Below are 288,358 nucleotides of genomic sequence, written 5' to 3' on the forward strand. Positions count from 1 at the left end.
TTCCTTCAGAAAATCTTAACCTGTCTTGTTTTGGTCTTCAATACAAATTAGAGGGACTGGCGAATACGACTATTTTATCTAAAGGTGTAGGTAAGTAGAGAGATTCATAGAAAGGGTTACATTCAATGACAATTCATATGAAAAATAAAAATGTACCTACTTAAAAAAAATATCCTTTGATATTTTTGATAGTATAAAAAAACTGAAAATCACCTCATGGGGCTGTAAACGACATCCAAGTCCCAACTTCTGAACTCAAATATTCTTAAAATCTGTTAGAGGGGGGGTGGGGGGGGGGGGGGGGTCGGAATGGGTGATTTAAGATTTTAACCTTTTCCTTAAAAAAATCAAATAAAGTCATGTGTACGCCTATGATAGTAAATATTAGAATTTTAAATTGATTTTTATAGTTATAGTCCCAATCCATGATTTGTATACTTTACTATTGTAGAGAAATGCAGAGAAACAAAAGGGTTGTAATATTTATAATATACTCTACAACTATACTCATCAGTCCATTAACAGAGATAGAGAATTACATAGAAGAAAGGGGAGGTGGGTAATAATAATCTCTATTAGAGAAGTCCCCTTCTCCCCCTCTCCTAAATATAGGCTATCTATACTTCAACCTTCCCTTTTGTGTAGACACCGGCTTACAACGCCCCTTTCTGCCCCTAATAATTTATCCTTCCTGTAGGGGGAACTAAAAGAGTATGGGGTAGAGCTAGGTGTAAGATAAAGAGAGTGGGGGAAGGGATAGAGTAACTTTTAGGGTATGGGGGAAGGATAAGGGAGGGGGGACAGAGTAGAACTTGAAGTAATTCTTAAAATTTTCTGCTTGCAGTTTTTCTCTGGCGCCACAGAGCAACGCGAAGGGATACACTCGCGCATTTTTCAAACATTTTCAGTGTTTTAAACATTAATTCATTTTTAATATAAACAACTCATATACAAATATTGTGAATATGAAAATCATGTGATTTTGTTACAATTAATTGAGAAAAATATACTTTTGGTGATTATTATGACAGTTAAAAGTTGTTTTGGTTTATTTTTCTGTTATATTTGAAGTTTTTTATATATAGGTAAACTTTTTTTGTATAGAGTATTAAAAATACTTTATGTCCGTTCATCTTAGCAACTTACTAAATTAATCTACGATCTAAGTTTTTTTGAGTAGATTCCCCCAACCATTGGGCTTTTAGAAGACTTTATATAAGGAATCACCCAACTAAATTTTAAATGGAGAGGAAAAAGACAAAATTACGCAAAAAGTTTTATTTATTTATATTTGAATATGAAATGATTTGTTTATATAGCGCTGCATCTGTTAATTTTGTTATTCGATACTTAGTCACAATATTTAGAGAATATTTCATAGCTTTTACAAAAAGGTTGCTAAATTAAAGGCTAGGTACAAAAATTATAAGAACTTAAATCTTTTATAAACGCCAATTAACTAGAATCAATCATCAATGACTTAGAATTACTAATATCTTATATTGGAGATTAACAATTAAAGTGTCTTAAAAATCAGCCATGTGACGTCATAAACATGAGGGATGAGAGGAGAAGTGGGAAAGAAAATCCCTAAAAAGAGATAGATAATTTTTATGACGTCACATTTCTGCTTTTTTAAAACACCTTGTAAAGCTTCACTTAAATTAAACTAGTTATTTTCGCCCCTAGCTTCTAGGGGAAGGGGTGGGGGAGGTCAGGAAAATGTCAGGACCTGAAATTTCAAGAGATCTTTAGCTTCAGACAAAAAAATAACTACTTTGTATCATAGGATGTCACCAAAATGGTAATCCACCCTTTGATTTGTCAACCTTTTTAAATATCCATGAAAATAGTTGAGATTTTCAAGGATGAAATTTTATATGAAAAAGTCTTTAAATCACCTGCAGGGGAATTTTGAATTAGGCTTAAAATAATTTTTGGTGACTTTAATTGTTAAGTAGTTTTTCTTAATATAACTTAAAAAGCTCCTATGATCAACTAATGGAGGGAGGGGAATTGGGTTGTTCATTCCACTAGTCCTCAAAGTTTTATGATAACGTTTCCTTATTCGTTTGAACTATTTTTGAATTTTGATTGGTTGGTTCATTAAGTTGAGTGTCCAAACGTTTTACAAATAATAGGTAGTAATCTAAGTAAAGGGCATTTTTTGTATCATCATTTTTTATGTACATTAATTTATAGACTATTATCTTATCCCTTTAGATCCCTGGATAACTAATAATATTTTTATTTTCAGTCGATATCTGTCAAGTCAGAATATGGAGTTTTTGAAGTTTTGGTTCTGTTTCCTCAATTTTATTACATTTACAGGTATTTATTTATTTAAATATTAATAGATAGATTGCTTCACTGGTGTTATTTTATTTATTTAATTTCAAAATCAAATGTTACTCATTTTAAAAAGTGTAAAAATCAAACTTGTTTTAAGTGCAAAAACTTAATTTTTTGCATATATGCAAAATTAAAGCATAATTTATTACATATTTTAAGTTTTATTAAAATTTGCAGTATGATTATACTGTAAGCAAACATAAATTAAGCATTTTTAAAAGTTTCATTAATTAAAAAAGTATAAAACTTGAAATGACTGCACACTGTCCCATTTCTAGATTATAATTGCATTTTTTTCTGGGGTTCATTTACAGGAAAAAATAAATGGTTAATTCAGTTTATTATCAGACTAATGTTAATTGCTATTTTTTCAGCTTAACTAAACATTGAACATCTAATATTTTGTTTCAAAGATCAAAATTGAATTTGATTATCCATTATTTATATTCTGTTCTATTGTTTTTGATGATTGTTTTTAACAATAATATATAACATAAAAGAATAATCTTATCTGCCAATCAAACTCATTTTTTATTTCTGATAGCACAATTGAAAAGAACCTAACCATAGTACAGTTTAATATTAAAGAACCCAACCATCGTCAGTTTAATAATGGAGAACCTAACCATAATTATTTTATTTTTCCCTTAACCCTTGAGGTCTTGATTTGTTCTCACCAAAGGCTGCATGCAATCTCTAATTCCGTAAAAGGGCTGTCCCATGCAAGATTATTATCAGTAAAAGAACTGTACCAACAAATAAATTGTTTCAAATTTTTTATTTTATTTTGATTGTATGGCTTGTTTGGTTTAGCTAGTAAGTTTGAAAAAAATTTTAATTAATAAAAAGTAGTAGGTACATACATTTAAATCTTAAGATAATGGGGTTATTTAAAAAATATAATTTATGTAAGAAGAAACCTTGATTTACATACCCCAAAATATTGAAGAAAAGGAATTTGAAAAATGACCAAAATATCTTGAAATGTTCAAGTACCAAAATATTTTCTGCCCTTTTTTGCCCCCAGGTAAAATAAATGTTCCAAAATTTTAAAATGCTCCAAAACTAAAAGAAAGAGGGGGAGAGAGAGTTGGAGAGAGAGAAAGAATGATAATTTTTTGTTTTGAGAAATGTAAAATTTTGTGTGTCTCTAATGATATGATTCAAATAGACTTTACTTCTACCCAGGGCAAAAAGAGACAAATGAGGTAAATAAGATTTTTAAGACATATTCTTTTTCCTTCCCTTTTGGGAATTTTTTAAGTCATGAAAATTTGTAAGATAAAGAAATAGAAAATAAACTTTCTATTCAAAAATCAAAATTTTAAAGGAGTTTTAACTTTTTAAGTTACAACTAGTCTATTAGTTGGTCTATTAAATAACAAAGGTTTTGTTTTGGAAAATTCTGTGTTTTTTATCTTATGATTATACACAAGGTTTTATTCTTGTGATAAATTATACTTATTTATCATAAATCCAACTTTGTTCTAAGCTATTCATAATTTTTTGGTATTTAAAGAGAGAATAGTTATTTATTGCATCGTATTATAGACAGCTTTCAGTGGATTAAAATAAAACATTAGACCCCTGGGGCTGATTAAATGGTTTCAATTTATGATTTTTATTTTAATATTCACAGTTTGCTTTACATGATTTTTCAGTATGACTGAGAACTTGTTTTATTTCATCGGATATATAAATCGGTTTTGAAGCCATACTAGAAAATTCTTTTAAAATTCAATATGACTATAATTGATACTTTTAAAAATTTTGCCTGATGTTTTAAATAAGTTTCCCCTAAAAATCAATGTTTGATAATAATTAAAGGATTAAAATAAAATGTTTATGGATTATTAAATTCTGCCTTATGTCAACTAACACGCCTTTTCCAGATGTCAAGTTTACTTTAAATATTATTAAAAAATCTAGGTATAAGGGAAAGGCACATTACTAAATATTTTTACTTTCCTAATGTTAAAGCACTTATTAAAATTAAAGTCAGTTTTATTGACAATGTCATATTGATAATAGAAAACTTTATTTGGAATATTTTTAAGTTAAAAAAATTTAACATTTTTTGTGTGTAATAAATATCCCTTTCTTTCTAAAAATAGATTAAGTAACTCCGCCCTCATTTAAATGTTTGATTTTCAATTTCAACCCTTGCGCGTCAGCTGCCTGTCAGAGCAGCAGTCATTACTTGGGAAAAATGTCGGCAATGTCTGTTTTTTTAACAGTGTCACAATAAATCCGCCAATAAATTTCGTGAATTTTATTTCAAAATTTACAACTAATTGAGTTGTGCGTTTTTAAATATTAAATTTTAGTTCTATGAAGTTTGATTACAAATTAACATTGCTTTTCATGTATTTTTATCAACTTTATAATAATTACAGTTTCATGGGAGCATATCTTTTTTTAAAAATGCAAACATATACGGGAATTAAAACAAAGAAAAGACAAAGGAGGGTGGCATATTACTTAGTTAGGACTCAAAGAATGGGGGTTAAAGGGTTTTATTCATGGGGGGGTGGGGGGGGGGGGGATATTGAGTTGTGGGGGGCCCCCATCTATCAGGTCCTGTCTGTGACAATAGGAAAGTGCCTGGGCAGTAATTGTTGACCCAATACGAAAATACAGGTAAAATAAACTAGACATGCACATAATCCAGCAAAGTTTAAGACTTAGCCAAAATTTCAATTATTATAAATTTTAAAGTTTAATCGTGCGATGCTTGAAAACATGATCCTAGAACCTTTAATAAATTTCCAAAATTTGATCGTTAAGATAAATTATAGAATATACAAATATTTTGTTATGAGTTAATGGTAGTAATGTAAAAACACTCTGAAAATAACTCTAACTGATTGTATTTGTTTTAGCAATCCCCACCTCCCCTCTACCCCTAACCTAACCAATTCTAAGTAGTAACCCTTATTTTAACCCCTCTCCCCCTATTCCCAACCATTTATTTCTGATGGTAGTATCACCAACCCCCTGTAAAGTACCCCTCTCCTGAAATTCTTAGTAAAACACACATAAAACAAACCCCCCCATTGTGCTTCTTGGTCAAATGTAGATTCTATGGACATGATAGACCTATGTTGAGACCTATAGTGTAGGTTACATAATATACACAATATTATATGTTAGCAAAGATGATTTTCAAGACAATAATATGAAAAAAAAATCATTTTTCTATATTTATAATTTTTTTATTTACTTCCAATAAGGTTTTTTATGTAAAAAACGGCCAATTTATTTGGAAAAATCAATAGATATGTTTATTAATTAAATGTACTAAGAAATAATTTTTCTCTAAATTGTAAGAACTCTCAAGAATTTTTTTTCCTAAGTAAAGAGGGAGGGGATGGGTTTAGGATTAAGGCAGTATATTACAGATAAGAGGGACAAATATGAGACAGGAGACAGATAGATAAAATTAATAGATAGATAGACACAGGAGCCATACAGACCAGACTAACCTTATCATAAGGAGGAGGGATATGTCAATTTAATATGGAGATGTAAAATTGAAAAGCTTTTTATAATTTCATATACAAGAACTGAGTGGAAGATTAATTTATTGTCCATTGCCCTATCTTAATTTTAAAAGTTACCTAAGCAGTAAATTTATTAATAAATGCTAAACATTTCTCTGTTTTGTGAAATATCTATCAAAATATTGCGACATTACTAAATAACCTAAAAAGACATTAAACATTAACATAAGGAACTCAAAATATTTCAGCAATATTTTAAACAAATACTTTTTGGTACTTAAACTCTTTTGGTTATTTAAACATTAGGTCTATAAAAAGCTGAAATAGTAATATTTGTTCTAGAAAATATTATCAAAATTTATATCAAGTAAAAGTTTTTATAAACCATTATTATTTACTTTTCAAATAAGACATATTATTATCAAACCTTTCCTTAATTCTTCCTGATGACAGGGTGAAAATTTATAGAAATGGGGCATATGACATAATTCTTAAGAAATCCTATTATACAATTGAGAAATACAAATAATAAATTTTTCCTAAACATTCTATTATGATTTTAAGAAAGTTTTTAATGATATAATAAGGTCATTTGCTTATTAGAATAGAATTTTATCTGATTTATTAGGCTATTCATATTCTTGCTATTGGTCTACCTATTTATCAGACAAGATACATATCTATCCATCTACCTATCTATCTATTAGACTACACATCTAACAATCTATCTATATATTAGACTGCCATTCTAACCATCTATCTCTCTAATAAACTATCATTCTAACTATCTACCTATTATACCACCACCGGAAGGAAATGTACGGGATTATTAAAAATTATTAATAATAGAGCGGAAGATTAAAGTTTTTCATTGAAGCAAAGTTGCTCTATAATTTTGTACTTTTTATGTCAAATTTCCTCCAAGGAAAAGGACAGGTGCATTAAAAAACAATCATGAAAAACGTTTATTGTACTTAAAGCAATATATATTTGATAAGTTTAGTCCACTATTTTCAAATTAATTGCACGTCTTAAAAGAATATTTTCTGACATTACAAAATAAGTAAAATATTAAGATAAACATCAATTTAAACGAGCAATTTTACTTTGATTTATCAACTTAAAATATCAAAATGTTCTCATTTTATAGATAAATATATGTAGAAACACAAACACATGTGTTTTTAACAAATTTTCTTAGTTTTTAGGTGCAACACTTTTCTATAATTGTAATATTTCCTAACTCACTTTTTTACACTTTTTAAGCAAGATGGTTTAATGGGATTAATTTCAGTTTAAATATTTATTGTCCCTATTCTCTTTTTACTTTTTATAAAATGTATCTTCTAATATGAACGTTTTTATCCTTGTTAAAATTATTTTAAACATTTCAAGTAATTCAAAAACACTTCAAGACTTTAATATAAATTTTATGAATTGTAACAAGGAGCAATAACTTTATAAGGATCGTAGCTAGTATTTAATATTGAAGCTTTTTGTAGTGCCTATAAAAAAATGACGTCATATTGGCCTACCATTGGTCAATTAAAATGTATACTAGCCTGTCAATGGTCTGTGTATTGGCCTATCATTGGTCATTTATATTGTATGACGTCGTTTCTTTAATATTCTGGGAAAATATATTATAAGGCTGCTTCGCTGTTTAAGTATTTCAGATATAAGACTCCTTTTTGTAATTAAATAAATAGCCTGTTAGTTTGTATTAATGAATAGATATTTAATTATACTCAGTATTGTTTCTTGTGCATGTGTACTTTTAATTTATGCTATTGTTTTGGAAGTTGTAAAGTTTTTTTTTCAAACATATTTTAGTATCTTTTATAGGGCTGTAATTTTTCATTTTACCTAAATATGTAAAATAAAACTAAATGTTTCCTAAGTGCTTTTGAATTATTTTTTAAAATTGTTTTACAAAAATGATCTATCTACCTAAGCTTTTTTGGTTTTAAAAATATTTTTTGTATGAATTGATTTTGTAATAAACAATTTTATTTGCATTATATGCAAATGGGAAAATAATCATAGTAAAAATTTAGGATCAATAGGGAAGAGGGGGGGATTAGCGTAAATGGGAGGGGCACATGTGTAGATTTCTGTAAGGGGGGGGGGGGTGACGTGGGAGGGAGTTTTGATGTATGCATTCTTTAGAGTAAACAAACTGATCTCAAAATTATCGGATTTAAAAGATCATATTACCCCCCCCCCCCCCTCCTGTAACACAAGGGGCCACCCAACCCCCAAGGAAATAATTCTCATGAATATTGAATATGATATTAGTTCAGCTATAGTTTTTTTTTATCAATTTATCAAAGAATTTAGCTAAAACATATATAAAAGGAATAATTAAAATAAATATTTTAATAATTTCCTTGGAGGTAAATAGTCTTGTTTTTCTATTTAGGTCAAAAGCAATCTACAGATAAGTTTTCAAGCATTTTATTATTTGTTAATTAGGTTCATATTTCATCTGTAAATTAGGTTGTTTATTTAAGGAGGTCGATATTATCTTTAAATAGGATTTTTAATAAAATAAAATAGCTCATACAATAAAAAGTTAAAAGAGTCTACATTTTGAATTCTAAAATTTATTCAAATTCAAGTATTTCTAAGTATAGCTTAATGACAGCCGAGAATTTGCTTAAGTAAGCAATTTTAAAACTATTTGAAGCTCCTATATGACTTAATTTTATAAGTCGTATGTTTAGCCCAAAGTGGCTGCACCCCTAGAAGCCTCCCACAAAATAGTTAAAAACTTTCCCTGGGCCTATTAGCTCCTTCACTATTTTATTACAGCATATCTAATCTCCTTTTTCTTTAGTTATAACATAGTTATCCAAAAATGTAAATGATTAATCTTGTTTTCAACTATTTAGGTGGATAATTTATATCCAGTCTAAATGAAGCTATTTAAGTAAAATCCCAGCAGTGGACTTAAATTGAAAAATTGGACTCCTAAAGAAAATTCAAAATTTGTACCTACATTACTTAATATTATATTATATACCTTTTTTTGCAAAGTTTAATCCAATTTGGTTTTTATTGTTTTAATATAAGCAATAAATTAAATATCAAATATAATTAAAGAAATTCTAAAGTTAAAACATAAATTGCTGTACAATTGTTTGAAATAAGGCTCTGCTACCAAAATTTAGCATAGAAATTGGTTGAAAGTATTTTCTAGTCAAGACTTTGGGTGGTTTATTATTTCATTGGTTCTCAAAGACAAATAAAGCATTGTTTAAAATTTAAACATTTTTTTTGAAAATCTAAATTACTTACATACATTTAAATTAATTCTTACTATAGTCTAAATCTATCTTATCTATGAAGGATAACTAATGATTGGCTTTCATGAAGTAGGTATTCTAAACATCGCTAGCTTAATATTTTAGTTATAGTTTGTTTAAAGAAAAGTATTAAACTAAAATAATTGATATGGAATTAATAATTATTTCCTAATTTTAGGTAAGATTTTGCTGATTTTGTTGTAAAATTTGATCAGGACTTTTCTAAATGAAGTTAATTATCTATCGATGGTTTTATAAATTATTTGATGGCTATCTATCACAATAGAATTTCTGGTTTAGCTGGACTCTTGTGCTGTATTAATAAGAAAATTAGATGTCTTTAGGATCAGCTCTGTGTTTTTGAATGTTTGCCGTGGGGGGGGGGGGGGGGTTTGTAATGCTTTCAGTTTGAGTAAACAATAATTATTTGGTAATTTCAACGGGTTCGACTCAGAATAAGTTATCACACAATACAACAATATAAGAAAATAGTATTTTTTGCTGCTATTGTGGAGTTATTTCTTATTTTCTAATTGTATGTTTTGATAATATTTGTGTATAAAAATGTATGTCAATTCATTTGGCTATATTTTTAGTAGCGAAGCTACTCTATAATTCACTATGTCCGTCCGTCAGTCAGTCCGTCCGTCAGTCAGTCCGTCCGTCAGTCAGTCCGTCCGTCCGTAACGCTATGGGGGAAATGGGATTTACTCAGCTCCTATAAAAGATAGAATGCTGAAATTTTTTGAGAACATTCCCATCATCAGGGAGCATAATTGACCATAACACATCACTGGCGGTAGGACGGCTTTTTAGCAGGTTTTAGGCTATTTTTAAATTTTCCACATTTTCCCCCATATCTTTGGTGTTTATGGTCAGATTTTCAAAAATTTTTCAGTTAAAGATATCAAAATTTAATTTTCCGTCGTTTGGAGAAAACAACAATAACGGTCAGACTGCCTTTTTGCAGGTTTTTAGCTATTTTTACATTTTTTACATTTTCCACCATATCTTTGGTGTTTATGAACCGATTTTCAAAATTTTTCAGTTATAGATATCAAAATCAAATTTCCCGTCGTTTGAAGAAAACAACTGTGAAGGTCAGGCTGCCTTTTTGCAGGTTTTTGGCTATTTTATATTTTTTTTACATTTTCCCTCATATCTTTGGTGTTTTTATTCCAATTTTCAAATTTTTTTCAGTTAAAGATGTCAAAATTAAATTTCCCGTCGTTTGAAGAAAACAACAATAATGGTCAGACTGCCTTTTTGCAGGGTTTTGGCTATTTTTAAATTTTTTACATTTTTCCCCATATCTTTGGTGTTTATGATCCGATTTTCAAACTTTTTTCTGTTATAGATATCAAAATTAAATTTCCTGTTTGAAGAAAACAACCATGACGGTCATTCCCATCCACGAAATTTTGTGCTTCGCTACTTATGGATGTTGTCATCCTTGTTTTTATCTTGATTGTAGGGACCCTCATAAGGCCATAAGAGAATGGATTTTGAAAATATATATTAGGGAGGAGGGGGGTTAAGTTTCATAGGAAACCATTTTGGTTTAAAGTCAATACATTATTGTTCAACCTAGAGAAATGTACTAGTATTAGAAAATTTTTTTTTAAAAATATTTTGAAAAGAATTATGAATCAAAGATTAGGTAAAGAAAGAACATGAAAATATATCTTAAATATTTATCATTTACTTTTCAACATTTCAAATTATACTTTTCCCCTTGTTTTAATAAAAAACTTCCCTAATCCATGGTTAAAGCTAGGAGGCAAATATGAAAAGAAAATAAAGACTATTTACTTGTTATTTATTATTTTCTAAAGCCATATTGAAATACACCGACATTTGTATATAATTCAATAATAATGTAGCTTTAAGACATTTATGATTTCTCATACAAATATTTTATGATCTTTTGACTTATGACTTCCAAATTGATATATTAAAATAAAATAACAGGAAATTCTAAAACTGATCTTTGAATTGTGTTTGTTTAATATCTTTATGTCATTGCTTTAAAAATTAGATAAACCATAAAAATGAAACATAAAAATACCCCCAAAATAAGCTATAATTGTAAATATAAATTTATACTTAAAAAAAACATGATGTAATTTTTGCAGAATTTGAATTTTGATAAGGTACGGAGATGAAAAAAGCGCTTAAATTCATTTTTACTCCTTCATCTTCTATTAAATAACCAAAGGCAAAACAGAATAATATCAACTGTTTATGGCTATTTTTATTATAGTGTAATATTGTCTGTATTGTATAAACATTCTTAAGTCGAACTAGAGAGTATATATACAGGGATCTAAAGGGATAAGACATTGGCAGATAGAATGGTGTACATCCCCAATGATTATACACAAAATTACCCCTTCTGTAGATTACAATTACTGGTTGAAACATTTTTACGCTAAACTTAAAGAACCATCCAATCAAAATTCATTAAAAGTCACCAAAGTTGTTAAGCCAACGAATAAGAAAACCTTATGATAAAACTTTGTGTACTAGTGTTATAAACAGCCCATTGTCCCTTCCCTTCCTGGTGTATATAGCATGGAAAGGTAGAATAGAGAAAGTAATAATTTTGGGGTCTGAACCCTATCATTATTATACAACTCAAAACCAATTCTATATATTCTAAACCAGAATAGGGCAAAATAAAATTATTTTATACAAATATTTTTTATTGCCAATGGTGGCCTTTTACTGTTATTGTAAGGGAAAAGACAATGGATGTTAAATAATAGATACATCCCCAATAATGATAAACAAATACCCCTCTGAAATTTTGGCCAAAAGGTTTGTAAATTTTAGTTCAAGATTCAATAAAAGTACCCAAAGTTTTTTAGTCAACGAATCAAATATCGTGGCTATAAAAATTTGGGTACCCATGTAATTTAGTGTAAGAATTCTATGTTGTTATTGTATCAACATAAGACTATATTACTAAAATTGATGATACTAGGAGTTCTTATTGACAAGTATTGTTTATTTTGAAGCCATTGAAGAAATATTCCATGGTTTTAGAACAATAATACAATAGTATATACGGTATGGGAGGGTTTCTCTGAAAAAAAAATGCTGACATTAATTTCATAAGGCAGAAATTGACAGATAATTGATTAAATGATTAATAGAATGAAATAAAAATTGACAAAAGTTCCAAATATTTTCAATTTCTTTTGAGTTAAAATTTTTGTTTTTAAACTATCCTTATTCTAAGTATATAACATACAATAGAGTGCCTAAGTGAAAATTGCAATTTTTCTATTGTTTAAGCTCAGAGCAATAAAAAGTAGAGTTTCTTAGAGTAAATATCAACCCTTTTTGCGTTGGTGTTGTTGCTTTCCCTAATTTCTTTTATTTCGCAATTAAACATTTTTATCGTAGTTTTATAAACATTTTCTTATTCTTATTTTTTTGTAATCATTTAGGCAGAAATTTCAGATATAAAACCTTTTGTAAACAGTCTAATTATATTATGAATCTATTTCCAAAATTATCTTTCTTTTAATCTAGAGCAAGCTTTTACAGCCGTATGTCTTTACAATTCAGGCAAAATTATACATTAGCTAAACATAAAAATTCATTGGCTACTTAGTTATAGGATTGGAAGGCAAAATTGTCTTGGGTAGCCACCTTAAAATCATGAAAATAGCTGTCATTTACTTAATTGTATATCTACTCAATTTTACGGATTTTTTTCTGATTGCAGAAACACCCTTCAATTTTTACTTTTGGAGCTGTCATTCTGGCAGTCTCTCCTAGTTAAAATCTTTTAGGGGCTATGACATACAGACAGACAGACGGACAAATAAATATAAACAATAAATATGGAAGGGACAAAAAAGGAAATAGCGATCGTTTTAGTACATTAATTTCAACAAAAATAAACAGGACGCTAAAAAATGATTATATAGATTTTACAAAACCTTAATGATTTTTATTTGAGATAAAACTAGATGGTTTTTACTGCTATTTTAGAGCTGATTTTAGTTAGATATGAGCACAAAATTTGGGAAAAGCTTCCTCTCTTTAAAAAAGGCTACTTGTTTGATTAGATAATATTTGAAATTTATAACAAAAACAAAAAAAAAGTTGGGAAATAAGTTGTCTTTAAAAATAACTTTAAATTAGTACATAAGGAAATAAATTTTATTTCCTTAGTTAAATTCAAACCCTTTAAAAACAAAGCATTTTTAAGTAGACAAAAGTTTAATGTCCCCTTATGTACACAGAGGTCTTATCTGTCCAAAAAATCACTAAAATATCTTACAACCCTTATGTGGTGTCCATGTGTTGCAACAAACATCCATCATAGCTTAAATTTTTGTAAAAAAACAATGTTTTTATTTTGAGAAAGTGCCTAATCATTATCAAGTAACTATAATAAAGATTAAGATATCAACGCAAAAGCATTTAAGCCGCACTTTGCCTTTTAAAATTTAGCAGTATTGCATTCGAACCCTTAACCATCTAAACTATCCTATAAACCCATTTAAAAGTATTTTAGTTAACTTGACGGTTAGATAAAAAGTAGCAAGGAATTATTACTTAAAAGTAGAATGATACATTGTTAGAATAAAGCCAATAGAATAAAAAGGAGGCAAAACAAAATGCAAGTTTTTCAAGTAAAAAAATACATAAAAGCATTTTACTTACTTTTATGCTTTTTTATCCCTAAAACTTTTTCTTTTTGTTTTCTGTAAACTTGTCCCTGTTTGTTGTAGAAAGGTTACCATTCTTTGGACTGATAGGTTATCTTTCACAAGCCATCAAGCTTTTTTGTTCAAAGTAGCTGAATTAGCCTAACGCGTAATATTATTTATATTTTGCTTTGTGTTAAGAAATTTGCCATTTAAGCTAACATTTGATTTACATTGAATTAGATTTGCTATTAGAAATTTTTACATCTTTAAGAGATTTGCTATTAGTGTTTTTTTTATGTTGGCAACCTTGATAAACAACATTGCAGCTCAAGATCTCAAAATGTTCTTTTCACCAAAGAAAACTACATTAAAATACCTTTCAGATTTGTAGGGATTACCCAGTTAGGTTGCGCATTAATCCCAGATTTTTAATGGGTTTCTCTTGTTTTTAAGTAGCGCAGCTACTGTATAGTTTCAATATCATTGTTTGCCTTTACTAATCAATTAAATTACTTGTACAATTATAGACTTACTTTAAAAAATAATTGGATCCAATGTCTTTTATTTTGTATTTTTGCCTGTGTGAATAACTGAGCTACTTACTGAAATTATTATGCTTGTTTTTTTTTGTTTTTTTTGTTGCTAAAATGGGATTAGGAACTTTAACCTTAATAGCTTTGTAAAATTTAGATATTTGTTTTACAGATATTTTATTACAGCACTCTAAAAAATGTTCTTTTAATTGAAGTTTTTTTATAAATAAGTAATTTAAAAGGGTTGATTGATAGCACAAAATATTATTTAAAGATTATTAAACTTAATTTGAAATAATTATGATACCACATTAGATTTCAGTTATTTAAAAAATTTCAGTTAACTTCCCTTTTCGCTTTATAATGTTTTTGATTTTAATCTCTGACATATACACTTAACTTTAATGTAAAAAGTCAGTTTTTGTTTGTTAAAAAAAGGAAGTGAATTATTTTAACCTCTGCTTCATTTCAAAACCTGAAAAAAACATCCAGTCATAAAAGGAATACTTTTAAACATATTTTTTTTAAAAGCGCTAAAGCGATTTTTAAATAGAAATAAAGTAAAGAGGGAACTCGTACTACATTTGATAAAGCCGTCAGGGCCTATAATAAAGCAAATAATGTATTTTTGTTAAGAAATGACACAGAAATTTTCGAAACATTCCACATTTTATTCAATGTTTTGATTTCCAAGTATGGCACTTTAAACACTTAAACCGCTTGTGTAAACCTTATAGATATCACTAATATCAAAAGGAACATAGGATATTTCTATGTCTTAATTTGTACTGATGTCACATCCCTTGCAAAGTTTAGAATAGATTTGCTTTTTAACTGCTTATATAATCCCTACACTGAAAGTAAGTACAAACTTGATTGACAGAATTCATTTTAAATTGTCATAACTACCACATTTTAGAATAACTCAACTTAGAAAAGTATTTAGAAATTATTTTGTTTTGTCTACAAATTTCATGAATAAAGTAATAAGTAGTCCTAATAGCATGCCTCAAAAGTTATAAATAAAAAAAGATAATGTTTTTATCTTCTTCTATGCCAGCTTTTATATTTTTGGGGTCATGATTTGGCAATTGCTAAATTTTTATAGTTTGTCGGGGTAAAACTGGTCTTGGGATTTAACTAAAGGAAGGATTTGAGAGTTGGAAAAATGATTTCATTATTTATTTTTGCCAGAATCCCGTTCCCTTGTCCCTGTGTACAAATGGCTATGCCTCTAGCTTCTAGCGGAGAGATCTTAATGGTCTTATAGGTCTATAAAAATTAATTTATTATTGATATTTTAGGTAAGTTGTAAAGTTACAATTTTGCTACATTTTTCAAAAAAAATTATGGCATAAAGTATTTTTTTCCTATTTCGAAATAAAAAAAACAACGGATTTTTTTTTATTTAAATGAATCCAATGTTTTTCTGGGTATTTGTCAGGAAATATTAAAACTTTTTATTCTGTTTTTTTTTAATTTTTTGTTTAAATAAGTTAGGGAGATGTATTCTAAAAATGTAAGATAATCACATTAAAATTTAAATCATTTTACTATTTCAGAGGATGGTAACTCGAACTATCAAAAATATTCAAAAAAATATTATTCTTAAAACTAAGATTTAAAGTTACCATTGAGGCCTATCAAAGCGCAGTCGCTAAAATAATATAAATTTTAAAACCTATCCACTATTTTTTGTTTGTTGTTCTGTTCTAATAAACCTACTCAAATGAATAAATTCATATTTTTACAGAAAGAAAAAATTTAGTTTAATAAAATCTATATCTATTCATTGTTTAAATTTCATTTTAAAAGATATTTTAAATCTTTGTTGAAAAGACAAAAATGTGTCCAAAAAATTTGTCACCAATTTAATTTGATGAGTTTAAAATTGAAGCACAAATAAGTCAAAACTTCCCAAAAATGGGAGGAATTTTGACATTAAGTATTTGATTAAGAGTCCAATGTTTTCTTTAAGCGGATGTTGTACGAATAATTTACTAAAAAATACAGTTTTTAAATTAAAAAAATATAAATTTGCTGTGATTTAATCATTATATTTCTTTAAAAAGCACCTCTTATCTTGACAACTTTTTCTGACACTAATTCACAAGAGACATTCTATTTTATCATCTTAAAGCGTAGCTAAGATACTTTTTGTCTGTATGTATGTCTAAATCAGATAAAAATTAACAAGTTTTTTGTGCCTACTAAAAAATGACGTCATTCAACACAAATGACATACGGTAGGCCAGTATACATTTTACATTTGGTCAATTAAAATGTATACTGGCCTATCATTGGTCATTTGTATTATATGACGTCATTTTTTATTAGGCACTATGAGCTGCTTTGATAAAAAGGCTATTGATCATAATTTACATTTGATCGATGTTGCCTCGTTTATCAAATATTTTTTGTTTCGCTTTTTCATAGTTATTTCATCCTTGTTTACTTGAAGTAGTTGACGCTACAATTACGATCAAGTGGACAGATTAGAACATTTTTATCAAGGATGGTGGGGTGGATCAATGAGAGATAAATATTATTTGTTTTTGTATACACAGCATTTCATAGTTTTACCTTTACCTATCTTTGCATTTCTGATTTTAATAGAAAAGAATATTTTTTATTTAAAAAAACAAGAATGACCGAATCCATAATAATTGAAAATCAATAATACGATTATGACCTATGATATCAATAATAAAGGTACCACAGTCCAACAGATATTACAAAATATTGAATTACTTCGCTTCGAATTAAGGGAGTTTCTAGAAAGTTTTTATGTAAAGTTCAAAAATGGCAAAAAATGTAAAAAAAGAAATAACAACCATGTTTTACAAGAAGGTGTATCAACTTTTTTTTTTTATAGCTAGCCGGTTCTTTTAGTAAGTAGTAGATGTAAAATTTTTCATAGAATTCAGATATGCAATCGGTTTTTTTGTAGACCTCTTATTTTTTAAGTAATTTAAGTTTTAAAAAAAAATAATTAAGTCGGTTTTAAGGTACTAAAACGCAACAAAATAAAAGAAGAAAATGGCCAGTAAGAACAAAAATAGTAAGATCTTTAATTTGACACCTTACTTTTAAAATTCTGTTGAGTAATTATTGAAAAAATCTATTTTTTTAACCTTGGTTTAATAAAAACTTTAGACCTAAATATTTTCTCAAACAGACATAAAAAACATGGGTTCATATATACCTTTAGAATCAGAAAAATATTACGAATCTATTGTAAGCAAAATTGAAAAAAAGTAAAAAAATAAAAAATTAAACAAATGGCCAATTATATTTTTTGTTCAGGCAACACTATCGTCTTCCCTTTTTTACCCCCTCTTTACCCCCTTCCCATTTTTATACTCAATTCAAGAATTAAGACGTTGCCTGTACAATATAATATGATATTTTCATATAATTCCTTTTATTGTAGTTTATATACTATATTGTAAACTTTTTTTTCAATTTTGCTTACAATGGATTCGTAATATTTTTCTGATTCTAAAGGTATATATGAACCTATATTTTTTTACCTGTGAAATAATAAAAGTAAGTTCAAAGTTTTTATTCTCGTGGGTTTAAAAAAATCGATTTTTTCAATAATTACCTGACAGAATTGAAAAAGTAAGGTGTCAAATTAAAGATCTTACTATTTTTGTTCATAATGACCATTTTCTTTCTTTTTTTGTTGCATTTTAGTACCTTAAAATCGACTTAATTTTTTTTTTTTAAACTTAAATTACTTAAAAAATAAGAGGTCTACAAAAAAAACCGATTGCATATCTGAATTCTATGAAAAATTTTACATCTACTACTTACTAAAGTAGTAAATTTCAAAGCTTTGGTTTATTAATGAAACCAGATTTCATAAGTTTAAATGGACAAAAATCATCTGAATAAAAAAGGACGAATGATAAAGTAGCCTCGCTTCAGAAAAATCCAGTAGCCCTTTGGCCCTTATTATGTATACTTCAAGGACATAATACAAGTAGGTAAAATAAATCATCAAACTAGTAAAATGATTTTAAATTATCCCTTTTCAATATTTTACAAGAAATCAAAATACACAATGACTTGAAGAAAAAAAACATTTATTGGTCCTATTAAAAGCATATTATAATTCTGTAGGTATTGTCATAAAATTTTCAGCCTTTTGTAAAACTTGCTTGGGCATGCACCTTCTAATTTCGATGAAATGCATCTCTTGCACATACAAACACACAAATATGTATAAACAAATAACCGCATTCATTTTAAAATTTTTGAAAGGAGTCAATAAAGAAAATGTCTATAACACAATGCAAGTTCAAATAAAGAAATATGAATTAGATAAGCAAAAGAAATGTTCTTTTAGACAGTTATATAGCCTATTAAGCGCAAGTTTTCTATAAGTAAAGCTGTCCCCTTGCCTAGGGACTTGTCGTGTAGTGTATAAAATTATGCAAATTTTTGCGCAATCTTAGGAATAATACATTTTAGCAGAGTGCTTTTCTCAATTTCCAATAAAAATTAAAATAGACCCAATACAACTCAAAATGGTGAACTTTATAAAATTTTGCCTTTGAATATTATAAAATTAATATAGGGCAACAAAGAATAGAATTCGATACGTCAACAAATTTTATTATTTTTCAAAAGTGGTTAATTTGAATGAAAGTGGATATTGGTTATGCTATGTATACAATAACAAACACTACATGTTTAAGTATTTTATATTCAAAATTTTTTAATTTCATACATTTTTAAGGAATTAGTAGAAAATGTAAATAAAATGTAAGTATATAGTCAGGATTTTTGATGAAATTCCATAAGAAAGCAATTCAATTACATTTTTTTTATGCGTAGCTCTCCTGTATTGATTAATTTCCTTTCATTAATCCCTACGTTGCAATTAAATTTTCCATTTTTCTAGCTATGCAATTAAGAACGAATATGTTCTTGTTCCAATTTTCTTAGGCAAATAAACTAAATTATTATCTGCGAATCTTGAATTCTGCAGTAGAGATGTGTTTTTCCAGATTTGCACAAAACCACAAAATTTATCTTTTACGTAGCGAAACTACAAAATAACTCGCGTTGTCTGTTCGTTGGTCCGTATATATATTTTAGTTATAAAAATAGAAAAAAGATAATATACAGATTATGAAACAGAAAATACTACTTCATTTAATGACATTATGACAATTTTAAGTCCGCTTATATTAAACTAGCGGCTACACCCCTAAAGGGGGTATTATTATTTTTGGGCGATTTCTTGGGAGGGTGGTGGTTCCCTATAAACCTTCTCAGGACCTATGAGAAGCTACCCTGTAAAGGAGAAGCTTATCGGCCCAGCAGTTAGCGAGATCATCGGTTCACACACACACACACACACAAACATTCTGTTACTTTATTATAAGGATTGATCGACTCCCTTCCCCCTTTTGTATGTTCATATTGCGCCCTTGTATGATAAAGGTATGTGTGAAAGAAAGAGATTATATTTTGGCCTATAAGATGCATTTACAATTTGAGATTGTTTTTTGGCCTGAATATTGCATTTTTCGATTTCTTATTCACTACTTTTTTTGTCTATTCATTTACTTGTATATCTTTTATTACTTTTGTCAGTATCTATCTATTTTAGCTTCTATTTGTCACAAACATAGGAAGGCCTAAACAAACAAACAGAAAGAAAAACAGATAAACAAACCCAACTTACTTTCTAGTATTTTTGTTTTACAGTTTAGGATAAAAAACATTTCAGCAATAAAAAAATGTTTGTAATAGCAATATTGTTCTAAATTAGTTGCTTTTTAAGTTACAAAAAAATTACAGTAGTGATTACCAGCAAACTAGGAAAAATAATAAGAATATCCTTGACAAAATGTGTGATTTTGTGTGTGTTTTGTATAAACACTCTGGATTAAGAGTTGCTAATTGAGTTAGGATGGACCAGGAATTTTGCATGTCAACTTTTTCTCCAGTCTGTCCACATAATACAACTAAATAGAAAATTAGCAAAATATCTTGCAAACCACTTGAAATATTCGGTTCTACTTTTCAAAGCTTTAAAAAAAATTTTGGAGGGGTTAGGTCAACCCAGTGAAAAGCATATGTTACATATTAATCCCTTCCCTCTCAATTTTATTCCAAAAAGTATGGAGCGCGGAAGGGGGGTTGTTTGCGATAACCCACTGCATGCGGGGTTCCTCAAGTTTAAGAATAAAAAATATTTTATTGTCAAATATTTTGTTCCTTTTTTATTTTAATGCAAAAACTCCAGTTGTTTAATTTTGTGAATTGCAAACACTGAATGTTGCATAACTTTAACTTTTTACATCCAATTCTGAAAAAAAAATTGGGTAAAAAAACATGAAAAAATTGTTTCAATAGCTTAATTCAAATATGAATGCACTTAACGAATGATAAAAGTCCATTAAAGCGGCAAAATTAAACTATGGAGCAGCCTATAATCACAAAAACACCTTTAAATGAAAAAATAACAATTTAACCTGATACTTCTAGAAATAAATTAAATAATATTATGAGAAGTCTAGACATTTCAAGCAATAAAATAGATTTAACTTTTTAAACAATATTTCTTTAGTTGTTATTCTTAAATGCGGTAAAACGTAATTTTATTTTATTCTTTTATAAACAATTATTTTTCTTTTTCAGTTTGTGGCCAGGCAATTCGCAGCTCTGGCTCTGCAGGCCGCACCTCTCGAGACGCCCAACTTCTTCCCGCCGCTGACGAATACAGCAACGAGACATTGCCGGTAATATTGGAAGACCCGCACGCCGGTTACGCCACCAAAGAATGGCCAGCGGTGTTGCACTGCAAGGCGGCGCACGCCACGACCGTTACTTTCACCTGCAACGATGAGGCGATGAAAACGTTAAACGAGACAGAAAGCACAGATCCTGCCACTGGAATTAAGTTTAAAGAAGTTTGGATACAGGTAAAATAAAATGTCACTTATAGAGGTGCTACAAATAATTAAATATAAATTGTTTAAAATTCAAATAACTAGTGGCCAATCCTTAAGAACTTCGCCCCTAGAAGCCATTTCACCAACTAGGATGACTTGATTTAGCCATGTTGCCTTGAATAAAAGCGCTAAAGTAAAATATATTATTCAATTACATATAAAATGTAACCTATAAAGCATCAAATTGACAGTCAGGCCTAACAGAAAAGAAACATACAGACAGACCAAATTAACCAGCTAGATCTCCTTCTATTAACCTTTACCACCTACAGGTACGACGGAAAGACATCATGGACCTGCTGGGGGAATATAGCTGCCAGTGTGAGGCGGAGTCGGAACATGGCAAGACTGTGTCTGTCCCTGCCCCGGTTGATATTGCATGTAAGTAATTTATTTAGCATTTTTCATACGTATTTAGTCGAGCATCAAAAACCGCATCCTTATTTTGAGATGATAGAAAATTATGTGGTGGGGAATTTATTGTTTGTTACTTTAGGACGAGTCACTGGATTGCCCTGCAGGGTTAGGAATCCACCAGCCTAAACCTCCACCTTACTTTTAATTTATTTTTTAAAAATCAGCGCTCAACTAGCAATTTGAGGTAAAGCACCAAAAGATGATTTTAGTTTCCTGCTTAAGCATGAAGACTTTTTGAGTACAAAATATATATCATAAATAGGGCAAATTGTAGACTTTTTCTTATTTCAATAGACTTTTAGTGTGTTGTGTTTGTTATGAATTTGCCATATTAGTGCTAAAAATTTATTTTTGACGGTTATATTGAAAGAGAGAACGGGAGAAAAAACTTATGTTTAATGTCATTTGATAAAATAAGTTTATTTTGAAATTTAACATTTCATTTTATTTTTAATAGAACATTAACTATAACAGTACAAAAGTAATGATATTTCTATTAAGACAAAACAATTTTTCTGATTATTTTTATATACTAATTGATAAACGACAAGAATTAATAAAACATAGAACATGACTGTTAAAGATTCATAACTTCGTTGAGATGACTTTATTTAATTTAATCGACAAATTTAGCTTTTCAATCCAATCCATCAATATTTCCATGGAGGGAGGGGACAATAGGCTGATGATTATTACATTAGTCCCAAAAATGTATAATAAAACTTTCTTATTTCTTGGCTTAACAACTTTGGGGACTTTATTGGATTTTGATATGTTGGTTTCCAAAAGTTTCAACCACAAATTGTAATCTACAGAAGGGATAATTTTGTGTAACATCATTAGGGATGTACATCAATTATCGGTCATTGTCTTATCCCTGTAGATCCTTGAATATTTCTCTTCGGAGTTTCACAAATGATTATTTAAGATGGATATCAACCCCCAAACCTTGAAAATGATAATTTTATTTATAATTTAACTGTATAATTAAATGAAATGTTTATATTTGATGTCATAAATGATATAAAACATAAGACAGATGAAGTAATAATTGATTACTTAAACGCATTATTTTCAAAAACATTTGCTTTTATTATTCGTTATATTTATGGATTATTTTGATAATTTTCAATTAGTTCTTTTAAACTAAGAAAAATTAAGAATACTTTATTTCTTTAATAATATAATTATGAATGAGAATAAGCTAATGTCTTATATTGTTAGTATTTTAAAAACATACAAAGCTGGAAAAACATTTGGCCGTTTAGATTTAAATTTTCTTCAATTGACACCTAGGTAAAAAATTTTGGAGGAATTTTATTATCAGATTTTTAAAAATTTGTTGGTTTCTAAATTTTTCTATTCTTTAATATAGTCATGTTGCTTACAAATGTTGTCATTCTTGTTTATCTGTATACAGACTTTCTTAATAAAATTATGAGAATAAGCCCCCAGGCAATAGTTACTCGAAAATTGTTTAAAATCAATTTTCACCGGAAAAGACAGAATTGAAGGAAGAAACCTCTGTTTTGGATCTCATACAATACACATAATTTTAGTTGTAGAATAGCAAAACACGTTAAGAACAATGGATATTTTGAGAGGTTCTCGCACAGCCTGATAAAATGTTTCTAATATAACAATACCCCCATTCCCCCCTCCCTTCTTGACTCAATCCCATATCACCCCTGACCATGAGGGAACGTACTGACCATTATATGAGAACTATATTAGCAACCTAAATTAATGACAATTATCCACGTATTCTATATCAATTTTGAGAACTTAGTGCAAGAAATTCTTGCTTTTGAAATCTGTTATTATCTCTTTACTCAATTATTGTATTTTATTTTTTGCTATTGTATATTTACAATAATATTGTCAGTATTGTAGAAACATTGAGAAACCCTGTTTCACAGAAGTAATAGCCATTGGCAGATCTTTATTAGGACACAGTTTTAGGGTTCTTGGATTGTTTAGTATCACAGTTTCAATTAAGTCCATACAAATATAAAGAGACACTGTTTTAAATATTATCAAGATTCAATGAGTCATATGAATTAAACAAACAGTTTTTTTTAGATAAAACTTTCTTAGACTATGAACTACTATTATCTAGAAATGTACTTTAAACCTAATTATTCTCCCCTAAATAATTGTCTTGAAAAGTATTTCCCCATTTTACATCTAATTATTTCAGATTTTAAGACAATTAAAATATCTTTTCTTGCACAGGAAATTGAAAAATGTGTCCTTAGAATTAATTAAAAATTAAACAAATTTATCCTTCTATTTATTTTTACTAAAACATGAACAAATGTCTCTGATTTTGTAGGGAAGTATTACTTTTGTTACAAAATATCAAATTTAGTTCCTCAAATAAATGTATTCTTAAAACTACAAACAAAAGTTAAAGATATTAATTTACTGTATTGTATTAACATACATTAGTTGACACATACGTGAATTTCCTGACCCCCTCGGGGCTTCTCCAATAGGGTTTGTGGTTAAATAATAATAATAAACATATGCAATATGCAGGATAAGGGGCAGCTATTCTTAAAAGGCAATCATGAATGAAAATAATCTTAATATGTTGAGAAAAAAATCTATTTATTCTATTCCTTATAAACAGGGACAAGAGACAGTGGTTCTGACAAACGATTTTAAATGAAAATTTACCACAACAATTTAAATTTTAACAATCTAAATAAAATTTATTTGCTGATTCTCAGCCCTTGCTCAAAATTAAACATTACTTAGATAGCTTATTGTGACAAAATTTTCCACTTTTCCAATAGCCAGCATTTTTCTGAAAGCCTTGATGTATTATCTTTCAGAATACTACTCCATCTCAATAAATAATTGTGCCTACTGCTTGACAAATGTCATATGAAATCATACCATTAATGATATACTTACCATTCCATGTGGTTTTTACAATTCTATTATTCAAACTTTATGCAATGTTAGCAAAACTTTGGAATAATACAAGAATAGGAAGCAAAAGACATAAATTATTTTTAATTTAAAATGCTAAATAATTGGTATCTTAAGTTTTCCTTTCTGTCAAATAAATTAGATTTTGAAAATTTTAACACCCTTTAAATTTGTTGAAAATTTTAATGCATGACAATTAAAAATAATTTATGGAAGTGTTTCATTTAAGATTATTTTTAAACGAGTAGATATAATTTTCAGTCAAGATTTGTGAGTTATAAAAGAGCTTCGGTTTGAAAATACAATTTCCCCTCTCTAAGTATGTCATGATAGAAATTATTAAACACTTTAATTTATAAATTTGCATTGAAAAATTCTGAACTTATTTTTTTCTCTAGCTAACTGGGGCGAAAAACAAGAAAACAAACTATTCAAATGCTTTTTGAGACTTTTAAACATTGTTTTTCATAAATAGGAGGATTTGTTTGTGTGTCATTTTATAAAATTAAATCTTAAAGTTTCTCGTAATATGAACAGAATATACAAAAAAAAATTGTCATATTTATTTGATTTTACAGTATCCTTCCTTAAGTGGACACCACGTAAGATAGAAATGATAAATTCGCTTAAAATGAACTAGAATAATTGTTTTGAATCAAAACATGTCATTTTAATAAAAAAAATTAAAATTTTTTGAAAAAAGATTTTCAAATCAGAATAAAATATTCTGTTAATGATTCTTTTTCTATGAATGACTTCATTTATAAATTTTTGTTTAATGATTTGAAAAATATTCTTAACTAAGCTTGAAAAAAAAATCATTTAGGAAAAAGAATGGACTTTTAAAGCTTCCTTGAAATGATAGGATGTTTGTTTGTCCTGTTCATATTTACCTCTAGTATAACCAGGGATCTAAAAGGATTAGACAATGGCCAATAAATTTATGTAAATCCTCAATGACGATTCACAAAATTGCCCTTTTGTAGATACAATCAGTGGTTAAAACGTTTGGACATTTAGCATAATGAACTAACAAATCAAAATTTAATATAAGTTCCCAAAGTTGTTAGGCCAACGAAAAAGAAAGCGGTATTTTAAAACTTTTGGGACTTGTGTAATAAACAGTCCAATGTCCCCTTCCTCCTTGAGTATAAATCTCCTGGTGTAATTAAAATCCTAAAAATGTTGTAAAATCTATTTTTTATGTTCTAAAGGTATCAATTAATTACCAACAGAATCAAATTTCAATTATTTTGCAATCTTTAGGATAATAAATTTTATATAAAATTGCCATTTACATCAGTTTTACATGCTTTTAAATTAGCTTTATTTTTAACAATAATTGTCTTTTTTGTCATGATCTGGTTTTGTTCATTATTCTATCTTATCTTACAAAGAACTTTTTGAATGTTATTGATATATCTCTAAAATTAATTTCCTTTGAGTATAACAGCACTTTTTGTTTTCCTGTCTTAACCCATTAGTTTTACTTTTCTTTAATTCGAATTGAATTACACACTCACGCACACACTCACACAAACACACACACACACACACACACACACACAAAAGTTTAATGAGAGGAAGGTTAGGAAATGGGTTTTCTCAAAATTGACTCTTTACAAAAGTGAAGTCAATTATTTTTATTACCCCCAAAGTAGTTTTGGGAACTTTAAATCAATTTCGATAAAGATTAAAAATGATTAAAAAGAGCTTTATCTTTATTAATAGATTTTTAGCCAATATTTAAACCTTACAAATAAAAAGAAAAGATAAAATCTGCCAAATTAAAAAAAAGAAATCCGGTAATTTTGTTGGCAAAAATGCTGAAAAACCAACAATAAACGTTGAGAACAATAGATCATAAAAATTCTAATTATAGGTCTTGTAAAGTTTTTATTTATGGAGTTTGTCTAAAAAATGAAAAGTACAAAAATTTAAATAGATAATTTTTTTCATAAAGTAAGAATTGAAATACAAACATAAAAAATAATTTCTTTGATAATTTTAACTGATTTGCCTGAAATTCTCTCCCCTCTCCCCTTTATTTCTTTCCCATAATTTCTATCTTTCCTCTTTTTCATATTTTTATTCTCCAGTTAATTTCCCTTCCTCTTTTTCTGGAAGAGATGTAGTTGTTGATTTCCCCTAAAGTTAAAAATGTTTCAAACAAAAAGCTAATTTCAAAGGCACTACTACAGCATATTATTTATTTATCAATCTTTTGTAGTTATTTTTGATATACAGGAACTTTTAATGATATTGAAAATGATGGCAAATTAAATTTGCTTTTATTTTAAGTCCAATTTATATCCCAATTTTAGTTTTTTGCTGAAATATTTGGCGGTTTCGCGAATTTGCGGTTTCAAGGGATAATCAGTTAAAACAACTGGCGCCAAAGATCTGTCTGCGGTCCGCCCTTCCGTCCCCTCCCCATCTCTCCGCCCTCTTTATCTTCCCGCCTCTCTTCTGTATCCCCTCGACTCCCCCACCTCTCTTTATTAAGACTTGACCCTTAACTCTTTTACACGTTCCCCCTAATTTTTGTGAGCTCTGTATTATAAAAATGAACAAAAACAGATATACACACACACACACATTCAATTGATATATATTTCAATTCTAGGAGCGAATCTGCTCTATAATTTGTGGTTAAAAATATATTCTACAACATACTTTAGCTCTTGAATACATATGAATATTTTTCATTTTATTTTGTGTGAAGTATAACTACCCTCGTGTTTAATTGTCCTTGTTATCGTTTTTTAAAATTTGAGGGTTTTTTCAGAAATAATTAGCCCACAAACCATTTCATCATTTCAATATTTTTACTCACCTTTGTCACGAGACCTTTCATACAGGGATCTAAAGGGATAAGAAAATAAAGGCCGATAAATTGATGTACATTTACAATGATGATACACAAAATTATCCCTTCTGTAGATTACAATTATTGGTTGAAACGTTTGGACACTCAATTTAATGAATCAACCAATCCAAATTCATTTAAAGTCCCCAAAGTTGTTAAGCCAACGAATAAGAAAACTTTATTACAAACTTTGGGGACTAGTGTAATAAACAGCTCATTGTCCCTTCCTTCCTGCCTTTCATATACAGATAAAAAGAACAAGGATGAAAATATCCAAAAGTCTTACACTGCTTTCACTGTACATCCCTTTCTTTCTCCTAATAATTAAAAACTACCTAAAACAGAGATTTACACGTAAATTTGATCAATTTTTATATAGAAGATGTAATATTCTTTGTTTTATTTAAAAATGTTCAATTAGAATTCATTTTTGATGATCTAGACAGCCTAAATTGTAGTAAAGCTATGCTACTAAAAATTCTTAAAATCCATCATTAACGTATAACATGAAACAATTTTTTTTGTTGGAAATTATTTGAAAATAAGCTTCCTTTTATTATTGTTAAATAGGTCATTTGAGAATATTTTCGTGAGTATTATATATAAGATTTTATAGAAAAAAGTTAAACATTAAACTTTAAAAAGAGACTCAAATAGCCCATACATTATTCTTAGATTTTCAACTAATTTCGACATTCAAACATATATTTATTCTAATTTAGATGAAAATCCCCCAAAATTTTTGTTAATCTTGATTTATCAGTAGATTCGCTAATTGTGACATAGTGAATTTTTAACAAATATTTAGGGTAAGTTTAGGGTGATTTTAGATAAATTTGACTTTCTTTTGTAATATAAAGTCTTAAAGAAAATATTTTAAATAATGAAAATAAGCCCAGTCTTTGCGTACTAAAATGGGATAAAGTTTATTTTTAAAGGGTCTAAAACTATTATAGGGTGAAAAAGGGGTGTGTCCAAATATAATTGCCCCTCCCTCCTTTAAAATGGAATGATAAAATTTAATCTATAAATCTACATGTTTGCATATGTACATACTTAATATTTGCTTGAAGAGGATAAGTTATTCTATAAAATAATTGATTCAGAAATTTGATTATGTAATTTAAGGTTTCGAATCCGATCTAAATCTGCTAGTTTTTAATCACACCAAAAAAGCATGTATCGTATAGTATTTTTTAGAAATTGTACACGAAGGCTTTTGTAGGCCTACAAAACTAACCCGCTGTACGTTAATTGTTAATCTATAAATATTTGAGTTTTAAGAAAGGTTTTCCTTTTCTGAGAGTAAAATGTATTGTAAATAATATATACAAGTAACATTGATGTATCTATTTAGCTTATCATATTCTACAAGTACAATACTAATGCATCAATTCCAGAAAATTAAAGGCATTATTCGTTAAACAACCATAAAATTTCGCAATTCTCATTTTTATCAGCTCTGTAATCTTCCCAAGACCTAAATCTGACAACAAATAGCCTTAAAGCTAACATATGTGAACACAATCGGGTAATTAGTTTTTGAAATCTTAAGCTTCAAATAAAAAATCTTAATACTTTATATAATAGGATTTAATGATTTTTCTTGATTTCTTGATAACTGAATCTAGACATCTTTGGGATACAAAAGAAAATAAGGAAAACAAGACATTAACACAAACATATTACATAACTTAAATCGAAATTATCTATTTAATTAAACAATTGATTATTTCTAGAATATATCCCTTTACAGTATCTCCATTAGAGTGCATTAAATTTATTTTTCTGTATTGACTTAAAAGTGTTAATTATGGCTTGTATATACATATATGGAGTTGTCTTACAAAATTGTGCATAAAAAGTTATTAGCATAAGTATTATTACATATATAGTTTTAAATAAACCTAAATAAATCACCCCTAAAGTCAAAGAACAAAATAATTTCATTTCAAAATTTAAATTTTTAAAAATATTCTTGTTTATATTGTTGAAATACTTAGGTAGAGTAGACTTTGTTTGATAAAATCTTAATAACATAATGTACCCATGAGAATTTAGAAATGGAGGTCGATTCTTCAAGTTAAATAATACTTGAAATCACAATAAAATATATACCTACTCTAGCCTGTTGTAATTCTGTAGCACAATGTGTAAGAATGACTTTAAAAACAAATTTTATCTTTTAAGCGTTTGTTTTTGTTAAAAGGTATTAAGTTGTATATAAAATTTAAAAGGTATTAGGAGATTGTATCGTATGTATATTATAAAAGCAGGATATAAAAGATTTAATAACAAATTAAGTCTTATTTTACTTTTTCTTTTAGCTTAGCATCTGCTTCTAAATTCAATCTAAAACTACTTGATGTCCTGATATTTAAATGTTAAAATGCCTTAGCTTTTAAGATATTTTTAAAAGTTAAGAATTTTTGATGATTTTTGATTAGTCATTAAGTTGCGAATAATAACAAGGAAAGTATTATCTAAAGCAACATTTTATTTTTTTTAAATCCTTTTACCCAGGGATAAGGGATAGGAAACCTGGCCATAAATTAGGTCTCGGCCTGGTTTTGAAAGGGATCATGCAACTTTTACCATTTGCCTAATTTAATGACCTCACTGGCGGACGGCTCATATTGGCTACCGCTCTAAACCAATAGTTTTCTGTGATTTGGGCTTGTTTTGTATCAACCAATCACCAATTGGCGGCGCCAATTGGTGATTGGTTGATACAAAACAAGCCCAAATCACAGATGGCGGAAATTTTAGAAGCAGACAATTCTAGAAAAAATAATGATTTCGTCTGCTACGAAAAAATAAATATAAATGGTGTTAGATCACATTAGTTTAATTATTAAATCTGCTTAGAGTTAAAGATTAAAAAAGAGCCATATAGAAAAAACAAAAATAACGGGATTATTTTTTTGGAAAGAAGGTAGCTACGAATTTTCATTTGGTAGTTTATAAATTAGATGTTGTATTTTGAATTTTAAAAATTTAGTACGGAATTGATACAACACCTTAACCTTAATTTTTGTACAATACAACACAGTACAGATATATCATTACATTATAGTATCCAAAGAACTTGATAGAATGTTACCTAAGTGCATATTTATTTATTTATTTTGAATTTTAATTAGCAATGAAATTTTCAAATAAAATTTTTACTCATTAATAAAAATGCAAATAATACAAACTAAAATCTGTCTGAGGGAAACCCAACGATAGCTTTCTGACAGTTCAAATTACCAAAGTAAAAGATAAAAAATTTTGGGAGAGAAAAAACTTCATTTTAACAAAAGCCATTAATATATAGGTTTATAAAAAGTTATGTTTTTTACTTTAAACTAGCTACCTGAATTTGATTCTATACTTTATCTACACACACACACACAGCTTTTTCAGTAGCGTTTAGGACGAACCACTGCGTCATCCCAAAACTGGTTTATTAGGCCTAGGCTTGAAATAGGCCTGAAATAATATTTTTCTACGTTTCCCATCCCTTATCCCTGCTTTTACCAAGGTAATAGGATATTTGTCTGTCTGTCTGTACCGAAGGATCTCACTGAACTGATATTGTTCTCCTTTACAGAGAGGCTTCTCTTAGGTCAAGGGACGTTGGTAACCACCACCCTCCCAAGGGAAATCGACTTATTAAATAATTATAACAATTATATTATGTCAAGTGAATAAAATTAATTATAAAGTAGCAGAACTACCTGTGAACGGCAAAAACAAAGAAAATTATGCGAGTAAGATAGCAAGGGAATAGAAAATGAGAGATAGAAAATGATTTTCTTAGAAATGGGAATATATAAATGCTTTCTGAACTTAATTAGCCATATCACGCCTTTGGACAGGGGTCACGATTCTAAAAACTAATTATCAAATAGAAAATTTAATTATAAAAGTAAAAAGTATACATGCAAATATAAATTACAATACTTTTACCCATCTATTTTTTTGGTAGGTATACCAGCTTTTTTATGCGATTTCAGCTATCAAATTTAACCTTAAATTTAAAAGAATTATATTTAGTCTTTTCTGCAATTTTTAAAAAGAATGCTTAACCGAGCCCCTAAATAATTTGGCAAAAGAAACGCAGTGTAAAATTTAAGAACAGCTATTATACATATTTTGTTTATTCCCTTCTCACTATTTCATTTATGTTAACAATGGCCATTTTACATTTTTAATATCTATTTAAAAGAAAAAAGTACATTAACAAACATTCATTACATTTTAAGTAAATTCTGTATCAAGAACAAAAATAGTGTAATTATTATTTTTTTTGCACATAACTGGACCAAAGTGAAGCGCCGTAAAAACTTGTCATTTTATTTTCCCCTTACTCACCTTACATTTTCAGTCTATAAAAAGACAACAGTAAATTTAGAATGAAAATAACCTCATATATTAATGACGATATCTGTGTTAAGTTTTATAGGTACTTGTGGTTTCACCCTTAACATCTAGGGGGTTTGTATTCGAAGATTAAAAAATAGCCTAAAACTTCTCTGAGATCTAAGTAAAGCTTTCCTAAATATTAGAACATAATCGGTTCAGTAGTCATCAAAAGCTTTAGACAAAAACATATCTACATGTATTATAGTAGGATAGTTTGTTTCAATTTAACAACGAAGATTTATTTTGCAAAACTAACTTTTCTCTATTTTTAGATTTGCGAAAAGACTTTGAGACCCCTCCTTACTCCAGCCACATAGAGGTTGGGAGCCAAGCTGAACTACGATGCCATCCTCCGAAGGGCAACCCTTCTGCCCGGGTTATTGGCTGGCTGAAAAATGGAAAGCCAATTGATACAAAAGATGATAAAAACTTCATTATTAGCTCGTCAGGTATAAACATACATTTGGATTTTTTTCATGTAGAAATATACCATTATATCTTATTGATCGATATATCTATCTATCTATCTAATCTAATCTATCTATCTATCTATCTATCTATCTAAATATCTATCTATCTATCTATCTATCTATCTATCTATCTATCTATCTATCTATCTATTTATCTATCTATCTATCTATCTATCTATCTATCTATCTATTTATCTATCTATCTATCTATATCTAGGACACTTGCTAGTGCTACAAGCAGAGCTGAACAACACTGGGAACTATAGTTGTATAGCTGCTAATATTATTATCTATCTATCTAGGACACTTGCTAGTGCTACAAGCAGAGCTGAACAACACTGGGAACTATAGTTGTATAGCTGCTAATATTATCATCTATCTATCTAGGACACTTGCTAGTGCTACAAGCAGAGCTGAACAACACTGGGAACTATAGTTGTATAGCTGCTAATATTGTGAGACAGAGGATCAGTGACCCCGCCCTTCTCACTGTTTACAGTAAGTATTTTTTTATTAGGGATAAAGGGATATGACAATGACAAATGAAATCAATAAATGTGCAGATTACTAAATTTACTTTTGTCCTCTGAAAGATATGTTGCGTATTTTATGCATTTCATCTATCAAGAAATTTTACTTTACATTAATTCTTAATAAAATATTTCAAATGCGCTGAGTTTTTAATAATTTTTTTTTTAGTACCTGGTAACTGGGGAGAATGGTCTAGCTGGTCAGACTGTGACGTCACCTGTGGCCGTGGCGTGCAGGCCCGCCATCGCACCTGCGACTCCCCAGCCCCCGTAAACGGCGGGCCCGGCTGTGAAGGTCCCGCTGTCCAGAAGCGCGCCTGCAACGTGCAATGCCCGGCCGTGGACGGGGCCTGGTCTGAATGGGGCAGCTGGTCTCCGTGTACTACAGACTGTATACACGTCCGCAGACGTACCTGTGACAGCCCGGGACCACAGAACGGCGGCCGCTACTGCCAAGGAAAGGATATCACCAGCAAGAACTGCACCGGCGGACAATGCCGACCTGAATTGAATTTAACCCAAAATTTGCCTGTTCTTATATACACAACCCAAGAAGGACCAATAAGTACAAGCCAACAGCCAACCAATGATGATATAACCCCACCAACAGCTTCAGATTTTACCCTCTTTGTTGGCCTGGCTGTAGCCTTCCTTATATTCGTATTTGTCCTTGTTGTGATAATAAGACTGATGTACAGAAGACGTTTGTCCCGGGCGGGTTATTCCTCGGCGGTTTGTGGCGGGGGCTCCAGAAAAAGTGCCAGCTATCACACGGATATCTCACATGATGGCCGTCTGAGAATCAACAGCCCACCAACTGTCTGCTATGAATATACATATTCTGATAATAATTCTAACAACAGCTCAAAAAGTGGTTTCATCTCGCCCAACTCTTTGAATACGCATCAAGTTATACAATCTGACATGCGACCACTGTCGGAACATTTCTACGAGCAGCCCATGAGAATTATGCATACAAGGCATTCTCCCACAGACTCATTTGACCGTAAAAGTGACAATATTGATTCATGTTTCAACGGTAGTAACGGCGGACTGCCCCCAAATTTGGCGATACCACGCTGCGCAGATTTATCCCAAATTGCCTGGACGCGGGTAACGGATAAAGGAGCGCGGATTAACATTCCGCGATCAACTGTGGCCCTAACTGTTCCACCGGGCGCAATTGAACCCGGTCGTTCTGAGGAAATCTGGATTTCCGTGGTTGCCGATGAATATCTGCGGCCGCAGCTGGATCAAACTCAAGTGATGATTACTCCAACAGTCATAGTAGGACCGTTTCACCTAACCGCCCATCTAAAAAAGCCGGTTGTCCTCTCCATCCCACATGTTGGCGGGCCTGGCCTGCTCAAAGTTCAAGTTCTCCAATGTGACCGGGTGGAGGGCGGCTGCGGATCCGGCGTTTGGAAGTGTGTGGCCGTTTCCGGGCCGGATGACCCCAATTCCTGCACCAGTGTGAATGTTGACTCAAAAATGTGCCACTTGGTAACCGAGAAACTGGCCGCATTTTCGCTGGTGGCAAAGTCTGCGCGCAGCAATAGCAGCCAAAGTAGCAACAGCAGCGGCAATAGCGGAGCCGTCTCACCATTTAGGATACCAATGGATGTTAAACAATCATTGTGTCATTTGTTGGACCCGCCAAATTCCGACGACTGGCGAACTTTGGCCGTCCGGTTGGGTGTCAATAGGGATATTAACTTCTTTGGTGCCCAAGCCAGTCCAACTGAGGCTATCCTAAACTTTTGGGAGGCCAGGAATCGAGAGAGCACCGCAGTAGCTGGGCTGGTGAACACACTGCGTGCCATGGGCAGGCACGACGCGGCCAGGGTACTGGATAGGGATGCAAGTTGGCCATAAAATATTTTCAACTGCTGCTCTGTCTGCCGCGAGTAACAGACAATTTTATTTGTGATACTAAATGAATTAAAAGTCAAATCTCATAAAGTAAAATTAAAACAATTAAATACGTTTAATTGTTAAATTAAAAAGTGATTTCGTAATGAAAGACTACCTACAGAAAAAATGAAGGAAAACTTAACAAAAAATTTTAAAGACAATTTTATTTGAAATATATTTGTAAATTGATCTCATAAAATTCCAAATATCTGCATCGCCTTAATGACATTAAAAAACTGCCTATATTAATGATAAAAATTATATATAAAAATTTAATGAGGGGGAAATAAACTTCTTTTTAATCTTTTACAATAAAATATAATTTCTATTGTTTTTCATAATAGTCCTTTCTTTCAAAATAATGAATAACATAAAAGTGAAAATTTTGATAGTTATCACAGGAAAATGATAACCATCTATTTTTGTGTTTATACATTACAGACAATATAACATTTTTGCAAAAATTACTGAAATAAAAAATATTCACATTTCGTTTTATTTAGATGTTAAAAGTGTATTTTTTTTATTTTTGTTAAATTATACTTTTTATGTATTTTTTGCTAATAATTAATTTTTGTTAAAATGTAGAAATATGTCTTAATCTATATCTTTATTTTTCAATCTCTTTCAACTTTCTTGTGTAGCTGTCTATAGTGCCCAAGCAAAATGGGGATAGATGTTGCTGCTTTTGGCCTACCTATTCTATTGACCCTATACCCCATCTCTTTTCTAGGGGATTTCTTTCCCCCTTGCCTTTCTCTTTCCCTGTACTATGACGCAAATAGAATTGGAAGGCCAAAAGGTGTGACATCTATCCATTTTCCTAGGGCACTAAACACAGCTATCTTTCTTGTTATCTATAATAATCTGTTATTCTGTCCCCCTCTTGGCTGTGATCTTTGTGATAATAAATTAATGAATAAACTATAACATTATCATAAATTATTATATCAAAATATTAGAATTAATCTAAATTATCAAATGCCTACTTAGATTCTATTTCGAAAAATTTTGTTTAGTAAAATAGTTTTTTTTTATGCATAAATAAATGTAGAAAATATATAATATTTCCTACAGCAGGCTTCCTAGATAAATAATAATAAATTGTTATCTTTAAATGATTAGTTGAAATTATGCTAATAAATTATGTTGTTAAAATTTCACAATTTGTGTATTTGTTTTAAGTACCGAGCGTAGTTACTCTATAGTATTTATTTTGCTATGTCCGTAAGTCCGTATATAATCAAGTATTTGATGTAGAACAAATCAGGAATCTAAAAGGATAAAACAATGGCCGATAAATTGATGCACAATAAAAAGATTAACCCTTCTGTAGATTACAATTAGTGGTTGAAACGTTTAGACACTCAGGTTAATAAACCGACCAATCAAAATTCAACAAAGGTTCCCAAAGTTGTTAAGCCAACGAATAGTAAAACGTTATTTTAAAACTTTGGGGACCGTTTTAATAATAAGCAACCCAATGTCCCCTCCCTCCCTAAGAACAAATGCTTTAATAAGGTTTTTTTTTAATGCAACCATCTCGTAATCAATGATTAAATGGCACTTAGAATTCGAATTTAGATCTGAAATTTTTCACGAGTAATCCTTGTTAGGTCTATTTTCCCTAAATCGAACAAAAAGTTGGCTGGCGGCTCAGCCGTTTAGCCGTTTTTTGCCTATTTTCAGGGCAAATTCATCATTAATTACGTAGGAATCAACTTTTTAAAACATATTTTTGGTTTAATTCATGTTAAATAATAGCAATAACCATTTTTTAAATTTCTAGTACCAACAGCTACCGGCTAGAACTGTTTGATAAGGTTTTTGAGCGACAAAGAGTATTATGTGGAGATAGGTTTCGTCACTAATATGCTCGTAGGATTGGCAAAAATTGGCAAAATGGCTGAGGCGCCAGCCGTTAACCGTAACTTTTCTAACTTTTGTTCGATTTAGGGAAAATAGACCTACCAAGGATTATTCATGCAAAATTTCAGATCGAAATTCGAATTCTAAGTGTCATTTAATCACTGATTACGAGATGGTTGCATTGACCCCTCCCCCCCCCCCCTTTAATAAAACCTGGGTAAACCAGGAATGGAAAACATCGTAAAAAGCTAAAAAAGTAACTTATATTTTAACACAGGTGTTTTGGATGTTGTCATCCTTGTTCCTTTAATTTGTAGTTTTCTTACACTGTTTATTTAAATAAGCTTAGCGTGTGACACCCTGACATAATTTCTCTCTTTAAAATAATAAAACAAGGATGAAATATCCATAAAAGCGAAGCTCAATAAACAAGACAGAGTAACAAGAGAGAGAGGGGACAATGGGCTGTTTATTACACCAGTCCCCAAAGTTTTATCATAACCTTTTCTTATTCGTTAGCATAGGCACTTTGTTCTTAATGTTGAGTGTCTAAACGTTTCAACCACTAATTGTAATCTACTTAAGAGGTAATTTTGTGTATTATAATTGGGGATATACATCAAATTGTCGGCCATTGTCTTATCCCTTTAGATCCCTGTTTATTAACAGTCCAATGTAACCTCTCTTCCAATGCCATATACAATACATACACAAATATAAGTTTGAGATTGTAAGTTTATAATTAGTGAAATCTCAAGAGAGAGGTGAAAAGAAGAATTTGCAAAACTATTACCTAACATATTTGAACAAGGAAGAATAGAATAGCAACAAGACAGCCAATCAGATACAGCAAAAAGGCATTTGAAGTGACTAATGTTGATTTTAAAATGTTTTTTATTTAAATTAACAGAAGTTTTTTTTGCTTTTCGAATGAAATATCCAGAACTTTTAAATTTTTCATATAATCCTTTCTTAAGATTAACCTATCATAGAAAAAGTAAGGTTTTTAAGATTGTACGATCCGACTAACTAAAGACCTGGGTTCTCAATTTTAGGGAAGCCTAACTTAACATAGGTCATAAAATATATTTAGTCTATTTTTCCCCTCCCCCCCTCCTCCTTCGAATTCAGAGCTTCTAAAGGTATAGGAGAAGCCGCTAGTATTTCATTATTGTGTTATAGTTGAACTATATCAGAAAAATTGAATACTGAATAACATGTACATTTTTCATAATGCCTCTGTAACTAATTTATTTCCGCTGGATTGAAACCAGTTCTTAAACGTAATATACAATAATAGTATGCCATTGAACCTGATAGTTAATTAGGTATTAAAATTAGCCTCGACCTTTGTTTATATGTAGAAAATATTATTAATTATTACATTAATTATTAATTATTTCCCCCCCGAAGCAACCGCTTACTAAGACAGTTAGTCTTATAATACCGACAGTAAATTTTAAATATTTAGCTAAGGATATTTATTCTTGAAAGACTTTTTTTTTACACTTTTTAGACTTTTAGGGTTTACATATATTTCTTAGTTGCTATTAAAGATAGAAGGCTAAAAAAAATTTTTAAGATTCATCTCGACAATAACTTAATTTTAAAAAATATAGGAATAATCATGGATCTAAAGGGATAAGACAATGGCTTAAAAATTTATGTACATTTCCAAAAATGACACACAAAATTATCCCTTTTGTAGATTACAAATAGTGGATGGGACATTTGAACACTGAACTTAATAAACCAATCAATCAAAATTCCAATAGAAGTTCCCCAAAGTTGTATGGCCAACGAATAAGAAAACGTCATTAGAAAACTTTTAGAACTAGAGAAATAAATAGCCCATATTGTCCCCCTCCCTCCCCGAGGAATAATAGGGCCAGAAACAAATGGTAAATATGGTAAAGTGAACTTAAAATGTAAATTAATTGGTCATTTCTTTCCTCTTAGAATTATTTTGTGTACATTGCTTGAGCACTTATAAACTTTAGTGGTCAAGGTATTGACAATAGAAAGCACTTTATTTTATAAAAAAAACACACATTATGAATCCATAACAAAATAGAATATTAGATTTTTCAAATAAATATAATAAATATCATTTTACAAACAGCAGAAAAAAGTTTTTTAATGTGACCTTAAAATTTCCTTGTTGATTACATCATCGTACACTGGCATGCCCTTCCAAAATTGCTGAATTATAACCTATAATCAATGCCGACAATATGGCCTTAAGTAATTGCTGAATAACAATAGGTTTTGTCAACAAAATGATTAAATACCAACAATATTCACATAAAAAAACAATATATTGGAACACCACCGTCGACTAAAACAAATAGACTTGTATAGAAGATTTGTTACAAAATAACGATAGTTTGTTCGGGACCTTTTCCTTATTAACCTTATGTACAAGTTTACCACTTTCATATTTATCATTGGTTAGTATACCTAATTTATTCTGCAAATATAGTGGCCAAAAAGTTAACATATATATTATTCTTCAACGTCATATAAACAAATATAAATAAAACGAGTTGTAAACGATTTATCTCTGGACAAAGAATCAGATCTAAATTTAATATTGGGTTATTTCTCATATTTTTTTCATTTTCTATTTATGAAAAAAATTATTAAAAAACATTTATTTTATATAAAAACAAAAAATTGTGGAACTTTAAAGTCCTTAGTAGTCCAACTTCAACCCCCACAGGGTTCTAGTCCCTGTGTGGAGCGGGGTTCTTATAATCTTTATAATTTAACCTGACATTAAAAAAAATACGTATTTTTGTGGTTCTCTTAACAGTTGCCTTTAATCTTTATCAGGGTTTAAGGGATAAGAAAATGGATAAATCCCAAATAAGGCTAAACAAATTAAACATTCTATAAATAAAATCATTAGTTGAAATGTACACTACTAGTTTGGAACCAACCAATCAAAATTCAATAAAAGTACCCAAAGTTTTTGAGCCAACAAATAAGACAACGCAGTTATAAAACGTAGTTGTTGGGTAACAGTGTGATTTTCAGTCCAAATTCCCTTTCCTTTCTAATCTCTATAGTTACAATCTGATTTAAATTGGTTTATCTATGATACAAAGTAGATCGATGTCTCCCTGTCTGAAGCTTAAGATCTCGGTAATCGCTGAACCTATTGAGCCCTCTCTTTATGAAATATACCTCCTGATCCTGTGGTGGCTTTAGGCTATTTTGTTGGGAGGAGAGACACCCCCACCCCCCAAAAAAGAAAAAAATCCCTTCCCCCAAATTATTTTTCTTTCTGTAAACTAAACCAAATAAGTGTGGTGGGGGACTTCCCAATACCTCTTTGGGCGAATCTCCTAGAGGTTAGTGGCGAAGCCGCTAGTAGATTATAAAGATGTTTATACTTTTCCTGATACTCATCCATTTCCTTGTAAAAACATTTTTTTATGTAATTTAAACTCTTAAAATTGTTATTTGATATACAAATTATGTTAAAAAGCTTTTTATTTTTTTTTGTAGAAAAAAATCTGATATTTTGTTTGATTTACAGGCATGTTAAACAAAGCACCTACTACTGTTATGTCAGGCACTTTATCTTTTATATACGAAGCAATTAAACATCATGATCGTACATTTTTTCCTGATATTCATGAAATTTAAATCTGTTTTTATACATACAAAAATTTAAAAAATACACAAAACAAATTTTGTCAAATATGTTAAAGCAATACTATAGCAAAAACTAGTTTTATGACAAAACAACTAAAAATATTTTTTATTAAAACGTTATCTTATAAAGTAAATCAAGAAAATTATTGTTCCAAGACAGCGGTATAAAGTCTAACAACCTTGCACAAAAAAAACAGACAAAAAAATTATCAAAAGGTTTAGAGAAAAAAACACTAGTAGAAATTGATACTTAGACCTAAATATTTCTTTATTATCGACAGCGCCCCTAAGAATTAAAATGAAATAGCCTAAAACCATTCCGGTATCTATTTTAAGCTTTCCTGTAATATATAATTTCCCCTCCCCCCATTGTTATTTTTTACATTACTTCTTTAACCTATTTTATGAGAACATAATAAAAAACTTAATTAGAACCCTTTTTACGTAAAAATATGAATATTTTTAGAAGCTAAAAATTGCGTGTTTGTCTATTTCCTATTTTTTTGCTTATTTTTATATTCATACAAAACAGATAAATTATAAAAAAATTTCAATTTTGGTTTAACCTGATCATAGTTTAAAATATCTTGTTAAAAGTTTTTCTATAATTAGGGTCGGTCCGTCCTTCCGTACACCTAAAATGGATAGCTTTTTTTCGTTAATTTAGGCATGTTAGAATTATCCTATCGATTTCAACTTTGCATGGTAATTACTGTAGTAGTTAGGTGCGATTTAGAAAGCGTAGCAACTCTTTAATTAAATTTACCGTTTCAGAGCTTTGTTTTTATCTTGTTAAAAGTTTTTCTTTAATTGGGGTCGGTCCGTCCTTCCGTAAGTCTAGAGCGGATAGCTTTTTTCGTTAATTTAGACATGTTGTAATTGTCCTATCGATTTCGACTTTGCATGATAATTTCTGTAGTAGTTAGAAGGTCCAACCATGCGAACAACAGATCATAAGATCTCGAAGCTTAAAAAGACTTACAAAAATGTACATTTTTGTTGGAAGCATCAATGAGATAAAATATTTATATATTAGGAAAAAGCAAACAAACGAACAAAAAGTAGTTGTTACAGGTCAGAAAAATCTTCACGAAAAATCCTGCAATCTATCCTTTATATCAGCCGAGAAAATTCATTGACCAGTACTAATACAATGTCTTTTCGAGTTAAGCGTAACAATGTATAAATAGCTAACTTTTATGTTTTTAAAAGATAATTGCAAAAATGTATTTTTGTAGGAACACTTTTGCTTACTTTTGCAAACCGCAACTGAAACCAAAATGTCTTTGCTACCATTAATAAAAACATCAAAAAAATGTATGTACAGAAATTCATTCAAATTTTAGTAAATTTTCTAGACATTTTAAATTAATCTTTCTTGTTTATTGACTTATTTACTATTTAGAGCATAAAAAGATTAATGATATTTTAGCAATGTTTTGTTTTTCAATGCTTCATTACAATTGTTTTTGCATGTTTGTTATGTTAAGCAAGATAATCTTGCTTTAAAGTAACAAGTGTTTGCTAAAAATTGTAGTGTGCTTTACCTCAAAGTTTCTAGCGAGCAGCCCCCCGCAACTTCCTTTATTTTAAAATAAATCTAATGTAAGTTTTTTTTTGTCTATATGGCCAGCCCCTGTGGTGGGGGGACTTGTACCCAATATGACCTAACCTAACCTAGACTAAAGTAACAATGAACACCTATTAAAATTATTTCAAACTAAAGTGGTGAGGGGGGGGGGGGTGGAATTACTTTACTTTATGTACTTTATGGCCAGCCCCTGTGGTAGGGGGGTGGGGGGGGGGGGCTGTACCAAATATGACCTAACATAACCTAGACTAAATTAACAATGAACACCTATTAAAATTATTTCAAAGTAAAGTAAAGTGGTGAGGGGGGGGGGGGGGGTGAAATTACTTTACTCGACTAAGCATATCTAGAAAATTACAAAAAAGTATTTGGTATACGTATATTTTCACTCGGATCGGAGAAATCGTTTTTAATCCTTCCTTTTACAAATCTAAAATTTTGAGGCCATTTGAATATAAGTAACCGTTTATGAAATCCAAAGAAACAAATATTTATTGGAAATAGAAATAAAATTTTAGACATTTAACAATAATAAAAGCAAACGTTAGAGGTATTCAGGTTAAAATAGTTTATAATTTATATTGATTTATTTCAATAAATCATTAATAATGTATAAACAACGCACAAACTCATGCCAGGGGTTTCTAGCCGCAATTTGGTAAAATTTTTGCGTTAGGTTAAATATTTTAAATAAAAGATATTGTCTTTAAAAAACTAACAAAAAGCCTTCCTGAAAAGGCTAGTCTTGCCGTTCTAAATCGTGTATGCAACATATGGAAAGGCAAACACATAAAATCTAATTTTGTTGTTTCGGCAGTTTTCATAATAGTAGAAAGTTTTTTTTTGTGTCAGTTAAGAACTTAAGATTTCGCCAACCAATATACCGATTGATTTATACATTTAATGATTTTTTATAGATCATATAAAGGTTTTTGGCTATTGAATTTCGGAATTAAATTCTTAGATGAAAATTGGCTATTTTTAAGCTGTCTCTCTACAATACAAATATAGCGACCCTAGATGCTAGGGGCAAAGCCACTCGTTAGAGAAAAGAAAAAATATAATCATTGAACGAGAACAAATTTACGACGTCTGTCTACGGGTAATTTGTTTATCAAAATTAATTAAATATAATTTCCATCTCTGGCATACATTTTTTTATTCCTTAGCCGCTAAAATAAATCTGACTCCAAAACTGCGGCTGTTAAGCTCTGTATTTTTTTTCAGAAATGTAGAAAAAGGTTTAAAAATGCCAAAACGACCCATCAGTCACAACAAACTTGCAGTAAGTATTTTTTTTGGTAGCGAAGCTACTCTATAAATTGCCAATTTTTGGATATGCAAATCAAGGACATACAAGGGGGTGGGAGGTCAAAGGTTGATTATACACCCGTCCATTTTTTTCGTGAAATTATACAAGACCCTACAGTTGAATTACCTCCCATATCAAGATTTTTAACTCCTCCACCCCACGCCCCAAATAAAATAAATAAAAGTCAAAAAAAATTTGCCCCCCTACCCCTCCAAAAAGAGCGCTATGATAATGTGAAATAAAATCTGTCTACTGTTTCTGACCAATGGTAAATTGACCACAAACCAATGGTAAATTAAATTTTATTGCCTCTGAAATATTTGTATTGCTTAATAAAAAATACAATTTTAAAAATTAAGATTTTATAATTGACACTCAACTATAAAATACGTAAAAATTCCTATCTATTATAAATGTAAAAAAGCCATAAATTTAAAGTTTGTTTCATGTTTTTTTTCAAAATAAATATACATACATATAAAACAATTTAAGATTGAGTCTTAGAGCTTTATATAAAATTAGGATGTTTGTGTGTTTCATTGGCTGTGCATCTTTCTAAAATATCTTTAAATGTCCTAGCTCTCCTTTAAAATTGCTGCTTCTTGAAAGTTTCGGGTTGGTTCTCATCTATTTTTGGGGAGGAAACTCCACCAACTCTATAAAAAATCTACTTTTACTTTATTTAACTACTAGCGGCTACGCCCCTAGGGGCACTTGAGGAGGAAGGGGATTAAATCCCAAAACCTATTTTTTTAAATTAAGATATTTTTTTTAGGTAAAAAAAAAGATTTGGAGGGGAGGGTGGGGGGTCGACCCTCCCCCCCCCCCCCCACAAACCCATTGTAAATTTTTTTCTATTAGTTATAAACCTTCCCGGGGCCTAAGAGAAGCTACCCTGTTAAGGAGAACTCGATCAGTTCAGCGGTTAGCGTAATCCTTCGGTACAGACAAACAGAAACACAGACAGACAAACACACATCCTGTCACTTTATTATAAGGATATAAAACTTTACTTTTCTTTTTCCTTATAAAATATTGTTAATTTGCCCTGACTGTGCTAATTCTGGACGTAATTGTGCTTGATAATGTATTATAGATGTTGTTGTCAACCTATGCCATGTTTAATTGCTAAATTTTATATGTCCAAGAAAAAAAGAGATGACTGTAGCTATTTAAATGTTACAGCCCCAGTAGTTAAATGGATTATGCATCTGTCTGAAAAATAATGTTAATTCAAAGTTGAAAGCGTAGTTTACACAACTCGCCCTTATTCCGTTGATTTTCATTTTTAAGTAAAAAGTTATTTGTAATGATTTTGAATTTTATTTTGACTTGTAAAGCTGGTAAAAGGATGACATTTGACTATTCTAATATGACGTAATTCAGGATACTTTTTTATCAACTTTTTAAAAGGCGTTATAAAGAGCTTCTCATTTTACAAAATATTTAACTGCAGTTGGGCTATTTTCACAAATGTTCAGCCTCAGCAGTCGGTTGCTTTATTTGTAATTCTGTAGCAGCAAATTCGCAGTCGTAATTCACAGCTGCCGAGGCCTTTTCAACATCTTCTATCTTTTAATGTAGATTAATCAAATTTAATATTTTATCAAAAAATAGAAAAATTCTTGATGGTTATTCCTTTTCACTCTTGAATTTGACATTTTCGTGTTTTGCAAGTCAGATAGAAAAAAAGTAGAGTAATTTCTATCTTTTATATGCTTGTTATTACACAATATTCAACAAGTAGGATGTGTTAGTTTTGTTTACTTTTCAAGGTTAAATTGTTACTTTTTTTTAGGAGGATTGACCAACTCCCCGAAAAATAAAAAATCCATGTGCTGCTTCCCTGTAAAAAAATATTTGACTTTGTTTTATAGAATACCCCCATTAATAAAATAAAATTACTGGCAAGCCATTTTAAATTAAAACAGAAGACATTTTGTAAAGGATGGCTTTTCTAGCTTTTAATCCATACAGGGCTTTGAAAAAGGAAACCAAGAAGTACATCATTTTTAAAGATCCTATACTGCATACAGACTGCCTGACAGACCAAACAGCTGCATGAGTTATAAATGTTATTCAATTTCTTTGTAGAATTATCAGGCCAAATTGTTTTATATTCCCCTTTTTAGCCCCTTGTCTGTCTGACTGACAAGACAAGATATAGTATTTATACAATACAGGCAATATTAACAATTAGCAAACAAGGAAAAAGTATCCTTAAGTAATACAAAGTGTTTATCCTAATCATGACTTAAATGTGATATCGGTTTGCATTTCCTTCTGAAATAGCCAATTACCTTCTCATTAAAAATACAAATATTTCCTAGAAAATTTTATGGTATTAAACAACAAATAAGAAAACCAGCGCATCCACTCGATGTCAAGGTGATGGGTTCGAATCCTGGCCTAACAACCGTGCCATAACTAAAAACGTTGATAATGGTTTCTACTGATGCTATGTCAGGTGCGCGACATAAATAGTTAATGTAGGGGGAATGCCTTGGCCCAAAACAGGCGCAACTCCTTACCATTCAAAGTTAGGACTTAGTACGTGCAATCAAATTGTTGGTTGTCTGAAGAACGTATGACCATATAACCACGCAGAGCATTAAACAAGATATAATTAAATAAGATCACGTGGTGTATCCCGTCCTTAAGGCTAAAAAAATATTTTTCCAGTTTTAAGTGAACGTTAAAAAATTTAGGCGGCTAAACAGAGACTTTCAAAACACTTTCAAACTCATTTTTGATTGAAATATTTTCTTTAATAAAATAAAACAATTTGAACAAGGGGAAAATACACACAGGGATTTTGTTGGAGTTTCAAATTTACAAAGTTACAGATAAAACAACTGAGATGGATTCTTTAAAAAGATAGGATCGCTAAATCAGTCATTGTAGCTTGATCACCTAAATTGTTTTTCTAAAAACTCTTTCAAAATCATATAAAAAATCTACAAAAATTAAATAAAATCTTATGTTAATAACCCTTCTATGAATTTAGAACACTTTTCTTTAAAATAAAATTTTGTTATCTGGCTATCATAGCATCATAGCCGATTCAGCGATTCTTGGTTTTTTAAGACCTCACCTCTGGATTTTGGGTTTATGGTCAAATTTGTATGTCTTCTAAAATAATTTAATTAGATCAGCAAACAAATCAATTTGACTGCAATTATAATATCATTCAATCAACCACTGAGTAATAAAAAAAATGTGATTTCTATTAATAAATAATTGTATAGGAAATAGCCACTATCAAATAAAATTTGTTTTTATTTCTGCTTTATTAAACTTTTTTCCCATTGTGAAGGGGTATAGAGTTGCTAAAATAATAAACTCTTTTTCTGGGTCTTCCTGAAGTTTTTTGACATTTGTACAACATTGTTTTATAATAAATCTGTAAATATAGATGCATAACCCAGACATGTTGGGAACCTGTTTCGTCTCCTAGCAAATTGCTTTCTTCTCTTTTGTAATAACTTGGCTGTATTAATATTCCCGACGCTATTGGCTGATTTTCAAAGACCCAATTGAAATTCGGCAGAGGGTCTACGGGGTGGGGACATACAGTTATCTAACCCCTTCCCCCTCTATTGTTTTACTGTAATGTTTTAACACATGACAATGCATTGTAAATAATCTTTGCTTTAATTATATGTCTTATAATCCCCTAAAAAATGAGGAACTAAGACATGAAGCATTTATTAAAACTTCATTGCCCTCTCCCTCCCTATTAAGGTTGACTTTTCCTCGAAGGTAAATTCAACAAAGTGTACATATTTCGAAATAAGTTTTTCCTGATAATTTTGTATAAACATGTTGTTTTTACAGGTAAAGAAGTCCCCCTAAAATATTAGGCTAAAATTTTAGAGTAAAGCTACTAAATTTTTACTCTGACTGTCGGTTTGTCATAATAGAAGATTTATTTATAATTCCAATTACAAAGCTTACTTTACTTTTGGTTAAGCTAAGTATGTGAAAGATTTTAAAGATGTATGTAATAAAAGTAGCAGAGCTGCTCCAATAATCATAATTAAGCTCTCATGTAAGTTTCTCTATATATATCCATTTAAATAAAACTATTTCATGATTAGGGTTATTGGAGCACTATGAGTTTTAAACACTCTACGGTTGGAGAACTCGAGCTCTACCATAGACGTTTATTTCCTATCTGACATGGATCCTGATGCAATAAAGCAAGCTGTTTTTGTAAATGTTTAAAATTAGAAGTTTTAGTGTAACAAAAGTTGTCATAAATAAATTAAATAAAAACTTTTTTTCAGGTTGAGCTGTCTCGCTGTCTGGAAGACAATGAACTCGAGGAGTTTAAAGATCTAATCGGAGCTGCTCTTGAAGTTGAATATGATCTCAACCATCAATATAATGAAGACGTAAGGGTTTTGCTGAAAAGCTCCCTTTGACATGCTCTATAAGCTCATGTTTCTTATTATACATCTAATTCTTTTTTGGCCTAACAGTTAAACGTACACGGTAACAAATGTAGCTTGAACAAAAGTTCTTTCTAATTCTACTTCAGACTTTCTCAAATGTTTACTTACTTTCATTTTTAACTAAATTATAATTATGTTAATCATATATCATAGTACCTCACCGTGCAAAAATCAAGTTATGATTAATAATTTGGGTAAATTGTCAGAAAGAAAAAAAAAACATACAACTTTCCAATTCAAAGCGGCGTACAGATGTTATTGACATGATTATAGAGTTGCAACGCCTAACATTCACAATGTGAAATCAATAGGATTAAAACAGCATGCACATCTTTTACTGATCATTACTCGCTATCTTTTACGAACAGAATTACCATAAATATGCTTTGCTTTCAAGAGGTCCTAGGAAATCAGATAAAAAAGTTAAAAGGATTGGAGAAGAATTGATATGTATAAGTCTGCAAAAAAGAATTTTTAGAATTCTTTAATCATTTCCCAAACTTTTAATGGAGCATTTTAGATTTTTGGTTGGCAAACTACTTTATACGTCTAGCTTTTGGTCTGTATTTTCTTTCACAATTTTCTTTTTAGTCAACTACTTTTGAAAAATGCAATTTTGAACATAACTTGAATGATATTTATTAGATAAAATGCCACCTAGGAACTTGATCTTTAATATTTTATTGTCATGAATCTTTTTTCATGATTTCCTGAAACTATTAGCTTTATATGATAATTATCAAACCTCATTGCAAATGTTTAATAAACAGCATGAACTTTAGATCGACACTAAATAAAAAAAAATATTTTTTTAAAAAACTCAAAAAAAAGATTCTACAATTATTTTTCTATGGATGTCTAAAAATCTAATCCTGAAGATTTCCTTTCAAAGAATTTGGCACTCTTCAAAGTTCCAATTTAGTTTTCTGGAAAATATTTAATTTCCTGCAATTTTACATAAGTTTTTTTCTCTTTTAATGTCTTCTCTTGGACAACTGTCTATTGAAACAGCCAGGGCTCAGCAGCGGCGCCTCAGCTACAAAATAAAACCCACTTGCGTAAAGAAAAAAGGGTTATAGTCCCTATCGTGGCAACGCCTCATAAGGGGCGTTTCGTCTTATTTTATAGAAGTTTTTCCCTATTTCTAGCCCCTGCAGGGGGCTCTAATCCTGTGGGGCCAATTGCATAACCCTGCAGGGCAAACACCTAAACCTAACTTAAACTAACCTAAAACTCAAAAGTTAATGTGAATATACGACGAGTCGCCCCTAAAGAGGCATTGCCACGAAAGGGACATTTTGTATTTCAGTCTGGTCATAAGACACTGCTCCAGCTTGCTATAGACGAGGATGATCATGACACAACTGAGTATATTGAAACTTTACTCAAGGTAGGTCATGGCGGCAAAGTTATTCTTGCATCGTATTATAAACAGCTTTACAAGGATATAAAATGTACCATTATAATATTAAAACCAATTTTTTTAGGCCTGAGATGCGGAAGGCCTGGGTTAAAAAAACTGGTTTTAATCTTATTATACATTTTTATATTTGTAGAAAATTGGACATAATACGATGCTAGTAATAATTTCGCAAACCGATTAATCTCTGGTGGATTAGAACCAGTTCTCAGCCATACCGGAAAATCCCCTCTTTCATGTGCTGCAGATTAATCTAAAAGATTACTACCAGCTTTGCTGTATATTTGCTCTTAAAAACTCTAAAACAGTTAAATAAAAACTTATCATTCCTGGGTAGGTTTTTATATTCTCAATGAACAGCCCAGGTATAAAATACCCTTCATGATATTTCACGTTCTTATGCATTCTATTTAGTAAGGTCTATTGTAAGCCCTTTTATTGGGGAAGACCCACTTCACATTATTTGTCTTTTTTAATATCATAGATCAAAATGAAAGAAACCCCTATAAGAAATCTTGAGCTGGAGAAAATAATTTTTTCTTTATTTCACATGTGCTTCAAAAGAGTCAGAGGCCTTTAAGGCCATTTTTGAATAGTGCTAACATTTATGGCCATATATTTGGCAATATTTTATATTTCCGCGAATATTAGAATAAAAATCATAAAATTAATACCAGTTGTGTTAGCCCAGCACCTCAAGGCTCACAAAACTAATTTTAATTTTAAAATTTTCCACTTTAATATCTACGGAAAGCTGTCTATAACATGCGGTGATGAGTAACTACTCCTAATTTAGAATGGTGCTAGTGCAAAATATGTGAATTCTGTAACCAAAACTACACCATTGCATTCAGCTGCTGAGGACGGAAATCTTCATGATATCTCTCTACTTCTCAAGTATCCAGATAATAAGGTAGGAATCATTACTTTCAGTATCATTCCTTTAAATTTTTAGTTTCTATGAATATTTCATACGAAAGAGAGCAAAGGATTCTAAACACCTTCCAGCAGTGATTCTAAAAGTTTTTTTTATGAATACAAGACACTATAAGGAGCTTCATATTTTACGTGTAAATTGAATTATAATCCATAAATTGTCTATCTCTTTTGTCTATTGTATAATTGTGTGCGGCATTGTTTGACAACTTTGTACTTTATCGTCCTAGGAATCAGTATTCCAAATATCAGATACCATAAATCACTTAAGGTATCACATAAAATTTGGTGTTAAAAAAGTTAAAAATCAACAAGTTTAAAATAGACGTAATGACATACTTGTATTGATTGTAGAGTTGCTACGCTATCTATATCGTACCTAACAACCACAAGAATCACCATGCAAAGTTTTAAATCAATAGAACATTCCAAACATGCCTAAATTAACGAAAAAACTATTTGTTCCGGACGGACCGACCCTAATTATAAAAAAGATTCGTTTTTAAAAATGCTATTGGTTTTCAATCAATCAATCAATATTGTATAGGCTGATGTAAACGCGGCAAATGACAATGGATTAACAGCTGTTCATATTCTAATGGTGTTACTTCTGGATTCTGCACATCTACAAAATCTATCCAAAGAAAATAGACCAACAAAGGTATGTTTGTTTCTTATTAACAAAGAATAAGTGTATTTTTTTGGACATGATTCCAGTGACGTCATATTTTTCTTTCCCGAAAAAGGGAAGGGGGGAAGAAAAAAATAGATGGGAGAAAAGGGGGTTTTCCCCATCTCTTTTGAAGAGATTTTCTTCCCCCTTCCCTTTTTCGGGAAAGAAAAATATGACGTCACTGGAATCATGTCCCCATTTTTTGCACCAATACTCACAGCATCATTGCAAAAAACTAATATTCCAAAGTGATAAATATTACATTCAGTATTTTAAGGAATGGGTTATTCTTAGTAGTAAGATGTCTGTTTGTTAAAACAACGAATTATTGGGTTTTGGGACAGCTATTCAGTCGGGTGCAAAACATAATAGCTAATTTCCTAGCTAGATAAATTTCAGAACATCATTATTGTGATTTATTCTGACATGCATGTGGAGAAAAATGATAAGATAAACGTTTTTTTTAATGCAATTGTAAACTGGCGCGCGAAGTAAAATTGACACTTATATTGGCTATAATAGGAGGGGGGGGGGGGGTGTTTAGACCCCCTGTCGATGGAGGTTTAGGTTGGGTGACCCTTTGGAGGGTTTGTAAGACCCCCTTAACTTTACTGGGAGGGTTGATACTAGCTTCTCAATCTGATTGTATTTTCTAATTTAGATATCAGATGAAACTCTGGAGAAAAATATAGAAGAAGTCTTAGGAATGATATAATTTGATTCTGAAATTTAAGATAGCTTTTCTCCTTCCGTTCTACCAAACTTTGATCTAGAAAAAAAAATAAAAGAAGAATATCAACATTGGACTATTAACATTAGATGTATGAATACAATACATAAATATTAATCTAGCACCTTTCCTAAAATGGAACCTAGTCCTAAAAAAACAAATATGCATTGCCTAAAAACTGATAACAAGAGACATATTTTAAAGTTACTTAAAAAAAAACTGGATGTTTTTCTATAAGTTTCCTATATGCCTCATAAAAGAACTGAATTATATCTATCAATAATTTAGACTGCCTTTCTCTCATCATCAAACAGAAGGACTTGAAACTGGATTTTGACAAGGTAGACTTTCTTGTTATATAGACAGATGTAATAAATATAGAAAGAAATTAATTGAAAGAATAGGAGCAGCCAGTAGGAACAATCCAACCACCTTATTTGTTAGTACTAAATTCATTAAAAATAAGCCTTTGAGGTAAGGACCTAACGTATTAATGTTTTTTTTTATTTCAATTTTGGTAACATTGTTTTGATGACCAATGATGTTATGGCCAATGAAAATATTGGAGGCAAAATCGTTTTTCTTTAAGTGACTTTTACTTAGGGATATAAAGGGATAAGACTTGGGCCGATAAACTAATGTACATCCCCAATGATGATACACAAAATTACCAATTTTGTAAATTACAATTAATGGTTGAAAAGTTTGGAAACTCAAATGAACTAGCCACTAAAAATTCAATAAAAGTCACCAAAGTTATTAAGCCAGCAAATAAGTATTATAAAACATTGGAGACTTGTGTAATAAACAGCCCAATGTCCCCTCCCTTCCTGCATTTATAGATTATAGAAGTAATTTAAAACAAAGTTTGAACTAAAATTGAATTGTAATGCAACTTAATTAAATTAACTAAAAATGCTAATGGAATTAGTTTTGTTGTTACCAGGAACTACGGGGATATAATTTCCAGTATGGCTTCGAATCCGATTAATATCCGATGAATTGGAAACGGTTCTCAACCGCATTGAAAAATCATGTATTGTATCGTATTATCAACAATTTTCCACGAATATTAAATAAATATCATAAAATTAATACCAGTTTTGTAAGCCGGACCTTTTTTAGAAAGAGCGACTTGTCTGCGGTTTTGGCTTTATTTCTTTTTGGTCGAAATAGAAGCAGCTTATAGTGCTTAATAAAACAATGACGTCATACAATACAAATAAGCAATGATTACCAATATACATATTACTATTGGTTAAATATAAATGTATACTGGACTGCCTGTCATATTGGTCATTTGTATTGTATGGCGTCATTCTTATTAGGCACAATAAGCTGCTTTGTCGGGACAGATTGATTAGTCTCTTACTGCCCTATCTCAGAATCCCTGGATGGTGCAGAAAAATAAATAATGACCTACTTCAGGGATTTACTCAGAGACTAGGGATAGATATTAGAAAGAAAAATAAACAATGACCTACTTCAGGGATTTACTCAGAGACTAGGGATAGATATTAGAAAGAAAAATAAACAATGACCTACTTCAGGGATTTACTCAGAGAGTAGGGATAGATATTAGAAAGAAAAATAAATAATGACCTACTTCAGGGATTTACTCAGAGAGTAGGGATAGATATTAGAAAGAAAAATAAATAATGACCTACTTCAGGGATTTACTCAGAGACTAGGGATAGATATTAGAAAGAAAAATAAACAATGACCTACTTCAGGGATTTACTCAGAGAGTAGGGATAGATATTAGAAAGAAAAATAAATAATGACCTACTTCAGGGATTTACTCAGAGAGTAGGGATAGATATTAGAAAGAAAAATAAATAATGACCTACTTCAGGGATTTACTCAGAGAGTAGGGATAGATATTAGAAAGAAATATAAATAATGACCTACTTCAGGGATTTACTCAGAGAGTAGGGATAGATATTAGAAAGAAAAATAAATAATGACCTACTTCAGGGATTTACTCACAGAGTAGGGATAGATATTAGAAAGAAATATAAATAATGACCTACTTCAGGGATTTACTCAGAGAGTAGGGATAGATATTAGAAAGAAAAATAAATAATGACCTACTTCAGGGATTTACTCAGAGAGTAGGGATAGATATTAGAAAGAAAAATAAATAATGACCTACTTCAGGGATTTACTCAGAGAGTAGGGATAGATATTAGAAAGAAATATAAATAATGACCTACTTCAGGGATTTACTCAGAGAGTAGGGATAGATATTAGAAAGAAAAATAAATAATGACCTACTTCAGGGATTTACTCAGAGAGTAGGGATAGATATTAGAAAGAAAAATAAATAATGACCTACTTCAGGGATTTACTCAGAGAGTAGGGATATATATTAGAAAGAAAAATAAATAATGACCTACTTCAGGGATTTACTCAGAGAGTAGGGATATATATTAGAAAGAAAAATAAATAATGACCTACTTCAGAGATTTACTCAGAGAGTAGGGATAGATATTAGAAAGAAAAATAAATAATGACTTACTTCAGGGATTTACTCAGAGAGTAGGGATAGATATTAGAAAGAAAAATAAATAATGACCTACTTCAGGGATTTACTCAGAGAGTAGGGATATATATTAGAAAGAAAAATAAATAATGACCTACTTCAGAGATTTACTCAGAGAGTAGGGATAGATATTAGAAAGAAAAATAAATAATGACTTACTTCAGGGATTTACTCAGAGAGTAGGGATAGATATTAGAAAGAAAAATAAATAATGACCTACTTCAGGGATTTACTCAGAGAGTAGGGATATATATTAGAAAGAAAAATAAATAATGACCTACTTCAGAGATTTACTCAGAGAGTAGGGATAGATATTAGAAAGAAAAATAAATAATGACTTACTTCAGGGATTTACTCAGAGAGTAGGGATATATATTAGAAAGAAAAATAAATAATGACCTACTTCAGAGATTTACTCAGAGAGTAGGGATAGATATTAGAAAGAAAAATAAATAATGACCTACTTCAGAGATTTACTCAGAGAGTAGGGATAGATATTAGAAAGAAAAATAAATAATGACTTACTTCAGGGATTTACTCAGAGAGTAGGGATAGATATTAGAAAGAAAAATAAATAATGACTTACTTCAGGGATTTACTCAGAGAGTAGGGATAGATATTAGAAAGAAAAATAAATAATGACCTACTTCAGGGATTTACTCAGAGAGTAGGGATAGATATTAGAAAGAAATATAAATAATGACCTACTTCAGGGATTTACTCAGAGAGTAGGGATAGATATTAGAAAGAAAAATAAATAATGACTTACTTCAGGGATTTACTCAGAGAGTAGGGATAGATATTAGAAAGAAAAATAAATAATGACCTACTTCAGGGATTTACTCAGAGAGTAGGGATAGATATTAGAAAGAAATATAAATAATGACCTACTTCAGAGATTTACTCACAGAGTAGGGATAGATATTAGAAAGAAATATAAATAATGACCTACTTCAGGGATTTACTCAGAGAGTAGGGATAGATATTAGAAAGAAAAATAAATAATGACCTACTTCAGGGATTTACTCAGAGAGTAGGGATAGATATTAGAAAGAAAATTAATTAAAGGGTTATCAAAAATTTATGATAGGTATTAGGAGCTTTATTTTGATTGAGATGACTAGGGGAAAATTTCATGGGTTGGTTAATCAAAAATTAAATATAATGACCAATAAAATGTTCTTTGATGTTAATGTATAAACTAACAAATGATTGATATTCAATTAACTTTTTAGGAACTGGGTTGTAAAAGTGAGAGATTGCTGAACAAAAGTTCATACAAAAAGTTGACAACCATGACTCCGTTGCAGATATTATGCAGTTTTCAGGTAGAATTTAGTTGACAACTATAACTCTGTTGCAGATATTATGCAGTTTTCAGGTAGATTTTAGTTGACAACTATGACATTGTTGCAGATATTATGCAGTTTTCTGGCAGATTCTATGTTGATAACTATGACTTTGTTGCAGATATTATGCAGTTTTCAGGTAGATTTTAGTTGACAACCATGACTCTGTTGCAGATATTATGCAGTTTTCAGTTAGATTTTAGTTGACAACCATGACTCTGTTGCAGATATTATGCAGTTTTCAGGAAGATTTTAGTTGACAACCATGACTTTATTTAGAAAAATATATAAATACAGACAGAGATAGATATTCAGATAGATAGACATACATATAGACAGATTTATACACAGGTAGATAGACAGATAGATAGGCGTTTAGATTGACAGATAGATAGACAGATAGGTAGACAAATATATAGACGTCTAGATAGATAAACAGATAGATAGACAAATAAATAGACTTCTAGTTAGATAGACAGATAGATAGACAAATAGATAGACAGATAGATAGACAGATAGATAGACAGATAGATAGACAGACAGATAGACAAATAGATAGACAGATAGATAGACAAATAGATAGACAGATGAATAGATAAATAAATAGATAGACAGACAGACAGATAGATAGATAGATAGATAGATAGAAAGATAGATAGATAGACAGATATATAGACATATAGATAGACAGATAGATAGACAAATAGATAGGCAGGTAGATAGACAGATAGATAGACAGCTATATAGACATATAGATAGACAGATAGATAGACAAATAGATAGGCAGATAGATAGACAGATATATAGGCAGCAAAGAAGATAAAGTTCTTTGGTAGACAGATAGATAGATAGATAGATAGATTGATAGATAGATTGATAGATAGATTGATAGATAGATAGATAGATAGATAGATAGATAGATAGATAGATAGATAGATAGATAGATAGATAGATAGATAGATAGATAGATAGATAGATAGATAGATAGATAGATAGATAGATAGATAGATAGATTGATAGATAAATTGATAGATAGATTGATAGATAGATAGATAGATAGATAGATAGATAGATAGATAGATAGATAGATAGATAGATAGATAGATAGATAGATAGATAGATAGATAGATAGATAGATAGATAGATAGATAGATAGATATATGGATAGATAGATAGATAGATAGATAGATAGATAGATAGATAGATAGATAGATAGATAGATAGACAGATAGATAGACAGATAGATAGACAGATAGATAGACATGTAAATAGATAGATAGATAGACAGATAGATAGACAGATAGATAGACAGATAGATAGACAGATAGATAGACAGATAGGTAGACAAATAGAGAGACAGATAGATAGGCGTTTAGATTGACAAATAGATAGACAAATATATAAACGTTTAGATAGATAAATAAATAGACTTCTAGTTAGATAGACAGATAGATAGACAAATAGATAGACAGATAGATAGCATATAGATAGACATATAGATAGACAAATAGATAGACAGATGGATAGATAAATAAATAGATAGACAGACAGACAGATAGATAGTTAGGCAGATAAAAATATATATACACAGATTGATAAACAGAAAGATACATATAAAATAGATAAATTTAGATGAAAAAATATATATTAAAGGAAAATTAAAGGAAATATAATTTTAGGTCTTCACTGAAAGGGAAATTACTTTATTGATTATCTATAATACAAAGTAGCTTGATGTCTGTCCGTCTGTCCGTCTGTCCGTCTGACCGTCTGTCCGTCTGTCTGTCTGTCCCTTAAGATCTCGGTAACCACTGAACCGATCGGATTCTACTCTTCAGGGAATATACCTACTGGTCCTGTGGTGGTTTTAGGCTATTTTCTTGGGGGGTGGGACACCCCCAACCCCCCCAAAAATAAAAATAATCCAACCCCCAAAATTTTTTTTTACATTTTTTTTGTAAAATCTCAGTAACTGCTGATCAAATGGGCTCTACCCTTCTAGGAATATACCTACTGGTCCTCTGGTGGTTTTAAGCTATTTTCTTGGGGGGTGGGACACCCCAACCCCTAAAAAAATTAAAAAATCCCCACTTCAAAAAAATTTTTATAAAATTTTTTTTTAAACAAAAACCAGTAATTGGGGTGGGGGAACCCCACTGCAACATGGGGCGAAGCCCCCATGAATCCCCCCCCCCCGAAAAAAAAATCAAAATATTTTTTTTTTAATTTTAATTTTTGTGTATGCGAACAACCTAGGTCTAATTTTTACAAATTGAAATTTTTGTGTATTAGGCAAACAACCTGGGTTTAATTTGTACAAATTAAAATTTTTGTGCATAAAGCACACAACCTGGGTTTAATTTTACCACAGAGTAATTAAACAAAGAATAATTTTTTGAATATTTCTATTAAGGAGGGTTGACTTCCCAAAACTATATAGGGCAAAGCCCCTAGAGGCTAGGGGCGAAGCCGCTAGTTTTATTATAAAATAACTTTCTCTTTAATATTACTATGAGTAAAAATAATTATTTTGCATATGTTGTTACTAGGTTTGTGCTTGGTAGAATCGTTTGATCTATTCAAAACTTTTGTCATTTATAGAAGTGTCCGTTTAAATTCTTTGCTTATTATTAAAGGGTCTTTTGAGAGTTTATTTGTTTTCAAATTTATCTCCGAATCAAATTTATTAATGATGAATTTAAATATGTTCCAAGCAATATATTCTTAAACAAGGATGACATTGACAACATCTTTAAAAGCGAAGCTCAGAATTCAGCAAACAAACACTTGAAGAGTGTCAAAACCTAATAAGCAGAATATTGATTCAAAAGTATAAAGTATATAAACTTGTTGCATTCTTATTCCTTATTTGAATGTTTAACTAAACTTTGGGTAAAATAATAATTTATACTGCAAATGTCCCCTCCCCTCCCTCCCTCTATTAGTTGTCTATATTCACCTGCTGTACTTGCATTCTAAAACAGATTTATATGGCATATGTACATTTTAACAAGGATGTTTACTTCATTATCAGCGCAGCTGTATAAAAAATTGATAATAAAAGCCTAACAGGGGCGTCCAAGTTTTTATTTTAAGGGAAGGGGGGGGGGGGTAAAAATGTGGGGTTTCAAAGTATTAGGGAAATAAACAGTAAACACCCCTTTATCCCGAAGACGTCAATAAAGCCTAGATGAGTAAAGCCATAGGCAATGGTTTTAAAGTCTAAATTGTTAAGAATTACATATGTTGAAAAAAAAAGAAAACGAAAAGAACTTTTAGTTAATTATCTCTCTTATATAGCTAAAAAGTTTAAGTCAAATACAATCTAAAGGCAAATTATAGAGAAGCGACGCTTTCAAAAATGCAGAGTCCATATAATTATGAGAGCCATTAAGTGTTCTTCCCTTTTCCGGTACTTACAATTTCAAATTATAGATGCATAAATAGATGAATAGATAATAGAAAAATAGTTATAATAAACAATTGAATTTGCTTTAGGGCCCAACTTTTGTTCTATAATTCTTAATCTTAACTTCCCTCATCCTCTCCTTTGACTCAAAATTTCATTCAAAAATAAATTCAACTATTATTTATGTATAAAAATTGTTAATTATATTAAGCAAAGTTTATTATAAATGTATAATTAGTTATTTATCGCATCGTATTATAAACAGCTAAGGCCCGGGCTAACAGACTGGTTTTAATTTTATGATTTTTGCTATTAATTCGTGGAAAATTGTCTGTAATACGATGCGATAATTGATTTTCAATATGTCTGAGAACCGGTTCACAGAAAATTTAACCCTTTAAATGAATTATTGAAATATAAACTTTGGAAACTTCAGTGATTAGTGGATTCATTAAGTTAAGTGTTTGAACGTTCCAACCACTAATTTTAATCTTCATAGTACAGAAGGTATATTTTGTCCTATCATTTGGGATTACATTGTACATCAATTTATCGGCCATATTCTTATCCCTTTATATCCCTGTCATATTAAAGGTTTAATTATGCTTCTGTAATACAATGAAACAGATTTAAGAATTGAAACTAAACAGAACACACTCATAGGTTTCCTCTTATCAAAGATAGAGACAGTCAATATGACTATCTAATATATTTTGTTTAAACTAGAATGTGTATAATATGTATCTATTGCTTCGTTTTTTAGGCATTTTCTCCCCAAAAAAAGAACAAAAAAATTTAATAAAAATATGTTTTACTACCGGAAACGCCCATAGAGGCCTCTAGTTGCCCATGAAAGAAGGGAGTCAACCAACTCAACTTTAAATTTTAGTTTTATAAAAGTAAACCAAATTTTTTAGGGGGGGGGGGCATTTTTTCCTAGGGGCGATTTCTTTGTTACCCCCTCCCCCCTAGTATGGCTCCTAATAATTTCCGCTTGATTAAAACTGGTTCTGGTCGATACTGAAAAATCATTGATCGCATAGTTCTAATTAGAATTTTCTACAAAAAAAATTAATTAAAATCCCTGCTCCGTTTGGCTAGGCAATTTGACCCTTTGGGGGACACCAAAACTGAAAGTAATACTATAATTTTTCATTTTACTCTCTGCGGAACTGTCCATAATGCGATGCTATATATAACTATTCGTTATTTAGAGATATGTTAAAAATAAAAACAGAAATGTTGCATGATTAAAATTAAACTTCTATACCCCTAGCCTAGTGTCTGTTGGTAATACATAATTGGTCATTTCCTATATATCTGCATGTTCACATGTACATACATACTTATTATAAATAGATTCAAATTTATATAAGCTGCACTTTTAACAGCAAAGCTACTCTATGATCCATTCGTTTTCCAAATTTTCTCTCTTTCTACTTTGGTAACTATTAATTTCCGGTGGATTAAAACCGGTTCTCATCCATACGAAAAAATTGTCTAGCCTTTGGCATCTCGGGGCTTTTAAAAAAGCTGGTTTTAATCTTATAAATATACATTTTATATCCACGGAAAGCTGTTTATAATACGATGCGAGAAATAACTATTCTCTTTCACTTCGGGGGTAGTTTTTCCTATGCTTAGCCCTTGCGTATACTTGCAGTGACCTAACCCTGCGGTGCTACCCAGTACCCAATATAACCTACCCTAAAGTGATCAACAAACAATCGAAAAACTCCTCCTCCCTCACATTACTTTAGACAAATTTCAATATAAGTAGAAAAGTAAGGGAAGGGGGGGATCAAGAAAGTACTTTGTGTGATATCTTTCATAATTTTTAGTAGCGAAGCTACTCTATAATTTGAAACGTCCGCCTGTCCGTCTGTCCGTAAGTCCGTATGTCCGTATATCTTAGTTTGGGGGAAACGTGATTTTCTCGGCTCCTATAAAAGATAAAAGGCTGAAATTTTTTGACAACATTCCCATTATTAAGGAGCACAATTAACTATAAAACATCAATGGCGGTAGTACCGCTTTTTAGCAGGTTTTAGGCTATTTTTGTATTTTTCACATTTTTCTTTATATATTTGGTGTTTATGGTCCGATTTCCAAAAAATTTTCAATTATAGTATTAAAATTAAATTTCCTGTCGTTTCAAGAAAACAACTATGACGGTCAGACTGCCTTTAAGCAGGTTTTAGGCTATTTTTTGTATTTTTCACATTTTTCTCCATACCTTTGGTGTTTATGGCCCAATTTCCGAAGTTTTTCAGTTATAGATATCAAAATTAAATTTCCTGTCGTTTCAAGAAAACATCAATAGCGGTAAGACTGCCTTTTTGCAGGTTTTTGACTATTTTTATATTTTTCACATTTTTCCTCCTATCTTTGGTGTTTATGTTCCGTTTTTTTTTAAATTTTTGTAGTTAAAAATATAAAAATTAAATTTCCCATTGTTTTAAGCATCCAGTATGTAATTTACTTTGACCGCCAGTCTGTTAGTCATAGTACTGAAATATAAATATTAAGAAATTAAAAACAAATGTTGAAAAGGTTTCGTGATTTTTTCCTAATATACATGCTTTAAACAACTAATATCTAAATTCTTATTTATTTGTTTGTGCTTCGCTACTTATGGATGTTGTCATCCTTGTTATTTCTATTTTTAGTCCTGGAATGCAAAACAGATTAGCATAACTCTACACAGAAAATTAGCGGATGTAAGTTTTCATTCAATTTTTATAATTCATAAAAAGTGGATTTATTATTATTTGAGTCTTACACCAGATTATCACGAAACTTGTAGCTAGCTAAAATAACGATCTCCATCATCAATACTTTTCACCCCATCCCTTTCCTCATACTGGATAAACGAACTGACGAATAAGTGATGTTCATATTAGCAACCTAAATTGACAAAGATTTTTCTCCTGTTATAATATCCAAGTATATTATGTATCCCATTTGATAAAATTTGAATTTATCTGAGAATTATAGAATTTTTTTTCAGAAAATTTAGATTTACCTATCATTGTAAGTCATAATAAACGATAAGTAATTCAAACAATTTCTATTTTGTTTTCCTAAAATTTACAAATAGACAAAAAATTTTTTATGAAAGTAAAGATTCTTAATAATTCTATCAATATAATTTTTAGCACCACATTTGACCATTTGTCAGATTAGAAAAATTTTTAGAACAAGTTTTAGAAGCCTATCTTATACCAGACAAATAAAAAATCCATAATTTCCCATAGCGTTATGAACAGACGGACAAACAAAACAAGTTATGAAAAAGATGCTTATTGGTTAAGGAGGTCTTTCACGTTTTTAGAAGTCTATCTTTTACACACATCAGACGAGTAAATTACATTTCCTCGTATTGGAGCTTTCTTTCAAAGTGCCTAGCGAGCACAGACCCAGGGGCGTCCAAGCTTTTTATTTTGGGGGGGGTAAAAATTTTTGTAGGGGGGGGGGGTAAAATGGCGCGCTAAGCGCGCCGCAAATTTTTTTACCCCCCCCAAAATCGTTTGGGGGAGGGGTAATCGCCCCATTACCCCCCCCCTTGGACGCCTATGCGCAGACCCATTATCTTATTTTTTGGATAAATTGAAAATGAGTTGAGTGGGTACTTTTTTTTCTTCATGTTTTAGGGCTACCCTGTACCGAATGTGACCTAACCTAAGATAAACCCCCCCCCCCCCGATATTTATAGTTCATTCAAAAATGAGGCCAGAAAACTTTGTTAAATTTCAAGTCTACCTCTTATACCAGCTTAATATAAGCAATTTCAATCACTAAGTAAGTTATAGTGTCGTTGTATATAATATGAAAATATCAATAATAAACCACTATTTTGTATTAAGACAATAAAAACGTTGCTGCTAAAAGGAGCTGACCCTAATGCCACAGCTGCTAAAAATACAGTCGCAGGATCACAAGCAGGTATCTAGCTTTCTTTCTATCTATATCTATCTTTCTTTCTATCTATATATATCTTTCTTTCTATAGTATCTATATGTGACTATCTATCTTTCTTTCTAGCTAAACGTATCTATATATCCTTCTTTCTATCTATATGTGTCTATCTAAATTTTTTTTATCTATATGTGACTATCTATTGTTCATTCTATCTATATTTGTCTATCTATCTTTTTTGATGTCGATATGTGTCTATCTATCTTTCTTTCTATCTATATGTGTCTATCTATTTTTCTATCTATCTATATGTGTCTATATATCTATCTTTTTATCAAATGTGACTATCTATTTTTCTTTCTATCTATATGTGTCTATATATCTATCTTTTTATCTATATGTGACTATCTATTTTTCTTTCTATCTGTCATTTTTGTTTTTATCTATATGTGTCTATCTATCTTTCTTTCTATCTATATTTGTCTATCTATCTTTCTTTCTAGCTAAATGTGGCTATCTATCTATAACTTTCTATCTATATGTGTCTGTCTATCTTTCTTTCTATCTATCTGTTATGTGTATATCTATCTTTCTACCTGTCTGTGTTTTTTTTACAAAAAAGGCTTATCATCAAGTGATTGTTTTCTTCATTATGTTATAACAGAATTAGTTTACATAGAATGAGCAATTAAAAACTAAAAACCTATCTAGATCTTTAAAACTGTTATTTAAAATTTTTACTTGATTTAAATGTTTTAGGTTCGACTCCCCCCGTGTTATTGGCGGCTATACGAGGCTATTATTTGGCCATAGATGTGTTCAAGATGGTTACAAATACTAATTTTCTTGTGGAAAATAAGTTCCAACAAAATATTCTACATATTGTACTAAAAGCTGGATATTATAATAAGGTATTATATCTTTATATTTTTAAACTTTTGATAATCAAGATTATCTTATAATAGAGCGTCTCAACCCTAGGTTCTAATGGCTTTGGATTCAAAGGGGGAGGTAAAAAATGTGTTTAAAAACGGCCACACCATCACAATTTTTAGTTCTATAAATAAAATAGCATGAAACTATTTTTGGACATATGTAAAGCTTGCTTAAATTGAATAACATAATCAGTTTAGTAATTATTTAAATCTTAAGCATGACACAAAAAATAATTCCTTAAAATAAAAGTTTAAGTTTGACATTTTTCTTCGGAGCAAAGCTACTCTATAACTCAATTATATTACAAATTGTGTCCGTATCTACATATATATCTATTAAGATCTTAGTACATGGAGATGAGAGTGGATATGTAAATGAGAATACCATTTATACTTTGTTTGATAAGAATAATAGTTATCTATCTATCTATCTATATATCTATTCAGATCTTAGTACATGGAGATGAGAGTGGATATGTAAATGAGAATACCATATATACTTTGTTCAATAAGAATAATAGTTATCTATCTATATATCTATCTATTTTTCTATCTATCTATCTATTAAGATCTTAGTACATGGAGATGAGAGTGGATATGTAAATGAGAATACCATATATACTTTGTTTAATAAGAATAATGGCTTTATACATACCAGTATGAAACTTATGATAAATAGGTTAGTAGGTTTTAATTATTTGTTTTCCCTATATAAAAGTAACATGATGCCTGTTTGTGTGTGTGTGTGTGTAATCACTAGAATAAAATTATTTATTAACTTCATGTGAATTAAATGTTAATGTTTGTAAATAGTTTAATTTGTTATGACTAAGAATAAAAAAAATGGAATAGTTTATCTATCCATCTATCAATTTATCTACTTAACATGTTTATCTTACTATCTAGAATTGATTCCTACATAACATTATTCATTGCCAAAACATTTGTCAATCTATCTATCTATCAATCTCTTTAAATATCTATCTAGAATTAAATAATTAATATATTTCTGTCAATCTATCTATCTACCAATCCATATATCTGTTTATGTATTTATCTATCTATCTAGAATTGATTCCTATGGCAACACGCCCCTACATTATGCCAAGCATTATCCTAACCAAGAAATTGCTAAATTTTTACTCAGGTAAGTTTTATATTAGTACAGTCAAATGGATTTAATATTTTTAAAGAACGTGTCCTAACTTTTGTTATTTTTTTAACCCATTAGTGACGAGCTCCCAAAGTTCAAATTTTTTTTTTCAACGGTGTTTAACAAAATAGATTTTTTCAATAATTACAGAATTTAAAAAGTAAGGTGTCAAATTAAAGATCTTACTATTTTTGTTCATAATGGCAATTTTCTTTTTTTGTTGCGTTTTAGTACATTAAAACCAACTTAATTTTTTTTCAAAACTTAAATTACTTCAAAAATAAGAGGTCTACAAAAAAACCGATTGCAGATATAATTTCTATGGATCATTTTCAGTGGCGTGCGAACCGAAGGGGGCATTTGGGGCAATCGCCCCCCCCCCTAGCGACCAAAACGCCCCCCCCTGCCCCCCCCTAGCAACCGCCCCCCCTGCCCCCCCCTAAATGTTAAAAAATGCCCCATTTTGCCCCCCCCTGGTCAACAAAAATGCCCCTTTTTGCCCCCTACCCTACAAAAAGCAAAACTATCCCAGTTTCCAAAAAAAAAAAAAGATCAAGAAATACTCCAAAAAAAAATTTTGGCGCTTCGCGCCAAACAGACAGTTACTATTCATTTAACCTTACCAAATTTTTTAATTAGTGTAGAAATTAGGTTATAATCTTTTTTCACTGAACATAACAAACCAGGTTATAGGAAGTATTTTATTTTGTATTATATAAACTTTTTACCAAAGAAATTTTGTACATCCCCAATGATGATACACAAATTACCTTATATAGATTACAATTAGTGGATGAAATGTATGGAAACTCGACTTAATTAACCAACCTATCAAAATTCCATTAAAGTCCCCAAAGTTGTTGAGCCAACAAATAAGAAAATTTTATATGAAATATTGGGGACTAGTGTAATAAATAGCCCAAAAACACCTTCCTCCCTGCATATTTGAAGAAAAAAATTTGCGCTTCGCGCCCTTCCAAATGGTTTCTGCTATGAAATATTGGGGACTAGTGTAATAAATAGCCCAAAAACTCCTCCCTCCCTGCATATTTGAAGAAAAAAATTTGCGCTTCGCGCCCTTTCCAATGGTTTCTGCTATGAAATATTTGGGACTAGTGTAATAAATAGCCCAAAAACTCCTCCCTCCCTGCATATTTGAAGAAAAAAATTTGCGCTTCGCGCCCCTCCAAATGGTTTCTGCTATGAAATACTGGGGACTAGTGTAATAAATAGCCCAAAAACCCCTCCCTCCCTGCATATTTGAAGAAAAAAATTTGCGCTTCGCGCCCTTCCAAATGGTTTCTGCTTTGAAATATTGGGGACTAGTGTAATAAATAGCCCAAAAACCCCTCCCTCTCTGCATATTTGAAGAAAAAAATTTGCGCTTCGCGTCCTTCCAAATGGTTTCTGCTATGAAATATTGGGGACTAGTGTAATAAATAGCCCAAAAACACCTCCCTCCCTGCATATTTGAAGAAAAAAATTTGCGCTTCGCGCCCTTCCAAATGGTTTCTGCTATGAAATATTGGGGACTAGTGTAATTAATAGCCCAAAAACCCCTCCCTCCCTGCATATTTGAAGAAAAAAATTTGCGCTTCACGCCCTTCCAAATGGTTTCTGCTTTTTATCACAATGAAAGGACAAGTAATTTTTTTTTATTTTTTACACAGTTCATCATATCTTTGGTTTTTATGGTACAATAGATTTTTTTGTGGATTATAATATTAAAAAAAATCAAATTTCTTGCTGTTTCGAGCATCCAGTATGTAATTTACTTTGACTGTCATCACACAACATACAGGAAAAAGGATTTGTGACTTTTTCTACCTAAAATATACATTTATTTCAACAGATGCTCTTTAAATCTACTTGTCTGTATTCTTATTAATGATTTTTTGTGCTTTGCTACTTAAAGATGTTGTCATCCTTGTTGTCAAACAATAAAGAAATATTTGATATCATTTTCTCATATTAGGTTAATTTTTGGTAAATTATTTCCAAAATGAGTGTTTTTATCTCCCCCCCCCCCCCCAATTTTTTTTAATGGGGTTATTTATCCTTCCTGATGAGATTTTATAACATCCCCTTCCACCCATTAAAAATGTTTTGTGGTGGAGGGGGGGGGGGGGAAGGTTAATTTATCTTCTGTACTATTTTTTCGAAGATGCTTTCTAGCTCCCTTTCCTTTGGTCATTGCAGGGTGGGGAGAAGGGATGGGGGAGAAGAGATGGGGGAGGGAAGAGATGGGGGGGGGGAAGAGGTGGGGGATATAAATGGGAAATAGGGATGGGGGAAGGGATGGGGAAGAAGGGATAAGGACTAGGAGGCCCATAATCAAATAATCCCACCCCTTAAAACGCCCTTTAAAATTAGTATATATAATCAAAATGCCCCCCCCTAAAGCAAAGTGCCCCCCCTTAAAACGCCCTTATTTAAAATTAGTATATATAATCAAAATGCCCCCCCCTAAAGCAAAGTGCCCCCCCGGGGCACTTTGATTTAGGGGGGGGCAAAATTTTACAAAATCTTCAAAATGCCCCCCCCCAAACAAAGTGCTTTGCACGCCACTGATCATTTTACATTACTTACTAAAAACACCGACTAGCTATGTAAAACAATTCACAAAAGTTAGGACACCTTCTTTAGAAAAAGTAATGATGGCTCCATCCATTTATCGCACGACTTTTGTCTCGTGTCCCTAACTGTATATTTTTAGGGGTTGCACCTGTGGGACAGGGCATTTCATTAAACTACATTTTTATATAGTTTTTTTTATAGAATAGCAATCCCTTACATTTTAATCTACATTCCTAAGATTTCATAATCCTTCTTTGCTAAAAAATTAAATCATAATAAAGTAGTAAAGTTTAAAAAGTATTTATTTTTGTTAAATCAATTTAAAAACAAAATTTGGATGGTTTTATTGATATACAAGACTGAATAAATGCCATTAATAAAATTGACCATTAATAAAATTGGCTGACATATTATAGTAAATCTTATAGCCTAGGAGTTATGGTTTCTTATACATTTAACGTACATAAAAAAAATAGGGTTTTTAGAAAAATATCATCTTATAATGATTTAATTTCAGCATTAGATATTGATAATAAGATATGGTCGAACTTTATTATATTATTATTTCGAATTACAGATACAACGACGAAAGAATTTCAGATTGACAGTTTCTCTAAAACTATATTCTTGAAAATCACATTTCTCTTATAATTAACATTAATAAAAAATTTATTTTGAATAATGAATGTTAAAAAAATACTTTGTTTTAATTCCTTTGAAAATAAACTTCTTTCTTCTGGAATAAGGTCAAACAAAGAAAATGCATTGAAAAGAAAAATATTTTGTTTGTTTTCTAATATGTGTTTGTGATGATAGACACTCTAAAATATTTTTAATTTTAGTTAAAGATAGGAAAAAATTGGGGACAATTTCTCTTGGGAGGCTGTTTGTGGTACTCTCCCCCATAATAGTTATAAACCTTTACTTTACCTATTAGAAGCTACATCGTAGAGAAGAACCATGTTGATCCAGCGGTAGCTACAGACAAAAAACCTTACTACTTTATATAATATGATGATATGAAAACTTTATCCAGGAAAGTTTTAAAAAACTCCAAGGCAGAGTTAAAGTCTTACCCCAAAATTATCCATCTTTATATCTATGTTTACATTTGTTATTATCTACTAATCATTAATAGTGATAGTATGAGCTACTTATAACTCCCCCCTTATGACAAGGACCCTGTCCCGATTTTGTGTTGGGTATTTTAAATCAGCTAATAGTGTCGGAAATATAAACACAGCCGAATCCCTACAGAGAACAAAAAGCAATTTGCTAGCAGACGAAAAAGGTCTCTACCACTCGGGGCAGGTAGTTGTCTGGTAGTACATCATTCTACTAATCTATCCATCTAGAAATGGAGGAAAAGTGGATAGAAACCCGCAAGGCAGTGTCAATGTTCATCCCAGAACTTTGGAAGAATATTTCTTTGAGGAATGCATTAAGGTATAAATTTTGTTCTGTTTTTAAAACTTAGTTTGACACATATTTTAATGAAATAAATAATAAGAAAAAAATCTGCATATAGTTAATTCTGCAATTATATAGTTTTAAATTTTTTTACCACAAAACCACTTTACATAAAATTGTCCTAGTTTTTATTTGTAAAAACTGAGCTTAATATTTCTGCTTCTAATTTGAAGACCTCTGGAGAAGATGTTGATGATGAAGAGTTTACCATCACAATCTTGTTTGATCAATTTGTTAAATCTGAAGTGCCTCACAACATACCTATTGATCAAATACAACAAAAAGCACAGGTAAATATGATGAATGATATGACTTTTGATGAATCTATAGATAAATATATTGATGAATCTATTAATGATGAATCTTTTGTTTAATCTTTTGATGAATCTTTTAATGAATCTTTTGATGATTTTTTTGATGAATCTTTTGATGAATCTTTTGATGAATCTTTTGATGAATCTTTTGATGAATCTTTTGATGAATCTTTTGATGAATCTTTTGATGAATCTTTTGATGAATCCTTAAATGCCTCCTTAAATGACTTATATTGGCTAGGTATTTTAAACTTTTAATAATATAATTATTTAGGAGTTAGATAATGCTTTTGAAGAAGAGAAAAAATCTAAAAGTGGTGGAAAGACAAAAAAAGGAAGAGTTGATACAAAGAGATTGGAACTCTTTGCATACAATGATAAATACAGGTCGGACAATTATCAAAATCCTCTAACAATAAAGAGAAAAGCAGTTATTTGATAAACTTTGTTTCAGACCATTGTTGAAACATCCTGTTGTTGGCAGTTTCTTGGAGATGGAGCTCAATAATCTAAAAAGAGGATATATTATAGGTTAAGAAACCTTAAAAGTATTTTTTTTAATTATGAACCATTTTCTATTATTCCTTACATCAAAATATTTTATAGATTTTATTGTGTATCTACTGTATGTTGCTGTTCTTTATGTGTTCTTGGGAGAGAGATTTAATGGACTGAAAAATGTAAGATTGCAAAAACAACTTCTTTTAATATAAATTTTTCATACTTGAATCATGTTTATCTAATGTTCAGAGATTTGTGACACGTTATTCTGTATACGATGTTCCTGGATTGGACTACAGTATTACCATCAGCTCCATTGCTATTGCTGCTGTCACGTTTATTCTTATTGTAAGAGAGTTCTGGCAGCTTTTTAAACTCAAGAGAAGGTCAGAATTTCAAGTTTTTACTTTTATCTAAAATTCCCTTATTCTTATCCATTAAACTAGTTGCCTGTACCCCAGACTCAGGGGAAAGTAGCCTAAAACCACACTTAGACATTTACAAAGCTCTCATTTAAACCAGCAACTTGTGAGATTTTAAGCTTTATCAATAAGGAAAGGAGGTTGAAAGTCCCCTACTCAATCTTGACTTCAATTTTAATAAACTACCTTCCCACAAAATAGCTTCTAATATCCCTAGAGCTTATGTGTGAATTTTTCTTAATAGAATACAATATTATTTATTTATATATAAGATCTTATATGACACTAAAAATAGGGTTAATGTAAATTATAGGAGCATGGATCTTTGGAATATTGTAGCTGATCAATATTATTCTTAGGTACTTTTCTTATTATGAGAACATGCTGGAGTGGTCAGTCCTCATCCTTGTTGTTGTTTCTTTACTCCCTGATCAATGGGTCACTAGGATTGTTGTCACATTATATAACACTAGCAGCTACCCCCCTAGAGACTTCTAGGGGTACTAGAGGATTGGCGAGTTGAATTTCATAACCATTATTTATTGTTTAGATTTTTAAAAATTAAATTTTCTTTTCTATGGACGATTTCTCTTGAGGGTGGTGGTACTCTATCCCAAAATAGTTATAAATCTTCTCAGGACCTATGAGAAGCTCCCCTGTAAAGGAGAACCTGTTTCTTTTTATTTAAAGGGGGAGGGCGGGAGTAGAAAAGAGCCTAAAACCATCCCAAGACTTAACAGTAAAAAAAAACAGTAAAAAATCATACCAGGACCTAAATAAATCTTCTTTAAAAAGGATACGTCATTTGGTTCAGTGGTTACGGAGACCTTACAGACAACTATATCAATGTTTGATTAAGGCCACTCTTATCATATGTTACATAATAAACATAAGCCATCTAAACTTTATGTTTGAAGGTTAAAATAAATATTTTTGTAATTATTAACAAAGCCCTAGGAAAGGTAAGGTTAAAATAATGTGACAATTGTCAGTGAGAAGTATGTACAAAAACATTTAGCTGCCTTTGTGTTTCTTCTAGCTTTTATGCAGGTATTGTTTTTAAACATATGAAGTTTACAATCATTGTTATTTGAAAGAGTTAGGATGTATATGTGTCTGTGTTTTGCAAACCGCAGGTCAAATTGGGGTTCACCCTAACAGTAGTGCCTACTCCTGGTAACTGGAAGGTTTAGATCTATGTTAGTGGATGATAGCACTATCCCCCCCCCACACGATTCCACTCCAAAAATTTTTAAAAAAATTTAACAAAAAATATTATCTTTTCCCTCAAATTTTTAAAATCAAAATCTAAAGTGTTTATTGAACCTAACCCCTCTTTGGCCGGTTGTTCCTACAGGCCTTAAGGACGCTCTGTTAATAATTTTATCCTGTATTTGAAATATTTAAGTTGTACCTACTGCTGGTGCGTATCGTGCCCAACACACCCATCCCCTTGTACATCAACATGTTCACCACTGTGTTGCGCACCTACACATTCATCCTCCTCTCATACTTTGCATTCCTTCTCTCCTTTGCATTTGCCTTCAGTCTGGTCTACTCCAATGATGATGATAAACCACCTCCACCTGTTAGAATCAGAGTTGGTAAGTGATTATTCCAGTATGGCTTCGAAACCGATAAATATATGCTGGATTAGAGTTAGTTCGAGTACATATATCATCGTATTACAAATATTTTTTCATGAATATTAAAAAAGATTAATCTAACCTAACCTACAATAAATAAAATTGGTCAATTCTAGCATAATATCAATATAACGGTGCAATATATAGAAACATGACAATATGATTACGTTGATAAAATAACAACTAATATTTTAGAGTTTTTCTAGAAGATGCTGATAATTTGAATTATGATAATATTGAAGTTATTGTTTTAGTTACCGATGCAACAACTGGAACTACTACTGCTACCTCTCAAGCTGATAATGCTGATAATTCTGAGAGCGAAGATGATGGCGAACTTGATCAATTTGGAAATATCTGGCTCTCCTTAGTCAAGGTGGGATAAAGATTAGATTAAATCACTAGAGGGAGAAAGGGTTAAATAACTGTATCTTCCCATCGCACTCTCCTTGTGCCGAGTCTCAATTGGGTCATTTAAAATCAACCAATGGTGGGGTGTGTATTAACACAGCCAAATAGCAGAAAACAATTTTGTAGCAAACGAAAAAGGCCATTGAAAAAGTAAGGAAGGTAGTTTTCTGTATATAATACATCTATTCTATAGATCTGTTAGATAAAGTGCAAATTATTGCTCAGGAATAAGGTATAGCAAACCAGGGGAAAAAAATTAAAGTAATAAAAATAATAATAAAGTTTAATGAAATTTATGCTTGTTAGACTTTGACAAAGCATTTGACTCTTGTAATGCTTTTTGTTCATTCGTTAAGCTACAAAAGTATTTATTTTAAACTTTATCATATACAACATAAATAGTTTTCTTACTATAATACTTTTCAAAATACTAGTGGATGCCCCCAGCATCCAGAGACACTGTACTGAAAGACATACCAAGACTTGAACCCGAAAATAAAAAATTAAAACCATCACAGGACTTATGAGAAGCTTACATAAAATAGAATACACAATCTATTCAACAGAAATGAGTTCTTAAGCTTTAGACAAAAAAAAACCTTACTACTATATATAATAGGACATGTCTATCTGTAAGTTAATCTGTCTGTCTATTAAGACCATAGTGATGTTTGCTGGAGAGATGGACTACACGGACATACCTATCAAGCACTGGATGGGATATGTGTTATTCTTGTTGTTTGTGTATCTGATGGTGATTGTCCTCATGAATCTACTCAATGGTTTGGCTGTTAGCGATATTAATAAGATACAGAGAGAGGTAAGTTCATACGTAGATCATTTATAGGGCTCGGCAGCCGCGCGTCAGCCGCGTGTAAGACTCATTGAAATCATCATATTATAACTTTGAAATTTAGCTGGGTGTCTAAACCTGTTCCCACACATTCAATTTATCATTTTGGAAATTATTTTTTTTTCACACAAGCGGGTATAAAATTGAACTTATGTGCGGCTGAGGCGCGGCTGCCGAGCAATAATTAATAAATAAGAGTATCCATTTGAAAGAGAAAGAATCCTATTCCCTAAAGTAGTAAGTTAGTGTTTTGTGTAAATGTAAAGGTCAAATAGTAACTTGAAAATGGCTTGACAGTTTTTCCCCCAATTTTCATAGAAGCTTTGTATTATGATCTATATTGTGTGACCTTATGCGATTGTGTTAAAAAGTCCGGGAAGTTTGTTTGTTGTAAAGAATACAATTATTTATTATTGGGGTATAGTCCCTTTCGTGACATCGCACCTTAAGGGGCGATTCTTCGTATTTTTCACAGTAGGTTTTCTCCTATTTCTAGCGGGGGGCTCTACTCCTGCGGGGCCAATTACCTAACCCTGTAGGGCAATCACCTAACCCAATATAACCTAACCTAACCTAAAACAACCTATAGAAAGCCATTTTAAAAATTGTTTTAGGTAGATACATACTATCATATATCAATTGTGGAAACATTGGCTTACAGCAAGTTTGTCCCGTTGCTAGGTAATTTATATTTTCAGAAGCGCAGCTTATCTGTAATAATAGTCTGTTTGTCGTTAATCCAAAATTGAAAATATGTAAATGTTTGTTACTCTATTTGACTTACTGTAAATTTTACATCAAAAAACTATTAGGATGAATAAGGTTAAAAATAGAAATGATAAAGTAGCTCAATGTCAATAAACATTTAACAGAAAAAATCTTAGGACTTGTGATTTTTAATTATTAAGTAAGTTTAAATCTCTCTCCCAAAACAAAATGTTTTTCTTATTTTTACATATTTTAAAGGTGAAAAAATCGAGATTCGCCCAAACACGAAACCAGAGGCACAGAGACTTTTGGGCATTGAAATTCCTGGACAAAAACGATATCAGGTAGTTTCTAAAATCAATAACTAGGATATTGTCAGTTTGTCAGTAAAATAGCTTTGAACAATAATTTAGGAAAGTTATTTCTCGATGCTGCGCAAAACGGTACAAAAAAATTGACGTCATATGATAAAATAACCAATGAGAGGCGAGTATATATTTTACCATTGGTCAATTACAATGTATACTGGCCTCTCATTGGACAAATTTATAGTATGACGTCATTTTTTTTGTACCATTTTGCGCAGCATCTTATTTCTCGCATCATATTATAAACAGCTTTCCGCGGATATAATTGTACATTTTATATTCGTAGAAAACTGGATATAATACAATGCTAGACATAGTTTTTTTTCGTTTTGATGAGAACCGGTTCTAATCCACCGGATATTAATCGGTTTCTAATGAAAACTTTCGACTTTATATGATGACTACTATGACAATTATGCTCTCTGTATTATAAGATTTAAAATTGGGAGGGAGGGGGGCATTGGTACACAAATTCTGATAAATAATTTCTATTACAATGGGTTAAACACTTTGGACACTTTTATTAAATCGTGATTGATTGGTTTAAATTAAACAATTTTAACTAATAATTTCATTCTACAAAAGTGGTAATTTTGTTTACAATCTGGTGTAAGATCCAAGTAATAATAAATCTATTCTGGAAACTGATGTCTTTCTTTTATGTAATTTTCGAGAAAAAGGAACAAAAGAAATATCAGGGGAAAAAGATACAATAAAATCTGTATCTTTAAAAGGGGGAGGTGGGTTGTGCTAAAATTCCGTAAAATTGTGAGTTTTAAAGCCTAAAAAACAGTAGTATAGATCGAACGATATTATTGACTAAATTTAAATATATAAAAAATTTTGTCTTTGGTTCTATTCAATAAGGAATACACATATTTAGTGAATATTATCGTTCTACTACAGACAAAAAACCTTACTACTTTATATAATAGGATAGGATAAGAAAAAAATAGCTCTAAACCTTCTTAGGACCAGTGCAATAATAAGCTAACTGTATACACTTGAGTCCAGCAGTCAGTTATCGAAATATTATTGGATAATTTGACATCCAGCTACTTTGAAATAATGTGGTATAAAAATAGTTTTAAAAGCTATTGATCCATCTCAACCTATGTGGTATGAAAACCTAACTATCCAAACTAATGCAGGAATAGGGTATATCCAACAAGCGAAATAAATTAAAAATAATATTTGGGGGCAGATAAAGAGTTCGTCAATTCTATTAAGTGTTGCCCCCCCCCACCTAACGACAGCTGAAAATCACGTATAGGTTGCGTGATTTAAAAAAAATTTTTTGTTAGTATGAGCTGAAATTAATATATAATAATCTACGGGCGATTTCTCTTTGAAGGTTGGTTGTACCCTCTCCCAAAATATAATAGTTATAAACCTTCTCGGGACCTATGAGGAGCTACCCTGTTAAGGAGAACCCGATCGGTTCAGCAGTTAGCGAAATTCTTCGGTACAGACGAACAAACATTCTTTTACTTTATTATAAGGACTAGTTGCTTCGCCTCTAGCCTCTAGGGAAGGGTGTGAGATGTCAGAATAAAATCCTAAAAACACCTCAAGAAATTTATAAATCTTTTCAAAAAAGCACAGCCTATTTCCGAGATCTTTAGCTTGAGACAAAAAACCTTACCACTTTATATTATAGGATTTTAGTAAAAAAATTCAAATATATTGTATTATTATTATTTATTTATTTACTTATTTTATGATAAATTCACTGAGTGAAAAAGTCTTTAATACTTTTTAGTTATTTTTTATTCGGGTTCTAATACTGGTTTTAAATCAAATTGTTAAGGAACAGGTCTGCCAGAATCATCAGAACTGGATGTATCCATGGATCTTATGCTCCTTGGCCGCTCAGGTGAAGCTTGGAATCCTGCAGATGATGAACTTCTGGTGGCGGGTGAGGATGCAGGGGAAACTATCACCTCTTCTAATTGGATCCTATCGTCGGAACTGGATGTATCCATGGATCTGATGCTCCTTGGCCGCCCAGGTGACGCGCGGAATCCTGCAGATTGTGAACTTCTGGTGGCGGGGGAGGATGCAGGGGAAACTATCACCTCTTCCAATTGGATGATATCGTCTTTTAATCCCCCCTTTCTTGTAAATACCCAGACTGCAATGATGTACAGGGTTGCATAGAGAGAGGAGGCAAAGCAAACTGCTGAAATACCGTAAGTGTTTTCCGAGATATGTGTATTGCACAGTAGTTCACACTGTCCATATCCCTATACGTTATATTTCTATGAGTAAGAGCAGCGTAGATAAAGAAAGCAAAGAACATTATTACCTGGGACAGAAGCATCGCATAGTGAGAATTAATCATAAGCCAGACAACAGTGTTTTCTTTTCTTGATAGCGTTCCATCAGCCCAGGCATCCTCTACCATAATCTTACAAGCCAGGCCAATGATGACAATAAACAAATTTATACATCCAGCAACCAGAGCGAACTCCAAGAAACCAACATTGCACTCTCCCGGATCTTGGGTTACATACAGCATAAAGAACAAGGCGGCAGATACCAGCGGCAGGATGGGTCCTAACAGCTGCCCCGCGTTCAGATGCGGGCTGTCACATGGCGGGTTCTTGGTCAAATCCAAATTGTAAATATTTATTCCAAGTCATGTTTTCGGCTGATTCACTTCTTTGTAGTCTAAAAAATAAAATATAATTAATACACAAAATTAAATTTTGATAAAATAATAACAAATTTAAATGCTTACGTATACAATGTAAAAATTATATAATTAATACCAGTTTTGTTAGACCATAGGATCTAACAAAATGGGTTGAACTTTGATTGTTTTTTATTTTAATATCCGCAGAAAGCTATCTATAATACGATGCAATAAATAACTATTATAAATTAAGTAAAAAAATTAGAAAGCTATCTATAATATGATGCGATAAATAACTATTATAAACTAAGTAAAAAATTAGAAAGCTATCTATAATACGATGCGATAAATAACTATTATAAATTAAGTAAAAAAAATAGAAAGCTATCTATAATATACGATGCGATAAATAACTATTATAAATTAAGTAAAAAAAATTAGAAAGCTATCTTTAATACGATGCGAAAAATAACTATTCTAAATTAAGTAAAAAAATTAGAAAGCTATCTATAATACGATGCGATAGATAACTATTCTAAATTAAGTAAAATTGGCGATGTATATCAATTCATTGTTTTATCCCTTAAGATCCCTTGACTATTACTGGTTTCTAGTACTGCTGTATTCATTTTGAGCTGCGCTCTTTTATACTCCTTGTTATTTGTTACTGTAGGTTTTAGCTGATGGAAAAAAGAAATTTTTCCTCAATGAAGAAACAGTGAAGGCTGCTAAAGATTTAATTGTCGATAGACAAGCACAGTCAAGAGATAATGGACAAAAGGTAGAAGTATTTCAATAATGTTCATCTGTCTGTCTGTCCATCTATATTGTTGACAGACATGCTTAGTCTAGAGATAATGTACAGAAGTAATTTAATACTGTCTGTATATCTATCTACTCATCTGTCTGTCTGTCCATCTATCTATATTGTTAACAGATACTTAGTCTAGAGATAATGGACAAAATGTAAAAGTATGTCAATAATGTTCATCTACATATCTATCTATCCATCTGTCTGCCTGTCTATCTACCTATATTGTTTACAGACATTCTTACTCTTAGAAATAAAAGTATGTCAATACTGTTCATCTATCTATCTAACCATCTGTCTGTCTGTCTATCTATTGTTAGACAGACATACTCAGTCTAGAGATAATGGACAATTTAGCTGAATGTCTAAATCTGTTCCTAAGCAGACAATCCATCTTTTCGGAATTTCTTTTTTTGCACACAAGTGGGTTTAAACTTGAGTCTTATGCGAAGCTTAGGCGCGCTTTGTTATCTATCTATCTGTCTTTTTATACATATATCTATCTATATTTATCTATCTGTCTATTTATACATATATCTATAAAGGTTACAATGGAAGAATTGGGAGAAAATATTATAATGATGAAGAAAGAACAACAATTTATTAAATCAAGGTACATTTATATCATTCTGTAAATTATATGTCAACGATTGCCACTTTTATTAAATGAAAAAAATGTTTTTTTTCCTTTTTTCAGATTGGGAACTATAGAAGAGACAGTTTCCTTAATTTTGGATGTTATGCAAAATAGAAACCCTCCAGTACAAAGAGTGTAAAATCAATATCAGAAGCGTTTAGATGGGGGGGGGGGAGGATGTATTCACCCTCCTTGCAAAATTAGGGGGGATGAATACGCCCCCAATGTGTCCAACACCCTACACCTACAGAAAAAAATTGCGCACTTCGCATGTCAATATACCAATTCAAGCAAGTCTGTTTAACTTTTGAGTGAATAGGTGGACGCCTAGGGGGGGATTGTATCCAACCACATGATAATAAAAATACACCCCCCCCTCAATTTGGTTTAAAAGTGGTGTCAAAAATGTCCCTCCTTACAAAACCCACTACACGCCCCTAATTAAAATATAATAAATCTATAATACAAAGTAGAGCGATGTCTGTCTGTTTGTAGCGAAGGATCTCGCTAACCGCTAAACCGATCGGGTTCTCCTTTACAGGGTAGCTTCTCATAGTTCCCGGGAAGGTTTATAACTATTTTCTTGGGGGGTGGGACACCCCTAACCCCCCCCCCAAAATGAAAAATACCACCCCCCAAAAAAAAAAAATTTTTTTCCTTTTTTATTTTAAATCTAAAATACGAAAAATTGGTTTGATCGAACCTCTTGGGGCAAATCCCCTAGAGGCTAGGGGCGAAGCCGCTAGTATGATATAAGTCGCTTACACTTATTTTTAAGTTACACATTATGGTAACAATAATAATTTTTTTGTTTAATTGATAACAAATAACCTGTACCAGGATAATAAGAAACTTTTACAATAAATATTTTTTTATAAAAAGATCCAGGGCAAGTTTTATAAACTTTGGTATTTTGATATAACATTGAAAGCCCCAACATATTCTGTAATATTAATGGATATAAAATACGTTGGTATTGTGATAGGTGAATGTTTGTAATCTAGGTTGCTAATATAGTCCCTAGACATTGGTTAATGCGTTCCTCCATTGTGAGGGGATGGGGGTTAATTCAAAAGGGGTATTATTATATAAGCCAGCCGATGAAACACTTTATCAGGGTATGCGAGAATCTCTTACAATATCCATAAATACTATATCCGTTGTACTTGTGATTCTATGACTTGACTTTCTTAACAGTGCCTTAGCAATTTGTTTTGTTGTTTTAATAAAGTTTTTAATACATTTCTGTGTTCAATTTTATTCGCTGTTAAGATGTTGAATTATATAAAAGCAGATCTGAAACGAGTGGCCTATTATAATACACATCCGCTTGTTGTCGGATAAGTAATTGGTTCGAATCTCGACACGTCATGTCATATCAAAAGAAGTAAAAAATGCTTCCTAGGATGATTATATTATTTTTTTAATATGTACTCATGCTTAAAAAATCCACTTAAACATTCTGGCTGAATAGTAAAAAAATTTAGATTTGCTACCCTCTATATAAATTGTACCTAACTTAAAGTAAGTTTCCTACAAAGTTTAAAAAAAACAGTAGGGCGATTCTTACATGCTTTAATCACGTCAACTGCTAATTGACTGAAAATTCTTAATTTCTCTCTAGATCCATGTCACTTGCCTGACATAGCAGCAGTAGGTATATATTTTTAATTAGATAATTTACGCGTCGCTTTGATCCTTAAATCTTTAAATTAAATAAAACTTTTTTTTATATATTGCTATTATTTATTTTCAATCAGAATTGCAACAGTCATACAAATACAATTACACAATTTCTTAAAATTTTATTTTATAATATTTTTTTGTAGTTCTTTTATAGGGGTTAGTATAAATCATAAATTTTGACAAATCAAGCTTAAATAATACAATACTGAGGTTAAAAATAGCTAAAATTAACAATGAAGTATGCGTTTCACGGTTAAATTTTTGCATATTTTGAACAACACTACGTATTATTTGACTATTTTAATATCTCCAGATACTTCTAAGAAAAATCTTTAAAACTATAATTTTTGTAAAATATTCTTAAAGATTAAAATTAGAAATTTAAATACATTTACACTACTATCATCCAAAAATCTTTGCTTTAAAAAATTACAAATAATCTTAATCATATAATAATTGCAATTTTTTAAAGCGAAATTTTGTTAAAGCTAAAAATTTCAACAATTCGTAACTCTTACACTTTCGTTTACGAATTATGAAACTTCTATTTTAATATTTCATTTTGACTTAACAAAAACCGTCAATTGAAAAATTAAAACAATGTAGACTACCGTTGAAAATTAACTGCTTTTTAAATTAAATAATTTAAATCTGATAAAATATTCGACGTCTTTTTCAGAATTCTTATTCTTATATTAAATTTATATTATTAAATAAGCAGAACTTTAAAAAGGTCAGACAAATATTAAACCAGAATTAAAATGAAGAATAACCAAGTGCGAATATTCGTGGTAGTGTAGAAGCTAGCATAATGTAGGAAGAATGTCATTAGAAGATCACCACATATTCACTTCATTAATATGTAAAACTTAAATAGATTGTACAATTAAAACAATAAAAAATTCGACCTAAATTGGTGAAAATTTGAAGGAATCGTGCAATCTATCTATATCATACACAAAAATAAAATGGCGTTGTGATAAATCCTAAGTTGACTACGATAAATAAATGTGTTGTGACGGATTTCAGAATTATGAGAACAGTGTCCGGGTGAATTCCATGTAGTCCAAGGCGCCTGAAATAAAAGATAATTGTTAGCTTGTAAGTTTGTAGCGAAGCTGCGCATGAAATGCATAGTCTGTCCATCCATGTTGGCTTGTTGTAAGGGATCTAATATGGCCGATAAATTGATGTACATCCCCAAAGATGATGCACAAAATTACCCCTTCTTTAGATTACAATTAGTGGTTGAAACGTTTGGAAACTCAACTAAATAAACCAAACAATCAAAAATGAATAGAAGTCTCCAAGGTTGTAAAGCCAACGAATAAGAAAACGTTAAAAGACATTGAGAACTAGTGTATTAAACAGCCCAATGTCCACTCCCTCACTTGCTTGATGTAGTCCAAAATAACTTTTGTTATTTTGTCTAGGTATACTTATAATTTTACCAGCGAGGAAAAGACTTTGAGCTGTAAATTATAACAGTAAACAAAGAATTATAAACATGTTTTCTTGTTTGTTAGCTTAAAAACTCATTTGAATCATATCCAAACCTTTCAAACCCCCAATTTTAATCTACAGAAGAGGTAAAATTGTTTTACTAAAGATTTACATCAATTGATGACACATTGTCTTATCCCTTAAGATCCCCAAAATTTATTCAGTATTAAACAAAATACCTAGGTAGGTAGTTATTGTAGATAAATTATTGGTTGAACCTTGTATTATTTGAAAACTATAATTTTCAGATAATCAAAACTTTGAAGTAGTTAAGTAAGGTTTAGTTATGTAATGTTATAATATGTTACAAGGTGAGATTCTACTCTACAATTTATTTTCTCCTATACTTATTACTTTAAGCAAATAAAATCTCTTTTTTTGGGGGGGGGGAGGGGGGGCTTAGCATTTTTTACTAGAGGCTTCGCTCCCACATTTTTTCCAGGGACATATCACCACTCAAAATAGCCTAAATTCAGCCCTGCAACTTTAAGTTCCCTGTTATCAGTCAGACCGTTTGCACATTTGAAAAATACTTTGAAGTTAATCACAAATTTTATTCTTTAAAGTTTTTAATGTTTAGCTAAGGTGCTATGATTTTTTTCTTCCTTGTTTGATAATAAAATCCTTGAAAAGTAGAAATGAAAAGTGTGTACACACAAAATCTTTCTATCTCTTTATCTTGTTGGTAAACATAACATACATCCTTATATAAAAGTAACAGGATGTCTGTCTGACTATCTGTACCGAAAGATCGTGATAACTGCTGAACCGATATGGTTCTCCTCTAAAATGTAGCTTCTCATAGGTCGTAGGAAGGTTTATAACTGTTTTAGTGGAGGGCAACACAACATTTCGAGGAGAAATCGCCCCTAATGTGTCCCAAGAGGCCTTTAGCAGCGTAGCTGCTAGTATTTTATATACTAAAACTTATTTGTAAGGAAAAATATGAGAGTTTCAAAGAATACCTCTCGCAGTAGTGAATCCATGTATTATAATATCCTTGTTTAAAATAATTAAAAGGTCTATGTCAAACAACAACAAAGGACAAAAATAAATGAGAAAACCAATAATTTCAAAGTTAACTAAATATATGTTGCTTAAGTCAAGGTTTCATAAAATCTAAATTTTTAGGAAATTGAAAGCAAACTTTTTTAGTTTTAAATGCTTTTAGGTTAATGTTAATGATTGCCCCACAGGGTTAGGAAATTGGACCCGCAGGGTTAGAGCCCCCCCCCCCAGAAATAGGAAAAAAGTTACTGTGAAAATACGACGAAACCCGCTTATTTATTTTTGTCCATGGTCCAAAAAAACAAGATAAATAAGATAACACAGCTTACCTGTGATTGGTTGCCCGGTCTTGGGATCCTCGTAGGGCTTCATCCTGGCGATACAATAGTCCGCCATCTCCTTGGACAGGTTGCTGTACAGCTCCTCCTTGGTCACGTAATCTCGTTCCTAGGATAGACAGGTCATTAGGTGTCACTCCAAACATTTTTTTCATAAAAATCGCTACTAAACATTTAGAAAAAGTCAAAGTAAATTTTGAAAGGAAAAACGGCGTATTCCCATAAAATGCACTGTTGATCACTCAACCCGCCCTCCTTATTTTTTTTAATTATTATAAAAAAAATGGGGGGAGGATCAGGAGTTTATTAGCACTCAAGGGAAAGCACCCAAAAAGACATTGAAATATTTTATTATTATAACACCCAGATTAAATTCTAAATTAAAACCGCAAAAAAAACAATAAAATTATGCTTCTTAATTAAAATTTAACTATTTAGGTAAAACTTTCAATTTACAACTTCTAGTTAGGTATACCTATTATATATAAAATTTGAAACCCGAGTTTGGGTTTTGGAATTGGATTATGAGTTAACAACCCTGAGTATTACATTGCACAATACCATACCTGGTTGGTGATGGCTCTGAAGGCATTCTCAATCTCCTCGCTGCTCTGCACGTTCTCCGTCTCCTTGGAGATCATGAAGGCCATGTACTCCTGCAGGGTTACGAACCCATCCCTAAATTAGATAATATAAATAGTAAGTTATTTAGTCAGATAAATAATTGGATTTACATGTGTAAGGTAAAGACTAGTATAGTTAGATAGATTTTCATTTATAAGTAGAAAATTAGTACATTTTTTAAGTTAAGGACTAGAAGACTTTTTCTGTGTTGATGCTTAAATGCAGATATTAGGTTTTTACAAGTTATTGAGAGGACTTGATTATAAAGATGCTTCGCTTATAACATTGAAATTTGTTGTCATAGCAATCAGTATTCCAAAAATCAGATCAATCGGATAATTATATCGCATAAAAATTTGTTGTTAAAAAAGTTAAAAATCAACATGTTTAAAATGGACATGCGGACATTCTGGTAACGATTATAGAGTTGCTACGCTTACTAAACTAGTACAGGAATCACCACGCAAAGTTTAAAATCAATGGAACAATTCTGACATGCCTAAATTAATGAAAAAAACTATCCGTTCTGGACGGACCGACCTTAATTATAAAAAAGCTTCGCTTATGAAAATATAAAATATTAGGTATTAAAGTAGATTGTTGTGTATTGGAATGTTTACCTGTTAGGATCGACAATGTTGAGAATTTGTTCAAACTCTGGCTCTGGTTCCTCCACCATGGGAAGATCATAACCAAGGGCACGCAGACAAGACTTGAATGCGTTGTGATCAAGACGACCTTAATAAATAGTCTTGGTGAGATAGGCGGTTAAAATATTACTATAGTAAACTGGTGAGAATACATTGATTTTTCCCAAAAAGTATCTAAGAAAAGTTCAAGAAATAAGAAGTTGGTACCTATTTCTTTTTTTATTGATAGATGAGTAAATTTATCTGCAATTCCACTATCCCTACTGACAATTTGCGTTGTATTTTCTGGCAAAAATTATAATAATATGATACCACGAATTCTAATACCTTTCTAACCTATTACAACAATCTTTGAAAATACCTGTTTTTTCGCGGTCAAAATGTCTGAACATCATTGAGAACTCCTTGAGTGCGTCTTCAGACACACCAGATTGATTACGAGCCTAAATTAAATTAGGTAAATTATTAAAGCCTTACAACCTCACAATCTTATGGTTAGTAAACAAAACAATACTTATTTTAAAATCAATCAATCAATAATTGTACCTGTATCTGCTGTTCAAGATTGTGTCTAATACGCATGCCAAGTTGGTTCAGCTGATCCCATTGTTGTGCAAGCCCCACAGTGCTGTGTTCAGTGTATCTAAATCAATCAATCAATTACTTTTCTGGTTTCTTTGTCTGTTCGTCAACATGTCCGCTAACGTAATGAACGTTAAATCTGCTTATGGACCAAACGAATGTATATTTATTGTTATAGCTGCGCGTCTTTTGGACATGTTTATTGATTGTTCTAGTTATCTAGGAGAATTTTAATCATGAATTTTACCTATTATCTAAGATAAGTTTCTCCTCAAGCACTGCACCGATATCCTCAATGTTCTTGAGATCAGCTCCCTTGCCAGCAACTTCGTGGGCCTTGATGCCGATATAGGCAAGCTGTTCTTCAAGTGTACCTGGACAGATAGATAGATAGAGGGATGAATAAACATGTAAATTATCGATAACCTCCAGCGGACAGATAACTTTTATTTTGTTGTAATTATATTAGACTTTGATTAATCCAGTGGTTGATCATTTGGCAAACATCCTACAGACAAACAGACCTTTAAATGTACATCCTTTGCCTGGGTGTCTTAAATGGGCTTAGCAATGAGTTACTACTGTTCTTAATACAAGACATTCCCACTAATTTATATATAAATATCCTAAGCATTACAGAGTAGCAATATGTGACATTTTTAACGTTCACATTTAGTCAAGACTCGAACCCTTCCAGACAACAATTAATGCTGAAAATGCGGATTATTCTAATTGATAGATAGTTAGCAAGCTAATTAGATAGAAATTTATACCTGATCCCTCCATCATCTGTTGTCTGGTGTCAGTCAACCAAGCATAGCTGTTGTTAGCATGGGTAGCAAACTCGCGTCTCAACTTATCATTATCCTCCTGGCGCAACTCCTCTTGCGCCAATTCCGCGTCGCGTTGTTTAATAATGCTCTGCAGGTTGCGCCACGTGTCAGACAAGGCCTAAAAAATCAATCAATTAAAAATATTATTAAATATACATGATAGGTAATTCATAGTTATCAGTAATTTTTTTTATTTATTTGAAATTATTTCATATATTAAAAATCTGCATACCTCCATGGTAAACCAAGTGTAGGGGTTGGCCCCGACATTGAAGCTCTTGATCTGCTTGTCCAATTGGGCGAGTGCGTCAAAGTCAGCGTGCGCGGATGAAAGGCTAGCCTGGAACTGCGCGTGAGCCTCGCGCAATGAACGGATCTCCTCAATTGAGTTGCATCTAAATAGAAAATTGTTGAAATAAAAATCAATACCTAGCTGAATAGGTAATGGATAATTTTCATACTTTAATATCTATAATATTGAATTGAGCTGTTTATTACACTAATCTCCAAAGTTTTATAATAACTTTTTTTTATTTGTTATCTTAAAAACGTTGGGGAATTTTATTGAATTTTGATTGATTGTGTGTTTTAAGTTAAAAATTTGTCCATAGTTCTTTTCAATAGGTAAGAAATACACATATTTAGTGAATATTATCGTTTTTTAAGCCTTAAAACCCACACCTTTACGAATTTTACCCGCAACCTACTTTTCCCTTTTTTGCAACACTTAAATGCAGAAATATAAGAGGATATATGACAAAAAGGAGGAGAGACGGAAATAAGGTGCTGAAAAGTATTACATGTAAGCTATCGACCATTGTTTATCCCTTTAGATCTCTGCAAACAACTATTTCCCCACTCACTGGCTCACCTGACAGGGTCGGTCATGTCCTCCTCCGCGTTCTCAAACCATGAGTTGAAGGCTGAGGCTTTCTTGGCGAAGGTCAGATACAGCTCCTCAATCTGACGGAATTGTTCTTGCACCTGTAACAAATAGATAATAGAATCATTAATAGATAAATAAATGGATGTATGTGGACTTTTTGATGAGATACAAAAAATAATACCTAATTTGGTTGTAGTTTCATTATGTGATGAAGTTAGATCTTTAGTTGTCTTTAAAGATCTCGCTTACCACTTAACCGCTTGTATCTAATGTGAGATAGTTTTTTTTTCTGAAGTTAAAGGATATCGCTTGAATGGCTGGAAGGATTAATAAAGAAAGTATTGTATGATTTTTAACAAGAGGCATAAGTACAAAGGCTAAAGACGCATAATTAATATTATATTATGATAGTTATTGAAAAGATAAAAATAGCAAGAAAAAAATCATAAGAATTTAATTTACCTGAAGAAGTTTCTGTTCCCTAGCTGCTGAGTCAGCCAACAGCTGGTTCCATCTGGCGATAACAGCACTGTACTTCTTGTTAATGGACTGAGCCTGTGATTAAGATATTATTAACATGTAACCAAAAATTAGGTTTATAAATCCCCAATGATGTTACAACAAAATTATCCCTCCTGTAGATTAAAATTATTGATTGAAAAGTTCTGAATCAAACAATCAAAATACCATTAAAGTTTTTAAGCCAACGAATAAGATAATCAATCAATGGGTAAAATAAAATCGAATTATTTCAATGATACTTATCTCAAAACTTTTTATTTTTAAACCCAAATTAGATCAGAAACAAAGTTTTTGAAAATAAATGCATTTTTATGTTTATCTTAGGTTAGGTCATGTAAAGATTATATGATCACTGTCTAAGAGATAGTGACCTGTTGCATGTTTTGTTGAAACATTGTTTAAGGGGGGGGGGGAGGGGTGGTACTACTAAATTTATGTTACCTGAATATGATTAGAGCTGATGAGCTTGTTCTTTAAATCAGTAATATTTGAGATACCCTCGGTCTCAAACGCCTTCAGTCCAATATCGAATGTCTCCTGCTTGGTGAGGAGAGTCTGCACGCTGGACAGGTCGCGGCCATACTCGTCAGACTTGACGTGGGCCTCCTTGTCCGCAATCCAGGACTCCACAACGTCAGCCTTCCACATGAAGCAGAGATAGTCCGCGTTGTCCTTCAGGTTGGCCTTTCTTACAGAGGCAAGCTCACCTAATAAACATTTTGGTTAAACAATCAAACTTTACGTTCAAAATTTGCTAAGATTAAAAAACAAATTGGGAGGTTTTAAACCTTTGGTGTAAAAGCACAAAACTTAAACTAAAAATGCGGATCGTGGAAAGAAAACGAAGAAGCGGGTTTCACGGCATTTCACAGTAGCTTTTGATAGGTTATATAAGGTGAGGTTAGGTAAATGCTTATTATTGCCCCCCAGGCTGAGGGCTCCCCACAGGGGCTTGAAATAGGAGAAAAGTTACGGTGAAAATAGGACGAAATCCTCCACTTTGTTTTCTTTTCATGATCCAAAAATGCATTTATAGCTGACTTAGAAAGTGAGTACCTACATTTTAAAAAAAATTTCAACAAAATAACAATATAAAACTTGCGTTTCTGAACTAAAGACCAGGTATCTAAGCCTGATAGAATAATCCTTGCATGTAAGAAATATTAATCTGAGAACAAATATAATAAAAGGGAGGCAAAAATCTTTTACCTAGATTAAACATCTTGCTGCGAAGCTGTTCACATCTTTGTGAGATAGCCTCAGAGTGATGATTCTTCTCACTAATCAGCTGCTGACCAGATTCACAAATGTCCGTGCATCTAAATTAGTAAATTATGGTTAATTTTTAAGAGTTATCCCTAAAAATTATTATTAGGTAGAGCATCTTTTTTACTCGTGATGTCATAGAAGAATGAATATAAAACAGATAGACGTGGTTATTATACCAGGGAAAAATATCTCATCAATGAATTAAGCTTGCTAACATGGAACTCATTTATTGATCAGTTCGTTCATCCAGTAGGAGAAGAGGGGATGGAGACGATCGTTTTTTTGGCCAGCTACAAGTTTTACTTTATTAGAGTACATTAATGTGGTGTAAGATCAAAGTAATAAAAAATCCATTCTAGGGAGCGACATTTACAGTAAATAGTGGTGCCAGTTTAAGTAAATGGGGTATAAATATACATCAAAAAAATAATTAAATGCCCCATCCCTCTTGAATATATAAATGTCATACCTTTCTCCGTGGACAGAAATGTCTCCCTCGAAGGCATCATGCTTCTTGATGAGTCCCTGAACGGCAGCCATGTTGTCTCCGAGGTCTGGAACAGTAAGCAGCTGCTGCTTCTCAGAGATCCACGCTTCCTCCTCTGTAAATCAATAAGAAGTTGAAAAGGTGCATATTACCAGAAGACCATGTGAAAATTTTCCTCTAAAGATCAATATAAGAAAAAATTTTCTACCAGTTTTTTTTATGGCCGATCCGCCCATAACAAATAGAATTCCTGATACAGATGGATAAGGGGGGGGGGGAGGGTGTTTAATGCAACCATCTCGTAATCAATGATTAAACGGCACTTAAGAAATAGAGTAGCTTTACTACTAAAAAAACATTATTTACCTTCCATATTAGTCAAGAATTGTTGGTAAATGATACTCTCCTCCAACTTGTTTCTGCGAGTGCTTGACATTCCCTACAAAATAAATATATAATCTTAAGGTTCCATTTCCACATTTATAGTAAATTAATACATAAAAATAAATTTAAATTTAAATAAAATCAAAACTTAAATAAGTGTCAGGGAAGGATATATAATCTTCTTCAATTTTTAAAAAGAGTAAGTTTAATTTTTCTATATTGATAATCACTGTCATTTTCATGTGTACGAAACAATTAAATAAATACCTTAAGCTCCTCCCATACGTCGGACAGCTGTTTCAGACGAGCCTCAATCTCAGGACCTCCGTGCTGAGAGGACTGGATAAGATGCTCGCCGGTCTCGTGCACAGATTGGATGGCAGGTTCATGACTAGCCAGCTCGTTCTCAAAACGCTTGTGCTTCTTCTTCAGGTTCTGGACACCTGTTACAAAATAGTTTTAAATTAAGATGACTACCTAGAGTCATAACAAATGAACTAATGACATAAAATTCCAGAAATAAAAGTGTGAAAATTGAGTCTGTCTGTCTGTCATTTTGTACCAAAGAATCTCGCTAACCATTGAACCGATATGGATCTTCTTTACAATGTAGGTCCTGGGAAGGTTTATTAGGTTTTGGGGAATGTACCACCACCTAGAGGCCTTTGTGGGCGGAGCCGCTAGTTCATATAAAAATTACCTGTCAAATCGCGACCATAGTCATTGGAGGTGACGAGAAGTTTTTTCTCTTTAATCCAGGATTCTTCATCAGCGATGTCTCTGTATAATTATGAAAGTCGTTATTTTGTGTACGGAATGTGTGTAAAAAGTTTCAATTACTGGCTAGGTGTAAATCAAAGTTTAAAAGAAGCCTACTAGCTATCGATCAAAATCTCGTAATATCTCAAGACTATAAAATTAGTTTCTACAGCTGATGCCAAAAATCATAAGATTTAAGATAATTCCATAGCCTGTAAATACGAATAGATCAAAAGCAAATGTAATTTTGGGTCAGTTTTCCTCTGATGGAGGTTTTTAGTTCATTTAAACTTAGTTGTCATAATTTTTATATCCTTAGATGCATAAAGTGAGGAGAGGGGTATATATTGCGCTATTCACAAAATATGGATTTTTGCCTGAAGAATTGTTGGAGGGTGTTTCTCTCGTTCAGCAGGCTCTGTCTGTGAGCTGCCAAATCTTGGATATGCTTGTACCTGGCAATTAGATTCATTATTATAGCAACAAAACAATAAAAATTGACTTTATATTAACAGTTTTCCGCGGAAATCAAATAAAAACTTCAAGAATAATTTGTTTCATTCCACCCAGGTCAACAAAACAGTGATTAAATCCAATATTGTTATCTATAAAAGCGTGATTTTTTTATTTTCCCTGACACACTTTTATATACCTAAAGTAGTAAGGTTTTATTTTGTCTGAAGCTTAATATCTTAATAACTACTAATCGAATTGGGATCTTTATTTTAGGTGAATACTTTTCTACCCACTCGAATACAGATCCCCTAAATGCTAAGGATATAGCCGCTTGTTTAGAAAGTGAAGAATTACCTCTTGCTAATACCATCTCTCTTCTCCTTAATATCATCGCTATCAAACTGTCCTGACTCAATCAGGCTCTCAGCTTGGGCGTTCATGTCGTTGATACGATCCTCGTGAGCAATTATATCAGCCTAAAGTATATTGTTCATGTTAGTCACGTTTTTCTTTAGATGCGTAGCATCTTTATAAGTATTCGCTTCCCTCAATGAATGACTGACTCCCTCCCACCTTCAAACAAAAGGTGTATACCTCTATTAGAATAATATGCTACTAGAGTTTTCTAATAGTATTTTCTTTCAATTTTTTAGGTATTTAGGTATAAAGTTTATTTGCTTCGCAAATTTTTTTCAGAAAACAAATTTAGTGTATGTATTATTATACAAAACAATAAAAATCACAGTTTTCTTTCTTACCTCAACGAGTTGGTGTTTTTTCATCAAGTTTTGAACAGAAGATAAATCTTTGCCCAATTCATCAGTGGTCAATAGGGCTTCAACCTAAAAAAACATAGAAAATTACTCAAGTTATTAGAAATTACAAAATCTTCTCAAATTCTTAAAGATATTTAAAAATTTATAATTTGAAGAAAGATTAGGTAATGTATTTTAAACACTCAAAAATAACAGAATTTTATCTACGTTAAGATGTAAACAATAAACATTAGAGAAACATCAATATATGCTAGATTTTTTTTATTATTGTCATCATTTGTCTATATTTAAAATTAGCACATAAGTACCACTAAATGGGCTAAAATAACGATTCCCCCCTTCGACCCCCTTTATCTCATCCCCTCCCCTTCCACTGAATTAACAAACTGGCCAATTAATGAGTTCCATCTTAGCAAACTAAATTGACTACAGTCATAATATCCAAGTATATTCTACATCCATTTACATAAAGTAAAATATAACTGTGCAGTGTACAGTTTAACCCATTGATCTATCCCTAAGCCCCAAGAAAACATTACTACTGACCTCTCCCAGCCAGAAGTCCAAATCCTTGACTGCGGCAATGAATGTTCTCTGCCTGTTTGCCTCCTTCAGTTTCATGGATTTCTCGCTGGTCTTCTGTTCCAACAGCTGCCATTGCTCCGAGATTTTCAGAAGCCTAGAAAAAAAAAGATTTTCATACAGAATTCAAGAAATCCTTGTGAAAAAGTCACAGGCTGTTAAACCGCCTTTCTGTCTGTGTGTACCGAAGGATCTCACTACTGAACCTTTTTTTGCTGAACTTTTCGTAGATTGTGGGAAGGTTCATAACTATTTTGAGGGAAGGGTACCACTAGGGGTGTAGTCGCTGTTTCTTTAATATTATGGTACTCCTTTTGATTGGGTTGTACAAAATAAAAAAAATAGTCAAAACTTGTATCCATATTTACCTGTCCTGTACGGCCTCCTCGCTGCCAGAGCACTTCTTGCGGTCAATAAGGTTCTGTCCCATAGCCAAGACCATCTGGATTCTGTCAGCGTTGGCGGCCAGCTCGGCCTCGAAGGCTTGGTGCTTCTGGTGCTTGGAGCGGATGTTAGCAGGATCCTGCAAAACAAATTGCATTTAAAAGTGCGCAAAATAAGATGTAACAAAACAATTAAGTAGCATCAAATAATATATAGGCTATAAGTATAACTAAAGCAATTAAAAGCTTTTGATTTTTATTTCACCTTAGAATTGATCCAAGTTTCAACTTCTAAATAAAGAAATAGGTAGTAAGTAATGATTTCAACTGCTAACAAGAAAATGGACTTTTCAAGTTACATCTCTTACATAATATCTAAATAAAACCTCCAAGCAAATTTAAAAAAAAAATTGTACTAGTTCGTTTATACTTTCATTAATCTAGATTTTACTATCCGTGATGCATAATGGTCTGTACCTTGTAATTTTCTTCCTGAGCCAACTGTAATTTCTCCAGCATCCAGGTTTCTATTTCTTCTGCGTCTCTGGAGAACTGTTGCAAAGTTTGAGATTCACCCAACTCGGCGCGCTTTTGGATCAGCGCGTCTTTGAGTTTTGCCCAACGCTCCATAACCTAGAAAAGGAACAAATATTTAGAATATAAGAATTATAAAGAAGGTTAATTCAATACCTAATGTTTAAAAAAAATAATGAGAATTTTTTAAAGATGTTATTAAAAATGTAAAAATAAATAACTGTGAAAGGGAGAGATTATTATAGTAGCGATTCGCAATCAAGGTATCAAAGACAATTTAATCATATTAAGATTATTAGATTTGTTGTTGTTTTCAAGGGTCCTTATTACAATAACCCTTTTCGTAATTCAAGGTAAATTAAATTGTTATTTGTAGCCAGATGAATATATAATAACAAAAAAGTTTAAAACATCAAAACTGACCTCCTTCTTTTTATCCTCAATGTCGCTGCCAGCATAATGTTCAGCGTGGATCAGCTGATCAGCATAAGTTTGCAGGGACTCGATCTTCTCCTCCTGGTTGCCGATGGCCTTGTCGAAGTCCTCGTGCTTCTTGATCATCATCTCAATCTTCTCCTCCTTGCTATCTACGTCGTCGGAATGGAGGAAGCTCTCACGGTTCGACATCCAGTTTTCAGCCTAGGCATAGATGAAAATAAGCAAAAAAATTCTGATGGCAACTAGCCAAAATGCGCTAATTTTCATATAAACAGACAAACATTCTACCACTAGGTATGTCACATAGACATCCAATTACGGTACATAATTACTTTTAACGCTTTTCGTCCAACCAAAATTTAAAAATCTGTTTTTTGAAAAATGACCAAGATAAGCAAAATTTAATAAAGACAAACACACAAACATCCTACTATTTTAAAAAATTAAAATGCATCATTAACCAACCTGTTCACAATCTCTGTAAAAGAGCTGGAGTTCCAGACACTGATCCAGTTGCATCCTGCGGGCAATCCAGGCCTTCTCCAAGTCCTCTCTGGCGGCTGCCATTGATTCCAGCTTCTCCTCAACCTCGGTGCTGGCGTAATGGTCGTTTTGCAACAACTGCTTGCCAAACAACTCGAATGCCTACAAAAAAGTTATTATTGAACAATATTTTATAATATTTTTATTTTACTTTCGATTGTATTTTGATCATATATTTCTTAAAGTGAACTTTTCTAAGATTAGGGTCTGTAGGTAGGTATGTAAGAGACAGTTATTTTTATTTCAAGCATGCTGAATTTTTCGATTTAAGACCTCTGCTTTGACAATATAGCAAGGCCAATCCAGATTTTTTAAGGCATATTTTCAGGGATGTTTTTTGTCAAAAAATTTAAAAGCCGGTTCAATGTGTATTATAGCGTTCAATTCATTTATTTTTAAATGGTCTGCCTGTATGTCTGTAATGATGATTATTTACCTGGAAAGCATTGCTCCTGGCATCAATCTCTACTCTGTGCTCATTATGTCTCTCAATGAGTGCCTCGGCTCCAGTCACGTCAGTGGCTAATTCATCAGTACAGATCAAGGACCTCATACTGCTCACCTGAAAAATCAAAATGAATCAGCATTAAGTTAATAAGTAAGCAATAAATACGAAAAATGCGCAAAAAGTTTTACTTAAATAAAGCCAGACATTATTTCTAATGAAAAAAAAATCTGGAAAAAAAGAATGGATTTAAAAAAATTAAGAATAAAAGAGATCTTATCTTATTTTTTTTTTTAAAGCAACTCACCCATGACATAAGATCTCTGAAATCGCACAAGAACCTCTGGAGTTCATATGCGTCCAGCAGCTTGGCCTTCCTCTGCTTGGCCTTCACCTTCAGGTGGGTCCACTCCTCGTTTATCTCCTTCTGCTTCTCATACACAACCTGGCAAAAAAGATACTTTAATTTCATGACCTTTGTCCAAATTGTTTAAGCTACTATGCAATTTTAACTTAATAAAAGTTGATGAAATAGCATCCAATAAAAAAATCGCCTTCAACCTTACTGCCATTGAGATTAAGAGAACTGGTTTTTATTATTTGGGGACTCTCCCTCAAATCAAGTCTTTATCACTGAAACCCACCCCCTTCCATTATTTTTAATTATTAAATTATTTTCTCTGTTTCTATTTTACCTCACTGCTTTCAGTGTGCAGATGCATAAGCTTGCTAGCCTTCTCATCCAGCTGATTAATCTTATCTCCCAATGCTGCCAGGTCACGCTCCAGACCTTCGTGCTTGCGCTGCAGGGCTTGCACAGATCTTAGATCCTTGCCTAGAAACAAACATAATCATAAATATCATTTAATTTTTACCTTTTTTATAAGGCTTAACAAACATAGCATTGTGAATAATAGATGCCTTTTTTAGGGCTCAAAAATATGTCATAAAAAACAATGTTTCTGAAAAATTATTGATAACCAGTCAAATTATATAAATTAAAATAAGAGGAAGAATACCTACTATTAATTTTATAATAAATAAAATACTCTAAGATTTACCTAATTCTTCAGTGGCAAGAGCGCTATCCTTCTCAGAGATCCAATCTCTAGTCTCATCAACATCACGATGGAACATCTGCACTTCATGAGCTTTCTCAAAAGCCTCGGCCTGCTCGGTGGTCACCTCTTGCAGCTTGCGCCAGCGGTCATTCAGATCCTCCAACTGAGCTTGGATCTTCATGGCGGCCTCTGTTTGTCCCAAGGACACCAGTTGCATAGCAATCTCGTTCATTTCAGACAGACGGGCCTCGTTGGCCTTCAGATCTGCCTGGAAGTCATCAAACTTCTTCTGCATAACTTCAACCTGTTCAAGATCATCGGAAACATCTTGGACCTGAGCATGTTGCTCCTTGGTCTTAATCCAGTTGGACATTTCCTGGGCCTCACGCACAAGCTGGAAGGCTTTGCAGGTATCATCCAGACGTTTGCGCCTAATGTTACCCAATTCAAGAAGGTTGCCGTAGGTTTTCTCAATTTGCGCCTGGCGGGCTCCGACTGAGCTGCTTTCCACCAGCTGCTGCTGGGAAGCTGTAAGTCCAGGGTCCATTTTCTTGACATAGGCAGCTGGAACAAAACCTTGGCGGTCATTCACCTCAACCTTCCACCAATCTTTGTTATTGGAGTTGAGAAGAGTCAAAACGTCTCCCTTCTTCATTGAAACCTCTCTGGGAGATTTTTCAGTATAATCATACAGAGCCATGACACATTCCTTGCCAATCATGTCAATGACAGGAGTTTCCTGTTGCCTACAGGAAGCAGCTTGGGCCTTAAGATCATCAATTGTATTCTTGAAAGCTTCAAGATCAGACATGAGAGCTTCATGCTTTTTAAGCAGTGCCTCAGAAGCATCTTCATCCTTGCCATAATCAGAATTGCCGGCAAGAGGTTCTTTCTCGCGCATCCAAGATTCAGCCTCACTTGCGTCAGCAAAGTATTGATGGGCTTGCAGAGAGTCCTCCAAGTCACGCTTGCGCTGAGCAGCCTTCTCCTTAAGCGAGGTCCAGTTGTCGTGGAGCACACTTAGACGTGCCTTGATGTCCTCCTTGGCAAAGTGGTTCTGCTCCACCATGCTAGATGCGCTTCGTGAGACATTATCAATCCTAGAATAAGAAAAAATTAAATTCTAAAACAAGGAGCGGGGAAATTTGTAATAACTAAAACTTTGTAAATGAAGTGGTTGGGTAATCCACTCATATGATGCAGTAAGCTTTTTTGTTGTTGTTGTAGCGTGGGATCTCACTAACCGCTGAAACGATTTGGTTCTCATTTACAGTCAAGCTTCTTATAGGTCACAAGAAAGTTTTTAAATATTTTGGGGAAGCGTTTCTCCAACCTAGAAATATCCCACCCTCCCAAAAAAAATGAGTCTAGAGGCTTCTAAGGGCGAGGCTTAGCTGCTAGTGAATAAATAAAATCAATTTAAAATAAATTCATACCTTGATTCATGATTGTTAATCTCAGCCATTGAAGCCTGATGCTTCTTAATCAAGTTCTGAACACCAATAAGATCTCTGCCCCGGTTTGTGGAGTTGACAATGGGCTCCTTCTCACGGATCCAGGCCTCTTCGTCCTCAACGTCTCTGCAATCAATCAATCAATCAGTCAATCAATGATATCAAAGGATGTGCGAAATAGATCGCAAAAATCACTAGAAATACAAGCAAAACCTAATATTTTCAAATAAATTAATTTATTACACTATCCAATCCACATCCAACTCAATTAACAACCAGTGAAGCAAATAAAGAATTAAAATGTTCATAAATCAATCAATCAATTACCTGAAAAGCTGTTGAACTTCCAGAGAGTCCATCAATCTTGTCTTTCTGTTTGACATGGGCTTCATCAAGTTCTTATACCTTAAAATAATCAATAAATTAACAAAAAAAATAATCAATCATGCAAAGGATTAGGTATAATATTAATCAATTAATAAAGTATGCAATGATATATAATAACATAAGTCATTTTAAGGATCATCAAATCAACACTTCAATAAATAAACAAACATCAATAATCATCCCATATTAAAGGGAAAATTAAATCAATATATGAAAAATGAGCAATCTATAAAAAAAATCCTACCTTCCATCGAGAGACTCAAACTTAGTTTTTATACTCTCAGAATCAAAATGTCCAGCCTGAACAAAATTGTCAGCGGCAATGCGAACTCCGTCCACGCGGTCCTGGTGGGCGCCAACATCAGCCTCAAGAAGTGCGTGCTTCTTCTGGAGGTTCTGCACGCTGGTCAGGTCTTTGCCATAATCGTCGCTGATGAGTTGACCCTCAATTTCGCTCAGCCACATCTCAACATCCTCAATGCCTAAAAAAAGTTTAAATTATTGCAAAATTATAAAATTCTCTGCCTAAAAAACAAACGTCTTGGTTACAAACAATAACAGGTAGAGCTTACTTAAATTAATTTGGCAATGGAGTTTTAATTTTAAAGTTTTAATTTATCTTTTTGTTTTTTAAGTGCACGAAGAAATTTCCTACCTCTGTTGTACTGCTGTTGCTGGCTAGCTTCACCCAATCTTGTGGATTTCTTTTCTGTAGCAGCAATCAGATCTTCCCAGATTTTATTGATCTCAGTGATTTTCTCCTTGATCCTGTCAGATTGAACATGACCAGACTCGACTAGGTCATTGCCAGCATCAACTACCTCGTCGATGCGAGATTTGTTGGCGTTCAATTCCTAAATAATTAACCATAACAGTAAGTAAAATATTTCTAATATATAGGGTACTTGTATGTAATGACAACCCCTAAAGAAAGATGGATATTGTAATGTAATCATTAAAAAAAAACGAAGTACCTAGCGGGTTTCGTCGTATTTCCATAGTAACTTTCCACCTATTTCTAGCCCCAGAGTTGGGCTCTAACCCTGCGGGGCATTCATTCACATTTACCTAGCCTAGTATAACCTATCAAAAGTTACTGTGAAAAAACGACGAAACCTGCTACTTCGTTTTCAATCCATTATCTAAAAACTTATACCTGTTCGAAGTTCTGGTGTTTCTGAACCTTGCCATTGAGATTGGTAGGATCCAGGTAGCTGTCATCACTGGCGACCTTAAGCTTCTCATTGATCCAGCTCTTTGTTTCGTCACAGTCTCTCTCAAACTGCTGATACCTGAAATAAAAATCATTTAGATTATATACCAGGTGTATTAGATAGTAATCAAAATCCTAAAAATAAAACGATGGCTGAAAAAAATTAGGAAAATCTGCCAATCAATTAATCATTACCTATAGCTGTCCTCCAGCATAGTCTTGCGAATACCAGACTTCTCTAGCAGCTGTGCTCTTCTCTCCAGGAGCAAAGCTCTGCGCTCAGCAACATCCTCTGCAGCATAATGTTCCCCATCAATGAGCTTGGTGGCAAACTCGTCAAGTGCCTTGATCTTTTCCTCTTGGGCGGCTAAAGATTTCTCAAAGTCTTCGTGCTTCTTGATAAGAGCCTAGACAAGATTTTTAATCTTATTGCTAAATTAGTGTTTAATTGCAAATAAAAAAATTTGTTTTCAGGTTGTTACAGAATGTTTTTTTTTTAGGAATATATTAAATTAAAAAGAAAATAATAATAAAAGGACTTTTTACCTCAACAGAATCCAGTGAATCTCCGAGATCTTGGTTGACAAGGAATGATTCCTGTTTGACCATCCAAGTATCTGCCTGCTCGGTATCACGGTAGAATAACTGCAAGTCCATACATTGTTCATACCTAAATACAAATAAGATAATAATATAGATAGATAGATAATTCATGTAAAATTATCTTGTGATACATTAAAGGGCGGTTTCCCATTGACCTTCCCCCTCTCCTCTTTTGATTGTACATTTTTATATTCGTAGAAAACTGGATAGGTTTAATATGATGTTATACTTAATTTTTCAGTATGTCTGAGAACCGGTTCTAATCCAGCGGATATTTTCAAAGCCATACTGGAAAAGTATTTACCTAATTCTGCGCTCTTCCCATAGCTCAAGAAGTTGTGTCTTCTCCTCTGCAAGGATGCCAAGCTTCTCCTTCACCTCATCCGCTGCATAGTGCCCGCTTTCCAGCAGCATTTGACCTACATAATTCAAAGTATAAGAATGCATTAAAACAAGGATGACAACGTCCAGAAGTAGCAAAACACAAGAAAACATGGATGGAAAAACGGAAAAGTGAGTTGTAAAAAAGATGTTGAGTTTTTATAAAAACAAGTATTTTTATCTTTTAAAGCCTTAACGACAGAAAAACGTGGAAAAAATTATATATAACACAGATGCGCACAGATCATAAAAATCTTAACTAAAAATTTCAGCTGTCTACCTTAAATTGCAGCCAAGAAAATAACATATCCACTATAACGTAACTGACAAAAGGACAGACAAAGTGAATTATATAACAGAGTATATTTGCTAATAAAAGAAAACTAGGACAATTATGCTCATAAGCAGCTCAGCAACAATTACCTATCAGTCAACAAAATCTACGTAAAAAAAAACGTTTTTTTGTAAAAATTCAAGAATAAAATTTGACTCTTTACAATCAAACAATACTACATACCTGCTTCAGCAGTGGAGCGGAAGCTGTCTTCGCGCGCATCAATCTCAGATTTGTGCTCGGCATGGCGCTCCAACAGGGCCTCAGCACCTGAACAATCAATCAATCAATAATAATGCATCTCAGATTATGAAACAATCAATCAAAATTGTAAAAAAATATTAATCAATCTACAATAATCTAAAACTCTATGAATCTGATAGGTAATCAAAGAAACTTTATTTTCCTGTACTTTTTATAAACTTTTAAATAATCAATCAATCAATCAATACCTGAGACATTTTTAGCCAAATCATCAGCACAGATGACATTCTTAATGTCAGTTATCCAAGACGTCAGATCTCGGAAATCAGCCAAAAATCTAAACAATAGCAGAACATTTATCTTTTTGTTAAGGTATATAATCTTCAATCATTAGAAATATTAAAAAGTACATGATATTACATACCTATGGAGAAGATAACTCTTGTCCAATTTTTCTTTTCTAAGCCTGGCCTTCTCAATGAGGGCCTCCCAGGTTTGTACAATCTCTTTGTGCTTAGCCTAGGGCCACATTCATGTGTTATTTTCTTTGCTAGGATTGCCATAAAATCACTATAAATTCAAAACAAAAACGACGTAAAGTGATTTGGTGTAAAATTAATTTAAATACTAGGGCGATGATTGATTATGAATATATTTGTCCCATCAAAAATTTAAGGTCTCAACCCACTTTAAAGCAGCAGCTTGTATAATGTATTGTATTCCTAATTGTATATACCCTACAACATAAAGCAGCAATGCTTTTGTTTGTTTTTCATTTAATATATTAAACTCTCTAATTTAGGGAAGCTTCAGGTAAGTTCAAGGTGGGTTGTAGCCTATATATTTACAAAAAATTAAGTCTTAGGATGACTTTAGGCTATTTTTCTGTTCTTCCCCTCCTTTTAAATAAAGAGCACCTCGATGCAAAGTATAGCAGGTGGACTGGGTAATGTACAAAGTTTAACACAAGTATGCCTGAATTTGATCAGCCTGTTCGGGGTGGATTCCACACAGACGTTCAGCTTCTTCGCCAATGGTGCGCACTCGATCCTAAATAGATAAATATTCTATACATCCTATCATATTAAATTAAGAAAGTTTTTTTTTGTCTGTAGCGAAATATCTTGCTTAACTGCTTAGCCGATATGGTTCTCCTTTACAATATAACTTTTTATATGTCCTGGGAAGGTTTATAACTATTTTAGGGCCCCCCCCCCAAAAAAAAAATCGCCAATGGAAAAAAATTGCCCCCCCCCTCCCCCCCAATTTTTTTATATATATTTTACTTGAACTAAACAAAAAAAAATGAAAGAGAAGGAGTCCCCCGCAAGTACCCATAGAGCTTCTAAGGGCGTATCAGCTAGAAGACTAGGTAATAAAAAGGTAATATTCTAGTCAATTTGACACAGATTTAATGACCATTTGATCGAAGATCGTTTCTATCCCAATTCAAAGTGTAATTCAATCCCAGGAGAAACGTCCCCCCCCCCACTCTTAGAATTGAACGGTTTTGCTGATTATAAGGTTTGCTTAGATTGGATAAAAAATAAGTAATACTTATTATAGTATTAATATTATGTTGACCTAATTATATAATCTTTATCATAGAGAAGCCTTACATTTTTATCTTGTAATTTTGTGATTAACAAAATTAAAGCAATAGAATTGGAAATTATTGTATTATTGAAATTTAAAAACTTAAATGTATCAATATGAAAATTGAAGGATAATCTATTCCAGTGCAATGTCCTCTAAGTATATCATAATAATTTATCAACCATTCAAGAACATTTTAAATTTTGTAATAGAATAATAATTGTGAAACCTTATTAATTCATTTTATTGCTTGAATATAAAGATTAAAATGTGGTTTAGTTAGTATAAATTAACCATTTAAGTAAAATGAAATACTGCATTATGCCAAATTTAAGCATTTTTAAGATTCTGTTGAATTAATATTTTGTTTTCAAAGAATTGTCAAACTTAATAATGTTACATGAGCATCTGAAAACAAGAACAAAAAAACAAACCTCTAGCGCAGCTAAATCCCTCTCCACACCCTCGTGCTTTCTCTGCAGAGTTTGTACACTGGCCAAATCTTTTCCAAAGTCATCAATGGAGATAACCGCATCTTTTTCCGCAATCCATGCGATTGTTTCATCCGCGTCGCGGTTAAACCGTTGGATTTCATGGGCACCCAAAAGGCGTTCCTGGCGTGCAACGGCCAGGCTTTTGAGACGGGCCCAGGCCTCCAGCAATTCCATCTTCTTGGCCAGAATAACCTATAAGAAATAAATAGTTTATTAGGTACATTTACATAAATATCTAATATGTTATTTATTCCAACTGTAAGTCTTTTGATAGTCTTATTCTATTGTATGATTTACTTCATTTGCTGACTAATATATGTAATCTTCTTCATATTTTCCTCCTTTCATTCTGTATTTCTATCTTTTTATGTTCTCATTTTCTTATGGTTAACTAATTATATTTCTATCAACAATAAACCAACCAATCACAATACACCAATCAATCAATCAATTAATCAATTAATCAATTAATCAATTAATCAATTAATCAATTAATCAATTAATCAATTAATTAATCAATCAATCAACCAACCAATCAATCAACCAATCAATGAATTAATCAATCAATCAATCAATTAAACAATGAATTTACCTCAGACTCAGGATGTTGTTGGTCAGGAGCTGTGAGCTTATCTGCAGTCTCACAGACATCTGTGACTCTGAACTCTTGAGAGGACATGTCCTTCTGGAACTCATCAAACTTGCGCTGCAGAACCTGGACAAACATTAATATTAGTGTATAAGCAGTAGGTTTCAAAGACTTATTCATGTTCCCACTTGTTATGTAAAGTTACACCTTGAATTAAATTGGTTATCAGTGCTCGATAGGGAAATTTATGTGAAAGCACTGGGTATAGATTATTGCTTCTGCTATTGTCAATGAACATTACATTTCCTTTTGGAACAAACATTCTAAATCAATGCACCATAAATAATCTGATTTATAAGTTTCATCTTCCTGATAACCATGTAAGTAAGACAATAATATGCATAAAATTAACATAAAAGCAAGGCTTATATGTTAGTTTTATTATTTACATGTTAAAACAGATAATAAGGGATGTCAAACATTGTTCTTTTATTCATAATTAAGGTTGGTCTATCAAATCATAAGGGAATATTTACATTGAGGGATATTTAAATTAGAGAAAAACTATTTTGTCACTAACAGACAGCTGATTTTTCTAAATCTTTTGAATAACAAATAGAGTTTACTCTATAACTGACTCCGTCCGTCTTACTGTAATGACCTTTTGGGAAGGTCAAAAAAAGGGAATATATATTAGGAGGATTTTCTGACCTATACCATTTAATCTATTTTTCACCCTCTGTTCATTAAAGACAAATAATAAATTCTGGTAAAGTTTTCCATGACCACTGAACTTAACAGCAAGTATATGCTCTATGATTAATATTATCCGTACGTCTATACATTATATTTCCTACCTCAACGTGTTCAAGATCATGGCCGAATTCTTCAGCTGCTACGAAGGTCTCTTTGTCTGAGATCCAAAACATCACCTAAACAATAAAAAGTTAAATAGGTCGGCAATAAAACCCTTTACATTAAATTGAAAAAATACATTTTTTGTTAGATTAGAATTATTTGCTCTCAGATGTTTTTTTTTTTTTTTTTAATTATAGGTATGTACCTTTATTAATATCCTAAAATTAAATCATAAATAATTTTTTTTATTGACGATTCCCTTTATCCCTGAACCACTCCCTAAAACATGTAGCTTGGAGTAGTTGCTTGTTCAAATAAGATGTGGATTCACTTCCGCGCATGTATCACAGTATTAAAATCATTAGAACCGCTCATTCTAACAACAGATCAAACTACGTCTCATTGTTAAACAATCCCTCTTATTTATTGGAATTGTGTATTAGGTATTATTTATTATTAATATGAAAGGGGATATAAAATAAACGTGAATATTGGTCAGTTCGTTCATCCAGAAGGAGGGGAAGGGATCGAGTAAATGGGATGTATCGTTATTTTAGCCAGCTACGAGTATTACTTTATTAAAGAACATAATAATTAGGTGTAAGATCCAAGTAATAAATCCCTATGCAGATTTACTAAAATGCGGCAGTGAAGGCCTACACCCAAATAAAGCTCAATTATGTAAATAAACAAACACATGACTCGCATTTCGTCACATATCAGAGACACGGGGATAGATATTTAGCTGTGATCTAAAGGGATAAGACAATGGCAGATAAATTGGTATACATACCCAATAATGATACACAAAATTCATCATTCTATAGAGAGCAATTAGTGGTTTAAACGCTTGAACAATGACATCAAGCAATTATCGTCAATCGTCTTATCCCCTAAGATCCCTAATTTTAATCTAAAAATCCCTATTATTATATCATAATATGTGTGCTACTAAGAAAGCATACCTCATCAACTTGGCGCAGATACTGAACAAGGACAAGAGCTTGTTGAAGGCGCATACCCTTCTCAGCCAGCTTGCTCAGCAGCAACTCCCAGAGGCGGTGCAGCTCGTCCAGCCGCTCGCGGATTTCCACCTTGCGAAAGTGGTCGTGGTTGATCATTTCAATTCCTATAAAAAATAACTGATTATTACTTAGCTGTTAAGCTAAAAGTAGGTATAGATTTTAAACAGCAACAATAAGTTTTTCCCCTTTTACATGTTACGTAGATCCTATTTCACTCTATTCTTTATCCTAAGTCAAAAATGTGTTAAAAGACCTAACCTAACCAGGAATATGGAAAAGCCAACAAGCCAAATAAATTTAAAATAATATTTGGGGGGGGGGGGGGGAGGGAAGCAGATAAAAAGGTAGTAAATTCTACTAAGTGTTGCCCCCCCCTCCCAACGACAGCTGAAAATCACGTATAGGTTTCGTGATGTGTACAATGTTAGTAAATCACATGAAACGATACCTGTATTATCAAGGACGACAATAGCGTTACTGTGCGCAGCAACTTCGGCTTCAAAAGCCTGGTGCTTCTGGATCTTGGCTTGCAGATTTGTAGGATCTTTGTAGCTTTCATCGCTGGCAGCCTAAAAAAGTCATATTGGTCATAATGGTCATGGGTCATCTTAAACGGTCAGGCAATCAAGACAACAGAATCTTAGTAATATTTTTCAACGATTAATTTTTGATGCATTTTTAATTATTTGATGCACAATTACTCAATATTTGCATAACATTGAAATGAGTAATGCATAGAAAACAAGAATGAGAGCATTCAAATAACAATAAAAATAAATTCACTAAATTTTTATTATAATATAGTGATTTATTGACAATACCTGCAGCTTCTCATTGATCCATGATTCCAATTCATCGGCATCCCTCCTGAAGTACTGGTACCTCCTGCTGTCCTCAAGCTTCTCCCTGCGGAGTCGGGCAGCCGCTTTAAATTCATGGAACCTAAAAAGTTTTAAATTGTTGAAATATCTTATTATTGGTGCTGAGTTGCTTTTATTAAGATGGCTTGAAATAGGGGACACCTGCCTTGCGAAGCCCATGGTTAGGCAGGCAATAATGGCAAACTATGGTTAGATTATGAATGCGAGTCTGACATGTTTCAATTTATAACATAAGGATGTTTTATTTAACTATAGATATGTATCAACATCAAACACATATCAATAAATTATGTATTAACATCAAACACATATCAATAAATAAGTTGTGTCTCATACGCTAAGTTTTAGCATGAGCTAAAATTAATTTTTTTCATTTTTAAGTTGCCTTGCTTCATTATATCAGATATCTAAATTATGTTAAATATTTAACAACTATCCCAATCTATTTTTTCATATCATTTTACTTTAAAACTAGCTTGGTATTTTCCTTGGTAACTAGTATTCTTATCTATCTAGGTAGCTAATATAAACTACATACCTAGTTAAAACTTGTTCTCTTCGCTCCTGAATATCCTCCGCAGTCTCAAGGATTTTTATCTAAAATTTTTATATATTTTGTATCAGTTTACATAAGAACGCGCGAAGCGTTCAAATTTTTTTTTTTTATACAAAAAAAAGCAAATAATTGTAATTGTAAATACCTACTAAATAACTTAATACCAAAAAGTTGTAATTTAAAAAGCCATTCAAAAGTGTCAGATTCCCTCCCTCCCTTATTCTGTAAAAAAATACTCTACCTCCTTGACAGGAATTGGTTGCTCCATTTTTAATGGATTTTATTTCATACGTTCAAATCCTTTTCCTTAATCTGAAAACAAAATATTATTTTTAATTTGTGTTTCATCATACATCAGATCGAGTAGATTATGTTAAATCATTTTTAGAAGATAAGGTGCTATGTAATTCGAAATATCAAATAGTACATCTGTGAGTAAGAAATGGAATTTCTCAGCTGCTATTAGAGATAGACAAATGATTTATGTGTGGATATTTTAAGAACGAGCATAAAATTTAATTGGTCCGTTCCGTTGGTCTGTCAGTCATGCTACACAACTAAATTCGAATAAAGGGGGGGGGGGGGGGGGGTTTAATGCAACCATCTCGTAATCAATGTATAAATGGCACTTAGAATTCGAATTTTGATCTAAAATTCTGCATGAGTAATCCTTGGTAGGTCTATTTTCCCTAAATCGAACAAAAAGTTGGAAAAATAACGGCTAACAGCTGGCGGCTCAGCAGTTTAGCCATTTTTTGGGCTATTTTCAAAGCAAATCATCACGAAACCTATCTCCACATAATACTTTTTTCTGCTTTAAAATGTTTTCAAACGGTTCTAGCCAGTAGTTGCTGGTACTAGAAATCTGAAAATGTTGATTTTGTATCATTTCACATGATTTAAAGCAAAAATATGTTTCAAAAAGTTGATTCCTACGTAATTTATGACAGATTTGCCCTAAAAATAGCCAAAAAACGGCTAAACGGCTGAGCCGTTAGCCGTTAATTTTTCAACTTTTTTGTTCGATTTAGGGAAAATAGACCTACCAAGGATTACTCATGCAGAATTTTAGATCAAAATTCGAATTCTAAGTGCCATTTATACATTGATTACGAGATGGTTGCATTAAAAACCCCCCCCCTTTATGTTAGATTTATGACATTTAATGTATGCTCTTTAATTTACTTTGTACTTTTGTCCATTCATGATTTTTGTGCTTTGCATTTTGTGGAGTTTGTCTTTCTAATACATATATAAAAATTTCATTTTATATCATCAAACTCTTTATAGTAAAAATAAAATATATTAACAAAAGAAAGAAACAATAAAGAAATAAATTCAGATATCGACAAAAATCAAATATAATATCATTTTCTTTTCACTCAGTTAAATTTAAAAAATATAGAAGCAAATAAAACTAACGGATTTTGCTTGCAAATTGCCGATAATTTAAATTTTCGCTATATAAAACTGTATGAATTGTAACCTAACATTGACATTCAATGAAAAAAAATATATAATTTCTTTAAAAATCACTAATATAGAATTTATTATAACATGAAAAACTGTAAAAAAAAGGCACAAAATGAACAAAAATAAAGCAGCTAGGACTAGGAACTTGGAAGGAAGGAAGAAATTAAGGCAGCCCTAACTAATATACACACACACCCTTGTATTTTACAATACAACTAAAAATTAAAAATAGCCAAAATTGAATATCTAATTATCAAGGACGTCCAATTGGGGGGGGGGGGGGGTTAAGGAGTGATCAAACATTTTAATTTTAACCTTTTATGCCCCCTTAAAATAAAAAAGCTTGGACGTCCTTGTCTATATCATAAAAAGACAACTCCATTAATTTTCGATTTTTAACTTTTAACCTCCCTCGAATAAAAAAGCTTGGACGTCCATCTAATAATATTAGTCTTAAGTAAAAAAAAACAATAAATCGATCTACAACCCTTACGTTCCCCTAACTGAACTTATGAAAATTTGAAGTTTATGGGGGATTGAAGTCACCAAAGGCCACGATGTAGGCTAAAACCAGGTCAGTAAAAAGGGTTTCCTAAAAATTATAACTTTTCGGACAAAAGTTTAACGAGATTGCATAAAATTTCTTAATTTTGCTGTTTAAAAATTTTGACTGTATTAGACAAAACACTTCGGCCTTTCTACCTCTTTCCCACCTTCCCCATAGAAAATTCCCTTTATATAGTCATCGCCTAGAGTACCCTCCCCCTTTTCTACGCTGTTTCATAATATAAACAAACTTTGCTCCCTTTCCAAACTCTCTCTCTCCTCCATTCCAAAATAGAATTTGTGTTATGATAGAAAGATAGTAACAAAGCCCCACCTTTACTACTAGAGACGCCTAGCGGCGGTATAAGGATATTATATTTTCCTATTTTAATGAAACGAATGATGTAGAATAAAATCAAAGCATAATTTCATTAAAATTTATAGACATAAAATGATATGATAAATCTTCTGAAAACAGCCATTTTTGTCACTTAAAAAAGTACAACAGAATCATTTGTTTTCTTTTATTTTCTATTTAAGGACTTTTGTTTAGTCCCTAGCTTCTAGGAAATTTCTTCTTAGCCCTACAAAATTGCTTTAACCTGCCCTAGCATTACAGATACTTTAATATACTATATCCTTTAAAATTGTGGAACAATCGGTCCAGCCGTTTACGAAATCTTTGTGGAAAAACACATACATAACTTAATAATTTAGACCGTACATTATATCTTGCAAAATTTTTAGAAAGGGGAAATGGATTGGAAACACTTAGATCAATAATATTAATTTAATTAAGTAACTTAATTCAATAAATACACTACATGGAATTATCTGTCAATACAAGACAAAATTAAATTATTCTTACCTATGTAACAATTTGTAATCATAATTTAGGAAAATCTGAAAAAAATTATCGCAACAGTTTTAGAAACATTTAATTTTTTATTAATAAATTTTTAATCTAGGGGGGATTTGGGTGTTTGTTTTAGGCAATCTAACAAATAAAGTAATAGTGATGTGCTGTCTTTATGCAAAATGGTAAAATTATTTCGTTGCAAAATAATCTTCATTATGAAACTATGTTTTCTTTCACCTTTTTTTTGCATAAATGAACAATATGGCACAAATAAATTAAATTAACTGAATAAATAAAGCAAAATCACAATATTATCATTAAAAACTATTTGATGGATTATTTTTGGCAAAAAAAATAAGTTTTAAGAGACCCTTTTATGATAAGTTTCTTTAATTTTTATGTGAAAATCTTAATGACAAGTTTACTATTATCCAAATATAATCCAAACAAATACAGATCTAATTAAGTTTTAAAAGAAATGCAAATTTTTAATATTAATTTTTACAATTATTTCATAGATTTCTTTAGGACTAGTCAAATTTTAAAAACTGATTACGGGATTTTTATTTGGTATTTTAAATAACAATTTAAAACATCATAGGTATCTTTTTAACTATTGCACACTCGTGTTAGGTCTTGTTTTTAATTACATGTATTTTTTTATATAAATATATCAATGGATGAAAAGAAATTAGGAGTTAGGAAAAAAAAAACATTTTATGCTAACATATTTTGGATAGGTATAAAGGCTAAGGAAGGAAATCAACAATTAAACATTCAAAATTACACAAATTAGCTAAAATATCTATGTATAGAGTATTTTACATAAAAACTACTGCACATAAAACAGATTCAACAAATATAAGGTTATTTGTGATAATTGTGACTAAATCTTCGAGTTTGGTGTTTTAATTAGGTTTGTTAATATTTTATTGTCTTTTTTGGTGTTTACTTTCTTTGTCTCAAGCTGTTGTTGGAAGAAATGTTGTTTCCAGCATACCTGAAAAGTTTAATTTTATTCAAATTGATCATTAATAGCAAATACGTCCTTATAATAAAAAATATTTTTGCTGCTGGGAAAAAAAGAATTTTGTGCGAAATATATACACCCCTGCAACCAACCCTCAAACAACTTACCCAGATAGAGGGGAGACAATGGACTGTTTATTAAACTAGTCCATAAAGTGTTATAATAAAGTTTTCTTATTCGTTGCTTAACAACTTTAGGGACTTTTACTGAATTTTGATTGGTTGGTTCATAAAGGTGCGTGCTCAAACGTTTAAACCAATAATTTTAATCTACAAAAGGGGTAATTTTGTGTGTCATGACACATTGGGGAATGGAATGTACATCAATTTATTGGCCATTGTCTTATCCCTTTAGATCCCTGCAACTTACCCATCTTCATCTATTTCTTCTTTATCCTCCTCTTGTTTCCTCCTTCTCTCACAGAAGAAAATAACCAGACACAGAATAACAACCTAGAAAATCACAGAAGAAAATAACCAGACACAGAATAACAACCTAGAAAATCACAGAAGAAAATAACCTGACACAGAATAACAACCTAGAAAATCACAGAAGAAAATAACCAGACACAGGATAACAACGTAGAAAATCACAGAAGAAAATAACCAGACACAGAATAACAACCTAGAAAAGCCGTAATATAACTCAACACAAAGTTTATAAAAAAACATTCAATCATTCATGGGCTTGGAAAATTTTGATATTCTCTTATTGAAACTTGATTGGTTAATAGTATAAAACTCGTATTGTCTCTTTTGTATCCATAACTTCGGATAAAGAAGGGGTAACTTTATTGATCATAATTAGGGATGTTAATCAATTTATGTTCTTTGTCCTAAAATCCTTAAGATCCCTGGTTTGCCCCAAATCTAAATATCAGCAGTGTGAAGTATACCATATATTAAACCACAATATTGAATAGAACTCAAGAATGGGGCCTAAGAAGAATTTAAACTAACATCTAACACATAATTGATAAACTAATACCTAAGCTTTTAAAAAAAAGTTTTAATCCAAAGGTTGTGAATTTTAAGCAATAATAATTCTATGTCACTTGGCTTGATTTCAAAAATGTACAAAACCGCTCCTTCCCCAACCAGAGACGACCAATTTGAATTTGATGTAGGGTAGAAGAAGGGATTTTTTTTTGGGGGGGGGGAGAGCGTAACACCTCTTTACCCCCACCCTAGGACGTATTTGGCATATGCCCCCAACCCCAATTTGTAAAGGGTATTTTTCAAAACGTTGAGAGGGGTAAAATGAGGGGTTTTAAAGTTGGAGGGGGATGAACACCCCTCTACCCCCACCCTAGGACGTCTGTGCACTCAACCCCATTTTTTTCAATTATTTACCTCAGCCACGATACCCAGGAAGGGCCAGATGGCCGCCAGGGGATCTTTTATTCTGAGCAGAGTATACACTTCCTCGCAGTTGGGAGACTCCTCACAATCCATGTCAAGATCATTCTAAAATTTTTAAAAGTTGTCATATCTTGCCAATCATAAAAAAATACTGAATAAAGAGAAATATACATAGATCCCATAAAACAAGGAGTTTGGTACATTTAGAAAAAAAACAGTCATTAGAAAATACTTTGAAACAAATATCTGATTCCAATTTGATAATAATGCAATTAAACGTTATTTGTTATAGATTCTTACCATTTATCGTGTGAAACCAGAAAAATGATACTTCCTAATACCGGTTTATGGGAAGCTTATATTTTTTTCCTTTCTAGGTTGTTTCTAAAATGTTTTACACACATTATCTCTTAATTTGTAACTTTATTCTAGGAAACTAGTATTAAACGCAAAAGTAAGTTTAAGAGCAGATGTTAAGTTGTCTTAAAAAAGAAAAGAATGAGATACATAATTGAAAATTAAGAAACCTTTGACAATATATATTTTAATGCCTTTTGTAGCTTATGGCCGACAAACTGACGGACCAAGTCCTCTTTGATAAGGAGTATCTTCATAGCATTACGAACGAACGGACAGAAAAAAAGTGAACTAAAAAAAGCTTCTTACCTCACTTTCTCTAGCAATAGCTCTGCATACATAAACAGCTCTGTCTTCCATCTGTTTATTAACAATACTTATATTCTTGTATTTCATAAAACACCTAGGTGACAAGTTTTTACTTATCAGGTGGGAGGGGGGGGGGGGGGTCAACCCTCCTTACCACCAAAAAAAAAATCACCCCCCATCTTTTTACTTTTTCTTTTTGTTGTTGTATTGGCTGCTCATAGTCCATTTTCGTGTCCAGGGTCGTCATCAGTAGGTGGGGGAGGGGAGGCTTATGGGGGGGGCTCTGGAGGGGGGCGTTGAAGAGGAGGGAGGCTGGTGAAACTTGGGTGTGATGATAGGAAGGCAGCTACAAGGGCGGGATTATGCCAGAGGTCAATGGGATTAAGGTTGGTGGGGTTATTAGGGCAGGAAAAGAGGTGTTGGACAGTTTCAGGGGTGGGATTGTTGGGGCAGGATGGGCAGTTGGGTGAAAGAGAAGCGTTGATGGAATGTAGGTAACTTTGGAGCTTAGGACTATAATTGGATCTCAATTGGGAGAGGATGGTTCTGTAGTGCCTGTTCAGTCGCGTCTCTCTTTTGGACTGTGGAGTCCAGAGAATACGGCCACCCTGCTCCTCCATGAATTCCTTTTTGTGGCAAGTGCTTCAGCTTCTCCCCATGTTAATTTCAAATTAAAGAGGTCCTTTTCAGTGCTCCGCCTCCAGGTCATTTTTGGTTGTCCCCGTTTACGTTTACCAGTGGTGGGGTTCCATTTTAAGCACTTTTTTGGAAACCTATTTTGTTCCATTCTGAGCACATGTCCTAGCCATCTTAGTCTTTTAAATTTCACTTCTGCTTCAATACTATTGCACTTGGTCTTAGCATACAGCTCAATGTTTGATATTTTGTTTGGCCAGAATATTTTGCAAATTCTTCTTAGGCAGCTATTGTGAAATGCATTAAGTTGATTTGTTTCAGTTTTCACAGTTCTCCAGCATTCAGCTCCATAAAGAAGAACTGATTTTACATTACTGTTGTAAAGTCTGATTTTTGTTTTCAGAGCAAGTTTCTTTGAATTCCAAACGTTGTGTAGACTGTTGAAAGCAACCCTAGCCTTATCAATCCTGGTTTTAATATCAGCTTTTGAGCCATTTTCACTGCTGATAACACTCCCCAAATAGGTGAATTTGTTGCTTTGTTTCAATTGTTCACCATTTATTGTTATAGTTTGATCAGGGTTTGTAGGTATATTCATAATTTCAGTCTTCTTGACATTAACAAAGAGCCCGACTTGTCCTGCGTATTTGACTAGTCTATCTGTCTTAGCTTGTAGATGTTTAATTGTTTCTGAAATCAGTGCCAGATCATCAGCAAAGTCCAGATCTTCTAGGTGTCCTAGTATGCCCAGCTGGAGACCACGTTTTTTGTCCTCTGTGGTTTTCTTCATCACCCAGTCAATGACCAATATAAATAGAATAGGTGATAAAATGCATCCCTGTCTAACTCCAGTGCTTATTTTAAAGAAATCAGATGTCTTATTGTTTCCAACTGAAACACAGGCTTGGAAGTTGTCATAAAATTTAGTTATCATAATTATCATCTTTTCAGGTATACCATAACTTCTTAGTATTTTCCAGAGTGTTTGTCTGTGTATGGAGTCAAAGGCCTTAGAGAAATCAACAAAATTTACATGGAGTGGCTTGTTAAATTCAACACATTGTTCAATAACTGTCCTAAGGGTGAAAATTTGGTCAACACAGCCTCTTCCAGCACGGAACCCAGCTTGTTCTTCTCTTAGTTTATTGTCAATTTTCTCATCAATTCTGTTTAAAATAACTTTACATAGGACCTTGCTTGGGATAGAAAGCAGCATAATTCCTCTCCAATTATCACAATTGTTCAAATCTCCCTTCTTAGGTAGTTTTATGATTATACCTTTAGACCAGTCAGTTGGTATCTTTTCTTGTCTCCAAATTTTATCAAAGAGATCAGTCAGAGTCCTAGCAGAAAGATCTATGTCTGCCTTAAGCATTTCAGCAGTTATCAAGTCAGGTCCAGGTGCTTTGTCGTTCTTTAGACTATGTATAGCAGCTTTAACTTCTTGAATAGTTGGTGGTCTTGTGTCTATGTCTATTTCATGTCCTGGTTCTGGTTCAGCAGTAATTTCAGGTTCAGGTCTGTTCAACACTTCTTCAAAATGCGATTTCCACCTTTCAGCAACTTCTTTTTCTGTAGTAAGTAATTTACCATCTTTAGCCTTGATAGTTTCACCACTCTTTTTGTTATATTTGCCACTTAATTGCTTGGTTATGTTGTATACTGTTTTCATGTTACCGAAGTCAGCTGCTCTCTGGGCCTTTTCAGCCAGATTGTCAATGTAATCTCTCTTGTCTTTCCTTGTGCGCTTTTTGACTTCTTTGTCTTTAGCAGTATATTCAGCTCTTAAATTGCCCATGTCAGCCAAATGTTGAGCATTATGAATTTTGTTTTTAAGATTCTTTCTCTCTTCTATTTTGTTCCATGTTTCTTCAGAGATCCAGTCCTTTTTCTCTGGTTTCTTGTGTCCTAGGATTTCCTTAGCAGTAGATTGAAAGTTTTCTTTAATTGAAGTCCAAGTGATCTCAGTCTCGTCATTTAGGTCCTCTAAGACTTGAAATCTATTTCTGAGTTTTAAGACAAATTCATTCTTTATCACTGGGTCCTTTAATCTTGAAGAATCATATTGTCTGCCAATCTCACTCTTTTTATCATGGCCAGTACGCTTCAGCTTTAATTTAATCTTACTGACAACTAGTTCATGGTCACTGAATATGTCGGCTCCTCTATAGCTCCTACAGTCTTGCATTGATTTGACCCATTTTCTATTGATCATAATATGGTCAATCATGTTTCTTGTTTGTCCATCAGGTGTTGTCCAGGTATATTTGTGAATGTTTTTGTGTTGGAATAATGTACCTCCTACGACCATATCATTATTTAAACAGAATTCAAGTAAAAGTTCTCCATTTTCATTTCTTGTACCTATGCCAAAGTGTCCCATTGCATTTTCCACTCCAGTCCTGTCAGTTCCTACTTTTGCATTCATATCTCCAAGAACTAGACACATGTCATGTTTGGGTACTGAGTTTCTGATTGATTGCAGTTGATCATAAAACTCTTGTTTTACTTCTTCACTTTTGTCATTTGTTGGGGCATAGCATTGGATAAGGGTCAACTTGCAGTGCCTTGATTGGAATCTAGCCTTAATTATTCTGTCTGATATAGGTTTCCAGTCTATTAGTGAATTGACATGTCGTTTTTGGATAATTATAGCAACCCCATACATATGTTGACTTTCATGACCAGAATAAAGTATTAGGTGGCCATCTTTGGTTGTGGTTTGTCCTTGTCCTGTCCATCTACATTCTGCAATTCCAAGTATTCCGATATTGTAACTTGTCATTTCTTTAACTACTTGGGCTGTTTTAGTTGACTCATACATTGTTCTAACATTCCAGGTTCCTATCTTACAGCTTTGCTTAGAACTTATTGGTCCTGTCATCAAGTTGATAGCTTCCTTTCGGGTTTCACCATCATCTTTCATATTCTCAGTAAACTGAGCATCAGTTCCAACAGTTCTTGTTTCATGCACACCTCTGGCTGTGTTAAAGCCATAAGTGTTTGAGGTTTTGTGGGTGGTTTCTGTAACTGTGATGATTTTTACAGGTAGGATAGTTAGTCCTACGCAAACCTTTTATATCCCTGGAAGGAAGGGTGACTGGTAAGGGGAGGGACGTCAATATCCCCCAGTACTTCAAGAAGTACCTCCTGCCCTCACTACCTCTGTAGTGCCTAGGAAGTTGGATCTCAGAGGGGTTGATGTTGGGAGGGGCGTGGTTAAGGACAGGATTAGGGGGATAGGAATTGATTGCTTGGGTAACTGCAGAGGTGTGGAGTCGGGAGATGGTGGATTTGTAATTTGCAGGGGGGAGAGTGTTCTCAGGGGTGAGAAAAGGTTGGAGGGTCGGGAGGAACATGGATTGGAGGGTGGATTTCTTGGATCTAGGACCAGGAGGGGTTGTGACATTGGGGAAGGATGGGTGGGAAGGGCGGAGGGAGGAGGCCAGGTACTGGGAGCATAAAAGGGAAAGGTGGTTCCGTACTGGTAGGATTTTAGTTTCTTGGTGGAGGTGGCTAATGGGGGATTTTTTGGTGGAACCAGTACAGATGCGGAGGGCTTGGTTTTGGAGGACTTGGAGTTTATCAATGTTGTTTTTGGAGGTGTTAGGAAACCAGACAGGACAGGCATAGGTGGTGATGGGGCGGAGGAGGGTGTTGTAGGTGGTGAGGAGGGTCTCCTTCTGGTGGCCCCATTTGGTGCCAGCCAGACATTTAAGGATTCTGAGGCGGGAGGAAATTTTTGAGGAAATGGTGGAGACATGGGAACTGAAATTGAAGAAGGTGTCAAAGGTAACTCCAAGGATTTTAGGGGTTTTCTCAAGGGGGAGTGTGGAGCCGTTAATTTGGACTTGAGGATGGAGGTTGGATTGGTGTTTACGGTCAGGAGTGAAAAGGGTGACAGTGGATTTGTTGGGGGCGATGGAGAGGCCATTGGTGGAGGCCCAGTCAGCAATTAAGGAGAGGTGGGAGTTGATGGATTCAACTGACTGGGGGATGTCAGGAGATGAGTGGAAGGAGTTGAGGTCGTCGGCATAGGAGGAGGTGGTGGCGGGGGGGGTTGTGGGGGGCATCTGCTATGTAGAAGTTGAAAAGGACGGGGGAAATAACAGAGCCTTGGGGGACACCAGTGTGGACAATTCTGGGGGAGGAGTTGGTGTTTTGGTAGGAGCAGAAGGCCATCCTGCCACGCAGGTAGCAGGATAGCCATCTGATGATGTTTGGATGGAGGTTTGAGGAGGAGATTTTTTGGAGAAGGAGGTGGATTGGGATGCAATCAAAGGCTTTGGAAAGGTCAATGGATGCTACGGTTGTGCGGCTGGGGGGGAGGTTTTGGTTGAAACCGTTAGCAATGGAGGTGGAAAGATTAAGGAGTGAGGATGTGGTGGAGTGGAGGGGTTTGAAGCCGTGTTGAGAGGGGTGGGTGGAGAGGGATTGTTTAAGGTATGGGAGAAGGAGGCGTTCAAGGACTTTAGCTGCAGGACAGAGGAGGGAGATTGGGCGGTAGGAGGTGGAAAGGTCAGGGGGTTTACCAGGTTTGAGGAGGGCAATAATTTTGGAGAGCTTCCAAATGGCAGGGATATTAGCAGCGGAAATGGAGAGGTTGAAGAGTTTGGTAAGGTAGGAGATGCCATTTGGACCAAGGTGTTTGAGGTGGAGGATGTTGAGGTGATCAGGACCAAGTGCAGATGAGTTTGAGGAATTTTTAATGGCTTCGAGGACGAGGGCAGGGGTGAAAGGTTGGAAATCTCTGTTGAGGCGGTGGCGGTGTCTAATTTTGCGGATAATTTTTCTGGAGAAAGGGTTGGAGGTGTGGCGGGAGACAGAGGTGAATTGTTTGGTAAAGGATTCAGCAATGTGGGTATGGGAGGTGTGAACTTTGTTGTTGAAGGAAATGGGTTGGTTGGAGGGAGGGGAATTATTTTTGCCAGAAAGGGATTTGAGGAGGGACCAGAATTTGGAAGGGTTGGTTCTATGGTCGGATTTGGAAAGGGTTTCTTGCCATTTTTTGTTGGAGTGTTGGTTAACTATTGAGGAAATTTGTTCATTGAGGATTTGGATTTGAGGATCATGGGGGTTAATTTCTCTTAAGGAGTCTCTTTGCTGGATAAGGGGCTTAGCAGACTGGGGGAGGGAGGGATTGGAGTTTTTGATGAAGCCAGCGGGGACTGTGTGTTTGGAGGCAGTTTTGAGGATTTGGCGGAAAGTGGCTTCACCTTGGGAGCAGGAGGAAGGATCAGGAAGATCTTCAAAGAGGTTTCAGTTTCAAGGGTGAAGGTGTCCCAGTCTGCTTTACGGAAATTGTGGAAGGTTTTGACAGGACGGAGGTTTCTGTTGATTTCAGGGAGGGAGAGGAGGATGGGGAGGTGGTCAGAGCGGAGGGTGGTGAGGGTGTGCCAGGAGAAGTCAAGTGCAAGGTGGGCAGAGCATAGGGAAAGGTCAGGGGAGGTAGGTTGGCCGTTGGGGGGGAGGTAGGTTGGCCGTTGGGGGGGAGGCGGGTGGGGGAGTCCTCGTTGAGGAGGCAGAGGCTGCTCTCATTGAGAGCTTCCAGCAGAGCCTCCCCACGATTCATGGCAGATTGGTCAAGGGTTATGGAGTTCCAGGCAGGGTTGTGGGCATTGAAATCACCGACTAGGATAAGGTCATTTGGGTTGTCAAAGAGGAGGTTAAAGTCAGGGGTGTATTGGGGGGGACAGGAGGAATGTGGAGGAAGGTAAAGGTTGATGATTTGTGTAGGAGAGCCATTGCGGGAAATTTGGATACCATCAATCTCTAGGGGGCCATTGGAAAGGTGATTGAGGTCAAGGTGGGTGAAGGGGATGTCATCGGCAATGAGGAAGGCTATTCCTCCACCAGGTCGGTCTTGACGATCCTTCCTGAGAAAGTTATAGCCAGGGAGGGGTTTGGGATTGGATTTGCTGGAGAGTTTAGTTTCTTGGAGGCGGGTGATAGGGATGTTATGGGTAGAAATAAGGTTGTGGAGTTCATCTTGGGTGGTAAGGAGGCCATTACAATTGAATTGAAGGACAAAAGGTTTACCAGGAGGTTTTCGGGGGGCAGGGGTGGGTGGAGGAGGGGGCGGGGGTGAAGGAGGAGCTGAAGGGGAAGGTGGGGGAGACGGGGAGCTATTTTCTTTTTCAATCGATAATAAAAAATTGGGTTTTAAAATTGAACTCCCCACTCCTAAATTGCCCTTGCGGCTTATAGGGGGCGTAGCCGCTAGTATGGATATTAGGGCTAGTGCCTGCGCTCTGTATTCAAAGGGGCTAGAAAAATTGCCTAAAACAATCACCTTCGTGAAGTTTGCCTACAATAGAGGCCAATCATTTCAGTAGTTAACAAGATCTTAAGCTTTGGACAAAAAACCTTTCATCTTTATATAATAGAATTGATCATAATTCTGGAGGCAACACATTGTAAATATAAGTATTGTGGGTCCCTGTGCATTATCAATCTTGAGTTCACTGGTGTATCCCGTGTTCTCCTTGGTTGTTACAACGCTCACACGCTCCAGGAAAGGGGCGGGGGCAGGGGCTACCTCAGTTTCTAAAAGTTAAATATAAATTAACTATATGGATTTTCTCGCATACATGTGGTGGATTAGATCTGATTCTCATCCATACAAAAAAAATTATGTCTAGCATCGTATTATATCCAGTTTTCTACGAATATAAAAATGTACAATCATAAGAATAAAACAAGTTTTTTTAGCCCGCGCCTTTGGCATCTCGGGGCTAAAAAATCTGGTTTTAATCATATATTTGTACATTTAATATCCGCGAAAAGCTGTTTATAATACGATGCGAGAAATAACTATTATCATTTCTTCATTACATTACTTCTGAAAGCTTATCGGTTCCAATGTTCAATCTTATGCTACCTATATGAAATAGGCTACTGATATATTTGTGAAGATTTATCAGAAACCACTCTTTAACTACTTTGTATGTCTTTATGTTTGGTTTAATTTGAAGTTTCAATAATTGTTTGGGATAGATAAGGGAAAAAAAACTAGCTATAAACAATCCCAAGCCCTGTGTTAATCTTTCGTAAACTGGTAAACTCAATCAGTTCAATAGTTACCGAAATGGATCTAAAGAACAAGAAATCTTACTACTTTATATCAAAGAAAGGATATCTACCCGCTTCTTATTGATGTTGTCATTCTTGTTATTTACCTTTAATCTCCGACAGTTGGGGGGGTTCACTGTCATTATTGCAGTTGAATTCTCCTCCGTTGCTACCACAGATTTGGGTCAGCTCGGAGTCGGGCTCGCTACCCTCGGGACGGCTGTACCAACGGAATATGACGTCATGGTGGCCCTAAATTATATGGTTAGTGTAGAAAAGCAGCGATCAAAATAATTGACAAAAATATCTCTTTTTTTATATATATAGAAAAACTGATATGCATCCAACTCAGGAATAGGTACAAGTCCAACAACTGAATTAATTCGAAAAAAAATATATATATGGTTATTTCAGCTGTTTTTTTTTTGTGGGTTATCGCAGAAAATACTACTGTAGCCCCCCAAAACAGCTGAAATAAATTTTTGTTGTTGTTGAATTAATTCAGTTGTTGGTTACAGATGCATCTTATTACCAATAAGTGGATAAAAATATTAAGCCTTTTCTTAAAAAAAAAGTCAATTTTTTTTAATTGTGACCAGGAGCAAGAATTACCTAATGTTCTGAAAAACAAATAGCTGAAAAGAGAGGAATATGTTTTTGAAGAGAAATCAAGCTTAATGCCTTTCGGTTACCATTACAATTTTTGTGGGTTGTTTGTTTTTTAGAATATTTTTTCATCCCTATTACATATTAAAACTTACAACTCTTTAAGGGATGCAATATGATAATTTTGTGAAATGATGATTTTAAGCTTTACTAATAGGTAATATTTCCTTTCATTTTATTTAAAGTATTTAAAGGACGCCTGCAAGAAATACCATGCTTTAACTGCTGAAAGACTGCCACAAGTAGACCCAATACCCCAAATTTAAAGCCTTCAGGTTCAACAACAAAAAAGTTCTAGCCATTTCAAAATAGCATTTTATGTACAATGAATTTTTTGAAAGATTTCCAATGCTCATAAAAGAAAAAACAATATTAAATTATGTCGCCTAGACAAAAAATTATAACCTTATCTTTGTCAGAAACTTAGATTGCCGGAAACTGATTACATTTTTACAATAAAAACACCACATTTCATAGTCAAAATCTATCAAAAAAATTCGATTTAAATTGCATTTTAAATGAAAATCATAGCGGAAACAAAGGGGGAAACTAATACAAGCTAAGCTGTAATTGGTTGTTAAGCTGATTCAGACTTCTGATTGGCTACAGTACACTTGGTACAACGCAAGTTAAACTTATTTTTTTTAATGATTTTGACTATAAAAATGGGTATTTTTATTGTAAAAATATAATTAGTTACTGGAAACCTAAATTTATGACAAAAATAAGCTTAAAATTTTGTTTTTAGGCCACGTAGTTTAATTTCAAAGTTTTCAACATGAGCATTGCAATTCTTTCAAAATTTTCATTGTACATAAGATGTCATTTTAAAATGCCTAGAACTTTTTTGTTATAGAAGCTGAAGGCTTCAAATTTGGGGTATTTGGTCTACTTGTGGCAGTCTTTCAGCAGTTAAAGCGTGGTATTTCTTGCAGGCTTCCTTTAAGTTTATATTTGTATGAAGCATAGAATTTCGATAACTAATGAACTGAATGAGTTTTTCATTTTAGCTCCCGGGGTGGTATTCTATAAAGAAGTAGGATTTTATGTTTAATATATATCACTAACCATTGGCCCATTAAACCGATTGAACTCTAATTTTATGGAAGCTTCACATATATTTCAGGGTAATTTAAGACTATCAATGCTGTATTACTCCCTCAGAACCTCTTGTTGCTAGGGGCACTGGTACACATATAAATTAACTGGCTAATCCTTATAATAAAGTAACAGGATTTTTGCCTGTATATATGTCTGTCTATCTGTAGGTCTTTACCGAAGGATCTCGCCCACCGCATAACCAATATGGTTCTCTTTTACAGGGTAGCTTCTCATAGGTATTGGGAAATTTTATAACTATTTCGGAGGAGGGTACAACCACCCTCCCAAGAGAAATCGCCATTAGAAAAAATTACAACCCCCCTAAAATTTTTTAAAAAACTAAAATTATAACTGGGGGTCGGGGGGTAGGTTATCGAATTCAACTCCTCCCTCTCCAAGTTCCCGCAGAGACCTTTCACAGCTAGCTTAAGACAGGTACAGGTTTACCTGAGCACGCCAAAGAAACTGACTAGCAGGGGTGTTCTAGGAAGGTATTGTGAGTTCATAACCACTCTTACTTAAATCGTAGCTGTAGCTTCCCTACTATGATTTTTTTCAAAATACATTTTCTTGGCTGCTGGGTTTCAATTTTTCTTTCTACTATAATTATGAAATGAATTGTTTGTTTCAGTGAGCTAGTTTACAAAGTTTAAAGAACAAATCTATCTGTTAACTGGATATTTTAGTCATATAATCCAATCTATCAATGAAAAATAATAAAAAAATTCATATTCTTTTACTAATTATAAATTTTAAAGTAGATACTTTCAAGTTTATATAATCTACATTTAGGCTAATAAACCATCCTTATCTTTAATTTAATTGACGAAAGCAATGATAAAAGCCTGGTGAATCTGTATTGATTGTCCCAGAATATTTCTGAGACAATTCTGAAACACCTAGTCTATTTTTCATTTCTCTACTGCAAATTATATCTTCAAAGATAGATGAGATTATTTTAAACTTATCATCTAAACTATAATATGAAACAAGTAAACTGAAAAAATCCTTACACTAACAGGCAAATATGGCATGGTCTGTGTCCATTGTGACAAAAAAAATAATGAGAGTAGGTGATACTGAAATAGTTTACATGGTATGTCTAATTCTCAAAAAACGCGCGGTGAGAGCTATACTACACAACAAGAACAAACTTCTTAGTAGAAATTATACAATGTATTTTGCTTTATTCAAGCCTTCTCAATTTTAATCATTTGAGAGCTTCTGTATATTTAATGAATGTGAACTATAACATTAACAACCCTGTGTTTCCAACTGGCACATGCAGTACTTGTTAAAATATCTTAAGTACTGCCAAAAAATACTGGTAATTTAACTGAATTATTTGCTAGCCTAATAATAAAGATCTTATTCTGCAAAGAAGTACCTGTTCAGATGATAAAACGGAGCAGAAATGCAATTGTAATATTTGTTTGACTGTAAGATTTCAAAGATAGAAAAATGCAGGTCTGTATAGATCATCTGAATTAGTTTATCAGATTTTTTAAAAAAAGAGACCTTCTTTAATAATTTGTTCAACCAACAAGAAAAAGGTTCTGGTATCAATTATCAATGTAATTTGAGTCAATTATCTGATCTATTGTTAAACATGTACTGATATTACCAGTCAGTAACTCTCAAATGATCAAAATTGAGAAGGCTTGAATAAATCAAAATATAATTTCTACTAAGAGTTTGTTCTTGTTGTGTTATGATTATTTCAGTTTACTTGTTTCAGACATATTATAGTTTAGATGATTAAGTTTAAAATAATCTTATTTATCTTTGACTTCAAAGATATAATTTGCAGTAGAGAAATGAAAAATAGACTAGGTGTTTCAGAATTGTCTCAGAAATATTCTGGGACAATCTGATACAGATTCACCAGGCTTTTATCATTGCTTTCATCAATTAAATTAAAAATAAGGATGGTTTATTAGCCTAAATGTAAATTATATAACCTTGAAAGTATCTACTTTAAAATTTTATAATTAGTAAAAGAATATGAATTCTTTTATCATTTTTCATTGATGGATTGGATTATATGACTGAGATATCCAGTTAACAGATAGATATGCTCTTTAAACTTTGTAAACTAGCTCACTGAAACAAACAATTCATTTCATAATTATAGTAGAAAGAAAAATTGAAACCCAGCAGCCAAGAAAATGTATTTTGAAAAAAATCATAGTAGGGAAGCTACAGCTACGATTTAAGTAAGAGTGGTTATGAACTCACAATACCTTCCTAGAACACCCCTGCTAGTCAGTTTCTTTGGCGTGCTCAGGTAAACCTGTACCTGGCTTAAGCTAGCTGTGCTTTAGGGGCGTAGCCTTTTATTAATTAAGAAACCACTCTAACATTGGGAATTTATCCTAATCTGAAGGTAGTATTTTAATACGTTAAATTTTGAAAAGCCATTTCAAAATAGTTTCAAATGACGATGACACTATGTAAAAAGAATTTAATACTATATTGAACAAATTACAATTTTGTTTAAACATTGCATACATATAAACAATGATGACAAAATCCATAAAAGCAAAGCTCTGAAACGGTAGGACAAACGAACATTAACACTTGTAGAGTGTCAGAACTGAATAATCAGAATATAATGTATATATAAAAGTAAAAAAACAAAGTTGTAAGTAAAGTTGAAAAAACTGCATAAATACAGGATATTGTTTAAGGACGTACTTACATTTCTAGGACTTGATTATAGAGATGCTTTGCTTATAACATTGTACTATGTTTTCCTGGGAATCAGTATTCCAAAAATCAGATCAATCGGATAATTTTATCATATGTAACGATTATCGAGTTGCTACGCTTTCTAAATCGTACCAATCTATTACAGGAATCACCATGAAAAGTTTAGAAGTTTAGAATTCTACCCTCTTTAAATTGACGAAAAGAGCTAACTGTCCGTGACGTACAAACTGACGGACCTACCTTAATTATAGAAAAGCTTTGCTTTAAAATTTTGTTGGTAGGTTGGTAGATAAAAAAAAACATGAGGATGAAAATATATGTCGTAAAAAACTAGGTATAATATTTTAAGAAACTGGATGATATTCATATTTTAATATTCTATGGATGCATTACAACATTTAACTAATACTAGTGCACAGGGATGATATACAACCTTGGAATCTGGTTTCTCTTCCACAGGAACTTGTTTACCAACGGAAGATGACCTCTTCGTATCCCTCTATTAATAATATCATGGGTGTGGGATAGGGAGAGGGGGGGGGGGGGTGAACTCTTTGTACCTTCTGTCAAAAGCTGTAGCTAAGACTTATATTTCTATTATGAAATATTTTATAACTTACTAGAGAGGGAACAGGGAGGCAGAGGACATTGGGCTGTTTCAGAGTTTATTACACTAGTCCCCAAAGGCTCAACATTAACAACTTTTGGAACTTTTATTGAAATTTGTTGGTAGATTAAGTTGAGTGTACAATATGCAAACGTGGTAATTTTTGTATCATCCTCGGGGATGTACATCATTTTATCGGCAATTATCTTATCCCTTTAGATCCCCCTGGAGGGAAAAGGTGACCTCTTTGTATCATTCCACAAAAGCGTAGTTTATACAAAAATACCTAAATGTATCATTCTGTATGAAATATCACAGGTTAAATTGGGAAAACATGGTCTCTGTGTGTCCTCCCATTAATACAAAGCTGGTCAAATCTTCCTTCTCGTATCTATCCTTTTGAAATATTAAGGATTTTGGAAGTAAAAGATGATTTGCTAGCAGCTACTCTATAGATAATAACATACCACTGTTGTGCAGACAATTTCTCCAGGGAGGGTAGCTGACCCCTTGTTCACAAATACAGAGGCAGGCATCTTTTTGATCCTAAACAAAAAAAATAAACTGTAAAAATATTTAGGTAGGTACTTATGTTGCTTATAAGAACAAATCAGTGTTCATTTTTTATATTCATTACCTGAGCTTCAAATCTACTAATTATTTTTCTATGCATATTAAAAAAGACATTAATGCTTATAAGGATTTTTTCATTCTTGTTTTTAGTTTTACAATTAGAAATTGATTAGATCAGAGATGATTACCACTTGGTAAGTCTTGATTATCTAGGTGTCTATTCAACCAAAACATTTCTTAAAACATCATCAAAGACAATGGATACTAATAAATATAAAAGGTCTAGATGATAAATTCCTTTATTGGACTAATAATAAAACAATCTAACCACGAATATTATTCCCAATCGTCTTAGAAGTCATCATTTATAAACTGAAGTAAGATTTGAAATCAATAGAATGCCCATCTAATATGCCTGAATTTACATATTAATAGCCATCGTTATGGACGTACATTCATAACCAAAAAATTTGGAAAAGATTTGCTTTTAACTTTTGTTTTATGCGCCGGTGCTTAGTATCTAAATAAAAAAAATATGGGTGCGGCAAATGAAAGTTCACATATTTAAGATTAATGTTAAAACATTAAGTATGATACCTACAACTTTCTGATTTTTAACCAAGAGTTAACAATAGCTAATAATACAAAATACCTAATTTCGTAAATAAAATGTATCCAAAAGCATTAAGATTATTACATATGATAATGTGTTTTTTCTTTTAAAAAGGTGTCAACGCATTGTTGACAATATCATGAAAAAGATTAGTTATTTCATACAATCAATCATACGTTTAAAAGAGTTTATGATTACATTTTCAAAATTAACAATCCAAAATAATTTTGTTAATCATATTATAAGGGTCGTTATGTCATAAATACCTCTTTATTACTTATAGAGTAGCTGCGTTAAGTCTTAAATATATTCTAACTAAAACCTAGGAAATTTTTGCTAGAAAATCATTCATTAATGACATACTGACGTAGAAGCAATTTTTAGTAGCGAAGCTACTCTATAATTTGAAATGTCCGTCTGTCCGTATGTCTTAGTTTGGGGGAAACGTGATTTTCTCGGCTCCTAAAAAAGATTAAAGGCTGGAATTTTTTGACAACATTCCCATTATTAAGGAGCGCAATTAATTATAAAACATCAATGGCAGTCTGAGCGCTTTTTAGCAGGTTTTAGGCTATTTTTGTATTTTTCACATTTTTCTCCATATCTTTGGAGTTTATGGTCCAATTTCCAAATTTTTTTCAGTTTTAGATATCCAAATTAAATTTCCTGACATTTCAAGAAAACAACTATGACGGTCAGACTGCCTTTGGGCAGGTTTTAGGCTATTTTTGTATTTTTCACATTTTTATCCATACCTTTGGTGTTTATGGACCGATTTCCAGAATTTTTTCAGCTACAGATATCAAAATAAAATTTCCTGTCTTTTCAAGAAAACATTAATGGCGATCAGACTGCCTTTTTGCAGGTTTTTGGCTATTTTTATATTTTTCACATTTTTCCCCATATCTTTGGTGTTTATGGTCCGATTTCAATTTTTTTAGTTAAAAATATCAAAATTAAATTTCCCGTTGTTTTGAGCATCCAGTATGTAATTTACTTTGACCGTCAGTCTGTTAGTCATAGTACTAATATATAAGTATTAAAAAAAATTTTAAAAATGTTGAAAAGGTTTCGTGATTTTTCCCCAATATACATGTTTTTTACAACTAATCTTTAAATTTTTATACATAATTTTTGTGCTTCGCTACTTATGGATGTTGTCATCCTTGTTGTTAATATAAAAACCGTAAATTAGCTGTTCTATCTAAAGAATCATCCAACATTTACTAGTATATTCTAGACAAATCTTTTAAGAATATTTTATCACAGGGTTTGAAACTTGCCCTGGGGTTATTTCCCTTTTTAGAATTTTCTCAAGAAATGCAATCATAATTGGATAGGTGTATTTGTACTTTTCTTAGATAATAGCAGGGAGGACATTCATCTTTATATTATACTTTACAAAAAGTTGTACAAACTCATTCTCTTATTAGTTGGCTAAAAACATTTAGAAACTTGGCCAAATTTTCAGTGTACAAACTTTTTAAACATTCTATTTTTTTCCATACATTTTCTTTAAATTTGCGTTATCATCAATGGGGAGGTAAACAATTTATCGTACATAATATTGTCTTAACCCTTAAGATCCCTGAATAAGTAAAATATTCAGAAACATACTTGATAGGTACAGGCATTCCGCGACTGTAATATTTGACAGAGTGTAAACGCAATAATTTTTAAATTGTTAAAGAATGGGGGAATGTATTGGTCCACAAACAGGCGCAACTTGTTATAGTTCTCTGTTTTAGAAAGCTTTAATTAGAATCATATTTATTTAAAGAGAGAATAGTTTAGCTTGTGCAAAATCTTTAGAATCCTGGGTCTTGGCCACTAGAACTTATAATAAAGTGCTTCTATAAGTGCGGTTTAAGAAAAATTCAAACCCGAAACCCAAAATTAAAAATGATTGAAAGAGGGAATAGGTTTTTATCGCATCGAATTATAAGCAGCTCTCTGCGCAAATAAAAATGTACAATTATAAGATTAAAACCATTTTTTGGGCCGTGCCTTCGGCATCTCGGAGCTAAAAAAACGTTTTATTCGTGGAAAACTGTTGCAACTTACTTGTATCTGACTTCAATGGTGAAGCTTTTAACAATATTATCTTCAGCATCAAAGCATGAATAAACTCCAAGTTGATCCTCACTTAACTTGGTCAAAATGAGAGTGTTGTCGTCAATTTCATTGCCTGTGAATAAATTGTATAGGTAAATTGTGAAATCAATAGTTATTTATCGCATCGTTTTAAAGACAGCGTTTCGCGGATATTAAAATGAAAAAAATAATTAAAACCAGTTTTCTTTGCCCCGAGAGACTAAAGGACATAGCTAACAACAGTGGTATTGATTTTATGATCTTTATTTCAATATTTGTATAAAATTATCTGTACTACGAAGCTATGCAAGTTTTTACAATATAGCTGAGAGCCGGTTCTAATCCAGCGGATATTAATCGGTTTAGAAGCCATACTTTAAATGTGTTCTTAATTCTTTTTATTTCTAACTGTTTTTACTTCATTAATTAGGTATTATTCTAATCTAAGAATTGCTAGCTGACAAAAAAAAAAAAGCATTTGTAAACAAAGAGAATCTGCTTATTTTGAACACAAATTTTTTTGTCTTCTCTTCTATCTTAAAACGATTTCATCATGAAATGCATTAAATTAAGAAGGGTAAAATATATTTTCAAAAAAGTATTAGGTAGGTAAATAAAGTGCATAGTTTTAAAAAGAGGGGAATTTATAAAATCTCGTAGACATCTAAAAGGGCTCTTTACCATTCTAATATATTATATTGAGGAAATCTGTCTGTCTATACTTAGTATATTTTTAACCGCTAGACCAATTTGGTTCTAACCTTTAGGCCAGGTTATCAATTTTGTTGATTTTAATTATAAAGGCCCCTGGACTGAAATATCCACCCCCACCTACCCTTATTTTAAAAAAATTATGTGTGGTGTCAGGTGACCCTTAATTTGATATTTTGATCTCACTTATATTTTAAATTTACCTTCAGCGGGTAGGTCCATATATTCTGTGGCAGATTGATTTGATTTTGTCCTCCAGAATAATTCTCCCTCTCCTTCACATTCCATCTGCACTTTTCCATCCAACTGAAGTAAAATCAAAGTTTTTGAAGAAAGAAAATTTTGCTGCTTTTTAGGATTTGTAGAAAATGTTTCTTAGGGTAAGACAAGATTAGATTTTATTTTAACTTGTGGATTTTTAATTAAATGAAAGAAAGTATCCTAAAGAAATAAAATAAAAAAAGATAAAAATAGCCAAGTATAAACAAAAAATTTCACAATGAGAGACGCACAATTAAACATCCCACTTTCTGCCATAATTTTATTTCAAAGTTTCTATTTGTTTTACTAATGGAGATTTTTTTATATAGAATCAATTATTTAAGACAAAATTCTTCCAAAAAACAGAAAAAATATTAAGAATTTTTTTCAATTACATTACTGAAGCTCGATAAAAAATATATATAGCCATCTTCTATCTTGAATAGTAGCAGAGAAAACAAAATTATTCTATTAGCATTACACACGGACAGACGGACGAATTGATTTAATTATAGATTTAAAACGTACGTGAATTATAGAGTTGCTTCTCTGCTACAAAAACTTATTTTTGATCTCAATGTTTTTTTTTGTAATCTTAAATTAAATTAGTACCTGTGCAAAAATAACTTCATTGTTGTCAGAGGATGCAAGTACGAAACCCAGCAAAAACTGGGAAACGAAAAATATTAACATTTTTATACTTCTACATATAGAAAAAAAATATATTATTGTTTTATAAAAATCACTTTTATATATAATTAATTTAACATAAATAAATTTTTAACACATACAACTTGAAAACCACTATAAAATGAACATAAAAAGTTTGGATACCAATTTTATCCTGTAAATTCAACAATTTTGAAAGTCAGCTGATAATTAATTAACTGAGGTTCATAACATCAATACATTTTCTAGCAGACAAAAACTGGTTATAACAGACATACAAATAAACACACGGCCAATATTTTACAAATATTGCTCAAAGTCAAACAATTTCGTGATTTATAACATTTCTAGCTCTGTAAATTATTGTCTTTAGGTAAATAAAGTGTAAAGAGAGTTTGATTATTGACTATTAAATGATAAAAGTAAGTTTATAAATGATATTCCGTCAAGAATATGTGAAAATTAACTAAAAAAAGTTCGAATCATTTCCTAAAAATCCGCGAAAAAAATTTGAAAAATCCGCTGACATTTTTTTGGAATGATTAAGTATTTATTGATTTTTTAATCAGAAATGTTGAGTCATGTAAGTAATTTTTTTAAAAATCATTAAAAAATACGATGGACCTTTCAAAGTACAGGCTGGCGACATATTTTCTAGATTTTAGCAGCTTTTTCATAGATAAATTAACTTTGAAATACTTTTTTTTTTATAAATCTAGAGATCTTTCCAAATAAATTTTGAAAACGCGAATTTTAAAGAAATAGGTTTATTATTTTTAGGAAAAACTTATTGTTAAAAATAAGTTGTCTATGACACGCCTTCCCCTTTTGGTGAATCTTGATATGGAGTAGAGTAGGCCTAGATGTCGAGTTTCATAGACTTTTTATGTCGAACGACATAGTACTTATTTAACAAAAAAGGAATCAAAATCTTAATTATTTTTTCGATATTTCCGTGTAATTTTCTAAAAAATCATTTGTTAAAATATAATAATTTTGCAATCAAAGAAAAAGCATATAAATATTGTAGTTAAGTAATTTTTTTGCAGTTTTACAATTGCATCTATACTTAAAAATTAAAATTCAGGCTTTTCAGTTATCCAAGATTTCATTGTCCTTATGAAATATTTCTTACCTCCCAAAAGGGATTTTTCATTGTTTGGCGACTTTTAGAAATAGGGTAATCTAGATTTTATGAATGTCTTTGAAATATCAGTTGGCCAAATTTAATTTATACTTTTTCCCCAAATTTTATTTTACAAAAAAAACATTTTCAAACTTCTACAAATTTGTTTATTTGACATTTAAAATGCAATGAAAAGTTTAGTTATGACAAACTTTATAAATTACATCGTACAAATTAAACTTTTATATTGAGATATTTTAAGATAAAAGCACTTTTTCTGTCAAAATTAAGATAAGCAGCCATAAAATAAAAGGTTTGATTTCTTTAATTTGAACAATGTATCATTTGATCTTTTATAATTTATCATTAAAAAAAGAGTTTATAAATTATTTTTGGATCTATATTATGGGGAAAATAAGATAAAAAGTTGGCTAAAAGTCTCTACTCCCTCCTTCCACGTTGCTTTAAAACAACTCCCCCTTTCTCATCCATATTTACCCCCTTTTTAGCACCCCACTCTCATTTTAAACTTTGACAGCTGTCCCCCCACCTAGCCCGCTAAAACAGCTGCTCCCCAGTTGGGCCGAACGATTTGGACAAAGAGGACTAATGCTGAATATCTCTCTTCCACACTCACACACACGCGCTAACATAGAAGCCCTTATATCTTCAGCCTTTTATTTCAGCGTATTCATTATTTTTGGTTTGTTTTATTTTTAGTATTTTAATATTATTTATTGACAGAAAAATAAAGGAAAGATCGCAGGTAAGGCGATAAAAACAAAGAAAATTTAAAGTGAAATATCTAAAATTTAAAAAAAACAGAAACAACAATTTAGGAGAAAAGAAAATATACATATAGTTATATAAATTAAGAAAATCTAGCATTAGAGCATGATAAATCTAAAACCCGCAGACCGGAGATCCCCCCTCTCCTCCCACTTGAAAAGTCTGTCCGTTTCCCTTTTCTTATGTCTCCCCTCAGTAATAGAGTGAAACAACTAACTAGCACAGCATAATTTTCCCTCCCCTTTTCTTGTCCTCGCCTCTGTCTCCTTTTCTGTATATCACGGTTGAAGGGATAGGACAAAAAAAAATTATTTAAAAATTCTTGATATAATACTTACATTTAGTAGTTTTCAAATATTACGAAGGAGCTAGGGCTGTATATTTATTTAAGCGACATTGTTCCCCTTTCCCTGATATCTTTCCTCATAAGTTTATTTCCCCCCTCCCTTCCCCAGACAGTTTACAGTATCTAGCTTCTCTCCGATCTAAATGAACCCGCCTTTTGTGCACACAATATAAATATGCACAGAGTAGGGGGGGGGGGGGGGGGGAGGTAGGGGTATGACCAAGCTACATAGTTTTGTTTTCAAGGCAGTTAGCCCATAAAGGGTTGGTTCATATATTGTTTTGTAGAGGGGGGGGGGGGGGGGTATATTTAAAATACAATAAAGTGAGGCAAATACAAGCTACAAGGATGTGTTCACAGCACATGTGTACACCAAGACGCGAGGAGCTAAAAAGGGTAGTGGGGAGCGCGACACACATATTCTCTTTATTAATCAGAATGAGGTATCAAATGTTAAATATTTTCTGATAATTATTAATCTTTTTATTCACAAAATAAGAGAAGGTTGAGGCCGTTTTCTTGTTTAATTAGAACTTCTTTGCAACTAGAGATTTGATAGGTATACCTGTATTTTTTGCATCTAATACTCAGGTATTAAGTTTTTCAAGAAATGACCCATTTCCCGTATTTTGATACAATGACTGTACATGTAAACTATGAATACAAAACCTGTTAATATTTGTTCATTTTGTTAGACAAAAAAGCATACCGTTACTAATTCTTCTACCAATTTACCCTTTTTTAATACTTAACATCTTTTGGTTGGCCCCTGGGACCTTTAAAACAGTGGTCTCCACAAGGTTTGCCTGTTCATGTGCCTGTCTGTGTGTGAATTTGGTTTTAAAGGGAGCATTTCTTGAACTTTTATGATTGACCTTTATTTGTTTTAAAATAGGGCCTATAGTTTTCACTTCCATCAATTAAATATATTTTTCGTGTTAAATGGGACCTGAAAAAGTGGTCTCTATAAAAATGACTCATTGCAAATTAACTCTTATGATTATTACCAGAAATTGTGTATTCTAATCATGCTGATGTCTTCAATTTAGTTATATTTTTTAAACGGGTTAAATACTTTTATTTAACATTAGGTAGTATTATTGTAGATTACAAGTTTAGAATTAATATTTAGATATTTTGGTTTGTATATCTATATTTTCTTCCAAAGGGCATCAATTTTCTGGAAAGCTAATCTCATATTTATTTTGAAATTTTATGTTAAAAAGATTATGGCTTATTTCATTAATTTCTTAAGAACCACCTCTAGAATGATTCATTCAAAGCAAAGTTGTTGGTTCAAGCTTGCTTAACATTTAGGTAAAATAGACTACAGTGTCAGAATGTTTAGGTTTAGGTGTTAAATGCCAAAAGGAAAATTTACTGCATTACTTTGACCAGGAAATATTGCCTTTTCCCTGGCTTTAGTAAAAATTGTCCCAAAAAAAACCAGTGATTTTGGTAAATTTGAACATATTTTGCTATTTCTTTGATACAAAAGTGTCCAAAAAAATGTGAATATCTATAAATTCAAAAATGTGAATATCTACAAAGTCAAATTGCAAGGCTTGTTATTCATATCTTTAGAACCACTACAAGCTCTTTTTTTTTTAACTTATAAGAACCATTCCTGTGATTCAAATGGTTTAGGAGCTACATGGTATAATGTGTGGCCTCTGTTCTTAGTAGAAAAATAATATACCTAAACTCTAGTTTTTGGAAATATAAGTCCCATTATTTGTAGTTAGGGGCTAAATTATACATAGCACAGGAATGTTACTTAAATTTCCAAAATCTAGAGTTTTTATACTATTAACACAAGCTGCGCCTCTTAATTTTAAAATGTTCTTATTTTTTTGCACACTTTAATATGAAAGATAATCCCATTCAACTACACCAAAGGGGTACTTTCATGATTTGTTTTTGAATTAAAAATTAGTTATCCCTGTATTTTTTACATCTTTGAAGATATCTACATTGATATAGCATATAACTAAAAGAATATTGCTTTTACCATTCAGATTTCATATTACTAAGATTTAAACTGTTTTTAACCTATTTTTGAATGGGGGGTCAAAAATATACTAGGACACCTATAGAATCAGACTGCAGAGCCCAAATTTGAATTAAGTCCCCAATAAACTTTTTTGGAGGGATTTAAAAATTAATTTTTAGTGTTGCTGTAATCATTATGACCGAAGCAAAAGCTCTTTTTTTACTTCGGGTAATATTGTGGCTTACAGAACATTTTTATATAATTCACTTTATATTGATACAATAAAAAAAACATTACTCTGTTCATTGGAAATAATTTTTTTTCCCAAAACAAGGGGGGGGGAAGTTCTGACACATTTGCGTAAACCTGGTGTATAGGCTTTATCTTTGGACTGAGAGGATAGGTTATTAGGGATAAAATCATTCTTATATGATAAATTTCCCCCAGATTTAAGCTTTTTTGGATAGGCCTCCAGGTTCCGGAGCTCCAGGCCTCCAGGTGGTCTCTGTACAGGTAAAAATTAAAAATAAGATTTTTTTTTGAAGAGTTAGAGGTTAACTTATAAAACAAAATATGCTTCTTTTTGATTGTTATTCACATATTTGAAGAAAAAACATACATATTTTGTCTCATAAGCTGACATCTAACTCTTAAAAAAAAAATTTTTTTTTTCATTTTTACCTGTAGAGAGACCACCTGGAGGCCTGGAGCTCCGGAACCTGGAGGCCTATCCAAAAAATCTTAAATCTGGGGGAAATTCATCATATAAGAATGATTTTATCCCTAATAACCTATCCTCTCAGTCTAAAGATGAAGCCTATACACCAGGTTTACGCAAATGTGTCAGAACTTCCCCCCCCCTTAATTTCATTGAAAAATCTAACATTTACAATAAAACAAATAATTCTGAAATCTAACCAATAAGAAGACTTGTTTTATATAATTCTTTACAATTCAAAAAAGAGTGTTTTCACAAAGTGACTTATTTCCAATGTAGTTAAATATTTTTTATTTAATTAAAATGAAAAGAATGAAAACCATACACATAAAACATACATACTTTTTAAAATTATTTTAAAAGATAAGTCTGAATAATCTTATTTTATAACACATTTGTATATGTGACAAAAATAAATTTGTTGTATTGCATACACATTTGTTGTCATTTAACCCTTTACAGCCATTTTTTATGTTTTTAAAATAAGTGAGAGAACACAAACATGTTAATGTTAATTCGTTGATATATTATAAAGAATTAACTTTTTAGTAAATTTTTATAGTAAAATCATAAGGCCTAATTTTACTCTATACCAGATTACAATATTTATTAAGCAAAACACTCTAAAAGCTACGAATTTTACCCAAATAAAAAAAAACCTTTTGCTTCGGTCAAAATGATCACGGCAACAGTAAAAATTAATATTTAAATCCCCCCAAAAAAGTTTATTGGGGACTTAATTCAAATTTAGGCTCTGCAGTCTCATTCTACTGGTGTCATAGTATATTTTTTATATACGTTTAAAAATAGGTTAAAAACAGTTTAAGAAGTCTTATTTTCATTGTTGTTGATAGTAAACTTATTAATTTCTGATTGGAATAGGTCTGATATGAATCTTTGAAACTAGATGTTAATTTACTTGATTATTTATAAAGAAGTACATAATAAAATATATTCACGAATTAAGCAGTGATTAGTTTATGTTCATCAAATTTAGACAGAGAAGGAGTAGGTACTTTTAATAAGGATATGATAAACCTAGACATGATGGTAAAAAAGTCTGTCTGAAAAGTTAAATCTGTCCTAAAGGTTGGCTACAATTTTAGAATATTTTTTTTTAAGGCGTTGCCTTGCCTATTTTATATAAATGCGCAATTGAAAAAATCTTTATGTTTCTTAATAATGACTCATAATGATGAATTTCTTATAAAAATAAGCAAGTGCATAATATTTTTACTGTGAAAACAAAAATTAATTTAAAAATTGCATTTAACAAACGTTATATAAAGTGTCATTTAAACAAATTTCTAATTTTTACAATGCATTGAAAATATGATAGTCGAGCTAGGGCAAGCTATAGATAGCTGTTTCATATAGCGGCGTGGGACACCAGCATGCTTGATCATTGCGCAGCTGTCATGACAGCTTCTATTTTGTATATATATAATGCAGTAATGTTGCCTGCAATAAGTTAGAAATGTGTCCTAGTGTTTGGAATTTTTTCGAAGGAGCAGAATAGTAATAACAACTTGTCCTATTTTTTTTCTTCAAATTAGCGGCTTCTCTCCTAGAGGCTTCTAGGGGCACTTGAGGAGGGGGGAGTTGAATTCCAAAACCCACTTTTAGATTTTAAAGAAAGATTTTTTTTTGGGGGGGGGGGGTGGAGGTCGCCCTCACTCAAACCTAATTTTTTTATTTTAGTTTTTAAAATAACATTTTTTTTTTTTGGGGGGGGGGGGGTATTTTTTTATAGGTACCTTTATTCTTGAGAGGGCGGTGGTACCCTCCCCTCAAAATAGTTATAAACCTTCCAGGGACCTAGGAGAAGTTACCCCGGTAAGGAGAACCCGATCGGTTCAGCGGTTAGCTAGATCCTTCGGTACAAACAAAGACAATTTAGGCATAAAATATATGTCAAATTAACTCCTTTAGCCTTTTGGGCATAACTTATTAGATTCTTATTATTAGCGAAGCTATTCGATAATTTGAAATGTCCATCATTTAGCTACGTTCAGAGAGGAACGTAATTTTGCCTTTAGCCTAACTGTTACTAGACTACTGAAACTTTTTTGTGAAGATCTCTTCTTTCAAGATCATTCAGTATTTATTTTATCCGGTGGTCTGTCAGTCAAACTACGAAAATATGAATTTTAAAACATGTATATAACTTTTCCATCATTCTAAGTTTCAATGGGCAAATGGACGCTTTACACCGAAATCATAGGGCTTAGGGCTGACAACCCTATCCCATATCCATTAAACGCCACATTGTTACAGAAACACTGACAAATTGTCAGCGGCCTATGCTCCCCCCTGTGGAGTGAAAAGGGCTTGTTACTGTTTTTTAAGTTTCAAATCAATAGGACAATGCTAACATTTCTAAATTGACGAAACGAGTTATAGGTGACTGACAGACGGACTAATCGTATAAAAATTTCGCTTTTAAAAAGTACCTCTATGCAGGAGGATAGGTATCTGTTTAACTTAAAACTTTGTCTAATGGGATTTCCATATGAATTGTGTCTTATTTTAAAAAGAATGACAACATCCATAAAAGCGATGCCCTGAAACGGTAGGACAACGGACATTAACATTATCAGAATATAAATGTATAAAAGTCAAAAACAAAAAGTAAATTTGTTGAAAAACTGCTGAAATACAGAAGGACATACTGAAATTTAGAAATTGACTATAGAGATGCTTTGCTTATAACATTTTACCTTTTTAAATCAGTATTCTAAAAATTAAATCAATCGGATGATTATAGCACTTAAAAAATTGTTGGTAAAAAAAGTTAAAAAGCAACAATGATTAAATGGACGTATGGACAATGTTTGAAATCGATAGGACAATTCTAACCTGCCTAAATTAACCAAAAAAGCTATCCGTTCCCGACCCAAATTATAGAAAAGCTTCGCCTTTAAAAAAGTGTCCTAAAATCGACACACGGATATTCAGACCTTATAAGAGCAGTATAATATTAGAATTTATATTGAGTTTCTACTTGTACAAAAGATCTTATGCATGATTTAATTTCTTGTTTTTTTTTTGATGACGTCAAGAATAAACAACATATCAAACACACATTCTTTTGTAAGAAATAGGTTTATTTTTCAATAAAAAAACGATTTAATCAAATAGAGAGTAGTACTATTGGTCTAATACGACTTTTAAGCAGTTTTACTGTCAGAAAATGTAGAAGTTTGTCGATAAAAGTTTTTAAAAATAATAATTTCGTTGACAATTGAATCTTTAGGTTAAGGCTACAAAACTTCTTAATATCTTCTTGTGTGTCCTGTGTTGTGTAAGAAAACTATCATCAATGGCTTAACTTCAGTCAAATATTGATCAGCATTAGAGCCTCCAATACAGTCCCACCCTCAAAATTCCTCCTAGCAGCAGATTATTCAGGATGATTCCACGAAGAAGATTTTATCACCAGGGTTAGGTAAGGATGGTTTTTATATAAGCTGTAACTTTAATTTTATCATAATATTGACTTCTTTATTGATAAACTTTCTATTTCAGGTATAGGAGAATTTGGAGAAGATTGATTTCAAGAATTTAACATGTACAATAGCCTGTCCCGGATTTGAAAAAATTTGTTAAAATTTTTGCCCCCAGCCATAAGATAGTTGATTTATGCAAAATATTGACCCATGCAAAATATTTTTTCTGTAATGCAAAAATTGCGATGGTACAAGCACTGCAAAGTTTTTAAAATTTGCAAAAAAAAAAGCTCTTGTACCATCTCAATTTTAAAGATTTTTACAAAATTTCAATTCTAGTGTGTCTATATAAACCTGAAATTTACCAAAAAAAATGGGGGCAGTCTCAATTCTAACATATAATGGAAGAAGGTGTAGCAAGTAATTTTCCAAAGTAAAAATTGCCAGATTTCATACATAAATAATGGGGTTGGGCTGGAATCGTTAGATACAGATATCCGGCTGATTCATAATTCTGGATATCAAGTATTTAGGGTTATATTGACACACTAGAATTGAAATTTCGTAAAAATCTTTAAAATTGAGATGGTACAAACTTTTTAAAATCTGCAAAAAGACCGTTTTTAAAGCTTTTGTTTCATCTCAATTTTAAAGATTTTTATGAAATTTCAATTCTAGTGTGTCAATATAAACCTAAATACTTGATATCCAGAATTATAGATCAGCCGGATATCTGTATCCATCCAATCCGGCCTAACCCTATTATTTTTGTATGAAATCTGGCAATTTTTACTTTGAAAGATTACTTGCTACACCCTTGTCCTTCATATGTTAGAATTGAGACTGCCCCCATTTTTTTTGGTAAATTTCAGGTTTATTTTGACACACTAGAATTGAAATTTTTTAAAAATCTTTAAAATTGATATGGTACAAGAGCTTTAAAAACAGGTCTTTTTGCAAATTTTAAAAATTTTGCAGTGCTTGTACCATCGCAATTTTTGCATTACAGAAAAAATATTTTGCATGGGTCATTATTTTGCATAAATCAACCATATTATGGCTGGGGGCAAAAATTTTAACAAAATTTTTCTAAAACGGGACAGGGTAATGTACAAGCATGATATACTATGTAAACTTTTTGTTGTTTTTCACATCTTTAGTTTCATTAAGTTTACATACTTTTTTTTACATTTTGGCTGAGGTAAGGTCAAACATTTATAGAAGCAAATAATCTTCTTAGAACTATTTAATTTCTTTCTCAATTTCAAACCTTAGTCTAGGACGTTTCTTTTCATGCTAGGCTTGATGATGTATTAGTTTCATTGTCCTTAAAATGATAAAACCTAATGAAATTATAATTTTGATAAGGGATGGGGTGACTCTTTTTATGATCCTTTTAATCCAGGTTGCATTGTAGAAATACAATGGAAAGACAAGAAAACAATTAAGATATTTTTAAATAATCAAGGAAGCGTTAAATTTTAAATTATCACTAAAATAGTATAGAAAGTATTAAAAAATATAGTCCTTTAAAAGCAATTATTTCTTTTGTTTCTTATTCATTTTTTAATTATTTGATAAAAGGTGGTAATAAGCAGGGAGTAAGGGAGGGGACAATGGGCAATCAATTAAATTTAAGAGTTTCCACTGAAAGGCCATGAAATCCAGATTTATCCGGAAAATATTAAGGAAATTTTAAAGGGTTGGTTAATAAAATTTAGAGAAATATAAAATAAGAAGAAATAATAATAAGTAAGTAAGTAGTAATAAGTCAAATAATAATTTAGGAAATTTCATCCCTATATTAGCTGACGGAAAATCTTAATATATCCATATTTATACATAGTCATTCAAGAGATATGAGTTTTTTAAAAACTTAATTATGCAAAGAAAAAACAAACAATCACCTATATATAATTCTTTATATATTTGGTAAACCTGTTATGGGACATTATGTTTCAAATATAAAAATTATTATTTCAACAAATTACGCCTTGAAATCCGGTTTTTCCATAGGCCATATTTTCGAAGATATCTGGATTTAAAGTTCTTGCAATAAAATGCTCACATTTTTAAAATTCAAATTGCGCAGCTTGTGTTATTAGTAGAAAAATGTTATGCATACCGTTAAAATTGTCATAAACTCTAGTTTTTGGATATATAAGAACCATTCATGTGCTACGTTTAGAAGAGCAGCTACGTGGTAAAGTGTTGCACCTTAAAACTTTTCAACCCTTTTTCACATTTTTCAACTTAGCTCTTAAACTACAAATAGCACAAAAAATCATTTATTTATCTCTTCAATAATGTCTTTGGAAAACCCGGTTTTTAAGGCATAATTTGTTGAATTAAATCATTTTTAAATATTTGAAACATAAATGTCTCATAACAGGTTTACCAAATATATAAAGTATTTTATATAATTGTTTTTTGTTCTATGCATATCAAAATTTAAAAAAAAAACTTATTTATCTTGAATGACCCTGTATTTAAGGATTTTTTTTATAATTTTAATATTAAACCTGGAAAAAAATAACTTTCAGATGGGGTGTGTATGGGGGTATACCCGCCCACATGGTAAAATTAGGGGGTTGCGAAAAAATCATAAATGGAAACCAAAGTACCCTAACTATTTTAATTTAGAATTATTTTTAATATATTCTACTTCTAATAACTATCTAATTTAAATTCTTAGATTCTCTTTATATTTTGCATGCAGTTACAATTTTCTTTTTTAATTAAATTTTATTTTAAAAAGGTGAAATATAAAAAATACAACACCTTTATTTAAATGATTATTTTTTATTCTTTTTTAAATACAGGATATTGTTTTGGGACATTTTTAGCAAATGATTATAGAAATGCCTCTCTCATAACATTGTACCCTGTTAAAAGCAGGGCTCGGCAACCGTGCGACAGTTAAATTTAAACAAGTTTGGTTGATTTGAAATTTTTTTTTGAAAACAGGGATTGCATTATTTGGGTGATTTTTAAGATTATGTAAGGTTGATTTTCCTGTGGTTTACAGACGTCTGCGAGCCATGGTTTAAAACAAAGCTTTTCTATTTAGGGTTGGTCAGTCTGTCTTTGACATAGATATGTTAGTATTGTCCTATTGATTTCTAACTTGGCATGCTCATTCCTGTATTAGTTTTGAAATTTTTTTTTTTATAAATTTTTAATGTATTGTAAATATCCTATTAATCTGATTTTGGAAAACTGTTTCCTTGGACATCAAAGTACAATGTTAAAAGTTACAATTAAGTACTAAAAATTAAAGTATATCCTCAACAGTATCCTGTAATTGAACAGTTTTTAATCAAATTTACTTATTTTGTTAAGACTTAAACATTTATATTCTGCCAATTAAGTTCTGACAAACTTGAAGTGTTTATGGTCGTAATAAACTTGTTGTAAAGAGACCCAAAAACTTTCTAATAACATTTATCGTATAACCACCATGCTAATTTTGAAAACGATACAAATCTACAATTCATATCAAATTTCATTTATCAAATACTTCTAAAATTCATTCTTTTAGCTGTCTGCAAACTAAACATAGCCTTTGGAAGTCAATTTCCTATATAGTTGTAATATAAACTACCCCCAATAAAATAAGATAACAGGAATTTTATAATTAGTTTTTTTTCTGGAAAAAATATTGTTTGAACCAACCCAAATATTCTTGTTCAATAGGATGAGTTTTGTTGTCTGCTAGTAATAGTGTTGATTATTTTCATTGAGTGTGGTTTGTAACTACTTAATGTGTGCTAATCCCCAAAATCTGTAAAATTGGTGAAACTAAGAAAAGTTGCATTAGTTGAAGCAACCTAATTCCAAGACAGCCAAGAAAAAGATTTCAAAAATAATACCTATATGACCAATACAGTGTCCTATCCTAGAATTTTTTGTTTAATTTTGGCCCCCAGCCAAAATATGTTTGATATAAGCCAAAAAATGACCCATGCAACAAAATTTTTCTGTAATGCAAAAATTGCGTCCGTACAAGCACTTCAAAATTTTAAGACCCTTCTTATGGAGGTCAAAAATTCATGGTATCAGAATTATAGCTTCATGGTGCTCCCAGGAAAGGCCTTAAGGAGTATAATCAGGCACTTTTGTATGTATCAAAATATCTCATTCCTAGCCTTAGAAAATCTCAAAAAACCTCTACAAATTGGACAATTCTCAATAAACTCTTTAATGTGGCGGTTTTTTTTTAGTTATTTCTAGGGCTAGGAACGAGATATTGTGAAACGGACAAAGTTTCCTGATTATACTCCTCAAGGCCTTTCCTGGGAGCACCAAGAAGCCATAGTTTTGATGCAATAAATGTTTGACCTCCATAAGGAAGGCCTCAAAATTTCAAAGTGCTTGTACTGTCGCAATTTTTGCATTACAAAAAAAATATTTTGCTTGGGTCATTTTTTTGCATAAATCAACACTATTTTTGCTGGGGTCCAAAATTTTTCTAGGACAGGACACTGTAACGACTAATCACAGGTTGTTCTTGCATAGTATTTTAATACAGGTAAATAATGTAAAATATTTTGATTTACCCCTAACTTATTTCTGATTATCCAAATTTAATGATGATTGCAATGTATAAATGTCTTGATTTTTCTAGATAAGTCTGGTTATTAATGTTGCTCGACTACAATTGAATGAAATTTTCATTATACCATCAATATATCCCTGACTGTCGTACTAACACTTTCTAACTTTTGTTGACAAAAAAATTAATTTTATGGAGAGGTTCTATGTTATTTTTTTGGCTTCCTTGACCGCTCTTCACTTTGCTTCTTTGGCATATGCTTTTTAATTGCAGGTTAAAATGCTGCTTTCTTTAGCATTTTCTAGCCATCCATCCCCCCCTCCCCTCTTATTACTTTTTCTATTCAAACCTTATCTGCGTTTTATTGTTACCCTTTTTATTTATAAACACTTTTCTCGTATTCATTCGTAACCGATTATTATACGGTGGATCAGAACCGGTTCTTAGGCTCTTGGGTGAGTCTGTTGTTTTTACATTGATATATCAATGACTAAAACAGAAAATTTGACTTATTTACTTATGATACTTAAAATAACAAGGATGACAACATCCATAAAAGCGAAGCACTGAAATGGAAGGACAAACGAACATTAACACTTGTAGATTGTCAGAACTGAATTAGCAGAATGTTAATGCATCAGTACAAACAATATTGTTAGTAAATTTGTTGCAAAACTGCATATAGATGATACTGTTTAAGGACATACTTACATTTTTGGGACTTGTTTATAGAGGTTCTTTGCTTATAACATTGTACCTTTTTGTAATAGGAATCAGTTTTCAAAAAATCAGAAGAATCGAATAATTCTAACATACAAAAATTTGTTGTCGAAAAAGTTAAAAATCGACATGTTTCAAATGGACGTACGGACATTCTGGTATTGATTATAGAGTTGCTACGCTTTCTAAATTGTACCTAACTACTACAGGAATCATCATGCAAAGTTTGGAATTGATAGGACAATTCTAACCTGTTTAAATTAACGAAAAGAGCTAACCCTCTGTGACGGACGGACGTACGGACGGACCGACCCTAATTATAGAAAAGCTTCGCTTTTAAAAATAAACAACACTTGCAAAAGGCAGGGATGAAGGGAATCTACACGACCCTTTATTTTTTTCAATATTTTAATGGTGCGCTACTAATGAATTCATTTTATTATTATTTTTATTTCATTAAATGTCAATTTTAGGCCTAATGATTTTTATTATATACTACAATTTCTAAAACTTTAAACATTTTGTGCAAGTCATTGTTAGAAAACTGAACAATTTTGGTGCCTCTTTGCTTTCTATATTGTAGGAAATGTAAAGAGATAAAAATTTTCTTTCTTGGTTGCTATTAATAGTTAACATTAAACTTCAAATGAACCAAGTAATATCTAGATTTATTGATATTTTAAAAACTATTAATTTTCAATTTCAAATTGTTACTTGTTGATAATTTATCTTTTGTATTCTGCTCCTATTCTATTGCCTGATTTTTTTGTGATGGGGGATGGGGTTTCTGTGCTAAATCCAGGGAGTCCCACAAAATAGCCCAATTTTTTTCTTCTAAAAACTGCACTTCTCTAAAAAGTATTTATCGATAAATATATTTGTTTGTAGAAAAAAAAATGTTTACAGAGACAAAAAGTTTTATCCTATAAAAATATCCCTTCCTGTCTTCCACATTTAAAGCCTAAATAGGCTGACAGACAAGGCAAGTTATAAAGAAGACTTTTTACGCCAAGGATCGATTAAACCCTAAAATAATACATTAAGAGTAACTGTGTTTTGTACTTGATTTTGTATGTGGTTCTGTGTGTGCAATTACGCTTAGTCTAGGCGCTTTCTAATACAAAGATTTTTTTCCAAAAATTTTAGCTTAGTCATAGCATTAGATATCAGTGCCAAAGTGCGCGTTTTTTTTGTTTAAAAGTCCATAGGTATATTGTCAGGTGATACTTTTGGTATAAGAATTGTTTTAGTGCTGTTAGTGGCTTCGCCACAGGCATCTACGGGTTATGGTTTGAAATGTACTAAAAGAATTATTTTGGGGAATTGGTGAATTTTCCAAGTTCACCTGTTTCGGAGAGTTGATTAAGTTTCCGCCAAATAGAATAAATGGGGAGGGGGGGGGGGGGAATTTACATACTTTTATACCTCACCCAAAATTTTTGGGGAGGTATTTGAGATTCCCCACCCTCATGTTGTTAAGTTTATTAAGGGAGGGAGAGAAGCATGTTCCTAGCATACTTAGGAACAACATCCTAAGGTTGTAAACAAACAGTAAAATAAAAAATATTTCCCTCAGGTGGACAGACGGACAAAGATCACAGAGAAGCCTTGCTATAAATAAAATAAAAAAATTCGCACCTGTAAAAGTTACATATTTTCTGTAGCATTGCATATCATTGAAAGACTGACGGACCAATTCATTTTTAGAAAAGAATCTTATTGGCCAGCAAAATCTCTAATACAAAATTTGCTCTCTTTTTCTGGTAACAGCTTATTAATTTACATTTCAAAGTATCTATAATACAAAGTAGAACGATGTCTGTCTGTCCGTCTGTCTGTCTGTCCCTTAAGATCTCGGTAACCACTGAACCGATCGGATTCTACTCTTCAGGGTATATACCTATTGGTCCTGTGGTATTTTTGAGCTATTTTCTTGGGGGGTGAGACACCCCCAACCCCCAAAAAACAAAAAATCCCCCCCCCTATTTTTTTTTTTTTTGCTTAAGATTTCCTTGGTCTTTAACGAATTTCGCCTTAATTTTTTTTATCACCTCTTGGGGCAAAGCCCCTAGAGGCTAGGGGCGAAGCCGCTAGTATAAAATAAAGAAAAACTAATGCCAAATTTTACTACATAAATAAAATTTGATACTGAAGTTGCTAGATGGAAATCCTTAACCTTGGCCACTATTTTCTTTTTGTGTTTCATTGTGTAGATTTAAGAAATTTTATTTTTACAAAAGCATTGCTGCGCTACTTGTAACAAAGTCAGTATTGTTTTTTAATTCAACCATGACGTATGACAACTATTAGACAACTCTTTTTATTTACTAAGGGAACTTGTGATGGGGGGAGTCATCCCATACTCAATTTTAGTTTTAAAAAGAAAAGCAGAGAAAAGTTATATTGAGAGTCGATTTCTCTTGAGACAGTGGTGGTAATCTTCTCCAAAATAGTTAAAAGCATCCCCTAGACCTATGAGAGGCAACATTTTAAAGGAGAACCATATTGGTTCAGCTGTTAGCGAGATCCTTCAGAACAAACAGACAGATAGACTTATAGTCATCATGTTACTTTTATAAGATCTAGCGGTTAATGCCTTTCGAGGCCTTTAGGGGAACTTGAGAGGGGGAGAGGAGGTAATCGACCTCTTCCCCATTTACAATTTTACTATTAAAAAAGCAAAAATAGAACAATTTTGTGAAAACAATTATAGACCATCCAAGGACCTATGAAAAGCTAAATTGTAAAGGAGAACCATATCGATCAAGAGGTTAGGAATATCTTTTGGTACAGACAGACACACATAAACTAGGATAATACAAAGTAGAAAAACTCTTTCAAATCTCGGATATTGCGTATTTGTTGTGCTTTTCGGTAAAGCTTTTTACATATCTTAGAGTGCCTCCACTTTGAGTGTAGGGTCGAAGCAACTAGTATCTAATAAACTAAAGTTAGGAATTGTAATTAATTTTTCTGTTGTTTTGTCTTCACAATCATACTTGAAGTACGTGTATTTAAAAAGTTAAGTGCAACACAAAAGAAATTTTTCTATGTGTTGATTTATTAGTATAGAGGCCTTTAGGGACAAGGACTATTTAGGCGGGGGAAGGGGGGGGGGAGTCGATCCCTCTCCCCCAATTTAAATTTTAGTTTTATATAGGAAAAGAAAAATAAGTTTTTTGGAACTTGGGGGGGGAGGGGTTGCTCACTTATTGGTCAGTTCGTTCATCCAGTATGAGGGGAGGTGACGGGGAAAAAAGATTGATGGGGGAAACGTTATTTTAGTCCGATGGGTGCTTCAATTTATTAGAGAACATGAAAATCTGGTGTTATATCCAAGTAATAATATATCCATTTTTGCAAGCAGAAGCAGATTATAGGATTTTTATTTGAATATATTATGATTCAAGGTTCTATAAGACTGGTTTTCGTTTTGGTTATGGAAAGACCTTCAAAGCTATTGTGCGTAAGAGCACAACGTGTGATGTCACTCCAGAATTTTTATATTCAGACTCTCTGTTATGATAATCTTTGCTTTGTGGACATCCCTGCTTTTAAATTCCTAAACTATAGGCAAATAACGTATTAAATTTAATAATATCTATTTGCTTTGATATTTTTATTTTAAAGGATTTTTTTAAAAGCAAGAAACATCTGTTTAACATATGTTTACCTTCAACTTATTATTATTTATTTGATTTTATACAAAGAAATTTATACATTTCAGATTGAAATATACACCAACAAATTTTCATAGATAGAGTACTTTAGCTAGATTACTAATGGCTCAAGAAAGAAATTTGAGGTTTTGTTTAAACACTTATAATGATTAGAAATTGAAATTAAAGGAAAGTACTATATTATTTTAAAATTAGAAAGGCCAAACTATTTTAGTAGCGAAGCTACTCTAAGTGTTTGTGTCTTTCCTTCTGTAAGTATTTTCCCCTTTCCTTCCCCGTCCCTTTCCATTCCTTCTCTTACCCTTCACTAAAACATTTTAAAAAGAAAAATTGAAACACAAATTAACTTGCATTCAACTACAGTAACGTTCTCTTGTTCTTATTTGTCTATAAAAATATGACAAAACAAGGATGACAACATTGATAAAAGCGAAGCTTTGTGAAATTAGATAGTAGGACAAACGAACATGAAGACTTGAAGTGTCACAACTTAATAAGCAGAAAATTAATTTATGAACCTAAAATGAATTATAGCAAATTAAAGTAAATACAGGATGCTATTTTAGGACTTATTTACCTTTTTTTGACTTGATCATATAGATGTTTTGCTTAAAGTATTATATAATTGTCAACAAGTTCAAAAAAAATTTGCATGTTTCATTGGACGTATGGACTTTCTTACAACGATTATAGCGTTGCTACGCTTTTCAAATCATGTCTAACGGTTACATTAATCATCAAAAAGTTTCAAATAAAAAGGACGATTCTAACATTACCAATCAGAGCTATTCGTTCCGTACAGAAGGACGTACGGACCGACCCTACTTATAGAGAAGTAAAATTTTTAACAAGGATGACAGGTCAATAAAAATACTAACAATTTTCAAAAAAAAAAACAAAGAAATTCAGTAGGCACAAATCGATAGGATAAATCTAAGCATGCATAAATTAGCGAAAAGATCTAAATGTGACGGACGGGACGTACAGACCCTAATTATAGAAAAGCTTCGCTGAACAACCACTAGTTATGATTATGAATTTTGTAATAAGGCTTAAAGGTTTAAAATTATGAGGAAAGAAATATTTTAATTTATAAAAAATTTATAGTTTATATAGTGAATTTGTCAATCATTATAAAGACATTTTTTATTGCTATCTTATAGTTAGTCGTTTTAAACCCACTTTTATAGTATTAGTGTTCACGAAAAAAAGGAAAAAATATTTTAAAATTTCCCTTTTAACAACTATATATGTTCGATTTTATTATATACTAGCGGCTTCGCCCCTAGCCTCTAGAGGCTTTGCCCAAGAGGATTGATCAAACCAATTTTTCGTATTTTAGATTCAATAGAAATTTTTTTATGGGGGTTAGTCGACCCCACTATTTTAATTTTAGTTTTAAAAAGAATTTTTTTAGGGGGGGGGGTATTTTTAATTTTTTGGGGGGTTGGGGGTGTCCCACCCTCCAAGAAAATAGTTATAAACCTTCCCGGGAAGTATGAGAAGCTACCCTGTAAAGGAGAACCCGATTGGTTCAGCGGTTAGCGAGATCCTTTGCTACAAACAAACAGACAGACAAACAAACATCGTTTACTTTGTATTATAGATAATTTTATTTTAAATGTTAGATATTCCTGTAATAGAAAGGCTTTAAAAAATTTTATTTTATATTTGCTATTTTGTACAGACACTTGTTGTACAAATAAGCTTTTAAATACTGGTTTTCTCTACCCTTCATACTTTCAGCTTATGATTCTCAACTCAGTCTCACATAAGCCTTTATATATAACTGGTTAGCCTTATAAATAATTATGGTTAATATAAAACAGGTAAAGTACAAGAGATTTTAACTGAAAAGTATTTTCTAACTTTGAAATTTTATTTAGATAGGCATTAGTTTTAGGTTAATTTAGATTAAAAGTTTATAATAAAGACAATTTTTATATATAAAGGAACAGGCAAAATTTAAATTCTAAAACATTTGTTATTATGAAAAATAGATATTAAGTCAACGAATTAACGTTTAAAGGAAGCCTGCAAGAAATACCACGCTTTAACTGCTGAAAGACTGCCACAAGTAGACCAAATACCCCAAATTTGAAGCCTTCAGCTTCTATAACAAAAAAGTTCTAGGCATTTTAAAATGACATTTTATGTACAATGGAAATTTTGAAAGAATTGCAATGCTCATGTTGAAAACTTTAAAATTAAACTACGTGGCCTAGAAACAAAATTATAAGCTTATTTTTGTCATAAATTTAGGTTTCCAGTAACTAATTATATTTTTGCAATAAAAATACCCATTTTTATAGTCAAAATCATTAAAAAAAAATAGGTTTTACTTGCGTTGTACCGAATGTACTGTAGCCAATCAGAAGGCTGAATCAGCTTAACAACCAATCACAGCTAAGCTTGTATTAGTTTACCCCTTTGTTTCCGCTATGATTTTCGTTTAAAAATGCAATTTAAATCGAATTTTTTTCATAGATTTTGACTATGAAATGTGGTGTTTTTATTGTAAAAATGTAATCAGTTACAGGCAATCTAAGTTTCTGACAAAGATAAGGTTATAATTTTATGTCTAGGCAACGTAATTTAATATTGTTTTTTCTTTTATGAGCATTGGAAATCTTTCAAAAATTCCATTGTACTTAAAATGCTATTTTGAAATGCCTAGAACTTTTTTGTTATTGAAGCTGAAGGCTTATAATTTGGGGTATTGGGTGTTCTTGTGGCAGTCTTTTAGCAGTTAAAGCGTGTTATTTCTTGCAGGCGTCCTTTAATGATAACTTTTTATAATAGGATACAGAATTTTCTTGCACTTCGTAGCGCAGCCACTCTTTTATTTGGCACGTCTAATTGAGTCTTTCATGCCAATAAACAATTTTCTCGTATTCATTCGAATCCGGTGGATAGGAACCGGTTCTCATCCATACGAAAAAACTATGTCTAGCATCGTATTATATCCAGCTTTCTACGAATATAGAAATGTACAATCATAAGATTAAAACTAGTTTTTTTAGCCGGTGACTTCGTCACCTCGGGGCTAAATAAACTAGTTTTAATCTCATAATTGTACATTCTATATCCGCGGAAAGCCGTTTATAATACGATGCGAGAAATAACTATCCTGATTTATTTGTCGTTTTTAAAATATGAAAACAAATGGTTCTGAGTTAAATGAGTTGTATTAAAGATATTAAATGATTTATTATTAATATACCTAATTAATATAGAGTTTTAATTTTTACATATTCAAAAAATCTTCCAAAGGTTAGAAAAAAAATCCGTTAATTTAATTTTGTTTTTGCAAAAAAGGCTGTAGGTAATATAAGCATTTTTTTCATGCACAGACTGTTAAACATTTCTTTGAAAGTATTTGAATATATGTTTTCCTAATAGAGATAATAAAGAGACACTATAAATTGGTCTATAGGATAACTGTAAAAGAATAATTTGATTATGTTATTGGTGAAAATATGTACAGTTTTGGATTTTGAAAGGGCATAGTTTTTTTTTTCGTTTGAATAATGAGTCCGCTATGAATAGTCGTATTTCTTATGGTAAAGCTTTTCTTGAGTAAATTACATCATTTAAAAATTTCTTCCCTCGTTTAATGTGTAGCACATGAAAAAACATAAAAAAGCTAGCTATGCAAGTCGAGTTGGGATAAAGTTGACTCTAGAAATAACAATGTCGAAAAATGTTTAGTTTGGTTGTATACTTTTTATTGTAAGACTTTTGTTAGTCATAGGCTTCGATATTGTACTATTGAAATATCAACCATTCTTGTTTATTTTTTAAAATAAATTTATATGCTAGGGACACTTCCACTATATCTTAAAAATGAAATAGCGATAAATATTATGAAAACTAAATTCATAAGCTTATTTACTAGAATTGATTTGTTGAATTTGTGCCCAAATTTTGATAGTGTTCATACAATTCATGTAAAATCTAATGTTAAATTCTTCTAAACAAATTGTAGAGTTAATTCAAATTTTATTTTTAATTCTGTCAAACTGATTAAAACAGTGTTTTTACAAAACAAAACAAACGTTAAAATAGGATGGCACTTAAATAAAGATATCGTAATTAATCCAGCATTTAGCGAATATTTTCTGCAGACAGACATTTACAAAAGAATATGTAGAAGCCAAATTTGTTTCCTTAGAAAATTTGTTATATGTGTTGCTATTTTTTGCTGACAAAAATTTTGTTACAATGTAAGATTAATATGAGACCATGACTAACAATTATGAGCATTTATTAAAAGCAACGTGTTTTTGGGCTTGGCGTTCATGGATGTTGTCATCCTTGTTACTGTACAAAATAATTAATGGTTCGATACTTAGGTCCAATCAAAGATGTTCACTTTGAAAACTATGAAATTCTTTACCAATAAAAAAAATTATGATTATGCCTGTCAGGATTCGGATATGATTAAGATCGTGTTAACCGCTGGACCGATTTAGCTCTGCTTTAGGGATTCAGGTCATACCTTTTACTTATTTTTCTGAGGGTTACATCCTTACCCCTCCAACCATCCCCACTTTAAAAATACACCATTAATTAAATCAAATTTTCTTAGCTAATAATAACGCGTGGGGCGAAGCCCTTTAGTTATTAGGTTACATTAATTTTACAGTAAATTTTTTTGGTGGGAAGTATACAATTCTAAATTTAAATTATTATATTTGATTTTTAACTTTCTACGAATAGCTACATTAAAGAATTTTTTGATATTCTAAAATTAAAGAGAAATAAGGAGCAGTTAATTAATTAGTTGACAAGACAAATTTAACAATAATTTTGAAACGTTGTTTTCATAAATCCGTAGAAATTTTGGTAATTTACAAATAAAAGAGCTTGATTCTTGATTTAAACCTGATAGCCAAGAATAATTTAAAGATTACAAAACCTTAATAAAACTCGCTTATTTTTCTTTCTTGCAATAGATTTTCAATTTCACCTGTCGTTTCTTCGCCTGCGATATTATACCGTTTTCCTACTATTTTAAAAGAAAATAACTTTGTTACTTTTCAGAAACAATTTTATATAAAAATAGGGAATTAATGTAAATGAACAAGATATATATAGCCCATTATGATTCTATTCAGTAAGTAGTAGAATGTATGCGTGTATGTCCGCATTATTACTGACATTAATAGCCCTAATGTACCTAACAAAAATAAAAATAGATTAATAATTATTTCTCGCATCGTCTTATAAACAGCTTTCCGCGGATATAGAATGATTGTACATTTTTATATTCGTAGAAAGCTGGATATAATACGATGCTAGACATAGTTTTTTCGTATGGATGAGAACCGGTTCCTATCCACCGGATTCGAATGAATACGAGAAATCTTATTAAATTCTGGGGCACATGAGTGAAGGGGGAAAGTCTACCCTTCAAGTTTAAAAATTAAAAAAATATGTTTCTTATTTCTATGATCGATTACTTTTGGGAGGGTATGGTACCTTTACCAAAAAAAGTCATAAACCTTACTGGAATCATTGTAAAAGGAGAATCATATCGGTTTAGCCATTAGCGAGATAACTCAATACACACACATACAGACATCCTGTTACTTCCAAACACTGACGTATCATTTAATAAATCCAAAATCACAAGTGAAGTTTATTATATGGATTGTTCAAATGTTTAAATTATGGTGCGCTGAAGTAATATGGCTTCCCTCTACCAAAAGATATGAACTGGTTCTGTTATTCATTAGTTAACAACGATGGTTTGTAAGATTAAACCTTGACTTGGTCGTATATAGTAACAATATGAAAATTGGGTTAGGTAGATCCCTGATAGTAATATTATATCGAAATGTCTCTAGAAAAAAATATAATTTTATATTTTACTTTCAGATAAACCCAATATTGTTGAATAATCATTTTATTAAACTAAATGTAGTTAAGAATAAAAGATATTAAAAATGCCTGCTATAGATCCTGGCAAACTGTTGAGCACCCTGAGTGTTCTCCTAGGCACACATGGAGGAATCAAGTCACAGGAAGAGGTCAGTAGTAATCAATCTGCTAGAGGTCTCTAGGGGCAATTGAAGGAAGGGGGGGGGGTATATTTACCCTTCACCTTTAATTTAAGTTTTAAAAGGAAAAAAAAGATAAAATAAAATTGTGGAGCGGTATTTTAAGCTACAGATACACAAAGACACAGACAGAAAACAGCTTTTATATATAGGATGACCAACAGAGCAAACAAGAATCAAACATATTGCTATTAACTTTGTATATCATATTTCTGATACAACAATATAATTTAAGGCTATGCTTAATAAAAAAAAATTAGAAATATGTAGGTAATCTATTTAATAAAAATTCTTTACATTAAGAATTATTTTACATATCATGACGCTATTTAAATAAAAAATTATTTAAAACAAAAGACAAAAGTGTAAAAAAAAACCTAGAAAATGAATTTTATAAATCTGTAATTAACACACAAGACAGTAAAATCTTTTTATTTGTAAGTTTTAATTCATTTCTGATTTTGTATGTTTTGTTTCAGGTGGAGAGGTTGGTGACCTTGATGGACAAGTTCTCCAGGAAAATGGTCTCCAAGGTATTCGTATGTTACAAAAGGTCTAATTTACAAAAGATGCAATTTACAAAAGATCTAATACTACAAAATGTCTTATTCTACAAAAGGTCTAATGTTCCAAAAGGTCTTATGCTACAAAACGTTAAATGCTACAAAAGGTCTAATCCTACAAATGTCTTAATAATACAAAAGGTCTAATATTACAAAAGGTCTAATGCTACAAAAGGTCAAATGTTACAAAAGACCTAATCTTTTGTAGCATGAGACGTTTTGTAAACAAGACTTTACATAGCATTAGACATTTTGTAAATAAATTAGATCTTACGTAATTACCTATTTCTTGTGTAGCAACTGCAATTGTATCTTTTCAATATTGGTTTTAAGCAAGTTAATTAGTTCTTTTCATATCCAATATTCAAATTTTAATGGATAGGTATTTGATATCATATTTCATTTTTTTACTATATAAAGCAGTATGATTTTTTGTCTTAAGCTTTCGATTTTAATATCTACTGAATCAAATGCACGGGTTCTCTTTTTTAGGTAATCTTTACAAAGGTCCTGTGGTGGTTTTAGGCTATTTTATTTTCAGATTTAAGTATTTGTATTGTTTTACGCTTTTTTAAGCCGCTAGTAATGTATATAAAAACTAATTAAAGAAAATTAAAATTGTAAATGTTAAGGTTGTGTATATCAACATCCTGAAGGCCACAAAACCAGATGTTTTGGAGAAATTTCTGTCAGAAAAAGGATGGATTCTGGTTAATAACTGGTAAGCTTTAACAGTTAATCATTTGTAAAATAAGGTTTTATTGTCTTGGCTTGGTTTTGGCTACTTGATTTCTTGATGCTAAAGGTCTTTTTATGCATAAGCGTTCAGAAGGGGGGTGTCAAAACTTCCTTAAATTAAAATTTGGTAATTCCCTCCTTCCCCTTTCTTAACACCCCCTGGTGAAACACTGTGCACGTTATTGAGTTTTTTTGTTTCTTTAGTAGTTTTGTGTTAAAAAATATACATATACCTATCTATATTTAAAGAGGTCATACAGACAGACAAACGGTGTTGCTTTAAAAGACCTACACACATTAGACCTACACTCATAAGACCTAAATTCATAAGTTTTACACTGACATAAGACCTAATATGAAATAATACCTACACTGACATAAGACATAAGACCTACACTAAGCTATAAAAATTGGAAATAATTTTAATGAATATAATAGATTTGAAATCTGCATAAAATTTTAAGGATTTTTTTATAAAATTCGTTTTTTATATAATTCATTATTTAAAAGCGCAAATTCAATTTAAGGTAATAAATTTTGACCAATAGGATAGGTGGATTGGAAACTACCTGCCCTCTAATTGGTTGAATGATGTACGTCACTTAAGCTTCTCCAATCAGGGCGCAGATAGTTTTCAATCCACCAATCACAGATTATTTAACTTAATTTGTATTTGCGCTTATAGATAAAGAATTATACAAAAAACGAATTTTATAAAAATTCCTTAAAAGTTTATGCAGATTTCAAATCTATTATATTCATTAAAATTCTTTCCAATTTTTATAGCTTAACCTGTAGCCAAAACGTGTAAAAATATTTAACAAAACTTTTAATATTGTTTTTACAATTTTTAGGTTAGGTTAGGTTATAGGCTAAGGGGCTGAGCGCTGCGGCCATGACCTTTATTAACATAAATTATTTTATAATAAATTATATGTCTTTAGGTCTTATGAGTGTAGGTCTTATGAGTGTAGGTCTTATTTCATATTAGGTCTTATGAATGTAGGTCTTATATTAATTAGGTCTTATGAGTGTAGGTCTTATATTAATTAGGTCTTATGAGTGTAGGTCTTATGAAGCAACACCAGACAAACACCCGTGTAAATTCTTTAGTATTTATAATTGTTTAGGATTTATTGATTTTATTGATTCTTTAATATGTTAAATCGGAATTTGCTCTTCTTTAAATTTTTCAAAGATTTTTTTTCTGTTATAGATACTCTGTAATTAGAGTATTTTCACGGCAACAAGCAAGTTCCATAAAAATGACTATAATTGTTACTGATTTTAAAACTTTGATAATATGAAATGCTTAAATTGAAAAAAAAGGTATATGTTATTTTAGGTAGTCGGTATCCGCAAATTTTCTTTTATTTTTCCATCAGGGACGTCAAAGCTTTTTATTTTAGCGGGGATAAAATTAGGGGTTTCAAAGGTTTTCTAATGTATTTTTTTTTAAATAGAAGGGTAAAATAATGGGTTTCAAAGTTTGTTTACTTCATTATTTGTTTTTTTCCCAATTTTTATAGTGGGCATAAACATTAAAATAAAACCATATTTTTCTCTTAGGTTTTCCGAGAGTATCAAGGCGTGTAACTGGCCTCTCACACTTGAATTACTCAAGCTCTTCCACATATGTCCTATGACTATTGACAGGTATGTTTTTGGGGGAGAGGGGGGACAATGGGCTGTCCCAAAGGTTTTATGATAACGTATTCTTATTCGTTGGCCTAACAACTTTGGGGACTTATACTTATTTTGTTTTGTGTTAAAACCACTAATTTTAACCTTCAGAAGGGGTAATTTTGTGTGTCATCATTGGGGATGTACATCAATTTATTGGCCATTTTCTTATACCTTTAGATTCCTGGGTTGATCAAGTATATACGAAAGCAAATATATAAAGAAAGATATCATTAAAGAAATTTATTCAGCCACTAAAGTTAAATGTTTCTAAAGAAATTTCATAAAAATAATAATGTTATTCTATTCATTTCTTCTCTTTATTCTCTATTTACCTATCTAATCTAAATAGAGAACATATTAGTTTATAAGTTAGGATAGGTGAAGTCATGTTTTTTGATAAAAAGTAAGCAGGGGCTAAGAACTTGGAGTTTGAAGCAGTGAATGATTTGATGTAAACATTTTAGAATAGCTACATTACCTCATACAAAGAGGGAGGTCATTTTCTAGTAAATCCCGTAAAGGTGTGTGTTATAAGGCCTAAAAATAGTAGTAGAACAATAAGGTGCTCTATATATTTGTATTCCCTATTGAATAGAACAATAGGGAAGAAATTTTTTTTTTTTTTTTTGATAACCATACCTGGAATATCTTTAAAAAATACGAAATTTCTATCAAACGCTTTGTTTGGCTCAAACTGACACAAATAAAAAAAAATATAATTATAATAAATCAACCTGTAAAGAATGACTTCTTCCTTTGTTTAATGGTATAGATTGTTCTTAACCTTTACCTTGTACCTATATAAAACATTATTATTATAATTATATTTTTTTTAAATTTTTGTCAGTTTGAGCCAAACAAAGCGTATTTCGTATTTTTTAAAGATATTCCAGGTACGGTTATCAAAAAAAAAAAAAAAATTTTCCTATTGTTCTATTCAATAGGGAATACAAATATATAGAGCACCTTATTGTTCTACTACTATTTTTAGGCCTTATAACACACACCTTTACGGGATTTACTAGAAAATGACCTCCCTCTTTTTAAGAAAAAAATTATTTTCAGATTGCGAGAGAACTCTGAAACAAATTCTCCGCCTAAACTGGTGAGACAATTGGCTCACAATGCCCCTAATATTGAGAAAGATGTCAGTGATTTGGCAAAAGAGGTAAAATTTCCCTTGAAATATAATCCAGGGCATTTTATTGGTTTATCTTAGTGAATTTTAATAGGAGATACCTACTCAGGAAGGGAGATAATCTATAACCAAAAAGACAGTTATCAAAGACAAATTTAAAAAAAAATGGGGGAAATTTATTAATTGTACATTGTCCCATACCTGTTCTCTGATTTCATTCATGTGGTAACATTTTGTTGTTGTAAATCTTTAAAATCCCTGACCATGGAGGAACGTATTGACCAATATCTAAAAACTATATTAGCAACCTAAATTCTTCTGTTACAATATCCACGTATTCTATATCTATATATAAAATATTTCAGGTTCTTGATAAATGGATGACTGTGATACAATGCCCTCCTAGCAACCCAAGCAATAAAGTTCCTGCTGCTCCTCTGCCGACACGCGGCAACCGCGGCCTAGCCACTGCACGTGCTGGCACCGCCGGTGCCGGCCAATTGTCCACAACACCTTCCCCAACTCCCGGCGACCGGCCGGACGACGGACGTGTGATAGTTACTGTGTTCACCGAAACTGTTGAAATTGTTCGGCTCCTTAACATGCAATGTCAGGCGCTTGAACAACAGGAACCGCAGTTTTGGAACGGTCGTGGCGGTTTGGCGGACAAGGCACGAATAAAGTATGAAAAGGCTGCAGCGGCAGCTGCTAAAAAGCCACGTGTAGCCGCTGTTAAAAAGGCGCCTAAATTAGTGATGAAAATTACAAATCCAGCTGCTGATAACACTGTTGACACAATAGTAGCTGGCGCAGGAAAGGATTATTAACCTGTAAACTAAGTTTAAACATTAAAGCCACTTTTTTGAGCTATTTTTGAAGTAGGTATAAAATATTAAACATAAAATAAAAGATAAACATGATGATTTTAATTTGATTTAAAGATCCAACTTTGAGGTTTATTACCTTTTTAATTGCAGAAAACTTAGATGTATATTAAGCAATTTTGAAATTTATCAGCAGTAGGTACTTCTTCGGATTTTTATATAATGCTTATTTAGTCGCTATCGAAGTTTTCTCATCAGCTTTAAGTTAATTATCCTTGAACTGTAGGTATGCTAGATCCTCTGTTAGATGATGGACCTGAGTTGACCAGCGCTCTAGACAAGGACGATACAGATTATGCACCAGATCAGAGCGACGCAGGAATGTTGTACATTTCAACCATATTTCTTTCTTCATATTTAATCAAAAATTTTACCTATTGCAGTAGGCAACTAATAACTCGTAATAATACATGTTAATAAAGGAATTAGGATTTAGGTATTTTTGTACTTATCATATATGCTCTAATATTAGAAGAACTACTTCCTTTACAATTCTTAACCAGTCAAATTAAGTTCCTCTTTTTTTGTAGATAATTTTCCTTAGGACTTAGGTATTGAAAATATTTTAACAACAAAACAATTTTGATAGCAAGATTTTTGTTAGACGTTTAAATAAATTCTTTGAGTTGTCTTATGGCAGTAAATACTTTGTTATGAGGTTCTATCAATTAGCGTGGGTTAAAGTCAAGGAAGTCCAAGCTTTTTTTATTTTTTTAGGGGGGGGGGTAAAAAATTAAAAATTAAATTTTTGGGGGATAATCTATATATCATAGAGACAAGGACGTCCAAGCTTTTTTTCATTTGGTGGGCGGGCGGAAGGGGGGTAAAAATTAAAAAAAATTTGGGGGTGCTTTGCTTTCGGTACTCTCAAATTCATTTGGGGGGGGGGTGTAATCATCCCTTTACCCCCCCCCCCCCTTGGACGTCCCTGGTTAGAGTAAGACACTAGTCATACTCATAAGCTGTCAAGGGTTAGGTACCTAAAAGGGGATATTGATCTGACAATTGATGTTGAATCATTCATCTAGTATAATCTCATTAGATCTTGCATAAAACATTCCTTTTTATCGCATATTATACTAAAAACGCCTCTGTGTAGTCATTACCACAACAATACTGAAAAATGTACAACTTTCGGTGACGTAGAAGACGAAGATTTGGAGGAGAGTGATGATGAATTGGCTGAAATAATGGCCAGGGCGGACAGAGCTGTCAACAGGAATGTTCTTGTTCATAGAAAATATCAGATTTGATTGCAAGCATTTCTATATAAAAGACACACAAGCCTTTTTTAAAGTCTAATTACTTTATTTTATTCATATTTTAATTTTCCAAACAATAACCATTTGTTTTTGTTACATTTTTCTTTCCTTTTTTAGTTAGGTAGGTACCTATCATAATATATTGATCTTTTTTGCTTGATTAAAAAAGTCCTATTTATTTATGCTTGAGCAGTTTTATGAACAAAAACTTTTTTAACAGGGACAGGAAGTTTCCAAGTACCATCAGCCGTCCAGCCCAACACAAACTACAAAATAAATCTTCTGTCAACAAACTTATCAAAAAAGAAGATTCCGCCAATTCGCCTTCTAGTCCGTCTGCCAACGAAGTCAAGAAAATGGAAACTGGAGACAAGAGTTCAATTGTGAAGGATGAACTCTCCCAAGAAGTTGATGATTTGCTCAAGGATGATAAAGATGAGAAGTCTATTAAAAAAGAAAATCTAAATTCTTTGGATGTTCTTAAAGATTTTGCTGATGGTGTTGCCAAAGAGCTTGAGAAAAAGAAGGAGCTTGAAAGAGAGAAGGAGAGACAAAAAGAAAAAGAAAGAGCCAAGGAGAGGTCTAAAGAGAAAGAAAATAAGAAAGAGAAGAGCTCAAGTTCAAGCCATAGTAGTGATAAAAAGAAAGACAAACACCGGGATAAAGACAGAGAAAGAGATAAAGAAAGAGAGAGACAAAGAGAGGAAAGAAGACGTCGTGAAAAGGAAGAGAGAAGAAGAAAAGAGAAGGAAAAGGAGAGGGAGAGGATAAGACGTGAACCAAAACCTTTTAAAGAAACAGAAATGAGAAATGGTCTTGACAGCAAACAAAAGGAGAAAATTAAAGAAGTTGTCCAACGGTTGAAGGATGAGTCTTTGTCCAAGAAAAAGGATAACAGTTCTAGTCCTACTTCAGAAAAACCTAAAGTGATAAAAAAAGACATACCTACCGTGGACAAAGCACCTAAATCAAGTCTTTCATTTGACGCTCTCATGAATGCTATGGACACAACCAAAAAGACTGTAAAAGCTCCGCCCATAAAGAACAAAAATAGAGACTTACTCGCTTCTTTTAGCACGACTCCAATGCCTGTTGCCAAAAAAGATTCTAAGCCTGACAAAGAACTGCCAAACCTTAAGGATATATTCAACATGAGAACTGAAGATAAATCCTCTAAAATTATTCCAGCCGCCGATTTTCTAAAGGAGCGTAGCAAGTCATTAAAACGGCCAGCAGACACTGCCTTGGAGGCACCAAAGTTGAAAATCAAGTCCCCATCTCAACTCAAAGAATCCAATGGGTTTGGAGACTTTTTGAGCAATATTATGAAGGATGATATACAGCCAAAGAAGAAGGTTATCAAGATTGCTGAACTTAAGCAAAAGACTGAGGAGGAAGAAAGAGCTCTTGCTGCCAAGAAGAAGGAGGAAGAAGAGAAGGCTGAAAGTAATAAGTCTGAACCTGAGTCTATCAGCAGTGGGTTAAGTTTCTACAGAGATACACTTGAGGAAGGAAACAATGATGATGCCAGATCTAATTCACCCGATGATTATTCTGAAGAAGCTACCAAGAAAGCCTCACCTAAGCCCGAGGACATTCCTCTTGAAGAACAAGTACCCAGGGTTGTCAGAGGTCAGCTAGTCATAGCCAGAGGCACATTTAGGTCCAGGAAGAAGGTGACATGGCCTGAGGATGATGCTAACATTGTTGCTGTCAAATACTTTGAGCTTGATGAAAATGAACGTGTCAACGTCAATAAGCTTAAATTTGAAGAGATGCGAAAGAAAGAATTTGAGCTTGAAAAGAATGCTTTGAAGCAGCAGACAAAGCTAGCTGGTGAGGAAGCCAGGCCTTGGCCAAAACTTGCTTCCTGTGATTTTGTAGCCCCAGAGGTTGAGTACGGAAGTCAAAGTTTAGAAAAGAATGCTCAATTGCAACGGGAGGGATCTGTGCTGCAAGCTTTGTGGTTCAACAATACACCATGCAATCCCAGTGAACCTGACAACTCTAGCACAGTCAAGTTTGAATGCAAAGATATTCCTCTAGAAGATGATGATCAAGAAGAAACTTTTCAGGATTACTCCAAAGAAAATTGGCCTGATCCAGTGAAAGATATGCTGGCACCAACTAATACACAAGATCTTATTTTTGAAAATCTCCAGAAAATGATGGGTACAGGAAACTTGCAGATGCCAAATAGGCCAGTTGTTGGTATTGCATCAGAAATGGAGTTGTACAAACAAGGATTGTTGCCTGAACCTCCTAAACATTTAATGGATGAGAATAACTTACCTGATGATGCGTATGATGGTGGGATGGAGATGTATGACCAGTATGAAGAACCTTATCAAGGTTATGAAGATGAAACTATGTTGCCAGGCGCAGGAATGCCTATGGATTACCAAGGCGGCAACCAGTGGCCGCCAGGACCTTTCCCGCCGCAGCAGTCAGGATACGGGGGAGGCCCAATGCCCCAACAAAGATCTAATTGGAGGGGTGGATTCAGAGGATTTCCACCCAGAGGGGGACGGGGTGGTAATTATGGAGATAATAGAGGTCGTGGCTTTGATTCTCGTGGTGGGGGCCGTGGCTTTGACACTAGAGGTCGCGGCTTTGATTCTAGAGGCCGAGGCGGGGGAGGCGGCTATAATGATTCTCGCGGCAAGCGCGGCCGTGTCTGTAGGTATTGGGAGGCCAAAGGTTTCTGCAGAGAAGGTGATAACTGTCTGTATCAACATCCTCCAAAAAGATAGAAGTAGGAGTGAAATTGATTGATAGGTTGTTATCAAATGAGAATTCAATCTTATATTTTTTTGTTGTATCTCATTCTTACTCAAGAAAACTGCATAATCAAAAAAATGTGTTTGCAAGGCATGAAAATTCATTTTTCTAAAAATCTTTTTTACATATTTGTTATTAATTTTAAGTGCCTTATTGATGTTACAAACTTATTAAATGGAAATGTGAAAATTGTGTGAAAACGGCAGTTGATCAAATTATGCCTAAACATCTGAAAAATGAGGGAAGCATTTAAATGAATTTATCCCTATATTGTTCTCTAATAAATTAAAAACTATGGTAGAATCGCACTTTCGCTCCCTGCCTTGTTCTAATATAAATGAGCTCTGCTATTCAAAGGCATTGCAGATTTTGATAATCAAATGGTTGTCAAAAGTGATATTTTTTGTACCTTATAATGTATCAATAACTTATATGAATAAATGTTAAACAAAATATTGTTTTTTATGATCTACAACATATCTATCTTAATCTCAATTTTATCTCCATCTTTCCAACTTGATGCAAAGAAATTATGATTTATTTTACCATAATTTAGCATTGTGTTGGTAGAATAATTTTTTCTAGTATGGCTTTGAAACCGATTGATATCTGGTGGATTAGAACCGGGCCTCAGCCATAATTAAAAATAATCATGAATAGCATCGTATTATGTCCTGTTTTCTAGGAATATATAAATGTACAATCATAATTATGCATTTTATATCCGCAGAAAGCTGTTTATAATACGATGCGAAAATTAACTATTCTGGCCCCTTAAAAGAGTTTGGTACCTAATGAAAAATAAAATACTTAAGAAGGTTTGTGTTCTAACCATCAAAGATTGAACAAAAATTAAAAGCTGAAAGAAATAACAAATCAAATGGTACAGAATTTTAAATAAATTAGTTTGGTTAGAAATTAGCAGAACAAGGATGACAACATCTATATAAAAGCGAAACTCTGAAATGTTAAGACATTAACACTTTTAGAGTGTTAGATCTGAAATAGCAGAATTATATTTTTAGGCCTTGATTTTAGCTATGCTTCGCTTATACCATTGAACCTTGTTATTATAATAATAAGAATCAATATCCAAAAAATCAGATAAATAGAATAATTAGGTACATAACAATATTGTCAAAATGATTAAAAATCAACATGTTAAATTGCACACTTTGGTAACTATTGCCTATTAAGTTGCTAAATCATACTTAACTATTATATGAATCATCATACAAAGTGTAAAATCATTAGGACAATTTTAACATGTCCAAATTGACGTAAAGAGCCAACTGCTCCGGACGGACGGACCTACCCTAAATATAGAAAAGCTTTGCTTTTACAAAGGAATTATAGAAACTAAAGGTTTGTTGAATTATAAAGCTAAGAAATAGAATAATCCCCAGAAATTTAATAACAATCAACACTTTAGTTTAAACTATTTACTGCGCCTATAGCCTCAAGGGGCTTCTCTTCAAGAGGGGTAGGGTAATCAACTTCAGTTAAAAAAGTGTCACTAACTGGAGCAATGCAATATTTATAGTTTGTCATTATAACATAATACGAATTAATCAAAATAGATTCCCCCCGGCAAACCCAAGCTCAAGTTTCATGGTGCTTTCTCTCAAATTTCTATTGAAAATCGGTCCCTAATCCCTTGTTTCTAAAATTAATTGAAAACCAGGATTGTAGGTGGTTAATTCTCTTTATGCACAAACTCGCGAGGGATCCAACCCCTGTAGGCAAGTCATGCCTGCGGTGTCTCAATACTACGGGGTTACCCTGTTCCCATTATAATCTAACCTAATTTAGACAATACACAATAACATACTTATTTTCAACTTATTTCAAAAACTAAAATATGGTTTGGATTAAAAAAAAGGCTCATCCTATTACTCGGAATAATTTAATTATAGCCACCAAGCGAAATAAATCTAAAATATTAAATGGGTTGCAGATAAAAAGGTCCTTAATTTAACTATCTAGTATCTAACCAAAATTTGGTTCAAGTACACAAAAATTGACTTGCGTGTTCCCGTCCTCATGAGGTAATTCAAGATTAGCCGTACATAAAAACATTTAGTTATTCCATCCATCTTTGAAATATCTTTATATCACCCTATTCTATTTAAAACAAGAACAACTTTTGTGGGTGGAGGCGTAGCTTTCTATATTAACAAATCTTTAAATTTTTCAGTTCTAAATGAGTATTCCATTTTTCATGAAAAAATTATTGAAAGTTTGTTCATAGAATTGGAGTTAAGCAACAAGAAAAAACTTGTTATTGGTAATTTTTACAGACCCCCTAGCACTGGGGTAAACAATCTTACACCTAATATGCAAATAGAGTTATTTTTGGAACATTTTCAAGGCATTTTAGACTCTATTACGGAGCAAAAATGTAAAGCAATTCTTTGTGGAGACTTTAATTTAGATTTGTTTGCTTACAATTTAATGTACATAATTATACAGCTGATTTTGTCAGCATGCTTTTTATCGCTGGCTTTCTGCAGCTGATCTCTAACCCTACAAGAGTCTCAGCCCATAACAATACAGCTACGCTTATTGACCACATCTGGACAAATGATATTAAGGATCAAATGGTTTCTGGAGTAATAACTACTTATTTGAGCGACCATTTCTCAACTTTTCATCTTATTAGCACTAATAAACATAAGACAAACCCAAAAGTAATTTCCTCTCGAGATTTTTCTGACGTTAATATTGAAAGCTTTAAAGATGACTTAAGTAATTTGTCTTTTAATGAAGTCTATGAAAAAAATAACCCCACAGAAAGCTATGCTATCTTCCAAAACTTATTTCAAGCTTCTTTTGAGAGAAATATTCCTGTTAAGGAAGTTAGATTTAATAAAAACTACCACATGATCCAAAATTGGATGACCAAAGGTATATTAAGGTCTAGGAATAAGAAATTTGAATTACAATCTAGATTAGCAAAAGTTCCAACAACTGAGAATAAGGAATTCATGTATACTAAATATAAAAATGTTTGTAACAAAGTTCTTAAAACTGCAAAAAAGTTATATTATAGTAATCTACTTGTCTCCAACCAAAACAATCTTAAAAAGAGTTGGCAAATTATTAAAGATGTCGCTGGTTTAAACTCAAAAAGAAAATTTTCATCTAATAAGATTATTGTCGATGGTAATGAGATCATTGGTGATAAGAACATAGGAGAGGCATTTAATACGCATTTTTCTAGCATTGCTTTTAACATTCGATAGGCTATACCCCCTACTGAGAGATCCCCTAACTCTTATCTTGAAGAAACTGGCAACCTATTTAACAATATCATCTTTTTTATTGAAAAAAGTCGTTTCACAAAATCTAGATCCTTTATGTCATATTTTCAATAAATCAATTGAACTTGGCTCTGTACCTGAACAATTTAAAAATATTTCCCAGTGGTTTAGGGCTAATCAAATGTCTTTACATCTCAACAAAACAAAATTCACTATATTTTATCCTACTCCCTCCCTTATTCCGTGGAATGAAATCAATCTCTATTTTGATGATAATGATCCAAATACCCTTAACCCTAACCCTTTACTTAGACATAGAATTTAAATAATTTAAGTTTCATGTTATCTATTATTTTTTTTATAATTTTTTCTTATCTGCAAAGGCTACTTAATATTACCTCGAGAGAGATTGTTTAGTCCTTTGACACGAATTTTGAATGTGAATAATATTATCTTTATTATTAAACTGTAAGTAATCATGATCAATTTTATTGTTTGTTTGTGATTATGTATATATATTTTTTTGTATGTGTCTTAAATTAAATATTTCATTTCATTTTCATTTCATAAGACTAGAATAATTTGATAACAAATTTAATTATTGACGTTTACAATACAAAAATTTAAGATAAGAAAATGCACTGTATATATATTTTATGAAATTTATAAGTATTTAATTTATTTCTTTTAAAACCAATAAAAGCATATTTGAATGGAAGAAGGGAAATTTTCAGTCTGGTTTAGAAAGGGATCTTGAAATATTCAGTCTGGTTTAGAAAGGGATCTTGAAATATTCAGTCTGGTTTAGAAAGGGATCATGAAATATTCAGTCTGCTTTAGAAAGGAATCATGAAATATTCAGTCTGGTTTAGAAAGGAATCATGAAATATTCAGTCTGCTTTAGAAAGGAATCCTGAAATATTCAGTCTGGTTTAGAAAGGGATCTTGAAATATTCTGTCTGGTTTAGAAAGGGATCTTGAAATATTCAGTCTGACTCTGCATGGTTTAGAAAGGGATCTTGAAATATTCAGCCTGGTTTAGAAAGGAATCTTGAAATATTCAGTCTGGTTTAGAAAGGGATCTTGAAATATTCTGTCTGGTTTAGAAAGGGATCTTGAAATATTCACTCTGGTCTAGAAAGGAATCTTGAAATATTCAGTCTGGTTTAGAAAGGGATCTTGAAATATTCAGTCTGGTTTAGAAAGGGACCTTGAAATATTCAGTCTGGTTTAGAGAGGGATCTTGAAATATTCAGTCTGGTTTAGAAAGGAATCTTGAAATATTCAGTCTGGTTTAGAAAGGAATCTTGAAATATTCAGTCTAGTTTAGAAAGGGTTCTTGAAATATTCAGTCTGGTTTAGAAAGGGATCTTGAAATATTCAGTCTGGTTTAGAAAGGGATCTTAAAATATTCAGTCTGGTTTAGAAAGGGATCATGAAATATTCAGTCTGGTTTAGGAAGGGATCTTGAAATATTCAGTCTGGTTAGGAAAGGGATCATGAAATATTCAGTCTGCTTTAGAAAGGAATAATGAAATATTCAGTCTGGTTTAGAAAAGGATCCTGAAATATTCAGTCCGGTTTAGAAAGAAATCTTGAAATATTCAGTCTGGTTTAGAAAGGGTTCTTGAAATATTCAGTCTGGTTTAGAAAGGAATCTTGAAATATTCAGTCTGATTTAGAAAGGAATCATGAAATATTCAGTCTGCTTTAGAAAGGAATCATGAAATATTCAGTCTGCTTTAGAAAGGAATCATGAAATATTCAGTCTGGTTTAGAAAGGGTTGATGAAATATTCAGTCTGCATGGTTTAGAAAGGGATCTTGAAATATTCAGTCTGGTTTAGAAAGGGATCTTGAAAGATTCAGTCTGGTTTAGAAAGGGATCTTGAAAGATTCACTCTGGTTTAGAAAGGGATCTTGAAATATTCAGTCTGGTTTAGAAAGGGATCTTGAAATATTCAGTCTGACTCTGCATGGTTTAGAAAGGGATCTTGAAATATTCAGCCTGGTTTAGAAAGGAATCTTGAAATATTCAGTCTGGTTTAGAAAGGGATCTTGAAATATTCTGTCTGGTTTAGAAAGGGATCTTGAAATATTCACTCTGGTTTAGAAAGGAATCTTGAAATATTCAGTCTGGTTTAGAAAGGGACCTTGAAATATTCAGTCTGGTTTAGAAAGGGATCTTGAGGGATAAGACAATGGGCGATAAAGTGATGTACAATAGTGATAAACAAAATTATTAGTTTTAAAGTTTGGACTCTGCACAATTGAACCAACAAATCAAGCTTCAATAATAGTTCCCAAAGTTCTTATCCAGTGAATGGGAGAGAATGATTATAAAGCATTGAGTAGCATTATAATTTACAGTTCCCGCCTTCCTTAAGTTATAGCTGACTATCCCCAGTTTTACTCTCATCAAAACAAGGATGACAACATCCATAAGTAGCGAAGCTAAAAAATTATGGATGGACAATGACATCCGGAAAAATGATTTATAGAGCAGTGTCATAGAGTATAAACATTTAACTTGATAAAATAAATCAAATTCACAAAAACTTAAAAATCTAAAACATTTCAGCTCAGATGGACATTCAAAATTATAGAGTAGCTTCGTTTCTAAAGATATATTCCCGGATATAAAAAATAAAACTTATCAAATTTGCGTTAATTTACGTCAGCTAGTAGGTTTTTTTTAGTTTGCACAAAATTATACAACAATATCATTTTTAACGCGAAGCTTTGCTACATTTATGGTCTGTTCTCCCGTCCACAATGGATAGATCTTATTTCAAATTTAGGTATGTCATAATCGTCCTCTACTTTTCATTCCATATAGCATGAATAGTATATTTTTGTTTAGACATATATCTATAAAAATATTAATATGTGCTAGTATCCAGGAATAAGGTATAACCAACAAGGGAATTAAATCTAAAATAATATTTGGGGGGCAAATGGAGAGGTCGTCAATTTTACGATGTGTTGCCCCCCAACGACAGCTGAAAAACACGTATAGGTTTCGTGATTTTTTCCCGAATTAATTTCGTTATTGGTATGAGCTGGCTAGTATCTATAAAATTATGTATTTGGTGATTACAAGAAATATGTTTGTATTGATGTATTATTTATCTAGCTTCGTTATCATGAATGAATTCATCTTTTTTCGTCTTATTTAATACTTATATTTGCGGGAATTTTTGTTTAATGAAATCTTCCAATTTTCAACATTTACAAAACAGCCTGCTTTATTGCATCAAGATCCATGACAGATCTATATAGGAAATAAATGTCTATTTATGAGCTCAAGTTTTCCAAGCGATAAATGTTTAAAACTCTAAGTGCTCCAATAATTCATAATAAACTCTCATTGACCAGAACGATAAGCCCCATTATTGTACTGTATGAAGAATAAATACATTTTTTTATTTCATGTTGCTATTTGAATTATATTGAAGTATTAAATTTCTATCCATAAAACAGAAAATTTAAATTAATAATATAGTAAATAAAAGAAAACTTAGTTTAAAAATAATTTGATACTAGCGCTATGTGCGTAATGTTGTCAGATATTGAACTAAAATTTAACAGTTAACTGAACATTTTAACCCTTTCAGGACGATAATTTGAAATAAAAAATATTAAGATTCTAAAAAGGTTTAAAGAAAGAAATCGTCAGGGAGAAGATAATGGAAGAATAGGGTTAATAGTCAGAAATTAGATAACCAAAAGAAAGTAAATAAAACATTGAATAAACCTAGTTAATAGCGAGATAATTATATCAAGCCCAACTCTAGTATTATTATAAAAGTTAAAGAAGGGCTATTGTTTTAAAATATTTCTACCATTTGTTTATAATTGTTTCCTAAGGGCTGTCTACAAACAGTATTCTGTACTTTTACATAAGAAGTAGATTTGTTCTGTCTGTACTTAAGATCTCCCTAACTACTGGATTGGTCTGGCTCTGCTTGATGGTGACGCTTTTTTATAGGTTCCGATGAAGTTTTCATTTTTCTAATTGAAATAACCCATCTGAGATTCCTAGCATCTCTATAATTATCCGCTTCCCTCACTAACTGACTACTTCTAATAGAAATGTTGTTGTATATCTATATTAGAGTATATGCTACTAGAGTGACATTAGAGTTAAAGCTATTACGAGTATATTTTAGATAACATCCTTTTTATCTTTTTTAATTGTCCAATTTTTTATATTTTTTCCATAGCGGTGTCAGAATAAATTTACCATATATTTTGTACTTTTTATATGTTGTTAAATATAAACCTTTTAAAAACTGTTTTTGTCCCTTAAATATAAATATCAATATCTCTTTCTCCCTCTCTCTATAAATATAAAGTATTGAATTCATTCTATGTTATTCATGAAAATTATACATATATAAATCTAGGTATTTGTGACCGTTTTCGACCTTGTTTTTTTTTACAGAAAAACGCTAAAAATTATTTTATAATTAGATAGGTAATGTAAACTATTATGCAATTGTGCATTTAATTTTTTGTAAGTACACTATACTAGAAATTAATAAACAAAACCCTATTCAACAATATTATAATTTCAATAAATTGAACATAATATGGGTGAAAATCTTACTGTAGTGGCCAGACAGGATTTAGGCTAGTTGCGCTACTTTACAATTTATCATTTTTGTTAAATTTTGTATAAACTTATGAATTGGTTTTCATATAAGATAGGATTCCTTTCTTAAATAAAAACCGAAAGGAAAAGAAAAAGTGGATGGGGGTTAATTCTTGGGGCGATTCATAATGGGAGGGTGAATCTTAACTGTGAAGAAAAACAAAATCGATCAAGCAGTTAGCGAGATCCTTTGCTACACACACAAAAATATATATTTATGATGATTCTATATAAGAGATTATAATATTTTTTGACGTTTTATTTTTTCTTTTGTTTGGAGAACCCCTTAGTCCTAAATCAGGATAGAATCAAAATTACTTAAGTATAAAATTAAGTTGAGTTTACATGAGAAATGCTTAAATATAATTTTTGATAATTTACGACTCATGATATCATAAATATGCAGAAACATGATAATAGGACAATCATATATTTTGTTTTATAAATCACAATATTACATATTTTACCCGTTTTTTTACTGCTGAAAGCTCATTATATGTTTTTAAAAATAATTTAGGTTTTTCTTATTGTGGTCACCACGATTAAACACGTTAAAGATGGTTCCTACTTCTGCTATGTCATTGGAGAAATTAATAGGTAGAGTATTTACTAAAACAAGCGCAACTTATTACCATGCACAGTTTGAACTTTCAGACAAAGGTAGTGCAATCAAAGAGTTAGTTGCCTATTGGGTGTCACAATATCCCGGATGTTTATACAGAAAAGGAGAGATTGACTCCCCTTGTTTATCGTTGGTTGTTGGACCTGACGTTTAAGTTCATGGACAGCAGCTCATTGTTAGATATAGGGAAAAAAGCCTCAAGATATAAAAAAAACCTTGTAAAACAATCAATAAGAGGATATTAAAAAGTTAAACGTTGCGAGTTTCCTCAATGTGAATCAATCCACGTGAAGGTTTTTTATTTTGTATGCATTAGCTTTATCTTTTCAATAACAAATTTAATAAAAATTCTCAAGTACGTAAATGGAAGATAAAAACAAGGATGAACATATTTATATGTAGAGAAACAATTATAAGGTTATTTTAATGGTATCTATGACGGAACACTGAAACCACCTTCTCTTAATTTAAAATTTTTAAGAAATAGTTGGTGCTTTCTTTCAAATTACCTAGCGAGCAAAGAACCCCCCCCCCCCCTCCAATAAATCAAAAATAAAATGAGAAAAATTGCTATCCATTTATTTACAAATATGCTTTAGAAGTTTAATAAATTCTTATATAAAAGTATATTTGTCTGTGTGTACCTAAGGCTCTTGTTAACTACTTAACCGTTATGGTTTATTACAATTTTGGGGGAGGGTACCACTACCTTTCTAAGAGATATCAATCTGAAAAAATCTTAAATGGAAGGTTGGGTTGATTTACCCCCCCCCCCCCCCCTTACTTTTGTACCACTAGCTATCAATCAGCTAAAGTTAATTAAAGAGAAACTTTGATTTTGAATAAGGAAGATAACATTTTATATAAAAGGTTGAGATAAAGTGTTTGTTTTATCATTCAACCTAGAGCAACAACAAAGCAAACTACTGAAGAAAATGAAGGTCGCAATTGTATTGGCATGTGTTCTGGCCATGGTTGCCGCAGCTCCCAAGACAGGTAATTGTATTTGCATGTGTTCTGGCCATGGTTACCGCAGCTCCCAAGTCAGGTAATTATATTGGCATGTGTTCTGGCTATGGTTGCCGCAGTTCCCAAGTCAGGTAATTGTATTGGCATGTGTTCAGGCCTTGGTTGCCACAGCTACAAAGTCAGTTATTGTATTGGCATGTGTTCTGGCCATGGTTGCCGCAGCTCCCAAGTCAGGTAATTATATTAGCGTTTTGGTCATGGTTGCCACAGATACCAAGGCAGGTAATTGTATTGGCATGTGTTCTGGTCATGGTTGCCGCAGCTCCCAAGTCAGGTAATTATATTGGCATGTGTTCTGGCCATGGTTGCCACAGCTCCCAAATCAGGTAATTAAATAAAAATCATAAGAATGAGATTCTTTAACTTTTTATATACTTATCAATGCAATTTATATCTATTCAAGAGTTTTCTTTTTATCTCACTTCATTCCACTATATCTATAAATCTCTGAACCCCATTACATATATCTATGTGTATTTAGGAAACCAGCTGACCTGTGATATCTGTGTCGACATAATGGTTGATATCGATGAGTTCATCACCTCAGAAACTACTGAAGCAGAAATTATTGCCTTCGTTCAACAGGTAAAACTAAATAAACAGCAAGGATGGAATCCATAAAAGCGAAGCTACAACTATTAGACAGTCGGTCAAACTAACTTTTACAAACACAGAATGACTGTAGTAGTAGGAATCATCATTTCAAATAAAAATCAGTAGGACAATTCTAGCAATTATGTTCTATTGATTATACCTTACAAATTAAGTCACCATCATGACATGTTTTAAATTAATAGGACACTTTTTGCAATATATGACTGGCTGACTATCAAAATTCAAATATGTATTGCTGTTGATGTAAAATTATTTTTAGCCGTTTATGATATGTATAAATAATTTTAGGTGTGTGCCGCCGTTGGATCCTTGATTGACGGGTTCGAGGCCACCTGCAACTTCCTGATCCAATCTCAACTGCCAGCCATCATTGAAGCTTTCGTTCATGATAACTTGGATCCCACTCAGGTAAACATATATATCCTTATATAAAAGTAACAGGTTGTATGTCTGCCTTTGTGTACCGCAGGATCTCTCTTACCGATATGTTTCTTCTTTATAGTGTAGCTTCTTATAGGTCCAGCGAAGATTTATAACATTTATGTGGAAGGATAACACAACCCTAACAAGGGAAATATAAAAATATTATCCCACTAAAAATTTGTACCTTCTATTGCCTTCTATAGGGGCCACTAGAGAAATATATAAATCTTTACTGAGTTATAATTTTATTATTATTGAAATACAATATAGTGAATTACTTTCATATTTTTAATAATTATCTAATTTAGGTGTGTACCGATATCCTGTATGCCTGCCCTTAAACTCAAATTTAAAGATTATAGTACAATAAATATATTTTTAATAACATATTTTCTTATTTGATATACGAGACTATTCTTTTAAGTAGCGAAGCTACTCTATAATTCACTTTGTATTTCCTTTAGTCAGTCTGTCCGTAACGCTATGGGTAAAATACGATTTTCTCGGCTGCTATTGAAGATAGACGGATGAAATTTTTGTTGAAGATTCCCTGAAATAATGAGCATCAAGTGTATAATTTACTTTTTCCGTCAGCCTGTCGGTCATGCATAAAAGACATTGAAAATATTTTTATTAATATATCAGAAAGGTTTTGTAATTTCTAAGCAGCGTTGCGGAGCCGTTTGATTTTGGTGCGGCTCCGGCTTTGACTTTTGACTTTTGAAGGTTTTAAAAGTTCAATTTTTGATAAAAATGGACTTGAAAAACTTAATAGGGGCATTTGCACATGACAAAACAGAGTTACCAAATTATAATTTATAAAAAATCTCTTTATTTATCTAGTCCGGAGCCGTTTTTAACGAAAATTACGGCTCCGGCTCCAGCAAAATATGGCAGCTCCACAACACTGTTTCTAAGAATTATAGCACATTTATCAACTTAACATAGTTTCTATAATTCATTTTGTCTGTTTGTCCTTCCATGAAATGTAAGTGCTTCGCTACTTATGAATGTGGTCTTTTCTTTTCTTTTCACTTTGTTCCAATGCGACGTTCGTAAAAATTAATAAGCTTTGTTGATACATTCTTTGATTCGCCAGCTTTGAACTTTTATGAATAGATTCCAAACCCTAGATAGGTTGTCAAAGACAATAATCCGTCCAACGTAAACTTTTCAAGCAGACGAACATAATTTGCATATTCATTTACTAAGTATATTTGCGATTACTTTTATTTAATGAAATCTTCCAATTTTTAACATTTACAAAACAGCCTGCTTTATTGCATCAAGATCCATGACAGATCTATATAGGAAATAAACGTCTATAAACGAGCTCAAGTTTTCCAAGGAATATATGATTAAAACTCATAGTGCTCCAATAATCCATAATAAACTCTCATTGCCAAGAACGATAAGACCCATTATTTTACTTTATTAAAAATAAATTCATTTTTTTAAATTTCATGTTGCTATTTACCTTATATTGATGTACTTAATTTCTAATCATAAAAAAGAAAATTTAAATTTATAATATAATAAATTTAAGAAAACTCTGTTTTAAAAGAATTCTATTGTGGCGACATTTTGTGTGGTCAAATATTAAACTAAAATTGTAATCATCATCATTAACCCTTTGGTGATGGTAATGTAAAGGAAAAAATATAATTTAAAAAATCTTTTTAAAATCATTTAAATTATTAAATATTTACTTTCTTTTAGATAGTAATGCCGGGTGAGGAAAATAGATTTATTGAGAAATAGATATGCATATAGAAAACTAGCCAATAGGGAGATAATTATATCGAGCCAACTCTAGTATTTAAATATGCTTGATTTTTTCCAATAGGAAGGCCGTCGATATGGTTTCTTGAAAGCTAGCTTTATCATCAGAAGGTCTTACAAATGACTTATATGAACTTGCCTTTGAGTACCAAATTGTAACCGACAATGTGGCCGGAATGTTACTTCACTGTGCTCTTATTGGTTCAATTAGGGATCTAGACAGACATTTTTTTAAATCAAAGCTTTTTTAGTATTACGGTACGTCCGTCCGTGAGGGTTAGTCCTTTTCGTTATTATTAGAATATGCATGTTAGAATTGTCCTATCGAATTAGAACAGTTCAGAAAGCGCGACTCTATAAGCGTAACCAGAAAGTCCGTACGTCCATTAAAAACATGCTATTTTTTTAAACTTTGTGGACATTTCTTTGTATTTATCTGATTTTTTGAAATAATGATTCTTAGGAAAACAAGGTAAAGTATTATGAGCGAGGCAACTCTATAATCTCCTAAAAGTGAAAGTATGTCCTTTTACCTTATCCTATATTTACGCAATTTTGCACAAATTTATATACAATTCCGTTTGACTTAGAAATTATTGTTCTGCTTAATAAGTTCTGACATGCTACTAGAGTTGCTGTGCGTTTGTCCTTCTTTCTGCTTTTAAAGCTGCACTTTTATGGATGTTGTCATCCTTGTTTTAATTTATATTAAAAATCGATAAAAATGGCTAAAATAAACTTTTTAAAAGAATGAGAAAAAATATACTTTATACATAGATTTTGGAATGGTCAAAAAGTTTTAAAACTTTTAAGATTAAAGTAAAGCAAAAAAAAAGAAAAAACTTTAACTTTGAATAAAAGGGAAATAAAGACAGAGTATTCTAAGACATAAATAATTCAAACAAAATATAATATCTAATATTTTTATAATTAGATTCTTTTCGTTAGGGTTTTAATACGAGAAAACCAGTTTAATTGGCCCCGAGGAGCAAAAGGCCCGGGCTAATAAAACTGGTATCGATTTCATGATTCATATATTGACATTCTCGTAAAATTTCTGGAATTTGGTGCTATACATAATTTTCAGTATGGCTGAAAACTGGATATTAATCGGTTCGGAAGCCATACTGTAAAAAAATATTCTCACATTTTCTAGGGGGAATATAAATGAAACTATTACTCTAAGTACTTTTCTTGTACACACATGTTAAATAATCATTTATTCATGGCTATATAACATTAATATATTATTTTACCAATGGTAACTATTTTACTATATGACCCAACTATATATCTCAGTTTTAAAAATAATATTTTCTCTGAAATAATAAAACACTTTTCGGCCTGCTTTGGCACACTCTGCTTGACTTGGAAGAATATTGACAAATCACTTAAAATCAGTCGATTTAACATATTAAAATCTATAATATGTTCATAATAATTAATATTTATCAAAATATCATACTTATAAGTTTATTCTTAACTAAATGCTTCGCATCTAAAATAGCCTGAAACCTCATTTATAAAAAGCCTGACTGAAAAATTCAACCTATTTAAACGTGTAATTTTCACTTTCGGCTAATTTTTGAAAGAAGGCATCTTAAAGTTTTTTGCTTTTTATTTAAGATAGCTAGCCGGTTCTTTTAGTAAGTAATAGATGTAAAATGGTCCATAGAATTTAAATATGCAATTGTTTTTTTTGTAGACCTCTTATTTTTGAAGTAATTTAAGTTTTTAAAAAAATAATTAAGTCAGTTTTAAGGTACTAAAACACAACAAAATAAAAGAAGAAAATTGCCAGTATGAACAAAAATAGTAAGATCTTTAATTTGACACCTTACTTTTAAAATTCTGTTGAGTAATTATTGAAAAAATCTATTTTTTTAACTTCGGTTTAATAAAAACTTTAAACCTAAATATTTTCTCAAACAGACATAAAAAATATGGGTTCATATATACCTTTAGAATCAGAAAAATATTACGAATCCATTCTAAGCAAAATTGAAAAAGTTTTATAAAACTATAATAAAAAATATAAGTTTATTTTAAGAATCATAATTTTAGGCTTTAAAGGGTTGACTTGAACAAAACCTAAACAAATGTACATACACTGTAACAGATATTTTTTAAACGCAAGAAACAATAATGCATTTTTAACTGCATTGTTTTGAAGTTTATAAACAGACTGAAGCATATTTGTTCATACTTTTTCATTCTTTACATGTTATGTAAGTATCACTATTTTTATTGTAGTATCTATTGTATATATTGTATGAACATTATCCTTTTTTTTTGTCAATTCTATTGGTTAAGTTTTGAGGTGAAGCTTCCTGATTCGTCAATTTTTGAGATTTTTGATTGGCTAGTTTAATAGTTAAAATTAAGTGTTGCCTGTAAAAATATAATATTTTAGGCCATTTTTATTTTTTTTAAAGTTTTTACTTTTTTCAATTTTGCTTAGAATGGATTCGTAATATTTTTCTGATTCTAAAGGTATATATGAACCCTTAATGTTTTTGTCTGTTTGAGAAAATATTTAGGTTTAAAGTTTTTATTAAACCAAGGTTAAAAAAATAGATTTTTTCAATAATTACTCAACAGAATTTTAAAAGTAAGGTGTCAAATTAAAGATCTTACTATTTTTGTTCATACTGGCAATTTTCTTCTTTTATTTTGTTGCGTTTTAGTACCTTATTTTTTTTAAAAAACTTAAATTACTTCAAAAATAAGAGGTCTACATAAAAACCGATTGCATATCTAAATTCTATGGACAATTTTACATCTACTACTTACTAAAAGAACCGGCTAGCTATCTTAAATAAAAAGCAAAAAAGTTAAGACGCCTTCTTTTAAAATGTTTGTATTCCTGAGGCTTACACGCGGCTGCCGATCCTGATCTGGTTCAGGTACACGAAATTGATGTCTTAGACTAAACCTGTTGATGTTGATCAGTGAAGAACGGCAATGATAATAATCGAAATATTTTACTTGGATGTTGCACCAGATTTTCATGATACTAAAATCCACCCTTTTACCTCAACCTCTCCCCTCGCTATTGATAAACAAACTGATCGATAAATGAGGTCTATATTAGCAAGCCAGATAGATGAAAAATTTTCCCCTGTCAATATATCCACATACATCAATTTGATAACAAGAGTTCAGACAGACATAAGAACAGACAGAGACACTCTTGAGTAGCTTTGATACTAAAAAATCTCTTATTTATTATGAAAAAGTAGGAAAAAAATAATATTTAAAACCTGACTTAGTGGAAGTAAGAAAAGATAAATTACTCTCATTACTTGAGACCTACAAACTATGGTGTTAAAACCTAGGGATAGAACAGATATTCCAGGATCGCTTCCAAACCGATTAATATCCGATGGTTTAGAACCGGTTCTCAGCCATACTGAAAAATTGTGTCTAGCATCGTATTATATCCAGTTTTCGTATCTCGGGGCTAAAAAAATGGTTTTAATCTTATAATTGTACATCTTTATAGCCACTTTTCCCCAAGAGGTAATTAAAAAAAATAATAATAATTAAGTACCTCTGGTGGTGCTGCAACCAACAAAAATATGGGGGGGGGATTTTTCTATTTTTTGGGGGGTTGGGGGTGTCCCACTCCCCAAGAAAATAGTCTAAAACCACCACAGGACCAGTAGGTATACTCCCGTAAGAAAAGAATCCGATCGGTTTAGTTGTTACAGAGATCTTAAGGGACGGAAAGACATCAATATCCTAAAGCCATCCCAACAAATTTATAAAGCGTCACTGAAAAGTAAATCCATATTTATATTTATTTTCAAAGATCTTTAGCATCAGACAAAAACCATACTACTTTATATTATAGGATAGAATAACTATTCATAGTTGAAATAATTATTTATCGTATCATATTATAGACAGCTTTTCGCGTAATTAAAAATAAAAAATTACGAGATTGAAACCTTCGGTCAATCGGCTTGAATTCGATCATAATGTCAAAGCATGTTGATTAAATCGATGAAATATCAGCCATGATGACCAAATTGATTTTGTTACGTGTCAAATCTTTATAAAAAATATAATTTTCCATGAGTTACCTAAAGAAGGGTGAAGAAGTAGGGTGTATCCACCTTGCTTGCAAGATTAGGGGGCTGGATACACCCCTCTTGGGGTCTACCCTCTTTTAAACTCCGCTAAAATAGCCAATGGGGTCTCAAGTTTAAAAATGCTGACATACGCTCCCCCCCCCCCCCCCAACGTAATACCCCTAGCGTATGAATGTATTAACTTTTATTCAAAGGCATTTTATTTTATCTTCCTTCAATAATATAAAATTCATCTTAAAATCACGAAACCTTTCATACATTATTTTATCCATAATAATCATATGCATAGTATTATTTTAGAAATTATTCCAATTTTTTTTTAATTTTCTGCTATTAAAACCTTTTTCTTTATTTTTAAGATTTTTCACTTTTTTCTATTTATCTCTTACTCATATTTGATTAATGTCCCTGTGCTTAATGAAATCTCTATTGAAAATCTTATTACTTAGCGATCTTATGGGATAAGACAATGGCCGATAAATTAATGTACAACCACAATCCTTATACAAAAATTATTCCTTCTGTAGATTATAATTAGTGGTTGAAACGTTTGGAAACTCAACTAAATAAACCAACCAATCAAAATCGTTAAGCCAACAAAGAAGAAAACGTTATTATAAGACTTTGGGGACTAGTGTAATAAACAGCCCACTGGTCCATTCCTCTCTGCTTATTACTATTTCTAATTCTGTTCTATCTATCTCAATATTTCAAGTATATTTCAAATACTCCATTTTCTCTAGATTCTTAATCTTATATTTTTTGTTCTTCTATAATACAAAGTAGAACAATGTCTGTCTGTCCGTCCGTCTGTCCCTTAAGATCTCGGTAACCACTGAACCGATCGGATTCTACTCTTCAGGGTATCTACCTATTGGTCCTGTGGTGGTTTTAAGCTATTTTCTTGGGGGGTGGGACACCCCCAACCCCCCCCCAAAAACCAAAAAATCCCCCCCCCCCATTTTTTTTTTTTTTTTTTTTGAAGGAGATTTCCATGGTCCTTTACGATTTTCGCCATAATTTTTTTTTTATCACCTCTTGGGGCACAGCCCCTAGAGGCTAGGGGCGAAGCCGCTAGTTTATTATAAAGTATCGGAAATATCGTATAAAATATTAGAGTTAATGCTATTAGAGTGCCTTTGGAGTTAAATCTATTTAAGTATATTAGTGTATATGATAGATACAAACATTTCTAATTTTTTGTTGTCCAATTTTAATGATCTTTTTTATGATAAAGACAGAAAAAATTACTATTCTGTACTTTTAATAGATTGTATGTACATTAAGACCCTTTTAATTAAAATTTTTGACCAATTTTTTATTCTTTAAATTTCACAGGAGGGAAAGGACAGTGAAAATTTAAAAATCTCTCTTTCTCTCTACAAATATATGTTATTCATTGTATGCTGAATCATATAAAGTGATATTAATCTACGCTATTATGACCGTTTTCGTTCTTGTTTCTTCCCTTCTCACTTTCTCTACAATTTGCTTGACTAGAAAATGCCCCGCCTATTTTTAACAAGCCCCACTTTTAATTGAAAATCAACTATGCATGAAATATTATTCAACTACTAGTACGCATACACGCAAGGATAGATATTCTGAAATAAAAAAAGTAAAACTTAAAGTGCCTTGTTGAGCATAATACTCTAGCTATCACTTATCTCTAAGATAATGAAAATAAGGGGAGGGGATGGGACTTACTCCATTCAGTTTCTGACGGACAAATAAACGGACGAACATTTAAAATTATAGAATTGCTTCCCTATCAAAATTAGAATGTCAAAATAATAGGAAATGCTTATGTAATCAGGAGTAGAGAAAGACTTCTTCTCATTTGCATCTCTTTGGTTGTATTCCGTGAAGTTTTTAACCTGAGGTTTTTTTGTTAAAAAATACAAGCTACTTTACTTTTACATAGAGAAAAAAAATATTTGTGGACCAATAAGCTTCCCAGGGATAGCAAGATATTTAGGTGCAAACAAAAGGCAAACATCTCTTTTGTTTGATAATTAAAAGATGATAAACTAAAAATACAAAAACAGCTGTTTTACTTTAACACCATGAAAGTTTCAGGGATCTAAAAGGATAAGACAATGGCCAATTAAATTGATGTACATCCCCAATGATTTGTGTAGATTATAATTGACGGGTGAAACGTTAGAACACTCAACTAAATGAACCAACAAATTAAATTTTTAAGAATACGTGAAACGTGAATAAGACTTCGTGGACTAGTTTATTTAACAGCCCAATGTCCCCTCCCTCCCTCCCTGTGAAAATTTAGCTTTCTAAAGGTAGCTAATTTTCCACATAAGCAAGCACATACCTTACTTTTTATGCAAACTTAATTTTTAAAACTAATTTTACATTTGCATACATGTTTTTAGACAAAATATCTTGAGAATTGCCAAGTCTATCGAACAATATTAACCAAAAGTGCTTTTTAAAGTCTGAACGTAACGTCGATAATTTAGGCAAAGCAGCTGCAGAATTGCCCTATCGAATTTAAACTTTGCAATTGCATGATGAATTCCGAAACAGTTAGATACGATTTAGAAAGCGTAAAAACTCTACAATCGTCACCATAATGTCCGTACATCCATTTTAAAAATGTTGATTTTTACTTTTGATTTTAAATAATTTTATGAAAGATATGATTATCCTATCTATCTGATTTTTGGAACACAGTAATAGTGTCTGACTGATTATGACGTAACAAAAAAAAATAGCCAATGAGAGGCCACTATAAATTTTACCATTGGTCAATAACGGCCTCTCATTGGCTAATTTTTTTTTGTTACGTCATAATCAGTCAGACACTATTACTGTGTTCGATTTTTGGAGCAATGATTCATAGGACAGTTAGGTACAATATTAGGTTCTATCAAGAAAAGAGTTTTTTTTCTGGAGGTTGATTAGAACCTATAATAGTATGACATCCCTCTAAAAGCCTTAATGTAGAAAATCTTCGCTTTTAACATTTCCATTTATATTCAAATTTGGATATAAAATTCCGGCATAATTTTCCCTTTTTTTTTTTTTTGCATAGGTCATTGTACATTGTACAATGTACATCAATATATACACAAGTGAAATTTAGATATAATTGATATAATTTTTTGTCAATCCTCAAGCAAAAAAGCAAGTAAAAGTAAAAAAGTAAAAAATTAGTAAAAAAGTAAAAGATTAAACTAATTGTTAAAGCTAGAGAGAGAGGTTGACAACTAAGCTTAGACTTGAAAATTAATATTCTGCTTTTCAGTTCTGACAATCTACAAGTGTTTATGTTCGTTAGACCATTAGTATAATTTTATAGCCTCGCTTCCATGAACCCAGTAAAAGTGTCTGACTATGACGTCAGAAAAAAATAATAATTAACCATTGAGAGACCGCTATATATTTTACCATTGGTCAATTACAGTGAATACTGGCTTCTCATTGGTTAATTGTTATTTTTTTCTGACGTCATAGTTCGACACTTTTACGAGGTTCCGCTTCCATGGATGTTGTCATTGTTCGAAAAGAGCATTGTTGGGAGGAATTGATAAAAATATAAGTTTATTTTGCTAAAACCCCCCCTCACTCCATTTCCAACTAGACTATGAATTATGCACCGTTGGGCTTATGGCCATCTAGGGCTAAACTACCAGCTAATTCAGAATCATTTTATCAGTTAGTCAGTAAAAGCCTTAGCATATTCAACAAAAAGAACATTTTTGTTTATTCCTTTATTTCATAAAGATTTCCAAAGAAATTTGAGAATCGCCAAAATAAACACACGACCAAGATTTACATTATTTACTAAGTATATTTGCAATAACTTTTATTTAATAGATTCTTTCAATTTTTAACATTTACAAAAGGGCCTGCTTTATTGCTTCAAGATCCATGTCAGATCTATATAGGAAATAAATGTCTATAAATGAGCTCAAGTCTTCCAAGGAATAAATGTTTAAAACTCATAGTGCTCCAATAATCCATAATAAACTCTCATTGCCCAGAACGATAAGACCCAATATTTTACTTTATTAAGAATAAATTCATTTTTTTATTTCATGTTGCTATTTACATAATGTTAGAGTATTTAATTACTATTCTTAAAACAGAAAATTTAAATTCATAATATAGTAAATTTAAGAAAACTTAGTTTTAGAATAAATTGATTCTAGCGCCACTTTTAATGTGTTCAGATTTACAAACAAAAATTAAAAACATTTTAACCCTTTTGTGACGGTTATATAAAAAAATATATATTGGAAAATAAATTCCATAATTCAAATTGCATTTTTGAAAGAATGAAAAAAACATTATTATAAATACGTATCTGAAGATCAAATAAAGAAATCAAAAGAAAAATGGAAGAAAAAGCAAGTGTGAGAGAGAGGTTTTAAAAAAACAAGAAAACGCTAAGGCAGAATGTTATTACGTTCATAGTATCAAAGGCTTTTATTATAAAATAAATAACTAAAATCAGCCGGACAGAAATTCTAACGTAAGTAGTTGAACTTGAAGTAATCTTTATGTGCAAGTTAATATATTTATATTTATTTTCTAATATTTCCCCTGTGAATATACAGTGAACACCCCGCCCCCCCCCCTCCCAAAAAAGGGCATAGGAATAGTCAGGGAAATTTTAACAAAATCCATATTTCTAATTCTGAATAAAAAAATCCATACCTAGCGGATGCGTACCTAGCATCCAGGGGCTCTGTAATTAAAGGGGCAGAAACAGGCTAGAAAAAATAGCTTAAAACCATCTGAAAATAAAATAGCCTAATGCCCTCATGGGACCTATTTGAAGCTTACCTAACATTGAGAACCCAATCGCTTTAGTAGTTATTGAGATTTTAACCTTAAGACAAAAAAACTTTATATATTATTAGCGTTTGCCCCTTTATTATCTACGGACTAGAAAAAAAGCTTAAACCCATCCCAAGACTTAAATCTAAAAATTAAATAGCCTAAAACCATCACGGGACCGATGTTAAGTTTATATAAAATAGAGAACCCAATCAGTTAAGTAGATTAGATATTAAGAATGAGACATTGAAATCAAATTGACAATATATTTACAAATAAAAATATTTTTATTAGTTATTTATTGTTGTACGTTGTAAATCATACAAAACTTGAATAGAAGCTAAGATAATAAAGTCTTCCCTGGAAATACTAAAAGCTATACTGACAGGCCGACGGCATAAAAAAAAGGAAAAAACACAATTTTCTGTAAAAATGTGTGGCCTCTAGAGCACTGCAGACAGACTGACGGGCCAATTGAGATGTAGAGTAGGTGCTCATCACCCTGTAAAATTTTATCCGGGAAAAAATCATCTTTCTATTAATCAAATAACCATCAGAGCATTACCGATAGACTGACAGACCAGGTAAATTATATAATGGTTGCTTATTTGTAAAAGAGAACCATGTCGATTCTGCGTTTATAGAGAACTTTTAATACAGACAGACACACACACACACAGCGAGATCCTGTTACTTTATTTTATGGACTAGAGGCTAGACTTCTATCTTCAATAAAAGAAAAGGCACATTTCCCTACAGAAATTGATGTCATATGGAGGGTTACATACAGACTAACCGACTAAATAAGGTAGAGAGTAGATATTCACTTATCAGGAAAATTTTCTCTAGAAAAAATCTATCGTCTATCTAATTTAGCATTTGATAAATAAAATTTTTACATTTCAAATTAAATGCCTTGCAGGGTATTTCCGACAGGCTGACGAAATAAGTAAATCACATATTGGATGCTTAAAGGTATAGAGTATACTCTCAAAAATTAAAGCCGTCTATCTTTAATAGCAGACGGACATTTCTAATTATAGATGTGCTTATCGTAAAAAAATATATTTAATAATAATTAAGCAAGGACAGCCAAAGAGAGGTTTAGGGTGTGTTTCGGTATGTATTTCTTGTATTCCCTGGCAAGTTCGAACCCATTAATCCCTGTTTCCTTACACCAAATTTCCTAGAGAATGAGTGTGTTACGCGGCATTCCTAACTATCTCCGCGCGGCGCGTGGCTTGTAAACGGACAAAAGAAACGCGCACTTTTCCTTTGATTAGTCCCACGTGAGGAGCTACGTGATTGAAAATAATGTATTGCTTGAATATACATGCGCTCTGATGTGTGGAATATCTCAAATAAGCCTTCCTGCTTAGTTTGACATCATATGTGGTAAGAATTTATCTTTAATTCTTGAAAATAAGCGTAGAATGGTATAATTTTATGAAGAAATTTAAATCATTAATTTTTCAATAAATAGACCATTTAACTGCTAAGTTTTGACATACGAATATTTTCCTTTATATTATTGATCATTTTATTCCAAAATTATCAATTTCTGATGCTGTTTAATATGATTCGTGCCAATTTAAAGTTTTTTAGAAATTTTATATTTCTTATTAAATTGAAATCACGCAACCTCGATGTTACAAAAAATAACAATTAATTTTATGTATTTAATTCTTATATTTTTGTTTTAGACTCACTGTTTTCATGGTAATAAATACACATTTGTAAACTTCGCTATGTTGGTCATTCGGAGGGCTTGGAGATAAGATTTCGAGAACGGCTAGGCATGCGTTCCGAAACAATGAAAACAAGACAGAACAGATGTTGCTAAGAAATATCTGTGAAGTTTTGTAAATGTGTTGGTTGTGATACCTTACCACACATTATTATTATAGTCATAATCAGTACAGTTAACTTTAGTGACAATTATGGGTCCTAAAAAGAATAAAGGTGAACAATTGAGTAAGCGGCTGCGTCCAGCCGTTGATGCCCTAACCAGTGAGCTAAATAGAGTGATGAAGTTGGTCAATGATACTTCAGAACTTAATGTTAGACATCTCACTAAGGAGTCAATCCTTGTCCACGACAAGTTCGAAACGTTCGACAGCATCATGGGCGGTTTTAGCAAGCTTGGTTTGAGAATCCAAGAGCTTGATGAGTTTAGTGACATTTATTCTGATATAGTTACTGTACAAAAAGACTATAGTGCCTTGAAAGATGCTCTTGATGCTATAGAAGAGCTTAGTGACATTCAAAGTGTTGTTGATGTTGTTGGTGATAATTTGCCTAACCATCAGGCTGAACTTTATGATCGATGTTTGAAGATTGTGAAAGTTATTAAAGGGCCATATTTTCCCTTGCCTGATGCAATTATAAACACTTTGTCTGCTTTGATGAAACGGCTGAGTGAGGTTAAGCTTGAACCTGTGAAGCCACCCACGACGACGGCGGGTGCCTCGACAGCATCGCCATTTGTGTCACCGTTTGGCACACCACAGTTTGCCGCCGGTTCTATGTTCACGCCAGGATATATGAATCGTGTCGACGAACGTCTTCTTCCATCTTTCGACGGCCTGGAAGCATCCTACGTAAGTTTTAAAGACACTTTTAAAAAGCTTACTGTAGGACAAGACCCGTCGTATTTGCAGTTATTGTTGAGCAGTGAGAAGGTCTGTAGAAATAAAGAGCTGAGACTCCAATTAACTCAGATTCAATTGCATGAATCTCAGTGGGCTTACCTTGATGCGCGTTTCAAGTCAAAGACACGTCAGATGCTCTGCCTTTTCAACCAATGGGAGAAGAAGTCTAAACCGTCGGACTCCAACCAGATTGTGACTATGTTAGCAGAGTTTGGTGGTGCAGTTAGCCGGCTGGAGCAGCTGACTAAAGATGATGAAGATGATGAAGTTACCACTAGCCAGTGGTTGACTGTGATACTTCTGGAAATGTTATCCAAGAAGTTGCCACGTGATTTTCAAGATAAGCTCAATTTATCATTGGGCTCGATGGATGTCCCAAACGTCCCAAAGCTGTTGAAGATTATTGAAGAACAGCGGGGCGCCATTTTAATGAGGTGTTCGACTGATATGGACACCCCCTCTAAGAAGAAAGGTAACCCTGCGACAGCCGCTACCGCCGTAGGTAAACCTGGTAAATCTAAGATGAAGCAGTCATGTTTTGTTAGTGGCTGTAATGATATGCACTTACTTTACAAGTGCCCAAAATTTCATGACCTGTCAGTGTCAGACAGGAAGAGTATTGTGGAGAGTGCTGGATGCTGTTGGATTTGTTTGCAGAAAGGGCATAAATCTGTGGATTGCCCGAAGGCAGATGTAATAGGCGGCTGCAAGGTGGACAATTGTGGTCAGGCCCATAACAACCTTCTGCATGAGAGTGTTGATATGGCTGCCGCCGTCTATGAAGTACATACTTCCCCTGAGGCGAATCTAATGTTAATGTTACAACAGTTAAACGTCGTTGATATTAATCGCCAGAAGGTCCCAGTGAATGCCATGTGGGACACTGGTTTAACTACTTCAATGGTAACCCAGTCACTTGTTAATAAACTTCAGTTACCTTTTACTGGACGTTCAGCAAGAATTTCTCTAGCTGACGGTGAAGTTAAATGTTTCCCGACGGTCAAGCTATGTTTAGTTGATCGACACAAGAATTATCACATGTTAGAACCTGTGGTAGTGCCTCTCATTGGTCCTGAAGAGGCGATCTGCTCCATAAATCCTGTGGAGGCAGCTGTTTTGTTTGATATGAAACCTGAAGATTTTACTTTGGTTAATGGGCAGGTTGATTTGCTCGTAGGGCACCTGCACCCATCGATGTTTCCCTACTCTGAACGTTCAGTAGGAGAAACCATGCTTTACTCCAGCCTGTTTGGATCTGGATATTTTGCTGTTAGTGCTAATGGTTTAGCAAAGAGTAGGTATGTTGTCTGCTCAGATTTCGAGTTGGAAAGTGAAGCTATAGGGTTTTTAAAACCAGAAAGCTCAGATGTTCAGCCGCAGCCGACTGTTGGTGCTGCTTGTGATGCTATTATTGAACCTGTTGGTTCTGCTTGTAACGCTGCTGATGCACCTTTTGGTTCTGCTAGTGCTGCAGCCGTTGACAACCTGGCTACGGCGGGTGTTGCCGTGGTTATTACTGATAATGATGTTAGTTGTGCTGCAGTTATTCCTGATGATATTGGTAACGATACTGTAGTAGTTGATAACTTTGTTACGGCGGGTGTTGAGCCGCTGAATGATTCAGTTCCAGCCGGACAAGAGCCGACGGGAGTTTCGGTTCCAGCTGGGCAAGAGCCGATAAGAAATTCGGTCTCGGCCGGACAAGAGCCGACGGGAGTTTCGGTTCCGGCCGGACAAAAGCCAGTAGATGATTCTAAGTTTTATGACAGCCACACTTTTATTACGTGCCCTGGTGGTGTTATGAATCAAGAATCGACTTGGTTGCTGCCAAGCTGGCCGCCCGACGCAGGGTAAGAGGCCTGCCAATGGCGGTTGGAAATATGGCGGGTGTTGCCGCCAGAAAGTCATTGAAAATATTCAAACCACACATATCTAATCTACAACATAAACTATTTATGTGAAAATGATCTTTAAAGAAAAAATATTACAAGTTATATATTAGGCTTGTGAAGGGAACCAAAATGGGTTCTGTAAAGAATAAGTATTCATTATTCAACTAATTTTATTGTTCATACCTAAGCACAAAAATTCTACAAAACTGTTTAGACTTTAAAGCAGATTCAAAAAGATTTTGTTTCTTTAAGTATGATTTGAAAAGCAAAAGTTCGTGTGTATTAACTAACAAATGAATTTTGCAGAATAAAAATACCTCGAAAAAGTATTTTTTATGGTTCACGTTTACTTAAAAAATGTTATTTCTCAGATTCTCATATGAAATAATGCATTAAAGTAAAGAACACAACATGTAATATTATTATGATAATGTTAAAATATTCCTCGTTATTATTTTAAAAGATTATCGCAAAAAATCAAGATATTTGTTTAAATTTGTAAGCAAATCAAAGATTTTCTTTCATTCCGGAGGCAGAGATTCTTAACAATTCATGTACAAAAGTTTTTTTTTGTTCACTCCGGGAGCTGGGATTCCTATTAATCCACGCGTAAAGATTTTTTTTCATTCCGAGAGCAGAGATTCGTAGTAATATACGTACCTAGCGATTTCGGACAATTTTAAACCTTGAGAAAATACTTTTAGCAATTATTTTCCTAGGTACATATATTTTCGTTCATGTTTAAGCATTTATAATAATGAACACGATGTATGGTATTAAAATATTGATTATTATTTTATATGAATGCCACAGAATTAATTTAAGATAAACCATGCATATTTTAAATTAACTCTACCTTCATTTTATCGCATATATTAAAATACTGCTTCAATGTATTTTTTTTAAAAGAAATGGATAATTTCATCATTTCTTAAGATTTATAAGTAACGCAAATTTTGATACAATTTCGTTTAAACTTTCAAATCGATGCAAGATTTTTTTCATTTGAAATGCAAACTTAAGTTTTTTATACGTTTACGCAAGTTCTTTCAATGATTTAAGTCTTTCCGGGACCAAGGATTTTTTCGCAGAAAATTTCCTAGGTACCTACGCAGATATAAACATTTTTATCCTTGTTGGATTGAAATTTAATATGATAAGAAATTAACAAAATGAGATTTTACATCATTTAAATATTTCTTTATGATTTATTACAATCACATAAATAATTTAATATTACATGTATATTAAAATTATTACTATTTACCTTTGAACTGATGTACCTAAAGAAAAAATGCAGATTTTTTTCGCCTTGAATTAAGTAGATTCTTTGAGTTTCGAAGATTTAAGCTTAATAAGACCGCTCTACGGTGTATCTTAGCTCTGTTTCCTCGGCCAGACATACCGCAGAACGGCAAAACTAAAGCATAAGATAATTTATTTTAATTTCAATTGCTTTGATTGATGATTTAAAAGTTTCTTTGAATTATTTCATGATTCTTTTTATATTTTAATTTGATTTAAACATCACTAATTATGTTTATTTTCAGTTGATGCAGCCCTGTGCCAGAAATCCTGTTGGAAATTATGCAGTATCAAAAGTTGTGATGGAAAGACATAACGTCCGACAGGATAGCTGGAACATGGCAATTATTTATATTGATGGATTTGTTAGTTTGTATCTTGAGGGATTCATTCTGACTGAGGCCCCAAATTGCCTTAATTATGACTGTTTGAATATGTATAAGTTGCTTTCTTCTTAAAACAGAGAGAAATTGCAAATTCAGCATTTAGAGAAGTTCTTTTCTTATATTGAGCTTTTGTTTTATTTGGTAAATTTAATTTGCATATTTCAATTGCAATTTTAAATTTACGTAAAATTGATTCACGAAGATTTAAAATTATGAAATTTTAATTTTCCGAAGTTTGATGATTTTTACAGTCACATTTATTTAGATCTAAGTATCTATTTTATTAAAACATGTTTAGATTTAAGGATCTTACTTATCTTATCTGAAAAATGTTTAGATGTAAGCACGAGTATTTTTCCGCTGGAGAAAAACTCTAATTATTGAGAAGTCTTTATGCAATTTTACTTTTCTTTTCTAGCAAAAAGATTTAGTAAAAAAAAAAAATGTCATTATTTAATCTTTCTTTCTTTTGATGAAAAAAGTTTGAGTTGATTATTTAATTATTGATGCGATTTTTAATATAAAAATCATTTGCCTATTATTATGTAGGTACCTAATCAAAGTTTAGGTACTATTGATTATTAATTCATGTATTCGCAATTACATGGTCTGTAATTCTAATTAATTGAGATTATGAGGCCATGATATATTGAGATGTGTGAGTGGTAAATGTGCAATTCATGTATGTTGAATGCTTTTCCCATTCCTTATTCCTATCCATATGTGGTAGTGGAGTCGGTTTGAGTTATTGTGGTGTTCGTAAGTTACCATAATTAATTTTAGGCCTGATGGCCACGACATTTTAAACTCTTGTGGTTTATGTGTTGTGAGATTGTGATTTCGTGGACACTGTCTGCACGCATATTGCAAAGATGAGGTATTGTGTTCGATTCCCAGTGAATAGACGGGTGTGTTTCGGTATGTATTTCTTGTATTCCCTGGCAAGTTCGAACCCATTAATCCCTGTTTCCTTACACCAAATTTCCTAGAGAATGAGTGTGTTACGCGGCATTCCTAACTATCTCCGCGCGGCGCGTGGCTTGTAAACGGACAAAAGAAACGCGCACTTTTCCTTTGATTAGTCCCACGTGAGGAGCTACGTGATTGAAAATAATGTATTGCTTGAATATACATGCGCTCTGATGTGTGGAATATCTCAAATAAGCCTTCCTGCTTAGTTTGACATCATATGTGGAAAGAATTTATCTTTAATTCTTGAAAATAAGCGTAGAATGGTATAATTTTATGAAGAAATTTAAATCATTAATTTTTCAATAAATAGACCATTTAACTGCTAAGTTTTGACATACGAATATTTTCCTTTATATTATTGATCATTTTATTCCAAAATTATCAATTTCTGATGCTGTTTAATATGATTCGTGCCAATTTAAAGTTTTTTAGAAATTTTATATTTCTTATTAAATTGAAATCACGCAACCTCGATGTTACAAAAAATAACAATTAATTTTATGTATTTAATTCTTATATTTTTGTTTTAGACTCACTGTTTTCATGGTAATAAATACACATTTGTAAACTTCGCTATGTTGGTCATTCGGAGGGCTTGGAGATAAGATTTCGAGAACGGCTAGGCATGCGTTCCGAAACAGGGTGCTTTCCCATATCGAGTAAATATCAAGCATTGAAAATACACTTCCATATTTTATAAACTAGCGGCTTCGCCCCTAGCCTCTAGGGGCTTTGCCCCAAGAGGTTTAATCAGACCAATTTTACGTATTTTATATTTTAAAAAAAATTATAAAAAAAAATTAAAAAAAAAAAATTTTGGGGGGGGGATTTTTTTTTTTTTGGGGGGGGGGGTAGTTGACCCCACTATTTTAATTTTAGTTTTAAAAAGAAAAAAAAATTGAGGGGGGGGTATTTTTCATTTTTTGGGGAGTTGGGGGTGTCACACCCCCCAAGAAAATAGTTATAAACCTTCCCGGGATCTATGATAAGCTACCCTGTAAAGGAGAACCCGATCGGTTCAGCGGTTAGCGGGATCCTTCGCTTCAAACAGACAGACAGACATCGTTCTACTTTGTATTATAGATAAATTGTAAATTAGAAGGGATAGGTTTTTCCCATAAGCCTATCTCTTGCAGGGGGCCCTAACCCACCGAGGTTTACACTTGATGTGCCTTTACTCTTGATAGGATTAATTATAGAATATATAGAATTTCTAAGAAATTTTAAAGCTGAACAAGGATGACATTATTTATAAGTCCTTAGTAAAGCTAAAAAACCTGGAAAGGTTTACAATAGAATTTATACAATATCTTTGATATTAGATGCATATCAAAGCATTCAAAGCATACACAAAGTAAGTTATATACTGGATGTTTATCAGTATGAGGATGTTTTTTTAATTCCAGCCATTTATCTTTAATAACTAAAGAGAAATTCACGTTTACTCCTTTACGGTTTCTTACTGACAGACAGACATTTCAATTAGAGTACAAAGAAACATATGATAACATCCATAAACTTTGTGAATTTAATAAAAAACTAATAAGATAGACAATGTGGTTAAAACATTAGATGTCAATAGAAATATATACAGTAAACTTTAAACATTCATCTCTAAAACCATAAAATCGAATTACTAAAACTTTAGCATAATGGACGGACTGACTGACAAAGATAATTGAATATATGATGCTTTTTAGTCAGTGAAATCTATTTTTAGTTTAAAGTAAAAACATAATTCTGATTGTGTACCAGACAGACATACAAAGTTCATGTAAGATTTTCTGCTAAAATATTTTTTAGTAGAGAAGCTACTATATAATATGAAATGTCCCTCTGTTTTTTTTCTAATAACTCGGACCCTAAGGCGGCCTAAGGCCGCTTCGTCACTAGTCACAATATAGTGGAGACTATCAGTATTACGATTGGAAGCTGGTAAAAGTGCCTGGTTAAAAAGTATTTTAGGCTTAATAAAAGGAATTTCAAGTCACATTACATTTTAGGTAAAAAAATATTTCCAATATGGCTTAATGGATTAATATCCGATAGATTAGAACCGGTTCCCAGCCATACTGAAAAATCATAAATTATAACTCAATTTCACACAAAAATGTTACTTGATTAAAATGGATCAATATTTATTTCCTATTTTATTAAATAACTTAGTTTAAGGTATCGAGACACCAAAAGTATGAGTTTGGGAGTGCCTTGGCCCCCCCCCAAAAAAAAATAAGACGAAACTTATAACCAAGCACAGTGGAAATCTCTCGTCTTAGATTGTGCAATCAAAGGGTTGGTTGTCTGTTAGGGTCTGTACCCCGGGTATTAGGTGAAAGAGTCTGGCCTTGAGTTTACAAGTTGACTGTTTTATAGCCTAAAGCCACTCCATAAATCTACCCATCCTTTTAAACGCATTACTGCATTATACAACTATGGATATGGTGACTCTTAATTTTTAGAGTGCTTATTTATATTAACAAAATATAAACACTTTATATGTTAAGGAATTTAGATTCAGATTTCAGGGCGGTTTCCCAAAAAGTGTCCAGCGATCACAGAAACAAACCCCACCATTATTTTGAAATAAATTGGAAGTGACTTTTGTGTGTTATACCTTGTGTTTAGGTTAGGTTATATTGATTACAGGGTGATGGCACAATAGATATTGGCATATAGGGTTAGGATCATCTGAAAAAACTAACCTTCCATTATATAGTAAATTAAATATAAGAGGAGGGGGGGGGGGGGACTCTGTATTGATATTCTATAGGCACATTGCATGATTTTTCTTTTCTATGAGTTTGCGAGGAAAACAAGTCAATTCTGTAAAAAATAATAGATTTTGCCTTTTTTTAAAATAAATCTTTTCCCTTTAATTAAATTATACCAATTCCCCTGTCATTTTAATCTGGTATACCTTGAAAAGTGTTAAATAAAAACATGAAAAAGAAATATCCTTTAGAGTACATTTATGCAATAGACATTATATATATGACCATGGTCAAACTTAACAAGGGATTCCATAGCAGACAACACCTTTGTTTATTTTTTGCATTCAAGTTATGCAAGCGACGAAATTTTTTGAGGATATTATTTTTAAAAATTTTTCGTTATCCTAAAGAATTTAACTACTCAGAGCAAACTTATTATAGGTTTTGTCTTGTATTAACGCTATACTAGTAAATAAAATTTTGCACGCTATAATTTATCCAAGAAAATCTTTATCTTAAGTAATTCTACCATTAATAGCGGACTAATTATTGAAAAAAATATGCCCTTTTACAAAAGTCTTTACACTAATGACATGTCTAGAATGTAATTCACCTGTTCTCCTATTGGATGATTTAAAGAGTATGTCTCTAGATTAACCCTATTATTTATGCATAGTATGCTATCAAAATTTAGCTGATCACAATTTTAGTAACAATTTGGGAACTCCTTTTCTCTAAATAATCCTATAATAGGTTTTCTCGTATTCATTTGAATCCGGTGGATAGGAACCGGTTCTCATGAATACGAAAAAACTATGTCTAGCATCGTCTTATATCCAGTTTTCTACGAATATAGAAATGTACAATCATAAGATTAAAACTAGTTTTTTTAGCCGGTGCCTTCGGCACCACGGGGCTAAAAAAACTAGTTTTAATCTTATAATTGTACATTCTATATCCGCGGAAAGCCGTTTATAATACGATACGAGAAATAACTATTCCCATTTTAATCAAATAATGATAATTTTATATGGTTTCTAAGTTCTTGATATAAAAAAAGTATTACAATTAAGTATTAACCTAACTAATACATATCTTTATTGTGATGCTAAGGTTTATAACAACTTTAGGAATGATTATAATCACAAAATATTATTGATTAATTGGATATTTTAATGCAAGGACGTGCAGGAGGGGGGCAGTAAACACCTGCTAAAAATTAAAATTGGCCTACTGTAATCTATGTACTACTACGCTACTGTTGAATGTAAACAAATATCATTTTTAAAAGCAAAGCTTTTCTATAATTAGGGTCGGTCCGTCCGTTACAGTTAGCTCTTTACGTTAATTTAAACAGGTTAGAATTGTCCTATCGATTTCAAACTTTGCATGCTGATTCCTGTAACAGTTAGGTACGACTTAGAAAGCGCACCAACTCTATAATCGTTACCAGAAAGTCCGTACGTTCATTTAAAACAAGCTGATATTTACTTTATTGAAAACAAATTTTTTAATGTTAAAATTATCCTATTCATCTGATTTTTTGAAGAGTGATTCCTATTACAACAAGGTGTAGTGTTATAAGTGAAGCATCTCTATAATCAAGTCCTAAAAAACGTCAGTATGTCCACAAACAGTAACATGTGTTTAATCAGTTTTGCAACAAATTTACTTAAAATTTTGATTATTCAGTTCTGACACTCTAAAAGTGTTAATGTTCGTTTGTCCTAACTTTTCAGAACTTCGCTTTTATAGATGTTGTCATCCTTGTTTGAATATAAAGTGGCATTAGCCATTTAAGTATCATATTGAAATACTATAATCTTAACTTTTTAAAAATAATTATCTATTTCATATATTTTCCTTTGTGTAAAAACATGTAATAGAATATTTGTATAAAAATCACTAAACTTCGATATTACTAAATAAAAATTAGATTTTTAACAGATTCTAAAAATTAATCAAATTTATGAGAAATATCATTAATATAAAGACATTCACTTTAATCAAGTATTAGACAAAAAAAATCTTTCAGTCTTTTTACAATAATTAAATTTGTTAGCTCAAATGAAATGGGACGCTAATTTATATTGATATTGAAAAGCTGACAATGATTGACTGTAGAAAAGACTTGCATTTACAACTTAGAGATGTGTGAAGTTGTCTGTAAAACACAACGACGAAATCAATTAGAAAATTTGATAAAGTTTGATTGGGTAAACTTAACCAGAACTTTTGAAATAAATTTAATCCAGGATTATTATATTCTAAATATAGTCTGTAGCAAAGGATCTCGCTAACTGCCAAAACGATACGGTTCTTCTTTTCAGTGTAGCGTCTCATATGTCCTGGGAAGGTTTATAACTATTTTTTTTACTTTTTCTTTTTTGAAACAAAAATAAACCTAGAGGCCTCTAGGGGTGTATGTATAGAATTATAACCCAGACAACTACCCGGCCCAAGTGTTGGAGACACTTTCCATCTGCTTGCAAATTGCTTTTTGTTGTTTTGTAGCGACTTGGATGGTTTATATTTCCGATGCTATTGGCTGATATTTAAAGACCCAATTGAAACTCGGCATAGGGTAGTTCTATATTATATTAAAATAAAAGTGGTCAAATATTATAAAAAGATTGACATTTTATTTAGTAAAGATTTTTGTTTGTAGCTGTAGCTTGAGCTCTTATTAGCTACTGAACTGAATACTCTCTCCCTTAGAGGGAATCTTCACATGGGTCATGTGATGGTTTTAGGCCAGTATTTTTTCAGATTTAAGTCTATGGATAGTTCTGGGCTACTTTTTAGCCCATCTTTGCCATTTTGAATACAGAGCGACTATAGCCTAGAGGCGGCTAGCTATCTATAAAATATAGCATAAGCTATACAGATAAATATACAATTCTACGTGGTTTTTAAAATGAACTAACACTAGAGTCTCTGAAATTCATCTTAGATTTTTCTATATTTTAGTTTAGTGGAGAAAATATTGTATAAAATACTTCAAATCCCCCCAAAAATCCTGTTTCTCAAAGATGAAAAATTTCCTACAATTCTGGTTAAAAGAGACTCTTGTAGAAGTTTGGGGTATACTCCTTTTCATGACATCCCTCCATATGGAGCGATGATTTTAATTGATCGCCTCTTATGACATGGGGCGATGTATTGGCTCCTTGAAAGGGGCGATTTAATAGCCCCATATAACAAGAGGCGATGTTATGACTCCTTGAAAGGAGCGATTTAATAGCCCCTTGCCCTAAGAGGCGATTAAATGATCCTTTATCGCCCCTTCTAAAGAGGAGATGATATGTCCTCTTATCCCAAGGGGCTATTTAATTAAATATTGCCTCTTCATGGCCCCTTCACTATTATATATATCTTAGTCCTTTGATGGCCCCTACATCGCTCCTACATCGCCCCTTCATCGCTCCTCCATCGCTCCTTCTCCAAATTTATATTACATTGTACTTTGATGGCCCCTACATCGCCCCTCCATCGCTCCTACATCGCCCCTTCATCGCTCCTTCTTCAAATTTATATTACATTGTACTTTGATGGCCCCTACATCGCTCCTACATCGCTCCTTCATTGCTCCTACATCGCCCCTTCATCGCTCCTTCTCCAAATTTATATTACTTTGCAACTTGATGGCCCCTACATCGCTGCAACATTGCTTCTTCATCGCTCCTACATCGCTCCTACATCGCCCCTTCATCGCTCGTTCTCCAAATTTATATTACATTGCAACTTGATGGCCCCTACATCGCTCCTACATCGCTCCTACATCGCTCCTACATCGCTCCTCCATCGCCCCTTCATCGCTCCTTCTCCAAATTTATATTACATTGCAACTTGATGGCCCCTACATCGCTCCTCCATCGCCCCTTCATCGCTTCTTCTCCAAATTTATATTAAATTGTACTGTGATGGCCCCTACATCGCTCCTACATCGCCCCTACATCGCTCCTACATCGCCCCTTCATCGCTCCTTCTACAAATTTATATTACATTGCAACTTGATAGCCCCTACATAGCTGCTACATCGCTCCTTCATCGCTCCTTCTCCAAATTTATATTACATTGCAACTTGATGGCCCCTCCATTGCTCCTCCATCGCCCCTTAATAGCTCCTTACCTTAATTTATATAACAAAGCTCCTATATGGCCTCTCTATCGCCCCTTAATAGCCACTTAATTTAATTATATAACATTGCCCCTACATAGCCTCTCCATCGCCCCTTAATAGCCCCTTACCTAGATTTATATAACAAAGCCCCTACATAGCCTCTCCATCGCCCCTAATAGCCCCTTACCTTAATTTATATAACATTGCTCCTCCATCGCCCCTTCATCGCTCCTTCTCCAAATTTATATTACATTGCAACTTGATGGCCCCTACATCGCTGCTACATCGCTGCTACATCGCTCCTTCATCGCTCCTACATCGCCCCTTCATCGCTCCTTCTCCAAATTTATATTAAATTGTACTGTGATGGCCCCTACATCGCTCCTACATCGCTCCTACATCGCTCCTTCATCGCTCCTACATCGCCCCTTCATCGCTCCTTCTCCAAATTTATATTACATTGCAACTTGATGGCCCCTACATCGCTCCTACATCGCTCCTACATCGCTCCTACATCGCCCCTTCATCGCTCCTTCTCCAAATTTATATTACATTGCAACTTGATGGCCCCTACATCGCTCCTACATTGCTCCTACATCACTCCTCCATCGCCCCTTCATCGCTCCTTCTCCAAATTTATATAACATTGCAACTTGATGGCCCCTACATCGCTGCTACATCGCTCCTCCATCGCTCCTTCCACAAATTTATATTACATTGTACTTTGATGGCCCCTACATCTCTCCTCCATCGCTCCTCCATCGCCCCATCGCCCCTTAATAGCCCCTTACCTTAATTTATATAAGAAAGCCCCTACATAGCCTCTCCATCGCCCCTTAATAGCTCCTTACCTTAATTTATATAACATAGCCCCTACATAGCCTCTCCATCGCCCCTTAATAGCCCCTTACCTTAATTTATATAACAAAGCCCCTACATAGCCTCTCCATCGCCCCTAATAGCCCCTTACCTTTATTTATATAACAAAGCTCCTACATAGCCTCTCCATCGCCCCTTAATAGTCCCTTACCTTAATTTATATAACATAGCCCCTACATAGCCTCTCCATTGCCCCTTAAAAGCCCATTACCTTAATTTATATAACATAGCCCCTACATAGCCTCTCCATCGCCCCTTACCTTAATTTATATAACATAGCCCCTACATAGCCTCTCCATCGCCCCTTAATAGCTCCTTACCTTAATTTATATAACATAGCCCCTACATAGCCTCTCCATCGCCCCTTAATAGCCCCTTACCTTAATTTATATAACATAGCCTCTCCATCGCCCCTTAATAGCCCCTTACCTTAATTTATATAACATAGCCCTACATAGCCTCTCCATCGCCCCTTAATAGCCCCTTACCTTAATTTATATAGCATAGCCCCTACATAGCCTCTCCATCGCCCCTTAATAGCCTCTTACCTTAATTTATATAATCCTTACCTTAATATATATAACATAGCCCCTACATAGCCTCTCCATTGCCCCTAAATAGCCCCTTACCCTAATTTATATAACATAGCCCCTACATAGCCTCTCCATCGCCCCTTAATAGCCTCTTACCTTAATTTATATAACATAGGCCCTACAAAGCATCTCCATCGCCCCTTAATAGCCCCTTACCTTAATTATATAACATAGCCCCTACATAGTCTCTCCATCGCCCCTTAATAGCCTCTTACCTTAATTTATATAACATAGCCCCTTCATAGCCTCTTCATCGCCCCTTACCTTAATTTATATAACATAGGCCCTTTATGGCTCCTGTACAGCCTCTGTAATTGTATTGCCCCTTCATTATAGAAGGTAGGGCATTAAGGTAAGGAAGGAATGTGACCCTCTACAGTTTTAAATTTAAGTTTTAAAGGATGACAAGGATGACAACATTTATAAAAGCAAAGCTCTGAAACGGTAGAAAAAAGTTTAATGAACATTAATAATGTAGAGTGTCAGAACTGAATAGTCAGAACATAAATTTAAAATTTGAAACAAAATTGTAAGTAAATTTATTGAGAAATTGCTTACATGCAGGAAAATGCTTAAGGACGTACTCACATTTTTTGGACTTGATTATAGATATGATTCGCTTATAACATTCTAATTTGTTGTCCTAGGAATCAGTATCCCAGAAATCATATTAATCGGATAATTTTGATACATAGAAATTTGTTGTAAGTTAATAATTAGTATGCTTAAAATGGACGTACGGATATTCTGATAATGATTATAGACTTTCTAAATCGTACCTTTCTACTACAGGAATCACATGCCTAAATTAACGAAAATAGCTAACCGTTACGGACGTATGGACTGATCCTTAATATAGAAAAGCTTTGCTTTTAAAAAGTTAAAAAGATTTTTTGAGGGGATGGGGTAATATTTTTCTTGGAGTGAATTTTCTGGGAGGGTGGAGATACCCTCCCTCGAAATAATTATAAACCCTCTATGAACTTAAAAGAAGCTTCACTGTAAAGGAGAACCATATAGGTTCAGCGGTTAGCTTTTCTACAGACAAAAAAAGATTACTACTTTATATAATAGGTTATGAAAAAGGAAAAAAAAGCAAGATAACAAGGATAACAACATTCACAAAAGCAAAGCTCTAAAATCAGGAGGTCAAACATAAATTTTGTTAAAATTAGCGTAAATCTATAATACAAAGTAGAATGATGTCTGTCCATCCCTCTGTCTGTCTGTCCGTCTGTCAGTCCCTTAAGATCTCGGTAACCACTGAACCGATTATATTCTACTATTCAGGGAATATACCTACTGGTCCTGTGGTGGTTTTAGGCTATTTTCTTGGGGGGTGGGATACCCCCAACCCCCCAAAAAACAAAAAAATCCCCCCCCATTTTTTTTTTGCTGAAGATTTTCTTGGTCCTATTACGAATTTCGCCAAAAAAAATTTTTATCACCTCTTGGGGCAAAGCCCCTAGAGGCTAGGGGCGAATCTGCTAGTATAGAATATAGTAAAAGGGCATAATTTTATTTTTAGTATTTGATTATAATACTAAACCTTGTTGTCCTAAGAAACATTACTCCAAAACCCAGATGAATGGGACAATGATATTATACAAAAAAATGGACGTACATACTTTCTAGTAATGAATATAGTATTGTACCCAACTGTTATAGAAATCATTCTGCAAAGTTTGAAATCGATAGGATATTTAAACATGTCTAAATTAAAGAAAATGTCGTCTAACCGTTTGGACGTACAGACAAACCAATCCTTACTATAGAAAAGTTTCGCATTTAAAAAGGAAAATTATAATGAAAATATAATGAATTAATAAAATAAATATAAATAATATAATAACATAATGAAATAAAGAAAAAAAAATAAACTAAGAGAATGAAATTTTTTAGTTAAATAGAATATTGAATAAGGATCATATAATGGACAAACAGACAAAGTAAGTTATAGAGCAGACTTTAAGAGAATATGCTATTACTCAAAGATTATCACGAAACCTAAGTCTTTTGAAGCATAATTGAGAGACAGACAAAATAATTTATAGACTGGATATACATATGTCATGGGAATATTCACTAAAAATCTCAACAGTCTATCATTAACAATAGCAGAGAAAACCACATGCTTAACTTAATGAGAAGAGCAATGACGAAAGGACTAACCCTAATTGTAGAAAAGTTTCTCTTTTAACAAAAAAAGTATTTTTTTTGGTATGAAGCTTAAAAATTTCATAAACTGACTAAATTCTCCATTTAAGGGAAGCTTCACATAGGTCATGGGATGGTTTTTTGCTTTTTCATTTTCAGATTTAAGCCCCTAATTGGTTTAGGCTATTTTTCTGCCTCCTTTCATTAAAAAGAGCGCAGCTGCAAGTAAATAAGAAAAGAGAAATATAAAAGAAGAATACATATTATCCTATTATATAAAGTAGTAAAACATTAACAAACGTTGGAGTGGACAAACCTAGGAATGGGACAATCGTCGGAGTGGACATTGCTTATGTAAAACACAGGAGTGTCTTTTATTTTATTTATAAGATAAAAATCTTTCAAAACAAAAAAAAAATCTTGAATATCTTTTCTCACAGACTGAAATTTTAAAATCAGTCTGACAGTTTTCCAAAGTAGGTAAGTTCTATCGAAAGGCAAAGGTTTGAAACAGATAGAACATTTCATTAAACTAAAACATATTTTTTTCTCACATTGTTTACAACTGTCAAATATGTTTTTTTATATGCCTAACCCCTGCAGGGGGCTTATTTGTATATTTATATCTTAACCTAACCTAACCTGTGTAGAAATAACTAAACAAATGTTGTTGAAACCTAATTTTTAAGATATTATAGACACTTCTGCGTTTTACTTATATAATGTTTACTCCGACATTTGTCCGAAATATCCTGCGTTTGTCCACGTTAGTAAGGCTTTCTGTTCTGAAACTTAAGATCTCAATAACTACTAAACAGATTGGGCTTTCTATTTCAGGTAAGCTTAATATTTGTCTTGTAATGGCTTTAGGCTATTTTATTTTAGGTCAAGGGATGGTTTTAGGCTATTCTATTTTAAGTCCTGGGAAGGTTTTAGGCTTTTATTCATTCCCCTTTGAATACAGAGCCAATAGATGCTGGGGGCGTAGCCGCTAGTCGATATACAAAGTTTTTTTTTTTGTCTGTAGCAAAGGATCTCGTTTGCTGCTAAACCGATATGATGTATGTCTGTCTGTCTATACCGTAGGATCTTGCTAACCGCTGAGTCCTGAGATGATTTTAAGATAGTTTATTTTTTTTCCTTATAATAAAATAACAGGATATTTGTCCATAAAAAGCGAAGCAATATCTTAATTTATGTTGTTGGAACTGTTATTCAGTTGATTATACCAAGGATCTAAAGGAATAAGACGATGGCCGATAAATTTTTATCCATCCCTAATAACGATACACAAAATTGCAACACTACAACCAAAATATGACAAAAGTCCCCAAAGTTTTGAGCCAACGAATAAGAAAACTTCATTATAAAACTTTGGAGACTATTGTAAAAATTGCCTAATGTTTCCTTTCTCCCTGAGATTATACAGACTATCCTTAAACTAATATTTACATTAAAGTAACAGGATGTTTATCAGTATCAACTGAACCGATATGCTTCTCCTTTACATTGAAGCTTATTTTACTCGCAGGAAAAGTTTTCATTTTGGGGAGGGGACCAACACTTTCAGCCCCCGGAAGGTATCACTTCCCTTAAATTCTTAACCTTCCCCCTCTCCACCACATCTATTCATTAAAGTACTCCTAGGGTCATCTATGGGATTAGCCGTTAGTGACTTAAAAATAATTCAAGTGCAATGATATATTTACCAAATTAATACGATAATTTTGTATACATTTTTTATGAAAAAAAATTATTTTGCCAAAGGCAGCCAAAAAATAAGCAGCAAATATTTCAAAAATGCTCTGATAATCAGAGATCTACAGGGATAAGACGATTGTCGATAAAATGATATATATACATATATACAGTGTGTTTTTTATGAGAACTTTTTTGAAAGCAATTTTACCTTACTTATAGTTATCAGAATTTAATGATTAATGGCTTATTCTCTTCTTTTTTTATAACCATTAATAGAAAAGCAAAAAATATTTCAGTTTTTATTCAAAAAGTACAGTAAATTAAAAAATTTAAAACTTAGGTGTCAACATCTAAAAATGGTTTTAGTGCATTTTTCTTATAATCTACCTTTGCAAGAATGGCTGCAAAACGCTTCAAAGTTGAGATATAGAGCTAAAAATTTATATACATAGATACTATTTGTGACATGTACTAGAACATTTTGAAATTTGAAGGCCATATCTCAACCAGGGAGGGAATACTGGCCCCCCCAATGTACTCCCTCCATTCTTGGAAAGGGTAGAAGATTTGAGCATAAGAAAAATGCGCTAAAACCATTTCTCGTATTCATTTGAATCCGGTGGATAGGAACCGGTTCTCATCCATACGAAAAAACTATGTCTAGCATCGTATTATATCCAGCTTTCTACGAATATAGATATGTACAATCATAAGATTAAACCCAGTTTTTTTAGCCGGTGCCTTCGGCACCTCGGGGCTAAAAAAACTAGTTTTAATCTCCTAATTGTACTTTCTATATCCGCGGAAAGCCGTTTATAATACGATGCGAGAAATAACTATTTTAGATGTTGACACCCATGTTTTGAAATTTTGAATTTACTGTACTTTTTAAATAAAAACTGAAATATTTTTTTGCTTTTCTGTTAATGGTTATAAAAAACGAAGAAAATAAGCCATTAATCATTAAATTCTGATAACTATAAATAGGGTAAAATTGCTTTCAAAAATGTTCTCATAAAAAAACACTGTATATATATGTATGTTTATATATTAATTATTCCCATTGATGATTCACAAAATTACCCCTTCTTTAGTTTAGAATTAGTGGTTGAAACATTTAGACACTCAACTTAATGAACTAAACAATCACAAAACAATAAAAAGTCCCCAAGGTTGTTAATCTAACGAATAAGAAAACGGTATTATAAAACTTTTGAGACTAGACAGCACTCTTGGATAAGCCAACTTATAACACTTTGGGAACTATCCCAATCCTCCCTGGCGAAATGACAATGAGATTTTTTGGTAAATTTGTGGCAAACTTTATTCTTAATAAATTAGCACTTGCCAAAATTATACTGGAGAGATATTTCATTGAAGAATAAATCTTTTTTTTTGCCCAAACTTTTCGTCAGCCAATAATAACAGATAAGTTAAACATTGTAAAAATAATATAGTAACTTAACTCGAGTTGTCAACGGCAGAAATTAGGTCCTGAGATGGTTTTAGGCCTGGAAAGGTTTATAACAATTTTATCTGTATTTCTTAAAATAAATTAACAGAATCTTTGTCTGTATGTATGAATGTCTGTCTGTACCGAAGGATCTTGCTAACCGCTGAACCAATATGGTTCTCCTTTACAGTGAAGATTCCTATAGGTCCTAAGATCGTTCTCCTTAATAGGGTAGCTTCTCATATGTCCTGGGGAGGTTAATAACTATTTTATTTTAATCCTTATAATAAAGTAACAGGATCTTTTTTTTGTATGTATGTCTGTCTGTACCTTGCTAACCACTAAACCGACATGGTTCTCCTTTACAGTGAAGCTTCATATGGGTAATGAGATGGCTTTAGGCTATTTTATTTTTAATCCTTATAAAAAGTAACAGGATCATTGTCTGTATGTATCAAAGAAGATCGCTAACTGCAGAACCGATATGGTTCTCCTTTATAGGGTAGCTTCCAATAGATCCTGGGAAGGTGTATAACTGTTTTGAAGAAGGATATAAGGGGCTATTAAGGGGCGATGGAGAGGCTATGTAGAGGCTATGTTATATAAATTAAGGTAAGGGGCTTTTAAGTGGCGATGGAGGGCTATTAAGGGGCGATGGAGAGGCTATGTTATATAAATTAAGGTAAGGAGCTATTAAGGGGCGATGGAGAGGCTATGTAGCGGCTATGTTATATAAATTGGCTATTAAGGGGCGATGGAGAGGCTATATAGGGGCTATTTTATATAAATTAAGGTAAAGGACTATTAAGGGGCGATGGAGAGGCTATATAGGGGCTATGTTATATAAATTAAGGTAAGAGGCTATTAAGGGGCGATTGAGAGGCTATGTAGGGGCTATGTTATATAAATTAAGGTAAGGGGCTATTAAGGGGCGATGGAGAGGCTATATAGGAGCTTTGTTATATAAATTTAGGTAAGAGGCTATTAAGGGGCGATGGAGTGGCTATGTAGGGGCAATGTTATATAATTAAATTAAGTGGCTATTAAGGGGCGATAGAGAGGCCATATAGGAGCTTTGTTATATAAATTAAGGTAAGGGGCTATTAAGGGGCGATGGAGGAGCGATGTAGGGGCCATCAAGTTGCAATGTAATATAAATTTGGAGAAGGAGCGATGAAGGGGCGATGTAGGAGCGATGAAGGAGCGATGGAGGAGCAATGTAGGAGCGATGTAGGAGCGATGTAGGGGCCATCAAAATGCAATGTAATATAAATTTGGAGAAGGAGCGATGAAGGGGCGATGTAGGAGCGATGAAGGAGCGATGAAGGAGCGATGTAGGAGCGATGTAGGAGCGATGTAGGGGCCATCACAGTACAATTTAATATAAATTTGGAGAAGGAGCGATGAAGGGGCGATGTAGGAGCGATGAAGGAGCGATGTAGCAGCAATGTAGGGGCCATCAAGTTGCAATGTAATATAAATTTGGAGAAGGAGCGATGAAGGGGCGATGTAGGAGCGATGAAGGAGCGATGTAGGAGCGATGTAGGGGCCATCACAGTTCAATTTAATATAAATTTGGAGAAGGAGCGATGAAGGAGCGATGTAGGAGCGATGGAGGGGCGATGTAGGAGCGATGGAGGGGCGATGTAGGGGCCATCAAAGTACAATGTAATATAAATTTGGAGAAGGAGCGATGAAGGGGCGATGTAGGAGCGATGAAGGAGCGATGTAGGAGCGATGTAGGGGCCATCACAGTACAATTTAATATAAATTTGGAGAAGGAGCGATGAAGGAGCGATGTAGGAGCAATGGAGGGGCGATGTAGGAGCGATGGAGGGGCGATGTAGGGGCCATCAAAGTACAATGTAATATAAATTTGGAGAAGGAGCGATGAAGGAGCGATGGAGGGGCGATGTAGAAGCGATGGAGGGGCGATGTAGGGGCCATCAAAGTACAATGTAATATAAATTTGGAGAAGGAGCGATGAAGGGGCGATGTAGGAGCGATGAAGGAGCGATGTAGGGGCCATCATAGTACAATTTAATATAAATTTGAAGAAGGAGCGATGTAGGAGCCATGGGGGGGCGATGTAGGAGCGATGAAGGAGCGATGTAGCAGCGATGTAGGGGCCATCAAGTTGCAATGTAATATAAATTTGGAGAAGGAGTGATGAAGGGGCGATGTAGGAGCGATGAAGGAGCGATGTAGTAGCGATGTAGGGGCCATCACAGTACAATTTAATATAAATTTGGAGAAGGAGCGATGAAGGAGCGATGTAGGAGCGATGTAGGAGCGATGTAGGGGCCATCAAAGTACAATGTAATATAAATTTGGAGAAGGGGCGATGGAGGAGCGATGTAGGGGCCATCAAGTGGGTTGTTATATAAATTAAGGTAAGGGACTACGGAGGGGCGATGGAGAGGCTATAAAGGAGCCATCATGGGGCTATAGCATAGCCTCTTATCATAAGAGGCGATATGAACGCCCCTTTAAAGGAGCTATTAAGAGGCCATGAAGGAGCTATAGCATAGCCTCTTATCATAAGGGGCGATATGAACGCTCCTTAAAAGGGGCTTTCACATCGCTCCATATGATGAGAGGCTATGCTATAGCTCCTTGAAGGAGCTATAGAAAATCATCGCTCCATATGGAGGGATGTCGTGAAAAGGAGTATACCCGAAGTTTGCGTTGAACAAGAAAATCATCAAAACTCAGAATTCAAATTCAAAATCATAGACAAGGAAAATTATAATGAAATTTCCAATATGGCCCTAAATTTGATTATTTCCGCTGAAATAAACCAGTTTTCGAGCCATACTGAAAAAAAACTATGTATCGTCTCGTGTCAAAAAAAGGAAAATCCAAGTGATAGGATTAATCCCTGTTGTGTTGTACCAGTCCTGTGGCCCTTTAGGGTAAACAAACAAGCTATACTAATTTTTCCTGCCAACGTACAATTTTATATGATACGATGCCAAATATAATATCTTGTAATTAAATATAGTCAAGTTTCTTTTGTTTGAAGCTAAAGATCTATAAAATGGCTGTTTTATTAGATTGTGGTTTTATAAACTAAATAATACCAATAATATTTTGGACGTAGGTCTAAGTAGAAGTTCCTATTAATTTAAGCTATAACAGTTAAAAAATTCATGATCTTGTCTGCAAGTCTTCACTGCGCTTTGTGTTGCACCTGTTTAAGACCAAGGCATTTCCTCTACTCTTAATATTATACATACATGTATCTGATAAAACAACAATAGATCTAATGTATAATGTCTAAAGGTATGTCCCTGTGTTGACTGAAATTACTGTTAATAATTAACATTGCTGGCATACCCAAAGAATAATATAATTTAGATTTTTTATTGTCCCACCTTAGTCCCTGGTCTCTGTAATTAGAATGCACGTCTAGAATCTTTGATTATTATAGTTGAAAACTTTATTTATATATCTTTAATTGCTCTTGAGATATAGGACTAAAATTCTAGACATTATTTTCTTGATTGATTTTGCAAGTTTTAAAGCTAAATTAAATTTTTTATTTATAATAATAAATAAGAATTTTTTGAATATTTTATACATATAACAAAACCTAGCGAGCATAAATTGGACTTTGGATACAAGACTTAACCTGTAATTAGGAGGTTAGCATAAAAAAAAAATATTTTGGGTTTTTACTTGAGGAAAATTATGCACACAAATAAAACTAAATGTTTATATATATATATATATAAATATACATACCGGCGGTTGCGCCCCTAGCATCTTTCAGCTCTGTATTCAAAGATTGAAAGAACACATCATAAGACTAAAATCTAATAATTAAATGACCTAAAACCAACCTATGTGAGGCTATACTGAAATAAATTATTAATCGGTTGAGTATTTATTGAAACATTAAGGTTCAGACAAAGATTAAATATTGCTATTGAAATTTCAGATTTAAAAATAAAAAAATATAACCAAATAAATATTCAATGGCACTGGTTATTTTGATTCTTGTTTTTATTTTTATTAAATTCAATTAGAAACTACTTTTTTATCTTTAGTAAACAAATACACTAATACGCAGATTAATACAAAATTATTAAAAAAAACATTTTTTATTTGTTTAATTAATTCAAAAGATAATAAAATAATTTTAAGTAACAAGGATGAAAATGTATTTAAGGCGAAGCACTGGTGTCCTGGAAAGAAAACAGGTTTTTTTTGACATACGTCTCACAAGACCTATGTAGTCATGACCGGAAGACAATGACGGTTTAGTACATGACTTTCGTTAAATCACAGCTGATCATTTTTGTGGATTTTTTTGAAAATTACTTTTATATCCAAAATTTCATAGTTTTTCCCAAAAAAATCTCAATTTTCTCACATTTGCTGCTTAGTTAGCCCAAATTTACGCAAGAAAAGTATAATAAGTAACAGCTGTACTGAAGATTGTGCTATCACCTATAACAAGATCTTTCAGAATCAATGGAATAAGATTTGTAGTCTAGAAATTGAGTAAGAGTTAATTATTTTGAATTAATGTTCAACAATAAATTTGAACATCAGAACTGCTTCTTGCCTCCATAGGCTTTCACCTGGCTTTAACATGATTCAATCTATCTGACTTTGCCTTTGACTCCACAACATAAAGTTATTGCCCTCAAATTTCTTCCACTAAAACATTATCTCCTATCAATCCACATGTTAAACTTCTTGTTTAAAGACGTTAAAGTTACCATCCCTGTCCTTCAACTTTAACAAGTATGCCTCATAATACTTTCCACTAAACAGGGTACCTCTCTCCACCCTGGTATAGCCAGACCTCTATTCTAGCCGGCTGACATGTTTCACCCAGCCTATAAATCTTGATGGAAGTCAGTTTAGAATTATGACCTTGTTTGTTAATCAACAATTTCACACACTTTTGACTCTTTCTTTATGGCACTTGTTTGCTATTGAACTTGTGGCTTGACTTTTGCCATATAAAGGGATAACCTCAAGATTCAGAATAAACTTTCAAGTATTCTTACTTTTTACTTCCTTTGGTTTCCTATGAACCAACTACTGTCATGAGAGATCTTACCATGAATGAAAGCCAAGACTGCCATGCATCTAGCTACATGGTCTTTAAGACTCCCTTGCCTTAGTTATTTCAGCTAAGAGCTCATATCCTCTCATTCTTTATTACTCAGAAATTCACCATGGTTTCCGCCTACTCTGCTGATTGAAAGTCAGGTGGGTCTATGATTCCAAATTTAACACCATTTGATAAACAAACTGCCCTTTATTTTTGCTTTGCTAATCCTACATTTTGGTCTTCCTGTTCAACACCTTCCTAGGTCCCTTTACTACTAGTAGCTTTTAGGAAGGGTAGTATTGATCTGCTTAGGACAAAGAACTTGCCTGTGTTTATTTTCAAATTGGATTTTAAAGTCGCCATTGGAAATCACACTTGAATAAAATCTAGTTATGATCATGTAACCAGCATTCACATTCACTCTAGTAATAAGCTACTATTATTTTCTTCAAGCTATGAGCCAAGTGCGTTCCTGTCAGTTAGCTGCTCTTACACTATCTTGAATACACTATCTTGCAAATTATTCATCCAGCTTAGAATCCAATATGTATCTATAATCATTCTGTAGGTTCACCTATGTAAAACCTTCCATGGTTCTCACTATGACATTTAATCAGTAGTAAAGACAAGCAGTGTGTACAAAGGCAGAGACTCAATCAAGACCAGCTATAGACTGATCTTTACACGGATTCCAAGTTCATGTCAAACACTTACAGGTGATAATCCCACTTGTTAAAACTATTAACCTTCTACTAAGCTCTTTTGAACCAAGGACTGGTTGTATATTTAATTGTAGCCTGGTATATATGGTAATATAGGACTTTAAACATGGCAACTGTGGTTGTGGATATATATGTTATACTCCAAGCAGATTTTGTTTTGATGCTGAGACATCAAATCAGCCAGGAACCAATATTGAGCAGGATAACTTGTTAATATTTCAAGGAAACTTTTTTAAAAAATATAATATGTCATGAGGCATGCAACAGGGACATGAAATATTTTTTAAAAAGTTAATTACAAGAGTTGTTTAGACATCAATTCAAATATTTACTTCAAATAACTCTTATTTCATTTCTAGACTACAAATCTTAGATTATTCAAGATTCTTAAAGATTTTGTTATTAATGATAACACAGTTTTTTAGTTCAGCTGTATTTATTATACTTTTCTTGTGTAAATTTTAGTTAACTAAGCTGCAAATGTGAGAAAATTGTGATTTTTGAAGGAAAAACTATGAAAATTTGGGTATAAAAGTAATTTTCAAAAAAAGCCACAAAAATGATCAGCTGTGATTTAACGAAAGTCATGTACTGAACCGTCATTGTCTCCCGGTCATGACTACATAGGTCTTGTGAGACGTATGTCAAAAAAAACCTGTTTCCTATCCAGGACACTGGTGGAAGAAGCAAAAAATATTAAAAAAAAGAAGTAAATAATTAATAAATAAAAATAATTGTTGCTTTATTAGACTAAAACAAATTATATTTTTTAGGATGTTTTTCTACAGATTTATTACATTTGTAAGAATAAGTTTGGCTTAATAAAAAGAATATTGTTGATAAACATTTAAGATTAGAAAAAATATAAATATTACAAGTTTTACTCTGTTTTATCTAGTATAAAAGTGTTTTATGTTTACAAAACATAAAGTATGTTCTTTTATATTCTGTTAATATCATTAGTGTCATATTCTAACTGTAAGTAAATTGTTTTGATTCTATAATTCTTTCATTGGTCGAAAAGTTGATGGGAAAATAAAATACAAATATTTATATGTTCATATTATAATTATTTAATGATTATTTGCTGCATAAGGTAACCTGTAACAAAACATGATATTTAGGTCAAAGTTCTGGTTGTGGAGATGATTCTCTACATTATGCCTCCAGCCAGGTTGACTTTATTGAATCTCCAGGTAATAAAATACAAAATAGGTTTGTTACTCAAGATCTCTAAAATGTAAAAGGAACTGTTCTTTCAGTTTTCTTTCTCAAAAACAACACATACATTTTTTCATTGTTTTTTCTTATCTAAAATATATTTTTTTATAAAAAAATCTCATTAGTCCATAACAAAGATTATTTATTGTAAGGTTATGGGAATACTGAATATCCAGAGAACTTGAAATGTACCTGGAAAATACAAGCACCACCAGGAGAACAGGTTCACTTTTGGATTTCAAATCAAATTTGTAAGAATAAAAATTCAAATATATCAATTTTGAGCACTTGAGATTTTTAGTGGCTATTTTAGCAACTTATGTGTATAGAAAGGAATACTTTAAACTTCAGAGATCTTTAGTAGTATAGAAATAAATTCAATACCTCAAACAATTTCTTTAGGTAAATATTTGGTTTGAGGATCCATTCCATCTAGAGGCTGGTGTAAGTGGAATATGCTATGACAGTCTTACTGTCTACAGGTATATAATAAAAAATTGTTACTCATAAGAAATAGGTATCTGTTTTATCTATAACTAGCGGCTTCGCCCCTAGCCTCTAGGGGCTTTGCCCCAAGAGGTTTTTTTTTGGGGGGGGGGTTGGGTAGTCGACCCCACTATTTTAATTTTAGTTATAAAAAGAATTTTTTTGGGGGGGGGGGTTATTTTTCATTTTTTGGGGGGTTGGGGGCCTATGAGAATCTACCCTGAAAAGGAGAACCCGATCGGTTCAGCGGTTAGCGAGATCCTTCGCTACAAACAAACAGACAAACAAACAGACAAACAAACAAACAGACAGACATCGTTCTACTTTGTATTATAGATTGTATGGGTTATCTATTTACAAATTGTTCAATACTTATAGGGGTGAAAGTACAAGTTCTGGAGTGCTTGCTGAGTTGTGTGGCAGTGAGGTGCCTTCACCAATGAAAGCTGAACAGAGCACCTTTGCTGTTGTATTTGAGACAGATTATGAGTTCCATTATGAAGGGTTTAGAATGTATTTTGTTACGGAAGGAAATACAACCACTCCTGATATTCCAACTACAACAGAAAGGTATGATTGAAGAATTCTTAAACTAAGCTGTAACATTTTATAAATGATAAATGTTTATTTATTTCTCTTTTCTTTTAAGGCCATCATAAGAAGATCATTTTTATATCACTGAGTATAGAATTTCTCTTAATTATTATTTTCATCAGGCAAACCACTGAAGGAAAATGCAGTGGACAGTTTACCTGTGCAAATGGAGACTGTGTTGATTTGAGCAGGTAAAGTTTTATCCACAGCCACAAAATTTAAGGCTGGATACTGGAATTTTATACATAACTGCATTATTTTCGGCTACCATGATTTCATGTTCATTCTTATCCAGAACTACAGCTCAATTTAATATGTTTTTACTTCTAACAAACTAAGGAATCAGTCATAAAAAAAAATTCATATGAATTATGTTAGCCGTTGTGATGGAACTGAAGATTGTTCTGATGGTTCCGATGAAATGAACTGTGCAGAAGGAGATTGTGGCAACCCAGTCATTCCTCCCCAGACAAACATTGGTGGAGATAGGGTAAGTTAATTCTTATGTAAACTTATAAATGATAAGTTTTGAAAATACAAATAGCAGACAATGACAAATATTTAATCATTATAGAAAATCAAACAAACCAAATTAACTGAATTTTTCAAATTTTTAGATTATAAATGGCCAAGAGGCTGTTCCTCATTCATTCCCTTGGCAAGTTTCAATAAAAGGTGAATAAGGCATAATATTTTATTAGAACATTGTCAAAGTCAATTAGAACATTAGTTACCCGTCCAAAATTTTCCAAATTTTGATTATTTCTCTTTATAGGCAATGATATGGAGCACTACTGTGGAGGATCTGTTCTGAATGAGAACTGGGTGATGACTGCTGCACATTGTGCTGAGATTGTGTTTATTGGCACTTACAATGGAGATGTAGTTGTAGTTGGTCAGCATGACAGGTTAATACTGGTTTTACTAATAAAAAAAAAATATTAGGTAATGGTATTGCAAAACTTAAATCATGTACCTAAAATGTTCAAGATTTAAATTAATGCAAAGGTTTCTTATTTTAGAAATGATGCCAGTGAGACAGACAAGCAGACAATTATGATTGAAGAGAAGTATATTCATCCCAATTATGACACTCCTGACAGAGCTAATGATATAGCTCTCTTGAAGTTGAGAGAGCCCATCCAAATGGGCCCAACAATATCCCCTCCCTGCATTCCTACACAAAATGATTTTGGAGATTCTAGCAGTTTTCCAGCTGGTAAACTTTAATATTTTAAATTAGAATTTCATTAATGATTTAATTATAATTTACACTATAAAAAGATTTATTCCTTTACTTCTTTGTATCTGGACAACTATTCTTTAGGTATGACTTGCCTGCTTTCTGGTTGGGGTAAGGTTGGAGAAGATGAACATTACAATGGAGACATGTTTGGACAACCATACAGGTTTTAGATTACCTTTTATTGTCAAGTACCATACATAGCAGCAATGTGAAATAGCAAGCACTATTTCAAAATCACAGACTTTGTGACATCATTATAGAATAACCATTAGAATTCTTTATGTGTTTTTTTATAAATAAGCTTAATATCAGGCTAAGATATACAGACCTTGATCTTGTTGATGATAACACTTGCAAGAAAATTTACCTTGAAGAGGCTGGGTTTGACATTCAGGTAATTCATAGTATACATACAAAAAGTCCTCATCTAAATATAATGCCTTCCATTATATAAAATAGTTTTTTTTTGTCTGTACATGAAGATCTCGAAAACTACTGAACTAATTTAAAGAAGCTTCACATAGGCCTCAGGGTTGTTTTAGGCTGTTTTACTTTTTACAAGCGAAGCTTTTCTATAATTAGGGTCGGTCCGTCCGTCCGTCCGTCCGTAACGGATAGCTTTTTTCGTTAATTTAGGCATGTTAGAATTGTCCTATCGATTTCATATTTTGCATTGTGATTCCATTAGTAGTTAGGTACGATTTAGAAAGCGTAGCAACTCTATAATCATTACCGAAATGTCCGTACGTCCATTTTAAATAAAGTCCTATAATCAAGTCCTAAAAATGTAAGTATGTCCATAAACATTATCCTGTATAAAGCAGTTTTTCAACAAATTTACTTAAAATTTTGCATCGACTCTTACACATTCATATTCTGATTATTCAGTTCTGACACTATGTAATGTTAATGTCCGTTTGTCCTACCATTTCAGTGCTTCGCTTTTATGGATGTTGTCATCCTTGTTGATTAAAAACTTTGGGGTGGTTTGAGCTATTTTCTTCCCTTATCCCTCCTCTTCTAATGTTAAGCCCCTATATGTTAGGAGTGTAGCAACTGTATAAAGCAACAATTATACAATGAAACACTGTGTATTAGACTTTTAAATAAACTGTGTCGATCACTCTATATTGATTTGAATTATAATCATAGTGATAAATAAAATATTGCATTATTGATCTGATTAAATGAAAATTTAGGAAATGATGCAATGTGCTGGAGGAAATGGAAAGACATCCTGTAACGGAGACTCTGGAGGTCCTCTGGTCTGCCAGAAGGATAACATATGGTTCCAGGTATAAACTCTTCAATCAAAATATGTATGTTTTTTGTTTTACTCTGTAGGGCCTATTAGAGTTGCATCTTTTTGTAATTAAGATTTTTTATAACCCTAGTACTAAATCTAAATCTAAGTCTATATATCAGCTGGTTACCAAAAATATTTTTTTCCCCGCTAGATTGTGTTAGTTATGTTTTTAGCTAATTATCAAAAATATCTGCAAGGCGGCGTTTTTTTATTTTTGGCGATTTCTCTTGGGAGGGTGGTGGTACTATCCCCCAAAACAGATATAAACCTCCCAGGCAGGACCTATGAAAGGCTACACTGTAAAGGAGCACCATATCGGTTCAGCGGTTAGCGAGAACCTTTGGTACAAACAGACAAAAAGACAGACAGATAGACATCCTGTTACTTTATTATAAGGATATTTATTTAAGGTTGGAATTGTAAGTTTTGGACCAGCCCCATGTGATGCAAACTACCCAGCAGTTTATACCAGAGTAGCTGCCTTTAATGACTGGATACATCAAACTATGACTGATAACTCATAACTAATTTTTTTCTTGTTTTTATATTTTAAACCATTATATGATTATGTATTACTTGAAATAGGAATGTTAACATTCTATTTATTGATTCAACTAAATTATACTGGGTTGAAGGAGGTAATTGAGTCAAGGAAACAAATTTTTATGAAAAAATGAAAAAAATGACAAGTATATTCAGGAACCACCAGGATTGATGTTTTACCCCTTATTTTCAGTAAATTATAAGTAACAACATTTTGCATCAAAAGGGACTAGGAATGGTTCATCTAAAGGAAAACTATTTGGCCAGAATTGAATTTAAATTATTTCCCTTTTTGGTAGCTATTTGCAACATGAATTGTACAATAATAAGTTGACTAACAATTAATTTTATCATATTCTATTCAAAAGTGTCAAGGACGCCTATACTTCTTTGTACTAAGATACGTTACTTTGTTTGTTTTATATCTAAAACAAAATGAATATTCTTGACAAATCTCTATTTTTCAATTTTAAGTCAAGATATAAATTGCATTCCAGAGTTGTTTAATACACATCTATGACAATATAACCTAATATAGAAATAGTTTGAAAGTTATTGTTATAATAGCTATTGGAAAATGACTTTGGATCTCTTCTGAGATATTGAATCTTCATTCCCATATAAACAACCCCTTAAATAGTGGATGTAAATATTCATTTATTTCCCTGGTATCTCATTTATATCCCTGGTATGATTTTAGAAGATTTTTAATTTTTTTTGGAAGATTTTATAATTTTTATTAATTACTAAAAGAAAGAAAATAATCATAGCCGGGAAATAAATGAAAATTAAAAACCAAAATTAAACCACATTTTAGCATAAAAAAATTAGTTTTTTGTTTAAATGAGAATGATATTCCTGTCCAGTTTTTTGTTTAGGAATGAATATTTCTTACCCTCGTGAATAAATGATGACCTATCGGTCCATCATTTATTCCCTCGGGTAAGAAATATTCATTCCTAAACAAAAAACTGGACAGGAATACCCCATTTAATCGCGGATAATCTTTATTTCAATCTAACCTCCACAGTAGCAGATATCTGGGGCCTTGAAAAATAAGTCAGTCAAAATGATAACTTAAGCCAAGCTTTTCTGCAATTAGGGTTTGTCCTTCCCTGCGTCCGTCCGTAAGAAATTGCTCTGACAATTAATTTGGGCTTCTTAAACTGTCATATCGATTTAAAACTGTGTATGATGATTTCTAAAACAGTTAAAAGGTCAACAAATTTTCTTTATTCATTTGTTGAGCGTCTCTTTGAAAAATGTTGTCATCCTTGTTTTGAAATCAAAAACATTAAAAACTTTTGCTTTGATCATTACCATTTTAAAATTTTAAATGTAGAAATAATTTTTTTTATGAAATGTCCTCTTTAAATATTTTTTTCTAACTGTGTGCCCATCCCGAGTATGTAAAAAAAACATCCACATATGTTAGATTCCATATGGGGGTAATTTAAAGTTCCATTACGCAAAACTACGCAATTTTATCATATGGAGTGGTCTGTACAAGAAAAACAATAGGATCAAATCATAATAACGTCATGGTATTAAAAAATTGAATCTAATAATTTACAATTGTTAATTCTTTACAGGATATTTTAGGTTTTATTTAAGATTTATTTTGTTATTTTCCAAATTCCTACCCATGCACCCAAGTAATGCATAACATGAGGGGCGTCCAAGCTTTTTTTTTTTGGGGGGGGGTAATTCGTCTTTGGGGGGGGGGGGTAATCTCCACTTTACCCCCCCCCTTGGACGTCTATGCATAACATTTCTATACTCTTCCTGTAACCCTTATTACCTACTTATTATTTACTTATTCTACCTGTCAGGGATCTAAAGAGAAAAGGCAACGGACAATAAAATGATGAACATTGAAAACCTCTAATTGAAAAAAAACAACAAATTTGAACATTATAGGCTACTGGCTTGTTCTCCCCAATCAAGATTTAATAAAAGTTTCAAAAGATTGTTGAAAACCAAATGATAGAACGTGTGTATTCTGCGTTATTTTTAATGACATTTTCTACGTATATGAAAAGGAACATTTATGTGTAAAATATTTAAATTATCCAAAAAGTTAATCTTTTTAAGAATAACAGTAGATAAATTAATCCTTACATATTCCAAAATAGAGTCCTTCAATATGAAAACAAAAGGATGACAACATTTATTAAAGCGACAGTAGGGCAAACGAATATTATTTGTAGAATGTCAGAGCTTAATAACAAGAATATAAATTTATAACTCTAAAAAAACTGTTTTTAAACTTGTTTAAAAATTTCTTAGATAATGCAGGATACTGTACAACCTACATTTTAGGACTTTACACAGTTGCTTTGCTAATAAAATTGTACCTTGTTGTTCTTGGAATCGTCAGGACAAAAATCAGAGAATGGCCTTAAAAAATAATTAATAAAAGTTAAAAAATTCAACATGTTTTAAATGGATGTATGGACTGTCTGGTTATGTTTTCTGAATCTTACTCTTAGTTGAAATCGATAGGACAATTGTTCAATGTACATGCCTAAATTAAAGATTAGTTTTTAAAGTAGGCTTAATCCATGAAATGCAGAACCTATTTCTTCCATAGGTTAGATAAATCTTACGATAAATCTTACAGACGTCGACATTGTTCTATTTTGTATTAAAGATTAAATCACGGTGAAGTAAAGTTAAAGAATACCAAAACTTTTCTTTAGGTTCAAGTATTATTATAAAACATGACTTTCATCAGAGTTTAAGTTTAAAGTTTTCCAGAAAACATTCATATAAAAACACAAAAAGTACTTATTCTTATTTATGCACTAATACTGAAATAAAATTTTTGATAGTTCTTAAGAGTAATTTAATCACAAGTTAGCTGTTAAAGAGCATAAAGTATGAAGATGAAATATTTTGACGTATTTACAAAAACACTTATATCATTCCAAGGTTTTGCTAAAAAACTTAGTTTTTCTTACTAGGAATTTACCAAAATGTTTTAAGATAGCGGGACAAAGTGTCTCAAAAATCAGCCATGTGACGTCATAAAAATGATGGAGATGAGAGGAGAAGTTGGAAAGAAACCCCCTAAAATGAGATGGATAATCCCTCTTTGGGGATGTACAGTACACCGATTTATCGGCCATTGTCTATTCCTTTGAATCCCAGATATAATTGGCATTCCAAATATTCTAGTAAAAACTGTGTGTATACAATAAATTTTTCAACTTGAAATTGGCCCAGAAATTGTGAAATTGAATTGATAGAATATATAAACTTTTACAAAAAAAGCATTACAGTCATCATTCCTAATGAAACAAGGATGACAACATCCATAAAAGCGAAGCTCTGAAACGGTATGACTGACGAACATTAATTCCTATAGAGTGTCAGAACTGAATATACAAAATATAAATATAAAAGTTTTGACAAAATTATACGTAAATTTGTTGCAAAACTTCTTAAGTACAGAATTCTATTTAAGGACATACTGACATTTTAGGACTTTATTATAGGGATGCTTCGCTTATAATATTGTACCTTATTGTATTAGGAATCAGTACTCCAAAAATCAGACCAATCGGATGATTACATCACATAAAAAATTGTTGTTAAAAAATCAACATGTTTAAAATGGACGTAAGAACATTCTGGTAACGATTATAGAGTTGCTGCTACGCTTTCTAAATCGTACTACTTGAATCAGTATGCAAAGTTTGAAATCGATAGGACAATTCTAGCATGGCGAAATAAACGAAAAAAGCTATCCGTTACGTACGGAAGGACGTACGGACCGACTCTATTTATAAAAAAGCTTCGCTTTTAAAAAAGATATTAAATGTATTATATTTAGAAAAAATTATATTATTTAATACTTATATTTGCGGGAATATTTGTGAAAGAAATCTTCCAATTTTTAACATTTACAAAACAGCCTACTTTATTGCATCAAGATCCATGACAGATCTATGTAGGAAATAAATGTCTATATATGAGCTCAAGTTTTCCAAGCGATAAATGTTTAAAACTCATATTGCTCCAATAATCCGTAATAAAATCTCATTGACCAGATAGATAAGATCCATTATTTTACTGTATGAAGAATAAATTCATTATTTTTATTTCATGTTGCTATTTGAATTATATTGAAGTATTAAATTTCTATCCATAAAACAGAAAATTTAAATTTATGATATAGTAAATAAAAGAAAACTTAGTTTTAAAATAATTTGACACTAGCGATACATGCGTAATGTGGTCAGATATTGAACTAAAATTTAACAGTTAACTAAACATGTTAACCCTTTCAGGACGATAATTTGAAATAAAAAATATTAAGACCCTAAAAAAGTTTAAAGAAAGAAATCGTCAGGGAGAAGATAATGGAAGAATAGTGTTAATAGTCAGAATTCAGATAACCAAAAGAAAGTATTTACCCTTTCAAAATCTTGCCAATAGCGAGATAATTATATCGAGCCCAACTCTAGTATGCTAATATGTCCGACTATGTGGGAAAAAAAAGTTACTTTTCCTTTCATCTACAGTTACAAAAATCGCTTGGAACGATAGGAAATTTATTTTTATGTGGGATAATATAAAAATGGCCAAAAACCTGTCAAAAAGTAGTCTAAATGTCATGTATATTGATTCATTGAACTTTTATCCCTGCCCTGTTTTCAAAATATCCTATTCTCAAATTTCCAACCCCCATACTAAGAAAAGAAATACATTCCTTTTAACTTGCTACTCTATTGTATATTGAAAAGTACACAAAGCGGAGTGTTAAATTTTAAAGGAAGATAAGTCATAAAATATTTAGAAAAAAATAGGCCATAAAATATTAAACGCTTTTTTAGTTTAAATTTTAGTCGCTATGTGCTAACTTTTAATTGTATATTTTGTAGTATATTTTAAAGCTTGAAATTATTTTGTTTCTATTTTGCTAAAACTATTTATAAACTTGTTTGCATATATGTATAACGAATAAAACTTATTTATTTTTAATTGAATTACAAAGAAAAGTTTTTAATTAATATATAGAAATAAAAATAACAATTTTGACAGTATAATTTACCGAACACAAGTTTTAATGTTTCAATTATTGGGCAAATCATTTATGTAGAGAGTTTTCTCACTTGTCCTTACATTACGTATCAGAACAGGCAATCGGAATCCGCCCAATTTTTAGTCAATTTTGAATCCAGAATCCGTTTTTAAATAGCGGATTCGGATTCTTCATTGGTAGGCTAAATTTAGCGAATTAGCGTCTTGAGGTTTTTCTTTCACAGCTAGCTTAAGCCAGGTACAGGTTTACCTGAGCACGCCAAAGAAACTAACTAGCAGGGGTGTTCTAGGAAGGTATTGTGAGTTCATAACCACTCTTACTTAAATCGTAGCTGTAGCTTCCCTACTATGATTTTTTTCAAAATACATTTTCTTGGCTGCTGGGTTTCAATTTTTCTTTCTACTATAATTATGAAATGAATTGTTTGTTTTAGCGAGCTGGTTTACATGTTTTAAAGAGCAAATCTAACTGTTAACTGGATATTTCAATCATATAATCCAATCCATCAATGAAAAGTAATAAAAAATTCATATTCTTTTAGAGCTATACTACACAACATGAACAAACTTCTTAGTAGAAATTATATTTTACTTTATTCAAGCCTTCTTAATTTTAATCATTTGAGAGTTTCTGACAGGTAATATCAGTGCATGTTAAACAATATGATCAGATAATTGACTCAAATTACATTGATGATTGATACCAGAACCTATTTCTTGTTTGTTGAAAAAAAAAAAAGGTCTTTTCTTTTTTTAAGGTGTTTTATTATTTAGAATCTGATATTCTAATTCAGATGATCTATACAGACCTGTATTTTTTTCAATCTTTGGGATCTTGCAGTCAAACTAATATTACAATTGCATTTCTGTTCTGTTTTATCATCTGATCAGGTATTTCTTTGCAGAATAAGATCTTCATAATCAAGCATAGCAAGTACTTTAGTTAAATTACCAGTTTGGCACTACTTAATATATTTCAACATGTACTGCATGTGCCAGTTGGAAACACAGGATTGTTAATGTTATAGTTCACATTCATTAAATATACAGAAACTCTCAAATGATTAAAATTGAGAAGGCTTGAATAAAGTGAAATATATTTTCTACTAAGAAGTTTGTTCTTGTTGTGTAGTATAGCTCTAATAGCGTATTTTTTGAGAATTAGTTATACTATGTAAACTATTTTAGTATCACCTAGTCTTCTTGTCTTTTTTGTCACAATGGACACAGTCCTTGCCATATTTACCTGTTAGTGTAAGGATTATTTCAGTATACTTGTTTTAGACATATCCTAATTTAGATGATTAAGTTTAAAATAATCTTATTTATCTGTGACTTTAAAGATATAATTTGCAGTAGAGAAATGAAAAATAGACTTGGTGTTTCAGAATTGTCTCAAAAATATTCTGGGACAATCTGATACAGATTCACCAGGCTTTTATCATTGCTTTCATCAATTAAATTAAAGATAAGGATGGTTTATTAGCCTAAATGTAGATTATATAACTTTAAAAGTATACTGTTTAAAATTTTATAATTAGTAAAAGATTATGAATTTTTTATTATTTTTCATTGATGGATTAGATTATATGATTGAAATATCCAGTTAACAGTTAGATTTGCTCTTTAAACTTTGTAAATCAGCTCGCTGAAATAAACAATTCTTTTTATTTTATAGTAGAAAAAAAAATTGAAACCCAGCAGCCAAGAAATTGTATTTTGAAAAAAATCATAGTAGGGAAGCTACAGCTACGATTTAAGTAAGAGTGGTTATGAACTCACAATACCTTCCTAGAACACCCCTGCTAGTTAGTTTCTTTGGCGTGCTCAGGTAAACCTGTACCTGGCTTAAGCTAGCTGTGCTTTCAACTCCGCCTTTTTGAAGGCAAAGATTGTCATCATTATACATAATATCTTTTAAAATGGTTCTGATCTCATAATTTTTCCTTTTAATAAACGTGGAAAGCTGACAAGCTGTCTCTAATACGATGCCATAATAACTATTCTATATAAAGCAAAATATTTGTTATCAGCTGAAACTGAAGAATTTCGTTTCTAAGTGAAGCTTTGCTGATGTTTTACTGTTAGTTTTAGCTGCTGATTTTTACACTGATTGAGGCTGGGGCGAAGCCGATAGTTTTTATAGTTCTGCCAAGGTTTTATATCAACAAATAAGAGAACGTGTTTAAAATTGTACCTAACTACTATTGGGATCACCATGCAAAATTTGAAATCAATATGACAATTCTAACATGCCTAAATTAAAGCAAAGAAAGCTATCCGTTACGGACGTACGGACCTACCCTAATTATAGAAAAACTTTGCTTTAAAAATGTGTGTACATTCCTTCACTGCCTATTTCTAGAAGTATTACAATGAAAAATCATTACAACAAAATTCTAATAATTTAAAGTACATTTTTTACCCAGCTATAACACAGGGGGCTATACGCCCCTAGAGGCCGTTTCGGTGGGGGATTTTTATAGGGGCGATTTCTCTAGGGAAAAGTCTGTTTCAAATTATTTGTATTTTTTTAAGAAGGACTTAGAAACGTCTCTGGTGTGTTTTGGGCTTTTTTCATGACAACCCCAACCCTCCCCTAGAGGCTTAGTGCGTAGCAAATAGTCTTTTATTTAATAATATATATATTACTAGCGGCTTCGTCCAAAGAGGTGATTACAAAAAAAATTAAGGTGAAATTCGTAAAAGGACCAAGGAAATCTTCACAAATTCTAAAAAAAAAATGGGGGGGGGGAATTTTTGTTTTTGGGGGGGTTGGGGGTGTCCCACTCCCCAAGAAAATAGCGTAAAACCACCACAGGACCAATAGGTATATACCCTGAAGAGTAGAATCCGATTGGTTCAGTGGTTACCGAGATCTTAAGGGAAAGACGGACAGACATCAAGCTACTTTGTATTATAGATTTATAACCTTCCCAGGACCTATAAGAAGCTTCACTGTAAAGGAGAACAATATTGGTTCAGCAGTTAGCGAGATCCTTCGGGACAGACAAAAAAAAAACGCTTACTACTTTATATAATAGGATGTCTGAGGTGTATTCTTAAAAACTGTTGCCATACTAAAAATTCTTTGCCTCACTAAAAATTAGTGAGGCTCGCTAAAAATGTAGAGGGGATAATTTTGCCTCACTATTTTAGTTAGGCAGTGAGCCAGAAACGTTTTTTAAGAATTCACCTCTGTTGTTTGAAATTCATGTAGCTAAATAAATATTGAAAATTGTAAGAAAGTTTTGAAGTTTTATTTAATGAGTACTTATAATGTAAATTATTAGCAGTATTACATTAATTTAATCAAAAGAATTAAACACATTTGGGATTTTTTAGAGAGATTATTCTCTCTGTTAATAAATATTATATTTCTGATTAAGGTATGCCACTATAGTAGCGAAGCTACTCCACAATTTGAATTATCCATACGAAACGTTTCGGGGGAAATGTAATTTACTCAGCTCATATTAAAGATAGACGGCTAATACTTCAACATTCCTATCAATATGGAGAATTATTATCTATAAATCCCAAATCTTATGTGAGAAGCGAACGTTGTTTTAAATGATAAATTCACTAAGTGAAAAAGTCTTTGATACTTCCCAGCTATTTATTGAAATATATTTCGGTGGACATTGCACCCTCATCAGTCTTGAGTTTAGTGGATGTTAATCTTTGGATAACAGTCCAGTATACCGGCCATTGTCCACTTCCTCCCTAGGTTCATTAACCTAATTCTAGGTCACGAAGCTTCTCTAAAACTAGAAGATGAGTATATTAGAATGTCATAAAAAAGGACTTAAAATTAATTCACAGTAACAAAAGGTCTAAACAAAATTTATGTAAATCCAATACAAAATTACTTAAATACAGGATATTTAAAACGTACAGATTAACTTTGTTAGATGCTTTGCTATCTATAATACAAAGTAGAACGTTGTCTGTCCGTCTGTCTGTCCGTCTGTCTGTCCGTCTGAAGCTTAAGATCTCAGTAACCACTGAACCGATTGGGCTCTACTCTTCAGGGAATATACCTACTGGTCCTGTGATGGTTTTAGGCTATTTTCTTGGGGGGTGGGACACCCCCAACCCCCCCAAAAAATGAAAAATACCCCCCCAAAAAAATTTGTTTTTTACTTTTTCTTTTTAAATCTAAAATACGAAAAATTAGGTTGATCAAACCTCTTGGGGCAAAGCCCCTAGAGGCTAGAGGCGAAGCCGCTAGTTTATTTACATAGTGCCTGCTAGTTATTAAATAGAAAGTTCTTTTGTTTTGTTTTCGCTAACCACTGTAACTGTTGAGTTTTCCCTGTTAAGGTAACATGTTAAGGCTGTTTTATTTTCAGTTTAAATCTTTGGATGGTTTTAGACTATTTTACTAACCACCTCCCCAAAACTTGCATTATTGCCAGAGGCTCGATATTAATTCATCCTGAACCTTGCATGGCTTTCTTATTATTACTTAAAAGATATTGATCTAAAGATGCTTTAAAAAATAATTTTGAAAAATATTTAATGTGAATTTATTATACTTTCTTCTTTCATAATACGAGTTCCTGTCAGTGTAGTTGATGAATTGTTGACTTTTATAATAAATGAAAATTTGTAGAAAAAAGTTCTAGTTTTTTCTCGCTGCAAAAAACATTTAAGAAAAGACGACTTATTTATTTTGCATTAATAGAAACAGGGAAAGGCAATCGGAAAATAAAAGTAAAGTTTTAGGTTAAGTGAAGATCTCTACTAAGATAATTTTTAAATGTAAGTTTTTAAAAGTAAGTTAAATTAAACATAGCAAAAGTACTAACTATTATCCTGACCTAAATTTTATTTTATTTTGGGGGATATTTTTTTCCCCAGGGGCAATATTTCTTTGGAGGGTGGAGGTACCCTCCCCCATATCAATCCAGGAATTAGCGAGATTCTTCGGTACAGACAGACAAATATCCTGTTACTTTTAAATATTTGTCCCACCCCCCAAGAAAATAGCTTAAAACCACCACAGGACCAGTGTTTAACGATATCTTAAGCTTTAGACGGACAAACGGATAGACATCAAGCCACTTTATATTAAAGAATTAAATTTTGAATATACAACCCAAGGTTGCAAAAAAGCTACTTAAGATACGGATGCAAAGTTATATAATATCAAAACTTTTCTCCATATATTTATAAGCATATTTTTATATATAAAAGTAACAGGATGATTGTGAGTCTGTCTGTGTGTGTGTGTCTGTTTGTACCGAAGGATCTCGCTAGTAGCTGGACCGATATAGGTCCTGGGGTGGTTTATAACTATTTTGAGGAGGGATCCGACCACCCTCCCAAAAGAAATCAGCCTTAGAAATAAATGACCTCCTCCGAAAATAGTTTCCTTACTTTTTCTATTTAAAACTTAAATTGAGAGTGGGGGGGGGGGGTGGGATAGGGGGGTCAAATACCCCTTCCCCCACCTTTAGTGCCCCTAGAGGCCTCTATGGGTTTAACCTCTAGTTTGAGCAAAGCTTAAAACAAATTGAAAACGATTTATATTTCATTTTCAAAAAATTGTTACTGGATTAAATAGTTCACTTTAAGTTGTTGTAAAAAACGAGTCTAAAACATTTTTGGAGAAAAAGATACATAAGAATCATTTTATTAAGAAAATTTCTTTAAAAAGGTGAAAAATGTGTTCCGAATTAAAATATTGGAACAGGCTAGTTTAACTATAAATCTTTTTTATTTGTAGTAAATTTCTTGATATAAACAATAGTAATTTTTTTCCAGGGGCGAATAATCTGAATGGGATTTAGGTACAATCCCTATAGAGAATAACGAACCATACCTGTTTATCTATTAGTGAGATCTTTCGCAACAGACAGACACACACACAGAAAGAAGACTTCCAATAACTTTTATGATAGAACAAATCAATCTACCTTCATAATTAAATTAATTTCATACATATTTTTCAAAAGTTGATTAATAATAAAAGTGTCTAAAAAATCAGCCATGTTACGTCATAAAAATGAGTTAGTAAATATCTCTTCTTTAGGGGTTTTCTTTCCTACTTCTCCTCTCATCTCCCCCATTTTTATGACGTTACATGGCTGATTTATGAGACACTTTGTCCAGTTATTTTATTTCACCCTGTTCTGTGTTGGTGTATAGAAATGAAAAGGTGAGATGAGCTAAATGTGACCAAAATATCTTAATCATCAAGTTAAAGGGTCTTCTGCCGCACAAAATATAAATTAAACGGCGGTTTCCTATCAACTTCCTAGTGACCACAGAACCCCCTAAATTTAAAAAAAAATCCTTGTGTCATTGTCTTATCTTAGGTTAAGTTATATTGGACATTTGATAGCCCCACAGGTTTTAGCCGCATATAAAGGGTTAGACATAAAGTAAAAATACTCTCTCCCTTATTTTGGAATTATTAAAAAAATTAGAGTTGGGGGGGGGGGGGGGGGGTGTTGTTTCTGTTGTCGCCATCCAACGAATGTTAGGAACATGTTTATAAAACTTTGGGTCCTAGGATAACTTACAGTCCAATGTTCCCTTCTTCCTCAAATATTTTATTCAATTTAGGAAAATTAACACAAGACTTCAAACCAAATTTTTGCCGCTAATAAAAGAAGCTAGCGGCTGGTTAACTGCCATTAAATTTCTTGAGGCTATGAGGCTATCTTGTGTAGTAAATTTGTTTATAAAAATTTGCACATCAAAACTAACATTTGATTGATCAAAGCACTAATGCTAAGATGGGTGTTTATGCAGATCAGAAATATTTTCTTAGACTCTCTATGCATTAAGGTCACGGCAAGTACGGCCAAGCTTTTTTTTATTTTTGGCACTACCTGAAGGGTCCTAATGACTCTTAAACATACATAACTACTCACCTTACCATTGTATGATTAAGACTTTTTCTAGTATGGCTTCGAAACCGATTAATATCTACTAGATTATAACCGGTTCTCAGCAATATATCAAAAATCATATATAGCATTGTATTAAAGACAGTTTTCCACGGGTATTAAAATGAAATATTTTAAAATTAATATTAGTTTTGATAGCTTAAGCCTTCGGCCACTTGGGTCTAAAAAAACTAAGACGCAAACAATCATGTGAACCCTGAATATGTCTCAGAATTCCAAAAACAATCTAAAGTGTGCTACATTTTTTCTCGGTAATTGCATGAACACTTTTGCTAGGAAGGTCCAAGATGAAAGGAAAACTAATGGAAAAAGCAAAATGCTTGCTTTTCTTCACAGATAAAATGATTAGTCATGAAATTAATTCTAAAACTGATTAAATCCTTAACAAATATCTTTATTACAGTAAAATTGGTATTACAAAAGAATAGTAATTTAAAGCATTTAAAAAAATATTAAATATATGTATGTACCCTTTATAGCTGAATATATCTATCAAAAGATGAACAACATTTTTAACTAACAGTATCAGCTTAATGTTATATGCTTAATAGCTTTCTTAGCCACAAAAGGACCGGTACAATCTTTATTTTTCAAAATCGTCCAAGAGTGGCAGATATATACATATATAAGAAAAATATTTCCTTAAGAATTTATCAAAAAATGTAAATTTTATGGTTATTTTAAGTCAATTTGTTTGGTGCTGGGCATACCTGTCAACGGCGAGAGGTGAAAAAACTTATTATTAATATTACTTTGTATTTAAATTAAACAAAAACATAAAAATAGATGTTGGATAATTGAAAGAAAACGAATTAACCTGTTTAGTCGTATTTTCACAGTTGTTTTTCTCCTATTTCTCTCCCCTGCAGGGGGGCTCTAATCATGCGGGGCAATAAGTAACATTTACCTAACCTAAACTAAAATAACCTATAAAAAGCTACTGTGAAAATACGACGGAACCCATTACTTTGTGTTCTTTCTATGATCCAAGATGTGTTGTAAAATATATAAAAACAAACAAAATATTACTGCTTGATGTTGTTCTATAACAGAACACACACTTTTGCTCTTTTCTTGATGAAAATGTTGACTTGACTAGAATTCTAATATGTTTACCTCTTCACAAAATAACATACTTTACTGAAATAGCCATAAAATACATTGGATATATTCCAATAAACTAGAGTATGCATGTGTAGTAGGATATATAAGTTGGAAGGAATTTTAATGTTAGAGGAAGATTTGAAATCTGCATCAAATTTTAAGGATTTTTTATAAAATTCGTTTTTTGTATAATTCTTTATCTAAAAGCGGAAATACAATTTAAGTTATTTAATTTTGACATCTATGATTGGTGGATTGAAAACTATTTGCGCTCTGATTGGAGAAGCTTAAGTGTCGTTCATCATTCACCCAATTAGAGCGCAGGTAGTTTCTTATTCACCTATCCTATTGGTCAAAATTAATTAACTTAAATTGCATTTCCGCTTTTAGATAAAGAATTAAAAAAAAAACGAATTTTTTTAAAAATCCTTAAAATTTGATGCAGATTTCAAATCTCCCCCTAACATTAAAATTCCTTCCAACTTATATATCCTAATGTGTATTGTAAACAAACCACCCTTCTTAAAACATAAATTAGGAGGGTCTGCCTTCCCCTTTTTACCTCATAATGGTTTCAAACAGCTCTGGTGAATCGCTGTGCACGCCATGTACATGAGTGTTCAAGCTACTTATTGGATCAAGAACAAATTTCAGGGAGGCTTAGAAATGGATTTCTTATTGGTTTACTTACTATGGAGCATAGCCTATCACAAATAAAAAGTATGCAAAGCTTGTATATGCTTAGTTTATATTCAAGATTAATACAGTGTCACAAGGAAAGAAAGATTAATTTGTAACCAAAAGTTTTCTTATTTATCTTTACGACGTTATTTTACTGATGTTTGATATTGTGTACATTGCACAAACACTAAAATAATACTTGTGTTCTTCTTAGTTTAGGCTTGTGAGAAGGATTGGTAAGGATCAAACCCTTTTGTAATATCAGAAAAAAGGACAACTTTGCTTTCTTGGGATATTTTTAAATAAAATTAAAGTACTTATAGTACTTATTTTTTTTAGAGGATTATAAGAAATTAATGAAAATCAAGCAAGGACTATTAAGTCCAAGTCTTGTCATATTACATTTTCATGGATTCATTATTACTTGGATCTTACACCAGAATACCATTCACTCTAATAAAGTAAAATCCTCCCAATCTACAACGGCAAATGATGTAATGTTAGCAACCTAAATTGGCGACAATTTTTCCCCTGTCATGATATCCACATATCCATTTATACTTTTTTTAAAAAAAGGAGCATAAGAAGCAAGTCTATTTGATGGTCTTCTTAATAGTTTATTTACAAAAAATATAAAAACGTAAATTTCTGGCAAAACCCTAGTGAATGATAGATAAGTAAATATATCTATCTTTCTTCACTATAACACCTGAATTACAACTAAATTACTGGGTCATAGGTATCAGCTTTTCATTGGGTTGGCAAAACAGATTTAGCATGAACTTTACTCACCATTTATACTTTATTTAAATCCATAAAACTTTTTATTGACAAGTCAGGTTTTCTAGAATTAATACAAGTAAAAGTTGCCTACTAGCACAAATCTTTATTTGATTAAACAGTATGCAAATCATATCATTTTGATAATCTAAGAATTATCAGTCATAGTTTGATGGATACAGTTATTAAAAGCAGCTCATAATCATATAATGGTTTAAAACGTAACTTGACAAAGTGTTTAAAAAAGTCAGCCTTGTGACGTAATAAAAATGAGGGATTATCTACTCTTTTTTAGGGGTTTTCTTTCCCACTTCTCCTCTCATCTACCTCATTTTTTTTGACGTCACATGGCTGATTTTTAAGACACTTTGTACAGCTACTTTAAAATATGAAAACAAGAAAAAAATAGTTATGAATTGTCAGCCATAGTTTGATGTATCCAGTCATTAAAAGCAGCAACTCTGGTATAAACTGCTGGGTAGTTTGCATCACATGGGGCTGGTCCAAAACTTACAATCCCAACCTAATAATAATTTAACTCTTTATTGACTTGAATTTTGAAATATTTAGGACTTCATTTGCTTTTTGAATGACCAAAATCAAAGTTAAGTTAACCCACTCTTTGAACTGAACTAGAATGTTTCATTGTGTTTCGGTATGTATTTCTTGTATTCCCTGGCAAGTTCGAACCCATTATTCCCTGTTTCCTTACACCAAATTTCCTAGAGAATGAGTGTGTTACGCGGCATTCCTAACTATCTCCGCGCGGCGCGTGGCTTGTAAACAGACAAAAGAAACGCGCACTTTTCCTTTGATTAGTCCCACGTGAAGAGCTACGTAAATGAAAATAATGTATTGCTTGAATATACATGCGCTCTGATGTGTGGAATATCTCAAATAAGCCTTCCTGCTTAGTTTGACATCATATGTGGTAAGAATTTATCTTTTAATTCTTGAAAATAAGCGTAGAATGGTATAATTTTATGAAGAAATTTAAATCATTAATTGTTCAATAAATAGACCATTTAACTGCTAAGTTTTGACATACGAATATTTACTTTTATATTATTGATCATTTTATTCCAAAATTATCAATTTCTGATGCTATTTAATATGTTTCGTGCCAATTTAAAGTTTTTTAGAAATTTCATATTTTTATTAAATTGAAATCACGCAACCTCGATGTTACAAAAATAATAAGCATTAATTTTATGTATTTAATTCTTATATTTTTGTTTTAGACTCACTGTTTTCATGGTAATAAATACACATTTGTAAACTTCACATGTTGGTCATTCGGAGGGCTTGAGATTAAGATTTCGAGAACGGCTAGGTATTGCGTTCCGAAACAATGAAAACAAGACAGAACAGATGCAGCTAAAAACATTCTGTGAAGTTTTGTGAATGTGTTGGTTGTGATACCTTAACACACATTATTATAGTCGTAATCAGTACAGTTAACTTTAGTGACAATCATGGGTCCTAAAAAGAATAAAGGTGAACAATTGAGTAAGCGGCTGCGTCCAGCCGTTGATGCCCTAACCAGTGAGCTAAATAGAGTGATGAAGTTGGTCAGTGATACTTCAGAACTTAATGTTATACATCTCACTAAGGAATCAATCCTTGTCCATGACAAGTTCGAGACATTTGACAGCATCATGGTCGGTTTTAGCAAGCTTGGTTTGAGAATCCAAGAGCTTGATGAATTTAGTGACATTTATTCTGATATAGTTACTGTGCAAAAAGACTATAGTGCCTTGAAAGATGCTCTTGATGCTATAGAAGAGCTTAGTGACATTCAAAGTGTTGTTGATGTTGTTGGTGATAATTTGCCTAACCATCAGGCTGAACTTTATGATCGATGTTTGAAGATTGTGAAAGTTATTAAAGGGCCATATTTTCCCTTGCCTGATGCAATTATAAACACTTTGTCTGCTTTGATGAAACGGCTGGCTGAGGTTAAGCTTGAACCTGTGAAGCCACCCACAACGACGGCGGGTGCCTCGACAGCATCGCCATTTGTGTCACCGTTTGGCACACCACAGTTCGGCGCCGGTTCTATGTTCACGCCAGGATATATGAATCGTGTCGACGAACGTCTTCTTCCATCTTTCGACGGCCTGGAAGCATCCTACGTAAGTTTTAAAGACACTTTTAAAAAGCTTACTGTAGGACAAGACCCGTCGTATTTGCAATTATTGTTGAGCAGTGAGAAGGTCTGTAGAAATAAAGAGCTGAGACTCCAATTAACTCAGATTCAATCGCATGAATCTCAGTGGGCTTACCTTGACGCGCGTTTTAAGTCAAAGACACGTCAGATGCTCTGCCTTTTCAACCAATGGGAGAAGAAGTCTAAACCGTCGGACTCCAATCAGATTGTGACTATGTTAGCAGAGTTTGGTGGTGCAGTTAGCCAGCTGGAGCAGCTGACTAAAGATGATGAAGATGATGAAGTTACCACTAGCCAGTGGTTGACTGTGATACTTCTGGAAATGTTATCCAAGAAGTTGCCACGTGATTTTCAAGATAAGCTCAATTTATCATTGGGCTCGATGGATGTCCCAAACGTCCCAAAGCTGTTGAAGATTATTGAAGAACAGCGGGGCGCCATTTTAATGAGGTGTTCGACTGATATGGACACCCCCTCTAAGAAGAAAGGTAACCCTGCGACAGCCGCTACCGCCGTAGGTAAACCTGGTAAATCTAAGATGAAGCAGTCATGTTTTGTTAGTGGCTGTAATGATATGCACTTACTTTACAAGTGCCCAAAATTTCATGACCTGTCAGTGTCAGACAGGAAGAGTATTGTGGAGAGTGCTGGATGCTGTTGGATTTGTTTGCAGAAAGGGCATAAATCTGTGGATTGCCCGAAGGCAGATGTAATAGGCGGTTGCAAAGTGGACAATTGTGGTCAGGCCCATAACAACCTTTTGCATGAGAGTGTTGATATGGCTGCCGCCGTCTATGAAGTACATACTTCCCCTGAGGCGAACCTAATGTTAATGTTACAGCAATTAGACGTCGTTGATATTAATCGCCAGAAGGTCCCAGTGAACGCCATGTGGGACACTGGTTTAACTACTTCAATGGTAACCCAGTCACTTGTTAATAAACTTCAGTTACCTTTTACTGGACGTTCAGCAAGAATTTCTCTAGCTGACGGTGAAGTTAAATGTTTCCCGACGGTCAAGCTATGTTTAGTTGATCGACACAAGAATTATCACATGTTAGAACCTGTGGTAGTGCCTCTCATTGGTCCTGAAGAGGCGATCTGCTCCATAAATCCTGTGGAGGCAGCTGTTTTGTTTGATATGAAACCTGAAGATTTTACTTTGGTTAATGGGCAGGTTGATTTGCTCGTAGGGCACCTGCACCCATCGATGTTTCCCTACTCTGAACGTTCAGTAGGAGAAACCATGCTTTACTCCAGCCTGTTTGGATCTGGATATTTTGCTGTTAGTGCTAATGGTTTAGCAAAGAGTAGGTATGTTGTCTGCTCAGATTTCGAGTTGGAAAGTGAAGCTATAGGGTTTTTAAAACCAGAAAGCTCAGATGTTCAGCCGCAGCCGACTGTTGGTGCTGCTTGTGATGCTATTATTGAACCTGTTGGTTCTGCTTGTAACGCTGCTGATGCACCTTTTGGTTCTGCTAGTGCTGCAGCCGTTGACAACCTGGCTACGGCGGGTGTTGCCGTGGTTATTACTGATAATGATGTTAGTTGTGCTGCAGTTATTCCTGATGATATTGGTAACGATACTGTAGTCGTTGATAACTTTGTTACGGCGGGTGTTGAGCCGCTGAATGATTCGGTTCCAGCCGGACAAGAGCCGACGGGAGTTTTGGTTCCGGCTGGACAAGAGCCGATCAGAGTTTTGGTTCCAGCTGGACAAGAGCCGACGGGAGTTTCGGTTCCAGCTGGGCAAGAGCCGATAAGAAATTCGGTCTCGGCCGGACAAGAGCCGACGGGAGTTTCGGTTCCGGCCGGACAAAAGCCAGTAGATGATTCTAAGTTTTATGACAGCCACACTTTTATTACGTGCCCTGGTGGTGTTATGAATCAAGAATCGACTTGGTTGCTGCCAAGCTGGCCGCCCGACGCAGGGTAAGAGGCCTGCCAATGGCGGTTGGAAATATGGCGGGTGTTGCCGCCAGAAAGTCATTGAAAATATTCAAACCACACATATCTAATCTACAACATAAACTATTTATGTGAAAATGATCTTTAAAGAAAAAATATTACAAGTTATATATTAGGCTTGTGAAGGGAACCAAAATGGGTTCTGTAAAGAATAAGTATTCATTATTCAACTAATTTTATTGTTCATACCTAAGCACAAAAATTCTACAAAACTGTTTAGACTTTAAAGCAGATTTAAAAAGATTTTGTTTCTTTAAGTATGATTTGAAAAGCAAAAGTTCGTGTGTATTAACTAACAAATGAATTTTGCAGAATAAAAATACCTCGAAAAAGTATTTTTTATGGTTCACGTTTACTTAAAAAATGTTATTTCTCAGATTCTCATATGAAATAATGCATTAAAGTAAAGAACACAACATGTAATATTATTATGATAATGTTTAAAATATTCCTCGTTATTATTTTAAAAGATTATCGCAAAAAATCAAGATATTTGTTTAAATTTGTAAGCAAATCAAAGATTTTCTTTCATTCCGGAGGCAGAGATTCTTAACAATTCATGTACAAAAGTTTTTTTTTGTTCACTCCGGAAGCTGGGATTCCTATTAATCCACGCGTAAAGATTTTTTTATTCCGAGAGCAGAGATTCGTAGTAATATACGTACCTAGCGATTTCGGACAATTTTAAACCTTGAGAAAGTATTTTATAGCAATTATTTTTCTAGGTATATATATTTTTCGTTCATGTTTAAGCATTTATAATAATGAACACGATGTATGATATTATTAAAATATTGATTAATATTTTATCTGAATGTCACAGAATTAATTTAAGATAAACTATGCATATTTTAAATTAACTCTACCTTCATTTTTATCGCATATATTAAAATACTGCTTCAATAGTATTTTTAAAAGAAATGGGTAACATTTCTTAAGATTTATAAGTAACGCAAATTTTGATACAATTTCGTTTAAACTTTCAAATCGATGCAAGATTTTTTTCATTTGAAATGCAAACTTAAGTTTTTTATACGTTTTCGCAAGTTTTTTCAATGATTTAAGTCTTTCCGGGACCAGGGATTTTTTTCGCGGAAAATTTCCTAGGTACCTGCGCAGATATAAACATTTTTATCCTTGTTGGATTGAAATTTGATATGATAAGAAATTAACACAATGAGATTTTTTACATCATTTAAATATTTCTTTAAGATTTATTATAATCACATAAATAATTTAATATTACATGCATATTAAAATTATTACTATTTACCTTTTAACCGATGTACCTAAAGAAAAAATGCAGATTTTTTTCGCCTTGAATTAAGTAGATTCTTTGAGTTTCGAAGATTTAAGCTTAATAAGACCGCTCTACGGTGTATCTTAGCTCTGTTTCCTCGGCCAGACATACCGCAGAACGGCAAAACTAAAGCATAAGATAAATTTTTATTTCGATTGCTTTGATTGATGATTTTAAAGTTTCTTTGAATTATTTCATGATTCTTTTTTATTTAATTTGATTTTAACATCACTAATTATGTTTATTTTCAGTTGATGCAGCCCTGCGCCAGAAATCCTGTTGGAAATTATGCAGTATCAAAAATTGTGATGGAAAGACATAACGTCCGACAGGATAGCTGGAACATGGCAATTATTTATATTTGATGGATTTGTTAGTTTGTATCTTGAGGGATTCATTCTAACTGAGGCCCCAAATTGCCTTAATTATGACTGTTTGAATATGTATAAGTTGCTTTCTTCTTAAAACAGAGAGAAATTGCAAATTCAGCATTTAGAGAAGTTCTTTTCTTATATTGAGCTTTTGTTTTATTTTGGTAAATTTAATTTGCATATTTTAATTGCAATTTTAATTTTACGCAATATTGATTCACGAAGATTTAAAATTATGAAATTTTAATTTTCCGAAGTTTGACGATTTTTTTACAGTCATATTTATTTAGATTTAAGTATCTATTTTATTAAAACATGTTTAGATTTAAGGATCTTACTTATCTTATCTGAAAATGTTTAGATGTAAGCACGAGTATTTTTCCGCCGGAGAAAAACTCTAATTATTGAGAAGTTTTTTATGCAATTTTACTTTTCTTTTCTAGCAAAAAGATTTAGTAGAAAAAATGTCATTATTTAATCTTTCTTTCTTTTGATGAAAAAAGTTTGAGTTGATTATTTAATTATCGATGCGATTTTTAGTATAAAAATCATTTGCCTATTTTATTATGTAGGTACCTAATTGAAGTTTAGGTACTAATGATTATTAATTCATGTATTCGCAATTACATGGTCTGTAATTCTAATTTTATTGAGATTATGAGGCCATGATATAATGAGATGTGTGAGTGGTGAATGTGCAATTCATGAATGTTGAATGCTTTTCCCAATTCTTATTCCTATCCTTATGTGGTAGTGGAGTCGGTTTGAGTTATGTGGTATTCGTAAGTTACCATAACCAATTTTAGGCCTGATGGCCACGACATTTTAAATTCTTGTAATTTATGCGTTATGAGATTGTGATTTTGTGGACACTGTCTGCACGCATGATGCTAATATGAGGTGATGTGTTCGATTCCCAGTGACTAGACGGGTGTGTTTCGGTATGTATTTCTTGTATTCCCTGGCAAGTTCGAACCCATTAATCCCTGTTTCCTTACACCAAATTTCCTAGAGAATGAGTGTGTTACGCGGCATTCCTAACTATCTCCGCGCGGCGCGTGGCTTGTAAACAGACAAAAGAAACGCGCACTTTTCCTTTGATTAGTCCCACGTGAAGAGCTACGTAAATGAAAATAATGTATTGCTTGAATATACATGCGCTCTGATGTGTGGAATATCTCAAATAAGCCTTCCTGCTTAGTTTGACATCATATGTGGTAAGAATTTATCTTTTAATTCTTGAAAATAAGCGTAGAATGGTATAATTTTATGAAGAAATTTAAATCATTAATTTTTCAATAAATAGACCATTTAACTGCTAAGTTTTGACATACGAATATTTACTTTTATATTATTGATCATTTTATTCCAAAATTATCAATTTCTGATGCTATTTAATATGTTTCGTGCCAATTTAAAGTTTTTTAGAAATTTCATATTTTTATTAAATTGAAATCACGCAACCTCGATGTTACAAAAATAATAAGCATTAATTTTATGTATTTAATTCTTATATTTTTGTTTTAGACTCACTGTTTTCATGGTAATAAATACACATTTGTAAACTTCACATGTTGGTCATTCGGAGGGCTTGAGATTAAGATTTCAAGAACGGCTAGGTATTGCGTTCCGAAACACATTGTTTACCTGGAACCATCTGTAATCCTTCTGGCAGACCAGAGGACCTCCAGAGTCCCCGTTACAGGATGTTTTACCATTTCCTCCAGCACATTGCATCATTTCCTAAATTTGAGAAAATAAATGTTTCATACAGAATTGAATTTGAAAAGTTTATTTAAATCCATTTATAAACTCTTATTCACCTGAATAACAAATCCTGCTTCCTCCAGGTAAATTGACTGGCAGGTACTGTCATCTACCAGATCAAGCTCTGCAAACCTTAACCTTAAAAAAAACTATTTTAACAACTGTGTTTTTGAAACATGACTGATCACTCAGTCCTTTTATTTAATTAATATTGAGCCCTAACTAAAAAATTTTGAGGCTGCTCTACTTTCCTTAATCTGATTGAATAAATTAAATCCATTTTTTAAAGTTTTCAAATAATTAGCACATCAATAGTACAGTATTGGGCCAAATTCTGTAAAATTTCTTAGGGTAGCCTAGGAGCATTATTTTATATTATCAGATATATTCTTTGACAAGAAATAAACTTTCTGATTACACTTGTAGTGGGTCTTACTTGAGATACTTGTAAAATAAGCAGAATGGCATTTTCGTGATCCTAAACGAGTGGACAGATTTTTATGAAATTAGTACCATTTTAAAGCGTTAATTTTTCTCTATTGATTTTTCTTTTATTTGAATTTTTAAGCCCACAAATGACGGATCTCGAGTTTTAATTATGAAACATTTGTACTTATTATATTCTGTTAAAATCTTGTGATATCTCATATGAGGCCATATTTTTCCAAGAAATTAATATACATATAATGCTCCGCATTTATATGTATATTTGACCTTTCTATCATCTACGCGTGTAGGTTTTAGGCGATATTTAACTTATGTACTTTTGTAGAAGAGAGCCCCAGTTATCCAGGGATTTGGCATCCTCAATGCATCACGGAGATTTCCCCTGCACAACTGAACGTGACTAAACGGGAAACTCAACATACACTCCGGCCTGCTGATATATCCTACGCAGACCTACGTGTATCCCTTGCCATCCCTGTATGATCAGCAACGCCCCCTCAATACTTCAATACTCTCTGTAATTTTCCTATATGTATATTAATATAATATGTATTCATTAATTTTGTGTAAACTATACTTGTCTATTGAAAATACATCAGTTCCGCACAAACAGTTGTTAGTAGAGTATCAACTCCAATTTGTGGGCAGCTAATCCTAGCTGCAATTAATTATCCAGAAACATATAAAATCCCCTGTGGGTACTTGCGTGTAGTATTCGTTATTTAACTTAGCGGAGACGTACAAACGAAGGGAACGAGTTGCTTCGCTCTTGGATCGCTTCAGCCACAACGTTACCATTCCAACGTGAAGTGCCGCCACACCGCTCGAGGCGGGCTTTAATAGTTTTTAAAAAGCTATCTATCACGTCCGATCCGTTACAACACTGTTATACCTGTAAGGTTGTCCAAACATGTCTCCATTATAATGTTCATCTCCACCAGTTCTACCCCATCCAGAGAGCAGACAAGTCATACCTTAAATTTCAGTTTACATACAATAAACAGAACTAAGCAATTTTTGATCATATTAGAAATCTTTTGTTGTCTGCTATGAAATCAATTCAGTAGGGTAAAAATCCACTACCTGCTGGAAAGCTGCTTGAGTCTCCAAAATCATTTTGATCAGGAATACAAGGGGGAGATATTGTTGGGCCCATCCTAATAGGCTCCTTCAACTTTAGTAAGGCAATATCATTGGCTTTGTAAGGAGTATCATATCCAGGATGTATATATTTTTCTGCAATTGTAATTGTCTGCTTGGCTTCCTCACTGGCATCATCTCTAAAATAATATACAATACAATTGACAATCAATAAAAAAAAAAGACATTTATGTCTATTATGAGTTAAAAATAGTTTTTGGTAATGAATATAAATTTAATATAAAATGTAATAATTTTAAGTCAGGGGAATTTTATGTTGCCAAAAAGCACTTATTCCCAAATCTTGAATTTTTCTTGAAGTTTATGACTTGACTGTTAATGTCAAAGAAAAATTGTAGGGTACTTAAACATTAAAATCAAGATAATTTGATTGGGCCCTAAAACGTAGCCTCAAACTAGTAATCATATCAACTACAAACTTTTTGAGATCTAATTGGATACATTGACAAATAAAAATACATATCCATTGTTTTAGTGTTGCTGTTGAATGTTGCTACCTGTCATGCTGACCAACAACAACCACATCACTAAAGTAAGTGCCAATGAAAACAATCTCAGCACAATGTGCAGCAGTCATCACCCAGTTCTCATTCAGAACAGATCCTCCACAGTAGTGCTCCATATCTTCACCTGAGTAGATTTTTTGTATAAGAAACAATTAAGGCTTCAAAAACTAATATTATTTTTTTTCAAAATATTTATTAAGAATATGCATCTAAGATTTTTTTATTTTGTTACTAGTTTCCTCAAATGAACCTGCTTTCATAACATACAGTAATTTCTCATAAGGATATTTTTAAAAACCTGTCAAAGATATTAAAATAAGTTACCTTTGATAGACACTTGCCATGGGAAAGAATGTGGAATAGCCTCTTCGCCATGAATAATCTAAATTTTAAATTTGTTTTTCCAAGTTGATAATTTAAACACCTTTAATTGAAAAAGCTGTAGTTGATTTTTAGATTTTGATTTTACATTTAAAAGTTCTAAAACTCTACCTTTTCTTCACTAAAATTGATTTGAGGAGGAATGGCAGGGTTTCCACAATCTCCATCTTCACCTAAAAGTACGCTATTAAAAATTTATTCAAAATCAAACTGAAACTTAAGTAAGAATTTTTATTTTTACATTTATATCATATTACATTTATTTTCTGAATATTTTCAATTTGAGTATGAAAGATATAAATAACTGAATCTGATTAAATGCCAAAACTTTCTATGATTTATAAGTTGATGCTGCTAAATATCTTGTTTAAATACATAAATAAGGCAGCACTACTAAAAGTTGAAAACTTACCCAGAGAGCCCGAATAAAAAGAGAAAATCAAAATAAAAATCTTTAACATTTTTACGTGTTTTATAAACATAAGACACTAAATAACTAGATAACATTTAAGAAATGTAGAATTTTTATTGGAATTTCTAATCTCCTTCAGTCAAAATTGCGTTTTTGAATTTATTTTTAAACATGAAAGCTAATAACAATCTTTGACCAAATTTTATCTTATTTTAGAAATGCATAATAGCGTAGAAAGTTAGTCCACTTTGATTATCTCAGAATCAAAAAATTAATAATTTTTAATTAAAAGCTGCATAAAAAGAATATTGCTGTTTACTTTCCTTTTTATCTTCAAATTCATATGTCAAACAAATAATTAGATTTTTTATAAATACAATTATTTATAAATTAAGATTATGTTTGTTTCCAAGTGGATAAAGATAGTTTAATGAAGGAAACTAATATTCTTTTTAATGTGTTTTGATAGCATAAAAAACAATTTTAAAATTATTAAATGGAAAATTCCAAAAGAAAAGCAGAATATACTTTTAGGAAACTGGACAAAAATTGTGTTTAAATACATATTATGAAATCATTAGTCTTCTTGGAGACATTTTTGTTTGAAAAAGATAGAATGACAAGTATGGAAACGTGAGCTAATCTAATTTATTTATAGCAAAGAAGGTGTATTAACTTTTTTGCTTTTTATTTAGAATAGCTAGTTGGTGCTTTTAGTAAGTAATAGATGTAAAATGGTCCATAAAATTTAAATATGCAATCGGTTTTTTTGTAGACCTCTTATTTTTGAAGTAATTTAAGTTTTTTTGAAAAATAATTAAGTCGGTTTTAAGGTACTAAAACGCAACAAAAAAAAGAAGAAAATTGCCAGTATGAACAAAAATAGTAAAATCTTTAATTTGACACCTTATTTTTAAAATTCTGTTAAGTAATTATTGAAAAAATCTATTTTGTTAACCTCGGATTAATCAAAACTTTGAAATTAAAAATATCCTCTCACAGGCATAAAAAGTATGTGTTCATATATACTTTTAGAATGAGAAAAATAATACGAATCCATTCTAAGCAAAATTGAAAAAGTTTTATAAAACTAAAATAAAAAATATAAGTTTATTTTAAGAATCATAATTTTTGGCTTTAAAGGGTTAGCTTGAACAAAACCTGAACAAAACCTAAACAAAAGACAATGCAATGTAGCAGATATTTTTTAAACACAAGAAACAATAATGTATTTTTAACTGCATTGTTTTGAAGTTTATAAACAGACTGATGCATATTTGTTCATAATTTTTCATTCTTTACATGTTCTGTAATATCACTATATTTATTGTAGTATCTATTGTATATATTGTATGAACGTTCTCCTTTTTTTTTTGGCAATTCTATTGGTTAACTTTATAGGTTAAGCTTCCCGATTCATCAATTTTCACGATTTGTGATAGGCTAGTTTAGTGGTTACAATTCTTAAAATAAACTTTTTATTTTTTTTATTTTTTATTACAATTTTTTAAAACTTTTTCAATTTTGCTTAGAATGTATTCGTAATATTTTTCTGATTCTAAAGTCATATATAAACACATATTTTTTATGCCTGTGTGAGAAAATAATTAGGTTTAAAGTTTTGATTAAACCTAGGTTAAAAAAATTGATTTTTTTCAATAATTACACAACAGAATTTTAAAAATAAGGTGTCAAATTAAAGATTATACTATTTTTGTTCATACTGGCAATTTTCTTTTTTTATTTTGTTGCGTTTTAGTACCTTAAAATCGACTTAATTATTTTTCAAAAAAACTTAAATTACTTCAAAAATAAGAGGTCTACAAAAAAACCGATTGCATATTTAAAGTCTATGAACCATTTTACATCTATTACTTACTAAAAGCACCGACTAGCTATTCTAAATAAAAAGCAAAAAAGTTAATACACCATCTTTAAAGAACAAAGTTTAAAGTCTAAATTCCAAAAATTATTAAAAATTTATCGCTGAATTATGATAAAAATGTATTTACCTATTTTCTTTTGCTGAATAACAAAGCTTGAGATATATAATACTCAAACTATATTCCTTCCCCTCTTTAAATTAATAAAATGAAAATAAAGCATACACAATAAAAGAGATGTAAGAACTAATTTGTTGAGGCTATAAATCAGAATATTTATATTTATTTATGTATTATATGTATTTACATATATGAGTAAGAAAACGAAAAAAATTGTAAACAAGTTTATAGAATATAGCTTACCTAACTATAGTATTTACAAAAAAACTTTTAAATATATACCAGAAAATTATTAGAAATCCCATATCAATCTTCCCTGGATTACGAGTTTGAAAACTGCAATAGAACCTGAGGAGTTTGAAATTAAAGGTGTTTGATGTTAACTATCACCTTTCAAAGTAATCAAAGAAATAAAAGGTTTTAAAACAAATTTACCAATATCTATCTTTTGGTATTTATTTCATAAAAAGTCTCTATCTGGCAGTTGTGAAAAAAAATATTTGTTTTCAGCAAGGATATCCAAGTTTTTTTCTGGGGGCTTTCAACCATGGAACAAAGTGCCAGAAAATTTTATCTTGAGATTCAATAGATTTTTGGAAAAAATTAAAGTTTGTCATAACAATGGATTTATTACTAGTTTCATTCATATTCCAGGGATAAATTATAAAAAAAAAAAAATTGGCTCTGTTATATATTTCCACCTTGATCTATGCAAACATGTTTAGTATTCATGAGGACACTAGTTTTGTTTGTATTGTGTTAGACCATTTTTACAAGCAAATCTTTTATAAAATGTGTTTGTATGTGTGCCAGTCTGTTTTCATTTAAATGTCATTGTTAAGCTTACTGATATAATACCCTTATTTATTTTATGTTTATTATGAGTTTATGACCAAAATTAATTATTGAATAAACTGACCCAGCTCAATTTGCTTGATTCACTTCACAAAGAGACAAAATGAATTACTATAATCAAAATATATCTCCATGTCTCAGAATAGTGTATTTAAAAAAAAATGGTAAGAAGATTCTTACTTTGAAATAAAAAAAATTGTTGAAGGTATCTTTTATCAACACTAGTCTTGTATTGATATAACAACAGCATAGAATTTTACATTATCCTTGAAAAACATAAAACACACAATGAACATGGAATTTAAGCTGTATCACAACCAGCCACCAGCCACCAACCAAGAAAGGACATTAAAGTCTGATACCTTTATCATTCGTTTATCATCTGTTGCCCTCTATATTCTGTTACCTCTTGATAGTTTATGTGAATTTATGTTGCTATATTATCTATAATCCAATATTTGACTTTCATTATTTTCAATACAAAACTATGTACAAATTTATTGTTTTAGATTGTACCATTTAACATAATCAAATTGTTGTTTTTCACTATTTTTAAGCATCATAATTTCTGATATTATGAAAAGATAAGTTGATATTCAATAACCTAGTATATCTTTAGAACATGATTTTTAAAAGAGTGAAGTAACTTAAATTATCAAATTTTATTATTTTGGAAAGTGGTTCGTTATCAGGATTACCTCTTGCAACAAATCCTACCATGATGTACTAACTCTAGTTCTTTTCTTAATTTCAAACTCATGTTCCAGGGAGGAGTGGCTATAGTCAATCCCTTGGTTGGCTTTTTAAAGGAACAAAGTCTATAAAATACTTAAATTTCTCTATAATTTTAACTACAAATATAAGGTTTTTTTCTACAGCATCTATTTATGCTTTTTTTTTTAAATATTCCTTTCAAAAACCGAAAGAAATGAGACAGTCTAATGTAAATTTGTAACTATAGCAGAAAAACCAATATTATATGTTTTCATACATGGTTACACCTTGGTTTCTTATACATTTTAATCCAAAAAACAAATGTAATTTATCTAAAATACAAATACCATAAAAAGGATTAGAAAACGAAAGAAAAAATAATTAAATGTTCCCTATTAAAGGAAAGCAAAAACTATGCATTAGTATTCTTGTAACAACAAAGATTAATATTGATAGAAACTTCTATGATTCGTAAAACAATTAGGTACGATATCTGTTACCACACATTATCCGACTTTCTGATTTGCTTTTATGTTAGTTGTCATTCTTCATATGATTTGAATTTAATTTCTCTTTATTCTGATTTCATTCAAATTCAGGAATTTTTCACCTGAAAACCTGTTATTCTTCTGGAGGCAAACTAATTAAAAACCTTTCTCGTATTCTTCGAATCCAGTGGATAGGAACCAGTTCTCATCCATACACAAAAACTATGTCTAGCATCATATTATATCCAGCTTTCTACGAATATAAAAATGTACAATCATAAGATTAAAACCAATTTTTGTAGCCGGTGCCTTCGGCACCTCGTGGCTAAAAAACTAGTTTTAATCTTTTAATTGTACATTCTATATCCACGAAAAGCCGTTTATAATACGATGCGAGAAATAACTATTCCGCTATAAAGATAGCCTAGTCGGTCTAGCAGTTAGCAAGATCTTTTGGTACAGTCAGACATGCATCCTTTTCCTTTTATAAAATTTTATTTGAAGATTATATTTGTTTCTTTAAAATTTACTTATCTTTTTCTATCTATATCTATCTACCTCTTATCCTCTTATGCTTTGTATAAAGTATGTAAAGTAGATATTCCTATAAAGTTTTATAGTTTTCTATTTTCTGCCAGGTAAATACTGAAATTGGCGTAATCTAGGTATGTTTTTTTTTTGGGGTGGATTTTTGTAATTCCATTTGTTATGTATACTAAAGTATGTGTATAGCTTTTTTTATGATGAAAAATTGAAAAATTATCACAATGGTCTATAGCTATGTCAATAATATGTCAGCCCTGACCTCATTTTCCTATAGCAATTGCATGTGTATATCGACAAAATACCGCCAATTTTAACAGAGTTAGTATGGGTCCTAGGAAGGTTTTATTTAGTTTTGCAGGCATAATACCATGAGCCGAAACAACGTGTAGTGTCCGATAAAAAAATAACGTCATACAATACAAAACCCCAATGCTAGGCCAGTATATATTGTATTTGACCAATGGTAAGTAGTATACTGGCCTATCATATGTCATTTGTAATGTATGACGTCATTTTTTATTGGACAGTATACGCTGGTTCCCATGGACAGATTGATAAAATTAGATTTTAAAAAAATGTTCTTACTATCTTCAATATCAGCTGAATAAATCGCATTTTGTCCCCAAAAAAGCTTTTGATGATAAACTTGCAAAATTGAAACTTCAAGTAATGCCCTCATGTAAAAGCTCTTATTCATAAAATACTAAGAAATACTTACACACTGGATTTACAACTTCTTTTTAGAGCTCTACACACAATATACAACAACAATGTTTTAAAATATCTTTTGAATATTTAATAGATATTAAAATTCATTCCATTCTTTTAAAATATTAAGACTTCCTGGGTCCTTTAAGATCTCAAAAATCACGAAACCTTCCGTTTCCGGAATGCTGAGGTGATTAATGTTTTTAGATACAAGGAGCAAAGCAACTCTAACCTATTTATTTTTAAAAGCGAAGCTTTTCTATGATTAGAGTCGGTCCGTCCGTACGGCCGTCCATAACGGATAGCTTTTTTTGTTAATTTAGGCATGTTAGAATTGTCATATCGATTTCAAACTTTGCATGGTGATTCCTTTAATAGTTAGGTACGATTTAAAAAGCATAGCAACTCTATAATCATTACCAAAATGTCCGTACGTCCATATTAAACATGTTGATTTTTTACTATTTTGACAACAAATTTTTATATGATCTAATTATCCGATTGATCTGATTTTTGGTATATTGATTCCTGGGACAACAAAGTATAATGTAATAAGCGAAGCAACTCTATAATCAAGTCCTAAAAATGTAAGTATGTCCATAAACATTATTCTGTATCAAGCAGTTTTTCAACAAATTTACTTACAATTTTGCATCGACTCTTATACATTTATATTCTGATTATTCAGTTCTGACACTAAACAAGTGTTAATGTCCGTTTCTCCTACCGTTTAAGCGCTTTGCTTTTATGGATGTTGTCATCCTTGTTTATCTATCTTTATTGAAAAATTGAGGTTGAGGGTAAGAAAGATAAATTGAGCCTACCAGAGGAAAATTAAGTAACACTATATCTCACAAATAAATGGATAATTCATAGAAAATTTTATTATTATTTAAACATATCTTCTTTAATAGGTATAAATATATGGGAGATAGATATCTCTATGATTATTTTTTAAGCTTTCTATGACTATGCAATGGCGCGGCGGTATGTGTGTCATATCTTAATCAAAGGTAAGTTTAGTTTTACTTTGTTTAAGTGGAAGGCTTTAAATTGGTCCTAAGACTTATATCGTAGGAGTCCCAAACGTCGGAGTGGACAAACACAGAAGCGGGACAAGCGTCGGAGTGGATATTTGTCCCAAAAATCCTGCGTTTGTCCACTCTGATGTTTGTCTTAGTCCTGCGACTCCTACGTTTGTCCTGGAAACTTTAATTTTTCGTTTTTTTGTTTTTGTTAATATAAATACATGTCTTTCGAAAATTGAAATTATATATAAAAATATAACTAGATGCTGCGCCCCTGGCATCTAGTGACTCTTTATTTGAAAGAGAGAGAGGGACAGAAAATAGGCATATACATTACAACCCTAAGACTCAAATATCTAAAACCATCCCAGGCTTTCTAAAATCAAGAATTGATATTATTTTTAGATCCAAGGGCAATATCTGAAGCTTGTGAAAGGCATAATGAGGTATCTGACGAAAGATAAAAAGTGTCAAGTAGAAATCACTGCAGGTATACAATTTTATCATATAAGGAGACAAACTACTAACTTATCATAATGGATATATATATATAACTATATAATACATGGACATGGATTTATCTACAGGGAAATATTTATTGTAAATTTAGATCGCTAATATTGGTCAGTTTTTTCATCCAGATGGGATCTAAAGGGATTAGACAATTGCAAATAAATTGATATGCATCCTCAATGTTATTACCCCTTCTTAAAATTAGTGGTTAAAACGTTTGGTCACTCAAATCAATGAATCACCAATAAAAATTCATCAAAAGTCCCCAAAGTTGTTAAGCCAACGAATAAGATAAAATTATTATTATACTCAGGGGACTGGTGTAATAAACGGCCCAATTTCCCCTCCCTCCCTTGTAATATTTATATTAACTCCCCCCACCCCCACCTCTAAAAATTTCTACATTTTGCAAAATCACTATCCTAACTAAAATTTATAAGCGTGTGATTGCTTTGTTACTTATGATCTTATTTGTCCTTGTTTATTAATCTCTTTTTAAAAGAATACAATCTATTCCGTTTTTCTCCTTTCTTTTAAAGTTTATTGTACTTCCGGATAAAGAGGCCGTTTTCTATTTTCTACCTGGCCGAAGATTTCAATTAATCATTATGTTTGGTGTCTTTACAAAACTAAAAATGAGCATCGTATTATAGACAGCTTTCCACGGATATTAAAATGAAAAACTCACAAAACTGGTTTTTATTTTCTTATTTTTATCTTAATATTCGTGGAAAATTGCCTGTAATACAATGGTATACATTTATTATCAGTATGGCTGAGAACCAGTTCTAATCCAGCGGATATCAATAGGTTATGAAGCCGCACTGGAAATACCTTTTTATCATAATTTTTCTCAACTATTGTTGTTAATGAAAATAGAATTTAAATATAACAAGATTAGAGTAAAACACTAGAGGGAGAAAGGGTTAAATAACTATGTCTCCCCATCGCACTGTCCTTGTGCCCATTTTAAATTGGGTCATTGAAAATCAATCAATGATCTGGTGTGTATTAACACAGCCAAGTAGCAGGAAATAATTTGGTAGCAGACGAATAAGTTCATTGAAAAAATGAAGGGAGCTAATAATCTGTATATACATCTATACTATATATCTGTTAAAACAAGTGAGTGACATAAAATTGTGTTATGAATAGCTTTGTTATAACTAAAATGTTTCCAATATATATACAATATTGTTTGGACTCTATGAGTGTATTATATGTCGCTGTATAACTTCAATATTGTTTGAACACTGTGACTGTATTATATGTCGCTGTGTGCAATATATCATCCTATTCTATTAACCTTAGCCAGAATTTAATTTTAACCAACACAAAAATGCCACTCTAACATTTATCCTATATTATTAAGTAATAGGATGTAGTTCTTCTAGCTATTCTTAACTATATTTGTAACAGCACAGCTTCTCTATAATTAGAGTCGGGCAATGTGTCACGTACAGAGAACACCCAGCTTTCCTAAATCCGCTTAGACTGGTACACACTTACACAGATGTACTTATACTTTAATAATGTTTGACTATTCATAAAAGCGAAGCTTTTCTATAATAACTGTATGTTCGTTTAAATTTTTTATGTTATATTAGGCATGTTCAAATTAACCTATTGATTTTAAACTTTCAAGTCTCTTCATTTGATAATGATTCCTGTAACAGTTAGGTACGATTTAGAAAGCGAAGCAACTTTATAATCGTTACCAGAAAGTCCGTACGTCAATTAACAGCATGTTGATTTTTAACATTTTTGTCAACCCTTTATGTTTGATAAGATAAACCTATTCATCTGATTTCTGGAACAACGATTCCTAGGACAACAAGGTACGATATCTCTATAGTAAGTCATGAAAGTCATGCACTTAAACATAATATTCATTAATATTCTGCTTATTAAGTTTAATTAAGTGTTCATGTTCATTTGTTGAATTTGAAGCTTCGCTTTTAATAAGCAGCTTACGTCAACAACAAAATCAATTCGAAATCAATCACGAAACCTATATATACGTGATTTTCAGCTGTCGTTGAGTGGCAGCACTGTAGTAGAATTGACGATCTTTTTATGTGCCTCAAAATATTGTTTTTAGTAGCGAAGCTACTCTATAATTCGCTTTGTCCGTCCGTCCGTCAGTCCGTCCGTCCGTCAGTCCGTCCGTCCGTCAGTCCGTAACGCTATGGGGGAAATGGGATTTACTCAGCCCCTATAAAAGATAGAAAGCTGAAATTTTTTGACAACATTCCCATCATTAAGGAGCACAATTAACTATAAAACATCAATGGCGGTCGGACGGCTTTTTAGCAGGTTTTAGGCTATTTTTTTTATTTTTCACATTTTTCCTCATATCTTTGGTGTTTATGGTCCGATTTTCAAAATTTTTTCAGTTAGATATATCAAAATTAAATTTTCCGTCGTTTAGAGACCCAACAATGACGGTCAGACTGCCTTTTTGCAGGTTTTTGGCTATTTTTATATTTTTTACATTTTCCCCCATATCTTTGGTGTTTATGGTCCGATTTTCAAACTTTTTTCAGTTAAAGATATCAAAATTAAATTTCCCATCGTTTGAAGAAAACAACAATGACGGTCAGACTGCCTTTTTGCAGGTTTTTGGCTATTTTTATATTTTTTACATTTTCCCCCATATCTTTGGTGTTTATGGACCGATTTTCAAAATTTTTTCAGTTAAAGATATAAAAATTAAATTTCCGGTCATTTGAAGAAATCAACAATGACGGTCAGACTGCCTTTTTGCAGGTTTTTGGCTATTTTTATATTTTTTACATTTTCCCCCATATCTTTGGTGTTTATTAATCGATTTTCAAAATTTTTTCAGTTAAAGATATCAAAATTAAATATCCCGTCATTTGAAAAAAACAACAATGACCGTCAGTCCCATTCACGAAAGTTTGTGCTTCGCTACTTATGGATGTTGTCATCCTTGTTTTTATCTATATCGCTCGTTGGCCATACCGTATTTCTGTTGTTTACGACTGTGTGTCTACAGTTTGAGAGCAGTAACTTTCTCCATATCATTATATCCCTGATTAAAAAGTTAATCAAGGATTACAACATCCATAAAAGCGAAGCTCTAATATCAGAAGTAATGACAAACGAACAATAACTCTTGTAGAGTGTCAGAACTTAATAAACAGGACATTAAGTCTATTCGAAATTGTACATAAACTTGTTACAAAATTGAGTAAATACAGGATACAGCAATAAGATAAACTTTCATTTTTCGGATTTGAATATAAAGTTGCCTCGCTTATAATACTTTACCTTGTTGTCCGTACGAACAGACTTTCTGGTAGCGATTATAGAGTTGCTGCCCTTCCTTATTCGTACCTAACTGCTATAGGAATCATTATGCAAAGTTTGATAGAACAATTTTCTAAATGAATAAATGAACGAACGCTTACGGACGGACGTACGGAACGAACCTAATTATAGAAAAGCTTTACTTTTATTAAGAGGGATTATAGTTATAAACAAGAGATTAAATAAAATCAAAACATGAAAAAAACTAATTTGCATTTTATTGGGAAATAATTTTCAATCATTTTAAATATAAGATTATTTCAGTTTAATCGAAAGAGCACCACAAACAACTTTTTTTTATATCTTATTTTACTTTAGGTTTGTTGCTTAGATGGAGTTTCGCTTCTAGCAGGGGTTCAAAAAATAAACATAGACGATTGGGGGGGGGGGGGGGGTATAGGGCGGATGATTTCAGGGATTTTAAAAGGTTTTTTTATAATTAATTCAAATTACCATATCTTTTGATGATTATTAATATATTTATTTTAAATAAAATTTAAAAATCAATAGCTATGTTAATTGAATAACATTTGTTGAATATTAAAACAAAGCTTTTGAACTTTTTGTATTCTGGCAGCGATAAATGGATTTATATTATATATAAATATGGAAAGTGCTGTCTGTCCATTGTAAAACTCACTTTAACTCCCTTGTTAATTAACGAATTAAAAATGTAAAAATAAATTGCATAAATTTAAAGAATAATTAATTATAAAAATTAGATTGGATTCAAAAGTCAGGATTTTAATAGTTTTAACAACACATGGTTTGTCAGGGTCCCTGAGGCTTACATACGGCTTTGTTATATATTTTTTCCATCTACTTGTCTATCTAATCTTTTAGAAGAATGTTGTTTAAGTTTGAAAGATTGCATCTGTAAAAGGTTATATAAAAAATAAGTTGTAAATATGTATGCTCTTATTTGCTTCATACAAAGTTTTTATATTTTTTTACTAGCAAAGATTTTTTATATATTTAGGGTCGGGGTTGAGCAGTGGCGTGCACAGGGTTTATGACACCTCCCTTACTTTATTTGACACCCCCTTAAACCCTTTAGGAAGTTTTAATAAAGAAGAATATTATTTCAAGTTAGGGGGGTTGGATACTTTTCACCCACCCACATAATAAAAGTCCCATAGGCTACAAATGACTAATACATGATCGTAAGAAGCGCAATTTTTTTTCATATCCTCATTAGATTTAAGGGTTTGTAACTTTGTTTAACTTTCAAATCCCTTTGACTGCTTTGGGGTGGTGTATCAGGGGTGTTTAGACCCTTGTTAAGGGAGAGAGGGGTGTGGACACCCAGAAGGGTGTATACATCTCCTATTATATTACCGGGGGGGGGGGGGGGGGGGGGTTGGATACACCCCTCTTCTGCACGCCTCTGCGGATAAGCATTTTTAAAAATCTTTTTCTAACTCTTTCAATGTTTTGCCTGGAATTTAAAACAATTTCGCTATAATGTTGGACATAATTGTTTAGATTTATTGTAGGAACATAATAAAAGAATGCAAAAGTAAAGTTAAATGGATTGGAAGATAAGCTTATATTTATATACATAATCAGAACAATATTATAAAATTGTGTTATAGGTCAGTCAAACATAATTCTATTTCAATTGGAGAATAGTTATTTGTCGCATCGTATTATAAATAGCTTTCCGCGGATATACAAATGTACAATTATAAGATTAAAACCAGTTTATTAGCCCCGAGATGCCAAAGGCAATGGCTAACAAAACTGGTTTTGTTATTATTATTTTATGTTATATAGTAGAAAACTATATATAATACGATACAATACATGATATTTCAGCGTGGCCTAGAACCGGTTCCTGTCCACTGGATATTAATCGGTTTTGAAGCCATACTGGAAAGAATTGTATAATTTCCATTGCATCTTGCTTTGTATTCCCAATCATTAACATTTTAATCCACTAAATCGATATTTCTTTTTAGGGAAGCATTATATTGTTCTTAACATGGCTTTTTATATTTATTTTTTCCCTAACTTTTTTTTGTTTTAGTGAATTTTTTCCCTTTATAATATTAATCAAATATTAATAGAAACTATAATTAATGATTCCAAAGCTGATTTGGAATTATGTGAGAAGCTTAGCAGTTATAGTACCATGTACCAAATTAGATTTTTCTGTATTTTGAGCTTTAAATAATTTACTTTCAGCAGCTTTAGAAATTGTGTAACAACAAAAAATTAACCTTCGTTTTTAGGATGTTGTGATCCTTGCTTATTCATGCACCTAAAAACCATCCGTTTTCAGAAAAAAAAATATATTCAAGGGCGATATGGAAAAAGTTTTTTTTTGCATCTTAGCAATTGAAGGTTATACAATAGATTACCTTTTTTGAAACAATTTTAATGTCCCCTAACAAATATATTTAATTTTAGTTTAGGAACATTATAAGTAATTAAAAATGTCAATATTTACGGACGAGGAAGGGAGAGTGTAAAGATATTTTTGGGGGATTAGGATCTATTGATTTTATATCTATTATCAAAGCAGGAGAGAGAAAAAATCTTTAAAGTTTTATAATGTTGTTGCTGTGAAATTTTTAGATACATACCATCTCTTTAAAAGATCTTTCGCTTACTTTTTTTCACAGTCTAGATGCATGAGTTTTCTTTTTGGGTTTCTAGTGTATTTATGACTAATCAAATTTGCTCTTTGTTAAAAGTAAAAATTGATCATTTATTTAATGCATATGTAAGCATAAGAGTAAAATTTAATCTTTTATTACTTGGATGTTGCACTAGATTAGCATGTAATCTAATAATAATGATACTATATCTACCTTCTTTGCCCCATCCCCTCCCCTCCTATTGACCAATGCATGGATCCATATTGGCAAGCTAAATTGACTGCAAATTTTCCCCTGTCAATATATCCAAATATTTCCTATACCCATTTGTGTAATTTAATCCTTTTGTCACTATATACAATTACGTCTAAGCATCTACGACTGTTTCGATCTTGTTTTTAACCATATTTCTTCATTTTTTATGCAATTTCACCTACTGCATAGCAAGTTTTTGATTTTAACTTGATATATTTGGTTTTTTCTCATAAAAGTCAATTAAAAACAATAACACTCGCTTGCAGGTGGCTTATTTCCAAAGGTAGATGATATTTTTAGTAAAACAATACAAAAATGGCTTAAGGCTTATTACAGAGAAACTTTACTTTTAAAAATTAAAGATTTTATAATACTACACATTTTGAAAAAAAGTACATAGATTTTTTGAAAAGCAAAAATGCATAGTTGATTGAAATTTAAGGGGTGGGGACTTTTTTCCTATGTCTAAACCTTGTTGGGAGCACTATACCTAGGTCTATAGCACTATACCTGAAGTACCCTAACCCTAACCCAGTACCCAATATAACATATCCTAACCTGACCCAAAGATTAAAACTACCTCTCCCCTTTTTTTCAATATATTTGAAATTGAGAGAATGGGTTTTGTGTTCGATAAGGCACTATGAGGGAAATAGCAAAATCTTTTATATGCTAAAATATATATACAAAAATTTGGTATTTATTTAAGAACACTAAAATTTTTCAACAAAGTTTAAAAAGAATTTTTAACAATTATGTTTGATGATAATTTTCTAAAAAACAGCTCATAATTAATGAGAATACCAGAAAGCGTCAAGGGTGGGTTAAGAACCCCCCCCCCCCCAAAAAAAAAAAAGAATTTTTAGGAAGATCGACTCTTTCATCCCATTCCCAACAGAATATTCCTCTATGATTGAATGTCTATCCTTCAAACTAGTCATAACTTTCTCAAAAGACCATAAAAAATACCTTCCTAATAGTAAAAAAACTGCCTTTAAAGGTTTTAACAAATGATTTAACCTAAGCAGCATTCATTTTAATTGTCAAAAAAAAAAAAAATAATATTTCGTTTCATATGAACACTTTAAATGTTTGGTTATTAAAAGTTTGAAAATTAAACATAGTTTTATGCTGAAAATTATAATTTCAAAAACATGGAACTTTTCTACAAAGGTTATACGCTTGCATAAAATACAATAAAAGTTTTATGGACATGGACAAAAAATCCTTTTATATAAAGTATGGCTTTTATGTCTGTAGCTTAAGATCTCCTTTACAGTATATATTCTTATAGGTCCAGGTAAGGTTTATAATTGTTTTCGGGGGGAGGACCTCAATCCTCCCAAGAGAAATCGTCCCTTAAAAAAGTCCACCCCTTGAGTTTTTTCATTAATTTTCCTTTTTAAAAATAAAATTTAAAATTGGATGTCGACTTTCCGCTCCCCATACATTTCCTCAGCTGCCCCTAGAGGCCTCTAGAGGCGTAGTAAATAAATAAAGTGTCATAAAGCAAACAAATTAATAATGTCAAAATCAAGGGACTGATATTATATTATGTTTTGTTCATAATTTAGAAAAGAAAATTTCTAATATAACTAACTAGAAATTCTACAACCAAAATATTGGTCTGCTGTAATTAAGCTTATGAAATAAAAAATAAATTGCATAATTCTATGGCTCTTATGCTCAGTTGTATTATGATTGTCACAAAGCTTTTGATTGTGTATCACTTTCGCCCCTTTAAGAGAATAAAATTGTATATTAATAGGCAGATTTTATTGATTGTCCGTTAAGATCTCGCCACCACTTGAACCGAATTAGCTCACTTTTTATGTAAGCTATAAGGAATTGTTTTGCTATTTGATGTTTAAATTATATTGTTTGGTTGGTTTTAGGCTTTTTTCTTACTTCCCTTCCAAATGTGCACGGGGTACAGACTTTACTCTAATAAAATAAAAAATAATGACGTTTTGTATGCAGCAAAAGATCGGTGAAATGGTCAGATTAATGAGGATATGCTTTTCAGAAAATGAAGTAAAGTCTTAAAAAAGTTAAACAAAGGCTAGGAGAAAAGTAACTGGTGTATATAGTAGATTAAGTAACGTATCTGGACAAAGTGTCTAAAAGTCATCCCTGTGACGTCATAAAAAGAAGGGAGATGAGAGGAGAAGTGAAAAAGAAAACCCCTAAGAAAAGATGTATAATCCCTCATTTTTAGAACGTCAAATGGCTGATTTTGTAAACCCTTTGTACAGCTACTAAAATAACGACACTTAATTATAATTTTTGAAAGTCTTTGTAAAAAAATCCTTGATTATCTAGCTAATTTTATTTCTATTTTTATAGAAAACTTCTTTCTAGCATCTTGACCTTAATTATATAATTGATTCGCTGCAAGAAATATACGTTATGTAAAATTTTGTGTTTTTAATATACAATATACTTACATGTTATTTATTATGTTTATAGAGTTATTCAATATTGGCATAGCATAAATAAATGAGAAAATATATTATCTTATTGAAAATAGACAAATAATTGTAGATGTTGTAGTAGCCGTGATTCTCTAAAGTTAGGATTCAGATTGATTGTGAGATTCCTTTGGTCAATAGATTGGTAAGATTCTCGCACAGCTTTATGTATTGAATGCTACATTTCAAGCTAATTGAGTATGGCAGGTGTTCCATTTTAAGCCACCCTAATGAAGAGTATGAATGAGAGAAAGAATTATTTAATTTGCTTGATTTGTAGGGTTTTATATGAAAAAAATATGCGAAGTAATTTGTCATTCAAGTTTAAAGGAGAATTGAACTCGAAATTTTTCAACCATAGTGCAGTGCGTTAGCCACTACACCATGGGACACCTCAAAAATAGAAGTAGATCTATTATTTTCTCGTCATATCATATGAAAAATGTGCAATTTCTATTTAATCATAAAATCTCCCCAGGAACGTAAAAATTTAACATAACAATCAGGGAGTAAGGGAGGGGACAATGGATCGAATATTCAATCTTTAGGAGTCTCAGACTTTGGGGACTGGCTTAAAGGGAATGTGCAAGAATTTAGCAGTTTCTGACTGAGTTTGGGGACTTGCACAAGAAATGCCGTTACTCGCTATGTTAGTTTTGAATATATATATAGTTTTGCAGACAGAAAGTAGTTCAAATATAAATACACGGCCCCCCTCCCATACTATATTTCACTCCCTTCATCCCCACCTCCTTTTTAAAAGTAGACAAGAAAGGGAAATGGAGAAGGGAGGTGGGGGAAATAAACAGGATAAAAAGGGGCAGGAAGGCGTGCGGGTCATATACTTGCCCATCCAGCTACACGCCTGCCTGCCCCTTTTTTCCGTGTTCACATCACTTGCCCCCAAATCTCTTTTCTCTTTCCCTGTCATCTGAAGAGATCCAGGGAGATATTTCTAGTAATTAATTACAGAATGGTTATGTCAGTCTGTAATACTGGTAATCTTATTTTCAAATAATTGCTTTTTTTCTTGGAACTTTTTTCTTAGTTTATGGTTTTCTAAATTTAATCAACAATCACTTTACAATTTCCACCACATTTTCGGGATTATTCTGGTTTTCATGGCCTTTCTTCAAAAACTCTTAAATTGAATTAATTGCCCATTGTCCCCTCCCTTACTCCCTGCATAACAATCCCTCTTTATTAACTCTAATATCTATTTATGCATAATATTTAGATTCTACAACATTTTTATCTTATTTACACGAAGCCCTTTACTTTACATTTAACGAATTTACGGTCATTTTGCGTTTAAATAGATATTATTTTAATAGAAATTATAGAATTTGATCAATTGATAAGATTTAAAATTATAAGTTGATTTTAATTACATTGTAATTCGTAAAACATCATACATTTTAGTATGTTTAATTACGCAACCTTTAAAATTAAAGACACTTAGACTTTACTAAAGCATTTAACGCAATAATTTATCGCAATTTTTCTTCAACTTGAACAGTTTGATGCAAATTTCTAATCTTTAGGAGGGATAGGATATCTCTAATTCCCTCTCCTTTATCTTTTAGACCAGTTTAAAGGTTTTCTATAATTAAGGTCGGTCCGTCCGTCCGTAACGGTTAGCTTTTTTCGTTAATTTAGGCATGTTAGAATTGTCCTATCGATTTCTAACTTTGCATGGTGAATACTGTAGTAGTTAGGTACGATTTAGAAAGCGTAGAATCTTTATAAAAGTTACCAAAATGTCCGTACGTCAATCTTAAACATGTTGGTTTTCAACTTTTTCAACAACAAATTTTTATGTGATATGATTATTCGATTGATCTGAATTTTGGAATACTTATTCAAAGTACAATGTTGTAAGCGAAGCATCTCTTTAATCAAGTCCTAAAAATTTAGGTATGCCCTTAAACATTATTCTGTTTTTAAGCAGTTTTTCAACAAATTTACTTAAAATTTTGATTATTCAGTTCTGATACTCTATACAAGTGTTGATGTTTGTTTGTCATACCATTTCTGAGCTTCGCTTTTATGGATGTTGTCATCCTTGTTAATATAAAATGATATTATGTATTTGAAAATTGAAATCTTTAGAATATTCGATATTCATTCAATCAAAACTTTTCATTTGACTTTCAGAACAAGAACCAAAAGTATTTCTTTTAAGGTGTTTTTACAAAAAAACAAAAAAAAACAATTAAGAAAGTATTTTTTTGGCGCGTGGTCCATGGCTTAATACAACTGCGCGTTATTTTTTCCCCATCCCAAAAATATATATAACCCCCCTATTTAGACTTTTTACCTCCCTACCTACCCCCAAATAAAAAGCTTGGATGTCCTTTAAATAAAGTTTGTTTATGTATAACATCATAAAATTACTTTAAATCGGTTTTACAAAATGGAACTATTTGACCATTTTTCAAAAAGACCATAACAAATGGAAGCGCAAAAACAGTTCTATATTGTTACTTAAATATTATTTATCTTTATTGCATAAACATAACACTTTTTACGCTAAGTGATGGATTTGGTCTAAAAGTGATCGAATGAAGGAAAATGGGGGAAATTTTTAAGGACAATTTTAAAAAGTATTGTATAAGTTCTGTATTTAAATTCTATTTTATAAAATCTTTGTCTGAAAGTCCTAACTGTAAACAGTAAATGAGTTGAATCTGTTCTAAGGAAAAGGAATTTCCCCTTCTTTTAAAATGAATAGGATTTAAATTTTGCTACAAAACTGTGTAAACCTACCTTTGTTTAAACCTTTAGATTAATATTCTGTTGGCTAAGTTTTGACAAGTGTTTGTTTTCGTTTGTTCTACCGTTTGATTTCAGAGTTTCTTAATTTTTTCTCTATACATGGTCTAGTAGAAAGTAGAATAAATAAAAATTATTGGATGCTGGACTTTTCGTATACAAGGGGAATTAAATGGGGGAAAATTTATTTGTAGCATACCAATTTCATAATGAACAGTGGATGACCACATCTATAAAAGCAAAGCTCTTAAATCATATGGTTTAACAAACGTTTATGAACACTTGTAGAATGTCAGCACTTGATAACATTTATTTATTGAAACAAAATTGCTCTAAAATAAGGTTCTGTTTAAGCACATACTTACATTATTAGCACTTGGTTTTTAGAGTTGCTTTGCATTTAAAATTATACCTTGTTGTCCTTAAATTATTTTTTATTAATTATGATTTATGAAACTTTGTAAACTAAGACATTAGAAAATTAACAGACTTTCTGGTAACGATTATAGAGTTGCCCTGCTTTCAAGATGGTACCTATCTGTTACAGAAATCATAATATTAATGGTGCATTATTTGCCAAATGTACCACTTTTCTGTAAATTTTTAAATAATTTTTAAAATTGTGAAAAATGGGTGTTTTTTTAATTTTTGTTACCCACCTTCATAGATAGCTAGATATCTAGACATCCAGGGACTCTGAAACTTTTTTTTGGCCATCCAGCATCCTTGAATCACCCAACGAACCAAAATATAGAGTATTAACAAAATCGGAGAGGTATTGCAGAAAAGTGGTACATTTGGCAAATAATGCACCTAATACATAAATATATTAATAGTCCCTTTCGTAGGGCGTTTCGTCGTATTTTTACAGTATCTTTTCATTGGTTATTTTAGGTTAAGTTAGGATAGGTGATTGCCTCGCAGGGTGAGGCAATTGGCCCCACTTGGTTAGAGCCCCACGCAGTGGCTAGAAATAGGGGAAAAGCTACTGTGAAAATACGACGAATCGCCCCTTAAGAGGCGTTGCAACGAAAGGGACTATACCCGAAAACACTTAATTTAAAAAAAAACATATATTGAAATGAACAAAGCCATACAAACGGACCAAACAAGAAGATATTATATAACTGCTTCAAAACAAAAAAGGAAAATAAAATAAAATGTTTATCTGAAACTGTAAAAAAATTTAATTTTCTTGATATTGAAGTGTAATTTGAGTCATAAAAGTAAATTATGCCAAAATCAAAAACGTTATCTACTGCTGCTATGGTAGGTGCATGACATAAAAATAAAGAAATGTCTTTACCCATGAAGAGAAGATTTTATTACAATGCACTCACAGACAAAAGTCTTGCAATAAAAGAGTTACTTTAAGTAGATCCTTTAAATTAAAAGATATAATGATATTTTCATACTTTTACACTAAAGCTCATAGAAAATTAAGATAAAAAAGAATAAAGATTGACAAAAAAACAAAAAAAAAAAAAGAATTAATTTTTTTTACAGTAGAATTTGTGAAAAAAGTAATGTGATCAGATATAGTTTAGAATTGCCAGCAGTTTGGGGCCAGAATACTTTTTATTTACAATAGGGATGTTGCGATTTCTTATAAAAATTATTATTTTAAGAATAGATAAAATTTAAAAAAAAGACTACATTAATCTATGTAACCATGAACTTAATTTTTTTTATATAATAAATATTTTTAATCATCACCTTTGTTATACACAGTTCATTGCTGCAAATTGCTTCCAAAAAAATAACATTAAATCTTACAATTTTAGCTGGTTTTGTTATCAAAATTTTTAGATGAAAAATTGTTTTTCTTAAAGTATATTTAAATTTATTTTTTTTTAAAACTCTCACAACCTTAAAATGTAAACCCTATATAGTGCTAACTAGAGTTGGGACACACAAAAGCATAAAAAAGTGTATAATTTGAGTTGGCTGAGGGGAAATGATGTAGTGAGAGGCCTCCCCTAAGGCCCGTTTTAAACTTTACAGAAACGCTGAGAAGGCAATAAACGAAAATCTAAAAAAAATAATTCCTTTCTTAAAAATCCTCATTTCCCCTTCTCACTTCTCATATTCTAGGATACATAAGGTGTCCCCCCCCCCATCCCGGCTTTCTATAGCCTAAATCATGAGCACACCCCAGCAGGGCATTACAAATTGTTTATCCGAATAATTTTCTATGTCTGTAAATACTTCTTGCCATCCTGAAACACATTTATTTCTTATCTGACCAACCCAACAAACTTACATTTCTCGGCGAGAATTGCTTTTAAGAATTTCTCACAGACCAAACAAGGTTCAGGAACAAGACTTTAAACAGATATTAAGTAGCAGACAAAACGGTTAATATCACATCTCTTTAATAGATAACTATTAGTATATGTTTAAAATGATATATGAATTTATAGAATATATTTATATGAATTTAGTTGTTGTTTGTGAATAAATCTTTTGCAGACTTGTAGTTTTAGTGCCAAAACGCATCAGTTGTACAAAAGAATTAAAAAAACACGAATTGAAAAAAAATATTGCTTTTTTAAACCATGGATAGCACATTTAATCTTTTATAAGAAGTCTAGCAGCTACGCCCCTTGAAGTCTCTAAGGGGCACTGAAGGTAGGAGGAGGAAAAGTCGACCCCTATCCCCCATTTTCAATTTTAGTTTAAAAAAGAAAATATAAAAAATTGTACCCTGGACCAACATATAAGAAGCTTCAATGCAAAGGAAAACTACATTATCTCAGCGGTTAGCGAGATCCTTCGCTACAGATTTAAAAAGCTTACTACTTTATTTAATAGGTTAATGATAATTTGATAAAGAAAAGCCCATTGGCTCTTCCCTGTAACCCTATTCTGATGCAATTCAATAAATCCGAATCTAAAATGATTTATTAGTCAGACCAATTTTATTTGCATACATTTTGACCTAATAAAAGCTTTATATGCATTATTTTTTTATAAGAAAATATATTTCAGTTGCATTATAGATGTGAAAATTTACAAATATAAATGAATAGATTAAGACAATGAAAACCTGATACAGTTTATTTGTACTTTCCAAAAAAGCACCTGTTGAGCACTAATAGCCCTTCCTCTCCCTGTTTTTTAAAATTAAATTGAAATTAAGGGGGCCGGGGGTGGGAGGTAATTTTTTCCTTTTATGTATAATCCCTTTGGGTGTCTAACCCTGCAGGTTTACGCAATACCCAAATAAGAATTTGTCAACAAAGATTTATTTAGTTGTTATAGAAATTAAGAACCAATGAAATTTTGAAATAAAAGTTTTATCTAAAAAAAAACAAGTACTGAATGCTTTTGACGAAATATTGAATGGACCGGACTGATTGAAAGGAAGGATTCTATTTCCTTTAAAATGATTATGGGACAGTTTTATAGTTTTTATGATATAAAAATACATACATACATTTAAGCATACGGATATTCTATTATAGAAATGGTAGAACGTCTGTTTGTCTTTATGTACAAAAATATCTTGCTATCTAAAATAAGGGATATTGGTAAAGTGTTCATATATCATCGAAACCGATTGATATCTGCTGGATTAGAACTGGTTCTTAGAATTACTAAAAAATCATCATACTATAGACAATTTTCCACGAATTCTGAAATAAAAATCTTAAAATAAGAGCCAGTTTTGCTAGTCTGGGTCTTCTGTTCCTAAGGGCAATCAAAACTGTCTTTAATCAAATAATTTTTTATTTAATTATTCATGGAAAACTGTCTACAATACGATACATAAATAACTATTTTTTTTCTTCTACTGTGATCCTATTGTGTAAAATATCTTCAGAAAGAGGCGCCAATCATTAATCAGAGATAAACGTGTTAATGGATCTTTTATTTCCAACATGGACTGTAAATTATATAGAGATGACATTTTAATTGTAATCTTAAATGTTCTTTTGGAAGCGGGTTTATCTTTATAGTTATTTCATTTTTTCTATTCTATTGTATTTAATACTATCTTTATAAATGAAGTATTAATGACTTAAGTTTTTTAGCAGTGTACCTAATAAGATATGGGTGTCCACCTATCTACTTAGTGTAGCTACTTACTTAATAAGATATGTGTGTCTACCTATCTACTTAGTGTAGCTACTTACTTAATAAGATATGTGTATCTACCTATCTGCTTAGTGTAGCTACTTACTTGATAAGATATGTCTGTCCACCTATCTACTTAGTGTAGCTACTTACTTAATAAGATATTTGTGTCTACCTATCTACTTAGTGTAGCTACTTACTTAATAAGATATGTGTGTCTACCTATCTACTTAGTGTAGCTACTTACTTAATAAGATATGTGTGTCTACCTATCTGCTTAGTGTAGCTACTTACTTAATAAGATATGTGTGTCTACCTATCTACTTAGTGTAGCGCTTTACTTAATAAACAATGTGTGTCTACCTATCTGCTTAGTGTAGCTACTTACTTAATAAGATATGTCTGTCCACCTATCTGCTTAGTGTAGCTACTTACTTAATAAGATATGTGTGTCCACCTATCTACTTAGTGTAGCTACTTACTTAATAAGATATGTCTGTCCACCTATCTACTTAGTGTTGCTACTTACTTAATAAGATATGTGTGTCCACTTATCTACTTAGTGTAGCTACTTACTTAATAAGATATGGGTGTCCACCTATCTGCTTAGTGTAGCTACTTACTTAATAAGATATGTGTGTCCACCTATCTACTTAGTGTAGCTACTTACTTAATAAGATATGTGTGTCTACCTATCTACTTAGTGTAGCTACTTAATTAATAAGATATGTCTGTCTACCTATCTACTTAGTGTAGCTACTTACTTAATAAGATATGTGTGTCCACCTATCTGCTTAGTGTAGCTACTTACTTAATAAGATATGTGTATCTACCTATCTACTTAGTGTAGCTACTTACTTAATAAGATATGTCTGTCTACCTATCTACTTAGTGTAGCTACTTACTTAATAAGATATGTGTGTCTACCTATCTACTTAGTGTAGCTACTTACTTAATAAGATATTTGTGTCTACCTATCTACTTAGTGTAGCTACTTACTTAATAAGATATGTGTGTCTACCTATCTGCTTAGTGTAGCTACTTACTTAATAAGATATGTGTATCTACCTATCTACTTAGTGTAGCTACTTAATTAATAAGATATGTCTGTCCACCTATCTACGTAGTGTAGCTACTTACTTAATAAGATATGTGTGTCCACCTATCTACTTAGTGTAGCTACTTACTTAATAAGATATGTGTGTCTATCTATCTACTTAGTGTAGCTACTTACTTAATATGACATGTATGTTTCATCTATCTACTTATTGTAGCTACTTACTTATTCTTTTTTTCTAGCGCATTTTTATATTTCTTTAGGTAATTGTTGTAGCACCACTATTGGGCATAATTGTCCCTAGTATCATTTCTGGCAATAAACCTAATGTTATGACAAATTAATGGTCAATATTAGATGCAACAAAAAGTTTAACTTAGATGATGACCCTTTACATTTGTGGTATCCGCCGAGGATAAATGGCAGACACCGGAGTTCAATTAGATTACGGCAGTGTGACAGACGTGGACACCTTACTATAGAGAAGCTACGCTTCTCTAGCTTTCACTAGATAATGATCAACATCTATTTTCAGTTGTCACTTTATTGAAGGGTTAAGATATACTAAAGCTATATACAACAAACATTAACTACAATGGATAGGAATAAATAATCATAACATAAAAGCATTGTAATACATATACAATAGTCAGTTTGGGCAATCATGAGTCCCCATCCCTGGAAAGGGTGGGGGAATTAAGAATACAGTTAACCATAATATAAATACATATGGATTAGGAATAAAGATAGTTAAAGATAAATCATACAGTAAAACATAGGTAATTGCAATGGTTAGGTAGATGGCTATCCCTGTCTGGGGCAGGCAGGATAGCCCATGGAGCAGCACAATAGGTAGATAAGCATAGAGGGGTTGAGTGGTAGGTCTGGGTACTAAAGAGGGAAGGTTTGATGATTACTTGTGACAACAACAGTCTGTGTGGGGGTGATCCTATCAGGTGAGGGCAGGTTTAGATCCTTTATCCTCAGGGTTGAGGTGGTGCTGATAACTTGGTGGTTGAAGGGGAAGGTTCCGGTGCTTAAGATGGGAGAGGGAGGGGTAACACCCCCTCCCTCCATTTGCAGGACAACTGAGGGATGAAACCAGTACCGTTATCTGACATATTTTCAGGTGGCTTTATAATTGTAGAACAACAGGATTTAGCTAGGTGCGTAGCATCACTATAATGTCTTGGTTTCTGCATGGTCCAGAGCTGCCGCATACCACAACTCTCCCCTCGGAAGGCTGGAGGGGTTGTCTGCACCGCCAGACTTCCGACAGTGGTTGCGGCCTTCAGTTTGTTGTCCTTGTGGAATGGGTCCGCCAGGATACCAGTTGCTGGATGGTGGTGGACTCCAGTCCTCCCCAGGTCTAACGGAATCGGCTATATCTGCTGGAATAGCTGGTCCTGTTGGATATTCTGGCCGTTGGATGTGTACCTCTGAGGCCACCCTGGCAACCTCCAGGAGTGGCACAGCACATGAGGGGGCTTGGACCAACAGCCGCCTGGTATACACCTCTTCAGGTTTCTCCACTGGGCTGGTGGTCTCCATCGTGTTGGTCACCTTGCTGCTGGCAGGCTGGCTACTGGATGCAGGCGCAGTTTCTTCGCCCTCGGGGCTGGTCAGGCCATTCGGCTTCCAGGGTCTCTGTCAACGCGGGCAGGTGGTGGTTGCCATACTGTAGGAGCGTTGCCTCCTTCAGGCTCATTCTGGACATTGGCAGGGTGGTGCATGGCAGTCCGACCTGCGGGGTAGGGAAAGGTAACAGTCCATCCTTTATGCCGGAGGCTGTCTTGGATCTGCAAGGGTGGCTCCGCTCTAGTTGGCTGGGAGACAGGCCCATCCACGGCCACTGCTGCTGGTAGGCTGGAGGCACAAGGCTCCGGATTTCCTCCCCTAGCCTGAAGGGGTCCAGGCACATTGTCTCCATCTTGGGTAGACATAATTGTTGGGGATCCTCTACTTCTATGGGTAGGCTCGGCACTTGGCACATCTAGTGGTGTTACTCCCCAGGCAGCGGTCAAAGCTTCTTCAGTTTGGCTGGTAATGGCTGATATCCTGGCTCCTGGGGCAGATGCAGGGGGCGCAGGCAAGTTTGGCCCAGCCCAAACTTCCTGGTACACCAGTGCAATACAATTACCTTGGCTTGGTTGAGGGAGGTAGACAGCTGGATGCAGTTGAGGGTGAGGGACAGCTGGACCCTCCCTGCTGGCTGGGGGCTCTGGCTGACTGGGGGTGACGGGTGTCACCCCTTCCTCTGGGGCTGCGGGCTCATTCCGGGGTCCAGGTATCTCGGTGGCGGCGACGGTTGTCGCCCCAGGCACCAGTGTGGGGGCGCTGGATAGCACCCCCCAGTCTTCACAGGGGTCCAGGTCTCTCGGTGGCGGCGACGGTTGTCGCCCCAGGCACCAGCGTGGGGCGCTGGATAGCACCCCCCAGTCTTCACAGGTGGCGGCGACGGTTGTCGCCCCAGACATCAGCTTGGTGGTGCAGGGAAGCACCTCTCGTTCCTTCCAGGTGGCGACGCCGGTTGGCGTCCCATACATCGACTCAGACTCGCTGGGTAGCGCCCCTCGGCTCTTGCTGGGGGCGACAGGGGTTACGGACACCGGTCCCCTGTGATTGAGGCTGAGGTCCAGGCCAACCCGGTTGGGTTCAGCCGCTCCTCCCAGCACGTTGATCCTGGCCACTATGGTCCCAATCTGAGACACAGACTCCTGGGTAGCCGCGGCCCCAGCGGCGGCAGCTAATTGGGGTGACGGCTGGGCATCTCCCTCCAGGTGGACCTGGGTGGCAGACTGGTTGCATGCAGGTTGTTGGGCGGCCTGGTGTTTCTTCATTGCTTGGTCCCAACCGGTTCTACACTTGGCGGCTGTGTGGCCGTTGAAGCGGCAGCGCCCCTTCGTCCAGCTGGGTCCCATCAGGCCGGCTTCCCCAGGGTGTATCAACCTGCCAGGTCTCTCCTCCTCCAGTTGGGGCACCAGCTGACAAACAGGGTCTCCCCTACTAGGGGTCAGGCGGTGCTGGGCTGCTTGTGGTGGCCCCTTGGTTACATTCAGCCTCCTCCCCATACACACAGGTTCCTTCCATCCAACAGCGGCTCTCCTCCCCTGGGTGGCGAGGCCAGCCTCGGCCTTAGCTTCTGCAGGTGCTTCTCCACATGAGGGATCCTCCCTCTGGGTATGCCAGGTAGTTGGTAGCAAAGGCCGTTGATGGTGCCAGTCGGAAAGGGGGCTATGAGCTCTGGGGGGTACCTGTGGCCAGTGTGTGGACAGGTACCCACTGGTGGACCAGCAAGGCCCAGAAGATGCCATACTGATGGTAGCCTGGACTGTATTCCGGACTGTCAGCAGACTGTTGGTAGCCACCTGAGTTGGGCCAGAGTTGCCAGCTGGTATTGCGTCCCTGCCAGGCTCCGTCAGCTGCTGGTGGGGAGCCCCTGCGGTGGTTCTGGTTTTGGCAGGTGGTGGCCTTCTTATTGACTCCCCTAGTTTGAGCTCTGCATCCTGGTGGGCCTCCATCTTCAGCAGCATGGAGGAACTTGGCTGGGACATGTGCAGTGGTTCAACAAAGTAGCGGCATCTGGTCTTGGAGTGTGGGGGGACAGCCTCACTGCTGCGGGTCAACCCTGCTCCCTCCGTGCTGGGTAAAGTCTTCCACTGCGGCAGGTCACCAGTCCCCATCCTTAGGCCGGTCCCCAGTCGTTCCATGCCTGGGGGCTCCCAGGGAGGCTTGGGTGGCGGCTCCCCCACCCCCAGGTACGCGTCGGGCATCTGGGTGAAGGGCCTATTCCCCTGGGACAGCTCCCCATCCTCCAGATTGGGGAGGCCAGTGCCAGGGAGGACCTTTCCACCCCAGAAACAGGTGGTACTGGCCCTAGGGCTGGGCCCCTCTGGAGTCTCAGTTCTGGTAATAGTGTCCATCTTGGGGCTGGCCACTAAGTTTCTGAAGCTTGTCACCTTCTCATTAGGCTCAGTTGCATCGTTCAACACCCCCAGGGGGACACCTACAGGTTCAGCAATCCCCAGTCCAGTATTGCTATTTCTCGTACGTTGAGCACCAACTGAACAGGAGCTGTGCAGCGGACATTCAGTCATCCTTCCAGACAAGGGCATCTCAGGGACCAGGGGTCTGTGACCTGGCATGTGTTTGATGTTCACTGTACTCAACACAGTAGGCCAAAGTAATAACAGGAGCAGTATCTTGTAGATATAGGAGCAGAGTAGAGTAGCCGCACCGCAAGGAGGTTCGAGCCGGCTCACCCCTAGCATAAATACTATAGCTGTGTAATTAGGGTGGTAGTCCACGTAGCCGTAGGCTCGGTCCTCCTGGCTCAAGAGTTTCTGTGGCTGGCGCGCCCCCATGATAAGTAGCAGGGGGTTGGTCTGTTTGTGCCAGCGTCTTGTTTAACTGTTGAGCCTGAGTTGTTCTCCTTTCCAGTATAGCTCTTGATTTCTGTGGTAACCAGCGGATCTTAGCTTAAAGGTAACAGGGAATATGTTAGGTATCCCCAGATGTCTCTAGGAGCGTATCCGCTAGTAGATATATGGATAGGTAGGCTATCTATATATATACATGGCTACACGCCCATATATATATATATACGTGTATAGGAATATCCCCAGAGCTAGCTAGCTTTTCCTCCTTGCTCCAAAAAAATCACGCTTCCTCTGTATATAGTTCACAACTATGAAGGTCGATGGTCCAGGTACACACCACCACTGCCCAGTGTGGGGCAGCAAGTCAGGCTATGTCCACAGGGTGGGCGTACTTTCGTTCAGTTACCATATCAGTTTCCAGTGTTGTTTGGTGAGGTTAGTATTCACTTACTTGTACCCATGGTACAAAAAAAAACAACCTTATTTATCACTTGGGTATTTATATATACATATATTTGCTTCACTAACCATTCAGCTTTGAAGTAGGGTTGGCAGGCTAGGAAGATGTTGAGGGTCTGAGCGGGTTTAAGGAACTGGTTTAGTTTTCCTTATCACACTGTAGACAGGGAGGGAGGAGCTTGCAAGTTTTTCTCCTAAAAAAATATCTATGATGTATGCTATAGAATGGCCCCTCTCCTGTGTGGGTGTGTGTGTGTGTGTGTGTGCGTGGAATCTCCTGTCCTTGTAACGCGCGTCCGCGCCGTCAAATCCGCGCACACGGGGAAAACGCGCTCTCACCCCTCAACTCGCTCTCTCATTGGTCCGCTTCGTCCGTTGGATTTATGATATTTTCCGCACTCTGTTGCGCTATCCGTGAATGGCGCTCTGTGTGTCCGATCGCTAGCCCCACACTACAGACGGACTTAGTCTAGTGTGGGTAGGAAGGGGGAAGCGCGTGAGGGGACGGGGGTAACTCCGTCCGTTCCCCCTGTGAGGGAGGGGGGTAACTGTGTGCTGGTGTAATAGGGCCTTTTCTTCTTAATCCTAGGTTTATCTATTATATCACCCTGATTGTATTTGCCTTCAATGGAGAGGGGCCCCTCCCCTTCCCTTGGAATAAGGGGTGTATTGTTGTTGTTGTGATGTGGGCTTGAGATTGTTTTGATTGTATATCAGGGTCTTTATTATGTTACATCTAGCTTCTATTTCTGTCCTTATCACAATTGCATAACAGATTTGTTTACCAACTCTGTTCTATTTTTAGCTGTTATCACAATACACAATAATCCAAGCCTGTTCTATTCTTAGATTTATCACAACACAACAATTTGTTTGCCAAGCTTTGCTCATAAATCTATTGTTTGGCCATCACACTAGGGTGGTAATCCCTGAAAATGTGATATAATATCTGTTTTCTAGATGGGTGGCTGCATTGTAGCCTCTCAGGATACTCGGGGTTGACGTAGTTTTTCTCTGTTCTGGTGCACTACACTCGTATGTTAGCTCGCAGCTTGCAGCTATGTGGCATGTTTCAGCCTATCGGCGGCAGGGAATGTCCCGTCCTGCTAGCGCCGCTTGCAGCTATGTGGCGTGTTTCAGCCTATCGGCGGCAGGGAATTTCCCGTCCTGCTAGCGCCGCTTATCCAAATCCAGCTGATGGCGGCAGGGAATGTCCCGTCCTGCTAGCGCCACTGGTTCGGATCCTGCTATCTCTTGCAGTAAAATTGGCCTATTTTCAGCCGTTTACACTTATTTGGCTTGTTTCAGCCGGTCCGCAGGCCTGTTTCAGCCCTTTTGGCGCTCAATTCTCCGTTAGATATCAGCGCTGCTCGCGGTTATTCATCAAATTTCGCTGTCTCGCTTCCACAACTGCCGGATGCAGAGTTAAACTTTGCTGTCCAGGGTGGGTAATTCAGGTTGCTTGCGTCAGTTTTGCCAGATTCACTGCTGGGAGTACCTTAGCCTCAGATGCGCGTCTGCTCTACACTTGTGGTTCGCCGTAATCTCACACAGCTGTCACCAAAGTTGTGGTATCCGCCGAGGATAAATGGCAGACACCGGAGTTCAATTAGATTACGGCAGTGTGACAGACGTGGACACCTTACTATAGAGAAGCTACGCTTCTCTAGCTTTCACTAGATAATGATCAACATCTATTTTCAGTTGTCACTTTATTGAAGGGTTAAGATATACTAAAGCTATATACAACAAACATTAACTACAATGGATAGGAATAAATAATCATAACATAAAAGCATTGTAATACATATACAATAGTCAGTTTGGGCAATCATGAGTCCCCATCCCTGGAAAGGGTGGGGGAATTAAGAATACAGTTAACCATAATATAAATACATATGGATTAGGAATAAAGATAGTTAAAGATAAATCATACAGTAAAACATAGGTAATTGCAATGGTTAGGTAGATGGCTATCCCTGTCTGGGGCAGGCAGGATAGCCCATGGAGCAGCACAATAGGTAGATAAGCATAGAGGGGTTGAGTGGTAGGTCTGGGTACTAAAGAGGGAAGGTTTGATGATTACTTGTGACAACAACAGTCTGTGTGGGGGTGATCCTATCAGGTGAGGGCAGGTTTAGATCCTTTATCCTCAGGGTTGAGGTGGTGCTGATAACTTGGTGGTTGAAGGGGAAGGTTCCGGTGCTTAAGATGGGAGAGGGAGGGGTAACACCCCCTCCCTCCATTTGCAGGACAACTGAGGGATGAAACCAGTACCGTTATCTGACATATTTTCAGGTGGCTTTATAATTGTAGAACAACAGGATTTAGCTAGGTGCGTAGCATCACTATAATGTCTTGGTTTCTGCATGGTCCAGAGCTGCCGCATACCACACATTAACCAGGATGACAACATACATAGGTAGCGAAGCACAGGAATTAAAAGGAATATTAAGAAATGGATATATGGACAAAGTAAGTAATAGAGTATATAAACAACTTTAATAATAGCCACAAAAAGATCAACGGACGTACAGACAAAGAAAATTTGTCATTTTAATCTTTGTTTTATGCAAAATGGATTAGAAACCTGGTTAAGATTTGTATAGTAAGGTCTTTACATGACCTATCAAAAACTCTAAACATTATTGAGTCAAACATTACCTCCAAGAATTTAAGGTTAAATTGCGAGGGATTATTTTTTACATCCTTTCTGACGTTAAAAACCACCGAGACTTTATATAATCAAACAAATAATTACTTAACAATATTTATTTCCACTTTATTCTACTTAAATTTACTTATTACTTAACCCTTACAGATCGGGCCCCAATTCCCACCTTAATAGATCGGGCTCCTGTTACAGATAAAGACGTAAATTTTTTTTCTGGTGGTTCATGTGTATTTTTTGAGAAAATTACTTTTTCTAGTCATAGCGGTCGGACCGCTCCTTAGCCGTTTTTTAGCGGCCAGCCGCTAAATTTTAAAACAGCTGTAGAGCGGCTAATTTTGCAGCTAGGATGACCAAATTTTAAGACGAACTTTTATTTTTCATAACAAAAAAAATACTTTTTCTGATCATCGCCGAAAAACGGCAAATAATAGAAACCCCCATTTTCGTCGGTTACGGCGGTAAAACGGCGGTTGGCGGCGCCAATTAATAATTTTATCTGTTTATTGTTGCTCAAGGATTTACCAAAAAAATTATAGGTCTCTAGCTGTAATAGAAGCCACGATATTCATAATATATATGTCTGTAGTAAAAGCCGGACAAACGGTCATAACACCACTTTTCTCAGAAGGTCATTGATATCTAAGTATTCACCAAAAAAATTTTAGGTTATTACCTTATACACAAAAGTCATAATGTAGAAATTAAGATTCATTTAGAATTTTTTCTAATTTTGGTGCTACCCAACCGACTTTGACCGGACACCACGACCAACACAGACCAGATATCCTAATAAAATCAACTCTTGCCGACGTATAATTACTAAACTTAAAAAGTCATGAAGTCACAGCTCTCCATCTTACCTACAAAAAAAATGAGATTGAAAAAACTAGAGGGGGGGGGGGGCTCTTGGAGCCACCTCACCCGATCTGTAAGGGTTAATCCTTATACTTTATAGAGTTGTCATAAATAAAACTTTAAAAAAAACTTTACAAACAAAAAACTGAATTTAGATCATAATTTCAAACTTCCTTCTCTCTCTTTAAAAAGAGTTTACACAAAAAGGGTAAATATTTCTTTTTTTTCGAAGTGTGTAATTTATGGTTAATTTATATACTATGTATATAAAAAGATTTTTTTTAAAGTATCCACCTTAGATTCGCACCCAAACTTTATATGTAGCAGCTGCAACTTCATCTACACAGTTCATAAATTATCAGGCTGCGGCTGAGTGTTTCTGTGGCTGAGGGTGACTTATGTATATTGAGGCTTATGGTGGCAGCAACTGAAAGTAAATCTAATGGCTGCGGCTGAAAATAGATGAATTAAAATTTCGCAAGTGGAGCTGAAGCGAGAGTTTGTATAGTTTGACTTTGGTCAGCTGTTATGATAATTTTCACACAAAAAATAGTATCTAATTTTAAAAAAATTAGGTCAGCGTAAATAACGGATAGCTCATAGTAAAATTGGACTTGTCCTAGCAATTTCAAAATTCGTATAAGATTACTTAAACGGTTAGGTATGATGTAGCTACTCTACAACAAGTGTTAATGTTCGTTTGTCCTTCCTTCTGATTTAAGAGATTCGCTTTACAAATGTTGTCATCCTTGTGTTGTAGTCATTACTCTCATTATTACTCTACATATTGTTTTGTTTTGAAAAACACTTTTACTTTAGTTTCTTTTTGGGACAAATTAGACATGTTTTGTGACAGCTTGTCATGCAACGTTGCATAAGTTTGCAATTCTTTACTATATCATAGTGACATTGTATTTGCTTTGCAGATTTTATTGAAAAGTCGGAGGAGTTTGTCTTAGGATACCTTGGTAACCTGATAATATTTAGAAACCCTTTTCTGTCCCTTTTCCCTATTTAGGAGCCCTTTTCTGTCCCTTTTCCCTATTTAGGAACTCTTTTCTGTCCCTTTTCCCTATTTAGGAACCCTTTTCTGTCCCTTTTCCCTATTTAGGAACTCTTTTCTGTCCCTTTTCCCTATTTAGGAACCCTTTTCTGTCCCTTTTCCCGATTTAGGAACTCTTTTCTGTCCCTTTTTCTTATTTAGTAACTCTTTTCTGTCCCTTTTCCCTATTTAGGAACCTTTTTCTGTCCCTTTTCCCTATTTAGGAACCCTTTTCTATCCCTTTTCTCAACTTAGGAACTCTTTTCTGTCCCTTTTCCCTATTTAGGAACCCTTTTATGTCCCTTTTCCCAACTTAGGACTCTTTTCTGTCCCTTTTCCCTATTTAGGAACCATTTTTGTCTCTTTTTCCTATTTAGGAAGCCTTTTCAGTCCCTTATCCCTATTTAGGAACCATTTTTGTCCCTTTTCCCTATTTAGGAACCCTTTTTTTGTCCCTTTTCCCTATATAGAAACCATTTTTGTCCCTTTTCCCTATTTAGGAACCTTTTTTGTTCCTTTTCCCTATTTAGGAACCCTTTTCTGTCACTTTTCCCTATTTAGGAACCCTTTTCTATCCCTTTTCCCTATTTAGGAACCCTTTTCTGTCCCTTATCCCTATTTAGGAACCCTTTTATGTCCCTTTTCCCAACTTAGGACTCTTTTCTGTCCCTTTTCCCTACTTACGAACCCTATTCTGTCCCTTTTCACTATTTAGAAACCCTTTTTGGTCCTTTATCCCTATTTAGGAAGCCTTTTCAGTCCCTTATCCCTATTTAGGAACCATTTTTGTCCCTTTTCTCAACTTAGGAACTCTTTTCTGTCCCCTTTCTCTATTTAGGAACTCTTTTCTGTCCCCTTTCTCTATTAATTGCAGTATAAATCTGACAAACTTAGGTAACTTGTGAGGAAACTATGTGTGACTTAATCTTACCAAAGGTTAATTTTATATTAGCCTATGTCTCACTAGTTCTCACCTTTTTATAAGACATTGGTTTAGGATTAAATAGATAGATAAAGAATAATAAAGTTTTTTTATTAGAAATATCATTTAAGGGGACAATGGAATGTTATTTACACTTTGAAAGAACTTTATTCGTTCTAGTCAAAACTTTTTGTGCAAAACTTTTCAACCAATAATTTTATTCTACTGAATACATATGTAATTAAGTGGGATTAATATGAATTTATTATCCATTGTCTTATCCCTTAAGTGATAAACAAATATTCATAAACAAGAGCTGATAGAAAGGTAGAATGAATAAGATAAATGTAAAGGACAACCATATCGGTTCAGCGGTTAGAAAGATCCTTTGTAACAGACAAATATTAAAGCGTCAATTTTCAGGGGGATATAGAAAGGCAGAAAAATAGCCTAAAACCAAATCTAGTGATTCCTGTAGTAGTTAGGTACAGTGTTATAAGCGAAGCATCTCTATAATCAATTCCCAAAAATATAAGTATGACCTTTTTAGTATCCTGTATTTAAGTAGTTTTTCAACAATTTACTTTAAATGTTTTTTCGATACATTTAAATTCTAATTATTCGGTTCTTACATTCAACAAGTGTTAATGCTCGTTTGTCCGTTTCTGAGCTTCACTTTTATAGATATTGTCATCCTTGTAAATGTAACAAATCATGTACAATAATAGATAGAAAGCATAGAGAAAAAAATAAAAGAGAGGAATCGAAGCAACTAGAAGACGAAAATAGGCAGTGGGCCTAGAGGCCTACTCAGTGCTGTTGCCGCGCTAAAATTTATTGCTATTCCACTACTTTTCAAATGGGAGGATTAAAAATTATTTTTAAAAAATATTTTTTTACTTTTTACTATTTCCATATTTAGGGCAAGAATATTAGATTAGATATTTTCGTTTTAATGTTTTAATTAAAAATTACATAGAATTTTATTTTTATTTAAAAAAATTTGTTCATGAAAGATGAATCCTTCTATTTCTAAAAAGGGGGAAATTTTTTTCATAATGAACATTCAGCTGATTCTGACCGCCCACGGCTGTTTGCTAAATATCGCTTTTCTTTTTATTCACATTATTATTTATGATTGACTTACAAAAAGCCCTGGGCGGTTTTTGATTTTCGTCTGCTTCTAAATTTAGGGATGGGGAAGTAGTATTTTACCATGAAAAAGGGGTGAGTATTCATCCTCTTATCCTTTTTCCTTATGATAGAAAGATAGATAGTTAAAGGGTAATTGGATTCATACCAAGGGGAAGAACCTCTAACTTTTTGTACAAAAATATTACGGAAGAAATCAGACGTTTTTATCAACACAATTTAGACATAATTTGAGCATAGTTTTCACATTTTTTTATTTAAACAAAATAATTTAGAAAATGAGATAAATATTACTTTTGATAAAGAAAAGGGAAAAGGAGAGAGCTAGGGATTAAATTCTTATTTACAACATGCTTAAGATATCATAATAATTAGAAAATAAATAAGAAAACAGGGATAACAACAACAGAAAAGATTACAGTTGATTTGCAATTTTTTTGCTCTTTAAGTTTATTTTGTGCAATATAATCGATCAGTTGCATTTAGTAATTATCCAAGTAGTAAGTTTTTTTTGTCTGTAGCTTAAGATTTCAATAACTACTGGACCGATTGAGTTCTCCATTTAAGGGAAGCTTCGCATTGGACTTGGGTTGGTTATAGATTTTTAGATTTCTGGCTTGGTTTTAGGTTTTAGGCTATATTTTTATCACTGTAAATACAGAGCCCCTAGATGCTAGGGACGAAGTCACTAGTAGTTTATAAAACATCATCATAATGAAAACCCAAACATAAGAATTTCTCTAAAAGATGACAGACAAATAAACACAAACTTAGAGAAGTCCAACTAAAAATTAGGAGAGACATTCGACATTGTACTATTAACCTAAGTTATATTTAAAAGTTCTCTCTTTCATTGTTTCCAAAACTTTGGGTACTTTTATCAAACTTAATTGGTTGGTACAAACTAGGAATGTCCTAACATTTCAACATATAATTTAAATATATATAATAAGTTTTTTTTATATCATAGTTAGGGTTGTATCTTTTAATGTCTTATCCCTTAAACTCCCTGGAGAAAAGACTGTTTGACGTAGATAAGAGAAAAATAAAGAAAATATTTTATGATTATTTAGAGAGTTAGAACTCAGGATTAGCGAATAAGATTTAATTTCTTATATCCAGAGAAAAAGGAAAAAGTAAAAATCACAATAATGCATATACTATTACTTGTATCTTACACCAGATTTTCATGTTTTATAATAAAGTAAAACGATTACCACTTCCACCCAATTTACCCATAAACGAACTAATCAATAAATGTGTTTCATGTTAGCAAGCTAAATTGACGACAAATTTTCACCTGTCATAATATCCACATATATTCTACATACATCCATTATTACGACAGTAGGCTATGCTCAAAAAATGTTTACTTTTGTGTCAGCAAAAAAGCATGTCATACAAAAAGACATTAAAAATACTTATTTTTGAAATTTCATACAAGCAGATATACACAAAAATTGTATTAGGTACTGCCTTGGCATATGGAATACAAGACTTTCAGACAAAGGTTATACACTCAGGGAGCTAAAGGGATAAGACAATGGCAGATAAATTGATGTACATACATACCCAATAATGATACACAAAATTGCCTCTTCTGTAGATTACAATTAGCGGATTAAACATTTGGACACTCAACTTAAAGAATCAATTAGTGAAAATTCAACAAATTCAACGATAAGAGAACTTAATTCTAAAATTTTGGGGACTAGTGTAATAAATAGCTCATTATCCCATCCCTGTCCTAAAAGGCGTTATTGGTAACATCTCGGGTTGCTGTCAGAGAGGTGTCGGGATCGAGTCGTGATCAGATTGTGCCATGCTAGAGACGTTAACAATAGTACCTACTGTTCTTATGTCAAGCGCGGCACATTAATAAAAATATTAGGATATATACCTTGGCCACAAACATTCGCAACTCATTCCTATGCATAGTTATGACATATAAACACTGGCTATGCAAACAAAGGGTTGGTTGTCGGTTGGGTGTTACTATACCTAATAGCCAGCAGTTACCATGTAATTGAAAGCAGCTGGGCCTTTATAGAAAACTGGTTGTCAGAAATAGTCTGAACGATATTTGTTCACAAACCTAATTTTTTTCTTTTTTTTATTATCAAACTTAAAATTAAATATCTATTCTTTTATTTCTGTTCTAATTAGATTTTATGAATGAAGGGGGGAAAAAGAAAGAAAATCAAAATAGAAAACTTAATTAGAAAAAAATTACCTGAGACATAGAAATAAAAAGATTATTGATAGAATAAATTATTTCCAGTATGGCTCCGAATCAGATTAATTCCCGCTGGTTCTGAGCCATGCTGAAAAATCATGTGGCGTTCCCTATTATGTAGAATTTTCCACGAAAAAAAATATAGGCTTATTCCCTGTTTTGATGGTCCGGGGGCCCAACAAAGCTAGGATAAGCCCATAATGTTTCATTTTACTGTCCGCGGAAAACTATCTACAATACGATGCGATAAATAATAACAAAATAGCTGTTATCATAATGATCAATGATACAAAGGGTATAAATTATAATAAAGAACTTAGAAATTAGAATATACAACAAAACCTTGATTTTTGGTTAGGTGTTAAATATTTCAAATTACTGAAAGAGAAAATAATTGATATTTCGGACGAAAAAATAATAAGCCGGACTTTTACTCAAGAGTGTTTATACAAATTATAAAATACTGAAGAAATAGCAAATATTGCTAAGCAAAAAGTGGAATTGGGGGATAAATTCTGTATCACTTTCTGTATGTAAGAACCTATTTTTTTTAAGCCTTTACAAGTTTACACATTACAATGGAAGTGAATATTATAACATAGGGTAGAGGAATTGGATGGAGGAGATCCTTATATTAGCCACCTACAAGTTTCACTTTATTAGAGAACATAGTAATCTGGCGTAAGATCCGAGCACTACTAGTAATATCCTGGCGGCCACAGACTACTAGCAAACCTTTAAAGATCATCCAGCTACAGAACAAAAATATTACTAAGCTTTCATCAAAGCATTAGATAATATAGAAGATTATATGCTGTAATAAAAGTTTTAATTTACAAACAAATGCATACGTATAGATTTATAATCCAGACAACAACCTTCCCAAAGTGACAGAGGCCTTTTTCGTCTGCTAGTATTTGTTCTGTTGTAGGAACTCGGCTATGCTTATATTTCCGATGCTATTTTATCTTTCTATTTCTAAGTGATCATCTAAAGAATCCAGAGCATCATCCGCTTTTAATGTGATTCAATACTCTATTACCCAAGGATATTAGCTTAAGTAACATACAACAGACAACCAACCCTTTGATTGCTCGACCTCTGTCTGAGAAGTCCTAACTGTGCATGGGCCAAGGCAATTCCACTAGTCTATAAGTATTTAAGTCGCACACCTGACATAACAGCAGTAATAACCCTTTTAACGTCTTTAGTTATGACGCGGTGTTGGGCCGAGATTCGAACCTATCACCCTCCCGACACTGTAAGAACACTATGTAACACTAGTTTTAGTATTCGATTAATTATTCATTTTTATAGCCATTAAAAATAATATACACAAACCAGATCAGGGGAAAAGAAAGAGGCAAATAGACTGAATACACCCAGTGAAAAACAACTTATAATTCATCCAGGACAATAAAAAAAATTTTGGGGGTATTTTTATTTAATTTATCTAGGGGGGGGGGGGGTTCCATACCCCAATATAGTTATAAACCTAAAAGCAGATTCACTGAACAGAAAACTACATTAATCCAGCGGTTATCGAGATCTTAAAGTAGAGACACACACATAAACAGTCTGTTACTTTATACATATAAGAATTAATGTCATACGCCTTACATACTAGCAGTAGTGACATACATATATAAAAATTTATGAATCAATCAAACAATTTATTTTGAATACAAAAATTGAAGAAGCATTTTTGGTAAAGATTTTTTTTACAATTGAATTTTCCTCAAATTCATGTATACTATAACAAGGTAAAAACAAATATAAATTGTATCGCGGCTGTCAGTTTTAATAATAAACAAATTGAAAAATTATTATATTGTAAGTTTATGATCAGTTTGACCTATTTTTTGGTGCATATTTGCTTTACAAAATAATTAAAAAGTGTCATTTTAGGCTAATCTTTTAATGAAAATCAGAAATGAGGAATGAAACATTGGGCTTTTAATTACTCAGTCCCCAAAAATTATCAAAACGTTTTCTTATTCTTTGGCTCATTAGAATAAGTGTCCAAATGTTTCAAAAACTTATTGTAATTCACAGAAGAGGTATTTTTGTATATCGTCATTGGGGATGTACATCAATTCATCCGCCATTTTCTTGATGTATTTTTCTGAATGTTGTTTTACAATATCAATATTTCAAAATTTTCATAAAAGAAAATCTAACATTAATTTTCTTTAGTTTAAAATCATAGCGATGTTTAACGATTATAGTACGGCGATGATAACGATGAAATAGAAATGCGTAACACTTATTTAAAGACTTTCATTTGCAGAGATATTTTAGATCAGAGGCGTGCGTAAGGGGGGTGTATTTACCTCCATGTAAAATTAAAGAGGATAATTACTTAGAAACTCTAATTAAATAACTCTTTACTGAAAGCTTTACCATTCTACTTTAAGAAAATACTTTCCTAGAAGAGAAGTTACTCTTTTATTGCTTAGCCATGTCAGTCGACAGACATTGCAGTATATTTAAAACTTCACAGTATGTTATGTATTCCAGTTTAATTTTAGTTTCGGAAACTAGAGTTAAATCAAATAAGTTCAGTTTTAAATTAAGAGTAAAAAATCACCGAACCTATATAATAGGAAAAGTGGAAAGTAAACATTTATTTAGCTTTGGTATATCGAAAGTAAGAAAACATTTTTAGTCTAAAAAAAAGGTTTTTGTTGTTTTGTTTCTTAAGTGAACGATTAAAAAATAAGAAAAAAAGACATCTTTTATTATTCTAGTAGGTATACTTTTCATGCTACATTACTTATGAACATAATTGTATTTTTCTTTGTCTAAAAATTAATACATATATGTATGTATATCAAAATTACTGAGAAGGTACGCTTAAAATCCTATAATATAAAGTAGTAAGCGTTTTTTGTCTGTCCCGAAGGATCTCGCTAACCGCTGAACCGATATTGTTCTCCTTTACAGTGAAGCTTCTTATAGGTCCTGGGATGGTTTTATACTATTTTTTGGGAGGGTGTCTTCACCCCCCTTCCCCCCCCAAAATTTTTTTTTACTCTTTTGAAACTCAAATTTAAATTGGGATGAGGTCGACTTTTTCCCCTCCTACCTTCAGCGCCCCTAGAGGCTTCTAGGGGGCGTAGCCGCTAGTAATTCATATAGCAAGAGTTGTGATTCAGCGAATTAATTCCGAAAATTAAATATTTTCTTGGCGTAGATTTGGCGTAAAATCTTTTTTGATGTAACTGAAGGGAAGCTGATAAGAAGGGGAGGGGGATAAGACAGCTGTGGGGAAATTTTCACTTGGAATTGTTTGTCAGAATTTCGTTCCCTTGTCCCTGATGTATGGAAGTAGGACTGCATTTGTCATATTTGATAGGATAATTTCATTTCGTTGTCTCTGTACTCAATTCTAAGTGCATAAGGGAGCAGGGATAAATAAACAGCGATTCAAAATAAAGGGAAAAAGCTTAAGCGGGCTATAGATAGAGAGTATATTGCAATACCCCCCCCCCCCCCCCCCGGCCAACTAAAATAAGATGCTTCCCTAAAATTCACATGTGAATAATCAGAGTCTTTATTTTATATTTTACATATACGGATGTTGTCATTCTTGTTTTGGTCTTTTTTCTTATCATTTTATTTTGCTCTTTTATGAATTCTTTTTATCTTGATTTTGTCTACTATCTTTTATTTCTATCTTTTATTTCTATCTATTGTATTTTTCTTTTTGTAAAAATAACTTTTTAAATCTTTGTGTGAAAATTGAGTAATGCAAATGGATTCACAAAAAACTTGTACATACCATTTGGCTTAAACAAAGTTTATATTGTGCCATCTAATACTTTTACTTCTTTTTTCCCCTTCAACTTAAGGAACTGAAATACTCTTATAAGCAAAACTTTTCTATAGGGAATGTCTTACAGACAACAACTATATTTTAATAAGGTAAGGTGTTGCTTCATTTACAATTAGCGGTTGTGCCCCTAGCCTCTAGGGGCTCTGTATTTAAAAGTTTAGGAAAAGACAGAATATAACCCATCCCAGTACAAATGTGAAGCTCCCTAAAATGGAGAAATAAATCGGTTCAGGAACCTAGTAATAGTGTCTAACTTTTTATCTTCGTGACGTAACAAAAATCCATCTCTTTTTTAGGGGTTTCCTTTCCCACCTCCCCTCTCATCCAGCGATTTTTGTTACGTCACAAAGATAAAAAGTTAGACACTAATACTAGGTTCTCGGTTCAGTATTTATTGAAATCTTAAACTACAGTAAAAAGAATTAAACAAATAGATAAATATCCTGGATCTAACAAGTCTCAGCTTTGCTTAATGGAGAAGGTTTCAATTCTTAATTCTGACAAAAACTCATCTATCAACAAGCGGCATGAAATTTTCTCTAAATGTATTCATAGAAGAAATCATCTTTTGGCAAGACTGTACCTGTTTAACATAGTTCTTTTTTATATATTGTAATACAATTTTTTTTTAAAATCCTCTAAAATATTGTAAAAAATCCACGTATTCATTTTTAATGTAAAAATAGTATCTTTCTGATGATTGCAGAAGCATGAAGCTCTGAGTAATAGAAAATAAAAATTAAAAATAAAATTTAGTTTCACTTTTAAGTAAAAAGAATATACCTATTTACTTTATATGATAAAAGTAGGATATTTACAGAGCTAATTCAACGTATAATCTTTACACACAAAAAAGGGTTTGAATTTATAATAAAAAATTATAATTGAATGAGAAAACTGATACTTTGATCGACACCAGTTTTTATCTACCCATTATTCTTTCCTTTTTCATTTTAACAAGAACGAATAGTACAGCATAACAAGGATATCAGCGAATATTACATATATTCATATTTTGCCTTATTTATGGGACTTTAAGCAATGAATAGAAATATAATTTTTTGTTAAATGTAATTTGTCTACTTGTCAGTAAATTATATCTTACTTATAAATATACAATATATCATTTATTATGATATTCAAAAAAATATATTCTGAACCCTCAACGGTTCATGGTAGGAAGGGGCATTGTGTTAAAAAATAAAGCTGTTTTAACTTTTAAGTAAAAAGGGACTTGGAATAAAGTTTGATAGGAATAGGTCAACGTATAGTAGAAAATTCTTTATCAAAGTGGAGGACCTCACAAAAATTTCTAACCCCCTAGCTCTCTCAGAAAACTGACCAATAAAAGTCTTGTAGAGGATAAGACTGATAAGGGTTAAGTGATAATGTAGTGAGGGGTAAGCCAACTTATGGAGATACCATATTTGTATTATAACAAGGATGACAACATCCATAAAAGCGAAGCACTGAAACGGTAGGACAAACGGACATTAACGCTTGTATAGTGTCTGAACTGAATAATCAGAATATAGAAGTATAAGAGTCGAAGGAAAATTTTAAGTAAATTTGTTGAAAAACTGCTTGATACAGGATAATGTTTATGGATATACTTACATTTTTAGGACTTGATTATAGAGTTGCTTCGCTTATAATATTGTTCTTTGTTGTTCCAGGAATCAATATACAAAAAATCAGATCAAACGGATAATCAGATCACATAAAAATTTGTTGTTAAAAAAGTAGAAAAATCAACATGTTTAAAATGGACGTACGGACATTCTGGTAATGATTATAGAGTTGCTACGCTTTCTAAATCGTACCTAACTACTACAGGAATCATCATGCAAAGTTTGAAATCGATAGGACAATTCTAACATGCCTAAATTAACGAATAAAAGCTATCTATCTCGGACGGACGTACGGACGGACGGACGGACGGACGGACCGACCGACCCTAATTATAGAAAAGCTTCGCTTATAATAAAATTATAATACAATATGAATTTTTCTATGTTAGGTTGTCAGTCTCTGCATGTGGAAAAAAGTAAAGCAAAGTCAGAATTAGCAGCATTTTAGCAATCATAATACGGGTGTTTTAAACAGAGGTAGAAATAAATAGAAAAATCCCTTTTGCATATACGGAATGCTCATAAATTGGGAATCTTCACAAAAATTTTTGACGTTTTTCTTAAAACCACGTTTATCCCAAAATGTTTCAGATATACAGACGGACAATTCAGTAATAAATAAATATTTCTTTTTGTAAATTAACCTATTATAAAAACTAGCGGCTACGGCCATAAGGCACTTAGGGAAGAGGGATGGAAGTCTAACACAAAGTTTTAAAAAGAAAATGTAAAAAAATGACGGGATGGATTTTTTTTAAAGTGGTGATTATTATTGGGCGTGTGGAGATACACTCCCCCAAAATTGTTAAAAACCTTACCTGGACCTATAAGAAGCTTCACTGTAAAGGAAAAGCTTATCATAGTGGTTAGAGAAATCCATCGCTACAGACAAAAAAGCTTACTACTTTTTATAATATATAATAATAGGAGGATGCTTAAATGTTGCGCCGTTAAAAATTTTCTAACTAGAACGAAGATGATTTCAATACAATAGTGAATATCAGAATATTAAATACACATCATTCATTCTTGTCTGTTTATCTATCTATCTTCTCTCTATCTATGTATCTAAACACAATGGTGCATAATTAAATAATAACAAATATTACAATATCTTTCATAACATGAGATAGAAAAAATAAGTTAAATTATGTTAAACAAACATATTTATTTCAAAAATTTTAAATGGTATTATCCTTATGATAAAATAACAGGATGTTTGACTGTTTGTCTGTCTGTTTGTACCGAATGATCTCGTTAACCGCTGAACCGATATGGTTCCCCTTTACAGGGTAGCTTCTCACATGTATTGGGAAGGTTATAACTATTTTGAGGGAGGGTACCATCACCCTCTCAAAAAAAATCGTCAAAAATAATAAGAAAAATAAAAAGCGCTAGCTAGCGGTGATCTTTAGTAAACAGCCAAACATAAAAAAAACATAACTAATTCCATTTTGCGGCGAATTTTTTTTCGTAAACAGCTGATCTTCACATAGATTGAAAAGAAAACATTTTACGTGCCCTAGAGGCCTCTAGGGGCGTAGCCACTAGTAAAATAAAATATAAACGTTTGACTCGTCGAGTATTTTGATAAAGGGAAAAATTCTTCCATTAAATTGTCCCTGTTTCCTTGTTAAAAACTGTCTATTTTGCATAATATATTCTAAAAAATTAAACAGGGTAGAAACATATCTATCTAGCTACTCTTTCATTCTAAAAAGCGAACCTTCTCTATTATTTCAAAATTGTACCATGCACAGACATTTGCCAGCAAGTGAAAAAGATTTAAGGCATTACTACTAAAACATTATGGGGCTACAGAAACTTCCTACACCCCCCCCCCCACACCCTTCAGTACGAAACACTGGGCCAAGATTATTGAAACTACCCAAAGACTGTAGCTAAAAATAAACTTAATTTAGGCTTTAAAAAATTGGCTGTTTTACCTACTAATTTTTCGTAAGTTGTCTTTATCCCGAAGAACTTTTTTCATACTTCCGACCAATCACGTATTTTCGCTAAAAGGGAAAATATGTTTATCTTATAAAAACCAAAATTTTTTTTTCTGGGATTTTATCTATTCTTGTTTTCTTCTTTTATTCAATTCACATGCTCTATTTCTCATAAATACATTTTAAACATTATTTTTTTCCGAATGTTTATTCAGATATATGCTACGATTGATTGATCGAAAGATATGATATTAAAAGATTTTCATGAAAACTGACGTCTTTTTGAAATGAAAAAATATTGCTGTCCTTTTGCTTAATAAATACATCTATTTAGAACTCATATTCTATATTTGATATCTATATATAGAAGCCTTACCCTCTAAAATGGCATCAAAATCAATACAAAATAATCGAAAAACGGCCATAACTGTCTCTGACGGAAGTCTGTTGAGTCTATTAAACGATTTGAAAACTGTAAGAACCATTCGTTTAGCTCCACTAAAGGCAAAGTTGAGAGTTAAAGTATTTTTAAGTATTTTGGTTTAGGAAATTTCACAAAAAAAATCGGCCGTCCATCTGCAATAGCGGCAGAGAAAATCACATTTTCCCCATATCGTTACGGAGTGACTGAAAGATAAGAAAAGTATAATATAGAGTAGCTTCAATTCTAAGAAGAAAGAAAGAAAAAAGGTTTTAAAAAGCAAGAAAATTATTATTTAATTATAAGGAGAAAAGAAGAACCTAACGTTAGACGATGAATAGAAAGATAGTTAAATTTATCCAAATATAAGAGCTTCATTTACGCTTATTGCTACCAATTTTTGAGACTCTGTAATTTTTTTGAATTCAATTTTAGTGGGGAGAGGGGAGATATAAAATTTGTGGGGGTAGGGGGGGGGGGGGGATTTAGCATCTTTCCCTCACCCCAATTTTACAGAATTAACCATTTCTTCATACTTAAAAGATCACTCTATCAGTTACTTTTATTAAGTAATTTTGATTTTATATAAATATGAATATTCCATGAATATTGTATGTTCGTCTATCTATAATACATAGTAGAATCATGTCTGTCCCTTAAGATCTCAGTAACCACTGAACTGTTTGGATTCTACTCTATTCAGGGTATATACCTATTGGTTGTGAAGATTTTAAGCTATTTTCTTGGAGGAGTGGGACACCCCCAACCTCCCCAAAAACAAAAAAATCCCCCCCCCCACCATTTTTTTTGTAGGAGATATCCTTGGTCCTTCTTATTTTTTTTTTTTTTTTTATGAATTTCACCTTAACTTTTTTATCATCTTTTAGGGCAAAGCCTAGGGGCGAAGCCGCTAGTAAAGCAACATAGTATAGTTACTAAAATATCTTTTTTTGTTTACATATTTTGGTCCTAAAAATCCTAAAAAGATGTTTATATGAAAAGGTCTCTTGATTTAGTCAAGCTATTTCGGGCACAGTCATAAAAACTTTTATTGTAGTTTATATGGAGTTTACTTTTAAGTCTGAAATAAGGGAAATTATGCCTCTTATTGGGTTACTCAGGGTTAGACTAAGGTCAACCTTCAACAAAATCTACCAAAAAATGGATCTAGAATGTTATAGACAACGTAATATCACACTAATGTATCAAGCTAGTATAGACTTATAATCTACTGAAATATTGAAAAAAGCAGTTCTAGAAACGTCTTCAAATTTCACAGATTTAAACTTTGACTCAATATGTGATAATAGATCGGAAAAACAAAAAGTACTACTTTCATTTAAACTAGCGGCTTCGCCCCCAGTCTCTAGGGGCTTTGCCCAAAGAGATGATAAAAAAAAAATTAAGGCAAAATTCGTAAAAGAACCAAGGAAATCTTCAGCAAAAAATAATATAAAATAAAATAGGGGGGGGGGGATTTTTTTGTTTTTTGGGGGGTTGGGGGTGTCTCACCTCCCAAGAAAATAGCTTAAAACCAACACAGGACCAGTAGGTATATTCCCTGAAGAGTAGAATCCAATCAGTTCAGTGGTTACCGAGATCTTAAGGGACAGACAGACGGACAGACAGACAGACAGACGGATGGACAGACATCATTCTACTTTGTATTATAGATACTGTAAAAGAAAGTATTCTTATTTCTGGTTTCTATTCCATAGCATTTAGAAAATTGTATAAAAGATTAACCACCCCAAAGTTTTAGAGATATTGATGAACAGAGGTTTTAAAACTTTGTTGCTAAGATGTAAAATATGGATCAGAGAGACCAAAGCTTCCTTGAAAAAAAAAGACACACCTATTCAGGCTTATGCCCCTGGAAGATGATTAAAGTCCCTCCACAGATTATGACATCATACGATAAAATAACCAATGAGACGCCGGCCTAAATTTTACCATTGGTCAATTACAGTGTATACTGGCCTCTCATTGGCTACTCTATTGTATGACATCATAACCTGTGGAGGGACTTTAATCATCGTCCTGCCCCTGCTATACAGTACACAAGGATGTGCTTGTGATTCATGAGCACAGATTTAAGATAGCGTTTAATAATATTTGACCTTCCTAAACCTATAGATCAAATTAGATTTGAATCAAAATAGAAGGCATTTAAATTGTTATTATTATTTGATTCTTTATTTGTCTTAATTATTTACATAAAAAGTTTACATCTGCATTTAAATTGTGATACAATTTATTCGTAAAAAAATTGTCATACCTATACAATATATCCAAATATCTATCTAATGTGCAGGTAATTTGCTAACACAATGAATGGTTAACTTATATGAGTAAAGTTATACACCACCATCATAAGTTTAGTGTTTAACCAAAACTGAAAATAATCAAACTGAGATTTGAAAAAAAATATTATTGTCCTTGAAAGTCTGTAAGGAAAGGAAATGAAAATTACAATGGTACCCAACATATTATAATCATGTTATCAATTCATTGGCTCATTGGGTACTTTCATTGAATTTTGATTGGTTGGTTTCAAACTGAAAGTATTAAAACTTTTTAGCAAAAAATTCAAATTTACATAGAGGATAATTTTGTTTATTTTTATTGTGGATGTAAATCAATTTATAATCCATTGTATTATCCCTTATGATCACTGCTGAAAATTAATTATTAGGGAAAGCAGCCATTATCTTTTTTTTCCTTTTTACCCTTTAAATATAAAATTTTATCAAAGTAATAATACTTTCCTAAATATTTAAATATAACAAATATTTCATACTTTTGTATGTTTGTTCATATGAACATTGCCATGATAAAGTTTACAACATTACAAGAGATCAGCTTAGTCAGCACTTTAGAAATGAGCTCTTTCTTCTTCATACAATTAGGACAGAGAAAATCTGTCTGCGTCTCATTTTCAACTTTTCATAAACTTCAACAACTTTAATGATATTTTTTAACATTCTTTATCAAATGTTTGCAAGGTTTGTATCTGTACTTATTTTTTTAAGTAAAGATTTTTAGTATTGTGTAATGACATGAGTGTATCTATAATACAAAGTAGAATGATGTATGTCTGTCCGTCCGTCTGTCTGGCCGTCTGTCCGTCTGTCCCTTAAGATCTCGGTAACCACTGAACTGATCGGATTCTACTCTTCAGGGTATATACCTATTGGTCTTGTGGTGGTTTTAAGCTATTTTCTTGGGGGGTAGGATAACTCCAACCCCCCAAAAAACCAAAAAAAAAAACATTTTAAAAAAAAAAAATTTGCTTAAGATTTTCCTGGTCCTTTTACGAATTTCGCCTTAATTTTTTTTAATCACCTCTTGGGGCAAAGCCCCTAGAGGCT

At 32.6% G+C, this 288,358-nt stretch overlaps 9 protein-coding genes across 16 annotated transcripts; 6 read left to right on the forward strand and 3 right to left on the reverse strand.

The window, feature by feature from the left end:
* Positions 1-840: 840 nt before the first annotated feature.
* Positions 841-36,048, forward strand: LOC145329603 (netrin receptor UNC5C-like). Its single transcript, XM_080173894.1, has 7 exons — positions 841-1,085; positions 2,258-2,331; positions 21,027-21,310; positions 21,613-21,721; positions 32,249-32,425; positions 32,834-32,944; positions 33,146-36,048. Exons 2-7 carry the CDS (start codon positions 2,280-2,282, stop codon positions 34,849-34,851), a joined length of 2,439 nt encoding a protein of 812 aa, XP_080030020.1. The 5' UTR covers positions 841-1,085; positions 2,258-2,279; the 3' UTR covers positions 34,852-36,048.
* Positions 36,049-43,244: 7,196 nt separating this feature from the next.
* On the forward strand, positions 43,245-70,477 carry LOC145330467 (uncharacterized). The gene is made up of 20 exons (XM_080175100.1): positions 43,245-43,298; positions 47,615-47,722; positions 49,092-49,172; positions 49,999-50,115; positions 50,686-50,799; positions 51,473-51,511; positions 51,826-51,882; positions 55,322-55,414; positions 61,514-61,564; positions 62,711-62,789; positions 63,522-63,673; positions 64,267-64,376; positions 64,767-64,844; positions 68,783-68,873; positions 69,071-69,187; positions 69,486-69,598; positions 69,666-69,742; positions 69,818-69,891; positions 69,962-70,098; positions 70,474-70,477. Exons 1-20 carry the CDS (start codon positions 43,263-43,265, stop codon positions 70,475-70,477), a joined length of 1,728 nt encoding a protein of 575 aa, XP_080031226.1. The 5' UTR covers positions 43,245-43,262.
* Positions 70,478-71,118: 641 nt separating this feature from the next.
* Positions 71,119-79,128, forward strand: LOC145330609 (uncharacterized). The gene is made up of 9 exons (XM_080175256.1): positions 71,119-71,184; positions 71,543-71,738; positions 72,035-72,156; positions 72,850-73,011; positions 73,659-73,725; positions 74,011-74,096; positions 77,432-77,539; positions 78,115-78,182; positions 78,267-79,128. The coding sequence occupies exons 1-9, from the start codon at positions 71,179-71,181 to the stop codon at positions 78,343-78,345; spliced, it is 894 nt and encodes a 297-aa protein (XP_080031382.1). The 5' UTR covers positions 71,119-71,178; the 3' UTR covers positions 78,346-79,128.
* An 800-nt stretch (positions 79,129-79,928) lies between these two features.
* alpha-Spec (alpha spectrin) lies at positions 79,929-108,436 on the reverse strand. 4 transcript variants are annotated; one of them, XR_013883424.1, is made up of 52 exons: positions 108,418-108,436; positions 105,772-105,842; positions 105,513-105,571; positions 104,915-105,035; positions 104,542-104,662; positions 104,034-104,197; positions 103,068-103,142; positions 102,214-102,336; positions 101,562-101,813; positions 100,507-100,581; positions 99,956-100,050; positions 99,780-99,868; positions 99,511-99,597; positions 98,917-99,031; positions 98,556-98,679; positions 98,205-98,416; positions 97,953-98,088; positions 97,452-97,650; positions 97,041-97,278; positions 96,737-96,814; positions 96,392-96,535; positions 94,956-96,055; positions 94,590-94,729; positions 94,202-94,339; positions 93,886-94,011; positions 93,372-93,551; positions 92,892-93,107; positions 92,412-92,567; positions 91,920-92,074; positions 91,516-91,648; positions 90,952-91,035; positions 90,548-90,669; positions 90,115-90,192; positions 89,679-89,758; positions 89,246-89,421; positions 88,961-89,033; positions 88,577-88,709; positions 88,048-88,157; positions 87,280-87,545; positions 86,779-86,871; positions 86,302-86,414; positions 85,663-85,825; positions 85,371-85,548; positions 84,845-84,971; positions 84,562-84,658; positions 84,377-84,458; positions 83,986-84,103; positions 83,308-83,419; positions 82,733-82,850; positions 80,850-80,967; positions 80,504-80,742; positions 79,929-80,081 (listed from the first exon to the last, which is right to left on the reverse strand). XR_013883424.1 is itself a non-coding variant. In XM_080175116.1 (50 exons), exons 2-50 carry the CDS (start codon positions 105,796-105,798, stop codon positions 80,924-80,926), a joined length of 7,245 nt encoding a protein of 2,414 aa, XP_080031242.1. In that variant the 5' UTR covers positions 105,799-105,842; positions 108,418-108,436; the 3' UTR covers positions 79,929-80,923. The 4 variants fall into 4 exon arrangements, 1 of the variants encoding a protein (XP_080031242.1); XR_013883423.1 differs by having other exon boundaries at positions 79,930-80,543; positions 80,644-80,967; XR_013883422.1 differs by having other exon boundaries at positions 79,930-80,081; positions 80,504-80,967.
* Positions 108,437-108,481: 45 nt separating this feature from the next.
* LOC145330490 (uncharacterized) lies at positions 108,482-129,391 on the reverse strand. Of its 5 annotated transcripts, none has more exons than XR_013883426.1 (12): positions 129,123-129,391; positions 128,453-128,555; positions 127,509-127,632; positions 124,726-124,804; positions 124,085-124,150; positions 119,280-119,424; positions 118,541-118,647; positions 111,466-111,516; positions 110,791-110,904; positions 109,808-109,890; positions 108,863-109,408; positions 108,482-108,732 (listed from the first exon to the last, which is right to left on the reverse strand). XR_013883426.1 is itself a non-coding variant. In XM_080175117.1 (11 exons), exons 1-11 carry the CDS (start codon positions 129,201-129,203, stop codon positions 109,357-109,359), a joined length of 1,005 nt encoding a protein of 334 aa, XP_080031243.1. In that variant the 5' UTR covers positions 129,204-129,391; the 3' UTR covers positions 108,482-109,356. The 5 variants fall into 5 exon arrangements, 3 of the variants coding, with proteins under 3 accessions (XP_080031243.1, XP_080031245.1, XP_080031244.1); XR_013883425.1 differs by having other exon boundaries at positions 108,857-109,408; XM_080175117.1 differs by having other exon boundaries at positions 108,482-109,408.
* A 23,042-nt stretch (positions 129,392-152,433) lies between these two features.
* LOC145330468 (uncharacterized) lies at positions 152,434-161,786 on the forward strand. Its single transcript, XM_080175101.1, has 8 exons — positions 152,434-152,590; positions 153,100-153,153; positions 153,816-153,904; positions 155,491-155,577; positions 156,673-156,775; positions 157,111-157,570; positions 157,856-157,955; positions 159,061-161,786. The coding sequence occupies exons 1-8, from the start codon at positions 152,507-152,509 to the stop codon at positions 161,642-161,644; spliced, it is 3,561 nt and encodes a 1,186-aa protein (XP_080031227.1). The 5' UTR covers positions 152,434-152,506; the 3' UTR covers positions 161,645-161,786.
* Positions 161,787-171,052: 9,266 nt separating this feature from the next.
* LOC145330492 (prosaposin-like) lies at positions 171,053-172,667 on the forward strand. Its single transcript, XM_080175120.1, has 4 exons — positions 171,053-171,209; positions 171,724-171,827; positions 172,146-172,265; positions 172,589-172,667. Exons 1-4 carry the CDS (start codon positions 171,149-171,151, stop codon positions 172,619-172,621), a joined length of 318 nt encoding a protein of 105 aa, XP_080031246.1. The 5' UTR covers positions 171,053-171,148; the 3' UTR covers positions 172,622-172,667.
* Positions 172,668-210,464: 37,797 nt separating this feature from the next.
* On the forward strand, positions 210,465-215,035 carry LOC145329604 (chymotrypsin B-like). The gene is made up of 14 exons (XM_080173895.1): positions 210,465-210,559; positions 210,706-210,777; positions 210,955-211,025; positions 211,205-211,284; positions 211,667-211,858; positions 212,005-212,073; positions 212,261-212,372; positions 212,500-212,557; positions 212,658-212,790; positions 212,905-213,101; positions 213,210-213,291; positions 213,441-213,522; positions 214,328-214,423; positions 214,845-215,035. The coding sequence occupies exons 1-14, from the start codon at positions 210,514-210,516 to the stop codon at positions 214,956-214,958; spliced, it is 1,404 nt and encodes a 467-aa protein (XP_080030021.1). The 5' UTR covers positions 210,465-210,513; the 3' UTR covers positions 214,959-215,035.
* A 14,303-nt stretch (positions 215,036-229,338) lies between these two features.
* LOC145329605 (chymotrypsin B-like) lies at positions 229,339-240,124 on the reverse strand. The gene is made up of 9 exons (XM_080173896.1): positions 239,998-240,124; positions 239,697-239,758; positions 239,529-239,586; positions 239,196-239,328; positions 238,621-238,817; positions 238,430-238,511; positions 237,147-237,228; positions 236,971-237,066; positions 229,339-230,037 (listed from the first exon to the last, which is right to left on the reverse strand). The coding sequence occupies exons 1-9, from the start codon at positions 240,065-240,067 to the stop codon at positions 229,924-229,926; spliced, it is 894 nt and encodes a 297-aa protein (XP_080030022.1). The 5' UTR covers positions 240,068-240,124; the 3' UTR covers positions 229,339-229,923.
* Positions 240,125-288,358: the final 48,234 nt, after the last annotated feature.

Source organism: Acartia tonsa, chromosome 10 (genome assembly GCF_053477335.1).
Source record: "Acartia tonsa isolate MP-2025a chromosome 10, ASM5347733v1, whole genome shotgun sequence".
In the NCBI taxonomy this organism is placed as follows: Eukaryota; Metazoa; Arthropoda; class Copepoda; order Calanoida; family Acartiidae; genus Acartia; species Acartia tonsa.

What these genes read in the sequence shown, in the direction of transcription:
- LOC145330468 (XM_080175101.1), top strand. Translation starts at nt 152,507, where the DNA reads ATGCCTGCTATAGATCCTGGCAAACTGTTGAGCACCCTGAGTGTTCTC. An exon ending in TGGATTCTGGTTAATAACTG is followed by an intron (nt 153,905 to 155,490) that starts GTAAGCTTTAAC and finishes TTTTTCTCTTAG; the next exon opens with GTTTTCCGAGAGTATCAAGG. An exon ending in TGGCGCAGGAAAGGATTATT is followed by an intron (nt 157,571 to 157,855) that starts AACCTGTAAACT and finishes CTTGAACTGTAG; the next exon opens with GTATGCTAGATCCTCTGTTA.
- LOC145330490 (XM_080175117.1), bottom strand. Translation starts at nt 129,203, where the DNA reads ATGTTAATATTTTTCGTTTCCCAGTTTTTGCTGGGTTTCGTACTTGCA. An exon ending in CCAACTGTCGGAGATTAAAG is followed by an intron (nt 118,648 to 119,279) that starts GTAAATAACAAG and finishes TTTAACTTTTAG; the next exon opens with AAACTGAGGTAGCCCCTGCC. An exon ending in GAAGAAATAGATGAAGATGG is followed by an intron (nt 109,409 to 109,807) that starts GTAAGTTGCAGG and finishes TAAACTTTTCAG; the next exon opens with GTATGCTGGAAACAACATTT.
- LOC145329603 (XM_080173894.1), top strand. Translation starts at nt 2,280, where the DNA reads ATGGAGTTTTTGAAGTTTTGGTTCTGTTTCCTCAATTTTATTACATTT. An exon ending in CAATTTTATTACATTTACAG is followed by an intron (nt 2,332 to 21,026) that starts GTATTTATTTAT and finishes TTTCTTTTTCAG; the next exon opens with TTTGTGGCCAGGCAATTCGC. An exon ending in TGCCCCGGTTGATATTGCAT is followed by an intron (nt 21,722 to 32,248) that starts GTAAGTAATTTA and finishes CTCTATTTTTAG; the next exon opens with ATTTGCGAAAAGACTTTGAG.
- LOC145329604 (XM_080173895.1), top strand. Translation starts at nt 210,514, where the DNA reads ATGTTCTTTTATATTCTGTTAATATCATTAGTGTCATATTCTAACT. An exon ending in AAGCACCACCAGGAGAACAG is followed by an intron (nt 211,026 to 211,204) that starts GTTCACTTTTGG and finishes CAATTTCTTTAG; the next exon opens with GTAAATATTTGGTTTGAGGA. An exon ending in CAAACATTGGTGGAGATAGG is followed by an intron (nt 212,373 to 212,499) that starts GTAAGTTAATTC and finishes TCAAATTTTTAG; the next exon opens with ATTATAAATGGCCAAGAGGC.
- LOC145330609 (XM_080175256.1), top strand. An exon ending in ACCTGTTAGAATCAGAGTTG is followed by an intron (nt 71,739 to 72,034) that starts GTAAGTGATTAT and finishes TTATTGTTTTAG; the next exon opens with TTACCGATGCAACAACTGGA. An exon ending in CTGGACAAAAACGATATCAG is followed by an intron (nt 74,097 to 77,431) that starts GTAGTTTCTAAA and finishes TTGTTACTGTAG; the next exon opens with GTTTTAGCTGATGGAAAAAA.
- LOC145330492 (XM_080175120.1), top strand. Translation starts at nt 171,149, where the DNA reads ATGAAGGTCGCAATTGTATTGGCATGTGTTCTGGCCATGGTTGCCGCA. An exon ending in TTATTGCCTTCGTTCAACAG is followed by an intron (nt 171,828 to 172,145) that starts GTAAAACTAAAT and finishes AAATAATTTTAG; the next exon opens with GTGTGTGCCGCCGTTGGATC. An exon ending in ATAACTTGGATCCCACTCAG is followed by an intron (nt 172,266 to 172,588) that starts GTAAACATATAT and finishes TATCTAATTTAG; the next exon opens with GTGTGTACCGATATCCTGTA.
- LOC145329605 (XM_080173896.1), bottom strand. Translation starts at nt 240,067, where the DNA reads ATGTTTATAAAACACGTAAAAATGTTAAAGATTTTTATTTTGATTTTC. An exon ending in TTTTTATTCGGGCTCTCTGG is followed by an intron (nt 239,759 to 239,997) that starts GTAAGTTTTCAA and finishes GCGTACTTTTAG; the next exon opens with GTGAAGATGGAGATTGTGGA. An exon ending in TCAATTTTAGTGAAGAAAAG is followed by an intron (nt 239,587 to 239,696) that starts GTAGAGTTTTAG and finishes TTTAAAATTTAG; the next exon opens with ATTATTCATGGCGAAGAGGC.
- alpha-Spec (XM_080175116.1), bottom strand. Translation starts at nt 105,798, where the DNA reads ATGGAGCAACCAATTCCTGTCAAGGAG. An exon ending in ACCCTCCAACAATTCTTCAG is followed by an intron (nt 89,759 to 90,114) that starts GCAAAAATCCAT and finishes ATAATTATACAG; the next exon opens with AGACATCGCTGATGAAGAAT. An exon ending in CTATGGTCGCGATTTGACAG is followed by an intron (nt 89,422 to 89,678) that starts GTAATTTTTATA and finishes ATTTTGTAACAG; the next exon opens with GTGTCCAGAACCTGAAGAAG.
- LOC145330467 (XM_080175100.1), top strand. Translation starts at nt 43,263, where the DNA reads ATGCCAAAACGACCCATCAGTCACAACAAACTTGCA. An exon ending in AAGAAAATAGACCAACAAAG is followed by an intron (nt 50,800 to 51,472) that starts GTATGTTTGTTT and finishes TTTCTAATTTAG; the next exon opens with ATATCAGATGAAACTCTGGA. An exon ending in AGTCGCAGGATCACAAGCAG is followed by an intron (nt 62,790 to 63,521) that starts GTATCTAGCTTT and finishes TAAATGTTTTAG; the next exon opens with GTTCGACTCCCCCCGTGTTA.